General features: G+C 37.7%; 31 protein-coding genes and 2 pseudogenes across 43 annotated transcripts; 17 read left to right on the top strand and 16 right to left on the bottom strand.

Moving 5' to 3' along the window:
• The first annotated feature begins 9,595 nt into the window (after positions 1 to 9,595).
• LOC103953832 (potassium transporter 2) lies at positions 9,596 to 15,253 on the top strand. Of its 4 annotated transcripts, none has more exons than XM_018649057.2 (10): positions 9,596 to 9,809; positions 11,396 to 11,498; positions 11,700 to 11,934; positions 12,020 to 12,265; positions 12,351 to 12,404; positions 12,557 to 12,817; positions 13,102 to 13,154; positions 13,249 to 13,366; positions 13,610 to 13,864; positions 14,013 to 15,253. In XM_018649057.2, exons 2-10 carry the CDS (start codon positions 11,460 to 11,462, stop codon positions 15,116 to 15,118), a joined length of 2,367 nt encoding a protein of 788 aa, XP_018504573.1. In that variant the 5' UTR covers positions 9,596 to 9,809; positions 11,396 to 11,459; the 3' UTR covers positions 15,119 to 15,253. The 4 variants fall into 4 exon arrangements, with proteins under 4 accessions (XP_018504573.1, XP_018504574.1, XP_018504575.1 ...); XM_018649058.2 differs by lacking the exon at positions 9,596 to 9,809 and adding an exon at positions 10,198 to 10,398; XM_018649059.2 differs by lacking the exon at positions 9,596 to 9,809 and adding an exon at positions 10,701 to 10,725.
• A 1,243-nt stretch (positions 15,254 to 16,496) lies between these two features.
• LOC103953747 lies at positions 16,497 to 19,055 on the top strand. Its single transcript, XM_009365526.3, has 3 exons — positions 16,497 to 16,805; positions 18,141 to 18,204; positions 18,886 to 19,055. Exons 1-3 carry the CDS (start codon positions 16,497 to 16,499, stop codon positions 19,053 to 19,055), a joined length of 543 nt encoding a protein of 180 aa, XP_009363801.1.
• An 870-nt stretch (positions 19,056 to 19,925) lies between these two features.
• On the top strand, positions 19,926 to 21,480 carry LOC103953825 (annotated as a pseudogene).
• A 1,177-nt stretch (positions 21,481 to 22,657) lies between these two features.
• LOC103953746 (mini-chromosome maintenance complex-binding protein-like) lies at positions 22,658 to 26,632 on the top strand. Its single transcript, XM_009365525.3, has 14 exons — positions 22,658 to 22,887; positions 23,059 to 23,172; positions 23,278 to 23,385; positions 23,584 to 23,706; positions 24,079 to 24,123; positions 24,221 to 24,325; positions 24,422 to 24,580; positions 24,737 to 24,811; positions 24,969 to 25,082; positions 25,239 to 25,441; positions 25,513 to 25,648; positions 25,830 to 26,054; positions 26,211 to 26,278; positions 26,363 to 26,632. The coding sequence occupies exons 1-14, from the start codon at positions 22,720 to 22,722 to the stop codon at positions 26,475 to 26,477; spliced, it is 1,758 nt and encodes a 585-aa protein (XP_009363800.1). The 5' UTR covers positions 22,658 to 22,719; the 3' UTR covers positions 26,478 to 26,632.
• Positions 26,633 to 27,963: 1,331 nt separating this feature from the next.
• On the bottom strand, positions 27,964 to 29,478 carry EXP1 (expansin). Its single transcript, NM_001302302.1, is given in 3 exon segments — positions 27,964 to 28,396; positions 28,769 to 29,081; positions 29,331 to 29,478. Coding segments are annotated over 3 exon segments (765 nt in total). The 3' UTR covers positions 27,964 to 28,092.
• Positions 29,479 to 35,262: 5,784 nt separating this feature from the next.
• On the bottom strand, positions 35,263 to 38,525 carry LOC103953801 (transcription factor RF2b). Its single transcript, XM_009365601.3, has 4 exons — positions 37,846 to 38,525; positions 36,864 to 36,996; positions 36,545 to 36,629; positions 35,263 to 36,060 (listed from the first exon to the last, which is right to left on the bottom strand). The coding sequence occupies exons 1-4, from the start codon at positions 38,337 to 38,339 to the stop codon at positions 35,684 to 35,686; spliced, it is 1,089 nt and encodes a 362-aa protein (XP_009363876.1). The 5' UTR covers positions 38,340 to 38,525; the 3' UTR covers positions 35,263 to 35,683.
• Positions 38,526 to 41,578: 3,053 nt separating this feature from the next.
• On the top strand, positions 41,579 to 43,010 carry LOC103953802 (RING-H2 finger protein ATL74-like). The gene is made up of 2 exons (XM_048565566.1): positions 41,579 to 41,894; positions 42,166 to 43,010. Exon 2 carries the CDS (start codon positions 42,190 to 42,192, stop codon positions 42,838 to 42,840), a length of 651 nt encoding a protein of 216 aa, XP_048421523.1. The 5' UTR covers positions 41,579 to 41,894; positions 42,166 to 42,189; the 3' UTR covers positions 42,841 to 43,010.
• A 2,934-nt stretch (positions 43,011 to 45,944) lies between these two features.
• LOC103953741 (chalcone isomerase-like protein 2) lies at positions 45,945 to 47,707 on the bottom strand. 2 transcript variants are annotated; one of them, XM_009365522.2, is made up of 5 exons: positions 47,498 to 47,707; positions 47,276 to 47,359; positions 47,020 to 47,175; positions 46,493 to 46,719; positions 45,945 to 46,229 (listed from the first exon to the last, which is right to left on the bottom strand). In XM_009365522.2, coding segments are annotated over exons 1-5 (630 nt in total). In that variant the 5' UTR covers positions 47,499 to 47,707; the 3' UTR covers positions 45,945 to 46,067. The 2 variants fall into 2 exon arrangements, with proteins under 2 accessions (XP_009363797.1, XP_018504557.1); XM_018649041.2 differs by having other exon boundaries at positions 47,504 to 47,665.
• A 2,279-nt stretch (positions 47,708 to 49,986) lies between these two features.
• LOC103953824 (taxadiene 5-alpha hydroxylase-like) lies at positions 49,987 to 54,198 on the top strand. Its single transcript, XM_009365623.2, has 3 exons — positions 49,987 to 50,478; positions 50,831 to 51,293; positions 53,996 to 54,198. Exons 1-3 carry the CDS (start codon positions 49,987 to 49,989, stop codon positions 54,196 to 54,198), a joined length of 1,158 nt encoding a protein of 385 aa, XP_009363898.2.
• A 1,900-nt stretch (positions 54,199 to 56,098) lies between these two features.
• LOC103953835 lies at positions 56,099 to 57,064 on the top strand. Its single transcript, XM_009365630.2, has one exon. It carries the CDS (start codon positions 56,152 to 56,154, stop codon positions 56,875 to 56,877), a length of 726 nt encoding a protein of 241 aa, XP_009363905.1. The 5' UTR covers positions 56,099 to 56,151; the 3' UTR covers positions 56,878 to 57,064.
• A 1,868-nt stretch (positions 57,065 to 58,932) lies between these two features.
• Positions 58,933 to 62,354, top strand: LOC103953740. Its single transcript, XM_048565736.1, has 7 exons — positions 58,933 to 59,334; positions 59,442 to 59,547; positions 59,983 to 61,038; positions 61,155 to 61,217; positions 61,299 to 61,519; positions 61,607 to 61,725; positions 61,857 to 62,354. The coding sequence occupies exons 1-7, from the start codon at positions 59,266 to 59,268 to the stop codon at positions 61,963 to 61,965; spliced, it is 1,743 nt and encodes a 580-aa protein (XP_048421693.1). The 5' UTR covers positions 58,933 to 59,265; the 3' UTR covers positions 61,966 to 62,354.
• A 377-nt stretch (positions 62,355 to 62,731) lies between these two features.
• Positions 62,732 to 65,978, bottom strand: LOC103953805 (U-box domain-containing protein 62). Its single transcript, XM_009365606.3, has 8 exons — positions 65,139 to 65,978; positions 64,702 to 65,035; positions 64,528 to 64,609; positions 63,849 to 63,906; positions 63,609 to 63,697; positions 63,407 to 63,502; positions 63,252 to 63,322; positions 62,732 to 63,105 (listed from the first exon to the last, which is right to left on the bottom strand). The coding sequence occupies exons 1-8, from the start codon at positions 65,596 to 65,598 to the stop codon at positions 62,982 to 62,984; spliced, it is 1,314 nt and encodes a 437-aa protein (XP_009363881.2). The 5' UTR covers positions 65,599 to 65,978; the 3' UTR covers positions 62,732 to 62,981.
• A 4,922-nt stretch (positions 65,979 to 70,900) lies between these two features.
• LOC103953738 (probable LRR receptor-like serine/threonine-protein kinase IRK) lies at positions 70,901 to 75,092 on the bottom strand. Its single transcript, XM_009365519.3, has 2 exons — positions 73,065 to 75,092; positions 70,901 to 72,741 (listed from the first exon to the last, which is right to left on the bottom strand). The coding sequence occupies exons 1-2, from the start codon at positions 74,537 to 74,539 to the stop codon at positions 71,295 to 71,297; spliced, it is 2,922 nt and encodes a 973-aa protein (XP_009363794.1). The 5' UTR covers positions 74,540 to 75,092; the 3' UTR covers positions 70,901 to 71,294.
• A 16,181-nt stretch (positions 75,093 to 91,273) lies between these two features.
• Positions 91,274 to 95,584, top strand: LOC103953737 (methionine--tRNA ligase, cytoplasmic). The gene is made up of 12 exons (XM_009365517.3): positions 91,274 to 91,432; positions 91,519 to 91,620; positions 91,715 to 91,885; positions 92,100 to 92,165; positions 92,362 to 92,427; positions 92,601 to 92,735; positions 93,428 to 93,609; positions 93,776 to 93,866; positions 94,012 to 94,080; positions 94,395 to 94,486; positions 94,570 to 94,633; positions 95,244 to 95,584. The coding sequence occupies exons 1-12, from the start codon at positions 91,352 to 91,354 to the stop codon at positions 95,346 to 95,348; spliced, it is 1,224 nt and encodes a 407-aa protein (XP_009363792.1). The 5' UTR covers positions 91,274 to 91,351; the 3' UTR covers positions 95,349 to 95,584.
• A 1,978-nt stretch (positions 95,585 to 97,562) lies between these two features.
• LOC103953736 (two-component response regulator ARR17) lies at positions 97,563 to 99,216 on the top strand. Of its 5 annotated transcripts, none has more exons than XM_048565166.1 (5): positions 97,563 to 98,142; positions 98,437 to 98,513; positions 98,584 to 98,625; positions 98,784 to 98,854; positions 98,939 to 99,216. In XM_048565166.1, the coding sequence occupies exons 1-5, from the start codon at positions 98,010 to 98,012 to the stop codon at positions 99,033 to 99,035; spliced, it is 420 nt and encodes a 139-aa protein (XP_048421123.1). In that variant the 5' UTR covers positions 97,563 to 98,009; the 3' UTR covers positions 99,036 to 99,216. The 5 variants fall into 5 exon arrangements, with proteins under 5 accessions (XP_048421123.1, XP_048421122.1, XP_048421125.1 ...); XM_048565165.1 differs by having other exon boundaries at positions 97,567 to 98,142; positions 98,584 to 98,694; XM_048565167.1 differs by having other exon boundaries at positions 97,568 to 98,142; positions 98,611 to 98,625.
• A 4,028-nt stretch (positions 99,217 to 103,244) lies between these two features.
• LOC103953735 (glycerol-3-phosphate dehydrogenase [NAD(+)] 2, chloroplastic) lies at positions 103,245 to 106,122 on the top strand. The gene is made up of 9 exons (XM_009365515.3): positions 103,245 to 103,751; positions 103,982 to 104,118; positions 104,217 to 104,322; positions 104,635 to 104,836; positions 104,913 to 105,000; positions 105,186 to 105,333; positions 105,455 to 105,604; positions 105,690 to 105,839; positions 105,934 to 106,122. Exons 1-9 carry the CDS (start codon positions 103,419 to 103,421, stop codon positions 105,946 to 105,948), a joined length of 1,329 nt encoding a protein of 442 aa, XP_009363790.2. The 5' UTR covers positions 103,245 to 103,418; the 3' UTR covers positions 105,949 to 106,122.
• An 813-nt stretch (positions 106,123 to 106,935) lies between these two features.
• On the bottom strand, positions 106,936 to 110,975 carry LOC103953733 (transmembrane protein 87B). Its single transcript, XM_009365514.3, has 5 exons — positions 110,578 to 110,975; positions 108,875 to 109,808; positions 108,228 to 108,323; positions 107,785 to 107,921; positions 106,936 to 107,371 (listed from the first exon to the last, which is right to left on the bottom strand). Exons 1-5 carry the CDS (start codon positions 110,817 to 110,819, stop codon positions 107,182 to 107,184), a joined length of 1,599 nt encoding a protein of 532 aa, XP_009363789.1. The 5' UTR covers positions 110,820 to 110,975; the 3' UTR covers positions 106,936 to 107,181.
• Positions 110,976 to 123,978: 13,003 nt separating this feature from the next.
• On the top strand, positions 123,979 to 126,466 carry LOC103953821 (WRKY transcription factor 55). Its single transcript, XM_009365620.3, has 3 exons — positions 123,979 to 124,506; positions 125,007 to 125,138; positions 125,757 to 126,466. Exons 1-3 carry the CDS (start codon positions 124,076 to 124,078, stop codon positions 126,220 to 126,222), a joined length of 1,029 nt encoding a protein of 342 aa, XP_009363895.1. The 5' UTR covers positions 123,979 to 124,075; the 3' UTR covers positions 126,223 to 126,466.
• A 607-nt stretch (positions 126,467 to 127,073) lies between these two features.
• On the bottom strand, positions 127,074 to 129,885 carry LOC103953732 (WRKY DNA-binding transcription factor 70). Its single transcript, XM_048564919.1, has 3 exons — positions 129,117 to 129,885; positions 128,599 to 128,700; positions 127,074 to 127,670 (listed from the first exon to the last, which is right to left on the bottom strand). Exons 1-3 carry the CDS (start codon positions 129,452 to 129,454, stop codon positions 127,175 to 127,177), a joined length of 936 nt encoding a protein of 311 aa, XP_048420876.1. The 5' UTR covers positions 129,455 to 129,885; the 3' UTR covers positions 127,074 to 127,174.
• Positions 129,886 to 132,866: 2,981 nt separating this feature from the next.
• Positions 132,867 to 135,535, top strand: LOC103953731 (rhodanese-like domain-containing protein 7). The gene is given in 5 exon segments (XM_009365512.3): positions 132,867 to 133,315; positions 133,851 to 134,099; positions 134,200 to 134,298; positions 134,657 to 134,950; positions 135,065 to 135,535. Coding segments are annotated over 5 exon segments (1,401 nt in total). The 5' UTR covers positions 132,867 to 132,922; the 3' UTR covers positions 135,431 to 135,535.
• Positions 135,536 to 136,010: 475 nt separating this feature from the next.
• On the top strand, positions 136,011 to 140,915 carry LOC103953729 (transcription elongation factor TFIIS). Its single transcript, XM_009365511.3, has 3 exons — positions 136,011 to 136,295; positions 137,332 to 139,092; positions 139,682 to 140,915. The coding sequence occupies exons 2-3, from the start codon at positions 138,937 to 138,939 to the stop codon at positions 140,663 to 140,665; spliced, it is 1,140 nt and encodes a 379-aa protein (XP_009363786.1). The 5' UTR covers positions 136,011 to 136,295; positions 137,332 to 138,936; the 3' UTR covers positions 140,666 to 140,915.
• An 845-nt stretch (positions 140,916 to 141,760) lies between these two features.
• Positions 141,761 to 142,349, bottom strand: LOC125468907. The gene has a single exon (XM_048565630.1). The coding sequence runs from the start codon at positions 142,303 to 142,305 to the stop codon at positions 141,856 to 141,858; it is 450 nt and encodes a 149-aa protein (XP_048421587.1). The 5' UTR covers positions 142,306 to 142,349; the 3' UTR covers positions 141,761 to 141,855.
• Positions 142,350 to 143,919: 1,570 nt separating this feature from the next.
• Positions 143,920 to 151,206, bottom strand: LOC103953820 (annotated as a pseudogene).
• Positions 151,207 to 152,539: 1,333 nt separating this feature from the next.
• LOC103953728 (uncharacterized aarF domain-containing protein kinase At5g05200, chloroplastic) lies at positions 152,540 to 156,832 on the top strand. Its single transcript, XM_009365510.3, has 10 exons — positions 152,540 to 152,911; positions 153,444 to 153,586; positions 153,941 to 154,054; positions 154,210 to 154,398; positions 154,484 to 154,639; positions 154,993 to 155,258; positions 155,362 to 155,459; positions 155,768 to 155,946; positions 156,249 to 156,365; positions 156,487 to 156,832. Exons 1-10 carry the CDS (start codon positions 152,689 to 152,691, stop codon positions 156,664 to 156,666), a joined length of 1,665 nt encoding a protein of 554 aa, XP_009363785.2. The 5' UTR covers positions 152,540 to 152,688; the 3' UTR covers positions 156,667 to 156,832.
• A 693-nt stretch (positions 156,833 to 157,525) lies between these two features.
• LOC103953727 (serine/threonine-protein kinase fray2) lies at positions 157,526 to 162,798 on the bottom strand. The gene is made up of 3 exons (XM_018649034.2): positions 162,336 to 162,798; positions 161,973 to 162,178; positions 157,526 to 161,371 (listed from the first exon to the last, which is right to left on the bottom strand). Exons 2-3 carry the CDS (start codon positions 162,091 to 162,093, stop codon positions 157,860 to 157,862), a joined length of 3,633 nt encoding a protein of 1,210 aa, XP_018504550.1. The 5' UTR covers positions 162,094 to 162,178; positions 162,336 to 162,798; the 3' UTR covers positions 157,526 to 157,859.
• A 5,718-nt stretch (positions 162,799 to 168,516) lies between these two features.
• Positions 168,517 to 171,489, bottom strand: LOC103953726 (protein NETWORKED 4A). Of its 2 annotated transcripts, none has more exons than XM_048564936.1 (3): positions 171,330 to 171,489; positions 170,376 to 170,478; positions 168,517 to 170,259 (listed from the first exon to the last, which is right to left on the bottom strand). In XM_048564936.1, the coding sequence occupies exons 2-3, from the start codon at positions 170,476 to 170,478 to the stop codon at positions 168,761 to 168,763; spliced, it is 1,602 nt and encodes a 533-aa protein (XP_048420893.1). In that variant the 5' UTR covers positions 171,330 to 171,489; the 3' UTR covers positions 168,517 to 168,760. The 2 variants fall into 2 exon arrangements, with proteins under 2 accessions (XP_048420893.1, XP_048420894.1); XM_048564937.1 differs by having other exon boundaries at positions 170,376 to 170,481; positions 171,330 to 171,481.
• Positions 171,490 to 177,234: 5,745 nt separating this feature from the next.
• On the top strand, positions 177,235 to 180,296 carry LOC103953725 (methylesterase 17-like). Its single transcript, XM_009365506.3, has 4 exons — positions 177,235 to 177,641; positions 177,757 to 177,897; positions 178,573 to 178,707; positions 179,648 to 180,296. The coding sequence occupies exons 1-4, from the start codon at positions 177,357 to 177,359 to the stop codon at positions 179,927 to 179,929; spliced, it is 843 nt and encodes a 280-aa protein (XP_009363781.1). The 5' UTR covers positions 177,235 to 177,356; the 3' UTR covers positions 179,930 to 180,296.
• Positions 180,297 to 181,844: 1,548 nt separating this feature from the next.
• On the bottom strand, positions 181,845 to 183,515 carry LOC103953724 (low affinity inorganic phosphate transporter 8-like). Its single transcript, XM_009365505.2, has one exon. It carries the CDS (start codon positions 183,513 to 183,515, stop codon positions 181,845 to 181,847), a length of 1,671 nt encoding a protein of 556 aa, XP_009363780.1.
• A 561-nt stretch (positions 183,516 to 184,076) lies between these two features.
• On the bottom strand, positions 184,077 to 185,172 carry LOC103953818 (thioredoxin H4-1-like). Its single transcript, XM_009365618.3, has 4 exons — positions 185,152 to 185,172; positions 184,924 to 185,052; positions 184,515 to 184,637; positions 184,077 to 184,409 (listed from the first exon to the last, which is right to left on the bottom strand). The coding sequence occupies exons 1-4, from the start codon at positions 185,170 to 185,172 to the stop codon at positions 184,254 to 184,256; spliced, it is 429 nt and encodes a 142-aa protein (XP_009363893.1). The 3' UTR covers positions 184,077 to 184,253.
• Positions 185,173 to 186,219: 1,047 nt separating this feature from the next.
• LOC103953723 (probable inactive receptor kinase At5g58300) lies at positions 186,220 to 191,856 on the bottom strand. Of its 2 annotated transcripts, none has more exons than XM_048564889.1 (3): positions 191,794 to 191,856; positions 187,027 to 188,326; positions 186,220 to 186,933 (listed from the first exon to the last, which is right to left on the bottom strand). In XM_048564889.1, exons 1-3 carry the CDS (start codon positions 191,839 to 191,841, stop codon positions 186,320 to 186,322), a joined length of 1,962 nt encoding a protein of 653 aa, XP_048420846.1. In that variant the 5' UTR covers positions 191,842 to 191,856; the 3' UTR covers positions 186,220 to 186,319. The 2 variants fall into 2 exon arrangements, with proteins under 2 accessions (XP_048420846.1, XP_048420847.1); XM_048564890.1 differs by lacking the exon at positions 191,794 to 191,856 and adding an exon at positions 188,422 to 188,653.
• Positions 191,857 to 192,810: 954 nt separating this feature from the next.
• On the bottom strand, positions 192,811 to 195,209 carry LOC103953721. The gene is made up of 3 exons (XM_009365503.3): positions 194,377 to 195,209; positions 193,766 to 194,038; positions 192,811 to 193,354 (listed from the first exon to the last, which is right to left on the bottom strand). The coding sequence occupies exons 1-3, from the start codon at positions 194,884 to 194,886 to the stop codon at positions 193,085 to 193,087; spliced, it is 1,053 nt and encodes a 350-aa protein (XP_009363778.1). The 5' UTR covers positions 194,887 to 195,209; the 3' UTR covers positions 192,811 to 193,084.
• Positions 195,210 to 195,714: 505 nt separating this feature from the next.
• On the bottom strand, positions 195,715 to 197,729 carry LOC103953720 (60S ribosomal protein L10). Of its 2 annotated transcripts, none has more exons than XM_009365501.3 (4): positions 197,583 to 197,729; positions 196,598 to 197,099; positions 196,198 to 196,279; positions 195,715 to 196,046 (listed from the first exon to the last, which is right to left on the bottom strand). In XM_009365501.3, the coding sequence occupies exons 1-4, from the start codon at positions 197,590 to 197,592 to the stop codon at positions 195,966 to 195,968; spliced, it is 675 nt and encodes a 224-aa protein (XP_009363776.1). In that variant the 5' UTR covers positions 197,593 to 197,729; the 3' UTR covers positions 195,715 to 195,965. The 2 variants fall into 2 exon arrangements, with proteins under 2 accessions (XP_009363776.1, XP_009363775.1); XM_009365500.3 differs by lacking the exon at positions 197,583 to 197,729 and adding an exon at positions 197,392 to 197,529.
• Positions 197,730 to 202,901: 5,172 nt separating this feature from the next.
• LOC103953719 (RING finger and transmembrane domain-containing protein 2) lies at positions 202,902 to 207,854 on the top strand. 2 transcript variants are annotated; one of them, XM_009365499.2, is made up of 8 exons: positions 202,904 to 203,832; positions 204,575 to 204,651; positions 204,761 to 204,929; positions 205,348 to 205,436; positions 205,533 to 205,697; positions 205,801 to 205,878; positions 206,809 to 206,912; positions 207,374 to 207,854. In XM_009365499.2, the coding sequence occupies exons 1-8, from the start codon at positions 203,226 to 203,228 to the stop codon at positions 207,477 to 207,479; spliced, it is 1,395 nt and encodes a 464-aa protein (XP_009363774.1). In that variant the 5' UTR covers positions 202,904 to 203,225; the 3' UTR covers positions 207,480 to 207,854. The 2 variants fall into 2 exon arrangements, with proteins under 2 accessions (XP_048421309.1, XP_009363774.1); XM_048565352.1 differs by lacking the exons at positions 206,809 to 206,912; positions 207,374 to 207,854 and adding an exon at positions 205,978 to 206,791 and having other exon boundaries at positions 202,902 to 203,832.
• The last annotated feature ends 495 nt before the right edge of the window (positions 207,855 to 208,349 follow it).

The following is a 208,349-nucleotide window of genomic DNA, read 5'->3' as shown; positions in this document are numbered from 1 at the left end:
GCTAACAGATGAAAGGAACAAGAAACGCAGAGAAACCAAATCTTCTTCGATCTGTATCACTTGAAGTGTTTAGTTGTTGAGGTCGTTGGTTCCTTTGCTGGGTCCAGAAGGCGGCTTTGTTCCCTTGGGAAGAAGATTCAAAAGCAGCGGTCCATACTTTGCAGCTGCTGCAGCACCAAACCTTGGAGTTTCAGCAGTAGAAGCTTGAATATTGCTGTCGTATGTGTGGCATGGCAGCACTTGCTGTTTCTGTGACTGTGGAGGGTTTTCTGGCAATAACGTAAGGTGGCCGTTCAAGAGCCTAGTGGATGCAGAAGAAGTTAGCACCGATGCGAGCACCACGAGGAAAAGGAGCAACACCATTTTTGCCATTAAGGTTTCTGTGAAAGGTTTTGGAGGATATGAACTGGTTTGGAGGGAAGTAATGGGACTGGAAAAATGAGAAGCAGCGGGTGGTGTGAGTATGTAAGCCAAATGAAACTGCTGGTTTGCTTTTGGGTGCAGTGTTGAAGAAGATGTGAGGTTTATGGGGATTTTATATGTGAAAGTTTGGCCGAAAGCGCGTGGAGAGGACGGGGAGTGGGAGAGGAGGTTCCCGCGATGACAGACCAGATGAGATGCGATCGGCAAAACGTCAGCTGGAGGGAGGTTTTGACCGCGTCAGAATTTGCCAGCTTTTGGTTCCGTCAAACAGTCCGCGTCCGAAGTAAGCGATTCTTCCCGCCCACGTTAGCCCCACAGTCATGAACTCACATCACACCAGCCTTTTCTTTTCTCTTCACAAATTGTATTTCCTGACATTTGGGCCGGAGGGTAGGTAGGGAAAACTGGTTGCCAGGCCTGCTTTGTAAATTTATTTCCATGACCCAAGAGAAAATCTCAAAAATGTCCGCGAAGAAATGGGCGAATTCTTCTGACTAGCAGACCTAATTTTATGTGTGCATTCGAGTTCAAGACGAATGACATAGAAATTGTAAAAAGAAATTGAATTGCAAGGAAAGGGTTTGACCAATCAACAAGAAGTCTATAAATAATGGGTGTTGCTTAGAAGTGGCATTTGAGTCTTGTCACTACTTGATTGGATTCATATGGAGCATAGGTGCGACCCAATTGGAGATAATATTAGAGCAGAGACTTGCTTGACTCCATGACCCTCACCTTACCTAACCCATTAATTATTTCAATACGTTTTAGTTTGGAGATAGGGATTGAAGGAATTAGACCGCGTTGATGTCACAAACAACATATTGAAATTTGAATCCAACTACTTTTTCAAAAGTGGAGACACTATGAAGGTTCAAGCTCAATTCCAATATATGTGCAAATTAGTCTCCGAGATGCTTTCATTTATTTCCTAATTGAGCATCTCTGATGGGATTTCCTATTTAGGGACTCCTACTATCATTTTTGAGTGCTTATTTAAGGAATTAAAGGAAATCTTTGTGTCTCTAAAGGAATATTGCCTCCAATGGGAGAGTCCTTATAGTAAAATCCCTAAATTTGAGGTTTTTACAATTTTATGCTATAATTTGATCAGGTGCACTTTTTTTTTGTTTATGTTAACATTACGTTCTCGTAAAATATTTTTGTGAACATTTTAACTAAAAAGAATTCAAATTCTGACACTATTTGTTTTTTCTTCACAAAAAAACGTAACTAAAATGAGGGAATTAAGTATGAGTGAACTGAGTATGGGAGATGAAGTTGTGGTAAGTTTTGGTTAGATAGTTCGGTATTTATAGGGATGATTAGAGAACAAAATGAAAGAGTAACCCAAATTGAAAATATTAATATTTCAACGGGGGCATTATGAAAAGAGAAAACAAAAGAATTTGAAAACCAACATGAGAGAGTAACCTAAATTGAAACGGTTATTTAATTGGAATTGTTGATCTTTCAATAGTAAAAATATTTGAAAAACACAAATCAATATGGACCCTCCATTTTAACGGTTGAAAAGAAAAAAAAAAAAAAAGACAAAGTCAAGTGACTGGGATCCATGCCTGCTTTTCCACTTAAATTTTCATATTGGGTCCATCATTTCAGTCCCTATATGTATATACACCCAGTATCCGGCGAGTTCCTATACTGTAGAGACTTACTTTCCGATCCATTGAAGATTCTTGTTGTCCCTATATTTATTTTATAATCATTTAATATGGTGGTTGTCCCTGTATAGGAAATCCACTGAAGATGCTCTAATAATGTGACGAGCTTTCTTGGAGAGTGACGAGCTTCAGATCACTTCATCTTTACATGAGCTTTCTACAAATATACCTCATATTGGACCTATCTAGAAGATGCTAAGTTTTGCTGCATATGGTCGCTGAAGCTTCTTCTTCTCATATCTTCCTCCAAGCAAACTTTGTAGCACATAGGCTTGCATGTTTTGCTCTCCATTTGAGAGGTGATTTTACTTGGTTAGATGAACCTCCTACTCTAATTTGTGATCTTGTTGAGGAGAATATCTCTTTCCTTGTACTAAGTAGACTTTTTCTGGATTTGAATGAAATTTATGCCGTCTTTTATAAATAAATAAAACAATTTGACGATCTCATCACAAAAATATCAAAACTATGAAAACCTCCCAATTAATTGCTCACAAAATGGATACTCAATATATCATCAGTCATATTATTAGTATTATGTCGATATTACATTTATGTGGTTTCATTATAGATGCGCGTAGGCGTATTTTCGCAACATGTTGTCAATAGTGTCTTGATATGTTCTCAATAGATGTTGTCGGTAATGTCTATCGATATGTTACTGAATTCTTTCGGGGAATTGTTATTGACACTCTAAAAATCTCATTTTGCATTCCAAACTTTCTATAATTAGTAAGAAAATTACACTTGTGAGAAGTTATAATAAAATTTTTGGTGTTAATAACAGTTACCTTCTCCAGAAAATCGACTTCTACACAGAGGAAGTGGTGTCAATTTATCTGAACCCATTTGGCAGATAATTAGCATCCATACCCGAATTGAACACATAATTTTGCCTACATGTCATTCCCACGCAGTTGTTGCGTCATATTCACGACAATCTTGGTCTTAATGTCTAGTGTACAAATGATATGTTAGGAAATTAAGGTTAGAAGTTATCACTATATTTTGGACGTTAATATGGAAAGAATGCGTAGCACATTCATTTCAAAGTAAACTATATATTATTTTATGTTAATTAATAATTGGAGATTAGGAAATTAAGTCTTCATCAATAAGTGATCAGTTTTCACGCTTAATGAGATTAATGAAACTTTTGTTGTTGCTGTTGTGTGGATAATTTTCAATATGTTCGAAATACGAGATAGAACATCATGTTATTATATGAGTGGAGATAAAAAAAAATTTCAAGAATTAATCTACTTGTACAATAACATAACATATGTGTTCGTATTCCGGACACATTAAAAATCCGTCATTGTTGCGGTCAATGGCAGAAGGCGATTGGGTTGGACTGGTAACCGAGAGTGTATGATTAGCTATTAATCAAAAGTTGAAAACTATAGTAATTTCTAAAGGAAGAAGGAGAATAACGGAGAGCAATCCAATGACTTGGAAAGTCATCCTGAGGGGACATTAAACTAACCTCAGTCCCCCCCTCCCCCCTTTAAACCCCCTCCTAATCTTATCGATTTGTTGTAAAGGATGAGCGGAATTTAGTCTAATCAATATTATTCTTTTGACAATCTTTAACTTTGTCCGCATCCACATCTTTATGTATACACGCAGACTTTGGGCGACTGTCGTTTGAGATAAAACCTTATTGGTTGCGTGCTCAGATGAAGGTGTGCAAAATTACTTTGGTGGTTTGGATTTCTGTATCTCCTCCTTTTGCAATTCTGATTGTGTTTTGTTTTGCTTTGTTGGTATATAAATTATTTCGTTGCTGGTCATCGGGCGGTGGACATAGTTGGTGGGTTTGGTTGTTTCTTTCGTTGGCTGAGTATTTTTGAAGAAATTTAAATGTATTGTTTGTGGATCTTAGATGTTATGAAATTAAGATTTTTTTTTTTTTTAATTTGGGGTTTGCATGTGGTTCAATTTCCTCGTAAATAAGGTGTTGTTGGGTTTCTACTCATGTGTCTTGGGTTCAAAACTATCCTTTTATATATCTTGGGGCCTATGTTTTTTGTTGGTGCTAACAATGAATCCATTGACCTGAGCAATGGAATGGCAAGGTACACGATGATTGTGGTGGTGACGATTTCTATCAACGGACAAAGTCTGATTGGTCCTTTATGTGTTTTGCTTGGGTTTCTTTGTCTTTCAGCCTAATTACAATTTATTTTTATGTTTATTTCCTGTAACATTTTTTTCTATCAATAAAGTTTTTGTTTGACAAAATAGTAGACTTAAATTGTGAGATTTGTTACATACCTAGAATTAGTGTTAGAATCGGTTCAGATTTTGAACCGACCTGCCCAAACCAAAATTGAATCGGAGGCAGATTGTCTGCACTCTTGTTTGAATGTCCTTCCCATCCCCTCCTATTTGTGCGGTTACGGTTAAGCCACGTCAACATTTTATATTCTTATTGCTTTTTGTCTTAATTTTTTAATATAAAATGTTGACGTGGCTTAACCGTGACTGCACAAAATAGGAGGGGATGAGAATGGCACCCAAACAGGAGGGTAGACAATTTGCCTCCAATTGAATCAACTATTGTCATATTGACTAAATTGAAACAATTATGGCTAAACTAATGACAGGACATTGATGATGCTTTAGTGGTTTGTTGTCAAACGCCCATGAAAAGAGGTCTAGGGTTCAAATACTCATGGCTCTTACTTTTTAGAGCATCTTCAGCAGTTACCTATTGCTCTCGCAATTGTGTTGAACTGCCTTGCTGTCCAAAGAAAATGGCTCCGCCGGTGAACAAAGGAGGGGCAATTGGGTGGAAGGTAGGAGCCCTTGTTGCTGTCTTGCCAACTGAAGTCGAGGCTTACGCCCGTGTGAAGTCCAGCAGAGCTAAACGGCTCAAATTTAATCCATTTACAACCGTTGGATTTTTAATCGTCTGTTGATCAGGACCGTTGAAAAAAAAAATTGGAAAATTTTGATGTTGTGCCACTTGCCGCTTTGTGAAGCCTCTAATTCAAAAAAATTGAAAATTTTAACGGCTAGGATTAATCCAACTTTAAAAAATCCAAAAAATTATGTAAAAAATTTAAAAAAAAAAAAAACTTACAAAGTTCACACTTAAAAAATCTTACAAAATTCAACATACTTGCAAATTAAATAAAAAGCTACGGCGATAATGACATGTGGAGGATAAGCAAATAATACATTAAAAAAAAAAAAAATATATATATATATATATATATTTAGGCAGACCCTTTATACACATGGATCCTCATTTTTTGAAAAAAAATAGAGATTAGGTGTGGGATCCACTCCACGTCGAATTTCAACGATCCGAAGTGTCTATTTTGTTAGTCTCGATTCATAGATCTTCATTGCAAAACTTCAATTCAATCCGAAACCATTTGCCAATTTAATTATCAAGATCAAATTTCATTGTTTCTTATATAACTAAGTATCCGTTCATTTCTTTGAACTCAATTAAATGTCTTAAATATTTCCTATTTGGCTAATATTTTGTAAGGATGATTTATGAGGTACAACTTGAAACATAGACAGTTCGGATCATTAAAATTCGATGTGGTGTGGACCCCACAACTAATCCCCATTTAAAAAAAAAAAAATGGGGATCCCTTCTCTTAAAGACTTCCTATATTTATTGCCCTTACCTTCTACTAACGGCTGGAAATGCTCTTAAGTTTTGACGTATTTTCTATAGTTTCTGTCACTTGGAATGAGTCGATGGCTCAAGGTATTGGATGTTGGTTCAATATGTTCGACCAAATTGGTTCAGTTACAAAATCGAATGAAATTGAGCGCTTACCAAATATACGACAAACTAAGTTGGTCAATATTGTCACTTAGTATTATGATCTAGTGGTATTTATCTTCACTTGTAAGTGAGAGTTTTTATGTTCGATTATCGCTAAAGGCGAATTTGAACCACATTATTGCCGGCCCATTGTGAGGCTAAGCTTACCCCTTCTTCCTTAGTGTAGATAATATTGTTTGTTCAAAAAAAAAAAAAATCGGTCAATATTTTTTATTTTATTTTTTGAAAAACCTAGATGGTATGTGAAAAAATAGGTCAATACGCTCAATTTAGTAAATTTTCAATTCAAAATTCCAGCACTACCTTAAAATACATTTCTTTTTCAACACAAACTAATTATGCAATACTTAAATCAATAGTTGTACATACAACCGATTAATATTTACGTTACCCAAATTAAGATCGACCTGAAGCAACCATGAAAATCAGTTCCCAATTTCATAATTTTCACAAGATCCCACGTTACGTATGCTTATTGGAGTCATGCACTTACTACACTGAAATAAATTTCAATTGAAGTAATAGTTCAAAGAATTAAATAACAATTTACCCATGTACTAAAACCCTAATACATATGATTATGTCAGTGCAAATTGAAATTTAATTAATTTATAAGAGTGCAATTATATCATCATGCTGAGTAATGAGCACTGTTTGGCGCACAGACAAAAATCTTAACAAAGGTTTTCCTTTCTGTATAAGCCAGCAAATTAAATAACATCTATCTTCTCTGCATGAGCTATCTCATGGTCCCTAGAAATAATTAACATACTGTGGTCAAAGGCATAACAAATTTTATCAAATCATACTTTTAAACCATTTTTCTGTTTACCAAAGAATAAAGAATTTAGAAGGAGTCGATTTACAAACGAGCTGATCTGAGCCAAGTTCGAGCATGAAAAAATCATTAATACTGAACTCAAGTATAATATTATGAGCCTTTTTCGAATAATATCACCTAACTTGAGCTTGAGCACTTTGCTACTCGATTCAGCTCGACTCGGCTTAGCTCGGCTCGTTTCGTTTGCACCTTTGCTAGTGCATGTCTCTACATCAACCTTATATGCGTTGGTCCGCAGGCCAACTTTTTTATGAAGCTTTATCTCTGTCCAGATTGGATGACATGACATTGACACCATGATGGTTCATGCACTAAATTAATAAATCAAAATCATGAGCATATGGCCTCACCACCTATTAAAGCGGTGCATGTCTCGCTTGTTCTTCTCCCTTTTCGACTCTCAATTGCCATCGATTCGTTGAAAAATGGGGATGAGGAAGTTGTTCAATCTTCTGTTCATTTTTCTTGTTCTTCTTCTGCCTATGGTTGCAACGATCAGGCACAGTAATAGCAAATATCAACCTCCGGGCGCCACGATTCTAAAAGCGTCGCGAAAGCGTTTGATTATGGAAGATTTTCCCGCAGAAGCTGATGATTACAATGGAAATGGTGGAGATAACGACTATTACAGACGGTACGGCGATGTTCCGAGCCCCGGTGTCGGTCACTGATCGATCGTGATGTGAGTTTGCTCTGATGTGCGTTTTAAATTTCTTTCAAGGGTTTTGTTTTCCTATATATATGTACCACCTTTTTTAGTACAGAGTGACATGTATATTTTCCCACTAGGAGGAGCTCCACATGAAGGATCTTGCTCTTTTATCGTGATAGGATAGTGACCTCGTGTATGAGTTCAATATGAGGACATTACTTATCCCGCTCCATAAACAGTAGAGCGAGATCCCTCTTAAGAAGGGTCTCGTGTATACATATACGAATTGCTTATTCTTTTCTAGTTAGGCTTGATTTTCTTCTTCTTCCCCTCTATATGTTTTGTAATATATCGTCTGCGAGTTCTTGGTGTCAAATTATATATACATGATGTCACAGATGTATATCCCAAATGTGTTGTATATGTAAGAAATACATTATTTTGTAATAAGAGAGTTTCTCGTGGAGCCTTGGAGTTTGTTGAAGCAACAATTTGTCTTACTTTAATTAGCTTATTCGATTACAACCAAACAAATTAAGGCTACATAGCCTTGGAGCTACAATAAAGACCTTGGAATTGTGTCCGTTGGATCTTTGACGCCATATTTTTTTGTTCGAGGTTACAGAATTTTACCTTGAAGAACACCAGAGTTTTAACGACCAAAGAAGAAAAAAAAAAAAATCTGTTATCCCACATCGACCAGTGGAGATGGGAATGTTCTGTTATCCCAACGATGATCAAATCGATTACAGTAGAATATGTAGATTCGATTTAGTGTACAAAAACACACTCACAGTATTAAAGTAAACTAAACCATTGTTAAACGGGTTGGATTGGACAGTTAATTATAATACTTGAGTGAACACTCATTATATGCTTGTTATCTATGTTTTTAATATGTTTTAATACTTTACAATATATGTCGTTCTGTTGTGGGGTAGACAACATCTAAATACTACTTATACTTAAAAAAATACATAATTGCATTGAGATACATAAATTGCAAAACAACAACCAATACTTTAATTTTTTTACTTATACTTTACATAAAGAGATAAGTTTTTCAATGACGAGTTTGACGTAGTTTTTTAGTCTTCTATACATATCATAATACTAAATAACAACACTTTTTAGAACATTGGTTATAATATGAGTGCCAATAAAGCGAATATTTCAAAAATGTAAATTATAAAATTGATATATATATATATACACACACACACACAAATTACAACAAGAATAAATTATTGATGCTACGTGTCGAGCATATTGCATTGAAGAATGAGGATCCTCTGCATGTTTTTTATCATGCAGCAATACCATACAAGGTTTTTTAATTTAACTTATCAAATAATTCGAATAGTCAAATTAAGATTTCAAATATTTTAAAAGAGTTTAGAAGATTGCTCCAATATTTTAAATCCTGTATGTAATTTTCTAGAAACAACTACGTCAAACTGGTCATTGAAAAACTTATCTATTTTCTAAAACCCATAACTTTGTAGATTAAAAAAAGTTTAAGACTCACTAAACCAGACGTTGATTACCATTTTTAATGTCTCATGTAGGATACGGCCAATACTTTAGTTTCCTTAAACAATTCTTAATTTCTTGGAACGGAATCAATCTTACCCACGTTCCACTTTGTTTAATTTTAATCATGTACATATATCATATAATATTGTCGCTTTACTGTTGAGTGAATAATATTGAGAGAAAAACATTCGAAATGGTCAGTTGGTCGACACACTTTTAAAATAGTTAATACGTTTTTTGTGAATCTACTTTTGAAATTAATCTTTAACAAGAATGAAAGTGAATCTTAAAAAAACATATTTTTAAAACTCATAATTTTTTTTTAAAAAAAATTTGTACATACTACGATCTGATAATATTTTTCTTCGTTTAGAAGTTTTTTTTTTTATTTTTTAAATCACTTTCAATCATTTAAAAAACATTTTGAAACGGATCTTTGATATGTAATGCACCCAAATCTGCCACGACTCACGGTCACAAGCTTTTCATTCCACTCAAACACACATCAAATGCATCCCCTATTGAACCGAATAAACATCCAAATCTTTAATCCATCTTTGTACCGCTTCAGTTTACTTGACAAAGCCTGCTAAACACCCAGTTGCCAGTTGCTGTCACCCCACTCAGGAAAAGTGTGAGGCTCGGCTCCAGCGCTTTCAAGTATAAAACTCATGTTTTCGCGAAAGGGTTTGTAGCTTAGTTGGTTAAGAGCGTTCAACCATGCACCGGAGGTCGTGATTTTGATTCCCGTTCTCTCGTTATGCTGTGTGAAAAGGAAGAAAAAAAAAAAAAAAAAAAAGCTCATTTTTTGTTCTGTGTCTGCAGATCTATGCTGATTTGCTGGTTTGAAAATCTTAGGTAATTTTAGTTTGTAATCTGTTTGTGTAAATGCGAGCTATATCTCATTTTCGTTTTGTTTTTTACTCCACTATTTTTCTCTGAGTCCTTGATATTCTAAATTACTGTAATTTACGAGATAGAAATTTGAACTTGAGTTAGATACATTGACTGCTAACTGCATAACTGCTAGATTTAAAGTTATTTAACTTATTTCCTTGAATTTCAAGCTCAAATTTTGATTGTATTGGTGGGTTAATTATAGTTAGAAAGGCAGTCTTCCAGAAAATAGCTGATGCAATCAAAATGTTGTTTAGCTAAAATGGAAAAAGGTCAAAGTGGGTCAGAAAACGGAAAAGTCCACAAAGGCCACTCCCAGTGGCTGATGGAAAATCTGAAATGACACAGCCTTTCAGCCCTTCATGTTGTATGTCTCTTCAAGGGTTGGGAAAAAGTTAGCTCCTTTGAGCTAGCATTAGCATGTTCAGAAGTACTTGATTTCACATGGGTTTGCCAATTGCCTGTAAATTTTGGTAGTCCTTGTTTGCAAAGATCTCTTTTTTCTCTGGCATTTGGGCAAATCTTACAAGTCTCTGGAAATTAATTTTTGGTATGCTCTTGTTTTTGTTTGTTGTTTTCTTCCGTTAGCTGCAAACCCTTTTGTTTATTTATTGAAAGAGTGACAGTTTACCTGTATTTTTGGGGAAAATTTGTAAAGACACAAGCTTTCATGGTTTACAAGCAAAAGAAAATGAAGGGTTTTAGCACTTATAAATGAAATTCTTTAAATAATCGAAGGTTGAGAGAGAGAGAGAGAGAGAGAGAGCGAGAGAGAGAGGGAAGTGATGAGATAGTGGCTATGAATCTGAGATGAATGGTCCTTGAAATCAGCTTTATTTGCGTGGGCACCAGTTGCCTGATCTTTCTTTTCTTTTGGGTACATGCAACGCTTCGTTACTGATTCACGTGACTATGCCTTTGTTTCCATTACTTTTATTTGGTCATCTGCTGATTTTCTCCAATTTCCATATGTTTTTCTTGTGACAAATGCAAAGTTTGTTCTATCAAAAAAACAAAAAAAAAAAACAAAAAAAAAAAAAAGGAAATGCAAAGTTTGATGTCACATGCACCACAGTTAAATTCAAGTTCATCTTTGCCCTATAGAATGTTGACAGCAAGGTCTCACTGTTTTTTTTCCTAACCCTACCAACCATGGAAGGTTGAGAAGGGTAAGACAACAGTGACAGCACCTGCATATAGAATGAATGAGGGTCCCTCACATTAATGTGACCTTTATCTGAAGAATTCTAGTGCAGCTGATCACCAATTCTTTTTTATTTTTTGGCTTTTGGGTTTTCATCCCTTTTGAGATTTCGTTCCTATCCTGGAAATTTGCAAAAGATTTCTCTGTCAGCTTTCAAAAATTTGGTGGGAATGTGATTGCAGGTATGAATGCCATGTGGGTTTATTGGAAAGTGTGTGAATATCTTCTTGAAAGTGTGATTGTTCATCCCATGAAATCTATAAAGCTGTGGATTTTAAATATTTGGATTTTGCAGAATCTGCACTTTGAGTTAACCAATGAAACCTGTACTGTTTCAATGCAGATCTGCAAATAACTGCTTCCAACTGAAGAAATCTAGCACTCAAAGTTGAAATTTTACCAGAGCCATGGATCTTGAGAGAATTAAGTGTTGGGACGCTTCAAAGGTTAGTGCTGTATCTTCATTGTGCTTCTGTTCATCAACCCTTTCGATGTTTCTGGCTGGTTGTGATGGTATAAGTCTATAAGCAAAACAATTTATGTTTTATAAAGTCGGTGAGTGATTTTACTTTAGCAGTTTGGTATGTTGAATGTTCCTAGAATCGACCCGAATTCTTAGAAGTTTGTATGGTGGACTGAATTTTCAGAAGGATTCTTGGAAGAATGTTATGCTCTTGGCCTACCAGAGCCTTGGAGTAGTGTATGGTGACCTGAGCATTTCCCCTCTCTATGTTTACAAGAGCGCATTTGCAGAAGACATTCAACATTCGGATACGAATGAAGAGATTTATGGTGTACTTTCTTTTGTCTTCTGGACTCTTACTTTAGTTCCGCTGGTCAAGTATGTCTTTATAGTCCTTCGAGCTGATGATAATGGAGAGGGTAAGTACTAAACAAGCAGTGTACAATGCGTATATCTTGTATAATTGTATTTAGGTTGTAACATTTGGTGCATGATTTTCTGCAGGTGGTACATTTGCACTGTATTCACTGATATGTAGGCACGCAAAAGTAAGCCTTCTCCCCAACCGCCAGCTTGCTGATGAGGCACTTTCTACTTATAAATTGGAGCACCACCCAGAGAAGGAAAAAAGTTCGAGGGTGAAAGTTGTACTCGAGAAGTGCAAGACCTTGCACACTGCCTTGCTAATTCTTGTTCTTCTTGGAACTTGTATGGTAATTGGCGATGGAGTGCTCACTCCAGCAATTTCAGGTAGAAGGCGTTTCGTTTTGAAGAATCAAAGATGTAGCAATCCCTTCTGGTTTGATGACTAATTCATGTCTATGCTTTATTTTAGTCTTTTCTGCGGTGTCTGGCCTGGAATTATCCATGTCCAAGGAGCATCACCAGTGTAAGCAGTCTCACTCGTACTCGATTTTCCATTTCCAGTCGATAGGAGCGTAGGATTAATCAATTATTGTTTTCTTAAGGTTTGTATATGGTGAAATGTCAACTTTAATTTGATTATACTGATGTACATAAATTTCACTTGCCAATTTTCAGATGCTGTGGTTCCAATTACTTGTTTCATATTGTTGTGTTTATTTGCACTTCAACACTATGGCACCCATCGAATCGGATTCCTTTTTGCACCAGTGGTGTTGGCATGGCTTCTGTGCATCAGTGCTCTTGGCTTGTATAATATAATCCACTGGAACCGGTATGTCTATCATGCTCTGTCTCCGTATTACATGTTCAAGTTCTTGAGGAAGACAAGGATAAGTGGCTGGATGTCTTTGGGTGGAATATTGCTGTGCATAACAGGTAACATCGGAAAATAATTATCATATTCCCCTATATACATCTTGTCATGTTGCTTGTCCTGCATATTGATGAGTTGTGGAAAATGTATTGCATAATGCATAAGTATGCCAGTGCGTGTCAGATCCAATATGGTAGCAGGCATTGAACATGGAATTCCAGAAAACCTGAACTGAAAATTTCACAGAACTGACATTCACATCCTGAAATAATTTGACGGTAAATGAATGCAGACGAAAAGAGAGAAACCAAGTAAATGCTAATGATATGTGTGACTATGTGTGCAGGCTCGGAGGCAATGTTTGCTGATCTTGGCCACTTCTCATATAATGCCATTCAGGTAATTCATACCGTCCTAGTAATGTCTTCTCTATGCATCGCAAATGCTGATTTGCACACTGATAACGGAAGTTGCAAACCCCTTCATTGTGCAGGTTGCTTTTACCTTTTTGGTTTATCCAGCTCTTATATTGGCATATATGGGGCAGGCTGCTTACTTATCGCAGCATCACCACAGCAGTCACCGGATCAGCTTTTATGTCTCGGTTCCAGGTACGTGTCATTATTGTTCTAAAGGCAGGAATATATCCAGCATCTGTAGAAATAGAATCAGATATGCTGCTACTTGAGAATTGGATGATTTAGTTTGCACTGTACTACGAGGAGTTCTAGGATTCATACAGCGGTGGTTTCTAGGATTCATGCCGTAATCTTTTAGGATAGCTATTATACTGTAATTGTCTACTTTATATATTTGTTATGGAAGATGTATCAGCTCTTCATTTTTTGGGACAGAAACTGTGAGATGGCCCGTGCTTGTACTAGCCATTCTTGCTTCTGTTGTGGGAAGCCAAGCAATCATCAGCGGAACATTTTCTATCATAAACCAGAGCCAATCATTAAGTTGTTTTCCGAGAGTCAAGGTCGTCCACACTTCTGACAAGGTACATGGCCAGATATACATTCCCGAGATCAATTGGATGCTCATGATCCTCTGCATTGCAGTGACCATTGGATTTAGAGACACAAAACACCTAGGAAATGCTTCTGGTAAGTTACCCTTACATATTTTGCTAGCTAGGACTATAAATTGGATCTTAAAGCCTGCTAAATTTCAAGACACGAATGCATCCAAGAGGAAGATAATTAATCACTTTTGTTGCTTGAAGTACAAAGCGGTCGTTATTTTTTATTGCAGGGCTAGCAGTGGTGACGGTTATGTTGGTTACCACATGCCTCACCTCCTTGGTGATTGTCATTTGTTGGCACAAGCCACCTATTGTAGCCCTTTGCTTCCTAATCTTCTTTGGCTCCATTGAATTGCTCTACTTCTCAGCTTCGCTCACCAAGTTCCGAGAGGGTGCCTGGCTTCCCATCCTTCTTGCGCTGTTCCTCATGACTATCATGTTTGTATGGCACTATGCAACCATCAAGAAGTATGAATATGACCTCCACAACAAGGTTTCATTAGACTGGCTTCTAGCTTTGGGTCCAAGCCTGGGAATCGCTCGGGTCCCTGGCATTGGCCTAGTGTTCACAGATCTCACCTCCGGCATTCCTGCTAACTTCTCCCGCTTTGTAACCAACCTCCCTGCTTTCCACCGCGTCTTAGTTTTCGTGTGTGTAAAATCAGTCCCTGTCCCTTATGTGCCACCTGCTGAGCGTTACTTGGTGGGTCGCGTTGGTCCTGCAGCTCATCGGTCCTACAGGTGCATTGTTCGTTATGGATACCGTGATGTCCATCAAGATGTTGACTCCTTTGAGACAGAACTAGTTGAAAGGCTGGGTGATTTCATCCGATATGACTGGTGTCGAACACAGAGAACTAGCTCCTGCACTGAGGATAATGCATCAAGGTCTACTGACACAAGCGAGTGTAGACTAGCTGTCATTGGAACAGTAGCATTTTCTGGTGCATCAGCTTATGAGATGGAGGAGACTCTACCAGCAAGTGTATCTGTTGGTTTCCCAACTGTAGAAAGCATAACAGACGTTATTGAGATGGAACTGGTTGAAAGAAGAGTGAGGTTTGCCATCGACGAGGAGTCTCAGCCCGACACCCAGCCTGAGAATACAACGCTGATACGCGAAGAGCTTGGGGATCTCTACGCAGCTCAAGAGGCTGGGACTGCATTTATACTTGGGCACTCACACGTTAAAGCGAAGCAAGGCTCGTCGTTTATGAAGAGATTCGCCATTAACTTCGGTTATAACTGCCTGAGGAGGAATTGCCGGGGGCCAGACGTGGCGCTGAAGGTCCCGCCGGCGTCTCTTCTCGAGGTTGGCATGGTTTATATTGTGTAGACCAGACGGACATGTTACCTACCGAAATAGCTTTGTCTTTGTTTCACTCATGTCATAGTCTCATTGATGAAATTGGCTACCAGAAAGTTGTAAAGGTTACTCTTTTCTTGAGTGGATATGAGGCTTGACCCGTTATGATTTTGTGCCATTTCTAATTTTTATCAACATTAAAGTGTTTTGTCCGAAGCATTTTTATTAGAAACACGTTAAGCTTATTTGCTTGTATGCCCCTTTTTTATGAAATTTTACTTTTATCCCGAACTTGTAACTGTATGACTATGGCTCTTGTGGTTTATATCTTGACCTACGTAACCTCCTCGTCAAGTTGATTGGAAAAAATTGTAAACGAATGTATATCTGACCCAAAACCGATGCCCTTGTTCCACATCATTCTACATAAGTATAGAAATTACAAACTTAATTATATTCTTAGCACAGAGGCCTATATATACAAATACAATCATGTATACTTGGCGGACAAGTAAGGATCTTTACAAATCAGGAATACAATCAAAATTAGATTACAATATTAATTCATAAACCTTAGGATAGAAGGTTTTCTTGGACAAGAATGACTCGATCACTAGCTCAGCAGGTAATACAAGATTGAAGATGGATGCGAAGAATATTTGAAACCTCTCCAGGAGGCAAGAAGTTTGGCCCAAACACACATTTTTCGAATGAAAGAGACTGATAACATGATTGCCAAGTCACTTAATACAAACTCATTTGTGAGATCTAAGAAAGCCTTTTGAGAGTCGACAAGTTTGGATTGTAGAAGAAGATACTGTTGTTTAGATAGACCCTTTGTCAAGAGATCTGCAAGTTGATCCAAGGACGGAATGAAATGAACTTTGTGACCTGTGAGTGCCAAACTTAACACGTTCACGAACAAAATGATAATCGAACTCAATATGCTTTCTATGAACATAAAAACATCGGGTTGACTGCAATGTACGTAGTACTGAATTATCACAGAAAAATTAAGTGGGCAAAACTAATGAGTTTCTTGTTTTACTTTATAAAATAAGATAATGTAGAACACGAGATGGAAGCACCAAAAGTAAAATCACACAGTGACAGTTGTCAGTTCTGGGAGGAAAATGAGACTTTCTTTAAAGCAAGGGGCACATAAACAAAACCTTGGTTTTTTATTGGCCATCAGTTTAAGATTCTATAAGATACTTCATGTTTGGATAGAATGACTGCTATGATAAATAGCCACGTAGTATTATACAAACCACCAGGACTTTTGAGTGGCATTCATGCCATGCGTTCACCACAACTAGCCATTATTTAATCCTCCAAACGGGCAAAATGTTTCAATCATTCACAAAAAACCCTCCAACCAAACGGAGAACAACCAATTAATCCAGACATGGGAGTACTAATAAGAACACTTCCTCTGAGCTCTCCGCATAGAAATTTTGCTTCTAATTTTGGAGCTGCAGAGAGATTGCCAAACAGTGGATTCATCAGCAGGAGCTCCTCCTCTCAGTTTAGAGTGCTGGCCAAAACAGAGAAGGGGGAGAAGGAGGAAGAACCAAAGAAGGAAACCAAACAGTCTTTCTTCAGCAGTGTGACAGAAGCACTTGATTTTTCTCAGACCAGGTCTGCAGAGGATGCTATGCTTATTGAAGAAGCTAGGGATGCCACTAAATCTGGAGAGAGAATGTCCAGACAACAGGTATAAATTAATCACTTTGATTCATGACCTCCCTCGATTTCCATCTCAACTTTCAATTTGGTTTTGAGCTTTTTAATTTTTTGTAACTTGCAATTTGCCCCCACCGTCACGTTTATCACATTTACTATTAGTTTCTAGGGATAATTTGATATAGATCCAATTTTGTGAGCCATTACTATAATTAGTCCATTGCATTGAAATAGGTCCAATAATTGATATTCCACGTAAGCTTATTTATAATTTGTACCATATTTATCCCTTAGACTTATAAATTGTCGTAAATATTCAAAATTTCTTAATTATATCTTTATTTGTGATTTAACTAATCCCTTAATTGTAGGATTAGTTATAGCAATAAAATCTCAACCCCCAGTCTGTTTCATCCCTCTTTTTTTTTCCTTCTTCTAAACAATTTCCTTTGTTAGATCATGGAATCAATCATCCTCTTTCTTCTATCATATTTCATGGGTGATATTTTGTATTCCTCCCTCCAAATTCTTTCATGACAATTTCAGTTTTTACATAGCTTTCACAATTTTTTTACATATTCGTTCGGCAATACAGTATCAATTGCAAGCAATAATACAGTATCATGCATTTATATTTGCTCTATTATATTTTTGTGCGTATCATAAAGGTAAACTGAAACTTAGTATTTGTTCCTTTTTTTTGTTTAGTATTTGTTCGTTTAATAGAGGTATATTATATCATATTTCTATTCTAATGTTCTGCCATGGAGGTTCAGCATTTTTCTTCCTATACAATAGGTAGTTTATTTTTATTTTGTTGGTAGATTATATCTGTTTTGTAGGTATAAAGCATTTTTCTTCCTATACAATAGGTAGTTTATTTTTGTTTTGTAGGTAGATTACATATGTTTTGTTGATATAAAGTATTTTTCTTCCTATACAATAGGTAGTTACTAAATTATATCGGTTTTGTAGGTAAACATCATTAGGTGGTTACTAGATAATATTTTAGTTAGTATTTAAATATTCAAAATTAAAAACTGAATAAATGATACAAAAATTAAAGAATTTAAATATTTTTATCTAAAAGGGCAAAATTAGTATAAAAATATGTAATTGGATAACTGGACTTAGTTAAAAAACTACCTTTGTTTTTGGACCTAGATCGAAAAGCCCCTAGTTTCTATCATTTGAACGGCAAATTGGCGCATTCAACGAAATTAAAAAGCTCATTACCAAATTGAAAAATCAGCGGACAAATTCGAATAACACATTAAGTTTAGGATGGATTTTTATTTTTTTATTTATTAATTAAACCAGAATGCTTATGTGAGATTGCTGATAGATTTTTCTTATTTTCATGCAGTATGGGGCTTTGAGAAGGAAAATTGGAGGGACATACAAGGATTTCTTCAAAGACTATGTTGAGGGTATGTAGCATTAGCAATTTCAAACATTCATATATTTTCTGCAAAGAAATTTAGAAATATACGCACAAATAAAACAGATTACAAGCTTTTGATTAGACGAGAACTAGATGGACAATAAATAGATAATAAAACTACTATAAACCTTAGTCTATATACAACTTATTGTATGTTTAGCGTGTCTAAATTCTACTTTTATTAAAAGGTTGTAGCCAGTTCATATGTGTGTTTCATCATATTTTTTGTTTTCGGTGATGTTTTTTTTGTTTTTCTCTTCATGGGTTTTGGCTTCGTCCTCGCGTTTGTATTCTTTTATTTTTGCTTTTCTTTATTTAATAAATTTTGGAGATAGGGGACTGGGTCGTTATATTAGGGAGTTAGCCAATTTTAATTGCTCTTAGCAGAAAAAAAGAAAAAAAGAAAGTACCCTACTTGTAGAGATTAGAGCGGGAAGAAAGTAGCCTACTTGTAGTTGATAACTAATCCTAGGGCCTTGGTCCTCTCTTTCCACCTTGTGCGGGTTTAGAGAGTAAGACTTCTACTATTGTAGTCCAACGACCGAACCTTAGGTAGTTCGACTTGCCTATCCATTATCATTCTTTCAATAATAAAAAAAATGTGTATTTATAAAAATTATTGAAATGATTTTCCTAATTTGGATAATTGTTCTTGACTTGGTACCAGTGGATGGGCAATATGTGGAGGATGGCTGGGTGGACAAGACTTGCAAGGTTTGCAAGAAAGACACGGGTGGCGAGGCCAGGCAAGTGGACAAGCTTGGAAGATATGTTCATGTAGCCTGTTTGGAGAAATCAAAATCCGGCAATTTTTTCACCAGACTTTTCTCCGGATGATTTGTTAAGGGATAATTAGGCTCAGCACTTTGCTCTGTACATCTCAGAGATATGCCAGAGAACGCCTAAACTGGCGATGTGGTGTCGTTTTCAGATACGAAAATATATTATTTCAGTGCTGGATACATAGACGATTTGAGGACTTCTGTTTCAATTTGTTTAACTGTGATTTATGGCCATTTATAAATGAAATTATGCAGTTATGTAACAGTTTAAGAACCAAATGGATACGTATACGATACGGATAGCACGACCAACCAAACCTATATATGTACGTTCGACAAAGAAAACCCAAATAGGTATATATTACCTACGTTTTACATTCGTTCCTTCTTGGATTTAACCGCGGCTTAGGCCATGCATAGTGGGACTGTCGGAACTCTAGGTTTCTGAGGTGCATGATTTAGGGCCTCAAAAATACATTTGAAGATTTAGGGAAGTTTTAGGCTTTTAGTAGTTTAGGTTTTCCTGGTTTGAGTTGGAAAACCTAAACTACCAAAAACCAAAAAGGAAAACTTTTACCCACTACTACAAAATGGGATATCACTGGCGGTTTAAAACTGACAAGAAACACCAGTTACTGTCAGATATTTGGTAAAAATCCGACATTAAATCGTATAATGTCGGATAGAGTAACCGACACCAATACTACCGTCACCAAAAGGGTAATGAAAAATTCGGTCTCAAGAAAAATGGAAAAGTTTTCGGTTTTTAGTAGTCCTCAATATTTTGTCAACTCGCTCTCAATATTACAGTACGAAACTTTCCCGTTTATGTTAGTAAGGTTTGATATTATATAATGCGTAGTTTAGAGTTGTCTTTGCAAAATGTTGGTAAGGTTTGATGTCATATTTTCATTCGATCTTTGCAATGGCCGGTAACTTTCTACTGCTTTGTCTCGTCTTCTTCGTGGCGCTTTCGACAGCATTCGGTTCTCCGATTGGAGTATGCTACGGAATGCTAGGCAATGACTTGCCACCACCATGGGAAGTAATTTCCGTGTACAAATCCAACAAAATCTAAAGAATGAGACTACGTATGATCCTAACCAGGAAGCGCTCCAGGCCCTTCTTAATTCTGACGTTGAAGTCCTAGTCGGAGTTGGTAATGAGGAACTTCAACAATTTGCAAGTACTGAATCCGCTGCTGAGGACTGGGCAGAAACGTACATTAGGCCTTATTCACCGCAAATCAATTTTCGATACATAGCCGTAGGCAACGAGGTCGTCCCGGAAGAGGTTGCAAAATACGTCCTCCCAGCAATGCCAAACTTGCACAATGCATCGAGCTCCGGGGGTCTTGACTCTATTTAGCAAATAAAGGTCTCGACGGCAGTTGCAACGTCGGTACTGGGTGAGTCTTACCCTCCCTCGGCTACAAAGTTTTCTCAAGACACCGTGGAGTACATGGTTCCGATTGCACAATACTTGAACAGCTTTGGGGCACCATGGCTAGCCAATGTGTAGCCTTACTTTACCTACATTGAGAAACCCTAGCGACGTTTCACTGCCTTATGCATTGTTCGCTTCAGAAAGCGTTATTGTTACAGATGATGGTCTGAGTTATGACAACCTGTTTGATGCCATGGTGGATCGTTTTATGCGTCCTTGCAGGAAGCAGGGGCACCCCAAGTTCGTGCGGTGGTGTCCGAGTGGGGCTGGCCCTCCGACGGGAATGGGAACGTGGCAACGCCAAGCATTGCGCAAAAATACAACTCTAACCTAATGAGGCACGTGCTGTCGTCACATGGCACTCCAAGGCGGGCGGAAAAGTCCATCGAGACTTACTTGTTTGCCATGTTTAACGAGAGCATGAAACCTGCAGGTGAAGCAGTGGAGCGACAATGGGGTCTGTTTTATCCGAACAAGAGACATGCTTAGAGCTCTCTCCCTCTCTCCCACTGTCTCACGTTCTCTCTTACTCTCTTTCCCTTTCCTTCAATTTTAACAACAAAGTCAAAAATTTCACGCGCTTCGTGTGTGAGCATATACTAGTCTTATTAATTTGAAGAACAAAGGATGGAGCTGGTAACGGAAAGTACAGAGCTCAAATTGCAGTTAGATTCTGTTCTGTTTAATTTATTTTTTCATAATTCGAATGTGATTAGTCTCCAAATAATGCAACATTCTTAGATTTTTTTTTTTTTAAATTTTTTTATGCGCACGTTGTTAGATTTATGTGTTTATCAGTTTTATGAACCGATGATGATGGAACTAAGAACAATATTTGCTTACTCAAATATGAGTTGGAACTCCTACTCAAAATTGTTCGTTGTCAATTTATAGAACTTCATGTTTATAATCAGAACCGTTCATATTATAAATCATCCTATAAAGATTATCTCTGCAAAAAATCAATTAAAATTAAAATCATTTAGTCATCAAACTGTTTAAAAACAAATGAACGGTATTTGTAGAAGCATTACGACCCGTCTATGTATTTACTACAATAGATTGACTAAACGACCTTAGTTTTAATTTATTTTTTTGCAGATATGATCTTTACAGTGTGATTCATAGTATGAACGGTTTTGATCATAAGTACAAAGCTATGTGATTAAAAGATTAAAAGTTTTGAGTAGGAGTTCATACTTTTAATTTATTTTTTTGCAGAGATGATATTTACAGTGTGATTCATAGTATCGGTTTTTATCATAAGTAAAAAGCTCTGTGATTACAATATTAAAAATTTTGAGTAGGAGTTCGTACTTATCTTTAAATAACCAAATATTGTTTTGGAACTAATCAAGGCTTTTGAAAATTGCTAAGCACCGCATTAAATTATTAATCATACAATGCTCTTTCTATACATCAATTAAGTTCGAAGATTTCAACAACAAAATGGCAATAAAAACCAGATTTTATCGTCACGGGATAATTAGCCAATGAAATTAAGTTTAACCTTGACGTAACCAAGTTAAGCTAAAATAATATATAGACTTTGATCTACTTCCAAATCCTCTTATCATACTTATATTAAATCTCAAATAAAAAGAAAAAAACCAAAATATGCTTAAGCTCACCCGAACTGAGGAGATAGGATCCTCGCCGGATCCTCTTTGTGAGGATCCCGGGGATCCTTTAATTATGTTTTTTTATTGTACATTGTTCGGTTATAAATTATTTTAAAATATATTATTTAAAATTGAACTCAAACAGTATCTGAAAAAAAAAAAACTGACAGTACGATATACGATAAACGAACAAGATTAAAGAATTCCGAATCCTTATCTCCAAACTAAGACAAGCAAAAGCCAAACACAAATTAGCTTTCCCGCATCCAACGATCCAAAAGTCGTCTACGACATCCGACGTTCTAAAACTCATTACACCATGCTCTTTGTCAGTTGTGAGTAATTTTTCGGTGTACCCTCACTCATAATGGTGAGGGTGCACCAAAAAAATTTGGTGCACCCTCACTTTTTGTACACCAAAAAAATTCTAATGAGTGAGGGTACACCTAAAAATTTTCCGTCAGTTGTATGAAGATGGAGCCACTAAACCTAGGACCAAAATGGCGGGAACAAGCAATTCTTAGCGGGAAAAACCCAACGACCTCACTTAAAAGCGCGGGAAGCCGTTCCCAACCGCCACATCGAGAGAGTGACTGAGAGAGAACTCAGAGAGAGAGAGAGAGAGAGAGAGAGAGAGAGAGAGAATCAGATATGGTGGGAGTAGCGTACGACTGTCTGGCGAATCCTCTCGGAGCGGTCCGGTCTACTTTCGAGAAGGCGATTGCGTCGGGATCCGATCCGGCCTCCTTCGACGGCCGGGACTGGGGAGCCGTCGATCTCTTCCGCAACTTCCTCTACGATGACGGCGGCCTCTCTCATGTCCGAACCCAAACCCTACACCCTCAATTTTTATGCTTTTTGATTTGGGCTCATTTAATTGCCCTTGACAACCCTAATTGTGTATCATTTTCCCCCTTTTAATCCCTTGATTTTAGCTTCTCTGTGAAATGTCAATTAAAATTTGAAAAATTGTTGCTTGTCAAAATTTAGGTACCAATTTTGAATTCTGCAAGCATAAGATGGGTTCAGCCCAACACACTCGTTCGATTTCGGGGAATGGTACAAGACATGTTGGGAAATGAATTCTATGTCGGTGCTTATAAGGTAGCTGTCTTTATCTTATGCCCTCTGAGCATTTTTCTGTTTGTGCAACATAGGATTGTTAATTTATTTAGTTGCCACGAAAATAATGCGTTGTTGGTATTGAAGGATGGCTCTGTTTGGAGGACCAACAAGTTCACGGATGTTCCTCAATTCCCGGTGGATTCCACGCCGGATATGCGGTTATGGGAACGCCGAATGCTCTACTGCACCCCGGTGAGTGAGACTATAATCAAACTCTTAGCACATACTTATATGCTTAGTGTTGGTGGCTGTGTTTGAATTTTCATTTTGTTAGGGTAATGACATTCCTTGAATTTTGCTACAGTTTTCAGTTTGGATGCGTGGAATTAACATTGTGGCTCGTTCGGTGATCTGAGTTTTCTTGTGTTGTTATCTTGTATTTGTGTTTAGGTGCCGGGACAGAATTCATGGGCTGAATCTTCTGACGCGGTGATGTTTTCGAGTATGGAATCAGCAACCCAACAAAGAGAAAAGCGCCCGAGAGTGGATGTTGAAGCTACTGATAACATGGATGTAATTTCCATTCTCATAATCTGTTTAGTGAAAGTTTAATCGTGTTTTAAGTAGAAAAGGCAAACTGCATTACAATGCAAAACCGCCTTATTATTGCCATCTTTGTGCTTAACTTAGTTGTATAAATTTAGGAAGTTTTTGTTAGCAATTGAGTAGGTAGATCTTTGCAAGGGGCAGGTTTCGGATGATTGGACTGTCATAATTTACTTGATAGGTTTTTATCGTGCTTGGTTTATTTTGTGACTTCATGAGTTGACAAGTTTTGGTTCTTTACATCTGTAACATCTCATCTCTCAAGTGAAGTTTCCTTCAGCTTTGTATTGGAAAGATGGCATCTTGTTTGTGTACCTGACATAGTGCATTGAATGACAGGTCTCAGATAATGGGATTGAAGGTTCTCCTTCTACCAAAAAGCTCGTAAGTAGAACCAATTTTATTAATTAAATAAAAACTTTAGTTTCCGATTCTGATGAAACAAAAACTCATCCTTCCTAATTTTCTTCATCTTTTCCAGAAGGAAAACGGACATTCTTCTCAGCAGTCAATTACTGAGGGCACCAGCTCTAGTATGATTACAGCGCCTGATGTCAACAATGATTCGCTTCCTTGTCTTATTAAGGTACATTGGACAATTTATTATACCAATAGAAAAATTATGAACCGAGATTTGTTCTCTCTTTTAGTGAAAGCTGATGAAACTCTTGTATCCTATCAGATGTATGATTGTTTAGAATCTGACTTAAAGCTAAACGAGGTTTTTGAGTTTGTTGGAGTCTTCACTTTCGATTCAGAGTTTAAAGAGGACAAAGATGAATCAGATGATTTCACGAATGGTTTTAGTGAAGATGTGTTGGTTCACTTGCCCCCAAATAAGGTACTAGTTCTGTCTTCCATATGAAATTGTAGGTCTTCATATATAAGAAAAGACTAATTTTTGCATGTGTTGTTCTGTACCGCTTGTTAGTACTCGGTGTAGGACTGTTAAGTACATTCAATTTTATACTTTTTTCACAATTTTCTCTTGCTGTAGGTACCACGTCTCCACTGTTTTATTCACAGGAAACTTGCAGTTCACGACTTCCTTCCGCGTTCCCCTACAATCGAGGTGATTTTGTGCTCATTATTATCTCATATTTCCTCAAAGGACTTGTATAGTCTGTGTGTTTCTGCTATCCTGGGAACTCTAAATTTCCCCCTTTCACGTTCTTCCCTTAATTACTTTTGATATTGTGCTGACAATGCTATTACTGTCTATCTTATAGCCAAAGCCGAACTTGGTGAAAGAGATCAGGGAAGCTCTCTTGAGGCATCTTACAGCTGTTCTTGGCAATGATGGTATAGCTGCTAATTTCATGCTGTTGCATCTCTTATCCATGGTAAACGGTCCTTATCATATCTAAATATTCTGTGTTGGATACACATGATGATACTTTTACATTATTTTTGTGCATCGTGTCTTATCTCAATCTCTTAAAATCTCTCTCCTCATCTCCTTTACATATGAGGTATATGATTTGATCTGCTTTTCACAGGTGTATTCAAGAGTTGGAACTGTTGCTGTGGGGAAGCTTTCACTAAATCTTACTTGTTTAAGCAGAGAAAGTGCGCCTGTGTTTGGCACCCGGCTTGGCCTTGCTCTCAAGAATCTTTTACCTTTCACACAAGGCATATCCCTAACAGTGGATTATCTCAACACTGCTTCTCTTGCGCCAAGAAAGGATTATGAGACAAGCAGGTAACGAGATTTTCGATTCTGTACCTTAGTGTCAATTTTGTAATAGTTTTTAACTTTTCACATTGCTCCAGGCTGATAACCGGAGCCCTGCAGCTGGCTGAGGGTTCACACGTGATATTTGATGAGACCCGGCTGGAAGCTGGCATTCTTAACTCTGTCGGGGTTGAAAATGCAAGATTGCTTAAAACTTTAATAGAGTTGCAAAAGGTGATTTATCTATTCTACTATACATACTTCTGTGTTTCTTTATGTATTAATGTTTAATGCACTAAGATTGGCAACCTGTGAATTTTGGTAGATTTGTGCCTTATGAGATTATTATTACGTCAGAGTTTATAGCACCAAAATGCACACTAAGGCATGATAACTTTTAATCTGTCCTTTTCAGGTGGAATATGATTTCAAGTTCTATAAACTGGACATGCCAGCAGACATCCAAATGCTTGTTCTTTCGGAAGGCAAATCAAACATTTTGCCAGCTGATGTTGTGTTACCTTTCCACCCTTCTTCAGTGGCTTCCGCTGAAGTCACCGCAGAAGCACTAGAGGCTTGGAGATGGTACTTGGCTACTCTTAGATCATTGCCACATTCTATTGACTCAGAATTACAGAAGGTAAGAGTTGCTTTGGACAACTTGTTACCCTGAAATTGCCTACTGCAATAGAGTTGGGAACTTAGGATTACAAATTTAGTTCAGAAGTGTTGTTCTCCATGTCTGATAAATTAATCAATCTGCCTCTGGCTGATGTCGTCGTCTGAAACCGTACAGGTGATAGAAAATGACTTGGTTGCAGCAAGGCAGGAAGATAGGACACTGGGAACCCAAGATTTCAGCAGGTTAGAGACTGAAAGATTTGCGAATTGTTCTTTCTTCTTCGAGATTCGTTAAGTCATTCATTATATTCTTGATTGTGCTTACAGATTGCTGACAATGGGTCGATTGATGTCGATGAGTTTTGGTGAAACCTCCCTATCATTGGAACACTGGCAGATGGTCAAGGAACTCGAGAGGCTACGAAGAGAGAGGCTCAAGTGAATGTATTATTTACTACTAAGATTTGTTTTTGTTAATTTCAAGGGTTGATTAACTTGGGTAAATTGTAGTCCATGGCTGTTACCAGCCACCGGTGCAGATGTTTTTGTAAGAAAATATTGTGCCGTTAATGTTAAAATGCTGCCAATTTACATCAATTTTCAGACTTTTCAAACTCTGGAGTGGGAACACTTTCTGTTTGGTTTACTGAATCGTGAATACCTCTTTAGGTTTTCTGATCGAATGATGGAAACACAAACTTTTATTCAAACCTAATGTGTTTAAAATTGGATCAACGAAAAGGTTGCACCTATTTGATCGGAATGTCACGAGTTTGAGTCATAGAAATAGTTTTTTTGTAAAGCAACAGTAAAACTGCATACAACAGACGTTCTTCCTGACCCTCGCAAATTGAAGAGCATTGATGCCTTGGGGCTGCCCTTACAAAATTGGATGTCAAAACAGCCAAACACAAGTGTTAATGTCGTTCACCCAACACTAATCAAGTTCCGGCCACAAATGAATTATATTAGTCTATTGCAAAACGTCTTGAGAGCCATTCTACCATACAACAATATAGGTAATGTCAAATTATCAAAGAGACGAGTCAAATGCCCATTTCAACATCGATGTTGTCTCCAATTTAGTAATTATCATATGCACTATCCGTCAAGTGTGAGATTTTATCACAAAAAAACCTCGGTATTAATTAAAGTGAATATTTAAACTATTATTTCTCCTTTCTTGTGACCAATGTGGGATTCAACAGGTACATTGCAGTAGAGAGATGTCACGGGCGAGGCATCTTATTTCTCATGTCGGTCACTTAGATTTCAAGCACGTTGAATGCCTCTTCATTTATTCCAAGGCCAAAGCTCTTGTATTTGAATATTGTAAAAGCATTAATTTACCTGGAAAACAGTAGCTGGTCACATGAGAAACTCATCTTCTCAGAGAAAGGTTCCCTACTAATACTTTAGTCGACCAAAAATATATACTTTGAAAAAATATCATTAATACTCGAAAGTAGTCATTTTATAAGAGTCGAGATTTTCCTTAGATTTTTGTATTCAAAGGCGAAGAATCTTGAGATTCGGGTTGTTGAATAGAGGGAGATCTGAAATTTGATTTGTGTGAGATAGGTCAATAAAATAAGCTAATGAGAGCAGTATGATTTAAAATAAGTGGTCTGAATCTTCTGGCCCGTTAGTTCCGAACACAGAAATTTAAAAATTATCTCTATTCATTTTACAAGTCACATGAAGAATCCACCAAACCAAAGTATATATAATGAAGGTGAAAGTACAAATTTGCTCCATCTGGGTTCTGTACCTACTCGGGGTATGAGTAATAAAATCTGCATACCACATCCAACGGTACAAAATGCATCATCATCAAATCAAACGGACACAATCTCCTCACTGTATATATATATATATATATATATATTATATTATATTATATTATAGATAGGCCTAGCGGGTGCCAATTAGCCACCTCAGCAATCAGTTGCCTCCTAAAAAAAAAAAAAAACCTCCACTCTCCTCTTCCCATCCGCATACAAGGTTGTACCCTTCACCGTTCACCAGACTTTGACCGTTTTACTGCCGGAGGAGTCTTAGAATTGACTGCCCTCATATGTCTGGCCAAACTGCCAGTTCCCCGGCGCAACATTGTTGGCGGTGAGAGTTCTGCCGTCGCTGGTAGTGACTTGGAAGGAGAGGCTCTGGCCGTTGAGGTAAGAGTTGCTCTGCCAGTTCTGGCCCCAGTTCCTCGACATGGCTTGCCACCCTGTGTTGGAGCCCTTGATCGACACTGAGTGCACATCTCCTGCTCCTCCCACGTTTGTGATCAAAACCAAGTTGAAGTATGAGTGGCCGTTGATTGTGAATCTTACTCCTCCCTTCTTCACACATGAAACCCTACAAATTACCGAACAAAAGCATGTTAATTTCACTGTCTCACAAATTATACAAACTTTCAACGACAAAAATAAATAAATTTTGGGATGTGACCGTCACGTGAGACTTTTTTTCATGTCACACTTCATATAATCAAGTGAAAAATGACACTGTGTAACGGGTGTATATCGCATTTTTTCTTGTCTCACTCGTTACGTGACTTGGTCAGTGGATGAGTGAGATAGAAAGAATAAGATCTACACCTCTATAAGTCAGTTACACAGTGTGGTGATTGGCTTCATATACTTTCATAGTAACATTTCTGTTGTAAGTAAGTTTCCAAGTCACATGTTAAAATTACTGAGGCAGTTTAAGTAAATGTTTGTTTTTTACCTTCTGAAGGAGACGGGGACAATTCCAGCTCGGTACTGAGCGATTTTCTCGAAAGCAGGCTCAGCCAAATCGAAGTGCTGGAGAGGAGGGTTGCACCAGCCACCATTGTCGTTGGACTGAGCAAAATTAGGAGGGCAGAAGTTGGTGGCGGTGACGATGATGCTGCCGGGGAGGCACCATTTGGGGTCACTATCACATTTCATCTCATAACAAGACCCGCAGCTCAAGCCATCGTTGAAGAGAGCTGTGCTCAGTGCTGCAGTGTTGGTTCCGTACCCTTGACTATACAAGTTTCCATATCCGCAAGCACCTCCTGCAATATCCAAATACACAACCCGATCAATATTCATGGTTAAAAATATTTACTATCTCCATCTTGGGTTTTCGGTTTTTTGTCTACAAGTGATATTCTACTTTGAACTAATCTAAACTGCAATAAGACAAATTTAAAGTTGGATCAATGTGCATCTGCTCTGGCCAGTGTGACTGCATCCACGAGTTTGGGTTTTACACATTCGAACTCAAGTTACCCTAAAGTGAAAAAGAAGTGAGTTAGACTTACCCATTGTGCCAGAGGCATCACCACCACCATAAAATGTGGCATGGCCACCTTCCCATCCACCTCCATAGTCACCAAAAGTACCTTGAAGACATATATTGAGGACAAAGAACAGAAGAGCAATGGTGGAGTGAGAAAGAGTAAAAGCCATTCTTTATGTGTTTAGAGAGAGAGAGAGAGAGAGAGAGAGAGAGAGAGGAGGAGGAGGGGGAGGAGGAGGAGGAGGAGGAAGTACTAAGTGCAAAGTGAGAGGTGAGTGGTTGCATTGTGATAAATTGGGGGTTTGCTTATATAGGAGAGTTAAGGCAGTGTGAACAGAAAGAGACAAGTTTAGGCTTTGGCACCATGTTGATTACCTTTTAGAGAGAGAGAGAGAGAGAGAGAGAGAGAGAGAGAGAGAGGTAACCACATATAAACAGAGATTCATATTTTCAGGTCATATCACAAGAATCCATGTGCACATGGAAATGTTCCGGTTAGACTCACCAACTGCTATTCCCCATGACCCTACCTCCACATGCATTTCTCAACCGTTTTCGTTATTTTAGAAATACTTTTTCTACTAGTCTACGATTACTTGTGGAAACTCGTAATTTGTTGATTTTCTTCTGAATTTGCCTTGAGTTACGGAAATTAAGTCCTTCCATGTGAAAACTGGTAATTTGTTGATTTTTTTCTGAATTTGCCTTGAGTTACGGAAATTAAGTCCTTCAATTTGGGATGTTTAGGTTCGATCACAAGTCCAATTTGGTGGCTATGATTTGGGGAGAATCTTAGTTTTCCTAAGTTAAGTTCTTGTGTTTATCTCCAATCGAGCCTTGTTGCTTAGGCCTGTAACTAAATAGGAGTCTTAAAGTGATTTATTGTGTGAATGTTAAGTCTGAGTGAATAAGAGATTTATTATCACCTCTTGTTGAGGTCAAATTAAACACATCATAATCTCTCATGCTCGTAGAACAAACTCACCGTCAATAAGTGGTTAACAAACAGCTTAAACACATCAAATATACAACCAGTTGTAAAACAGATTTTCTTGTTGGACATATGAATATCAGTATGCAGTCTTTGAAAAGTTCAACGTGTTTTGCCCTTGATCCATTAACTGCTAAAAATGCTCAAGAAATGAAGTCAACTCATTGCTACCTTTTTCCTTTGATTTGCTTAATAACATTCTGAAAAATCCGAAAAGGTAAAATAAAAGAATCATTTGGAGAATGCAATGAACCAATGCAGAGGATCCACTGGAAAATCCGACATAAAAATCATTACCACCTTTGCGAGAAGCTCGAACTACATCAGTTCCCACGTGTGTTGATGATTTGAAGTGATTGGGAATCTTAAATCGTTTGAAAGTATTTTTAAAACGGCTGAAAGTGTTTTTAGTAAAAATGTGTTTGAACACAATTCTTAAAAGTAGATTATGAAAAGCACTTTAAATGTTTTTTTGCAAGAAGCACATATCTGGTGATTCTTCTAAAAATCATTTAAAGTGCTTTTGGAATCCAAATTTAAAGTGATTTTTCTAACATGATATCTTGTTTTTCTTTTGGTTTTTTTTCTCCTCCTTGGTCGCTCCAGACCCATTTGCACCACATGGTATTCCGTTGCCCTCATATAGTTGCATATAAATTATCTAATTGAGGGCTTCTCTCATCTTCACTTGTTTGGCATGCCACTCCTATAAAGATTCTTTCTTTTCTGCAATCAGATTTCTTGGGCATCTCAGCATTCAAGTTTGTTTCTCCTTCTTGATGTGTGATTTCCTTTTTTACCTAATCTTTTTGGATTTCTTTTTCGTTTGCAACTTGTCTTGAAAGTTCTTACTTTTTAGGTTTTATTTTAGAGAGGTTTGGCTTTTGGAACTTAAAATCTCACCAAAAGTGGTTTTAGTTATTTTAAAAGCACTTTCAAATGAGGCCTAAGTATTAATATGCTTGATTTGTTAGACATTAGTCAAGTTAATTAAACAATTAAATCTACTAATCTAGTTTCTTTCATTAAAACTTTAAATCATTATTCATCGAATCATTCGGAAAAACCAAGGAGTATATAGATTTCTTGAACAATTTGTCGGTTGAGATTATGAAATAGAAAAGCATTGTTAAGAAAAGTGAAAATATTATAAAATTAAGAAGAAAAAAATGGCAGCTGTGTATGGGTGGAGTAATTGTCAACCCAAATAACGCACCCCAATTTGATTTAGGGTTCATCACATATAAAATCATCAACCACACACGTTGTTGCCTTCAATGCGACGAAATTAAGAAAATAAAATAAGATTAGCATGTTACTTGTTGACAATATAATCTAATCATCTCAAGATTAGAGTGCCTGGATGATAATCATTTTAAAGTAAATGCCTTTTGGTATGTCATGGTGAAAATGGTGGGAGAAGTTCAGTATGGCCGGCATACATTATTCTATTACCAGACATAATTGAGAGAAACTCATCCAAAACTAGAGCTAAAAACGCCTTATTTCGTTTGTTCTCCTTCTTCACTTCCTTCTTCTTGCATACAAGGGCGACATGTCATATTTAGAACCGCTATGCAGCGTGCTTTGTTTACTATTCTTTGGTACTTTGTTTCAGATTCTAATAATAATCAGGTGCAACAATTTATGAAGAATGTTGTGTTATTTCGTAAGTGTAGGTGATTTCAACGTTACTGCATGTGCATGTAAATGAAAAGGCTCTTAATAAATCTTTTTTTTTCCGAACAAAATGTTTTTCTCACTCATTTTATTATTTTTTGTTGACGGTGGAAGCAAATATTCTTGTTTTTATAATCGAGAATCTAATTATAAAAAAAAATAATGATAATTTTTTTAATTAAAAATTTGAATTATATTTGGATGATGAGCCCTACCATGTTACGAGCACATGCAATTCCCGGGCTTGGCGGTCCATTAAATTCATACATCATTTTCAGATGATTTCGGTGATCCTTTTCGGTTTTCTAAGATAATGATAAATAAATAAAACATAGATGAAACTATTAGAGAATTTAAAAGTAAAAAAATTTGACTACGGCTTTTGGAAGATAAAAGAGAGAATAATTTTGAGCTTTACAAAAAAATAAAATAACGGGACATGCGGATTCAAATTTGAACGTTGGGGATCTCAATGTTAAAGATCCAAGTTTTTTTTAGATAAAAACATAGCATGAACATTTGATAAGCTTGTCTTCAACCAAATCATGTCGCGCATATGTTAATAAATGTCGATATTTGCCGAAACAATTTGATAAGTGTTATCGACAGTATTTGTCGAGTATTGTGAATACAACCTGATGAGTACTACCGAAAATGCTAGCATGCATTACACCTAACACTTAATGGACACTAAAAATATATAGTGCAAAATATTCAAAGCGTTTCCAAAAACCTTCGCATACTTATGTTCCAAACTTCGAATAGTTTTGGGGCCAACTTGGTACCAATAGTGCATCTGCCACATGAGATAACATCTACTAATGCTCGATAAGAATTTTCCCCTCAACAAAATCATCAAACTTGTCTCTTGTGTAAAGGAATATTATGGGGATAGATTTGTCGCATCAAAATCTCTAGGATTTGTTATGTCACGTACATTTTTTTCACATATACATTTCCTATTTTTTGTGCATTAAAGTATTGTGTCTACCTTTTTTTTTTTTTTTTTTTAAAGTATTCTTTTTGGCAAATGAGATTTTATTAGATTAGATATTTGATTAGTGATCGGCAAATGCTTAACTCCTTTCTGCCATTATGTCTGCCTTTTTTAAACTCAACTTAAGTTTCTCTTCTCATAATAAAAGTAGTTTAAAATAAAATATTATTGTACCGCTAAACTTATCATGTTCCGACTCTAAAATATATTTGGAACCTATATGTTGCCGTCGGGACATCATAACATGAAGAAAAGTAAACTTGATCAAGTGGAAACCACTCCCACAAATACATGAGGAATAGAATTACAACACAACAAAATTCGTCACACAAGAGAAATTACGTCTGGTACACACAAGATAAGCACAAAATATAGTATATACATGAATAAACCCTAAAAGCTCGAATACTCAGCCCAATACCGTGACACACGAAAATCTAATAGTTAAAAGATATTTGATCACCACCTAAATCAAACCTCTACACCATGCAAGTCAATAATATATACATTGTATAATTCATGAGCATTGTTTTTTCCTTTTGGAATACTTGAAAAATAAGTGAATAAATGGCAATAGTCCAAAGAGAGTGATGCTACACCGAATTCGGTGCAAAGTCAAAGTTTATGGCCTCAATGTTAAATATATTTACAAGTTTTTGGTTTTTGGTTTTTGGGTTTTGGTGTAGCCATGGACTTTGAGGAAGAGAGTTTCTGTAGCTGTGCACTTTGAAAAGGGAGAATATTTTGCAAGCTTTCATTTATTGTATGTGTTTGCCATGCCACTATAACATTTGAGCAATCTATTAAATAGTATTGAGGTAGGTGTTTCTTTCTTCCTCTTTATTAACAATCAAAATGAAAAGAGATCATTTGTATATTATATTCTGCAACTTCAAAAATGTCATTCTGCACATTAAATATTGTCCACGATGTTCTGCATAACCAACGACTCATAAATATTATCTTACATTTTGTTTTTGTAAAAATATGGAGGAAAGTTCTATTATAAAACCAATTGGTAGTACAAGGACTAACCCAACTTACTTATAAATTCATGCAATGTCTCTCTTCCCATCAATGTAGAATTCATTCGCAATACGCCTCCTCACGTGTAGCGAATTTTCAAGCCTAATACATGGACAACACAAACGTGGAGCACATGTAGTCATTGGGTTTCACACATAGGATAACCTGCTCTGATACCATGAAGAAAGTTGAGGTTCCACTATGAAACCAATTGACAACAAGGAAATAGCCCAACTTATTTATAATTTTATGCAAATTCATATTCAAATAGTCAAATTGCTAAATAATGACTCTTTTGCAGTGTCGATAACCCCGTCTTTTAATAATTCATATACCTTTTATCCTTGTTTTCTCTTTTGGACAAAGGTAGAAGGCGCTTGAATTGAGATCTCACACAAAGGCCTGTGGATATTATCCAAATGTTGAGTGTGGAGGACCCACGAAAAGTGCACTTGGGGATGTCTAATAATTTAGTCCCAACTATCCCAATTGCATAAAACTAAGCATCCCAAAAGAAAACAAAGGACCCATTTGCTTATTGGCAATAAGGATTTGAGTGGTCAATTTTTTAGGGTAGTTACTAACATGGTCTGTCATGGCAGCCACAACTAGTCCCACATGTGTTGCCAACTTCCAATATAGTGCTAAGATTGTTCAAACTAAAAGTCTCCTCCACACTAGGCATGTGCATTTATGTGGATAACTTGTAGTGTAGGCCATTGCAAACCTGGTGACATGTTACCTGTGTCTGGTATTATAAGCTCTGTTTCTTTTTGTTATATAGATTAATGAACTGACAGAATGACAATGACGGGCAACTAGGTCTTGGTCTAGTGATGCTTCTTTTTCCAATACCGAAAAAGGTTCAAAGTTCAAATTTCTCGTCACCGTTTGCATAGCTGCACCATAGGGAAAAGATTGGAAGTCCTTATCCTCTTCGGGTTGCGCTGTTTTTTATAACTAATCGTAGGCTAATAAGGCCTATAAATCATTTGTTAGAGCCGGAGAGTGGGAGGTCAGGGAGAAAATCTTGCGTCCGACAGCAAATACGACGCCACACAAAGGGGTGGGACCATTGATCACATAGACCGGCGTAGGATCTTTACACCCGAAAAAGGGGTCGGAATGGATCCTTCCAATTGACATTGATAATTACTTGGACTACACTTCACAATTTCGACGTGGGAGTTAAAAATCCAAAATTAAAAATTAAAAATTGTTCCGAATCAAGGTAATGTTTCATACCGTTGCGATATATCGGAAGTTAAAAATCAGATTGCATTTATCACCAGGAAAGGAAGAAGAACAAGAAGCATCAATTGTATGTTACATCAAAGCAAGTTAATTTAATTTGAGTGACAAGGGATGGACATAACAACATGGATTCCACAGCACGTCAAATTATCTACGGTTACAAACGAATACACAACACATGGGGAGAAGGGGGTTCCCCGGCACGAAGAGCTGCATCTCTTAAAATCACATGAGCAACCCAAACAAATGACTTTAGAACTCGATAAGCATTCATGAATAACTCACGACCTAAAGCAGCTACCAAAAATTTTGGGAGCAATCAATTCAAAGAATCAAAGTCCGATAAAACAAGTTTAAACCATACCTTTGGCTGAGGTCAGTCTATGAACAATCCATCAAATAAGGTGGACCTGGGGTAGGTTAGGTTTTAAAATCTCCTGTTGCTTTCGCCGGAAGATATTGAGGGCCCTTCAGGCCTCACTAGATGAGAACCTCTGTTATTGATGTCAAGCCCCTGAAATCGGCCAATAGGATCCTGCTGCGACATGTCTGAGCAGGCATGTGACTGGGATGATGCAAGCATATGCTGATGGGGAGCTGACATATTAGGCTGGAATTGATGGAACTGTGGCATGTGAATGTTCTGGGAATCCCGTGACCCAGGCTGTGACTGATTGGGATAGAACAGGGACTGGGAATATGGAAAATGGTGCATACCCAGATTGTATGAATCAGTGTGCGTTAATTGTTCTCCAGTTGCAACCTTAAGCCTCTCAAGTTCTTTCTTCAGTGCATCATTGAGAGCTGTATTATGAGAAAAGTAGCACAAGAGTATCGGTGGTAAGCAATTGCGGTAGTACAATTGGGAAACTTAGTTTAAGAACATGGGTAAGACAACCACACACTTGAAAGTACAGTTACCAGACTCAACCAAAGGGAGATAACCAAGAACTTAAAAAGCAAATCAGTGAATTGATTGGACTCATGTTTCTGAGAAACCACATCATTAAGCGTACAGCAGACGCAAAGGCAGCGGTTACTCTTGAATTTTCAATACCTTAGAGACTCAAAGAGGAGGGTGTTATACTAGATTTTCTAAATGTGGGATAGCAATCGACTTAGTGCGTTTTAACTCGTATTTACCACAGAAATAGTGTTGAACCAGCCTGGGATGATCCATTGTCCACATGCATAAGAAGTAAAATGAGAAAAAAAAAAAAAAGACTGAAACTGAGATCTACAATGAAAATTTGAAAGCAATTGCTAAAAATGGGTTGATGACACATACCATCACGTAATTGAGCTTGTTGTTCCATAGCTTGCACTCGAAGCTTAAGCTCTGTGTTCTCAGAAGATAAGCCTGATGTATCTCTCTAGAAAATAACACAAGAAAACAAATAAAAACCTCTCAGAGAGCAGTCAGTAAGATCAAGCAATACGCAGGTACTGAGTAAAATGTCAAACATCTCTTAACTACAAGTCCTGTAAAACGTCAAAATAATCTCTTTGAGCTGGCATGAAGCTAGAGCGTGCCACTCAACTGTATTTGTATGAACTACATTACTATAATCAGATACGGCAAGCCATATCAGCATTTCAGTAAGAACCTGGAACAGAGTCAGCTGTGCTGATAGAGTAGTAGCTTCCGTTTGTAGCGTCTGAACTTTTCTTTCAAGTTCTGATATGTACCGGGCCTTCCTCTCTTTTGACCGAGCAGCAGACTGCCGATTTGCCAAAATCCTGGAACAATATGTACATGGTGAACTTTCTTTGAAAACACCACCACGAACTTCACTCAAATAATTAAATTTATAATTATCCAATATATTACAGATACGTGCGTCCATCTCGCCGAGTACTTGAACAAGATACATGCTATATGGCATATGCTAAGTTGTATAATGAAGACCCAAGTGTGAAGTATATCAACCCGGATACACACAACATTTTAAGATTTACATGCTCAAAGCCTTGTCAACTATTAGGATAACACTAATCAATTGTTTGAGATTTCTCTTTTTCCAAAAGTATTTGAGATAGACCTTGGCCCTTTGTCTCCTCGTACTTCGAATCTAGGTTTTCTTGAGGAGTCAGAAGACATGAAAACTACAATGTTCCTACTAAACATCCTAAAATGTTTGAAAAGCATCCTGGACATTTGTTGTAAACTTGGGAATAATGAAAGCAATTATCTTTAGGAACCATTTTTTCGATCATTTCGGTATTACTATTAAACAACCAGCTCATAAATGGTTGTCGAACTTCTCGGTTGAGAAAGATGATAAATTCACAATGCTTCCTCGGCATTTTTGATAAAGAATGCTTCTTTAGCATTTACAATTAGGGAAATGATTTCCGCAAATCGCAGATTACGCAGTTTCAGCATCTGTATTAGTTATTCCTTTCTTATTAGCTTAATCATGATGAAGAAAATACAAAACCCTCCAAAGATTTGTTCTTTATTTCGAATCATTATTTCTAAGCTGATCATATCCAACTAAAAACGTGAACAATTTTGAGATACACAAAAATTAGGAACAAACAACGTAAGAGAAACGAAATGTCGATAGAAACAGGTTCAAGAAATACCTTTTAGCTCGCTTGGGATCGACGGTCCAGAGCTCAGCGAGCTTATCGGGAGCCATGGCCTTCTTCGCCTCTATGCTATCCAAAGACGCGTCGACAGAGTTGCTATGGCGGTGCTTCGGCCTCGCGCTCATCTCTCCACCAAACCCGCCGCCTCCCTCCGCCTGCTTGGAACCGCCGGCATTCTCAAGTTTCACGTCCGAGGGTCCGTCATCGAGTTTGGATCCGAGCTTCTCCATGTCCATGTAGGTGCCGAAGATGTCGTCCTCGGAGCCGCCCAGTTCCTCAAAGCTGCCGGACGGGCCGTCGAACGGGTCCTGGAGCAGATCCAGGTCGTCGGGGATCCGGAAATGAACCTCGGATTGGGTTCGACGGTGGTAGGAGCCCCGGAACGGGGCGCTCGGAGTCGTGTCTGGAAACGGCGGCGCCATGCGTGGGTGGTGAGAGTCCTGAGAGCTCGAGCTCGGATCCGGTTTCGGTTTGGCCGGATCTTGCATTTTGTCGAGTCCGCCGATCAGAGCTCTCTTTCTCTCTCTCTCTTCTCTCTCTCTCTCCTCGCGACCGTACTAGATGCGTTGACAGTGAGTGTTCTTCACTCGAGATCAAGTTGGACATTTCGGAGCGAAACTGAGAAACGAATGAAACGGCGTCGTAGTCCTGTGGATAAGACTGAAGATCAAGATAGTACATTTATGATTGTAGCCCAATGGACTCTTAAATATCACCAAACCCAACGGCTCGTGTTATGTCGGACTGGATTAAACAAACTTAAATATGCTTTATTTTTTTTTAGGTGTCCGCATATTTCTCGTAAACTAAGTCTGAAAAGATAACATACGGAATTCATGTCTAAATCGCATTGATTTAAAAAAAAAGAAAAGAAAAAATTGAATGCTTTATTAACGAGCATAAGATAGTAGATAGCGTAAAACTATAAATATCAACATGAATATAGAAAATTAGGGCATCATCTTTAAGAAAAGTCATACGGTCTGATTATCGACAAGGTTCGATTGTTTGAAATTTGGTGTGAGATGCTTGAGAAAAAGCACGAGACAAGCGATAGTGATACTACTACTACTTGTACTACACAGTGAGGCCTTTATGAGTTGCCTCCTCCTACATAACCAATATGTAAATGTTTCTTCCTTTTTTTTTTTTTTGGGAAAAAGAGAAAATTCATTACAAAGAGGAACCAGTATAAAAGTTAAAAAAGGAAGTACAAAAATAAAGGGCCAAAGCAAATGGTAAGCAACAACCAAATACAATTAGGGAGGCTCAGACAAGCTTAAGGCCAGTAAAAGAAACAAAGCAACAAAAGAAAACCATAATTTCCAACACTTAATAGCAGCCCGCCGCACCCGCTTTGCACACCATGCTTGCACCAAATCCCAAACCACACACAAACCATATCTTGAAACACCAAACCAAATCTAACCCTCAAGATCCAAACCGCCGACTACAACACCTGCAAAGAGAACCAAAGAATGATTTGGGTTCTTTTTATTAGTCCATTTCATATGCAAAGTCATTCCTCCTATCAATGTGAGATTCAATCTCAACAACAAACAACATTTGGGTTTTTTTATCAATCACTTTCATATGTTTCTCTATTTCTCTCGTCATACACGACACTAGAATTGAAAATAGATACAGACGAGTGTTGATGTGCGAGGAGAAAAACTTTGAAAAAGCTTATTTAAGACAATTCTTACATTGCATGAAATTAAAATACAAAAAGTCGTATTTACGTGAAAAATATTATCCGAATAACGTGGTCAGGCATTCTTCTTCTCATGCATTAGAAGTTAGCTAGTTTGTTTGGTTAAAGCTCCTCCACATGTTCACCTAATCAATGAAGATGTGAAGAATTGGGTTGGGGGTGGGGGGCTGGGAAAGTCTGTGTGGTCGTTTAACATGCGCATGGAATGATGGAAGGTGATGGAAGTCGTCTGGGTTTAATCAATCCGGGCATATACATACAGGTGTATAGCCCTAGAATTTTGAGGGCCCATTTGGACACATGGACTAGACATGTGTGGACCCATCCCCTTCCTCAGTCCTCCCAAGTCTTTTGTACGACAGTATGAATCATGAGCCACATGATTTTCACGTGCCTCTCACATGCACTTCTCCTGGTCACAAAAATCTTGGCAAAATAACCATGTCATTGTCAAAATATGGAAAGAAGAATGGGAATCCAACCCTTCATTTTTTATGAGAAGATTTCCCTAAATTTGGACTTGACTGAAGAGACTAGAGAATGATTAATGTTTAATTTTTTATGATTTACCAATTGAAAAATATTGAGGAGCGTATCTTAAAAGTAAAATTGTCTATGAATTCTCTGTTATATCATGTTTTTTACACAATATTTTATAATATTGACATGATAATTAACGTTAAATTATGAGGTAACAGAGAGTTCCACTTTGAGAGAGTTTCCTTAGCATTTGTCTAACCAATTACTGTGATGACATTTACTAGATGGCTAAAGAAGCCAATTACTTGGTCAAATTTGATGACAATGAGAAGTGATCATATGTCAATGGTTATAATTTGAGTTCCAAATATTTTTCAATGCAAATAAGAGTTAACGACATTCGGTTTTCACTTACTGAAGAAGAGGATGAGTTTAAATTTTGTATGGACGACAATTGTTAATAGAGAATACGTAATTTAGTCTACAATGAATCATTTGAGAATTGCCAAAAATTTATCTGTTTCTAATCCACGAACAATGTGAGAGATAATATTGTACCAACTTAACATTAATTAATTAGAAGTGGGGGTTAACTTCTTTGAGTATTATTACACAACAAATTGATTATTAATCGTCCGACAATATGCAACTTGCAAGCAAATGTCGACATTAGCACTAACATTATCTCAACAATTGCTTGTTAACATCGGCTAAGAGTAGAAACAATGATTGGACTTTTCAATAAAAGGCAGAGGAGTGAAGGAGTGGGAGAAGGACTTGGTGCTTGGAATAAGAGCTTTTCTTTCTTTTTAAACCCACAATTAAATTAAGATTCGGTGGGATCGAACATTTTGGATTTTCTCCGGACCTTAGTATCTGTATTCTAAGAATCAGAAATTTTGGGCATGTGGTTTGTGTCATAGAAGAATCATAATCCTTGATTTATGTGAGGAGAACCAACAGAATGAGTTAATAAAGATCATCAGATTCAATTTAAATGATTCGAACCGTTTGACCCTTGGACTCTGAAGTAATCAAATATTTTAACTTTATATTTTGAATACTTTTGCTAAATAAAGCACCACCCTTTCCCCCTCCTTATTCAACACTTTAATCCTCTGCACTGCATGTCATTTCTCTAACCACAATAATGCACACACTGGAATTTGAAAGGACAACCATCTGAATCTCATTTGGCATCCTCCTATCTGTAATCCCCTCAGCCACATACAATCCAAATACTACAAAAACGTCTCTATAACTCCTACAAAACTGTAGAAAACACCAAACTCTCTCTCTCCCTCTCATACAATCCAAATACTACAAAAACGTCTCTATAACTCATACAAATATGCAGAAAACACCACACACACACACACACTCTCTCTCTCTCTCTCTCTAGAAATGAAAAGGGAAAGGAGAACAAGCTTCAACCTTTGAGCCTCTGAGTTTTCTTAATCTTCATCCATGTCCTTTTAGAGTTTTGGGGTGGTTCTTCTGAGGAAAAAAGGGTTATCGGGTTGTTAGTAAAAGAGATAATTTACCTTAAAGTTTCAGCCTTTTTAATATTCACCACCTCTTCCCTCATCAGTCTCACAGACACCATCTATATATGCTTTATTGAAAGTCCTTTTATCTAATTGGAATCCTTACAGAAATTACTAGTAACCCAAAAGGCCTCTCTCTCTCTCTCAGCTAGGTAGAGTGGAGCAGAAAATAAGAGAAAGCTTTGCCCTGTACATGGGGAAGATGAATTCCCTCCTCTCAGTCTCCTTTGTCGTTCGATTTGGCGCCAAAAATCCATGGAGACGTCAAACTCCAAGCTTATTTGCCTAGTTTCACCAAAAAGGTACCATCTTTTGTCTTATCTTCAAGTAGAGGAAATTGGGTTCTCTTAGTTTCGGTGAACTGATACAAGCGATATTAGGGGAGGAGAGAAAATTGAACTCATAATTTTGTGTTGCCTGAGTTTAATGCTCTCAATCAATTAAATTGTATGTTTTAATTGACATAAGTGATATTGAAGAGGAGAAAATCGAGCTTGAAACTTCAATAGTACGAAGTAAATTTTATTAACCAACTGAGCTACAAGTCGCTGTGTTAATTTTGGTGAATTGAAGCAACCCTTAAAAGTTCATCAATCAATGGCATCTCTTCATCACCACCGTCCACGCCGCCTACTTCTAGACCCAATATCAACTACATCACCATCACCAGCCAATGGAGGCAGGACACGTGATAATCACCCCAATGAATCCAATGGGAACGGGACACGTGGTACGTACGCCAATGAAGCCAATTTTGACAGCAACATGGTTATCATCCTGGCAGCCTTGCTGTGCGCTCTGATATTTGCATTGGGACTAAACTCAATAGTCCGGTGTGCGCTGAGATGCAGCAGAAGGTTCTCTTCTGAGACACCAGACGAGACGGCGGCGCGGTTGGCGGTCACCGGGCTTAAAAAAAGCATATTGCGTCAGATTCCCATCGTGATATATGGGACTGGACCAAATATAGCTGCCACGGATTGTCCAATTTGCCTTGGAGAATTTATGGACGGGCAGAAAGTCAGGCTGCTGCCGAAATGCAAGCATGGATTTCATGCCAGGTGCATTGACACATGGTTTTTGTCACATTCGTCGTGCCCGACTTGCCGCCATTCGTTGCTTGAGCCGCCGGCTGCGGGCAGTTCGGATTCGGCCGAAAATGTTGGTGACGGTGGTGCTAGACATGCTGGAAATGTATCCTCAGGTGGACAAGGTGATGTGATAATCTCTGTTGATGAGGCTGGCTAGCTTGTAGAATGCTATATTTTTGTATTTTATTCGTGGACTACATTTTAGCTGTATGAGATGCTAGGCAATGTACTTTCATGTAACGTGATATACTTGTTGTAGTATTATAAGTTAATCATATTGTAATATGATTAAGTTAATATGAATAGCAGTGTATGATTGGTTAATCAGATACCGTAATAATTGTATCCTAGTAAGGTTTTCTATTGTACAGGGGAGTGTCATATTATAACTAATAATTGACGTGGCAATCTACAGTCTTATGTCAAATTTTATGTTTCTCCAACCATATTATCAAATATTATTTTTTTTTATTAACAAAGAGTTTTAAATGGTTGTATTTATTAAAAATAATTGTTGAAACAAAATTTTTATTTGATGAAATTTTAGTGAAATAAGGGATTCACCGTTAAACTAACACAAAATAAATTTAGCGTTGATGTCAAATTTAATTCCTAATTACAAAGACTCCAAATCCAATTAGCAAATAACATTTCGGTTGGAAAGATTTTTGAAACATGCATAGTGGCATCTTTACCTAAGATTTGACAACACCTTCACAAATGCTCTAAGGATGTAAATTCTATTCTTGGGCAAGTCCCATGAAAAGGTTTCCATTTCAAATCACAACCCAAATTTTATTTTTAGAACTGGTCTGGTGTTACTTATTCTATATTTCAATGTGATAACTCTAGTGTTAGTCCTTCTCATGATGTTAAAAGACATCTCAAGTGTAAATCTCCCTCCTGAGCTTAGGAGGTTGAGCCTCCTAAGCAAAACACACGGGCCGTTGGATTTTGATCCAACGGTTATAAACAAGAGGCATTTTAAAAGTTATAATAATTGTAGTCGTTAGATCAAAATCTAACAGCCCATATGCTTTGCTCAGGAGGCTGAGCCTCCTGAGCTCAGGAGAAGATCCAAATCCGCTCATAAAAACGAGCTCAGGAAAAGATCCAAATCCGCTAATGAAAACGTATGCATGTTTCCTTAGCTGCATTTCCCTGTTTGATTTGATGGGCAATTGTATATGGAACACAAGGAAAAGGCATCATCATTTTTGTGCTCACAGAATGGAATCACAAACTCTCTTTTTCCCCTCCTTTCTTCACCTTTTATTGGCCCACAAGTCAGCAGTTCGATTCCTGCACTACCTCATTTCAAACCCTTGTTTTCAAGCAATGGGGAGTTGAGGGCATTTTCTTAAGCATCATTTTATCACTGGACCATCATCCCCTCTTCTTTCGAACCCGATTGATATCAAATATACCTATCTCCAAAGATTACTTTACCCTTCCCCTCGCGCGATACGCCTCATGTTGGGCCTATTGTGGAGGACGTCAAAGCGTTAATGACTAGGGTCACTGGAGCTTTTCCTACTCATATGTGTCGTCAACCCTATGAGATTGCTCACTGCTTAGTTTGTACTACCCTCTTCAGCAGTTCACTTTGTTCATGGTTTGAGGAACCACCAGACCTCATTACTGATCTTCTTCTTGAAGAGTGTATTGGTTTGTTTGGCTGATGTTTTCAGCCTTTTGTTGCATTGCTTTCATATATTGACTTGTTCTTTTAAGGAATGAAATTCTCTACCCTTTCAATTGATGAAAAAAAAAAAAAAGATTAATTTACTGCCAAGTCAATATTTGGTATTGAAACTCGAGGAACACTATTATGAAATACTGATTACTTATCGGATGTTTATATAACAAAGTTAAGCAGGTGAATCAAAGTCACTTTAGACCAATTATATTTTCTGGTCCGATCGTATTAGGAATTGGCAGGAGGTGCCTTATCTTTTGCATGTAGTTGCATGACTACGAGGTGTTCCATTAAGTTTCAGGAGGATCCTCGTTGGATCCTATTTGTGAGGATCCTTTAATCACATCCGTTCATTTTACATAATGCGGTTAAAAATTATTGTAATTTTTTTTATTTAAAATTGAATATAAACAGTACTTGACAAAAACTAACCGCACAAGGTACGATGAACCGATATAATTGAAGGATCCGGCGAGGATCCTCACTCCATTAAGTTTAGTTTCTATCTTCCTAGCTTTAGTGCCGCATGAACCAACCAATTAGAGACAACCTAGTTTTGCCGGCTCCTTACTACTATGGGACAATACTTGTGTATTCATTGGGATGTGCTCAATTTACTTACTATCCGATAATGAATTAAATCTTGTCATTAGTATTACGCGATGTAGTGATATTTTTCTATATTCGTAGGCCGATTTTTATTCAAGTCTTGAAGCTCATATGGATATGGTTGATAATGAATTAAATCTTGTCATTAGTACTGTGATATAGTGATATTGTTCTACATTCGTAGGTGGAAGACTGGAAAGTATCAAGTTTTCCTTTGAACGCCGAGTTTAATACCTAATTATCATTGACTCTTGGCTTTCGCCAATCATCCTTCACAATCATTGTATTAAAAAAACAATAAAATTAATTCTTGGGCTCACGCGTCGGACTTGGTCCAAGGTCCAACTCGGCCCGTATAAGGCAGGTGGGACTGAGACTTTGAAATTGAAGTCGGCTCGGCCCAAAATAGTCCAACTCAAGCCCGACCCGAACATGGATTTAGGCCCAGAAGCCCGGCCCATTTCCTAATCAACAATGTTATGTTCATATAAGTTATCATATTAGTCGACCTCTATAAGCAAGATGATCAACAATGTGCTACCAATAAGTTTTCTTGATATTAATCATCAGATTTTAAGAGGTTTGAGGGCAATCAAAGGATGGAGTAGTCATTTTCAATGGTGAAGATCTTGTTCTCCTTTACGAGAGAGACTTACCTATATTAGGTACGTCACTGTGACAGTATTTCAAACTAATAACTCATTTTCATGTATGATTTTTATGAATTGAGATCTCCTCTAGATCTCACACTCCGAAGCCCACGAATCAAGCAATCCGAAGCATTCAAAAGAGAGAGAGATTGTGTGTTAGGTGAGCCAGTTAGATGACTAACGAGAACTGCAAAACTTAAATTGAACGGTCCAGATTGCTTGGTTCGAAGGCTCCAGAGTATGAGATCCGGAGAGGATCTCAATCCGTTTTCCATAAGCAAAAGACATTTGAACAGCCAGAACTCTACATATAATTGATTTTATTACATAAAACAGCACAAGAAACAGCAGGTTTTTCCACTTCACAAACTTCAAAAAGTGCCTTGCAATTGCAAATCCCCAGAACTACAGATTCAGTTAGTCTACTCACTTGGTCAACTCACCCGAGAGAGCGTTGGCCAAGGAGGAGATGGTCGAAGGAGACACCCCTCTCGTCCCTCCCAAATACCATTTCTTGATATTCTCCACCACATTTGCGTTCTCCACTTTGATCTTCGACTCTTCCTTCCCTTCAGTGCTAAACACAATCTGCATCCACACAAAAGTACCAAGTACAAATTAAACAACAGCTAGAAACGATTTTTAACCACCGCAATTTATATCAAAGTTTTAATAAAACACTTCCGGTACTACTCATTTTTAACAAAAAAATGACATTTTTACCTTTCCTGGTATTATTCACTTACACATTTATTAGTCATTTTTCTTTGAAACTATAGTTTTTTAGGACTTTTCGTTAGTTTTCCTATATCGTACATTTGTCAAGATTCCGATGTAAGATGATTATGTACCTCAGCAGTGTTAGAAGTTGCAGGAAAATGGAATGTGACGACGGAGTCCTTCTTGAAGTACTTTGATTGGAAGAACTCGACAACTTTCTCCAAGGCTTCCTCCTCCTCTTCCTCATATTTGTCATCAGCTGCCAATCTGTCCCTCACTGCACTCTCAAGCTGCACTCCATATTGTGACCCTTTGATCTCCTTGATCACCACAACCCTAATGAATTTCTCGACAGGAGCTACATGCAACGCACAGTTTGATCAAGGGACGAATTGGGTTGACTTAAAACTCGACAGATATTTTAAACTACTCTAATTTAGAACGGCACGGCATACTACCCTGACCGACTAGCACAACAAATATTTTAAACTACTCTAATTTAGAGTGGCACGGCACAATACCCTGACCGACTAGCACGACAGATATTTTAAACTACTCTAATTTAGAGCCGCATGGCACACTACCCTGACCAACGACACGCGTTTATCAAATTGGTATTAGCCAAATTAAATATGAAAGCTAAAGATTGAAACTTTACCAGAAACAAGAGCATCAAAGAAGTCATCATCTTCTGCGAGTTCACTTGCCTTCTTGGCCTTCCATTGTTGAAGATGTGACACAATTTCAGCATCCAGGTAAACCCCAATTGCTGTGAACTTAATTTGAAGAAAGTGAATCTCTATGTCGGTAATTCCTGCAAAAATCCCAATTTACCCATCAGTAATTTTTTGATTTACTTAACTTAATAAACCCAGATATGTAATTAATTAGCATGTATAAGATGAAGGCTTTACCTTGACCCAGCAGAGATAAAGGCTTGGTGGTTGTGATCTGAGGAGGAAAAGGGACCTCATCCACCATTACAACTTCAGTGCCCACTGCAAAACGCAAAGATTAAAAATTTAGTCATGAAAGATCCAAAAAAAATATATAAAAAATAAATTAAAAATAAATGGGATAATAAGCATTAGAGGGGGTATGATTAGCAATTTAGCAGAGAGGCAGGGAGCTCTTACTCTTACTGGCTTTGTGATTTGGGGGTATGATTAGCAGGAAGCTGGGGAGATGGAGGTAGGAGGTGGAGATGTTTGTCTGAAAAAACAATGAGATTGCATGTAACTGATGTTTGAAGGCTGTATATATCTTGGGGTGTGAGATTTTCAGCTGACAATTGCCTTCAAGTCTTGGCCAAGTGGTAGGTGGTACTTTTGTGGAGGTTGTTAAAGCTTGTGATCACATCTCACCTTCTCCAACTTAACTTTGCAATTGAGAAAATGATGGTGTCATCCGTGTTTTTATTTTACTTCTCACACACATCTTTTAATTTTCGATTGTCGAATTGAATAAATTGAAGAAAAAAAATAATGGACAAAAATTAACAAATATGTGTAGAAAATGAAAAACAGTGTGTAGATAACACTACCCTTGTAAAAATTTCCATGTCGACCCCGAATTTGATTAGAAATTTAGATAATTTAAGATCTTTTGTATGGTAGTGGAATATGAACATGTGACATAACCAATTCACTCGTATTAAAACACGTAAATTCCTTATTTATGTTATACGTCAAAGCAAATCTAACAGTTATACTTTATGATTCTATTTAGTCTTATATGACAAACTTTCCATGATTCGGATTACTTATGCCAATAAATGAGCATGCAATGAGCTGGTAAGGAGCTTGCAGCTAAAGTAGTTAAAAACATTCATCTTTGTACCCTATGTTCCGAGTTCGTATCCCCCTCTACTTTTATACTTATAAAAGAAGACATAAGATGAGTTCAACCTATTCAAAATGTACTTGATGAGAAATGGATCGTGAGAATTATCCTCCCAAATTCCATAGCATGCTTGGAAACATTAACACAAAGAGTGTGTCACTTGGTTTGCAAGGTACCAAGATAGCCACTTTTCATAGTCCATATTCTTTTCCAAAAGTTGCTAACAAGTCCTCAATATTTACTACCTTTTCAATTAAGAATTTAGTTGGAGGGCCTCCAGCTACCCACGTGTGCAACAGTTCAAGTTTTACGTCCACCGTTCCTTCTACTTACCCGTCCTTATGAATCAATATACCCGTCCACCTTACTGTGAGCAGAAGGGGCAAATAGGATATAAAATATATTTGGTTTCGTCTGGAAGTATTTTAAAATAATTAAAAGTTTTTTTAATGAAAATATTTTTGCAACCGATTTTTAGTAAAAACGCAAGTGAATTCTGAAACAACATTTGAAGTGCTTCCTGAAAAAAGCACATAACTTCTCTAAAAATGTTTTCTGTCATTTTAAAAGTACTTTCAAACGTACCCTTTATTTTGTTTTTTGGACACGGATTAGAATTTGATTTTTTTTTTCCATGCACCTACGACCTACCAACTGCAACAATATTGTTGGGTGCGATTTTATGGTAGCCCACGCTTCAAGATAAATGTTTCCGCATTGGGCCCATCCTTAGGGCTAGTTTGGTATCCCAAACTAACCCTTCGATAGGCCTCCACATTGTTACAGAAGCCCAATAGCATTGCCAAATGGCGGGCTGATTCGGCTGATCCCTAACAATACCAACGAAGCAACTTATTTGGAGTGAAAAATTCAGATACATATGTTATAAGAATTGAAATTACCCGATTATAAAATGACTATCTGAGTAAGGACTAGTTTGAGGTTACTTAAATTTTATTAAAAGTAACTTCTTAAAAAAGTTGGGCTCTTAATTGTATTTGGTAAATTAAAAAAAAATGTTCTTTTTTTTCTTTTTTCAAATTCATGAGTCCAAAACAACAGAAAGCATAAGCAGTTCTACACATGCTTCTAATAAAAACGATTTTTTTTAAGAGGCAGGTGAGCAACACTAGTTAATACAACTTTCACATTGATAATCCTACCCTCATCTTTTTTTGCTAAAAGCACTTTTACCAAACACTTACCTTTTTTTTTTACAGTTGTTTATTCTCACAGCAAAACATGAACAATTTTGAAAAAAAAACACAGAAACCCCAATCTAGTCCTAACTCTATTAAAACAATAATAATATTGTTTAACATGATTTCAGATGTACATGATCAAACGTTGTTTTCACCAATGATCATCGGTGATGTGAACAAAGTAGTGCCATATGATCATGACATATGGTAATTAAGGTGTCATTTTTTTTTTTTTCTGAAAATCATCATCGATGGCAGACAAGAGAAATGGACAATATTATTGGATCATTTGCATTGGTATCTCTGGCCAGAGCATGAGATTTCCAACTTTATTCCTTGCCAAATTTACGTACAATACAAGAAGAAGACTCTTTAGTTTCTATCTTTTATGCTTGGACGACCTTCTCATAAATTAACATGCACATTTTGTGCTTGTTAAAAATTCAACCTTAACGCGACTTACTTGGAGCGTAGCGTTAAGCACTCTTAACTGCTTGAACTGCAAAGGTTTACGGAACTAATTAGCCCTATATATTCCATCATGTCCCTAACCATCTTCTTCAATTCAGTAAACATTAATAATGGAACTCTCTTTACTACAGTTTATCACAGTTTCAGCATTAACCCTAATAGCCATTTTTGCTGGATATTTCAAGTTTAAAACTTCATCTTCTTCCCTGGGCAAGAAGCTTCCACCAGGGTCATTTGGTCTTCCTCTCATTGGTGAGTCCATAAGCTTCATTAGGGCACAAAACCAGGACAAAACTGGTGAGTGGATCCAAACCCGAATCCGCAAGTATGGACCCGTGTTCAAAACCTCACTCATGGGCTCCAAAACGGTGGTTTTTACTGGCCAAGCCGGAAACCGGTTTGTGTTCAGCGGAGGTGACAATGGTATTGCAGGCAACCAAGTCGCAACTGCAGCCAAGGTTTTGGGAAAGCACAGCATCTTTGAGCTTTCCGGGTCTAGGCACAAACTTGTCAGGAATGCACTGATGAGCTTCTTAAAACCAGAAAGCCTTCAGAGATTTGTGGGTGAAATCGATTCTCTAGTCCAAAAACAGTTGTTTCAGGTAACATATGTGTTAGCTAGCTTGATACACTATTTTGTTTAAAATTAACATGAAGGAATATTCAAACTCGAAACCTCTTTCAAAATAGATGCAACCAAATGCTAGTTAACGTGATATGCATTGTTGCTTCTAATTGCAACGTCATGGACTAACGCAGTTTGCTTAGTTTTCTTTTAAAAGAATTATTATTGTTAAGGGGAGGGAATAGAGTTCAAAATTATTATACAATATTAGGAAATGAAGAGTTTCGAACCCAAGATGCATGATGGAAATCCAACACCCTATTTATTAGATATTGGACAACATATATATGCAACGCAATTTACTTAATAACTTTTGACTTATTATACAGGAGCTCGATGGCAAGGATTTGGTACAAATGGTGGGTTTGATGAAGAAAATAACATTCAAGGTGACCTGCAGTTTGTTTTTTGGACTACCAGAAGGGCCAGAGAAAGATGCATTGCTTGAAGATTTTACCATTGCCACCAAGGGTTTATGGGCAGTTCCATTGAACGTGCCGGGGACCATAATTTACAGAGCCATGCAAGCACGTGCCAGGATATCACAGGTCCTCACAAAACTCATGCAAAATCGACAAAAGGAAGAGAAAAACAAGCCCTCCCAAAAGAACGACATCATCTCAGTGTTCCTCCGTTTGAGAGATGAAGATGGTGAGCCTCTCCAAGAGGAGGAGATTCTTGACAATTTCATCACTCTGATAATTGGTAGTCATGACACCACCACAATTCTCCTCAGCCTTTTTATAAGACACCTTTCCACAGACCCCAAGACTCGTCGTGAGGTGCTTCAAGGTAATGAAACTTTGATATCTAATTAATTATTTCAAACATCGTGAAATCTTAACTACTTGAATTATTAAACTACAAATTAGTTGCAGTACAAAATTACATGTTAAACTGAGGATTATGATTGCGTCCTCTCACTTACGATTAACGAACATTTACCATATGAATACAATAATTGGTACAATTCATTCTTTTTATTATTATTTTCTAGATGTCATATCTGCCAAAAATCATTTAATTTGGAGATCGTTTGATCATCCATATGTGTTAAACCAATCAACGGTTTTGGTAACAAGTAGCATCTTTATGATGAACCATTCATTTGTTTTATGTATATGAATGACTAAAAGATCTCAAAATTAAATAATTTTTTGCATATATGATCTTTAAATGATGTTTCGATTATAACGTTCGGACGGTAAAATTTTGTAATGGTAAGTCAGGGGACAAGTCAGTTCCCCCGCTGGGAGGGACACTAACATAAGCATTATCATTAAACGGAAAGCTTTTTAAAAATTAAAAAAAAAAAAAAAAAAAAAGAACTAAATATTCTTAACTACTTGATCTATGGAGCCACGAATAAGTTGCTACATAACATTAAAAAAATGCAGAATGCTCTTAATTTATTAAACTATTAACATTATAAATCAGTTGCTATAAATCAATTGAGGTCTAATATTACATATGAGGTTGAATATCCTTAGAGTGCGTTTGTTGTATCGGACTATCTCGGTTTGGACTAGCTTCAGGGACTAAGCTAGATTGGCTTAGAATAGACTAAACTGGACTGATTTAGTAAAACGTTTGGTGCTGTGTAGGACTAAAAAACATGACTCATATATTATATTATTAAATTTACATTTACAATATTTTATCATTAATTTAATCTATATATACTAATATTTTATTATTAAATTATCCTTTTCCTTTCTAGAACCATCTTCCGTCTTTTTATTTTGGTCAAGCTCTTAATCATCTTCTCTCTCATTTTTTTTGTCTGCCCGCTGCATCCCTCCCCTCTCCCCTTTCTCTGCCACTGTCTCTTTCCCTATTCCCTTTTTTGTCACATTTCACCTCCAATCACTTGCTATTTCCCCCCCTCTGTTTCCCCAAGTTGCGTTGCTCTTCAAGTTCCTGATTCCCCCAAAAAACCCCAACTCCTCCCTCTAAAGCTTAGGATCGCCAATTCGAATGGCGGCCATGGCGAGTTTCCCGTTCAGCTCCCTCTCTCTTTCCCCTTTGATTTTCCGTCCAAATCCCTCTCTCTCTTCCCTCTGCCTCTTTTCCTGTCCAACTCCATGGGTGATAATCTAATTTTGGATAGTCTCGGATTCGAAAATTTTAGGTCGTTGGTGATGCGGTCACTGAAGATGGCTGCTTGAGAAGGATTTGGGAAAGACAAGAGGGGCAATGACGACAAGTAGTCCTAGCTAATACCGTGCTTTCAGACGGGATTAGCTAACGACAGTTAACGAGGTTTGGAGTCGAAACGAGTCCGGGCTAGCGTCATTTAAGTTATGAAAATATGATTTTAGTCTCTGAAATTTAATTTTCTCCACATAAAACCCACCATAAGTTTTTTACTCAAATAAAACTCATTGACTAGATTCCACATCAAAAAATTCATTAATTATATTTGACTTTACACATTTAAAAATTTTTGATGCCCAAAACACCCTTATTTGAATATTTGATGCACACAATTAGTTCTATACAGATTGTAAGGGAGAATTAATGATTTTACGAAAATAGAAAATAATACATTGATTGCCTAATATATAATAACAAAAAAAACATGCCTAATATATGTAATAATACATTATTAGTTAAGTCAACAAATTATATTTTACATATAAGTGTAGGACACATATATATATATAACAAAATAAAAAATTAAAAAAAAACATGCCTGGTATATGTAAAAATTCATGCAAAATAATTTACCTACAAAAAATGTTATTTGATTTAGTGCACCTATTATTCGAATTTTAAAATGTTAGATTGCTTAAAAAAAAAAGCAAAATAATTTCCCCACTATATGTAAAATACATGCAAAATAATTTACCTACATAACATAGCAAACCCAATGCATGCAAAATACATGCAAAATAATGTACCTCCATAAATACATGCAAAATAATTTACCTGCATAACATAGCAAACCCAATGTATGTAAAATAATTTACCTATATATATATATATTTGAAAGTATAGTAGTACTATATATATATAGGTAAACTATATATATATATATATATATTGAGCTTATGGTAGTACTATATACATTTGAACGTATATATGTGTGTGTTAGGGGTAATAAAATGCAATAAATTATTTGTTCATTGTAATTAAGGTGAGTAATAATATTTGTTGATTTATTTTGAATATTGTGGTACAAGTTGTAAATATTTTGTATTAATAGGTCAATTACTTTCCTACATGACAATCACTTTTAAATTTGGGTTTTATTTGAATGTTTATAATTAGGTGGGTTTTTATATAGGAAATAAGAGTTGTAAGGGTCTATATCTAAAGAACTGCGCCAAACGTTGGACTACACTAAATACTAGTCCAATCCAGTCTAGTGAGAGCTAGGGATGTCAAACAAACACACCCTTAACTACTTGAAAAAACTGGGTTACGGTATAAATATTTGGCATGATGAGATATGTTTAGTAATTTGATGTGCACGTTACATACCATGACAGAGCAAGAGGAAGTGGTGAAGGCTGTGGAAGCAAGGGATGATGGAAAGCTTAGATGGAGTGAAATCCAAATGATGAAGCACACATGGAGAGTGGCCCAAGAGCTCATGAGATTGACCCCTCCAGCTTTTGGCAACTTCAAATGTGCTTCAAGAGACACAACCTTTGATGGCTTTGATATCCCCAAGGGATATAAGGTACTATAGAGCTAAGAACTTCGTTGATATCATGTGTGATACATTGTCTCGTATTCGTTTTGAACTCAGAACTTCGCCGAACAAAAGTTTATCGCACGTTATGATCACAGGTTTTTTGGGTGGCATCTGCAACACACATGGACGATAAGATATTTGAAGATCCAAACAAGTTTGATCCATCACGATTCGAGAGTTCATCAAAATCATCATATCCGCCGTACACGTACATTCCATTTGGAGCAGGTCCACGGATATGCCCCGGGATAGAATTTGCAAGAATTGAAGTGTTGCTCATCATTCATCATCTAACTACGAATTATTCTTGGACACCAATGATCAAGGACGAACCCATAAGACGTGAACCACTGCCCTACCCAGCCATGGGACTTCCAATTAAGCTTCATAAAAAATAACCATACGGAGTTCCGAGCCAAGAGACGTAACCTTAAGAGTCAAGTGATTAAGAGAATTCACTCTTAACTTATCACACACTCCTATCTATTTATGAACATCAGGTTGAATAAGTCAGAAGTAAACTCTAAACATAATTAAATAAAAGTGTGTTGAAGGATAAAAAGAATGTATTTATCATTTCCCTTTTTTATATATAAAAGGCACCATGCATGTGTTAATGCCATAATTTAGAGCTTTGATTTGTTCAAAGTCTTTGTCAATAGTCCATCATATGGGTCTTATTTGAGGGGATTGACCAAGTTCCTTGAAGCACCCACCTACATGCTGACATGCGGCCTTCCTTCAAGTCAACTTTCAACTACTATATCAATATCAGAGTACTGTTTTTAATTTTTTCATGCTTTTCTTGTGTTGTAATTATTTAACGTATGGGGACTTTATATGTCATGTCCAAAATCAAGATATTAAAGAGGTAGACACACAACGTGATGCAATCACTAACATATACGTTGTTACTTTCGTAATTTAAGAACTTCCAACCTAGGTTATATATCGTCACGATTAAATTATAATTCAGCGAGATACCCAACTAAGAGATTGAATTTTCTTTATCAAACATGTTGAACCATAAGCTACTTTTCAAATGAATTTTTTAGTATCCTTGTTAAATTGTCACGGTGTTACATTTTTCAATGATAGAAAACGTATACGAAAAAAGAGTTGGGTTCCACTTTAAAATCAACATGCGACAAATACAGCGTAACACTACGAAGCCTAACATATGCTATGACGGAGACACCCAATGATCCCAATTTAATGGGACACGACCTTAAATCAGCCATAGAAATATGTTGGGGTCGTACGGTCTGAGGCCAATGGAAAAAGCACAGGCCCCGTAATTCCAGGTGGATTTATTCTGTCTACGTGGATATATAAATCCCAAGAGCTATGCCAACGTGTCAATTCTCTCTGGATTCATTGGCCGAGTTTTCCACGGAGAGGATGTCCGGACTGTGCCAGCGTCCGAACTCCATGCACTTTCAAGTTTTCAACGCGCCACGTCCTCCCAGTCGCCAGGTGGGACCCTTCCACCCCCCCTTTTATTACAAAAAGGTCCAGCACCCTTGATCTGACAAGAAGTCATCACAGCCAACGGCCCAGATCAAAAGAATGCGGTCCACGCCAAGAATTCAAACCCCGCGTCCACGTGCACCGCGCGGGGACGGAGCATCCGAGCACGCGCCCGCTCGTGCCGAACGAAATACCATTCGGAAATTCCGAATCGTCCCCCTTTTAACCGACTCTCCCGACTCTTTTGAGTCCAATCCGGACTCGGAAACGTGAAAATTATTTTCCAAGCGTCAGTTTTGGATTTGGATTCCAACTTCGCCGCTCTTGGCCGCGTATATAAGAGAAACAGCTCGAGCTTCCACCATAGCAACAACCTGACTCGGATTCAAAGACGTCGGCGGCAAGAAAACGTTTTGGAAAACGTTTTCAGAAACACTGGTTTTTGATCGGACGACGCAGTTTCTTCTGTGATTGCGAATGGCATCGGTTGGAATCCAATTCGGAGGAAATAACAGCGCCGTTCTTGATCACCGCCGTCAGAACGGTCTTTGCGTTTGCAGCCCTTCTTCCAATCGGAGCGTGTCGATGATCCGCGGATCCCGGGGGAAAAGAGGAAATTCGGTAGTGGCCATGGCGCGGGTGGGATTGGAGACGGTGGGGCGGGAGCGGAGGGGCGGCGGTGGAAAAGGGAGCGAGGCTGCGGCGACGGCGTATGAGAAGTTGGACGCGTGGATGAGGGAGTCGGTGGTGGAGATAGTCCAGAATCTCCGGGAGGCGCCGCTGTTGGTCAATGTGTACGGGAGGAGTAGTACGGACGGTAGGCCGAGGCTGGAGACGGAGAAGCGGGTGGAGGAGGAGAATTGGGACGGGCTCAGACGTAAATGGGAGGCGGGAGTGGCGCCGTTTCCCGACGGCGTTATCTTCGTCGAAGAACTGGACGACAATGATAACGGTGGCGGTGAGGGTAACGGTAAAGATGACGGAGGGGATGCGATCACGAAGGCGTGGGGGTTAGTGGTGCAGGGGAAGGGGAAGGAGAGTGGGCCCGCCTGTTACTTGTTGAAGACGAGTAAAGTGAATAACGGGTCGGGCTTCGGGCTCGGTATGGGCTTGGGCTGCACCCATTTCTGTTTGGTTCCGGTGAGCAGTTTCAGGGAGAAGGCCCAATCGCAGCTGAAGAATTGTTGGTTGTTGCAGGCCTAGGCCCAATAATGCTAATTCACATCCTCTCCAACTCATTTGTAAATTTATACCAAATTGATTGATCTCCTCCCAGAAGAAAGCAAGAAAAAAGGGATAATAATTCATTTAAGTTGAATCATTTAGTTCATGATTTATAATTGTACAACTTATCAAGAAGAGGGAAACAATTTACTAGAATCTCGTTTTATTTTTTTGTTTGTTTATAAGTTTAATTATATTTGAACTTACGGGTTTATTCAATTAAGATTTAGGTTTTTCGTATTACTTTTTCTGAAGTGGCACTTTGATCTTTTTTTAAGTTTTGTTCTTCACCGAAGATGCTAAATTAAACTATTCAAAGTTGACAACAACTATAATTGTTGCCAATTCACGTTATGTTATGTAAAAATTGACACATCGGATATTTTGACATTTGCATTGGAGATACTCTAAGCATTATTTGTGCTACAAGCATGGAATTATCTTACATTTTTGCAAGTAGTTTAAGGTCGACTAGACATGACCAATAGGATCCTCTCCGGATCCTTTTGGTGAGAATGTCAAGTATTGTTTGTCTTTAATTTTGTCAAGTACAATTTGTCTTTTAATTTTAGGGCAGTGGCATTCTAAAAATTTCATTTGTACAAAGTATGGAGTATAGAATGAAATTTTTGGAATGCCAATAACAAATTCCTAATTTTAAATAAAAATATTTAAAATAATTTCATGATCCTCACAAAGAGAATCGGGATTCTGAACATGACTTGTGTTGTTTGTGACTTTACTTGCTGCAATTGGTGATGGGTTGTACAAATATTTGATAACTATGGAATGCTTTTGAGATATTGTGGATCATATCGCTAGCCCTTTCCCTTATCCGAACATTAATGTATTATTTTTTTTACGAAAAAAAAAATATTATATTGTCTTTTCTTTGTGTGTTTATACAGATCTCTTGATTTTCCCGTAATCAACAATGTATTTGTGCCATTATTTGTTGAACAACACATGTTTCTGTATAATTTTAGGTTTTAATTCTTGAGCTTGGGTGGTCAATTTGAATTTTTCGCAATCAATCAACTTTAGTATTTTGTACTTTATAAATTTGGATTTTTGTATTTATTGGTAATCCGGATAGAGAAGTTTCATCATGAAATGATGAATTATTGATCATTTTGTCTTGTATAAGGAATGATGAATTATTCTAAATTACTTTAATTTATTGGGAGAAAATTCGAATTTGAGTTCAATTTGACAGATATATTGACTTTACCAACTGATCTAACTTACAAATATATTTGTTTTGAGAATTATTTAATACACTCTAATTAAGGTTGCTAAATACACAATTTGAGGTCAAATTATAAAGTTGTGATGCAAATAGTCCTAATTATTACAATCCACATAACCCCAACACTAAGTGAGAGGCCCTTGAGATTGAGATCGATTATTGAAGATATTCGATGGATGGCTTCCTCATTCCACTGTGTTAAGTAGAAGCATATCTACCAGGAGGCTAATTTCGTTGCGGATTCCATTGTTAATGTCAACCTATCCATTTCTAACATGCATGATGCACCTTTGGTCGTAGTAGATGTTTGTCTCCTTGAATGAAGTTTTATTCATTAAAGAAAAACCAAACATTACCCCAACACAAGATTACATGATTAATTATTATGACCAGCTATCCATGCAACCAAACAATCTCCAATTCGAAAGGCGTGGGAAAAACATGATGATTCCCCCTTTTGGGCCCAAACCAAACAGAGATCCCTCCGCTTCCAAAACCTTTGTTTGAATTTGAAGACGCCCCACGTTGTTTGTGGAAATTGATAATTTATGGATCTCTTTCTCTAAATCCACTAAATTAGAAAATATGTGCCGTTAAAATTTGATCCAATAGCTACAAATAGGGGTTCACTTTAAGTTATAGTAACTTTAGCCGTTGAAATCCCTATTTGTAGCTGTTAGATCAAATTTTAATGTACGGATTCCCTGATTTGGTAGATTGTTGTTTTTCGTTGTTTAATCTTAAAAGCTTCGTCCCTAAACACAATTTAAAACAAACAACATTTGTATAGCCGCAGTCAGCAGCGAGAGAGGGCGCGCTCTTCTTTGCAAAAATTCAAATTTGATAATTATCGAAATCGAATTAATAATAAAAATACCCACCAGAGATCTGTCCTCCTACGCGCCCCCAATCAAAAACCCTAACCCCACCAACCCCTCTTCCCTCCCAATCCGAATTTCTTGATTTCTCATCAGAAGAACGAAGACTGGTCGTTTTGGGATAAACCCTTTTTGTTTAGGGTTGGAAAGTTTTCAAATTTCGCGCCCATGTGATAAATTTTCCAGTTCTTGCAAAGGGGTCGGTCTGAAAGTTTCGTTTTTGAATTGGGTTCGAAGGTTATGGAGAATCCACGCGATTCGGGAAGAGTTTCGGACGGGTCGGCCCCGATTCCCAGATTCGATTCAAAGGTTTTATTTTTATTTATTTTTTAATCCTGCGCTCAGTTTAAATTTTTAGAATTGATGTTCTCCGTTTGATTCATTTTATTGGGTTTTTAATATCTGGGTCGTTTTAGATTGCTGGGGAGAAGCGAATCAGTACTGAGATGGGACAAGAACGTGAGCTGGGTACTCGCAAACGGGCGAAAATGCGAGATCTTATGACGGTGTCCCGGTCCGAAGGTTAGTTATTTTAAATTTTTTAAATTTCTTGTTGCTGTATGGATTTTCTTGGTGTTGAATGTTGTCTCCCTTTTCACGTATGTTTTTTTTTTTTTTTTTTTTGGCAAAATTTGGCGCTTAAAATGTTATTTCGTGAATCTATTAAGTTTTTATGTTTCGTGTGCTTTGATTGTGCTGTACAAATTGTTCAATTACAAGTAGTTGTGCAAATTGCACTCAGTTTACAGGTAAGAGTTTAATGCATTTGAAACCCAATGAAAGGTATTATTTATCTGAGATGTCCAAGGATTTAAGTTGTAAGTAGCTTCATTGGATTTGCATTTGGATTGTATTTGAAAATCATTTGTGAATTTCTTACTTCATGAGGTTGTTTTGGCTTGCGATTTGGAGTGGTTTTGGGGGTTCAGTGCTTAACTCTTACCCTTTATGCCACAGGAATTCATACCGATAATTCAACATCGTTGGAAAACATGGAATCAATTGATCAATTTCGATCTGGTGATGAAAAGATGTCTCAAGTTACCGAAGTTCCTATAACTTTGGGTGTTGATGCATCCCAAGCAGGAAAGTCTTGGAGTAAAACATTGTCAGTACCAGTCAATCCTGCATCTACACTTGATCTCAATACTGATGCGTGCATTGCCAAAAGTAGGGTTCTGGACAACAGTCAGCAATGCACCGAGAGTTTTGAGAAGTCCACCTTGCTTAGGGATTGGAGTAAATGTGAAAAGGCGAAAGGTATTGGATTGGATCTCAACGCAGAAGATGTTACGATTTCAGAAAAGCAAGATCCATTTTATCCTTATAAAAGCACCAATTCCTTGAAGGCAAGAGCTGCCTCTGAATGTGGGAGTTGCACTGGCCCATTGGAAGAGAAAGATCCAATGAAAGTGTGGAAGGAGATGAAGCAAAATGGTTTCCTATCATCCACTCATGGAGGCATACCGGTGCCAAAACCGCGTCCGAAGAAGACTACAAAAGATGAGGTCAAGAAGAAGATGGAACGCGCAAAGAGGGAACAAGTGGACAGGTTTGCGAAAATTGCTGCTCCAAGTGGACTGCTCAATGACCTGAACCCTGGGATTATCAACCATGTCAGGAACAGAAAACAGGTTCGTTCAATAATAGAGTCGCTTGTAAAATTAGAAAGACTGGAGAATGACCGCCTGGGAAACAAGCAAACAAACAATCCAAAAAGTGGAACTAGTGAAATTTGCAACAGGAAGGACATTGAAAATATGAATGATTCCGGGATACATTTCTCTCACGAATATCAGCTTCCAGATACTGCCTATGATGGCAGGCAGCATACAAGAGGGGATGTTGAACGAACCACAATAGAGAGGCTTAGTGGTAAAAGTCTTGCGTCACACTCCATTCCTGAAAGAGAGGAAGATTCTCTATCATTGAAGTTGGCATCATCAATGCAGGCGCCCGAGGATGACAGCCCATTGTCTAACGAGGAAACATCATCCTATCTCTCTATTAAAGGTCAGTTTTTAACTCTTTATCTCGAATGTTTAGTACTATAAGTGGTCTAAGTAGTTGGTAATCAATAATTAAGTGTTGTGAGAGCTGATATTATTTATTTCCTCTTTCTTTTGCAGCTGCTACCATTGCTTCTCAGTGGTTGGGACTTATTCTTCTTGACGTCAAAGGACGTCTTGCAGGTAATGCTCTATCTGTAATATCAATAGTAGATCTTGTTGATGTGGCCTGTTTTTATAAGTAATTTATTTTGTAAACTGCAGCATTGCGACGCAGTAGGAAGAGAGTACGAGACGTTATAACTACAGATTTGCCATCATTGCTGGCAAAAGAATTTTCATCTGATGAGGAGAACGATCCTCAGATCGCGAAAAATTCTGCCTGTGGATTTTCCAGATGTGCTATTGCAGACATGCATCGAGCAAGATGGATTCCACTGTTTGAGCAAATGGATAAAGCACTTTCTGAAGAAGAGGAACAGCTTGTGAGTGTTAAAAAGAAACCTTGATTCATTTCATTGTTTGTTTATCTCTTTCATTTCCTTATAGAACGTACTGGTTTTAAATTTCAGGAAGGTTGGTCGAACCAAGTAAAAGAAATGCAGCTTCACTGTGACCAGGGCCTGCAACTTGTCCAATGGAACGCTGCTTCCGGCATTCAACATATCGGAACATCTGAAAATAATTCCAGGTAAACGTTTGCTTTCACAAATCTAAGTTGAGTTCTTCGAAAAATTGCTTAGAAGTTAGATTGTAACTCATGATTCTAAACTAAAGCAAATTTGGTATTTCTCATCATTTATCTTTTTGTTTGTCATGCAGACCACTGATATTGGATAACTCAGAGAGGGCACTAGCTGTTAGGGCTGCTGCAGCTTCAATTTACTCGACTTGCAACTTCCTGTTGTCGACAAATGTACCATGTTTCTGACCTTTGCTGTACTGCAGTTTTTCCTCCCTTCAATCTTTGTCTAATTAAGTTGATTAGGTTCGCCCGGCTATGTTCATCGAATATTTGGGTCTGTAACATTAGAATGGAGGTCGTATGTCATCTGCCGGCTGTTATCTAGAGTTGCAGAATACTGACAAGTCTCGAGATTTTTCGTTTCGTTTTCAGATTACGACTAGTTGTCTAATATCAGGTTATTTTGAATTCACTCCTTGTTGGCTGAATTCCGCATCATTCTGTAACATCTTACAGTTTGTTGCCAATGATATGAATTGTACTCATTCCACATTTGACAACAGCTTTGTTTAACAACACTTGTAAATCATAGGGGGTGCCCTTGCAGGCGTTGATTAGCCCAATTGGCCAAAACAGTATGCACGCCCGTTGCACCAAAGCTTGAATTCCCGTCCCCGTATTTTAGTACTTTCAAATTTCATTTACAAATAAGATACGATCAATTATAGAATTTCTCTTGTTCAGATGCCCTTGTGCTTTAATTTCATGTCTCAAGCAATTTATTTCGCCAAGTTGGTCAGAAAAATCGTTAACTAGGTTATTATGGAACTAAAGCCAAAAATAAGAAAAAGCCGAGTTTCGAGCAAAAGATAGCCTAGTCAACGATTTTTCTAACCAATTTGACAGAACGAGGTAACATCGGACACGAAACGAAATGCTAATTTTATCTTCCAAATCCTCGGACGGGCTGTACCTACGTCGAGTTTAGAATGCAAAACATAAACATCGGATGTCGCCGGGATCCCACAGACCAAAAATGATTTATATGAACCTTCAAAGTTTTACACAGGATTCAAATACAACGTTGCTCAACATAAAGAAAAATGGATACATATATTTACAATCTAAATTCACAATTCTAGAGCTTCCCTCGGAGCAGTTGTGACAAGGCTTCTATAATTTACAACGCCGGAAACAGAGGCAAAAATTTAAACAACAAAGTTGTGTTATAACGTGGTATATTGCCAACGAAGTATTTCGGCCTAGAGCCAGTTAGGTGCCATCTTGCTCGACATTGGCTTGGATGTTGGGTCGTCAGATACCTTGGCAAGGGAGCGATACTGCAATTTTACGCTCTCTGCATTATCCAATGTCTTTACCACATACCTGTTGAGGCAATTTGTATAAATCAAAACAAATCTAAGCCAGAATCTCACTTGACAAAGGTATGTAAGGCAAGCAAATATATACCATTTAGGTGGAACGTTTCTTGATATAGGTTCAAATGGAATAAAACTAGAAATATGACTAACCATCCGTTTAAGCATTGCGTTGTCACAACAGCCTCGCGTCCGACAAAGCGTTGTGGTGTCCTCTTATTCCCCTGTGACAATATCACTCCAATTATTCGATAGAACAAACAATGGAATAAGAACCAGAGCCAAGATTGGGACTTTAGTCTGCTAACCTTTATAATAACTCTGTCAGTCACAGCAAACGGAAATTGAACACCTCTAGCCCTTGGAGAATCCATGAAAACTAAATCACCACAGCCACCCTTTTCCTACATGAGCAAATAAAGGACTTAGTTTCGAGGTCTTGATAATATTTTCCTCAGTATTTGAAAAACCTAATGATGCAACCGTTTCTGAATCATGAAAAAGACGAACCTGGTCAAACCTTTCTCTTCTTCTTTTGGTTGAGCGATAAAACTGCAACTCTTCTTCCCGTTGGAATGCCTGCACAGCAGCTCGAAGAGCTGCACATGTAAGACAAAACTGTCATACTAGAATGTTTTCTGAAACAAATAAATGTTGTACGTTTGTCATCTGACACCAATTCTTTCATCCCTTTTATATATTTTGAAATAGTAAGTGATTATAAATCATTAATGACAAACTTTTACTTACAAAGATTCGGAGCAATTGAGTCTTCTGAAATCGACAGAGAACAACTGTAGCAAGCTTTCTGGAAATTATGGAAGAAAATAAAACTTCAACTTGACAATCAAAACGAAACAAGAATCTGCAAGTGATAGGGCATAACTTCTTATTGGTTCACAGAATCCCACATGCATGTACCAGATATACTTTGCAGGCAAAAGGTTCAAAATAGTGATCTCTCTTCACTGAGTGACAGCCACGGGAAACAGTTAATGACATGCATATATAATAACTTGTTTGCACCCGGAAGAAATGGAAGCAATCAAAGCAATGACAATACAGTGCATTATCAACAAAATAATAATTCGACTGTGGACCATTACTATCTTTGTTTCGAAGTTTTAATCTGAGATTGTAACTATGCATGTTGATAGATTTGGTGTAGAACCATATGCACATACACAGCCAAATGACAGCAGAGAACACATGTTAGCATGGTCTAGCTTTAGAGATTGTGACAGAAGTTCACGTTCCTATGAGATTATAAAATGCACAAAGCTTGCAAGATTACACTATACTAGCAAGAAAGCAATGATGTTTTAGATATATACATCTTTTGTTGTAGCATCGCCCAAATTTCTTGAAGATAAACAGAAACGATTACATCTGTAAGAGAAAAATCTGTGTTTCGCTCGGACGCACTCACCATTCTAATAACATGCTGAATTCCACCACCTCCAAAAGAATGTCCGCAAGGCAATATCACCGCGTCATCCATCAGAGATCCCCTAAAATTCAACACACCTCAAAGGACTCAGTCACCAATTCCAAAAATCGATAAATCAATTGCAAAACCAGCATATGAAAAAACAAAACTCACGTCACGGGATCAGAGAGAATGGCCCTCAAAGAGTCTCCCGACTCGCTCGAGTACATAACATCCTTTCTTCCACTAAACCCACAACCATTTTCCACAACCAAATCCTTCGGAGCAGAACCAGACCCCTCAGAGCCCTGCAAATACTGAGAGTAATACATGTCACCGTCCGGCTCGGCAACCGTGACGGCATTGTGATAATTCCCAAGCCTTCCTTGCTGAGCATTACTGTGATTATCACTGGGACTAGCCCTTGTGTTGATGTTCACTATTTGCTGCCCAGTACTATGTTCTTTCACCAACACTTGTCTACTTGATCCTACTATCAGTGTCCCACCTTAAAATATACAAAAAAAAAAACAACGTTCGACAAAGGTTTCCAAAATTAGAAGCGAATTTATGAAACGATCAAAACTTTCCACAAAGATCTCTTCTCTTACCAAAAGAAGAATGGTGTTGTTGCTGGTGATGCTTAACTTTCCCATTTCCCATTTTGTCCTCCCCATTACTCCCATTATTACCAGCAATGCCCTTGTTTCTGCTCTCCACTCCGACAAGCCCGCCTTCTCCTTCATCATCGTCTTCGTCATCATCGTCGTCCTCATCCGATCCTTCGGCACTCGGCGTCGTATCAGCTCCGTTCGAGTTCCAGTTTCGCGGCTCGGGCTGGTCCCGCCGGTCCGGGTTCTCGCTATACATACTTCGCCGGAAGTCCGAGCTCTGTGGCGCGAAGAACCGGTCGTCGATGAAGCCGGTGAGCTCTCTGGTCTTTGGACCCGCGTCCACGACCCGGCGCTGCTGCGGAGCTCCGCAATTGAAGCGCAAGTTCTCGTCTTGGAACACGAGCGGAGAGTTGAGCCCGTTCTGGGTCCGAACCAGACCCAATTCTTCGGAGGACATGATTGGAAGCCGCAAAAACCCTAATTTAGGGAATTGGGCATGATTTGGCGATCGAAAATTAGGGGAAATTAAGAAGCTTTTAGAGGGTTTGGGGAATTAGGGTTTTAGGGAGTGTGATTTGGGTGAGAAAAAGACACTCTTGAGAGTGCTCACATGGAATTTTGGGGAAAGTGAAAAAGTCTAAGGTTTTGAGATTTTCGGGACCTCGGTTGGAAATTAAGAAAGATAAAGGACTTAAAGGCTTAAACTTTTAATTGCAATTGGGCCATGTAAAATTGGGAAATTACAGAATCATCTGAATATTTTTCAGAGATTAGAATTCTCCTCCCCGGAGAGAGTTGAACATTCGGAGCAGCTGGCCATGTGTCGAATGATTGTGGAAGATGGACAAGACAAGGAGGCCGACATACATACAAACCACACAAGTATATAAAATCCACATTGACGTTGTCGTTGTCGTTGAAATGAATGAGCTAGGAAATTCTCACGTGGCGATATATTCCATACTCTTCATCGGTTCATTCCTCTCATCACGTGAATTTAGCCAATGAACTTTTCAACGATTTTCATTTTTCATTTCTCATTTCTTTTGCTTTCTCGTCAACGAATGTGGTAATATTGCTAGACAAAGGTGAAAAGAAATGCAATTGCTTTTTGGTGTTAATTTGTGGTTTACTGTAGTTCTGTTTGCTGCAATTCAGCCTCAGTTTCCATGGTTAAGATGCAATGGTCATTGACTCTACAATCTCTTTGCTTTTCGACGTCGGACAATTCTTCGCATTCTCGCATTGGTTTCTCTTCATTTACGTTGGTTTCAATTTTCCGCTAAGCCTTTAGTTCGGGATCAATCCAGACATGCTGTGAAAAATGAGTGCAACGCTTGTTCATTTAGAAGTTACTAGATCAAACCTGATTAACCAAATTTCTCCAATCGACGAAAATCAAAGAGTAGCTGACGGCAATCTTGTGAATGAAAGTTTTCTTCAACTGCATTTCCAATGTTTAATCTCAACAACGTTTCTTGTTCACCTCGGTAAAGCACGTTGAGCAGAGTTTCGAGAATTTAAGCTTCTGAGCTCGAACTAACCACATTTGAAGCATTTGGTCTGACACACTTCTTAGCTTCTCTTGTTTAATTTACTTGGGATATCCTGCACTGGTTTTTCATTTAGTCACCTACTTGAGGACTGAAGCTCTTATTTCTGCAGAAGAATTGCGTCTACTTTGTTTGGGTACGCCGGTTTTTCTTCGGTACGTGTTTGCACTATATGCAAACATGTTGCGATAAAAAGTGATAATGTTAGACCATCTCTAACCGAATGGTCCAGAGGACCGAAAATAACCCAAAAACCATCTCCAACCAAGTGCTAGGTCAAATAGCTTATGGGTTCCACGGGACAAAAAAAGGTCAAAGGGCCAATCGGCTGGCCATCTTTAGCCAGCCTGCTGGCTAGCCCAACTTTTTTTTTATTTTTTTGTGGTTCTTTTCCATTTGCCCAACCCACTTTAGGCTTTAGTGTTTTAAGTTTTTTTTTGTCCCGGCCCACTTTTCTTTTTTCAATCCAAGCCCACTTTTTTTTTGTTTTTTTTTTTTAATTTCTAATTTTTTTTCTTAGACCATTTTTCACATATTTTTCACAATTTCATATTATCTTACCTTATTTTATTTCGATTCTTCACATTTCATACTATACCCCTTTGATCATCGATTGGAGATGGTTTGTTGTCACAAGGCAATGTTTGGCCTATGACCCTCTGACCCCTAGGTTGGAGATAGTAAGAAATATGATCATGTACTATTCATTAAAATATTAATTTATCGGTGGATCAGATGACTTAAAACGAGACATATAGTCCTGCTTCGGTTGGAGATGATCTTAATGTTTAAAGTGGTGGTGTCAATGCTTCGAGTGGAAATATTGTGTTGGTGTGTAATGCACAGTTCCGAAAAGGCAATGTACGACTGCAAGCGAGTAATGTACAGCATCGACGATGTGAAAAATTGAATCATAGCATCAAACTGTTAGTGGGCATGTGTTGGTAGGTGATAGGCAGCGCCCCCACCTGCAAGGCAAGGCAAGGCAACCCAACAGCAACATGCTCCCTCCAGTTCCGACTGCTGTGAGACCAAAAGCAAGTTTTATGAAGGCATCATGTTGTTACCCCTCAGCAAAGCAAAAGCATGAAGAAAGCCAAATAGCGAAAAAGCAGATTTCTTTACTCTTTTCTGTCAGATCTCAATAATACTGCTTTTGGTTGTTCCAATAATTTTAGACTCATTTGAAAGTATTTTTAAAATGACTGAAAGCATTTTTTATAAAACTATTTTTTGAACCAATTTTTAATAAAAATATGAATCATAAAAATGCATAAGTTAAAAGCACTTGTAGGAGTTGTGTGCTTCTTGTATGAAGCACTTCAAATACTTTTGAAACTCAAAAACTTTTTCTCTAAAATACTTCAATAATTTAAAAAATACTTTTAAATGAGCCATTTATTATTATTCACTTTATGTTTTCTCCAAAGAATAGAAGCAGCTTTTTTATACAGCTTTTCGTTTCAGTGATTTCCCCCCAATTTGTAATTTGATTAGTCCTCCTAAACAATGATTAGGAGTTAATTGTGAAAGCAGAGTCTTTACCTTAACTGACTGCCCATACCACCAATGCATATTTTTGTTTATTTCTAATTACGAGTTAATTGTGAAACCAAAGTCTTGACCTTGACCGACTGCCCATACCAATGCATGTTTTTGTTTATTTCTAAGCTCGGAGCTTCCATCCATCTTGGCTCATGCTTTGGTCCTATCAAAGGTAGTGGGGTTCTCGACTTTTAAGGAGGTTACATGGAAATAAACTTTGTGAGAATGATCAAGGGGGAGATGTTTAGTTATCTCCGATTTTATACTTGATATGTACAACCGGTCACAACGAAAATTGTCTTTTGAATAAGCATGTAGGAATGTAAGAATCTCTCTAGTTTTATCCTGATAATGAAACTATCAAAAAGATAGACATAAGAGGATATACAACCAATTACAACGCAAATTCCTTCTCAAACAAGCATTTAAAAGCTAGTGGCCTTGCTACGGCAATCCATTCTTTCGAGGATAAAAAAGAAAGAAAGAGGGGGATTTGTTTGTTTCTTTCACCCGCATGAATCCTCCACGTCCAAAGAGAATCATGAATTTATAAAGGAACCCAAATCCTCTCCGGATCTAATAATCCGAGCCGTTGAAATTTGATTAAACGGCTACAATTATTATAACCTTAGGCTCAGGATCTGGGTTCTTTATGAAGGAGCCATGTGCAAGGTGATAATGCAAATACCAATGTATTAATAATTTAGCATTGTGCTATTGAGAAATGATAAATAGATTCTCTCAAAGTGCAATTCTTCATGGATTATCTGTTACCTTATAATTTAACGTTAATTTATGTGCTAATATTATAAAATATTGTGTAAAAAATATGAGGTGATAGAGAGTCCACAGAGAATTCCACTTTTAAGAGTCTTCTTAGCATTTCTTGGTGCGATTTATACACTTCTTTTACTTTCTATACACGCTTGAGAAATGCTAAGGCGACTTTTTTAAAGTGGAATTCTCTGTCACATCACAATTTATCGTTAATTCTCGTGTCAACATTGTGTCAAAAACATAAGATGGCGAAAAGTTCATAAAGAGTCCCACTTTTGAAACTTTCATAGCATTTCTCTACGCTTTGTTAATTTTTGTTTGATACTCTCCAAATCATTCGATTCGACAATAAAAATTTAAAAGTGAATGTGAAAATACAAAAAATTGTGTTGGAATAACACCAACCTAATTAATGTTCTCTTGGGCCCCAAACCACATATTTATTTTCCTCATGGCTGAAAGCGCCAGCTAGGGACAACTCATTGTCATTGCTCAAAATCAACGCACATGACTATGCAAATTTATTATATTATTTCACTACCCTTTACAGATACGGCCGTGTTCTTTTCCCTGCGTTGCAGCTTGCAGTTGTTCGGAGTGCCACATTTTTTAAAAAACGTGAGATTTACACATGTTTTTTTACTGCTCATACATGTTATATTAATTTTTATCATTTGAGTTTTTTCAATTTGTTTTATCTAACGGTCAATGATTAAAATAAGTGTTGAGAAAGTTTAAAGATGTGTGGAGAGCACTGCTTATTGTTATTGTGACTTATTGTTGGCTAGAGAGGTATCAAGCAGAAGAGAGAAACATGGGTCAAACAGTCTGACAATTAACTATTTCGACCATTTAATATCGAAAAGCATATCAATTACATTATCAAACATCAATACATTTGTCATAAAAAAATCTTCACAACAAACTACTTACAACAAACTCTTATTTTATTGAATGATTCGATCAGTCTACTAATCAAGTGGTCAAGCTCAAATTTTACCCAAGAGGAGGGGAAATCTATGCAAGTTACCATCAATATTCTATGGGGAAAATTGAGGAGTAAGATTCTCTCGCCGTTTAATTTCTCTCATCTTCTCTCCTTCTCTTATTTTATTTTTTATTTTTTTGTTTTTTTCTCTCTATAAAAAATTCAATACAAAATGTTAACGTGATTTAGTCGCAATCGTTTAAATAAGAGAAAAAAAAAGGGAATGAAATAAGTGATGATTTGTCACAGTGATGGAAATGAAAGGTGTTGAATATGAAAATTGAACATATAGAAATGGGTGGTAGAATATAAAAAGACAGCTTCTATTCCGACAGGTAGCTCCCTAATCTATATATATATATATATATATATATATATAATATTACGTATAATTGTATATGCCCTACCACTTTGGTTTCTTCTTCTTATATATACACACACACACACACATACATATAATATTACGTATAATTGTATATGCCCTACCACTTTGGTTTCTTCTTCCTTTTGCATTATTCTACTCAGCTCTTTAGATGTATTTGCCTTAAAGTAGGCACTAAGATTCTGTGGTTTCCTCAGCCCTCTCAGCTCACTTTTGACTTCCACTAATTGTATTTTACTTTCCATCGTTGGGACACGTGGGGCAAGAATAACCACCAACCCTTTCCCATACACGCCTTTAAAGGTCAATTTTGCCCTTAACGGGTGTCACTGTAACAGCATTTCAAAACAATCGTACTATGTTATCCGTTTGAATTTTCTCACGTAGTTATACGTGATTTAATTGAAGCTTAAAATACTGTTACACTGACATTCACGTCAATTCAGTTGGAGCTACATTTTTTTTTAGAAGAGTTGGAGCTACATTAAGGAGATAGCAATCAAACATACTTAAATGTAGGATCAGTGAAATGTTGCAAAACTTTCCAAACATTTAGAAGTTGACAAATGGAATCAGCTCTTGGGAAGAAACATGATCAAAGACATAAATTAGAAGAGTTCAGAAGATTAGTCGTGACAATTTCTGAACGGGACTCTAAATCGGAACCCGGCAAAGGAGAATCTGGTGACCTAGCTACTTGTAGCATGGTGGAGAAACTACAGAAATATAACACAAGAAATCCACAATAGAAGGATAGCAAATACAACAATGCAGAAAAAGAAAAACCTTCCAACAATTGAAACTTTCTTCTCCCTCGACGAACGAACAAACTGGATTCTTCTTTGCCGGATAACTTGTTGCGAATCCCTTCACTGAATATCTGTTAAGATTAGTTTAATTCATGATCATCACAACTCCTCTTGGCCTTCTGAAGGACATCGGATCAGATCCAAAATGTTGACAACCTCCCCCATGTCTGGTCTGTTCGACGGCACTTGTGATGTGCATATCAAGCCTAGTTTCATCACAGGTATAGCCTCTTCTGCTGGGAAAATTCCTTGGAGCCGAGCATCAACGCATTCTTCTACCCTGCCTTCTTCCAGTGCTCCTCTCACCATGTCACAGAGCACCACAACATCATCTTCCATGTACTCGACTGGTCTTTTCCCGGTGACAATCTCTAGAACCAAAACCCCAAACCCGTACACATCACATTTCTCAGTTATCTTTACTGTTTTGCAAGCAAACTCAGGTGCCATGTAGCCGAGTGCACTCTGGATCTTGCTGCTCAAAACATATCGGTCAAGCATTGGCAACAACCTCGCTAGACCAAAGTCTCCCACTTTCGGTTCGCCTGAGCAGCCAATCAGGACATTACTGGACTTTATATTGTAGTGAATTATGTTCATCTGATGCAAGTGAGCCAAACCTTTTGCAGTTCCAAGAATTATATTGAACCGATCATTCCACGACAGGAAGTTTCCACCTGCTCCATCATGAAGATGCTTATATAAACTACCACCGGCAACATAATCGTATATGATGAGCTGTAATGATGGAGTCCAGTAATAGCCTTCGATCTCCACAAGATTATCGTGCCTCACTTTCCCCAATTTATTCACTTCCCTTTCGAATTCTTCTTGAGACTTGACAAGACTAGAAACAGTGAGCTTCTTGATTGCAACTGGCCGTCCATCTTGAAGAAGTGTCCGGTAGACTGCTCCAAACCCGCCACGACCAAGCTCACAGTCCTTGTTGAGCAGAGCATGTGCACCAGTGCTGAAATCAGGCTCACCTGAAAACATGACAAGCTTGCCAGAGTTGCCATCTGTTGTTGGGGAACGGCTGAAGTCATCCCCACCTGAAAATGCGAGGGCTGGCGCCGATTGAGTTGTGGGAGATCGGACACGGAGATTAAGCACAGTAATGGCAATTACACCAATGACAATGACAGCAGCTGCAGCAATGGCAATAAGCGAAGAAATACTGAGTAAGATTCTTCTATGACCAAGATTTGATGAGATTTCTCCTGTGGTGGAGTCAGAAGAGGAATTGGGATTGAGGACAATGGGTTTGGGAAGGACTCCCGGGCAAGACTTATTAACTGCAGAGCCACAGAGAGATGGATTTCCAGAGACAGAGGAAGGGGAGATGGTATTGAAAAAGGCACCCGTAGGTAGTTCACCCTGGAGGTTGTTGTGGGAAATGTTGAAGGAAAGTAGGTTGGGAAGATTGGCTAACTGCTTCGGCAGGCCTCCCGTGAGGTTATTGAAAGACAAGTCCACAATTTGTAAGTTGGTAAGTTTGGACATTGATGCAGGTAATGGACCAGTCAGTCTGTTCTGTGATACAGTTCTGTAGATTTCAACCAAAACAACATATCAAAAACCTAGAAAAAATTGTCAAACAAAGAAAAATCAAGTAGAATTTTGTTTTTCGCAGAACAAAATTAGTGAAAAGGAGTCCCATATTACTATACTTCATGATTCTACAACCACATACAGCTCACCAAAACAACGAATCCATTTCGACAATGAGCCAAACACAATTCGTGCGTAAAATCACTCATATCTAGATTTACGTAAGCGCAATGGATTTCTAATTACAAGTTACTACCCTTAAGATTAAGAAAAATTAGGGTACCAAAAATGAAATGTAAGGGAGCTAAGAGAACTTACAAAGTGGTCAGAGAAGAACAATGCTCAATTGAAGTTGGAATTTTTCCCGTGAGGAAGTTCTTATCCAATCTCAATTCCTTCAAAGAAAAAGCCCCTCCAATTTCCTGAGGGATGCTTCCATTGAGCCGATTCTCGCTCAAGTCGAGATTGTTCAGGACCTTCAACTCTCCAATAGCCACAGGAAGAGGACCAGCAAGAGAGTTACCAGAAAGGTTCAAAGTATGCAAGCTGCTTAAGGCCCCAATGTCGGACGCAATTTCACCCGAAAAATGATTCAGGGATAAATCCAAGACTTGGAGATTCTGAAGTGCATTTCCAGCTGATAAAGATTGATTGATGTTCTTGCTTATGCTTAGTTTTTTATCTGAAAGTGAAACTTCATCTGCACCCGCCTCGAATATCCACACCGGAAGTTCACCCGCCATCGAATTCTTACTAAAATCTAGAGCCAGAAGGTTCGTGCAATAAGCCATAGACTTTGGCAAGCTCCCAGTGAACCCATTTGCAGAAAAATTCAATACCTTCAAAGCCTCAAGATTGCCTATTGAGCTTGGAACTTCACCCGTAAACCGGTTGCTAGAAAGGTCCAAAGTCTCCAGGCTTTTCATCTCGCCAATCCACTCCGGAACCTCACCAGAAAATGTGTTCTGGTGCAGATTCAGATAGCTGCACAGGCCAAGTTTCTGCATTGTCTGAGGGAGGTTACCCGAGAACGAATTCTCACTCAGATCAATGGACCTCAAGAGCGAACAGCTTCCAATTCCATCCGGAAGTTGCCCGGTAAACCGATTCCTGGCCAAATTAACTCCTCGCAAATTATTCAATTCAATCCCCTTTGGAATTTCACCCTTCAACAAGTTATCAGACAAATCCAGGGATCTAAGCCCACTCAAGGACCAAACCCCAGCTGGAACCGAACCCGAAAACTGGTTCAACGAAAAGTTAACAGCTGCTAGACTCGCACAAGAGCCCAAACTCTCCGGAATTTTCCCGGAAAACTTGTTTTTCGCCAGAGAAATCACTCTCAGCGACCCACATTGCCGAAATAACTCTTCAGGAACGCCACCGGAGAAGCTGTTCTCGCTCAAATCAAGGACTCGGAGGTTGTCGATGTGAGTAAAGTTAGGGGTTAAGCTTCCGGTGAGATTGTTCTTCGAAAGAGAGAGCTTCCGAAGAGCTTGCAATTGCAGAAGGCCTCGGCCGATGTGACCCGAAAGCGAGAAGTCGTCGAGGCTGAGCTCAATGACCCGGTTGGATCTCGGGTGGCATTTCACCCCGACCCAATTGCAAGGACTGCTGTCGACTTCGCTCCAGGACGCTAACTTCCCCTTCGGATCTTGGATATCGGCCTTAAGAACTATCAGACCCAACACGTCATCGTTTAGAGACGGGTTCAGAGATCTCGCGAGAACCGGAGCCAAAACGACGACGGCGAAGAGGAGGAGCAGCGGTTTCATGTTTGAAAACGGTCGCATTGTTCGGTGCTCAAGGGCCCCACTACTAGGCCATAAAAACCAGAGAGCTCAAAGAAGGCAACTTTTAACAAAGGCCAGATTTGGAGGTGCGGAAACAACAAAATGGGGGGAGGTAGAGAACCGAATGATCCAGGAAACGGCGCCGTCGCAAACGAGAAGCCCGAGAAACCAAAAGGGACGCGTTATATAGCAGAGATTTACAAAAACCCTAGAAATTAATCGCTCCCCAGTGAGAAACAGTCGAGCTACAGAGCTCCATCAGTCAACGAAAAGTCAAAGAAGAAGCTCCGAGCTGGTTCGATCTGAGAACCACCAAATGCCGAGGCCGGAGTTTTCAAATTTCAGCCAGGAATACTGCTATGGCCGGGAAATCCGACAGGATTTGCAGCGGGAAGAAGCTCCGGCGACGGAGGAGGTGAACTAGGGTTTTGAGAAAGCCGAAGGTTTTGAGTATCGCGGAATTTTCTCGAAAGCTGCCCCCCCTCTCCTCTCTCTCTCTCTCTCTTCTGTGTGTGTCTGTGATTGTTTGTAGTCTTTTTAAGTCTGATGAGCTTCTGAAACGAGAAAATTAAATTAAAGTTTCTTATTAACGGTGGAGGAGCACGTGGTATATTATTCGTATTTCAATTACAATAAAATATAAATTTTTAATATGATCGATATATCAGGTATTATTACACAAATTATGTAATATATGTGTTAAAAAGTTAATAAGTTAAGAAATAAAATTTCTCATCATTTACATAAATGTATCATTATGTTTCCGTCATAGGAAAAATTTTTTTGTAGGGGCCTATTAATTACGTGTTGGACACGTGTTGGGATCCGAAGGGTGCAGGGTGTCCGACGTGGGACACGCCCAGTGGTCGTTACCGGTGACGCTTTTTGACTTGGATGGCACAAGTGACGGTAACCGGGGACCGAACGTTTTGGAATGTGACTGAAGGAATTTCGAACTTCCCTGAGTTGACGAAATTACGTTTTTAACATGCAGCTTCTAAATTTTTTTCAAAAGAATGATTTTCGCAGATCATTTTTCTCTTTCTTGAATTTCTTTTGCTCTATATTTTCGATTAAAAGACAAAATAAATAAAGCATGCGTTAGGAAAAAAAAATATGTGTACTCAAATTTTTGACTTACTGCATAATTTGGGTTAGTTGTGAAAGATCTAAGCTTTCATACTTCCACTACCGTCAAACTCACCGCCTTTAGCCCCAAAGAAGATTCTTAGCATGAGGGAGCTGGATACAACTGAATCTCTGTAAATTTGATTACGATTTTAGTATCTTGAACTCAATTTGATTTAAGCAGTAATGCAAATATAACCTAAATCAAATGTTTTAGTGTATTAGACTCGCAGTTGTTTATTAGGTTCCCTTTGGACTTTGTACTAGTTTTTCATGTAATGAAAGTTCTATTGACCCAAAAAAAAAAAGTTAAGGAAATAAAATCTGCCTGTACATCAGCATTTATGTTTTTTTTTTAGTTTGGCAAAACCACACAATAGACAACCTAATTTGGTATCAAATTCGCCACCTATGAGATTTGAACCTAAGACCTCTCATTTCAAAATGAAGAGAAAAACCATCAGATTATAATACTAAATGACACATCGGCATTTATGTTTATTTGGCATTTTATCTAACTAGTAGGAAATTGATGGCAGGGGGGTATAATTGTAATTTTGCAAAGTTGCCTTGTTACCGTAAACGGAAGGCATGGGTGAGCTGAGTGAACGAGTGAGTTCAGAGTTGGGTGTGGATGGTGGATAAACAGAAAAAGTGGAGGCAAAAAGCAACAAAGGCAATTAAATAAGTGGTGGGGAAAGGTGGGTGGTGTAATAAATAAAGAAAATGTGACAGAAGTGGTGTGGTGCAGATCGCTGGGTTGTGACAAGGATTCAACTTTCTTTGCCTTTTATTTTTCCTGTTGGATAGAGATGTTTCGTCGGAAATTTAAGGTGAATTCGTTTTATATAAGTTGTTCGCTTGTTTTAGAGAATGAATTTACCATTTACCAACACTTGGTATGCTGCCATATATCGTATCAGGAGGTGTAAAGAGGTTTTTCTCGTTTTTTAGAAGAGATGTTGTAACTAGGAAAATATTAGGGAAATCATGTTTTTTTTTATTACATTTTGTAGACTTCATAATGTGACGGTTGATTATTTGATACCCACTTTAACAATTTAAACAAACAATTCAATCATTAATGCCACATCATATGGACGTCTCTAGCATCACCCTTATAACAAATATTTCACTATAACGGTGATAAAATATATTGTTGAGTAAGAACGTTAAATACATGGTATTGTATAGACGATTTGAATTACTCCACAATATCGTATCCAGTGTATGTAAATTCTTCATGCTTTATTCCTTACCCTAGCTCTGTCGTTGTACTTTGAGCCACTTAAATGATAAAAGGCTTTTTAGCCAAAATGGTCAATAATATTTACAAAACTGACTTTGGTCCATGGGATTTAAACTTGACAAATTGGTCCCAAAGTTTGTCCAACGCCAATCATTTGGGTCATCCCGTGAAAAATCTCTGTTAAATAAGGAGAAAATGACAAAAGTTTCCTCAACTTTTGTTAAATCATTTTGGCCTATTGTTTATTAAATTAACGGTATTTTTGTCATTTTGGTCCTTATTTAACAAAGATTTTTCACAGAAGTATCAAAATGATTGATGGTTTAGGGTTTAGGGGCCACTTCTATTGATTTCAAATTTCGGTGACCAAAGTAAAAAGTTATATCAATCTCAAATACTATTTTAAGCTAAAATGCCAATAGTAAATAATGCACCTCTACACAATGTCCCTTGCATTTTGCAGACTTTGAATACTTTGCAGGTTGTTGAATCAAAACATGGCATTCCCTTGATTCCTAATTTCTGATGTGAAGGCTTCATAATTTTGGGAAAATCATCGCATTGGGTCCAATTGGACTTGTCTTTTTTTAATATGCTTCCATGTTAAGGCATGGGAAAATGCCAATTCCAACTACCAAGCAACATAAATAAGAAGAGAACTTCTACGTCACAGATTTTATTTATTAATTTATAGTTGAGACTTCAAATTATGTCAATTTCATCTCATCAAAACCATATTTCATACTCATTTCAATAAATAATATTTTTGTGAAAGCAAGTCATATCCACTCTTAAATGCACCTTTGATTGATGATATATTTCTAGAATTGAGATGCTTTTCGATTTCTGTGTCTAAAATCGACGGATTCAGAGATCTAGATCACTCATTTTAAATCATAGGATCTTCATTTGTTTGTTCTACTGATCCACCTCATATAAACTAAGAATCCATATATCTCTCTTTTCCCTTTGAACGACCCCAATTTTTGGGTCTGCCAGTTGCGAACTTGAAGATCCGGAGGGGATTTCAATCTGTATTTCTAAAGCGATATGATTTAACATTTCTATACATATTTATCGTATGAGACTTCGACTGCATATATATTATGTTGTTAACTACCTGAACTACAAATCTCTTGCTCACTTCTTGAGTTGTACTGATCTTTACACACGCAACATTAGAGCATCCCTAATGGGTGCTTTATTCTGTATGAGGCTACTACATTTCAAGCTTTAGTGAGAAATTTCATCCCTGATGAGCTGAAAAATGGGGTTAGATCCACCGCTTGGGCTATCAACTTTATTTCTTGGGTAGTATAAAATTGAGTTACATGTAACCCCAAAAAACAGTGGGTCTCACAAAAAAGTAGTAGCTTATATGAGCAAAATTCTATCACTCTCCCTCCACTTATGAATACAATTATATTCTACTTTATTCTTTTTTTAATTCTTTTTTCTTACATATTTTTTCTTGCAATTTGTCTAATGAATGGTTGTTTTAAATTTTTACAAGAATTAAAATTTCAAATTGATTTAATGTTCATGGGCATTGGTGGGTGAAGTTTTCAAATAATTTTTTTCAAAATTGTTTGATACTAATTTATCAATTGATGCTAGGTTAATTGTTGTGTTGTACGCGAAAATCAAATTATTTCAGAGGGCGAAGTCAGGGATTGTATCTTTCAACAGATGAGATTGAGTTTTCATAAGTGATGGAATGTAACTTTGTCACAATTTGAATTTTTTAGGTTGAAAGGTTCATAAATTTTTTTAAGATAGCACATCCAAAAATCAATTTAAGAAAAAATAACAAAAAAAAAAAAATTATTGCATAATTAAATTACTACATAAATAAATATATATAGCCCCATATACAGCCCGAAAGAAATAGACCTAATGACACACCCCGACCCAGAAAGTCCACTTGGACCCTGAATCGAGCTGTGCTGGCCGACACCTGGAAGGTGACGAAGCCATAAAATGTGATAGTGCATAAAAAGTGAATAAATTTGAATCTAAAAGTGTCTAAATACCAGAGTGCGCTACGAGTGGGAGCGAACCCATTTCACACGCGATGTCAGAGCATAAGTGAGGTACAGTAGTATGGGTAAGAATCATACCCTCAAAAATATCCATCAATACAAAGATTCGTCACAGATTCTTGTCGATACAAACTCAGCAGTTAAAACCTGGAGGGCACCAAACAGAAGGTGTGAGTAAGCAATAAAACCAAGCTTCCCAAAGTTACTACCTCTCAAAAAGTAATGCCCCTAAATGTAAAACCCGTATCGTTTTCCATAAGACAGTACAACATATATACATATATCCAAACCATACTCGGAAATGACCAAAACCACGGTTTGCCATCAACTCCACCATACATCAATAAGTAGGCCAAATGAACTAAATCAATACAAAATGATATATCAATCAGAGTCAGCTAAAATGACATGTACAACTTATCTGTATCTCATCAATCATGGCTAGTATATAAGTCGGAGTCACCTATAGTGACCTATACGACTTATCCACATCTCGTCAATCATGGCTAGCATATAAGTCGGAGTCACCTATAGTGACCTGTACGACTTATCCATATCTCGTCAATCATGGCTAGCATATAAGTCGGAGTCACCTATAGTGACCTATACGACTTATCCATATCTCATCAATCATGGCTAGCATATAAGTCGGAGTCACCTATAGTGACCTATACGACTTATCCATATCTCATCAATCATGGCTAGCATATAAGTCGGAGTCACCTATAGTGACCTATACGACTTATCCATATCTCATCAATCATGGCTAGCATATTAGTCGGAGTCACCTATAGTGACCTATACGACTTATCCATATCTCATCAATCATGGCTAGCATATAAGTCGGAGTCACCTATAGTGACCTATACGACTTATCCATATCTCATCAATCATGGCTAGCATATAAGTCGGAGTCACCTATAGTGACCTATACGACTTATCCATATCTCATCAATCATGGCTAGCATATAAGTCGGAGTCACCTATAGTGACCTATACGACTTATCCATATCTCATCATAACATGTGCAACACATGGCAACCAGTACGACAGTATCGAAGTTGCCTAACTCATCACTGTAGTCATGCTATAACTCAATCGATTCAATTAATACCATAAACTCACCTGAACTTACCTGGGTGTCCTGAGTTCACCTTTGCACTTGAAAGCATTCTCAATAATTATAAGCAAGTAATATACACATGGATATATCATGATGCAATCTACTACTCAACCATGTCGTAGCATTTTCAATTATAAACAATATGGTGTGAAGTGTACCATCAATAACGCCATACTCCCAAACTACTTATTTTCAGGAATAATTATCCATAACAATCCAATTAACTCTAATTTAACTAACTAATTCACAAAACTAAAACTTGTCTTTACCAATTTCCTTCGCATTACTCAATTTCCCAAGCAAGGCTTTTGTCTCAAATATTTTATGGCTGCATCTAACGTCTCGTTAGACTGCCTACGTACCCTAAACAGGGATCAAGCCATTCGTAGTTCACATTGTACTTCAAGCATTCACAATAATTATATATGAAAGTAATATGCCTAATCAATTTAAAGGTGTCGATAGAACTCTCAATAATATGCACAATAAAAAGGAAAAGATCCACTCACCTGAAGTCCACGCTATACTACTCTAGCACGCGCATCGAGGCGTCCTGAATGATCGGTCCCTGTGGCCAATTATCAAATCACATCTCAGAACTCTTATCTGAAGAATATGCAATTCACATAAAACACAACCTCAACGACATTCTAAAATAGGTTGAGACCTATTGACCACAAGTCAACCGTCGATCAAGGATCGACGGTAGGGTTTACAACCCTGTATAACCTGACCCGGAAGATCCGCATATCAGATTTCCAATCTGCAACTTCCAATGATCCACAATATGTTTCTAGAATAACATCTTAAAATTTCATTACGATCCAACGGTCAGATCTTCGCCAATTGCCTAAAACAAGTGGCCGTGAACATTTATTTTACTAACTTACAAATCCAATTCAGGAAGATCCGTAAGTCGGATTCCCGATCCGTAAATTCCTATGATCTTTAAATATTACGTATTATAATGTATCCAATTTTGGTGACGATCCAACGGTCGGATCATCGATTCACATTTTTATCAAGTAGCGTATTATAACGAATTTAGGTTCCAACGATCAACCTACGTCATTCGAATGACAAAACTGAATTCAAAACATTCGACATAGCCTAAAAATAGCATTGGCGGCTCACCGGCCACGCGCCGCCGCACGCGCCGCCGCGGGTGGCGGTCGGCCGCCCCGACTCGCCGGAAAATCCAACAAATTCCAAAAATTATCAAACTTCACAGAAATGAAGATCTCAGTGAGTGGAGCAACTTTCATACCTGCCACGAAGTCCAAAAGTGGACGGAAGATGGTCAATTTTGCCCACGAAGCCGGCGGGTGCCTAAAACTTCCCGACGTCGATTCGTCGTCTACGGTGGTCCAACGGGGTCAAGGTTGGTTGGGTTTTGCTCCTGGGATGATGGGCTACAAAGCCCAAGTGGTGGCATCGGCCATCGCTTTGCCGATTTGCCGGAAAATGGAGAAGGGTGGCCGGAGTACCATTGATTTTCGTCAACTTTCGTGGCCTCAAACCTCCACATCCCGTGGTCAATCAAGGTGGTTCTTGGGTGGGTTTTGTAGAGGGGAATGAGAGCTTCAAAATGGTGGTGGTGGCATCGAAAAACTCCACCGGAGTTGGCCGGAATCGGCCTTGGAATATGGCCTCGCGGTGGTGCGGGTATGGGTGCACGGGAAGCCTTTTTCCCTCTTTTTTTTTTTTTTTTTTTTTTTTTTTTTTTTTTTTTTTTTTCTTCTTTCTTTCTGATTGGGCTTCCATTTAATTTAAATAAACACTCACCTTGAATAACCAATTTCGAACGTCCGTAACTATACCGTTATAATCCGGACTCGCAAACGACTTTCGCCTATACATTCGTACCAATGAGTACTACGAGGATATGCTAAAAGAATAAGTCCCACATCTTTCAAGTCGATGGTCAACGGAAGTCAAAGTCCTTGCCTCTAGGGCAATTTCGTAATTTCACGCTTTTAAAATAAAATAAAAACGTAAAATTTGGAACGGGTTGTCACAATCTACCCACCTTAAGAAAATTTCGTCCTCGAAATTTAAAATCATCAGTCGAAAGTAGAATACTCAAAATTAAAGAGATATACCTGTAAATACATACACAAGGAAGACATCAAGTTATAGCGACTACATAAAAGAGGATGACATTCCGTCATTATCGGAGTGTTATGACTCTTCTTTCATGCCTCCAAACCTATTTTCCTTCTCTTTTACATAAACGTGTTCAAAGCGTAACGCACTTCGAAATTTAGCATGTAGTATTTTTGGGTCAAGCCCAAGCAACCATTAACGAATTAAATAAGTAAATACAAATATTAACGTAGAATAATCTACTTGTTTACTTGCTTAACAACCCAACGAATAAGTTATTAATATTATGGTCTGTACACCACAAAACCGACAATTCACTGATGTCTTGATAAGCAAGTAACAATTCCCGAGGGTGCAATATTACCATCTTGCCCCTTAATGGGAAATACACATACCAACCTCGATCGTACTCATTCACTACCTTCTGAGGCAACATCGTCAATAACATAAATTTTCTACATCACCATCTCAATTAAATATTCGTTCGCAATAATCGGCTGTAAATCACAAGCTGCACATACAATATTTGTATTATATTTCGAAGGATACCATACTCTTAAACAGGAACGTAACCGTAGTTACCCATAATTCTAACAAAAGTATGTGTGCATTAAATATGCGCTGTGCGTAAAATCTCCATACATCAACCCCAATGATACCATAGTTAACTCGAAATTGTAACCGTGGTTACAAGTAACTAGAATGGAGATAAGGATATACTGTAGCCATGATACTGGTGGGACAAACAAGATGCAACTCGTCCACAAAGGTCTGAGTAACTCATTTCAACTAATCAATCTAGGGTTAGAAATGCGATACTTAACAACTTCTAATACTCAAAACCTTCATAACGACTTCCAAAGGCTTGGAAGTGAAACATGTAACACGATGAAATATAAATACGCCAAGATGATAATCTTGTCAGGTTTCTGTTTGCTGAATTTGTATAGAAGTCTAGAAGTAGTTTTCTCAAAAAGTCATCGTCCTCTGGATGCAATTAGAAAATTGTAGTTGCCCAAGGAAGTTTGAACTCTATATCCTCAACATCCTCACAACATTAATCAAAAGCGGGGTACATCTAGAGTGAGGATTCATTTAGAACACATCAACGGGAGCCTCGATTTTATCTCTTTCCTACTTCCACATTTGATCACGTCACAAAGATAATTTCTAGATCACATCCCCCGAAGAGGTTGACTACATCCCACTTCTATCTTAGTGGTCTTCACAAGTGCCTAGTTGTTGAAATTTCAACACCCATTTTTACGAAACAACTATTGCCAATACTTCAATTTTTAGAGCAAGAAAAATATTGTTTTCTACTTAAGTAAACCACCACCAATTGGAACATCATATAAGCGTATCATTGGTTTAGCATCACGATTAATGAATTTCACATTCTTTACATATACAACATCTCTCGAACTGAGCATATAAAAAGATACTTTCTAACTCCATTCATACAAAATGATCAAAATCATTTGAACCATTTCTTGGTAGATTAAAGGTAAATCTATATCGATACTCATACTTCCCAATCAAATAGAAAAGGACATGCTGGAAGTGTGTGAGAGTAGGTACACCATAGTGCACTCATAGATGCCAGTTTAATTCTACTATTGCTTCCGACAAAACTTAGCTTGTTCCAAAAAAAGTAAATGTAATAAAAAGTTCGAAGATCAATGAAGATTTGGACACACTTCTATATAAAAGTCCCAATCAATAATCCAATAAAATTAGAAATTGTTAATTCTAGGTCATAAGTATGATGGTTCATCTTTAGCGGTTCTACCACCGAGAAACATAAGCGTTAACCTACTAAGAAAGTCTGAATCCGAATTAACTTGTCACATCAATCGACAATCATTATGCATCATCAAAATCTCCACCGAGAAGTGTCATCTAGCCTTGAAATAAGGTGATGACTGTTGACTTTAGGTCAATGAATAAGATGGTTCGTTTCAAACGGTTCTAATCGTGAAAATAAAAGCAATACTCCGTCATGTTGCCATACCAACTTAACAATGTGGTGGTATCCGCGGTAAGATTTTTGAGATATGACGCCAAAAGTATACGTCCTCGAAATTTACAGTACTACTAACCAACTCTACGACACGAACAAAAAGGTCTTCACAGTTTCCTCGACACTCATAACAATCTAACAGTGAGCTACCATCCCGCATTTCGATTCTAATGTCTACCTATGGAAGTGATCGAGAGGTGGTTAGTCAAAGGGTTTTCGTTTACCTAGATAAGTGATAGGGTAAAAACAACAATCATGAGTTTACCGTTCTATTACAAAGCTTATTTCTAAGCTTCCACGATCCTAAGGCTCAAGCGAAGTAGTTCATTGATCCTAGGAGGATTTAATGATTGCTTTTCGGATTTCTACAACTCCCAGGATATGACAACTTACATTCGCAAGCCTATTCTCACCCATTTAATAAGTACAACTACGAAAGCAAAAATTTGGAATAGCGTTGAATGAAAAATCTCAATGCTAGAAAAAAGACCTTGCCTAAGATCTACTTTCAAAAAGACTTCATCGACAGTCGATCTTCCTCCTAAAGATCCAACATGAACCCAAGTATGCTTGAAGATATTAGTGCTAATAGGGACCGAACAATAATTATCCCTCAGATGATCTTCCGCGAAATGTTACTAAGAAATTAAGACTAACTAAGATTTCCATTCTTTAAAGAATCAATACTAACGGCGGTAGGAAAATGATAGAATTATTTGGTAATATCTCTGGCGATACATAATTATCAAAACATTTACTTAGGCCATCAACTTGCCTCACTTTTATACCTTTCCTCCACGAGGAAAATCTTCGTTTCAATTCTAAGGACAACCGCCAAAATGATTTTATAAAATGTCGTCAAGACCACAAAATTGTCCAAAACTGAAGAAAAGTTAACATATTTTCCCCAATCGACGAGGTGGCATCATTCGAATGTCAAACACAAAAACCAAGAGTGCTCACATCACGCGTGTGATGAACACAATACTGCCCAACATATGCTCTGATACCAAACTGACACACCCCGACCCAGAAAGTCCACTTGGACCCTGAATCGAGCTGTGCTGGCCGACACCTGGAAGGTGACGAAGCCATAAAATGTGATAGTGCATAAAAAGTGAATAAATTTGAATCTAAAAGTGTCTAAATACCAGAGTGCGCTACGAGTGGGAGCGAACCCATTTCACACGCGATGTCAGAGCATAAGTGAGGTACAGTAGTATGGGTAAGAATCATACCCTCAAAAATATCCATCAATACAAAGATTCGTCACAGATTCTTGTCGATACAAACTCAGCAGTTAAAACCTGGAGGGCACCAAACAGAAGGTGTGAGTAAGCAATAAAACCAAGCTTCCCAAAGTTACTACCTCTCAAAAAGTAATGCCCCTAAATGTAAAACCCGTATCGTTTTCCATAAGACAGTACAACATATATACATATATCCAAACCATACTCGGAAATGACCAAAACCACGGTTTGCCATCAACTCCACCATACATCAATAAGTAGGCCAAATGAACTAAATCAATACAAAATGATATATCAATCAGAGTCAGCTAAAATGACATGTACAACTTATCTGTATCTCATCAATCATGGCTAGTATATAAGTCGGAGTCACCTATAGTGACCTATACGACTTATCCACATCTCGTCAATCATGGCTAGCATATAAGTCGGAGTCACCTATAGTGACCTGTACGACTTATCCATATCTCGTCAATCATGGCTAGCATATAAGTCGGAGTCACCTATAGTGACCTATACGACTTATCCATATCTCATCAATCATGGCTAGCATATAAGTCGGAGTCACCTATAGTGACCTATACGACTTATCCATATCTCATCAATCATGGCTAGCATATAAGTCGGAGTCACCTATAGTGACCTATACGACTTATCCATATCTCATCAATCATGGCTAGCATATTAGTCGGAGTCACCTATAGTGACCTATACGACTTATCCATATCTCATCAATCATGGCTAGCATATAAGTCGGAGTCACCTATAGTGACCTATACGACTTATCCATATCTCATCAATCATGGCTAGCATATAAGTCGGAGTCACCTATAGTGACCTATACGACTTATCCATATCTCATCAATCATGGCTAGCATATAAGTCGGAGTCACCTATAGTGACCTATACGACTTATCCATATCTCATCATAACATGTGCAACACATGGCAACCAGTACGACAGTATCGAAGTTGCCTAACTCATCACTGTAGTCATGCTATAACTCAATCGATTCAATTAATACCATAAACTCACCTGAACTTACCTGGGTGTCCTGAGTTCACCTTTGCACTTGAAAGCATTCTCAATAATTATAAGCAAGTAATATACACATGGATATATCATGATGCAATCTACTACTCAACCATGTCGTAGCATTTTCAATTATAAACAATATGGTGTGAAGTGTACCATCAATAACGCCATACTCCCAAACTACTTATTTTCAGGAATAATTATCCATAACAATCCAATTAACTCTAATTTAACTAACTAATTCACAAAACTAAAACTTGTCTTTACCAATTTCCTTCGCATTACTCAATTTCCCAAGCAAGGCTTTTGTCTCAAATATTTTATGGCTGCATCTAACGTCTCGTTAGACTGCCTACGTACCCTAAACAGGGATCAAGCCATTCGTAGTTCACATTGTACTTCAAGCATTCACAATAATTATATATGAAAGTAATATGCCTAATCAATTTAAAGGTGTCGATAGAACTCTCAATAATATGCACAATAAAAAGGAAAAGATCCACTCACCTGAAGTCCACGCTATACTACTCTAGCACGCGCATCGAGGCGTCCTGAATGATCGGTCCCTGTGGCCAATTATCAAATCACATCTCAGAACTCTTATCTGAAGAATATGCAATTCACATAAAACACAACCTCAACGACATTCTAAAATAGGTTGAGACCTATTGACCACAAGTCAACCGTCGATCAAGGATCGACGGTAGGGTTTACAACCCTGTATAACCTGACCCGGAAGATCCGCATATCAGATTTCCAATCTGCAACTTCCAATGATCCACAATATGTTTCTAGAATAACATCTTAAAATTTCATTACGATCCAACGGTCAGATCTTCGCCAATTGCCTAAAACAAGTGGCCGTGAACATTTATTTTACTAACTTACAAATCCAATTCAGGAAGATCCGTAAGTCGGATTCCCGATCCGTAAATTCCTATGATCTTTAAATATTACGTATTATAATGTATCCAATTTTGGTGACGATCCAACGGTCGGATCATCGATTCACATTTTTATCAAGTAGCGTATTATAACGAATTTAGGTTCCAACGATCAACCTACGTCATTCGAATGACAAAACTGAATTCAAAACATTCGACATAGCCTAAAAATAGCATTGGCGGCTCACCGGCCACGCGCCGCCGCACGCGCCGCCGCGGGTGGCGGTCGGCCGCCCCGACTCGCCGGAAAATCCAACAAATTCCAAAAATTATCAAACTTCACAGAAATGAATATCTCAGTGAGTGGAGCAACTTTCATACCTGCCACGAAGTCCAAAAGTGGACGGAAGATGGTCAATTTTGCCCACGAAGCCGGCGGGTGCCTAAAACTTCCCGACGTCGATTCGTCGTCTACGGTGGTCCAACGGGGTCAAGGTTGGTTGGGTTTTGCTCCTGGGATGATGGGCTACAAAGCCCAAGTGGTGGCATCGGCCATCGCTTTGCCGATTTGCCGGAAAATGGAGAAGGGTGGCCGGAGTACCATTGATTTTCGTCAACTTTCGTGGCCTCAAACCTCCACATCCCGTGGTCAATCAAGGTGGTTCTTGGGTGGGTTTTGTAGAGGGGAATGAGAGCTTCAAAATGGTGGTGGTGGCATCGAAAAACTCCACCGGAGTTGGCCGGAATCGGCCTTGGAATATGGCCTCGCGGTGGTGCGGGTATGGGTGCACGGGAAGCCTTTTTCCCTCTTTTTTTTTTTTTTTTTTTTTTTTTTTTTTTTTTTTTTTTTTTTTTTTTTTTTTTTTTTTTTTTCTGATTGGGCTTCCATTTAATTTAAATAAACACTCACCTTGAATAACCAATTTCGAACGTCCGTAACTATACCGTTATAATCCGGACTCGCAAACGACTTTCGCCTATACGTTCGTACCAATGAGTACTACGAGGATATGCTAAAAGAATAAGTCCCACATCTTTCAAGTCGATGGTCAACGGAAGTCAAAGTCCTTGCCTCTAGGGCAATTTCGTAATTTCACGCTTTTAAAATAAAATAAAAACGTAAAATTTGGAACGGGTTGTCACACCTAATTGGAAGAGATTCTTTTATAAAGCCCAAAAAATTCCTCAGAACTCTAAAATGAGCTATTTCATCATTTTTCTAGCCCCATATAGAATCCTTCATTGGGATGCTCTTATCGACATTCAAAATTCTATTTGAAAGGGGATGGACTATGGATTGATAGGGTTGTGAAGTTTTGGGATTGGAGTAGCATTTTGTGTTGTCTTTATGCATTGACGCTTATTGCTCACCATTTTATGGTTGTGACAGTTTGGAGGTTACCATAGTACCAAAAGAATGAGTCCATTCTGCACTACAAATTTCATGCTGTCAAGCACTTTCCCCAGCAGCTGCTGCTGTCTCCACTCACTGCTACACCAAACTGTAAATTGATCTTTGTTCCTCTCCTCATCAACAAACCCTAATTTTTTTTATTAATGCAATGATTTATTTATTAGTAATTTAGTACACATAATTAAATCCCAATACTTCTGTGGGTAAATACATGTATGTAATGACAGTTAAACTGACCATTTTTCCAGTTATAAATTGCTAGAAAAAAAAATTAAGGTAAGAAATGAACATGTGGTGACTAAATGGCAAGCACTATTGCCCAAAAACCCTAACCCTAAAGTTTCACTAGGGCATTTTTTGTTTAAGTGGTTGTGAATTTCTCAAAAAGGAAAAAAGAGGGGAAGGACTATTATCACGAGATCTACTTCAAATTTTTGTGTTTAGAACTTGTAATCCGAGAAATTTGAATAACTTAATTTCAATCATACGTCCTTTATTAGCCCATTATACTAATCTACTTTATAAAAATCCAAAACTTGAATGGACGAAAATACGTTATTTCTCTTAAACGGTTCATATTTCTCAATATGTGGACACAGATCTAAAAGGGATCCAAATTCCTCTCACTGTGCCAGTTGCATATCCATTTTCGTTATCTGACTTTATTATTTGATATTTTTATTTTTATTTTTTGACCTTTTTCTCTTATCCCAAGTAAAACAGTAAAACGACATGGTCCAGGTTATGCGTCTTCTGCAATTTACATTCGAGTTTTTAACTTGCTTTTTCTGTGGTGTGCTTTTATGTTTATTGGCCAATCAGTATGTGCCCTACTCGACACAAATTTTCGACCAGAAAAATACCGGCGGCCTTGGATGGAGGAGGGAAAAACTAACAAGAACAAGACAATGCACGAATGGGATCAGTGTTTTTGAATTTTTTAGTTGACGGACTCTCCATAATTTATAGTCGAGAAATTTTTTATTGTGACCAAAACACGGGTGGTACACTACGTGTTTTGATATAAATGGTGGAAATTGTATTTTTAAATTATTAATTTTTTAACGTACATATCCTATCATTTGTATAGTGACACATAGTGTACCACCCCGTGTTCCGATCACATTGAAAAATCTCTTCCATAGTTGATTATTGTTTGAATCTTTTCTATATGAACTTGGGATGAGTACCGTCGGGTTCAGTTTGATTGGCTCTTAAAAACGAAAGTTAAGTCAAATAATATAACCGGTTTGATTTGTTCAATTCAGTAAGAGAGCGAAAGAAATACAGAGACGGAGAAACGGACCGGTCTCGACGAAAACTGACATATAGTTGTGATTAGTGTGTTTACATGCAAATGTCAATTATGTCATTATCAAAGAAAATGTTACTTGCAAAGTCATGCACGTTCATCCCAATTATGAGACTTTAGAGGATATAGGTCCTCATTTTTCAATCCAAATGTCCATATTATAATAACGTCTAAGTTCTAGATTATTCTTTTTCCGCAGTAAGTTCGAGGAAAAAGGATTCTTGTCGGATCCTTTTTCTTAAGATCCCGTGATCATGATCGTTTATCGTATCTCATACGGCCATAAATTATTTTCAATTTAAAATTAAATATAAATAGTAGCTAACAAAAAATGACCTCATGATATATGATGACCGATCACGATCATAGGATCCTCAGAATCCTAGGAGAAGGATCTAGCGAGGATCCTTTTCCAAATCCGAGAGGGGGGAAAAGTGTTGTTAAATTTATACCATTCACTATTTTGTATATGATTACGGGTCAAACCAAAACAAAATACATTTTCTTCATGAATGTGATCCATTGGACATAAATCCAAATTTTCTATTTTTTTTTTATTCTTTAGAATTTTTTTACCGTTCTCGGTGCTATCAAGATGCCGCTGCAAGACCAATAGCTAAATAGTTTTCAAATAATCATGTGCAGTAGATCAAGAGTATAAAACTATATGACATAATATAGATGAATGATGTCATTAACATTTTAGCCTTTCAGGCCTCCATTAAGATATGCATAAATAGACATACATATTTTTATAATATAAGCGGATTAATAACAGGACCAGTCATTGTGACGGTCAATTGAAAAATTCCTCTAGCTAATTAAATAAGGGCTACTTTGAAGGTGCATTTAAAAATACTGAAAATGTTTTTGGTGAAAATGTTATTGGAATCAATCCTTAGTAAAAATTTAAGTGAATCATGAAAAAGAGCTTGAAGTGTCTCCCGCAAGATTAACATAACTGGCGCTTTTACAGAAAGCACTTCAAGTGCTTTTGGAGCCCAAAACATATTCTTTAAAAATGTTTTCAGTTATTTTAAAAGCACTTCGACAACAATGCTTTACAAAGCCCAAGATTCACTTGATTCATCCTCTCATGGGCAATTTGGGCTTCATTTTTCTCCTAAGAAGCCCAAACTAAGAAGCCCAAATCATGCAAAAACCAAAAACCATACATCTCCCAATTGAACTGCCCACTCATCTCTGAACTGAGAAACTGTGGAGCTCTGGTTTCTGAAGGAAAGAGATGGCAGCCAAGGGAAGTACCAGCGTAAGCAGAAAGCAATTGATTCTATCAGCTCTCTGCAAACACTTCTCTCTCGATCCTGTAAGAAACTTCATCTCTCTCAAATTTTTCATATTTTATCTTTCCTTCCACTTCGATTGCTCATATTTTGAGCTCGGTATCTGCAGAAATCGTTGCCGGAAAACATCGCTGGCGATGAAATCACGAGCTTGTACTCAACGGTACTGAAATCAGCCAAAAACGGTGCCGCAGCGCAAGTGAACGATGGGGTAAGGTTCTACAGTTTTATTGCCTCAAAACTTAGTTGAATTGGATTCCTGGTAACTTTTATGTAACTAAAAGTTTGTGTTCTGGGGGTTGTAGGTGGTGATTTGGGTGGGATATGCAGAGGGTTTTCCTACAGATTCCCAGGCATGCTCTGCAGCTCTCGAAGGGTTGAACGAAACCTTGGCTGACGTTTCAGTGCTTTTGGGCAATGGGTTCACACCTTCTGAAGCTGATGCTGTTGTGTTTTCTGCAGTGCATTCTTCTGTGGTATGGATTCTTCTACATGCACGATTTCGATCGTGTTTCACATTTCTCAATACTTTGCAATTTGTAATTCTCTTGATATTTTCGCTTTAGAACTGCAATATTTTCATGTTAGTTTTTCTTGGATTGTTTTTGAATTCGGACATGAACATTTTGATGCAATGTGGTAGAAATGGCGCTTGAAATTGTGGTCATTTGTTGAGTGGTTTGTCTGCAGATTGGTCTTTCAAATACAGATAGGCAAAAGTTGCCGCATTTGTTGAGATGGGTGGATTACATCCAGGTACGCCTCCATGTTCTGAGTAGTGCTGCTATCTTTAATTCAGAGGTTTAATAAAGGTTCAATCTTGGAATGAAGTACCATGTGGTTACAAACTTGTGTCATTGGATGTAGAAACGTGAGCTACTTGTTATTATTGTTTCCACGTGTAGCTTTCAGAAATGTCATAGTTACTAATGCTCACAACTTTCTTCTCCAGAACAAGGTGGATTTCGGAGACGTACTTGAGAAGATAGTGGTAGAGAAGGATATATTTGATTTTCGAGTAAGTAAAATCTACTATTTTATTTGGAATCTCAATTTCAGTTATGCATCTCTGAACCTGCTATTGCAATAGAAGGGAAATATTAAATGTTGAAACGATAGTAAAAAATGTTTTCTTGTGAATCACAAAGTGGACTTATGTTACACTGTATCCCTTGATCATTATGTATGCAGGAGTTGGATGATTTGCTGGGAGCAAAAAGTGCGGGTAAGATGGAAATTGGTTCAAATGCAAAGAAGACTGTCCAAAGCACAAAAACCGCAGACAAACCAGGGGCAGACCTGAACACAAAGAAAAGTGATGCTGGGGTACATCCTATTAAATTTACACCTGTTCCTTCAGTACAAATTAAATAATCTTACTGAGATACAAGTTAGTTATAAATTTTACGGCTGTACCTACATGCATATATTCGTATAATGCTGAATTCATTTGATAAGATAATTTGAATAGTTATCTAACTTATATAACAAGACTTCCCTTTTTTTAGGATATCTTTATGCTTTGGATTTCCGACAATGCTGAATTCATGTAATTTCTTCCTAGAAAAAAGCATATAATTGTAGAATGATTGACAGTACCAAACAGTGTAGTAGAGTAGGCTCATGCACTGACTTCCAAGTTTAAATCACCATAAGCTGTTCCTCATCTGAATGCCAAGTAGCTAGTTATATAATTATGGCTATCCACTGCCTCAGTTCTTTAACCTATTTTACGAACAGTTCCCATACTGCTTTGTTAGATATCTGCACAAAACTACTTGAGCTGTATTATATAGACATCTCTCTACTGTTTCTTTTGCTCTATTTCCAATATAACCAGGAATAACCATATTGCGCTTAATCAACTAGTTGACCAACACTATATCTGGTCAACCTCCTTAGTGAATCGATGGTTGGATTTGTGCTGTAAACTACTATAGTCCGAACAAAGCTTCTACTTTTAGATTTCCTTCCTATACTGTTCTTTTCTGATGACTTTTTTTCATTGGAATTGTTAGGTAAAGGCTGCAGGGGAAGAGAAAGTTACGTTGGATAAGAAAGCAGATAAAAAAGCTACTAATGAGAAGACAAAATCACCAGAAACAGAGGCAGTTGAGAAAGACAAAGAAGTTAGTGTCAGTTTATTGAATATACAGGTTGGCCTCGTGCGCAAAGCTTGGAAGCATCCGTCTGCTGATAGGTGTGCGGGCAACATTTTTCTCTTTCTTTTCCTCTATGTGCCCATTGATTCATTAGAAAACCGATTGAACTGCTGGCTGTCTTGACTTGAAGTTTGAACTCTGAATGCTATTGTATATTTGGAGGATGTGAAATCATTCATAACCTTGTTTTCATACTTGATACAGTTTACTGGTCGAGGAGATAGATGTCGGAGAAGCTAAATTACGGCAAGTGGTCAGCGGCTTGGCAAAATATATCAGTCCAGAGGAGTTAACAGTATGATTACTCCTTGATATTTGGAACTAGATAGTTTTTTCACATAATCTTTTGCATGTCTATTTTGTTATTTTCATAGTTGTTACACAGATGAACATTCACACTTAAACTCTGATGTATCTGTTTGGTGCATGCAACTACGCAGAACCGTCATGTTGTGCTGGTTACGAATGTGAAACCTGGGAAATTACGGGATGTGATGTCACAAGGACTGGTATGTGTTTCTTGTCATTTAACTCATTATTCTCGCTGATGAGTTAGTTAGGTCTTGTTGACTCCTTCACTGCTTAGCTAGTAATCAAATTTTTGTTTTTGTTTTCATCTCTTGTGCTCAAAATATTTAATTTTCCATCCATTCCTTAGGAAACATTAATAATCCCACTGTTCTCTAGTATAAGCTTCCAAATTTGTTCTATATGATCAAAGCTTATGGAGAGTCCTTTTTTAGCGAAAGCTAAGTTTTTCTAAAATTAACTTCTGGTAAACAAACATACAAGGTATGAGTTTTATTTGTGTGCATGTGGGCAGGTGCTATGTGCTTCTAGTGAAGATCACACCCTAGTAGAGCCCTTGCTACCTCCACAAGGAGCCAAACTGGGGGAACGTGTATCATTTTCTGGGTGAGTTACCTGAAACTACTTGGAGCTTAAACCAGACATTTTCATTAGTAAACTTATCTTGACATCCGCTTCTTCCTATCCAGGGTTGATGGAAAGCCAGAAGATGTGCTGAACCCAAAAAAGAAACAGCTGGACAAGATCACACCGGTATGTTCTGTTTTTTTCTCAGTTTGTGGATCTTCTTAGTGCATTCGGGGAAAACCATACATGTGCTGCCTAATTTATTCACTGTTCATAACTTAAATGCAAACTTGTACTTCACAAGTTACTGCTTGGCTAACCATTAAAAAGTTCACATGAAAATTGTGAGGCACTGGCCCTACTGGGGGGAGTAGGATTCTCACTCCTCTTTTTTTCCCTCCCCTTCTCTTCCCTACTATTTGAATGGTCACAGTTAAGCTACATCAACATCTTATATTAATTTTTTATAGAAAGAGAAAGACAAAATAGAGAATGTGACAGGACGAGATGGAAGGGGATGGGCCCTACTGGGGGTGGTTGGGGTTGTCCCAATCCTTACAGGAACCAATTGGTTGATAGGCCTCTATCGATTGTGAATATGTGCTTGTGTTTCTTTATGTATTGGCAATTATGATATAGTTTTACGGAGGCATTGACAGTTATTACAGTTGTGGCGATTTGACCAGAACAGTCACTATCTCATCAATTATGCATTAACTGTCTATACGGCATTGCATTTATGATGCTCCAAGTTGAAGTTAGGCACATAAATCTTGTGTGTGTTTCATCGTTGCAGAATCTTTTCACTGACGATAAGGGTGTGGCTACCTTCAGGGGTATCCCGTTTATGACCTCGGCCGGGCCTTGTACATCATCCATCCCCAAGGGAACTATCAAATGATCGTATCTTGCCCTTACAACCAATGTAACTCTCACTTTTCAAGGAAGGATCTCGCTCACCATGTAGTTCAACTTATTTGATGTCAAGATATATTATGGAATTACAGTTTCGTATTTCGTTTTTGGTAAAGAAAATTGTTTAGGGTCGCTTATACTATTATGTCAAATGGTTTGACGTGATCAATTTGAATTCGAAGATTAGCATGAGGATCCTCCTTTTTTTGGGGATCCCAAGAATCCTCATATTTTAGCCGATCATCGTATATCGTGTTGTCAATTTTCGTTAGTTACTATTTATGTTTAGTTTTAAATAATAAAATTTAAATGATTTTTAACCTTACGATGTAAGATAAATAGTTAAAATATGAGATCTTTAGGATTCCTACAATTTGGATCCAAATGGGATCCAAATCTCGAAGATTAACTACCAATGTGCCATTTTAAAATTAGTTGGCGAGATAACAAGAAAAACTTAAATGCATTTGTTTTCAGTTTGCTAGCAAATAAGCGTATGTGTGGGGGACCGTTTTATGAAACAGAAGTAGAAAAAAGTGTAGGCAAGTTTTACCCTCATTAGGACAAGAGGAATGAGATTCTATCTGAATCTCGCAGTTTGAAGTTGATAAACTAAGCAATTTAGACCGCTTATTTCAAATCTTACAATTTTCATTAGTCCATTATACTTACCTAATGAAAATTAAGAATCGGGATCTCTTTCCCTCCTCTCTTGAACGGCCTGAAATTCTGAATTATGCAGTCCATGAGCTTAGGACCACAATATCCGGAGAGGATTTGAATTAAGATACAAGGGTACTAATGACACTGAGGTAGTTAATAGTCACGCTTTTCCATAAAGCCAGCCAGCATAACAAAGTTGACCAAACAGTAATGGATAAGTCAACCTCAGTACCCCAGCAAGTTGTCCGAGATAGATACAGATATACCAGTCTTGTCTGTAATCTTGTTCTTAAAATTGTACTGTATGCTTTCTTCACCAAGAAAAAAAATGCTACCGTATGCTTTGTAAATTGTAATTTTCAGGTTCAAACTCTTTACCCTCGTCCACCAAATAATTTTGAAAACAAGTCTCCGTTGATGGTTAAAAAAATTATGATGAATTCATTTTACGTAATAGTTACGTTGTTCATTGATTTTACAGTTCAAACAAGAACACTTAACTAATGATTCAGATAATTGTTGTATGAGTTGGAAATGACCAAAACATGATTGTAACGTACTGAAGTCTCACTATTTGGTCCGTGCAAATTATCTGTTGTTGTTCGTATTTAGTAGAAAAAAACAAAGAAAGTGACTCAGAGAAGAAGACATGACAAAGATTCTGTGGATTTATGTTTGTTCTTTGTATTGTTTAGCATTACGTATGTACTATGTATGTATTGGATTTGGATGTATGGATTCTGCGCCAAGAGATACTAATTAGATCTTTTCCCACTGTCAGAAAACAGATGGGATTCGGATCTCTTAGACGTGTGGTGATGGTGTTGTGGTAACTCCACTCCTCCCCACTTTGACCATATTTTTTCAACCACCACTTTTGGTGTGTTTCAATCCAATCCATGATATTCTAATTGTGAAAGTAGATTTAAATTTGGACGCAAAGACCGATGACGTCGGATTATTCACTTAAGTTTGTTCAATTCTTATTGAGCATAGTTAATAACTTAACATTAACACATATTTGATCGAACAATTTTCTATTACTCAATTCAAACTAATAAGTTCTTTTTAAAGCCACATGAAAACCACTAATCGAAGTTTTCATAGAGCATTAGTTGATGTTTTTCCCTAAATAGAATTTTGCGATTAAAATAGATAATATAAAAATCACGATTTAGAAATACAAAAGATGAAACTCATTTTTTATAAATATATAATTGAGTACTACAGAAAATGAGTGGATGACATTGAAAATAAAAGATGTACTAATTATAAAATATAACAGTTAAAACATTGAAAGTTACGTAATATTTAAGCTATATCCATAAATTTTTAATTTTAAAATTATGAATTTATGTCACAAGGTTGAAAAAAAAAGTAATAATGAGGTAATGGTTATTATTGTATCAGCAGCCGCTACAAAATGAATCAACTGACGTAATTCAGCAGCAGTATCCATGCAGATTTCTGAATTCTGATACCTACAAATTTTCTCTGCACACGGAGAGAGAAGATAATAAATATCCCAAGTCACAGGTATATCGTGATCTTCGTTGGGTTTCTACCTTTGATTTGATTCAGTTCTCTCTCTTGGATTTACTAGCAGCATATCTGCATGTGCATTTACTCGGCAGCATATCTCTATTGTCTATATATAAATACAAAAATCCGGCCTTCCAGAATCCACATTACATGTTGTTCATTCATTTTCCATGAGTTTGTTTTGTTTTATGTTTTACTGTATGAATTGCATCCCCATATGCTAAATTGTTACTGTCGGACTCAGACAAGTCGTTTATCTTGTGAAATTAAATCGTGTCTTTTACTGCAACTGCGTTTATTACAAGTCTCTTTCTCTCTCTCTTTCTTTCTTTTTCTTTCCTTTTCTTTCTGCACTTGCGTCTTTGCGTTCATTTGGCTATTATTATTCGAAGTTGGTGGGTGAGAGAGGGAGAGGGTTATTATTTCTAGGGTTTTAAGAAATATGGAGGCTGCTTCTTCTTCCTCCTCAAAGGGTTTCATGGCAAATGTGGAGCAACCCCATGTTTTAGCCGTCGATGACAGTCTCGTCGACCGAAAACTGATTGAAAAGCTGCTCACAAATTTGTCTTGCAAAGGTAACAATCTGTCTGCTCGAATCCTCCACAACCCTCTTCTTTTTTTCTTTTTCTTATTTGCCACTATATTCTCATGCTAATTTACTTGAAAATAAATGGTAGTGATTTTTACACTCATTTTTGCTGAAACGCCATATTTAGCGCTTAATATAAAGATTAAGAAGACTTTATCATGGTGAATTAAATTAATAGAAAGCTGTTTAATGGAAATAAAGTATGTGGAAAACAGTCTATTTTTGCTTGGTAAAATAATACAGTAAAAAAAATGATAATTATTACTCCTATTTGGAGCAGTGACAACTGCAGAAAATGGGGCAAGTGCATTGGAGTTTTTGGGCTTGGGAGATCAACACAATAGCTTGGAGAGTAATGTGAGTAACTAATTAGTAATTACCACTGATCCATCGTATTAATTCAACATTTAAGCTTTATACTGAGAAGGGAGAAGGGTCTTGTTCTTACCTGCAGGTCTCAAACTCAAAGGTAAATCTGGTAATTACTGACTATTGTATGCCAGGAATGACAGGCTATGAACTGCTCAAGAAAATCAAGGTTGTGCAGATTTTTTGATAATTTTTTAGCATTTAATATGGTTAAATATATAATCGTGCTTTTTAATTTTTTTACCCTTCTGCAAGCAGGAATCATCAATCATGAAGGAAGTTCCAGTGGTGATTATGTCGTCTGAAAACATACCGAATCGGATTAACAAGTAAATATGAACTGATTATTATGTGTTAATTTCCTTTGTTTTTTTTATTTTTTATTTATGGTTTTAATTTTTGATTAAAAACAGGTGCTTGGAGGAAGGAGCTCAAATGTTCATGCTAAAGCCACTCAAACAGTCAGACATGAAGAAATTGAGATATCATTTGATGAACTGCAGCAGCTAGAAAAACAATTACCTTTTCCTTTTTTCTGGAGGAAATTGGAAATAGCCTAAGAACTAGTTTACTAAGTTTTTGTGCAACGTAGCATGGTATGCACCGGAGATTTAGACTGTTAGATATTTTTTAGTTTTCCTCGTCATGACATAGGAATTTCCTTCAATGCTAATATTTAATTTTTGGGTTTTGTTTTGCTCATAACTTCTTAGATTAAATCGTAGCAGTGGATCTTTAACTTTAACTTAATTGAAACAATGGTTTGTTAACTAAAAATTCATTATCATTGATCTTTTAATTCATCAAAACATGAATCTATGATCTTTTTTGTCAACTTCTTTAGGATTTCTGTCAAACTGAGTCATGTGACGTGCTATGCAGATGAGGCTAAATCAATGGGCAAATATGGAAAATCAAATAAGAAAAATTTATCAATTATTTTTCAACTTTAATTGAATTGGAGAATTGGTCTTTCAATTTTAACTCAATTGAAGTAATGATCTTTTAATTTTAATCTGATTGTAGTAAGGGTTATTTCAACAATTCTTTTTGATAAAATTTTGATGAAATTGACAAAGATGATCATAATTACACATTTTAATGAATTGAGGGATTAATAATACTGAATTTTTAATCAAAAGATCATTATTATAATTTACTGTAACTTGTTATTTCCGCCGTTAAATTATTGTACGAGGCACAAATACTTCCAATTAATATTCGTCTTGTTTGGGAATTAAGAATCAAATTGACTTGAAGAAAAAAAGAAGGGATATTATTCTTTTGCTTCTCCTTTGATGCTTTTCGTATTGTTTGAACTTTTGAAAAGAATTTATGCACATTATATATCACCTTCACACACCTTGTCTTCGTTTCAACCATTAATTTGAACAAATCAAAGGAGATTCAACGGTTAAAATTAAGATGAGTGTGCAGAAGTAGTAATCACTCACCAATTCATGCAAGTTCCTTTTTTATTTGATAGGAATGTCATGCAAGTTCCTAAAATGACTATATACACAAATTGTATATAATGAATAAAAAGAAAAGAAAAATGGACGGTTAGATTAATCTAAGTTCAATGAACTATATCATTCTTGGATAATTTGCGTCTTCAATTTGAAGAGAAAAAGCTAAAGAACCATTAGATGTACAATCAAAATCAATCATATTCAAATCAAAACTCCTAACTGCAGCATCTAAATTGATGGAATTTGGATTTTTGTATACTTTTGACATATGCCAAATCCCAAACTTTCTATTTATCTAAATGCGTTCTTCTCCCCAAGGACCCCAAACCTTCATCTTCTGCAGGATAACAGGGAAAACATCGCGATTCACTTCCTCATCGGAGACAAGGCCTCGAAAGTAAACCTCAGATACGCGCAATCACCCGTGCATGCTTTTGTCCAACCCTTGATCTTTCCTTGACATGTATATTTATTTACACAAGGATCCGGGACGTACTAAATAAATAAAGATGCAGCAAAACCTCAAACATTTCCACCAGTCACACAATTGAGGTCATGAAAACTCATGGAAATGTCTGTGGTGGTGATGGTGGTGGTGGCGGTGGCGGCACTCATCCAATCCAAAGCACTGCATGACAGGAAAACATGTCACGAACACGCATCTCCCTATCCCTCTAAATATCGAGGACAATGCAATACAACGGCACGTCCTCTTTGGATTTCGTGGGCTCTTCTTTCTGCCATTGTTAGAGTGATCATGTCCATCACAACGAGCACCACGACGTTGACGCTTTCCCATCACCAACTAGCAGTCACCTGTAAAAAAAGATCCACAATTCATGCATGTATATCCAAAAACTGACGATCCAATTGCTTAAAAACAGAAAACCAAATCAAAGTTCATAGCTTTTTTCAATTTTTGTTTTCGCATACCTTGAGAAACTCTTGGTGTCGGTGATGGGGAGCTTCAATTCTCTCTTGGTTTGACAAGAGAGAAGAGAGAGAGAGAGAGAGAGGGAGAGAGGGAGATAGAGAGAGAGAGGGAGGAAAAAGATTTAATCACAACATGTTTAGCAATGCAATTAGATTTAGAAGGTCTTGAAATGGAAGCTGCTCAAAATTAAAGGATGGATTTAATTAATTAATGAATATTTTTAATTATGGATGGGATGGATGTGATTAATTAGAAGCCAAAAGAATATGCTGGTTTGATTTTTGTACAAGAAGGTGCCAACTTCTTCTTGCGCGTTGCTTGCGTGGTTGGCATTCCTCAATCTTTTGCTATTAATTTTAGCAAATTGGTGATGTAATTTTCTTTTCATTTATTTTCCATTAAAATTGGAATACCATTACAGCAAGCACTTTCTGGGGGAAGAAATCAATTGGAGAAGGGTAAATGCTTTGTCGAGTCAAACATCCTTATTGGACTAAAGTGTTTAGAAGTCTAAATTAAGAAACTACATCTGTATTATGGCAACAGATTGTTATGGTTTTCACACATTAGGTGTCATTAGGTGCAAAAGGAAACTCAGGAAAGATAAAGTTAGAAATTAATTATTATTTTTTTTTAATTTTTATTATTGTTAAGGGGAGGCAGAAGAGTTCAAAACTTTTACAATATTTAGGGGAGGGAGAGTTTCTAACCCGGGACGCATAGGTAGAAACCCAACAACTTGTCCACCCTATCCATTATGCAGAGAGATTTTTAAGGTCTTACCACCAGTGCCATTAGGTGCAAAAGGAAACTCAGGAAAGGTTAAGCTAGAGATTAAACATTTTTTTTTATTTTTTATTTTATTATTAAGAGGAATGAGAAAGATTTGAAACTAGTACAATAATTTAAGAGATACGGAAGTTTCGAATCGAGGACGCACGCATGGGTGCAAAACCCGACAACCTGTCCACTATGGAGAGAAAATGTTTAGATCTTAGCACATTAGGTGTCATTAGGTGCAAAAGGAAACTCAGGAAAGATTAAGTTAGAGATTAAACATTTTTTTTTTAATTTTTACCATTATTGAGGGGAGGGAGAAGAATTCGAAACCATACAATAATTTAAGGGAGGGGGAGTTTCGAATCTGGAACGCATGCGTGGAAACCATACTCTATCCACTAGGATATTGGACCACGCACAAGTTAGAGACTAAACATGATAAAGGAAGTTCTGTATGAGAAAGAAATTCACTTTGAGGTTTATAATTAAGGTTAATTGTAATATTGGTCCCTAAATTAATAACTGAGATTCGTTTAAGTTGTTAATGCTCAAAATTTGCAAGTTAAGAAATTAAGATAATAAGCCCTTAAAAGGTTCTAAGGATGGAATGAAATGATTTGGACTCAGAGATATAAGTGGTTCACTCCTGAAACTAGGCTACTTCCACTGTGTTACTTGGATTTTTATTGATATCAAGACTAAAATAGCGCTCGGCAAATACGAACATACTCTCTCCCTTTTAGTTGTTTGACCTTGGTTTAGGAGGCCTTCACTCCTTTATTTAGGCATTCAATGAACCCCCTCAGTCTCAAGCCACCCCACTTGACATTTAATGCGCACCTATGTAGCCTAGGGTGCTGACAACATTTCTCTCACACAATTTTGACATTCAGTGGTGAAGTGACTGGCGCTCAGTTTGGATACCATGTCCTGTCAGAATATTATGAACAGAGCACCTGCTCGGCCTTGGTTATCCAATCTCGCCGACCTGAGCATCATTCTGACTGCCTTTATGTCTTATCCTAAGCTTCTCTGCCACTGAAAGGTGGTCATCGAGTGGCATGATTGGCATCTAAACATATATGTCACTGGGAATTCGTGTCTTAAAGTTGTTAGTCTGCCCATGCGCTTGCAGTGGTCGTATTCCTTCTTGTGTTCCCCGGTCGGCTAGGTTTAGGGACAGTCGATCGTTGCGCTCGAGCTTGTCCTCTTTTAAGCACCTTAGGCTTTGGGCTTTGCGATCTCTTATTAGGCTTCATGGGATTCCTTTCTTGGCGAGCCCCACTGTTTGGGCCTAAAAATGCCTAGCATTAACATAAGTCCCTCAATTTAGTGGTAATTATGCACTCCTCAGATTTAATACTTAATGCATATTTTGTCAATCGTGTCTCTTTTCTCGCATATTTTAGGAGAAAATTGATTTTTCACGTTCACTCCAAAAATTGTTACTAATAACACACCACACCCCTTCCCAACCACCACAAACCCTACTCCTCCGCTCCCACCCTCAATTGGCGTCGACTTCCCCTCCGCACCTACCTTTCTCCTCAGTTCACCTCATATCTCCGCCACAACTCAAAACGACCTAAAACCCCATTTTGCCCTTTGAAAAGACGGAACATTCCAAAAATACAGTTTATCCGCGAATAATAATATAATAAAAAGAAAAAAAGGACTGCGGATATATTTCACTCTCTCCGCGTAACAATGGCGGCGCTGTTAGAGCCACCACCGCCGTTTCTGAACCAGCTCCTTCCTCCCAACTCAACCTCCACACGTCCCCTTCCGTACAATCTCAGACTCGGAAGACCAACAAACCCTCCTAACCACCCCACACTCCTCGCCGCCACAACTCCTTGTTGCTCTGCTGCCACTTCCAAACAACCCATACCCCAATTACCCGACCCGGTTCCGGAGACTGCTTTGGTGCGGACCAGGGACCGCCGCCGGGTGGTCCGGTTGGCCTGGGAGAAGCTGGTCCGGTGGTCCAGGACCTGGCGCTCCAAGACCAAGACCGATGTTCTTGAACGCACTAACAAGGTGTGCCCGCCCTTTTCCCCCAATTTTTGCATTTTGCTTCCCAGAATTGCAAAAGCTTCTATTTTTCACTTTATATTGAAAGTGCTTCTGGGTTAGAAGCACTTCTTTCAGGAAGCCTTTCAAATGCTTTTTTAGGAAGCACCTGAATTTCTATTAGGAATTTCGCCAAAGTGCTTTCTAGAGAAGCATTTCATAAACGCACACTTAGTATTGTAACTTTGAATTTTTAGGTGGTGGTGCTTGGAGGTGGGTCTTTCGCTACGGCAATGGCCTCCCATGTTGCAAATAGAAAATCCCAGATGGAAGTTAGCATACTGGTTCGTGATGCTCAAGTTTGCCAATCGATTAACAGCAACCAGTGTAATCGGTAAGACATTTACATCCGCCATTAACTTTTATGCATATGTCTTATGGAGCTGTAATTTCTTCTGAAATGTAATTGGTTTTTGCTTCTTTTTCACATAGCAAGTACTTTCCAGAACACAAGCTACCAGAAAATATAATTGCAACAACTGATGCCAAAGCTGCTTTGCTGGGTGCCGATTATTGCTTTCATGCAGTCCCTGTGCAGGTTTTTCAGCCACCATTCTTATTCTGGTATTGTATTAACTAACTTAGAGCATGTCTAGAGGTTAAAAGCACTTTTTGGTAACCAGAAGCGCTTCTAATTATGTTTGGCAGAAAAACCTAAAATTGCTTATAGGTCGTACAAGTTCACTTCAAAGTGTGTAGTCCCAAATGGTCCTTTCAAGCTTTTCTCAATGGATATCTGTTTTCGTATGAATCCTAGTCCACAATAGGTTAGACTAAGTTCTTTGCTATCAGAAAATGGAAGATTGGTATGAGGCAGGTACCTGAATCATTGTCTGACATGATATCACAGTTCAGCTCGTCGTTTCTTGAAGGGATTGCAGAACATGTTTATCCAGGCTTGCCGTTCATATCAGTCAGCAAGGGTTTAGAGCTCAATACGCTGAGGACCATGTCTCAGGTCATTCCTCAAGCATTGAAGAATCCCCGGCAACCTTTCATCGCACTATCAGGGCCTTCTTTTGCGCTGGAGCTGATGAATAAATTACCAACAGGTATGTGGAAAAAAGAGACAATATTGTTGAATCAACGTTCTGCTAAATCATGTTTTGCTCCTTTTTGCTTTTGTAGCAATGGTTGTAGCGTCAAAGGACAAAAAATTGGCAAATGCAGCTCAGCAGCTTCTGGCTTGTGACTATCTGAGAATCAGCACTTCAAGGTTGTGAATTTATAGCTATATCAAGGACAATTAAGTTCTGTCTGTATATAATTTGGTCTTGAAATGCCCTTGTTAGCTTGGATATCTACAAGTTTCAAATTTCACCGAGCATGAATTGTCATCGTATTCAAATATTCATAGATTTAAGTGGACGGACCCAGCTCATAACCTCTGATAAATTCCAGCGATGTCGTAGGGGTAGAAGTTGCAGGTGCTCTCAAGAATGTGCTCGCAATAGCTGCAGGGATTGTGGACGGGATGAATCTTGGTAATAATTGCAAGACAGCTCTTGTTGCACAAGGATGCTCTGAGATACGGTGGCTGGCAACGAAGGTAAACTTACTTTGATAATAGGTGTTTTTTGTGTAATCCCAGGTGGTTGTACAAATGAAACATTTGTTTGCTTTTGGCTGCTGTTGTCTCACTACTTTTCCCTCCAATTTATCTCCTGAAGATGGGCGCGAAGCCGGCAACAATCACCGGTCTATCAGGAATTGGGGACATCATGCTTACATGTTTTGTGAACCTTTCCAGAAACAGAACAGTTGGGGTTCGTCTTGGATCGGGGGAGCAACTTGACGATATACTAAGTTCTATGAATCAGGTGCTTAAGCTTGATAATGTTTGGAACAACTCAGAAGTTTGAAATGATCGCTTATTGATATGGTAATACTATGTTGGTTTACTAGGTGGCAGAGGGTGTGTCAACAGCAGGAGCAGTGATTGCACTAGCGCAGAAGTACAAGGTGAAGATGCCGGTTTTGACAGCAGTAGCTCGGATTATTGACAACGAATTGACCCCGAAGAAAGCTGTTCTTGAGCTAATGAGCCTCCCTCAGGTCCTTCTATACTCCTTCCCCCCATTGCATAAGTAACAAGAAAATAAGTTATGGTTTTTGGTGGTTGATGAGGGTTTTAAATCTCCAATTGTAGGTTGAAGAAGTCTGAACCTGTTCGGAATTTCTGCAGAGGTTTTACATTCAACAGAATTCATCTCATCATATACTCAGATTCATATCTCCTCCGAAATTCTGACGGGAGATCGATTTTGTGAACCATTGATTATACCTGATCCAGAATTTTTTGTGAAATTAAGGAATTTAAAAGAAGGGTATTAATCTCCTCGATCATCTTCTTTCGTATCGATTTCCAGATTGGTAAAATGTTACAAGTTAAATTCAGAATTGATTTGTTGCATCTCATAACTTTTAGCTTCCGTTGACGTTGGCTGGTTATTGCCCGCCGATCCAATCGCTTGAGTCGGAAAGGTCGGGTTGGTCGTCTGTTTGAGGCGGTTCGATCTGGTTAGGCGGTTCGACCCACTTCGCCCATCTGACCCAGTTCGTTCAGTTCGATTCAGTTTGCCCATCAAACCCGGTTCGTTTGGTCTGATCGGGTTTGTGCGGTCCGACCTGATTCGTCCGATTAGACCCGGTTCACCTGGTCCAACCCGGTTCAGCGAAGCAGCAGAAACAGTTTGACCTGGTCCAACCGGTCCAATGACGCAACAAAAAAGGTTCGACCAGGTCCAGCCGGTCCAACTTGATCTAACTGGTCTGAGCCGAAATGCAGAAACTCACCGGTTTCTTCAGATTGTCGCCGAAATCCCTTGCGACTCTCAGTAGCTCGCCATTTGGTACGAAAAAGCTCGTCGAAAAATGGCCGAGAAGTCGTGGACTTTCCAAGCTTTGATCCCGACGATCGGGAAGGATGTTCGAGGCGAGGCTGGGTGTTCTCGACTAGCTGGCGGTGGGTTTGGGCCATGGTGGGCGGGAAAGTTGTGCACAATGAGAGCGTGAGGGAGGAATGAGGAGAGAAAGAAAACGCGAGGAGAGGGGGGGAGAGTGTGTGTGACTCTCACGTCGATTCTAGCCAGCATTTCAGGTTAAAAACATCTCTTTCATAGCACGACGTACCTCTCATCACATGATAAGAAATAGAAAGAGGAAGAGATATATTGCAGATCACCGAAAATTCTGCCCATTTTACATGAGAGCCTAATTTCCGTCTAATTTTCAGGTTTAATTTACTTTCTCTTATACAAACCTCACACCACCTCCCCCTCTTCAAACCTTAAAGCTTTCAACGAGACATTGACAGTATGGTGAAGACATATATTCCTGCAAATGGATGTTGATATCCAGAGAGACTCAAATGGAATATAGGAAGAAAAGCCGGTCCTTATTCTCTCTTGTCCTCCTCTACATCTTCCCCAAGCCCAAACACATGATGTTCTGCTGCACTCGACGCCTTCCTTTCCTTTCTTTCTAGCTTGGTTGCCAAGTCTCCGCCCGCCACCTTGACTCCACTTCCCATGAGCGAGATACCCTCGTCATCAAAGTCATCCAGAGTCTCCTCCGAGTATGCATATCTGCAGAAGCTCGTAGTAAGTAAGATTTAGTATCCTCACCAGGTGTATTAGAAATTTCTAACAAAGCTGAAGCTAGCGCATTCTATACAAAGGAAAAAATTCAGCACTTAATCGTTTTGGATATGTTTGTACAGTTGAAACTTGGAACATTAAGTCACGAACTCTAATGAAAATGAATTGATACGATATCTAGTAGATTTTCTATTCTGGTCTGTTCCTATGCTCGCTCATCTCCGGAATGGCTCATAAACGTCACTCAGATAGCATTTTAATGCATGATTAGGAGAATTTATTAAGACATTCAATCGAATAATGTTAGCTGGTTTACAAATGCCATGAGAGCAAAAGCCAGCTGAAGAAAACACAGAAACTTGCAGCATGCATTCAAAAGGAGGCAAGGATTTAGAGCGTACCCGGTTGGGTTATGAGATGGAGCCCAAAGAACACATATCACCACCAACAGCAAATAAGCAAGCAAAGTCCAGAAAGCTGGGATGACCCAGGCTCTTCGCCACAGCTCACTCAACGGGTCAGTGGCATTGAAATACAACTGAAAGACAAAGGTTAGTAGTTTAATTCTTAATCATACGAATCTTACCATTGTACACAGAAGTAGAGGAATAGAAAGGAGTATGCGAGACATACATACGAAAAATTCAGACAGGTGGCAAATAGAGCAATTTTGTGGCTAGTTAAAAAAGCTATAAAATTGTCTAGCCAAATGCAGTCACTAATAAATCAAATACTTGTGACCTTTTCTTACAAAAAGATTGAAGCGAAATCACTATTAAATTGACAGCCCAGTAGAAGAAGAAAGAAATAACGGACCAAGGGAAAGAAACAAAACAAAACCAACCTCATAGCCAATCCAAGCAACAGAGAGCAGCACTGATACTGCAAGAGAATTCGTAAACTTTCGGTACAGCTCAAGTTTGGCCATGCTTCTTCGAATCTGTGCGCACAGTAGACAAAGGGCCATATTCACTTAGTTTCCTCAAGCTACATACAGAGTGTTCCATTCAAGCGCATGCTAATAAATCATTCCATGTATGTAACAGAAGCATAACGAACAATACATATTCCAGTCAAAATTCTCATATACATAGATGGTACCGTGTTCCTAAGCACTAAAATATTTTTTCAGCGGCAGTCATACAGTAAAACACAGAATGGATTCAATTGTGCACCTTGAATTGAAAAACTGTTGGTTTGATTTCTATGATGCTCAAATATCCAAGATAGGAAATATCAATGCCAGTTAGTTAACGAATGTGCAGACGAAAGTAAGCCAACAACTATATTCATGTACCTGATAAGGTTTCTTAATTTTATTAATTATTCAATATTTACCAAAATGTAGCACATACTGTGTTTGATGTGCATATATCACCTGCATAACTCTTCAACCTTAATGATAAGCGGAATAACTTATTTCCTTCCCTTAGCAATTGTTAACTAAGTAAGCGATGTCAATGTTTCGATGGACATGAAAAATAAGGTTACCTGAAGCTTCTCCAAAGTTTTAGATAACGAGGAAAAGATCCAAAGAATAAAACAGGCATCCAAAAGAGCAACAGGCAGCACCAGAAAAAGCCTTGCTTTTCCAGAAAAGTCGTTGATATTCCCCAAATGCTCAACAAGCTCAAGTGCTTCTGATGCTACAAAATATATCACACCAAGGAGAAGTACTTTCGAGGTTATACCACCGAGAGTTGGCCGCACAACACCATAGCCCATTGAAACCACCAGAAGAAGAAGCCGGCAGACAGTTTTTTTAACGGCGCTGAAGGTTACTGCCCATATGGTAATTCCCATTGGTCTGCTTCCAGTGGAATTGAAATTTGCATATTCAAAATACCAAAGGGCCATTTCACACATTCCCAGTCCAATTACAGCACTGATGTGGTAGTGCAACTGTATTATGTCTTTCCAATACTGTAAAAAGCGGAGAAACCAGAAAAGACCGAGGACTAGGTAAGCTAAAGACATTAGGCCAAAAAATGTCATCAATGGGGACATCTTTCCAGGTAAATAACCATCAGGGTTCCTCCAAACAGTTCTTCCACTGATTAATGTGCCAACAAGTTCTGGATCACAGAACATAAAATAGAGATAGTACATTCCAGTGCTATTGATTTCAATAGTTTGTATATCCATATTAGCCTCTTCATTTTTCCCCTCGAAGAAGGTCTGAATCCTTTTTGGCCCATCAGGATTGTCTGGGTTTTGTTGGATGATAACCTCTCCCACCTTGCAGGAACCGTCCTTGGATAGCTCTGGGGTGCAGCATATTGCATTGGAGTTCAAATAAGAACCCCCAATCTTCTCCCTGTCCCTAACCTCAAGAACAATAGCCTCGACTAAGCCAGTCCTCTGCTGCATCTCATTCTTCTTTTCAGCAGATTCCTTGGTTCTTCGAAAGATGATTGATTCGAACCTGCATTAACATATGGCAAGGACAGACAAACCCCTCTGAAATGTTTTCTTTATACACAAAAACCTACAAATACTTCTGATCGAAAATGGTTAACTAAAGAATTTCCCATAGAACAGCCATATGTGACATTCTCTCATTATATTCATTCTAAGTTGTTTTCAAGTTTTAATTTTTCGTATAATCTCCTTCATTTCTCTCTCCTCCCTCCCACCACATCCTTCCCTCCTTCTCCATCCCTCATTCTCCTATATACTTTCCCTTTATCTCTAGCACAAAAAAATGATAAACAAAAGCTAAAAACGAAATGGTTGTCAAACGGGACCTAGATTAGCAATATAAGTGGCATCCTCTCTACTATATTCATTATTTTTTCCCCAGATTTCAACTCTATGGCATCAAGAACTGGCATTTCAATAGTTAACCCTCATTTAAACAAATCAATCACTGGTTAATAAATTGCACATTTAATCCATAAACCGCAGCTTTCAACAGACACCAACACAAAGCCAATTCAATTCTCACTAAAAAATTCAACTTTTCCCAATCAGTTTACCAACCAGCAAAGGCGGATTAGTTGGCTATGACAATTTGTCCACACCCTTGCACCCAATTTTTAACCCACCTCCCCGTAAATTAGATTAGTTTAGAATATCGTCTTCTCAAACAAAACAAGAAACCAATCGCAATCAGGAAAAAACAAAGAACCCATCAATTATTTCCCCCCAAAAAACAGATCAAGAACAAAAAGGCGGAAACTTTATCAATTTACCTGATGAATGACTTGCCATTGAGGGGCTTATCCTCAGAGCTGGACTTGTCATTGCCAGAGTCGAGCTTGGAAGCGTAAAGGCCTTCACTTCCGCCATGGAAGAAGAAGGAATTGGAACGACGGATGAAGGACTCGTCTTGGTAGTCATGGATCGAAGCTCGGGCTAAAATAATCACGTGCATCAGCATCAAGATTATAAAATATCCATTTGAATTTGGATAAAGCAGATCTCTGTGACCCATTTTGTCTTCGTCTCTGTGTGTCACTTTCTGTGACAACGTTGTTTATCAATCACAAGGAATGATGTAGAATCATAGGATTTTAGGATTTTTCAGCACTGTTTGGGATTTGGCTTAACCGGGTTAACAGGCACTATTGACATTCCAGTTTACCCTCCAAACTCTAATTTTAGAAACAAAATTGAAAGGAGCTTTTATATGATGTGGTGGAAATTATTTTTTTTTTTTAAAATATTTTTTTTAGGGTAAAGTGCAAAAAACTACCTTAACTATTGGTGTCACAAAACTTTCATATCTCATCTTTTAAAATTGACAATATCATACCTCATCCTACGAATATGTGCCAATGTTATACCTTCCGTTAGTCTGCCGTTAATTTGCCAGTTAAATGTTGACGTGGACAGAGATGGGACTCACTCACTAATCTAACTGGATTAAAATATATATATATATATATAATAATTAAATATTCAAAAAATTAAAAATTTAAAAACTAAAAAAATAAAAAATGGCCCAAGGGATCTGGCCTTCCCTTTCCTCCACCCGCACAACCCTTTGTCTTTTTCTCTTCAACAACCTTCAAACCCTTCCTCGTCCCCTAACCTTCCTCCACCACCCTCTCTCTATCCTCTCTCTCTAGGCAACTTGCAATGTGCAACCCCCAACCTTCCTTGCTACCGAAGCTCGAGCAGCTTCACACCTCATTGCAAATCGATTGGAAGGCGAAATCCCAACCCAAATTGGCAACCTCACTAGGTTGAAATGGCTGGTTCTTTACGACAACCAGCTCAGCGTGCTCGACAATAACCAGATCTCCCGTTCGATGTCGGCGGAGTTTGGAAACTTGTCGAATCTTTCTCTTCTCTTCTTGTGGCAGAACAAGCTCAAAGGAGACGTTCCGCCATCGATTTCCAACTGTGTGAATCTCGAGGCCATTGATTTGCCACAGAACGGCTTGACGGGGTCGATTCCTGGAGGGCTCTTCAATCTCCAGAATCTCACGAAGATGCTGTTACTATCTAACAATTTCTTCGCTGAAATTCCGCCGGAGATCAGAAACTGCTCGTCGCTGATTCTGTTTCAGACCAGTGGCAACAAACTCGTGGGAGGGATTCCGCCCCAGAAAGAGAAGAGAGAGAGAGAGAGGGTGGTGGAGGAAGGTTGGGGGGACGGGGAAGGGTTTGGTGGCTGTCGAAGAGAAGAAGAAAAAGGGTTGGTGCGGGTAAAGGAAAGGGAAGGCCGGATCCTTAGGCTATTTTTTAATTTTTTAATATTTAACTATTAAAAATAAATTTTATTATTTTTTAATCCAGTTGGATTAGTGAGTGAGTCCCGTCTCTGGCCACGTCAGCATTTAATTGACAAATTAACAGCAGGCTAACAGAAGGTATAATATTGGCACAAATTCGTAAGATGAGGTATGACATTGTCAATTTTAAAAGATGAGGTATGAAAGTGTCGTGAAACCAATAGTTGGGAAGTTTTTTGTACTTTACCCTTTTTTTATCATTGATTTGCATAAGTTTCTCTTGCATTAGTAGAGGTTGAGTGTTTGCTCCAACTATCTTTTGTATAAAAAATAAACAGAATGTTAATTACAATTTTATTTAAAAAAATATTTTAATAATATGCCCTTTTGATATGGAGAGTAGTCCAACTCTCCCTCAAGAGTCGAACCAACTTTGTATAAGCTTTTGCATGGTTTGGTTCCTCATCGATGACCGTCCTCACATTCTCACAATGACAAGGCTGAGAAGCAAGGTGATATGGCCGGTGACCTATTTTCCTCGAACATCATTGTTATCGAGCAGGAGTTTGATTAGGCCTTGCGGGAAGAAGAATGGAGGGAAGATTGATGTGTTCAAGAGAGTGCTTAGAAGGCATAGTTTCCCCATTAGGCTAGCACTTCTTATGCTTTATTAAGTTATAAGAGGCAATGCAGGCTATTGATATAAAAGCCGCTCGGATTCAAGAATGGCTTCCAGATGAAGAACAATGCATGATTAGTATATTTTTTGTGGATTACAAGTAGTTTTACATTTCCTTTCTCTAATTGGCATCAATGATGAGATGATTTTAGCATAATATTGTAACGTAACGAAAAATTAATATTAACTACATTTCTTGTTTATTAAGCCAGTGATTTTCTGGTGTTGTGGACATTGCATGTTTTGCAGCAAGGGGAATCACAAAGGAAAGTTCAAGCAAAATATCGGAAACAAATGAAAACATTTCCTATGCCACCTAACTAAATTGGAAGCGTTAACGATCATATTGCTTTGAATGATATGTTTATTCTTCTCAGGAAGAGGTATAATAAACAATCTTAATCCTAATTAAATAGGGAAGAATAATTATAGGAGATTACAAAGAGATTTCTCCAGATTACACGGGATCCATCCTAAACTTGGAAATCCTAAATTATAGAAAACTATATAAGTCAACACTTACTCTCAAGTTGGTGCATATATGTTACACATGCCCAACTTGTCTAGAAACTTAGAGAACTTTTCACTAGAAATTGCTTTGGTGACAATGTCAACTATTTGATCTTCCGTTCTGATTGGAGGCACTTCAATTATTTTACCTTCTAGCTTTTCTTTAATAAAGAACCTGTCAACCTCTACATGTTTAGTTCTATCATGTTGCACCGGATTATGAGCAATATCGCAAGCAGCCTTATTATCACAAAACAACTTCATCGGTTGACTATGTTTGACACCCAAATCTTGTTGTAGTAGTTTAAGCCATAAAATCTCACAAATACCAAGGACCATACTTCTGTATTCCGCTTCTGCACTTGACCTTGCTACTACTCCCTGCTTCTTGCTTCTATAAGTAACCAGATTTCCACCAATAAAGGTGAAGTAACCTAATGTTGAACGCCTATCATCACTCGAATCGCCCCAATCAGCATTCGTATAACCTTCAATACTAAAATGACCACTCTTCTTAAATAAAATCACTTTCCCCAGACTTCCTTTCAAATAACTCAATATTCTTATAACTACATTCATGTACGACACTCAGGAATGAGTAAGGTTTGGTCTAGTATGTGTCAAATACATTAATCTTCCCACTAACCATTGATACCTTCCTTTATCTACCGGTACTTGGTTTAGATCAATGCTCAGCTTCATTCCTTCTGCCAATGGAGTAGCCACAGGTTTGTGTGCTGACATGCTAGATTCTTTTAACAGGTTAAGAATATACTTTCTCTGTGACAGTAAGATTCCTGACTTGCTCCTTGATACCTCAATCCCGAGAAAATATTTTAGAGACCCAAGATCTTTCATCTCGAATTATGTACTTAAATATATTTATAAGGCTGCATGCTCATCTGGATCATTACTGGTATCTACCATATTATCCACATATACAATGAGCGCTATAAGATTTTCATTCCGACGTTTCAAGAACAACGTGTGATCATAGTTACTTTGCTTATATCCAAATGCTCTCATAAACTTGGTAAATCTACCAAACCATGCTCTTGGGGATTGCTTTAACCCATACAATGATTTTCGAAGCCTGCACACCTTTTGTCTATGCATATTTGGAACGTTACTCCCTAGTGAAAGTTTCATGTAATTCTCTTCTATCAAATCCCCATGCAAGAAGACATTCTTCACATCGAACTGCTGTAATGGTCAATTAAGATTTGCAGCAAATGACAACAAAACACAGACTGTATTGATCTTAGCCACAGGGGCAAATGTATCTATATAGTCAATTCCATATTTTGAATGTATCCTTTTGCTACTAGTCTTGCCTTGAAGCGATCCACCATCCCATCAGCTTTGTACTTCACCGTATAAAACCATTTGCATCCCACAGTTTTCTTGCCAGCTGGCAAGTCTTTGATCTCCTAGGTAGCATTCTTCAAAGACTTCAACTCTTCATTCATTGCTGCTTGCCAACATGGATCAACTAAAGCCTCTTGCACACTGTTAAGAATAGATACAGTATATAATTGATGCACAAATGACTTATTTGATTATGACAGATGACTGGTAGACATATAATTACTTATTGGGTATAACACATTAAACTTAGGGTTGAGCTTACTCACCGGATACCTAGTTTTCTATTTAGGGTTGGCTTCATAAGTAAGTTTAGGAATACCTCGATTGATGCGATCGGGGAGACGACGTAGTGGTGGTGCATGAGGGATCGAAGACGATTGATTAGGGTTATTGGGAATCAAGATCAACTATGAGGTAGCTGGCGACACATGAATGTCTGGTGGTGAGGAAACTAGTAATGAGTTATCTGGCGATGTCGGTTTTCAACATTGTTTCCATGTGTATGATCACCACTTGTCTCCACGACATTACCACTTAGTTCTAATTCATTCACATCATTATTTTCATATGAATGATCACCACTTATTTCCAAGACATTACCACTTAAATCCAAATCATTCACACTATCTATATCTGGAATGGTATAATCAAGAGTTTGAACTTCTGTCTAATTCTCCCCTTGAAGTGCAGACTTGGGATTGGCAAAATACATATTATTCTCATGAAACACAGCATCCATAGTGACGAACAGTTTTTTCGTCGGAGGGTGATAACAACGATACCTCTTTTGATTTAAGGCATACCCAACAAACACACACTGTAAGGCCCCCGAGGTTCAAGCTTACTTCTTTGCCGTTTGTGAAGATGAACGAAGGCCACACAACCAAACACGTGAGGTGAAAGATTAGGAACTGTAGAAGCATCAACAGATGAAGAGAGAGTCTGGAGTGGTGTCTGAAAGTTAATTGATCGGCATGGAATATGATTCATGAGATACGCAGCTGAGGTGAGAGTTTCTCCCCAAAAGGATAAATAGAGACGTGCCTCAAGCAAAGAAGCACAAACAATCTCTAGAAGCTGACGATTCTTACATTCTGCAACATCATTTAATTGTGGAGTATATGGACGTGTAATTTGATGAACAATACCATGAAGATCAAGAAAGACACGAAGTTCAGAGTTTATATATTCACCCCCATTGTCACTCCTAAGAACCTGTATTTGTGACTTATATTATACTTGTACCATTTTGTAAAACTGCTAGAACAAAGAAGTATCCTCACTTTTGGACTTCATCAAATGAACCCAAGTCATACATGTGCAGTCATCAATAAAAGTAACAAATCAATGAGCACCACCAAGTGTAGCAATTTTAGATGGTCCCCAAACATCAGAATGAATTATCATAAACGAGATTGAACTTTTATTCAAACTAGGTGGAAACGAAGTACGATGACTTTTAGCCATTTCACAAACACCACATTTAAAGTTAGAAATATCATGCTTAACAAATAAGCTAGGAAACAACCTCTGCAGATAGCCGAACGAAGCATGTCCAAGTTGACGATGCCACAACCAAATCTCTAAAGCTTTATTCATATCCCAATGATTTCCTTCCATTGCAAGAGCTTGAGTCAACATTCGAGAACTATTCAATGTCAGATCCAAGTAGTAGAGCTTCCCTTTCCTAACACCATAACCAATCATCTTGTGAGTCCGAATGTCCTTAAAAACACAAAAAGAAGGTAAAAAAATCACAAGATAATGTAGGGTAACAATTATTTGAGCAACAAATAATAAATTATAGTCAAGAGAAGGAACAACGAGTACATAATCAAGATTCAGGGTATCAGAAAGTGAGACATCATCTTCTTCGATAATGGGGGCAACATTACCATTGGCAACACTCGCGACAGTTTTAGGGGAATGTTTTAGGATTTGTACCTGTCTAGAATCATAAGTCATATGCTCAATAGTACCAGAATCAATTATCTATGTATTATTCATAACAGATGTAGAAACCTTTAAAGCCTTACCATCATTACATGTATCATTAAGAAAGACCGACACTTTCTTAGCTATATGTTCAGAATCTACCTTCACTTCGACAATGGAGGTACAACAAGAAAAATCTGAAGAACAATTGGACCGATCACTATTGATCCTACTCTCCTGCCTCATTCGATCAGATCGATTTGGAGTGGTACAACTTTAATTAGTACGTCAATTGGTGATGGATAAAGCCCAAATTTTGCCCAAGCAGCTTCAAATAGCACGGGCCAAAAGCAAAAAAAAAAAAAAAAAAAATCCTTTTTTTTTTCTCTCATTTTTCTTTTATTATGTGTCTTCTATTCTTGGGTTTTCTTAGAACGCACAAAACAAGTGCGAACGTAGCAGCGACAAAAGTGTGTCGGCAGGTACAGTTGTTACAGGTTGGTCAAGAAGGAATCTGTGCGGGTCATGATGGATACACAAATCTGGGCTAGGATTTCAAACTAGCATGATGCAATCGATGTGATGCGTTGTAGAATTCTAGGGTTTGTCAGGTAGCAGTAGAAGGTACAGTTTTATACGAGTTCTGGGTTCGTGTGCACATGATGCAAAATCAAATCTTGGTGAGCGGATGATGGGATCGTTAGTGAATTCGGGGCAGCAACGACGGCGTTGCTTGCTGCATGGAGGGGGCACTGCACAATTGGTTGCGTGGTTGGTGATTCTTAGTGGATTCTAAGTCAGCAACGACAACGTCACTTGTTGGTCCTATGAAATCCCGTCCCTGAATTTCACTATTTAAAGTAGTTTCGACACGTTTTTATTTACGGCGTATAGTTTTTTTGATAAGTAAAAGGACTAAAACACCTTAGTGGATTAAACGAAATTCTATGAGGTTGTATTTGATCCCTATGTATTTTTCCACTTGTCTTTATATAATTGGATAGTACTAGTCGATACGAATGCATGGGCGTAAGTGGAATTGAATTCGGAACTAAAATGAAGCTTCTACGGAATTTTAAACGCAAGGATATTGTGGTAATTTCACAAGTGAAGATTTTTACACCATTGGACCACTCGCGGGCTGCCACGTGGCAGATTTTCCCCCCATTTTCTGGAGGATTCCATTTTGGTTTATGACCCTTATTCCATGCTTATTTTCTTTCTGTCATTTAAACACACACACATCACACATTTCCCCTTTTAGCCGACATCACCTCACCCTCTATCTCCCTCATCATCTTCTTTTCTGCCGTGACCATCCCCTCACCCCAGCTCTCATTCCTCTTTCTCTGTGCAGCCAAAACAAACACATAAAACCACCTTCTCATCAGCTCTCATTTCTCTCTCCCCGTGCAACCATTAACCACCACCACAACCACTTTATCACTTCGGAGAGCACACCCTCAAGCAACCATTACTCTAGGTCCTAAAATAAGCAAGGAAAACTCTTTTTCTCCTTCACATAGCACGACAAAGTTATTGTGCATCCATTTCTAACGATGTATTGCCGTCTTTGGTGAAGGTGAGCTTCGAAACTCCTTCTATCTTCCTCCCCCGTAGGCTAGATCACTTTATTGACGATTAAAAATGACTTTGGTGAAGGTTTTAACATGAAAATCAACTCGGGGAGCATCTTCCAGAAATCTGGAAATTCAAAACCGTGACTATTTGGCTATATTCTAGACACTTTTCCGACCAACCCCGTATTTTGTCGAGCCATCCAAGGACGGTAAGAGTTTGTGGTGCCTCGATAATCATGCTAGGGTGCGGTAGTGCAGATTCTAGATGAGTGGCTTTAATATATGTGATATTGGTGATTACCCTGTTTTCGTAATTGTTATCCTGTGTGGATATGAATTGGTTTATAAATATGTTTTCTATTGAATTGTTATTTTTAATACTTAGCCATCGATTTATGTTTATGAAATGAGATTTAACGTGTATATTTGAAATATGGTTTGATTTGTATGATTGGCATATTGTGATGAAAAGTGAGGGCTAGTAGTGGACCGTTAATTTGATTAATTGCTTTGTTGATTCTTCATATTAAGTTTGAATTGAGATAGCTTCAGAGATGTAGGCTTCGATCAAATTGCGTCGTTCTAGCCCTACTTTTCATTGTGTTGTATGAGTTTCTGATTGTGAGCTTTTGTGATTTGTTTTAGACGAGCTGTTGGATGTTTGGGTGACTCATTCAGAGGTTTCAGTGACTTGACTTTGATTTCATAAAATATAATTTTATATTTGACGTTTATAAACAAAATCGATGGTTGGTTTTTATTAGTATCACATACGTAGAATTATTGTCACTTACACGAGCTTCGCAATTTATCCGGATTGTTGTCTGCTCGGTGCACCATTCCCATGGTGTAGGGGCGATTGTGCAGGTTTTAGTAGATACGAGGAGCTTTAGGGTAGCAGACTGAGTTTAGAGAGCTTGGAGTGTTAGGTTACCCCTATACTTTCCTTAAACATATGTGCTTATTGTGATTTTTAGTTCATTATTTTAGTTTGTATTTCCTGGCATCCCCCTACAGCCTATTGTTGCACGTTGATCCTAGACGTATGTAGGGATTAGGGAGTGACATGTCTGACGGTGCGGAACACAACTAGCTATGCAGTTGGTGGTTCCGGATTCTGTGCACAACATGGTTTTTTTTTTTTTTAACTTACGCTATGGTGCCAAGAAGAGAATGCTTTGAATGATAAGTTTATTCTTCTCAGGAAGAGGTATAATATACAATCTTAATCCTAATCAAATAGGGGAAAAATAATTACAGGATATTACAAAGAGATTTCTCCTAGATTACACGGGATCCATGTTAAACTAGGAAATCCTAAATTATAGAAAACTATACAAGTCAATAGTACCTGTCTCAACCTGCAAGCAAGGCTTAGACATCATGTCGAGGTATCACCTCCGTTGTGGCCACTATTTCACAGTATGATGGTTCATGGTTGATGGTCATCGAGTTACGCAGCTATCGTTTGCCAGAAGATCAAACGATCCGAGTCATTGATTCTTGAAAAATCACAAGCAAGGTGGGGACCTCCATGTAGGATCACGCCTACTAGCTGCAATCATCTATATATTCAACACAAAATGTACAATGTTAAAAATGTGAAACATTTGCATTCGTGGGTCGGTGACCAAGGCAGTGTTCATGCATCATCCCCATGCAACAAAGGTTTCTTGAAAACTAGTTAATTTTAAAGAGAATCGATTTCCATGATTGAATGTACCTCAATGAAGTCCCGATTTTCGGCATCAAGCAGATTCCAGTGCAAAAGTTCAAATAAAATTATAATCCCTAAGAAATTCAATTTGTTATTTTGGTAAGCAGTAAGCTGAAGTTTTTTGGTCTCCTTCTCTCGATATAAAATAAATTAGTTTGTCAGTGTTTTCTAAATTACTAAGCTTGAAGTGTTTTTCTAAATATAATTTTATCGATGTCTTAAAAATAAATAATTTTTTTATATAAAGTGAGGGCACATTTTTTGGTGTCGCCTCAAACCTCAAAAATCTCTGAACCAACCCTGCTTCTTACACTGTGCATGAGGCAAGAGCTCAAATGATCCCAATAATAGCTATGTTTTTCTTTCCTAATCTTAATTTTAATGTTCAATCTTTATGTAAATATTCGGTGTTAACTTTTCATGAAATGACTTCAGATATATATCACATCTTTCAAATTGAACAAAGAGAAATATATATTGGGAGATAATTTTATACTCTCCCTCTATCTTTCACGCGACTCCTTTCAGTTTATCCTTTACTGTCCAATGCGTCTTTATCTTCCTTTACTGTCTAATGCGTCTTTTATCTTCCTTTACTGTCTAATGCGTCTTTTATCTTCTGGAAGAAAAATGAGCAAGGACAAAATGGAAAAGCATGGAAGTTTTCAACGGATTTGGATCTATTCCGATTCAAATTGTGAAAATTTTAGGGATTCTCACATTTTAGTCATTCATCGTGCATCGTATAATCAGAAATCATTTAATCTTTTTTAATTTAAAATTAAACACAAATAGTAATGACGAAAGTTGACCACAAAATGTACGATGAACGGTTAAGATGTGAAGATTCTTAGGATCCCCACAAATGGATCCGGAAAGAATCCTCTTCCGTTTTTAACAACCTTAGGGGTGTTTTTTTCTTTTTAAAGTAACTTTTATTGCATTAAGGAAAAACAAGGGTTATGATTGGACCAGCATATATCATGGGGTCGACACAAAGGATGGCAAGCAACAGAAAAATTTGAGAAAACTCAAGTACAAAATAAACCCAACTCAACCAAAACAAACAAACATAACAGCAACCCTATTCTCTATATATATTCCAAATGATGAGCGTCGCCGTCAGGCTAAACACCGTCATCCACCACTAAAGTAGTTGCAATGAAGAAAATAACCAAGTGGTCAATTCGACCATGACATCGTCAAACAAAAACTATAACCCGGGACCGGGAGTTGCACCCCAACTCCATTTCGTCACCCGAGTCCAACAACCTGAGTGTTTAATTAAATATAATATATTTTTAGGTGTAATAGAAGCAGCGTGTGTACACTTGGCCTTTGTCCAATACTATTTCATGGAAATGAGGGTGCCATAGGACCCATGGATTCTTGACTCACTGTGGCTGGTTACTGTAGATCTTCAGTGGAGAACCATCTTCCCTTCAACACAAACTAGACGTAGAGCCGGGGCAAGGGTTTCAAACACAAATTTACCATACCAAAACTAAATGGTTGAATGACATCTCCCTTCAACACACCTAGAATATGCAAGGAGTTAATTTCCTCAATAGCTTACTATTAAGCTATGGTGAATGTCTTGAAATTGCTCACTATGGTGAATTCATTGCATTATATTCGGAATAAAGATGTCCATATGTTCGACTCTTTATTCAAATAAATAAAAATATATATTAGACGTACAAGTATTTTATTCACCAGTGTATGTGGATCTTTTCACGTTGTAGATAAATAGACAACTCATTAAGATGAGTTAATTATTTCAAACATATGCTTTAACAGATATGAGTTAGATCAGTTGACTATGACAATATGTACACTCCTTATACTGGAGTTTGAATCTCACTCTCTATAAAATACAAAATGTACTCTTCAGAGGGGGCATTGAGGTGTGCAAAAGGTACAGCGATGCAGGATCTCGAATTTCTGAGGGGCCCCAAAATTTTGATCCTCCTATATGTCACATATGAGTATAATTTTTTTAATAAAATGGTTTTTGACTGAAAAAGAAAATCACCATTATATGATTTTATCTATATTACAATTGATTAAGTGGAACTTATACTTAATATATTAAGTTTTTTCTTTTCTTTAGCAATAAAAACTAACTTGTGTATTACTTTCTTCCACAAACACAAGCGTATTTCTGTATTTCTCTTTCAATCGCACTCCATTTTTTCATGGTTAAACCCTAAATCATCATTTCATGCAATTAGAGATTATTCAATTAGTAAGAGTGAGATGTTGATTTCTATTAAGTTTGAATATTGATGGTTAAATTCTGTATGAATATATTGTCCAAATTTCTTTCTATAGAAGGAGAACCTTTTTATTAAATTCACACAGGGCCTTCAAAATGTTAGAGACGATCCTGGTACTCTTATCATATATTTTCGGGACGTTTTGATATAGGCGCCTCGTTTTTAAATGTCATAGACTAAACATCTATTCCTTTTGCAAATTTGATTAAACATTTTGTAACATTCCACATTGCCCAGGGAGTAGATCATGTAAGTCTTATATGTATATTCTCATCTCTACCTAGCACGAGGCCTTTTGGGAGTGGCTTCGAGTTCCATCAGAACTCTGAAGTTAAGCGAGTTCGGGCGAGAGCATTCCCAAGATGGGTGACCCACTGGGAAGTTCTCGTGTTAGTTCCCAGAAACAAAACTATGAGGGCGTGGTCGGGGCCCAAAACAGACAATATCGTGTTACGGTGGTGTCAAGCCCGGGATGTGGTGGGGGCCTGGGCCGGGATGTGACACATTTTCCCTACAATTTTGGTACTTTAATTTTATTTCATTAGAAGTCTATTCACATTATCATTCCCTTTTTTCCTCCTATTTTTATGCATCTCTTATTATGATGATTTAAGATTATTTTTTATCTTTTATTAAAATATTCATTTTAGTAAATTAAATAGAATGTAACAAAACTCGTTATTAGGTACGTTTGGTTATATCGGTACGTTTGATTATAATGGTACATTTGAATTTTTGGTACGTTTGTTTTCAAAACATAAGTTTTATTACTTTTTGTCCTAATAATGAGGAATTACTTTAATTATTATTTTTTTTTATAGAAAGAGTCGTTAACAATGTAAAAGTTTAAATTACTTTAATTAATTAATTTTTTTTTTATAGAAAGAGTCATTAATCAACGAACAATAGCCTTTTTATTAATTCAAAATTATATGATTTATCATTATTATTTAGCATTATCTACAATAATAAGGATTTATCTCTGATCAACTAAAAATGGTTCCAGAGACTTATCTACCAAAAAATAAGACTATCTAGCGTATTGTGTATGAATCAAACATATTTTTAAGCATTCCAAACAGATGAATATTCATTTTAATATAGTTTGTAATCAGGTACGTTTTAATTCGGGGTTGGTACGTTTTCATTTAATGTTGGTATGTTTCCATTTGGCGTGGGTGTACATTTAGATTTGAAAAGTTTAAATATTTAGACTTAAATATAGTTGAAATTATTTAAAATATATAGCAGATATTTAAATGTAAATTAATTTCAATTATTTTGAAGTATTTTAAGTCTGATTATCTTAATCAAATGTTTCAAAAGCTTAATCAAAAACTCAAAAAGCATAAATGTTTAATCTACAAAAGTCTAAAATGAGGCATCTAATTCTAATTTTCTCTATATTTTCATACCACATCTTTACCACCTTTTTAATAGAGAGAGAACTCACACGTGTTGGTGAATCCTATCTATATTGAAAAAGTGATACAAATATAGTATGAAAAATATAATAAATGTAGTAGTTTAGGTATGTCTTGTCTTGTAAAAATGAAAATGCTCCTAAGGTAATACCTTCAAACCTCTGAAAATTCTAAAAAAAGGGTCCAACAAAATATTGGTCACAATGAAGCAAGTCTTCTTCTAGACTAAGGAAAAGAGAAGGTTTGAAATTGAAATCCGAATTAAGTAGACCAGCACCTGTTCCAATCTGACCAAGACTTGGTCATATTTGCATACTTTCCAAATTTTGTACCGTGTAAAAGAAACAAAAATACCTTTGAACAATCTCTCAATCTTTTTCATGGAGCACCAACTCAGAAGAAGCCTCACAAAAGCAGCTTATATTCACAACACATTTAAATTTCCCCAATCACCACCATAACATGTTCAAATCCAAACCAATCCAAAAGAAAAGCAAAAGCAGCTAGAACCAGAAGCCATGGATGAAATCATTTCTTTAATCCTCCATGGGTGCGAGTTGGCTAGAGAGCTTGGAGAAACCCTACCCAACTTGGCCACCCAACCTAACTCACTCTTCAATTCATTGGAAGAAATCACAAAGATTTTTGGTTCAGCAAAAGAAGGGGTTTTACGTAGTCAAGATTCAAGTAGTAGTTCATATCTTCACAACACTTTAACACTTGAGCACCAGCAGATTGGAACAAGTGTTGAACAATGGCTGAGGCCTAATCCGCAGGCAATGGATATAATCCAAACCCAACTAGCAGCTGATCGAAACGAAGCGAAGATCAGTGGTGGCATTGATATCCGGGGTTCGGAGGCGGCAGTTAGGGGTTCTCAGGCAGTGGATGTTGTGCCAGCATCTGACGTGAACATTGCTTCATCAAGCTCACAAAGACCGCGACAAAGGTTCGTTTATCTCCAAAATTTGAGAGATTATATTATGTGATTACTTAACATGACCTTAATTTGTGCATGTATAAGTAAAAACATTATGTTAAATTATTGGCACACAAACAAGACAACTCCGTAAAAGATATTGCTTTGTGTGTGTAACTGTGTATGACAATTGAACAACACAGTGTAGTCTGTATTGTAACGTTATTGTCAATATTGTATTAATAACATGTTCATCTATTGGCGATGATAATATATCGACACATTATTGACAAGAACACTGCCTGTCCTAGAGTATGAAAACAAATACGGTAACTTTGCTAAGAAGAGATAAGGAAAATGTATCGAAAGCAGAAGAGCATTACCAGGTTGCTTCTTTGAAAATGACCTCAATAAAGCATATAAACATTACATGGCTTTTACTTTGTGAATCAAGTACTTTCCAAACTGTTTCGGCAGCATGCACTTGTTTTCTAATCATACCATTATATTCATTTTGATTACTTAAATAGGAAAGATCAAGGGTTAATTAGCAAAATGACAGTGCCAGCACCTAGGATTGGAAACACTGAAATCCCACCTGAGGATGGCTTCACTTGGAGAAAATATGGTCAAAAGGAGATCATAAACAGCAGATTCCCAAGGTAATTAATTTGACCATAATCATAGATTAAGGTTATTTATATCTTATTTGACATGTTCAATTCAAGGATATGTCACTTTCTTCTACTTCTCCATCTTAGTAGTTTACCAGGTATGCTATATATGATAGATATTGGAGCCCTTTAACTTGTTCGGGTTGGTATAATTAGTGTCATTTTCTTCATGGAATGAAATATTAATTCATACGTGGACCAGACTTGACTTGGTCAGCAATCAATCAGTCTTCACCAGAATTTGGCAAACAATATTCAGTTCTTATGACCAATTGCTTCTTAGTAAATGGGAAAACCCATGCCCAGAGTGGAGTGACTTGAGAATGTTCAATTAGTACTATATATTCGCTAAATTCAAATGTTTAGCCACAGTTAACTACTAAATTACTTAATTAATGCAGTTGACGGGTGATTAAGTTTTCTCCCCTTGTATTTTAATGAATCACTTCAATCGCCAAACTATAGAAGAAATAAAAATTCATTATCCGTCAACTATTAATGTCGGTTGCACGTATAACAGTTTGATACATTGTATTTTTCTTTCTCTTCAAAACGCTACTTTTAAATGTTGTTTTACTGATTAATTATATCATGTTTCTTTTTCAGGAGCTACTATAGATGCACCCATCAAAAGTTGTACAATTGCCTGGCCAAGAAGCTTGTCCAGAGGCTGGACGATGATCCCTCGACATTTGAAGTAACGTACAGAGGTGAACACACATGCCACATGTCAGCCACTGCACCTTCAATTCTACCACCCGCAGCAGATCATCATATCACACAAGATCAGATGGCAGCAACCACTGAGTCTCCAACATCTCGATGGCTTTCCATGGACTTTAACCCTATTAGAGGGGGCAGCAGCAGCGGTGGTATGATCGGTGGCAGTTGTGGCGGCGGTGGTGATGACGTCGGTACATCCACCGGCACACGCTACACCGGTAAAGAAGTTGACTTTCCTGTGATGGATTTGGCTGCTGCCATGTTTAATTCAGGCGGCAGCAGCGGCAGTATGGATTTTATTTTCAATTCTGCTGAACGTAGATGGGAGTCAGATGACAAGAAAAATTGAGATCACTAAGCAGGAAATGCTTGTACTTCGGCTGGCAGGTCAATTTTCTTTATAATGTTGTTTAGCCAATGAAAAGATCATGGGAGCTAATTAACCAAATTACTCTCAGTCAGTCATCCTAATCTTCTGGGGAGGTTAATTAAAGTAGTTTCACACAGGTGTTTGTAAACTTTTTTTTTTCTGGTTAATAGATGTTTGTAAACCTTATTTATTATTTATTTTGAAAAATGGTATTTTGTAGTGATCTAATCTCCCAGAATGATAATCCAAATTCGAAAGCAAGAGAACGAGCACACTGATCTCGCATGGCAGTATAATTTTTGTTAACTTTTAAAGTGTATACCATATTCATTTATGTTATGTACATGCCCACTTCTTCCATGACAAGTGTGGGATAACCCTAAGTAAGATTTTGAGATAACGATAGGCTTACACATTAGTTAATGTGGTTTCAGTTTTTCTAACTAACTGATCATAAGCATCATTATTAGGATACTCTCTTTTACGACGTCAATAATTTAAACTCAATTAGGTGTGAGATGAAGCAGACATATTGTTCTAGTTGACTAACTGAATCCACTTATGTACAATTTTTATAAACTTTTAAGTAAAATTAACTTAATTCTTTTTTACTTTACAACTAATGTGCTCGTTAGAGAATCTTTGTCTACTACCACAAATTAGGGTTTTCTTTTTCTCGTACTAATGTGACCGTTAAAGAATTTTTATCTACCACCACAAATTAGGATTTTCTTTTTCTCGTAATAATATTACTAGACCAAAAACTAATTAGTCGGTTAATATTTGTTTAGTTATGTAGCATTGCACTGAACTCGATTGATGTGTAGGGATACGAAACCACAATCAACGTGAAACTTCTTCCAACTCAAACTGATCATTTACATCATTATTCAGAAACGCTAGCTACTAGGGGGCTACAAATTAAACAGCATCAAAACCTATCATTACAAGGAGTTATAGGAAACTCAGCTTCATCAAAATTAATATCACACTCAAAATTAATCGACTTCACCAAATCCATGTCGTCCCACTGCATGTTTGAAACCACATTCTCATTGGAAGACACGCAGATTCCGGCAGGCTCGGATAAACCAAAGTGATCCTTCAAACCAAGCCACACATTGTTGTCCGTTACATCACTTGGTGTCCCCACTTTGGAATCTTCTTGTTTGACGATGGGAATGGACGACGAGGATGAGCCAAAGAAATTAGGGTTTTGGCGATGTGGGGACCCAGATTCTGAGCTAACAGTCTGAGATCGCCTAGGATCAGGGCCGATGATCGTTGGAGAAGCCTTGATCATGGTTCTGCACGTGTGCTCGCCAATGTAGGTGGTTTGGTAAGTGCGTGGGTTGTCTCGGATTTGTTGGACCTGTTTGGTTGCCATGCAACCTTGATCATACTTTCTTGTGCATCTGAAGTAAGCCCTGTAAATGCGATTATATAACTGTTAAGAGTCCGTTTGGTAACGTTTTTTAAACACTTTATTGTAAAACGTTGTCGTAAAAGGAACGACAAAATAAATTTATATTTTTTAAATTTGAGAATGCGTGGACACAAACTTATTGGATGCATAATTTAAATTCAATCCAGTTTGTTTGTTGAATGCCCCTCAATTATTGGGGCCTGGTGCTTTAACTTCATACGTTTGTACTGTGCATCTTTTCAATAGTGAAATGTGAACCCTACTTTTGTTGTAACCACACAATGTGAACACCAACTTTTGTAGTTAGGATTTCCGTACATCTTTTCTTTGTTTCTTTCTAGTTCTTCCATTTATGAGCTGGATTTAGAACGCTAGTTTATAAGTGTTTTTAAAAGTACTTTTAATCATTTTAAAAGTACTTTGAAACAAGTTAGAACTCATATTGGATGCAAGCTTCCAAGCTAGGTGAAAATAAGAAATAAAGAAATAAACAGCTAGCGCTTTACTATAATAATGAAAAATAATTATGCATATGCATCATGGTGCGGTGTTGATTTCTACTAATTCTCAAAACCACACCCCCACCCTCCCCCGGGTGAACATCTAACTATTTAATAAATAATAAAGATAAGAGTTTAATAATCTGTGTGACGAGAAAATAATAAGTATTTCTTAAAAATTATCCATATTTTACCTTTCATTTTTTACTTTTATTTTTTCCTTTAACATACATGGAATTTAACGAGTTATGCAATGCAATAGAATTTTACACACTAAATATACCCCTATATTGACACACTGTTTTTCTCTGTGCACATCCATATTTGATTCTACTATTAAAATTGAAAAAAAATAAATGAGAACATTTTTTTTGAATAAATCATTTTCCCCAAAAAATTGTTCATAAATTCTTAAAAATAAACACAAACCTTGGATATGAAGCTTTGAGGATTATCTTTTGGCCATATTTTCTCCAAGCCTGACCATCTTCAATTTTGGTAGAGATTACTTTCCATGATTGAGATGTCTTTCTGCAAACAAGGAGATGAAATAAACTTATTAGTCTTGGATTTAATTTTTTATTTAATTTAAAAAAATAAGTACTAAATAACTTACACTCATTATTTTTCGAAAACGTTAAATTCTTTTCTAATTGAGTATAAAAAATCCTAATTAACTCAATTAAGAACATTGAGATACGATATAAGGTGATATTTTAAACCATCATGAGCTATAGAAGCATATTTAAACTTGCTTTCACCGAATAAATACACTATTTCAGCCAACCAACTTAACTCATGTCTGCATATATGTTAAACAAATATATGAAATTGACAGTACACCCCTGATTTGTGTATGATACTAGCTAGGAAATTAAACAAATAAAAGAAAATGGCTAACAATTATTCACATATCAATCTATGATTAAGATGTTTCAATTCATTACCTCCTCTTGTAGCAACCTCTCCGGTCCTTGAAAGCCTGAGTCTTTGGACTCTCACCGGAACCTTCAGAGCTCCGGTCACCGCAATGCGAGTGCTCCACATGGGAAGGTTCAGGCTTGACCTGATAAACCTCACCGGAAGCAGCAGACTGGTGATCCTCATGGCCGTCAGAAGCAGTCAGAACAGAGAGACTCTCTGTGAATGTTTTCATGATCTTCATCAAAAGCTCCTCCGCCGATCCACTATCTCCGAACGGCTTGTGGAGCAGACTCTGAAGCTCCACCGCTGTCTTCCGGCCTTCAAGTAGCTCCTCGATCAGTCTCTTGTGGTTGGTTCCCATTCGTTCCAGGATGCTCTGCTTTTGCTCTGTTTCTAGCTTTAACTCCTCTGTTCTCTCTCTCACTGTTTTTGAGTAAAAATAAGAAATGGGTTTTGTTTGGATGGAACCACTATTGGGATTGCTTTTGAAATTACTTTTGAAATGATTAAAAGCATTTCTTACCGTATTTGACGGTTTTTAGTAAAGAAAAAGCTTTCATTAGCTTCTAGATAAAGCGTTTCTTAACAGAAGTGCTTCTTACAGAAACAAGTTCAAACAAACTATTGGAGAGTCCGAAGTGATTCATGAAAGATGAGAAAAATGCCTTGTGGGCTGCTCCTCTTTGTGTGCTCTGTTGTGTGTGGAAAAAGGAAAATTTTGAATTGGGGTTTGCATGGATGAGGTGAGAGAAGGGGATGCGGTTTTATGATATGTGAATGGGAAGGTGGGAAGCAATTCATAGGAAGTTGCAAGGAAGGAGGTGAAATCCCTCTTCACATAATTCCATGATTAAAGTGAGAAATTTCCAAACAAATCAAATGCTTTGCTTACTCAGCTGATGTGATGTCATGGTGGTGATGTAAACGCTTACATCATTGGTAATTTTTCATGTTATTTTCCTATCCAACTGGCAGGCTGTGCAAAGTAAGAGTGTTGTTTGGTGCAATAAAGTTTGTGTAATTATTCAATGCATATCGATTTCCTAGATTCTTGCTGGATACACTATGATAAAAAATCTTTGTAGTTTATGTTTTCACTAAGAGAATTGCTACCGACACTCGTCCTGAAAAGCAATTTTCCATAAACTCGCTGACCATCTAGAGTTGAAAAATGCTAAACGAACTTATTCAAATGTGAGATTGTTCATTAATTTTACGTCGCTTTACAATTTAACGTTAATATGTGACAGAAAATCTATAGAAAAATCTCAATTTTAAAAAACAATCTCTTTACGTTTCTCAATTAATCAAGGCGTAAACTCTAGATGGCCAACGAGTCCAAGGAGAGTTGCTTTCAAAGATTAATCAACCTTCATAACCTATGACTAATCATAAAGATTGGAATTGATGTGGCCCCACTGTCACAACAACTTTCTATGAAATTTAATTCATTCTCACAGCATGAAACTCACCACAAACAGAGCTTTCTAATATCTTTAACCTTAACCGGGGATATTTTTGATTGGGCAATGCGTTTGGACATTTCTGAAGTTAATATCAAAAATGAGGTGGGAGATTAAAATGTTACAAAATATACATAGTTGCAATGAAACCCTAGGCTGTTAACTTGGTGGCCAAACAAAAATGTTACTTTGACTATATTTTTTATATCACATTTAAATCGCATCTCTAATAGAAATGAGACCTGCATGTGTTGGCGAGTCTTACTTTACTTTATTAGAGAGATGAAACAAATGTGATAAACGTATACTTACTGCTGGGCCAAAATTTCCCAAATACAAAGAGAGTTATTCGCCGATTTTCTTAATCTGTAAAGAGCTGCCAATCATACCCTCCCTCTGGTTGAACTTTAATTTTATCCAATATCCTTATGAACATTTATAATTTGCCAATTCCTCCATAAACTTTAATTTCTCCCCTAAACACTAAAATTCAAACAAAAAGTGTACGGAGTAAACTAGTGGAAGAGAATAAAAAAAAAAAACAATATGTTGTCCACATTAAGAATAAAATTATCTTTTTACAATTTTAAAATTAAGAAAATTAGTTAATTATAAAAGTTCGGAAGGTAATCAATTAAAACTAAAATTTAACAGAGAAATTGATCAATTACAAAAATTTGGAGAGATAATTAACTAAAATTACAGTTAAAACAAATCGACAACTCCTTGCGTAGTGGAAAAGAAAATCGACAGACATCCTGTACAAATACTGCGACGTGGGCCGTATTAGGACCATCACTTTTCAAACCCTTTCCCCTTTGAAAACTATATATTTTATATATTACATAATATTATAATGTAACTCCGCCAGCCTTTCGTCCACAGGTGGAGAGGCCTAATTGGCTTATCATTGATCATCGTACGACACTCTTAAAAAAACAACTATTTTATTCAAAACTAAAGATTCCTTGGAATAGTTTTTGAAGTGGTTAAGGACGGAAACAGCAGCCGGTTCTACTTACATCCAATCACAGATGAACACGTGTTCAAATTTTAATTATTTTAATTAAAATTTGAACACGTGTTCATCCGTGATTGGGTTTAAGCAGGACCAACTGCTAAATTTACAATAGCCAAGTCCAGTTCGTTAAAGACGCATTTTATGAATTTTATTTTGAAATTAATTTATAGTAAAAATATAAGCAAATTATGAAAAAGCATTCAAATTGTTTACTATTACAAGAAATATTTAGTGTTTTTAAAACTCAGAAATGTTTTCTCTAAACAAACCCTAAGTAATATCACACTTAAATAATGCTAAGTAAACTAATTAAGTAACTCAATATTACAGTTTAATGATATTCTTCTTCATTTGTATGCGAGAGATTTGATTTTCGTTAAAGATGAATTTGAACCACATTATTGTTAGTCCATTGTGAGACTTAACCCTCCCCTTAGGGAAGAGGGTCTTCTCCTGATCAATTTTGTTGGGATCTTAGTACATTGTGCAGTCAGTTTTCCTAAGGTACTATTTATGTTTAATTTTAAATAAAAAAATCAAATGATTTCTGACATCACAATGCATGATGAACGACTAATCCAAAATCCTCCCAATTGAAATCCGGATAGAATCCAAATCCTTCTGAATTGGTAATATTGTTTATTTAAAAGAAAAAATAAAAGTAAGATAGTGACAACGCATAAGTAATAATTTAAATAATAATCTCATTACTTAAGACCATCTCCAATGGTTGGGCTAAAAGTCAAATTTTTTTAGCCCGAAAAATTTAGTTTTTAGCCCAAAAATAACTTTTCTACTCCAACCATTCTACCCTAAAATTTTAACCCGGAATTATTAAAGAATGAACTTAGGCCTTTTTTTTTTGTTACATTAATTTTTTTTAAAAAATAAATATGTAGGCTATCATAAGTTAATTTTATGAACATTTTAATCTAAAAAAATTTAAATTCCGATAAATATTGGGTAGAGTCCACCCCAATTTCTAGGCTAAATTTCCGGGGGAATTTGGCATTGGTTTAGCATTTAGCATTTAGCTCAAAATTTTCCCTTGGGTTGGAGTGGGTTTGGAGGGAAATTTTGAGGGGTAATTTAGCTTTTAACTCACCGTTGAAGTTGATCTAAGTAATACTTTTATATTATAATTTATAAAATATTATAAAATATTATTTTAAGATTAGCCATTCAAATATCCAATTCGTCACTTTTTACAATACAGACAATATACGGCGCCTTGATTGGATAAGGCCACGCATCTAACCCAACATACAGCCGCCACGTGGTCCCGCCGTTAATTGTAAATTCACACGTCGAGAGCAATACAGAAACCTAACGAACGCAGCGCCGTATGCGAACCTTGCCTCCCGCGGTCGACTCCATGCTAAGCTGGAGGTCACCCCCATCACTGTCGCTGAGGATGCTATGGTTACCTCCACTGCACTCCGTAAACCCTAACCCTAGATTGCCTCCCGCCTCTTCAGTTTCGCCGCCCTCCAATCGACATCCTCAGTCGTTTTTCAACCCCAGTAGGATTCCGGTCTCCGATTCTCGCGGCGTCCCTCAAAGCATGGCGCTTTCCAGGTGCTTCTCCGGGCCCACCAGTCCGGTCTCGATTCCGAGCTCGCCCGAGTCGGATAACTCGGATTCGTAGATTCTCGTCGTTGTCTCCTTCTACAAATTCGCTGATTTTGCCGACCATGCTTCTCTGCGGCAACCATTGAAGCAGCTCTGCGAAGAACTGGTACCCGCATTTCACCTGCATTTCTATATTTTCTTAAGTTTTAGTTTGTTAATGGTTAATTTCCATGAAATTTTAAATTTCAAATCTTCAGGCATTGTTGGACTACTGGGGATTAAAGCTTTGTTGGGTTAATTAACTTAATTTGGGTGAGATTAGAAGATGTCGAAATCAATTTTGGTTCGCTAATGGCTAATTAGATATAATAATTTGATAAAGTCTGGCATTTTTTTGTCAATTTATTCCAAGAAAAGACTTAGAGTACTTGGATCTAACAGAGTACATGGCACAAAATGGAGTGCAATGGCGTTGTAGGATTTATATAGCCGACCTCACTTAGTGGGAAAAGGCTTTGTTGTTGTTGTTGTATTGTTTAAATTCTTAATTTGTGCTTAGCAATTCTCAAAAGACTTCATTTTTACAGGATTATAATTAATCCGTGACATTGCATCTTCTTGTGGTTTTATTCGATTCTGTTTTACTCTTCCGGAGCTTATGTACTGTCTATTTTGTAGCTCACTAAGCTGATCGTGACCAGTGTGTTTCAGGCGGTATCATACTTGCCCGGGAAGGGATAAATGGGAGCATTTGTGGGACAAGAGAATCGGTGGAGAAAGTTCTTGAGTTCATCCAAAACGATAACTGCCTTGAGGGACTAAGAAGATTGGAGTCACCTGTGAGTCCTGAGGAGGAAGCTATTCATCATGGGCACACTAGCAGCTCTCCTCTGGCAGCAGGGGAAGACGCGCCCTTCAGATGGGATCATGTGAGGGTCAAGTTGAAGGAGGTACGGGTTAAAATAAGTCTTGATTGTGAACTTGTGGGTACATTTTTTTTTTTCTCATTTATGAGGTGGTTCTTATTTTCTCCTTGCACATGTTTATCAGATTGTTAGTCTTGGAATGCCTGATGTATCGCCAATTGAAAAGGTCGGAAAGTATGTGAGTCCACAGGATTGGAATGCATTGATTAGTGATCCAGATACAGTGAGTATTTTCTTCCTTGTATTGGTGTCTTTATAGTATGTCACTGAGCTGTAATCAATTCGCAGAATGTATTCTGTGCTTTTGCTTTTGAGTTCAGTTTTTATTTTTGAGCAGTCTATACCAAACTAAGCAGTATATTGTCCAACGTTACCAAGTACATTAAAAAACTTGACCTTCATGACTCGCTCTTAATTCTGACAAAATCATGTTTGTTAGCAGCTTGATATGGACCATAAAGAATTTACAGTATTTTTATGAAGTTTTGATGGATGCTGGCATTTAATCTTTGTGAAAATATTACCATCAATGCCAAGTTCACCTACACACTATCTTAGTCCCGACACATGTATATATCCAGGTGGTTATTGATGTGCGCAATAATTATGAAACTAGAATAGGGAAGTTCAAGGGAGCAGTTGATCCGTGCACTAAAGCATTCCGAGAGTTCCCATCTTGGGTAGACGATCTGTTTCAACCCTCAGAATCAGAGAATGGTCATTCGGAGGTGAAACTCAACAGTCCAAATGAAAGCATCAACAGTCAGCTCGAGATATCAAAACCAAAAACACCTCCGAAAGTTGCCATGTACTGTACTGGGGGAATTAGATGTGAGAAAGCTTCAAGTTTTCTACTCAGCAAAGGCTTCGAAGAGGTGAATGTCTTTCAAGCTCTATTTTATGCCACATATTATCTGTAGGAAAGGATTAGTTTGTGAAGGATAAAATGAACTTGGCTGATAGTTTGTTTTGGAGCATGTGTTTCTCAGGTTTATCATCTAGAAGGCGGAATTCTGAAGTATCTTGAGGAAGTTCCACGGACGGAGAGCCTGTGGGAGGGAGAGTGCTTTGTCTTTGACAAGAGAGTCTCGGTTGAGCATGGGTTAGCACAGGGAACTCACAAATTATGCTACGGGTGTAAGCAACCGGTCACTGATGCAGATATGGAGTCTCCTCAGTGGGAATACGGAGTTACTTGTCCGTACTGTTTCTCGTCAAAATCTGATGAAGAGAAGGATAGGGCAAGAGCTCGACAAAGGCAATTTGAGACATGGGGGATCATCGGTGGTCCGGACAAGGGACGCAAACCGGATAGTACCAAGCAGAGCTCTACTCATCTCTCAAATTCAGTTTGAATAGGTTTAGAGAAGGAAAGAGAGAATGTTTGAAGGGAACTTTAACGAAAAGCTCATGGTACTGTCATTTTAATGAAAAATCACATTCTTACATTAAAAAGTCAATCCTGGTATTATTCACTTTATCATTTATTTTATCTTTATCGTTAAAACTCAAAGTTTTTAAGTTTTTTTTTTATTTGAATCATAGGATCAAGTGAAAAGTTATATATTGTGATTGGAACATTACTTATCACGTATTTTTATATAAGTGGTGAAATTTTTTATTGAAATTATTAACTTTTTAATACAAATATATCATATTATTTATATAATGATTCGTGGTGTATTATCATATGATCACACAAAAAAAATCTCTCTATTACTAGAGACTTGTACATTAATGGACTCCAAGCAGTTTTGGCCCATTAAGCGTTGGGCATTTAAGTTTAGGCTTGTTATTCCATACTTCTGTCCTTTTAAATTGTTTTTATTAATTTTTCTAATTTTAAAAGTGTTTTTCATTAATCTGAAAAAAACACTGATCGTCTATTAATTGGATGACTTTAGGGTCCCGCGGTAATCAACGGCGGAAGATTGTTAAGCAACGAGTTACAGTCAGTAGAAGATTCCATCTTTATTATATTAGCGTACATTTTGCCACTGATTCGACACGTTGTGCGGACTGAGAAACAAAGATTTCCTTCATTTAATTCGGGTGATATTTTAGGGTTAGGGCTGAGAATACAGAAAATCGGAGGCAATGGCAGGTGAATTGAGCATGTTCAAGTATGTGAAGCCAAGACTTCGTCCCCATACTACCGATGTCCAAGCCGCCGCCGCGTGGGGCGTCGCCGCCTTTACCGGTGCCCTTTGGCTCGTCCAGGTCTGTAAACTTTCATCCCTGTCGCTTCGTTTTTGAGAGAGGATCATCGCCGGATCATTTTTATGAGGATTTTGGATTCTTCAATCATATCTGTTCATCGTTCATCATTGGCCAGTTTTGTTTAATACTGTTTAAATTCAATTTTAAATAAAACAAATTACAATGATTTTTCACCGATATAAACGTATGTGATTTAAGGATTCTAGAATCTTCACAAAGATAATACAGCGAGGATCCTTCCTTGGTTTTCCACGCGCTCTGTTCGATCGCGCCCTTAATCTTCTTGTGGAAATAAATCATTTCTCGTGTGCTAATGTGATCAAAGATTATCAAAAGTCCATGATTTTTTAAACAATTGTAGCGTTGAGAATGCGGATGATGAATCCATTTGCATGGAAACGGAGGATTGGACTGCAGATTTTACTGTATTTCTGCGAATTTGAATTATTTTTGCTAGAATTTCTGGTTCATTACTTTTAATTATTGATAATTATTAATTACAGCTGATTCCCATGGCTTCAAATCCTGATGAATGTGTTTTCTGATTGAGTAATCTGCTTGTTGCTGAAACTTAAATCGGTTTATCATTTCAAAATCGTGCTATACTGTTTTCCGCTGAGAAGGTACCGAGTAGCACAATTGGAGATTTGTTTTAATATGCTATGTGTGAGAGAATTACAATCATTACCAGATGATCATAATCCTGTAAAAGTAAAGAACTAAAATCGTTAGCCACGGAGCACCATTCGTTGGACTCCTGCCGGAGGATGTATTTGAGAGTTATGTTTGGATGAAATCCATCTACAATTTGGTGCACAAGTTGCAATTTATCATGTTTTCATTATTAATTTTCCCAAATTTCGACCTGTCGGAAGTTCCATGAACTTCTCCAACTTAGCCGGAAGGTGATGAGTTTTTGTAAGCTCTGGTTTTGTTTTGCACTTTCCCAGGGCCTATGTTTGCATCATTGTTATTTTCCCTTTATAAGTTATTAATCTAACAATTACGTCTAATATTTTGTAATTTTGTTTTGCAGCCGTTTGATTGGATTAGGAAGACCTTTATTGAGAAGCCAGAGCCTGAAGCTAAGTGAGGAAGGGAATTGAACATTCTGGTAAAACTTTTCGGTTTATGTTATGTGGATTGAGCTTTGTTTTGATGAAACTACCAAGTGGAGGAGTTTATGCAAATAATCATGTACTTTCGTACCCTTGATCATCGTTAATTACACGCAAAGGCCTTTCTTTGCATTATCTTACCAATTCCAGGGTCTTTGTTTGTGCATTCTTGCAGTTTCCTTTCTTCTTAACTGTGTTTTGTTTGGCATGTGAATGTGATCTCTGACCTTCTAGAAACAAATAACCATGTAAAATTCCACACATTATGTAAATGAAACAAGCCGTTTCTTGTCCATTCCACTTGCAGATAAATTACTGTCTGACAAGTTTGCAAAACTTATTTATTCTTTTCTGATTTTAACGGAGTTACTTTTGCATACATGTTAGACAATGATTTGCATTTTTAAAGAAAATAGCACATTTATGTGTTAGATAGTGATTTGAAGCTGAAGAGAAATGACTCCTTAATAGCTTTCTGTCGAAATTTGGGAGTTCGTAAATGTCCTTTGCAGATTAAAGCTTATGAGTCGTGCTCTCCTAAGGTCCTCATTTTGAGGACCTGTAAGGACCAAATGCATATTAGTGAAAAATTATATTAGTTTGGATCCAGTGGTTTAAAATATTTAACACTTAATAAAGTAAAACAAAAAAAATGAGTTTTCTAATGGTAGATAAATTTTTTATTTGTTTTGCTTTATTAAGTTGTCAAATATTTGAAGCTTTTTGAATTTAAACTATTATAATCTTGTGGTTACTATGCATTTGGTTCTCAGGTTTTCAAAATGAGAACTTTAGGAGAGCAAGCAGGACTGTAAACTTTAAGAAGTGATTTTCGCACTTTTTTTTTTTCTGCATTTCCCCTCCTTTCTCTAATCTTTGGATTGAACAAAGAAAAATCAGGGACAGAAATAAAGAGAGAAGTACAAGGGGAATGTTGAAGCGACTCTCATGCAATATTTTTGTATTTGGGTCATGGATTGGAGACCAAAGCCCATCATCCCTTATAAGATGCCCCATTTGCCTTCAATTCCAAAATGGGTACCCGACCCAGCTGGGATAGGCTAATTTTTTTATTTAATTTTAAATAAAATAAAAGGAAAAAGTGCATCTATGTATTCCATCCTATTCTAATTTTAGGTTTCGGTAGTGGGTAGGTAGACTCGAGAAGGCCAAACTCCAAAACAAACGTAAGAAATAGGACGCAAACAGAAAAACCGAACCCTAAAACACACGCGGCACAACATCGGCCGTCCGATCTCCAGATCACAGTATGATATAGTCTAAACGTTTGTTCGCCTCTCCGAAACAGACCAGGACATTTTGCCGGAAGCAAAATAGAGGGGAGGACTTTCGACAGTCCCAATCTCTCTCTCTCTCTCTCTCTTTCTCTCCCCTCTCTCTCTAGGTTTCTTACTCCCCCCGTCGATTTGGTTTCTAGGTTGTCTGGGTTTCTTTCCCTTCGATTCACTGATCAAAGGGTGGATTTGTTAGTTAATTTAGAAGAAAAATTGGAATTGGGGGAGATGGAGAAGGAGCTTCTGGAGTTGTTCGACGCCGTGAAGAAAACGGCGGACGACGCCACATCTTGCGACGGAGGAGCCGAGGAAAGCCAATGCCTTGAGGCCTTCGAGCAGCTCAGGAATTTTCCCGTCACTCATCAAATCCTCGTCTCAACCCAAGTACGTTCCTTTTTCTTTTTGTTCCCAATGTAATTTGAATTATTTTTTTTTTGTCAAAATATTGTTTTGATTTTATTCTCCGCTGTTAATTCAATTACTCATATCTAGATTACATGAATCAAATTTTTTTATCTAGAAGTTTAATTATCCTTTTATTTTCTCTTGTTTTTAGAAGAAATTTGTAGACTAAAACAATTTGAACGTATTATTCATAGACCAGAATTTATCTTCCATAAGAAATAAAGCTGCAATTTCTGTGTCCTAATTTGAAATGTCACATTGGTCTGTGGATTCAACTTTTTCCGTAAATTTTGGTATGCGGTTTTAGCTCTTAGAGACGTAGATATTAGCAGGTTTTAAGATTAAATTGAAGTGCAGTATCTAGATGATGTCCTGTCCAGGCACTTATCTGTTTAGGACCTGAAAGTATGTGTGTAACTGTGTATATGCATGCACATGGCCAAGAGGGGTTGTTTGTTTAGTTGTAGATTGTTCTGCGTTGTCGAAATCTTTTTTCTATGGGGGATGGGTGAAAAGACGTGAAATTGGGTTTGAGGTTTGTTCTGACCTTTGATATGTAATTTTCCAGGTTGGGAAGCGTCTTCGACATCTCACAAAACATCCTAGAAAGAAAATCCAGTCTGTTGCTTCTGGCCTGTTGGAGAAATGGAAAGAGATTGTTATGACTGAGGTAGAAAAAACTGCGAAAAATGTGAACTTGGAGAGAATAGACTCTCTAAAACGTGATTCTCCACGTGCCGGCAGCCCCAGGCCTGAGAAGGTTCAGAAGACATCTGCTGTGAAGGTTGAGAAGGTTTCCAAGGCTGAACCTGTTGAGGTTAAGAAGGTTGATCGTGATGTCAAACCAAGATCTGAGAATGCTTATGGTTCCGGAACTGTCAAAACAGAAGGGAAGGTTCCAAATCTTAATCCTGTCAAGACTGAGAAATCTGCTTCAGCAGAGACTGTTAAGGTTGAAAAGGTAGCCAAAGAAGTGAAGAAACCAGCACTCAACTCCTCTGGTCCTCCAAAGTTAACCTCTATGATTAAGTGTAATGATACAGCTCGGGACAAAGTAAGGGTGCTGCTGCAGGAGGCCTTGTCAAAGGTTGCTGCGGAGGGTGATGAAAGGTTTGCCGATGAGGTGAATGCAGCTGATCCTATTCGAGTTGCTGTCACTGTGGAATCTGTGCTCTTTGAGAATTGGGGTGGTTCCACTGGCTCTCAGAAGGCTAAGTATCGATCTTTGATTTTCAACCTGAAGGACCAAAAGAACCTCGATTTCCGGAGAAAAGTTTTGCTTGGACATATCAAGGCGGAGAGGCTCGTGAACCTGTCAACAGCGGAAATGGCAAGTGATCAGAGGCAAGAGGAGACCAAGAAGCTTGAAGAAAAAGCATTGTTTGAGTGCGAGCGTGGAGGTGCACCAAAAGCCACAACCGATCAATTCAAATGTGGTCGGTGTGGGCAGCGCAAGACCACCTACTACCAAATGCAGACCCGGAGTGCGGATGAACCTATGACAACGTATGTAACATGTGTAAACTGCAATAACCGTTGGAAGTTCTGTTAGGGATTCTTGTAGGAGCCATGGCCATTTTATTGCCATTTTGGCGTCGTAAGTTAAGAGTCATAAGACGTGCAATTTGTAGCGTGGTTGTGCGATTAGGGCAGTTGGACGAACGGGAACTAGTCGGACGATTCCCATTCGAGTATTGTAGCATGTAGAACTCTTTCTTCAATCATGTTTTCATCTTCTAGGGTCGGTAGGCTTAATTTATTTGGGGATGCTTTTATTGAATTGACTCTCTTCTTTTCTTTCATTTGTTTAGGGATTGTGGTGTCGTTTCAGGTTGTGGGGTGTGTTATTTTTGTTGCGAGTTACCAAAGGAGGTTGGTTACAATTTTGCTGTTGAAAAAGTAGTGATCTTCAAGCTCTCGTTTTCTCTTTCAGTAATTTTCTTTTGTTTCCGTCTCTTGATTCTCGCTGGTTTATTCAATTCAAATATTAGAAAAATTGAAGACAAGAGGGAGTGCATAAATAATTTTTCTTCCAATCATAAGCTTTTGTTGTTGGTTTGCTTTTGGCTGTGGAAGCAAGTGCTTTTAACAATACTGCAACTAGCAAGTGTGTTTCTCCAGCAGAATTTGGAAGCGCATAAATTGGGACAATTTGAACCATAAGTGCTTTTATAATCAGGAAAGCACTAGAAAACGGTTGGGCGCTTTCTAGTCACACTCAATTTTTATCTCAAGACATCCATAATTCTGCCGAGCATTAATGATAAATTCGGTGGATAATACCGAATGTGAAAGTATTTGAAAGTGATGATTCGGTGGGTTCTTGCCGAATAATTTATAATGCAGTAAACATCGTTTATTTTGCAAGTGCTTTTAGCCTTCTAACCCTCCCTTGCTTTTACTTACAACTTTTTTTTAGTAGATCAGTATTTTCAGACTAAATGGAAGAAACTTCGACTAAGCCACACAATGAACAACCTAATTCATTAATTCAATATTGAATTCGCCATCCACGAGATTTTCAAGTAAAAGGAATACCAATAGACCGCAGTAATGACTGACTGATTTTACATATAACTTAATACTTCTTGAAATTAAAACATACTATAAGGATCTAATGGCGTTTTGGATTCATTGCACACCAAAATTATCAAAACAATCGTTATATATTCGAATAAACACTGGACGAACGATTCGATTATTACAACCATCAGCATTCATAAATAAATAAGAAAAAAAAAATCACGATTGGGAACGTTTCTTGAGAGCCTGAAAAACCCTAGAGCTCTTGTAAAATATTTGAGCCCTTCTGTTGTAGTCGTCCGGTTCTTTGCCTTCGTCTTCCCCCATGATCGCCTCACGCTCCAAACACTCCAGAAGCTCCACCATTCCTCTATCTCCGCACTTCTCGCTCCACCTCCCTTCCCTCATCCACTCCGCTCCTTCTTCCGCCCGCAACTCCGCCTCCAACTCGCTTTCCACCTCGGCTGAGCATCCCTCGTCTCCGCACCTCACCGCCACCGCCGGTTTCTTGCGGTCCAAGCTTTCCTGCCTTAAGATCGCCCCATGGTTCTGCCAGTTCCTAGGTCTGAACCCTAAATTGTTGGGAGTTGCAGGGGTTTTGGCTGTGCGTGTGGGGAGGATGGAAGGGCAAAAGTTGTGCGTTTTTGTGTGGCACAGAGAGAGCTCCATTTTTGAACCCTAGTTTTTTAGCCAATGTGGTTGGTTGTGTTGGGGTAGATTTATATAATAAATAGTATAGATAAAGGGTTTGTGGGGGGGGGGGGGGGGGGGGGGGGGGGGTGGTTTTTTTGTTTTGGGGGGGGGAGGGGGGGGGGTGGGTGTGTGACAGGGTGGCGGTGTTCTTGTTGCTCCGCGTGTCCATTTTGGACGCGTGACATGGTGGGGAGGCACGTGTTTGTTAGAGGTTTCGAGCATCGAGGTGATGCATGCAGAGCGTGTGGGGTGGTTTTATTTATTATGGACGAGAAATTTTTAGTTGTGACGGAAACAAAATAGTATACCATGTGTTTTAATAGAAGTGATGAGAAATTTAATTTTTAAGTTATTAATTTTTTACTATACATATATCATCATTTATATAGTGATATGTGATGTACTATCCCGTTTACTGATCATACTGAAAAATCTCTGGTAATGGACACAAAAAGGCACACATTTCAAAGTGTCATGGCCCACGTCAGCCCTCCGAACCCTTGCTGATCTATTCTTTGTGCCTGATTCAAGGCAACGACTTGACCAAAAAAAAAAAAATAACAATAATAATTCAAAGGAACGACAGTTAAATGTTAATCTTATCTGATAACAAAAATAGAAGAAACATCTTACCAATTGTTCAAGTGAAGGGATACCTCTGGCATAATTGAATTAACAGTTTCCACGATGATAAAGTAGTAGGAAGATAATTTTTGCAATATAAAAAAATTAAGATTTAAAGCCATATAATGAAGTCTGTTAGCAATTAAACATTTTGAAACTCTCTGTTCTTCCCTTAAGTTGGAATATCTATCCTCCCCTTAGGACATTTTTACTCAATAAAATCCGAGGAAGAATCAAAGAATTTAGAATAGGAGAAGCGTAAATAAACGAAATCTAATCAACTAACCCCCTAATTGATACGATCCTTTATTTTAAGTATTTGTTTACGGAATTCAAAAATATATTAAACAAGTTTCCGATTTTATATGTATTAACAGCACAAAGTTCAGAAGTAAGAAACCAATGGTTTTAAGTCTCTCCTACCTTAGGAAAGGGACTCGTCAACGAAGAACCCTAATCAGATAAAATGTCACGCTCTTTCCTCCTGCTTGGAAACTTCACATTTGAAGAGAATCCTGCTTTGTTTACCTTTTGTTTGTTTGATTTGATTGGAAATCTTGCTCAGCTTGTGATTGATTCTGTGAATAGGCAGGAACCAAATTACTACATACCATAACTATTCTATGTGTCAGAAACATAGTCTGATACAATATATGCTTAATATGTTTAGTTGGAAATTAGAGATTATTCAGTGTGCTGGAAACATGACCAATGCATCATGTATTATACTATAATGATACATAGTGTACCAAACCACGATCCCGTATACTGAAAAATTTCCCCATACATATGGACGGGTCAAGCACGCTTGACGTCATCGTTTTTGTATTTTCTGAAATCTTTCATTTTCCTTGCCACAGTTTCCACAAAGAATATGACATGCGGATAAGCCTACCCCATACTACGCTTTCAGTATTGACAAATCAATTTAATTTTTTGGATGTGAAAGTTTCGACTACGTGGAAATGGACCAACAATAATTTAGTTCTAAGCTTATCGTATATGAATCGAGCTAAGACTCAAAAAATATCAATAAATTTTAGTGCAACTAGTACCGGCCGCAAATCAATTTTTAGACCAAAAGAATACTACAGAGAGGGATTTTAGAATTTAGTGACTGGTATCTGTGTAATTAGCATTGGACATCCAAAAAATTAGCAATAAATAAAGAAGGATTCAATATATACAAGAAAAATGATAGTGTGAAAATAAAATTATAATTAAACAAAAAACATGATTGCAAAAGCCTAACAAAATCTCTTTTTTTTTTTTTCATTTTTCCTGTGTTGCAATGTGTTTCTACGAAATTGCTACTGTACTTTCAGCTGCTATGTTATGGTAATGAAGAAGATGCATGCTGCTCCTTACGTCTCTTCTCAGCTGCTATGGCAGCAGCCACATAAAGTGGCAAATGCCGTAGGCTTTCCATTGGGTTCTCGTCGGGAATTTCAGTTGGCCTTTCGTTAGTTTCTGGTGCCAGGGGTGGCACCGTTGCGAATAAGGACTCAATGTCTTTTTATGTGAAGAAAGGCTGGTCTTGGTTCTTCTTGTTCCCGATGAATGCAGTGCTGTTCCGGCTTTTGTTGAGTTTATATATACTCTCTTCAACCGTGTCTTTAACCTAACTCCACAAAATGACTTAGCGTGATTAAATATCGAAAATGCACAGATAATTGTGTTCTCACAAGCACTTTCTAGTAACATGGTAGTGAATCCTAAAACAAGTTGTTCTATAAAACACAAAAGTATCGGAAAGGGAGATGAACATACTATGAAACGATGAGCTATGGTCTTGCTTTTCTGTCTGATTCGATGGACCCGGCTGATTGCTTGTGCTTCTGCTGGATTGAGAAGCGGCTCAACAAGGATAACATGCTTCGCTTCTAGAAGATTGAGGCCGTTGGCTCCATGTTGAATTAAGAGCAGTAACACTTGGAAAGATTTTTGCTCGGGTTTCTGTCCACTTAGCTTGTGATTTCCTTTTGCGATTATCTTTTCTCCTTTGAATTCGCTAATGGCAACTTGCGATTTCCTGTACTTACACAGCAAGCGTATTAGGGAGAAGCAATTCCAAGTTCAGTAAATTTTATCTGCTGTAAATTTGGTAATGGCTACTTACCTTCCTCCTTTCATCCCAATATGTGTAATGTCATTAGCAGGGAAGGATTCTTCTTGTCACTGCTTCAATCTGCACGAGTACCCCGCCCCAAATGAACATTAATCTAAACTTGCTGACACAAACTATACTAATAAAGTGGCAAGGGTCAGCGGGAAATGACGAAGAGGTATGCTAGAGTTCTTATTTGTTTGGTCAGGGAACCGCACTTACAAAATCGAGGATAGATACAACACATACCTTTGTTCCATATGAACCTTGGACCATGACAGATGCTTCAGACATTTCACGACTTTCGGTTGTATGAAGCACAGAAGAAGCACAAGTTTCACTCTGTCCATCATCAGCATGAGCAATGTTTCCAACATCACTATGTTGTCGACATGTTGGGCCTTTTACCCACTTATCATGAACCTTGTTAAGTTGTTATGCCGTTCAGTAATTGCAAACAGGAACAGTTGTGAACTCGAATTAAACGATAGTTAATTAAGAGAATAAAGGAATTATCAGGGAAGAGACGCACCAAGAAAATAATAATAATAATAAAAGGAGGACAGAAGGCAATTAGCAGGCTGGAGACACAGATAGAAGATTGCCACTAATGACTCACGTAAGGTTTCCCAATAGCTACAGTTAGCCTACTGAATCACATTTTTGTTCAACCAAGGAAGGCTCTCGGAGATTTTAGCAGAAGACTGGCGTAAAGATTTTCGGACATACAGACTTGTATAAACTCCTATTTATTAAGGCGATGGTTATATCATGGAGATGGTATGGTGAATACTTACATTTACAGCATGTAAGATGCCCACACGGAAAAACCGTCTTCCGAATGATTAATGGATCTTGACAAACAGGGCATGTTTCTTATCGCCTGTAGGCATGCATCCATTTTTCTGTTCTGTGGATGTTGGAATGGTGACTGCCCCTTCAGCTACCGACGAAGGGTTTGGACTTTCCAACGGCACCTTTTGTTTAGCTTGTACCAGACCCTGGGAACAATAAAAAAGAGTTAGTATCGACTACCGACAGCAGCAACAACAAAGACATTCTATATTTTATAGTTTAACAAGTAGAAAGGTCAGTGCGCAAAGCATACCACCAAAGGGCACACAATTCTGCACCCAAAAGAAAATCTAAATATGAATGGTTAAAAATGGACTTTTGCTTCTACCTTTAAATAACGAAGTTTCCCCTTTGTAACAGACAACGAATTCAAGGACGTGAACTTGTCACTAGTATATAGGACGCTAGCTGAAGGTAATTCTTCTTCACTTAAAGCATCAAGAGCTTTATCATCCTCATCTTCTGCCATGCGCAGTCTTGAGGTTGCCATGTTAATTTCATCATAAGCTTGTACAATTTAAGCTTGGTAAGAAAGAAAAAGGATCATACCTTGCGAAAGCCTAACGGGAATACTATTAGCGGACAATTAGCATCCCAAAGAAAACAGAAGTTTAGCACGAGTAGCCTCCGTTCTGTGATCCATCAACAACAGGAGTTGTTAGTCTCAGAGTTAAATAGTTGCTACTGAAAGAATAGTACAATACAGGACATACCTCTAGAATGTGGAGGTGCTTTGTGGAATCTGATATACCATCCCTCCCTAATTGGGCCTTGCAATGATTTCTTATAACTCCAAGAACAACCTCTAATTCAGATGGAGATTTTGAAACCTATCATCCAAATATGATAAACAGGACAAGTTATAGAAGCTCTATACTTTAGTTTCGGTGCCATTTAAAGTATAAACGAAGGACGGCTGCATTTTATCACCCTTTAAGGATGAACAAAACTAAAAGTGAGATAAAGTGACTGACCACAACTTTTCCAGCATCTCTCTTCTTCGACTCTTTATTAGAATTGGAGATGTTGAATCTTTATGTGGCTGCGACAAATTCTGATAAAAACGATTAAGTTCAGAGTTCTTCTTCTGCAAAGCCACAGCCTCTTCAGCACATGTAGCTGTCCCTCCGCCTACTTTTTCTCTGCGAAAGGGCCTTGCTTCATATTCCTAGTAAGGAAATCAGAAATTGTAAAAACCATGCTAGATTAAGTCATACTGCAAATCAACAAGGATTAAAAAAAAAAAAAAGAATAAGAGTAACAAACCCGGAACAATTCATCTAGTTCAAATAGAACACATAGAGGACCATCGTCATAAGCCTTGCAATTTCGACAATTTCTCACGCGGTGAATATCCCCTTCCTTCGGCTTCTCCATCGTCTGATCAATTTCTAAAAGTCGATCAAGCAACACCTTCCTAGATGCTGCTAATTGGTCTAAACCAGTCTGCATATGATCTTCCTTTGGCCACTTATGCTACGGAAACTATATATCAAAGGGACACAGAATTAATCAGAATCCACAAAATATTAGACAGCTAGACTCAGTTTACTTGAAAGTATTGGAAGCCACAAGCAACATTCTGGAGATACTGTTGAAGAGATAAACAGTGCAAAAGGTCAAATATATGACCCTGCAGTAGATGTGATGTAGCGAACCCAAATGTTAACTTATCGAGACGCAATTCTCAATGACCTCCCATTGTTTAGAGTTGTTACAAGGGCCTCTTCAATCTTTCTGATCAAATCCCTAGAGAGGTCTGTGTTCTTTTCAGCATGAAGAAGGGCTTCCAACCACCAAACTGTACTTCGATCTTTTCTATTGCTGATTGCATTGCAAACCTTCAAAACAGTTTACCTAAATGTTAAAACATATTAAGGAATAAAGCGTTGATCGAAAAAGAACAATATATGGAAAAAATATTCATAAAATTATTAGCCTGCTCAAAACCATGAAAAAGAAAGACAGAGAACTAAAATGAACTACCATCGGTTATTTAGCATAGAATGTCCTAGATAGTAAGATACAAAGTGTGATCTTCTAGACAATACGAAATAGAGGATCATAAAGTGCTACACGGAAGCAGGTACGAAATAGACCTGTTTGTAAGACTTGTTAAACTCTTGTTAAGCCATGGATAGCTTTGAACGAAATGCAGACAAGTACTTCTGCTTAATATTGTCACAGGCTATTCTCAAAGATGCATCACTGAAAGAACTACATGATGCATGGGGCCCATTATCGCATTCTTGGTGAACAGCAGAAGCGTTATCTGATAATTCAGATGTACCTTCAGGCGAGTTACCGGCATCATTCGCAATTTCGTCATTCCCACAAAGTTTTTGCCTCTTCGCTACATGTTGATCACAAGTTTCAATGCCCTGTATCTTGGAGGCCATTTTACTAGAGCTCCCAGGAAACTGTTCTTTTGAAGGGCAGCAGTTTGTTGCCAATGTGAGTATTTCACCAAGATTATGATAAATGTGGATATTCAACAAAGGGTCCAGGCGGAAATCCTCAGAGTGCTCTTCAGCTAAATCCAGCGCTTCCTTGTACAGGGATATAGCTGGAGTGAAATGTTGTTCATGTATAGCTATCCCGGCAAACCCTCCGAAGTGCTTCCTCTCCTGCTACCTTTGTTTTACCTACAAGAATCTACAGAACAAGATCCCATAAAACAAAAGGAATTAATAAAAAAAAGTGCAGGTAATGATGTACAGAAACGTACCATCAGTATTTCCGCCATAGTCATGGGGGACTATTGCAGAGAACGAAGCCCAAAGCTTCATACTTGAGGGTGGCAGCAGGCTTGGCGAAGCTTTAACAGTGTGTTCAGAAGCTTTCCTGCCTCTGCGTGTGTGATGAGTGGATCTGATGAATCATTAGATTCTAAGCATCCAGGAACAGCATGAAAAATATCAGACCTAAGAATTGCATCTTCACATGTAACTTTAGTGTTACTTGTAGACTTAAATGAAGTTGCAAAATAATCATTAACAACCTCTGACTTTTCTTTTCCGAATATCGCCTTTCAAACTGTCAATCACTTCTTGGGCATAACTCACACAAGTTTCGTGTTGCCTTTGGCAAAAGTGTTCTTCTACTGGAGATAAAGTGAGGCAGGAGAGGCATTCCTCCTGAGGAGGAAGCTCCAACTCATCTTCAACATGCACTTTCAAAGATCGCCACATAATTTTCTTGAAATCTTTATGTGCAAATTCCATAGCTGCCACATCTCTCCTCTGAAAAGGCAAATGAAAAAAAATTAAGGAAGTGGTCTGATATACCGTATACTTACATTGAACTCAATGACTGACTAAAACTAATAGGAGAAAGCAAGAACGATATCTTTGGAAAAATCATGAGAAAACACTTACAACCCCAAATGAGTAATAGAAGGATGCGCTCGTGATAAATGGGCGCATTTTTCTTGAGTCAAAGTGTCAAATTGGCTAAAAAGTATACATTAAGCCTTAGATTTTATCTTAATCGTTTCAATTATCTGGCATCTTAGAAATTTTGACAACGGCAGGCATCCACTAGTTTTAGAAAATAATTGAATTGAAACAACGAAGGATGCACCGAACTTCATACCTCATATGGATCTCGTATAATTCAATCCACCACCTAGAACCATCAAATGGGCAGGCATTGAGAAATCGTAGAAGTCCATATATAAGTCATCAAGTTTGCGTTGCACAGGAGTCCCTGTAATGCACCAACGGTGCTTTGCTTACAACCGCATAGCCATTTCTGTGGTCGCAGAAGCATTATTCTCCACCATTTGAGCCTCATCCAAACAAACTCTCCATCAGAATATCCTGGTCAGAACAGTTTGGAACAACAGGGTACCTAAAACAAAATGGCAGGTCATCATCTTGAAAAATACATGTCCAAGAGAAAGTTGCTTCTAAATCAACACAATGATGTTCTAAGGTAAAGCACTGAAGTATGTAAACCCTAATAAGAAAGGAGAAAAAAACCAAGAAAATAAGGCAAATGCTAAACAACTTGAACACTGATCTTTTACAAGAACATGATGGCATTTAAGTACATTTGCTTCAAGAGTTCATGACGAGGGAGCAGCAGTTAATAAAATAAGTGGCTGAAAACTGGGAAATTATTTTTGTACCAAATACGTATCATTCCAAACAAATGATCCTAATGCAAGGGAAAAGATCAATGTTATGCAACATTCTTGCAAGCAATCAGGCAAAGATCTTATACAATGCTTTGAAGAATCCGTACAAACTAGTGTAGCCAATTTTTGAGCAAAGGAAAAAAGAAGAGGCAAGAACATCACAAGTTTTGAAGGAACCTTTTATGGAATCTCATCAAGCGCCGGTCACCTTCATGCCTATCAGAGTCATGTGACAGGTCCTCTTTAAGCACATCATATGTTGTTAACACAATGTCAGCGCTAACAAGTTGACTGATATCAATTTCCGACGCATTTGAAAAAGAAGTCTCCCTCACACCTTCATAGATACATGTTTTTAAAGAACCTGCACGAATATGACTGGGATAATAAGAAAAGTCAGTAGGTACAACATCCGTCATCTGGTGATAAATAATTCATACGCATCTCAAGACCATGTTAAGCAATAAACATGGTCAAAATTGAATCGATTTATCACAAATGAGTCATCTAAGGAGATTGAAGGATAGCATAAGAAATATTTAACAGTTAACAACCCTATCCTTTTGGGATAAATGACAAATCAACTTATGGACTTTAATGCACTCTCTAACAGTGCTGAGATTTGCAAATGCAAGATAGTTAAGACATAAAATATACCGTAAAATTTCAGCATGCCATTGGAGCAAAATAGGAGCCGGACAAATTGTAAGAGTGGCACCAGTAGCCACAGGAGAGGTGGTAGCCTATATTTCCCATCTCTTTCAACTACAGTGGTTGTATTTTTCCTTTTTATGTGCTTCTGAGAGGCCTCACTGGATTTGATGGATTTTCCATCTGCTGAATAACCGACACAGTCTGCATGTTGCCATGCATCGCATATGTCACACAGTACCCATAATCCTGTGTATGACATATTTTCACTCACTGAAATCGCCAGATTGGTGTGTATTCTCGTCCCATTGTAAAATGATCTATCACTATCTCAACAGAAAATGCAGCTTGTGTAGCTTAAACGTTTAATAATGCGATGGCTTTTTTATGTTTCGGTTACTTCATATCGAACTTAGAAATTTTCCTCGAACAAACTCAGTGCTTGCTCCGACCTGCCAAAATTGTTTGATCTTTCAAAAGTAGTAATCCAACATGCCATCGTAGTTTCCATGCCAAGCACATAATTTTATCTGAGGGATAGAAAAAGGTTGCTCATGGTCATGGAAGTGTGATGTAAAATTGTAGCCTTTGTGGCACTTCCTGTTTAATGTCTTTAGGTGATCTTAAGATTCCCAATGTTGTTTCTTGGTGATCTTTTGTTCCTTATATTTTCTTTTGCCGCCCAATGCAGGCCAGAACTCTTCAAATCCGAAGTTACAGATGGATGCGTAGGACGTTCGCAGGGAGACACCTCCCAACAAGAAGACAATGAGCTCGACTCAAGCGACGATGATGGATTTCCTCCACTAGAGGCCAATACAAACAGGAATAAACCAGCTGACTGGAAATCGGATTCCGACTCAGATTCCGGTTCAACATAAGTCAGAATAAGACTTTTGAGTTCAGAAACCGACTCTTTGGGTAGTTTTGCAGTGGATGTAGATGAATCACCAGTGAGGATAACAGTCAAATTTTAATCCAGAATTTTTGTTGGGTTGACTATCTATGTAATCTTGTATTCCAATGCAAATACACAGTAAATGGCAAAAAAAACATTTATCCAAGTTACTTTTACTGCTGTACTTTCTCTTTTACCGTTGGATTGCGATCAAACAGTAGTTTACTACAATTTTCTTAGTTTAAGAGAACGGGAATCATCGTTATACAGAGGCTTCATTTTTAATCACTGTGTCTCAGAGTCAAATTACACTTACAAAATAAAAAATTAAGATTTAAAGAAACATGGCACAAAATAATAGAAAAGCCAGGAGGATCTGGCCTGATCTTCTTTGTACTAGTTTGGTACTGATGTGCTTTTATAAAAAATGGGTATAAAAAAAAGTTGAGCTAAAAAAGGTGTTTGGTAAACACTTAAAAACAACTTATTTTCACAGTAAATGAGCTTATTCAAAATTGAAGCAGTTTTTTTTCAAAATACAGAAATACCAAACCAACCATTTGTGTGGATTCTGGGAATCCTCTAATTACATCCGTTCATACATCGTGCAGTCAGAGTAAATTTTTTTATTCAAAATTGAATATAAACAGTACCTGATAAAAACTAACCGCACAATATACAATAAACGAATGTAATTAAAAAATCTTTGGAATGCTCACAAAAGATAATCCGATGAGAATCCTGTCTCATCTCTTATATAAAAGCGCTTTTAATTGAAGCAGTTCCGGACTGTGAGAAATCTAACGGCGGGAAAGTGGACAAGTCTCAGAACCGCGCCAACAGTGAACAGCCTAGCCACGTGGCGTCCTCTCTTTCACTTACGACTTGTGCAACGTTACACAAAAGTACAAAAAGATTTTTTTTCTCAGCAATTACAGAGCGAGAGTAATTAGCAGGCGCTCACAAGCTGACAGAGAACGACGTCGTGAAAGTTTCCAAATTCCGCTTTGACACTTGCAAATTCCGAGCCCCGATTTAATTTCCAGAAATTTTGGTAATTTCTTTGTTTTTATAGGTGAAGAGATGGCTGTTTCGATGGTCTCAGCCGTGAGAGGCGGTCGTTTGCCGGCACTTCACCGTCATCACGGCCGTCAGATGATTCTGAGCTCCTCCTCCTCGTCGATTATTGGTAGTTGGGGTTCGTTAAAATCATCGAAGCAGCTTAATTGCAGCTCAAACTCAAAGGGCTTCACTCTCTTTGCCCGTTACTCTCAAGCTCAGGATCTTTACTCCTCCCGCCTTCAAGGTTCTTAATTTCTCTCTCCCTTTGGCTTTTGAATTTTGGGTTTGAATCTTGGTTTCTGGGTTTATCTCAAGCTTAAATCTTTATTTGATTTGTGGGTTTTTTTGATAATTTATTTGTTACCCATGCGAACAAAATAGTAGATTATACTTCTGCTAATGGTTATGTTCTGCTCACATTGATATTTTTAATCATGAAGATGTGAACTTCTTGGTGTTTTGCTTAATGGGTACCTCGAAAAATGTTCATTTTTTCACTTCTTTTAGTGAGTGGTTGGCTGTTGCTTTTTTCATGGATGTACAGAAGTGAAACTTAGGTGTAAAAACTGCTGAAGCAGAAGTACAACTCTTCTGTTTGGCAGACAGTTATCCATTAGTTGCATCACCTCTCAGAGTGAGAAGGAAACTTTGATTTGCGCCTTTGTTTAGACCCGGGCATGGGCATCTGTGTTCTTTAGGCTTGAATTCTTTTCTTTCTTGATCACTCTATTCGTTTGAGGTTTTAAGATGAAGCTGGAATTTCATGTCTTTACCAGATAGGTTTCAAGACTTGCCTAAACTGGTGGAGGACATTCTCCAAACATCAGTAAGCACAGGCCCACGCGGCGCTCTTAGGATGGTCCAGGGTATTCAGGCGTTTATTGGGGTTGGGGGGGAGTGGCTTGCCGACGTATCAAAGGTAACAGGAACTTCAATTTTTATGGTTTTACTTTCTTTATGCAATAGACTTTGTTTCCTACTGCTCAAGTCTTTCCTTTTAGTTATATTTTTTTCGGGTTTTCTCATTTTTTATTCTGTACACGAGCATTTGATTGTTGCATTGCTTGCTTGGCCATCACCTTGTGCAATTGCCAATTGAAAGGGTTCAATGACAACATGTGTTTGTTATAACCAATTCCAATAACTTGGATTAAGATTTCACTCAATTGAGTGTTCTGTTAACACCTAGGCATCCGTTAACACTGCCCCTTTTATCTGAATAAGCAAACTCTTCAGGAGTATACTTGTAAATGACCCTACCTTTTGTCTGTAGTCAGCAAACTCATCTGCCGGATTACCAACGCAACTGCAGCTTGGATTGGTGTCCCCCCTTTATTTGAGGAGATTGTTTGAGCGCATGGGGGCAACCTACGTTAAGTTGGGTCAGGTATATCTTGTTTTTATTCTTAGTTTTTTGATTGCTACTCCATAAGTTTGTTCATTATATCCAGTGTAAACTAGCAAATGATTATTATTTTACTTTACTATCTTTATTCATTCAATGTACACAATCACTAATGCTATGCTATTTACAAATGATAGTTCATTGCATCTGCACCAACATTGTTCCCACCAGAATATGTTGAAGAATTTCAGAACTGCTTTGACAGAACTCCTGCAGTACCCTTTGCGGAGATTCAAGCAATCTTGCGACAGGAATTGGGGAGACCAATTGACAGTGTTTATGAATATGTTGACCCAACCCCGCTTGCTTCAGCCTCAATAGCACAAGTTCTTTTCTCTTCCTATCAAATTTCTTATGTTCCTCAATCATTCTGTAAGCTTAGTAATAAGATTTGTGATATATTATGTTTAGGTTCATGCTGCAAGGCTAAGAGGCTCCCAAGAAGATGTAGTTATAAAGATCTTGAAACCCGGAATAGAAGATATGTTGGTTGCAGATCTAAATTTTATCTACATTGTTGTCCGCATTTTGGAATTCTTGAGTCCTGATATAAGCCGCGCTTCATTGGTATGTGGACAAAAATTTCTGCAGTTGTAACAATTGACTTTGACTCTTATTGTGGATGACAAGCATAAGCATACTAATTATTTTCGTACTCTTTAAATCATTTACACTGCCAATTTCTTTAGTTACAAGTTTTATTCTGTGAAAGCACAAACATTTAAGCTGATTGTGTAATTATTAGTATCCTTTGGACTCTATGAGTAGTGAAATAATTTGGGACAATGTCAGCATCTTTGATGCTTGTTCTTCTATCCTGCCTTGCTCAAAAGAATAAATGTCCATCTAGTATGCATTCATGTGTTGCGAAATGATGGTGGATAGAAGTTTCCCTTGTAATCTGTTCATCGTTTCAGTAGGTTGGTATCGTGCAAGATATACGGGAGTCCGTGCTTGAAGAAGTTGATTTCTATAAGGAGGCTGCAAACATTGAGTCCTTTAGGAGATATTTAGAAGCCATGGGACTCACAAGGCAGGCTACGGCTCCAAAAGTGTATCACCAATGCAGCAGCAAACGAGTTTTAACAATGGAGAGGCTGTACGGAGTTCCTCTTACTGACTTAAACAGTATAAGTTCCTTTGTCTCTAATCCGGAGACCAGTCTCATAACTGCCCTTAATGTGTGGTAGGACTTGAATATTTTATCCACCATTCAGTGCTTGTAGTTTTTGTGTTCATTTATTTGTCAAAATTTTTACCTTGTCGCTTGTTATGAAATGTCTCTGTAGGTTTGGTAGTTTGCTTGCCTGTGAAAGCTTCCACGCAGATGTGCATGCAGGGAACCTGTGGTTGTTGCGCGATGGCCGCATTGGGTTTCTTGATTTTGGTATTCATACATCTTCATGCACTAATTGTACTCATTGCTTACTTATAGTTCTAATTGTCTGTCGTATTTTTTTTTTTCAATGTTTCATTTGCTTATACAATATCTGCACATATGACTAAAGGTTTATACCTTATATAATATATACTATGCAGAAAAAGACTTGCCTAATGTTTGTTCTTTAACAACTGTGCATAGTCCCAAGATGCAGTACCTACCATTTGCTTGAAAGTTTTAGAAGTTCTCTGTATTTGTCCAATCTTTCAAATGTTATTGAAGTATTTTTGCTTGCGTTTGACTTAAATTTACAGGAATTGTTGGCCGTATATCCCCAAAAACATGGGGTGCCATGGAAATCTTTTTGGCATCAATTGCAGCTGAAGAATATGAATCAATGGCATCTGCGCTGATTGAAATGGGTGCTACAGACACAAATGTTGATACTAAGGCCTTTGCAAGAGACTTGGAAAAGATGTTCTCATCAATAAAGGCAAGCATTTAATTCAGGAGTTTGCTGATTGTGTTTTGCTTTCCAAAAAGGTTAATTTTTCGGTCTGTACTTGTTCTGAGACCATTTCAGAGCTAAGGGAAATTCATGTTTAGCAGAATGGTGCAGCCAAAAGATACCCCTTTTCCTTGCCCTTAAATATTGTGCTGTTTAAAAGAATTCAAACTGAAAGAGGTGTGTTGAATCGGAAGTGGCAATAGCCGGATTTAGAATGTAGAACGGAAGTGGCTAAATCAGCTTATTGATAACAATCACATTTGCTTCTTACAACTCCTCATGTGCAGGATTTGGATACTGAAGTAGTCATAGCAACTGCCAGGGAGCCATCAACGAATGCAACTGCAGTCTCTGCTAATCTAGTTGTTGATGAGAGACAAATGAATGCACTTTTTCTCGATGTGGTACGCTGTTGACTCCCTTTAGGTTTACATGCCTGCATGATTTAGCGCTGCTTCTGTAGCTTATGCCATCTTTTGGCAAATTGTTCTGAAGCCACGAACTGCTCGCATGTTCTTATTTCAGATTCGGGTTAGTGAATCATATGGATTGAAATTTCCACGAGAGTTTGCACTTCTCCTGAAGCAGCTTTTGTATTTTGATCGGTACACCCGTTTGTTGGCCCCGAACTTGAATATGCTCCAAGACCAAAGGATTTCCATCGCTTCTAATCGAAGAACCAACTACAGGAACAATTTCAGATGAACCTAGGAAGTGCAGATGCAGCTTCTTGTAGGTTGTGTAAATGTAAATAAAAAGTTCTCCAGCATTCGGAGGTACATTCAATAGGAACGATATCGAGAACAAGAAGAATATTGTACTCCACTATACGAAAGCAAAGCGTGTATCGTTTTTTGTTTGGAATTGATCATATCAGATTCTTCTCCTTTTTTTTTTTTTTTTTTTTTTGTTGAGAAGAAACTATAACAATTTATGAAAAAAAGAAAAGTGAAATACATAGAAGTGGATAAGAAATCCACCAAGAACAGAACAAGAAAATCTCTCAAGAGGATCTGATTACAAGCAGGAAAACCTCAACCAAATCACTTTACGACTGCTAACAAATCCTACAGTATGTGAGAAAGAGAGTAATTCTTAAAATCATTCGAAACTGAAGCCCAGAGGGCTGCCCAATATCTTACTCTTCCCCATAGATCTGCTACCCCCACACCAGTATAATCCTCAAAAATTCTTTTGTTACGCTCCAACCAAATGTTCCAAAAAACTGCCGACACCAGACAGCCCCACAAAGCTTTAGCTTTCCTCCCAATTCCTAGAGCCTAAAAATTGGTACTTAGAAGCTCGAAACAACCCTTTGGAACGACCCAACTAACTCTAACCTCCTGAAACAATTTCCACCACAGTTGAATCGTGTAAGAACAATGAAGAAAAATGTGGTTGACACTCTCCTCCTTCGCTTTACACAAACTGCACCAATGGGGAGAGAAGCAAATAAAAGGGCTTCTCCTTTAAATTTGATCACAAGTGTTGAGAGATTCTTCTCCTATTTTATGTATGGTTTTATGTATAGTTGCACAGGATATGCTGCATATAAACAAATAAATGAAATAGAAATCTCTGGTAAACTCGTATATACACACAACGATCGAAAACTTGATTTCTACATCTGACATATACTCACTCGTGGGATATACTATATCAGAAAGAACGAAAGAAGAGTCCTTTCGCGAAAAACTTTCAAGTCCTAACATGTAGATATGGCAAAAATACGGCAATGTCTGTGTTCGAATCACTTCCCGGAAACCTTTGCTTCCGTCAGGGTTCTGTTCACTTTCTCCGACTTTGCAATGCTTCAGGGTCCGGTATGTGAGACGAATAAGTTCTTCCATTTGAGAAGAATCCTCGGAGCTTCGTGTTATCATACTCTGAGAAATCTGTTACTTCCTTGACCCTCTAATCACCTGGCTTGGCGAAGCATAGCCCATGAGTTTATGAAGTGGTGAACTCGACTTTGCTGGCAGCTCCTCGATTTCTGAGGATAACGACGGTCTTGCTGGCACAAATGTTTCAATTGGATTCTTATCTTTGTTCCGAGACTGTCTCAAAACAAGCTCCTTCCTCTCTTTCATTTGATCCAATGAAGTATATGACATATTCCGGTTTTTTGAATCGCCTCGGGGAGAGTTGGAGGGTGCGAGAGCTCCTGGATCACCGTCAGTAGAGTAACCGTTGTAGTAAGAGGGTCCGTAACCATAATCATCCGAACATGAAACGGTATCTGCATGTTGAGCCAAGTTACCGCCATTAGCGGCAGCATTATAGTCGCCAACCTCACTCGGAGGAGGGGCTATAGCATTCTGTTCATAGGGGACAATATGCGATCTCTTTCGGAGCGAAAATCTGAGCACCTCCAAGCAAGCCCCACATCGAAGTCTATGGTATCTCCTTTTGAAAAGGAGAAAATCTGCAGGTATCTGCAGTAGTTTTGAGCAGTTGTAACAAGTTATGATAGGGGCTCCACCTGCTATGGGTCGGAAATGTCGCTTAGCCAAATGTTGTTTCTGTCTGTAAAGCTTATTCACATCATGCCTTTGGTGCCTCAGATCATCAGACATTGTTTCACGGCCCCAAAGAGGAAAATCAGATTCCACATACTGTTCGGGGGTTGAAGGATGAGACTCGTCATAGGATGTCCAGCAACTGTGACCAGGGTGAACCCTACATAACCCATTGTTGCAGCAACGAACGGGTTGAGGCAAAGGTGCTGAGCACTGCCAGTCTTGGGGTTCATAGTGCAAATATGAAGAATCAGCTTGGTGCCTGCTGGTTGTTGCCTCACTTGAGAAAGGTATACGCATGTTTTTACAGTGGTGTTCGGGGGGATAGTGGCTGCCTGCCATGTGTCTTCTCAGATACCTCTGATAGTTTGGATCATGATAGAGTTCCTCCTCGGATGCCTCATAATCACGGTACTGGGCCATGCTCTTCTCCTTCCAAGTGGCTCCTCTCGCATCCCTTCCACTCGCCTTTCCATTCAAATTGTTAACTTGGTCCTGCAGTTCATAAACCATTCTCAATAGTGTCCTCTTGTCCTCCACAGACATTTCAGATGATTGGTAGCCTGAATTGTGCTGGTACTCGTTATGCAGTTGATTTGTAAGGCCTCTATTTTTGTATCCGCCTTGGGAAACTCTTCGACGGAATGCCATCCTAGACATATATTCATCACTCTGCAATCTATTCCAATCTTGGCTTGGATGGCCTTGTCTTCTAGGTGGCAGTAATGCATCTTGATCCCACTTTCTGTATTTCATCGCATGATCATTCTTCACAGGCAAATTTGACCAGGGATCCCTTGCTTGACGTTGCAATCCTGGATCTCTAGTCATCATGCTATTCGCCATGAATTTATCCCTTCGGATTCTTTCTTCAGAATGAACAATGTTTGAACGTGTATTTCGGTTGAAGAACTGATCATCCATGCCATCATAAGAAGAAACACTGGCATCATAAGCATGATGACTTCTATTTGCTGGGGACCTCGACAGATCTCTAGGTGCACCGCTAAGCTCAAGGCTGGGGAAGAACTCCGTATTTCCAAATGCATCAGGAGACCCTACATGATCAAAGCCTTTGGAAAAAGCACTATTCTGAGGTTCCTTCAGTTGCCCATTAGGAGAAGATGTCAGGGAATCCGCCGCAATGCTTTCCCTTACCGCCATATGAGCAGTAACATCAAAGCCATTAGGAACACTATTCCGAGGTTCCACCTGTTGTTCATTGTGAGAAGATTCAAAGGAATCTGATGAAATGATTTCCCGTGCGGCCATATGAGCAGCAACAATTGAACTATTTCCCCTCACTTCTCCCTGATTTACAGTATTTGAGCTCTGGAAATCAGAATCAATCTCCTTGTTGATGCCTACGTCCACATTTGTTTCTCCTAAAGGTGAGCTCTCATCATTCGTTGATACTTCTGCACCTTTTCGTGTTTTTGGTAATGTCTCCTTAACTGCGTCACGTGCAAACTCAGTCGATGAACAAAATTCATTGGAAACTTCAAGTTTCTCACTATCAAAATCACGAGAATCATTTTGATCACTCTGATTATTTTGGTCTTCATTTGGTAAGTTTATATCTCCAGCTTGTTCATGATCACAATCTTCAGAAGACTCATTGGGACCCTTCATACTGGTTTGATCTGAAGTGCACTCTCCTGAGTCTGGAAGAGTAGCGCCATGATTTGAGCTGCCAAATTCCTTGTCATCAGAAGACTTGATTTCACTCTTCTTATTGTCTTGTTCTGAGAAGCATTTTCCCGAGTCAGGAAAAGTTGCCTCAGGACTTGAGCTGCTAAGCTGCTTGCCTTCTGAAGGTTCACTTAGATCCCTCTCATTGTTTTGGTCCAGTAAACATTCTCCCGAGTCAGGAAAAGTAGATTTTGGACTTGAGCTGCTAAATTTGTTGCCTTCTGAAGACTTAATCTGCTCCTTCTCATTGTTTAGGTCCGAGAAACATTCTCCTTGAACAGTAGCCTTAGGACTTAAGCTGCTGGATTCATTACCTTCTGAAGATTTACTAATGACAGGATTATCTGTCTCATTGTTGTGATCTGAAGCGCATTCTCCTGACTTTGAAAGACTTGCATTATGACCTGAGGTGCTAGATCCTTCGTCTTCGGAAGACTTATCTTCACTCTTCTCCTTGTTTTGGTCCGAAAAGTATTCTCCTGGGTTTGAAAGACTTGCATTTTGAGTTGAGATGCTAGATTCTTTGACTTCAGAAGACTTATCTTCACTCTTCTCGTTGTTTTGGTCCGAAGAGTATCTTCCTGGCTCAAGAAAAGTAAGCTCACGAGTACTTGGGCTGCTAGATTCGTTGTCTTCTGAAGATTTACCCCGATCCCCCTCGTCGTTTTGTTCTGGAAGAGCTGCATTATTACTCGAGCTGCTAGATTTCTTTTCTTCGGAAGGCTTGTCTTCATTCTTCTCATTGTTTTGGTTCGAAAAGAAATTTCCTGATTCAGGATAAGTAGCCTTAGGAGTACTTGAGGTGCTAGACTCGTTGCCTTCTGACGACTTCTTCTGATCCCTCTCATTCTCTTGGTCTCCAGGAGCTGCATTATGGCTCGAGCTGCTAGATTTCTCTTCTTCGGAAGGCTTGTCTTCATCCTTCTCATTGTTTTGGTTCGAAAAGCAATTTCCTGATTCAGGATAAGTAGCCTTAGGAGTACTTGAGGTGCTAGACTCGCTGCCTTCAGACGACTTCTTCTGATCCCTCGCATTCTCTTGGTCTGAAGAGCATTCTCCGGATTCAGAAAGAGTTGCATTACGAGCTGAACTTCTGGACTTTTTATCTTCAGAAGCGTGATCCAAACGAATCCTCTGAGCTGCCTCAGTGTCATTTAAGCTAGCGCTCTTGCTTCTCAATCCATTTACTCGAGCTTTTGCTGCATTCAGAAGGATGATTTAGGAAACTAATTCGAACAATGAAGTAAAAAACTGAGTAACAATATGTCGAAGTAGTTATCTATAAAACTGCAGGTGAAAAAAAAGAGAGCTCAATTACTCCGAAGGTTGAATCAACAGACAGAAATGAGATTGGTCCAACATGCGATTTCCCATATTAAACAAACTAAGAAATCGAAGAACACAATCTCGCCAATGTGGGGTTAGGCCGGTTGGCCAGGTCCCATGCACCCGAGTTCAAATCCCTCGTCAATAAATTGTAGTAGTTTAGAATAGAATATCGCCTTGTCAACCAAAATATCGCGGAAAATCCCAATAGCTGATTCCTTCCTTCTCTACACATGTATCATAGTTTTTTTTTTTTTTTTTTTTTCTTTTCTTTTTGAGTACATCAGGAAAGGGGAGTTGGGCTAAGCCAGACAATGAGCAACCTAATTTAGTATTGAATTCGCTATTCACGAGATTCGAACTTAAGACCTCTAAGACCTCTGGGTTTCAAGTGAAGAGGAATACCAGACCATAGTTATAAGTACAACCAAGTAGTTAGCAAATTAAATCTGTGAGATGGTTTGAGTTTAATACCTTGGAGAGTGACACCACATCCGCCGCACTTGTAGACCGGAATATCCGGCAACTCGGCAAGAAGCTGCCGGCATTTCGGACATCGTACAAGTCGAACATTTGCTGTCAGTTCAGGAGACATCTTTGCCCAACACAAACGAAAGGGCTTCCAGTTCCAGCAAAAAAGTCTCAAACTTCGAAGGAAGCTATAGAATTTCAAACACCATCTGCAACACAAAGAGAAGGGTGTCCAGTTCCAACAAATTCTCCAAAAAACTAAAAGCGTTTTTCTAAGATCCATGAAACAACAACAAGAATAACAAAAAAAAACATAAAAACAGGAACATTCCAAGCTAGAATTTGAGGAAATTAAGGAAGCAGTACCTGAAGAAGCAAAACCTCAGACTTCGGAGAGATCCAAAAGAGAGAGACAGACAGAAAAAAGGCAGTGAATTTGTTTGTCTGTTTGGTTTTCATGAAATGGGTGAAGAAGGCAAGGCAAATGGAAGTGTTTGGCAAAAACGTTGAAAACAAAAGCAAATAAAAAAATCTTATCTTTGGTGTGTACTGTTTGGCAAAGCTCGTCAAAGTCTTGGGAGTGCGTGAAGGGGTAAGTCTGTGATTTTCCAAGCAGAGGAATCGATGAGGATTTGGAATTGGTCTTCTGCTTTTTTCGTGGTGAAGAAGCTTCTTCCTGGTCAGATCACCGCTGACCGTGAGAAACCCGGTCAAGCTCAAAGACTGACTACAGAGAAGAGAGAGAAGATAGAGAGATGAGTGATACCTCCGCCCGCCGTATTAAAGCGTCCGTCTTGACGTGTCATCTTGTTATTAACTCCGAGATTGAGAGAAGATAGAGAGATGAGTGATACCTCTGCCCGCCGTATTTAAAGCGTCCGTCTTGACATGTCATCTTGTTACTAACTCCGAGATTAACTTACTTGATACGGAAGTATCAAGGTTGCGAGAAATTCTCGTGCTCAGTCGGAGAACTATGTCATCCGAATACCCACACACAAACTAGTGAGCCCCCTGTAATTATAGCAAAGATTATCTCTTGGTACTAAAACATAGTTCGAGATGCGTAACCTCGCCAATAAATATTTGTTACTTGCAACCATTTAATACGGTTGTTACGTGGTGTCTTTGATTACATGAGGGTTCTCCCATATAATAACGTCCCTTGCTATCCCACTTTCACCAACAAAGCACAAGGCAATCTGTTGGGAGTAACGATGCACCTACCATCTATTGTATCATTATTTGTATCATCTCTTTAATAGAACTAGAGTCCGCCAACACATGTAGGTCTCGTCTCTATTGTAAAGATAGTACAAGTAAGTGGTAAGAATATCATTTTTAATCTTTTGGTTGTGAGTGTTTTAAAATGACGATATATCAAACTAATCATATATATATTTTTTTTCAAGAAATGTAAAACAAATATTTATGTTATTAATTCAAAAAGTTAGGGTAGCGTTGTAGTGTAGGTAGGCCCTTGTCCACCAACTCCCCTTCCCCCCAATAATTCAAAGCAATCAATGCAAAGCAAAACACTTATCCCGTTATCCGTATTTACCATTTGGCACAAGAGAATCGAAATACTAAGAAAAAACTTTCCAAAGTCAAACTGTCTCTCCATCATTTTATATTTTTAGATAATTTTCATATTAATATAATAAAATATTATGTATAAAACATAAGGTGTGAAGAGCTCATGAAAAATCTAAAGATTTTCGTTAGCATTTCTCAGCCAACCACTCTTCCCTCACTAGCACGACCGTTATATAGGTCGGGTTATTTGGAAAAGGATCATTGTTGGATCATTTTTTTAGAAATTTTAAGGATTCAGCAATCGTATCCGTTCATCGTATATCGTGCGATCAATTTTCGTTAAATACTATTTATATTTAAATTTTAAATAATATTTTACTGTACAATATATGATGAATTAACACGATTATAAAATCCCTGTCGCCGGATCCTTTTTCCAAAAGTCGAAGGTTTCCAAGTCAAAGTCAACTGCCTCAGCCACACAAGCAACTGCTATTTCTGGGTTTCTAGCTGAGAAATCCCAGGGGAGTTTTCACGTCAAAAATCCCCATTGGCTATGAGGAATCCCATAAAAATAGAAAAAGGGCTGCAAAGTCAAACCTCTGGAATTGTATGGCCTGTCTCTCACGCGTGGCATTCATCCTGCACTGTATAGAGTAGGTATATTTTCATGTGTGGGTCCAAATTAGGGGTTTAACACATGAACCAAGTCAAATCAAATTATTAGGCTAACCACAATTTTCAATTATGAGAAGAAAAAAAAAAATGCTAAAAAGACTCTTTCAAAACAAAATTATTTATGAAATCTTTATCATCTTATAGTTTAACGTCAATTTGCATGTCAACACTGTAAATATTATGCATAAAAATAAGGTGATAGAGGTAGTTCACTTTTGAGAGACTCTCTTTAGCATTATGTTTTCTGTCCAAAATGTTTTATAATGGTGCCACGCAAATTGACGTTAAACTGTGAGGTGATAGATAGTCAACTTATGAGAGAGTCCCCTTAGCATTCCTCTTACATCTACAATAGTACGCAGAAATAGGTTGAAGATAATATTTTGGAAGTAAATTGTAGCAATAATCCTTCAACTTTAATCAAATTGGATGGTCCCTCAACTCATTAAAACGTATAGTTATGGTTCTTTTCGTCAACTTCGTCAGAATTTTGTCAAAATGAGTTATGTTGGAAGGACCATTGCTACAATTGGGTTAAAGTAAATGGACTACTTCTCCAATTGGGTTAAAGTTGTGAGACCATTTCTCCAATTAGATTAAAGTTGAGGGACCATTGGTAATTGATTTTTAGTTGAGGGACTATAGCTGCACGTTTTGATGAGTTGAGGGACCATTTTTCTAATTGAGTTAAAGTTGAGGGACCATTACTATAATTTACTCATATTTTGGTATGGCACTGTCGTAGTCATGGAGTGTTTCAAACGCACATATATTAAGAACGGCAAATATGTCAATTAGTAACAAAAGCACTAAACAAAATTTTGGAATAAAAGAACTAGTGTTGTACTAATTTATTAATTAGTCAGTGTTTGAAGACAATTGAAAATATCATAAATAAATTAACACCGTAACACGTTACAATATGAGTGAACAGATTATATTGCGTAAACGTCTCAGTATAAAACCAAAGATTTCTTGGAAGCGAGGGTACCTCTTGGAAAAAGACGTGGCCGCTCGGGCTTGGTAGCATGGCTTCGCATTCACAAGTGAAATAGGGTTTCACATTTGTCCGTATGATTACTTGACTTCAACGTGTTAACGACATGAATGTTTCCGAGCAGGAACTTGGTTGAAATGTCTTTGTGAATCTTTCCGACCATCGAAAATAATGGATAATCGTAACTTACTACTAATTGTGCTTCTTAAAAAAAAAAAAAAAAAACACTTTCTATTTCCAAATAACTCCTTTTTTTGTCAAACATCGGTATCTTCCTCGTTGTCTTTTTTGCTTTCTCTTTATTCCTGTTTTGTTCTTGTTTGTGTTCCCAAGTATTTTCTTTTGCTTTGCATTTGCATGTCTTGTTGTCTTTGTTGGTAACTCACAAAACCTGGGAAATTAAAGTCAATTGTGCATTTGGACGCAATGTGAGGTGAAGTTAATTTTATATGAGCTCACCAAATTGAGAAATGCTAGCATGAAGAGAATCTTCAGTTGGGCGGCTGATCACGTCATTTGTAATGTGAATTACTAATATTAACTAAGAAATTTTTATCACACAAAATAAAAGAGTTGAAAAAGTTGAGATTTTATCAGAAAATTAATTAACAATAGAAGAAGTAATCTTATAGGACATAAAAGATGAATTTTAGGGAATATCTAAAAGATGTGAAGTGGGTCGTTTAAATACGATGTGGAGTGAACTCTACAAATGACCCATCAAATAAACTTATATGAGGAATCCTTCAACAGAAGAGGACTGATTCTTTCAATTTGTATTACATTGTGAAATTTATAAGATAAGAACAAGTGTGTGGTGAAAGAACAGTCCCACATCATGAAAGGAGAAATCTAGTAAGGGCTTATAAGGAATTGAGCGATTTTCCATATTGCCAATTAGTTTTATAGTGAAACCACAATTTTTTTTTCACGGATATGTGTGTGTGTGTGTGGGGTGGGAGGTGAGAGAAAGAAAGAAATGTGGAGTCAAGTGAAACTCAAATGCAGGGAGTCCTGCTTGTTTGCGAGAGATTTTACCAAGAACGTGGTCAGGTTACCCCATTGAAGATTCACATGCTAGCATTGTCATTCGCACTATAAATGTAGCACGATAACGTGTAAAGCTCACAAAATAGAGTAATGTTAGCATAGTCGTCTACAATGTCACTATAGCAAATTAGTGCACTTATAATCGTAACGAATCAACAGTCTACAGTCACTCGTGAGTACTACTCAATTCAACAAAGGGATGCATAATATAAAGTAATTTGTTCTTTCGTTTTAAATTAAAGATGCATAATATAAAGTAATTTGTTCTTTCGTTTTAAATTAAAGTTGCATGTTTGGGTTGCATAAAAATGAAGGCCTGGTCAAGGTCAAGGTTATGGAATATGGATTGGTGGCACTTGTGTCAGTTGTGTGGGTGTCAAAGAATCCTTCAACTGCCGGCCACTGAGCTTTTAACTTTTATACGTACTTTATTTATTAAACAATTGTGTAAGCATCGCAATGGGCATTGACCAAGTCCAACCTAATAACAACTCACAGCAATAATTTCTACTTGGAAAAATAAGTTGATATTGACGTACTAAAAATGTTATCGAGCAGTTTTTGTTTACAAGAATATAAAGAAAATAAAGTTTTTTTTTTATTAACTAAAATGGTTATTATGATTAACATAATTTTTTATTTTGGTTCTTAACAATGAAAATTTATAAAAGTAATTCTTGAGTTTGTTCATCGCAAACAATTTTGATCATTTCGTGAAAATCATGTCGATATTCTCGTTAAGTTCAAACAAAAAATATCATTAAAAAGATAGTTATATGGTCGTTTACGGAATAATTCAATAAGAATATTGACAAAATTTTCACGGAATGACTAAATTATTTACAATGAACAAACTCATGATCAATTTTATCAATTTTAAATGATAGAGATCTAAATTAAGAGTTATGTCATTCTCGAAAACCATTTTGATTAAAAACTCAAAAAATAATATACACAATTGAGCACAAAGTAGACTTTTAAAAGTGCTTATAACTTCTTCCGGAAAACTGTGAAAGTGAAAGATATCATAGATTTTTAGATTATAGCACCTGCAATGAATGGAAAATGTTCCTTGCCGGATCTTTTTTTCTAGGAATCCTAGGAATCCCATAATAGTAATTTTTCATCGTACATCGTGCGATCAGTTTTTGTTAGATACTATTTATATTTAATTTTAAATTTTAAAATGATTTATGATCACACAATATATTATAAACGGTCACGGTCACATGATCCCTAGAATTCCCAAGAAAATGAATGAGGGTTACTTTACCTTACTGAATTAGGATTTAGTCAAAAACCCCAACTTCACTGGCGAGGAATAGGTAGGTTGACCATTTTGCCCCCTAAGCAAGTGAGAACAATGATAGCGCGTTTACTAATCCATAATCAAATTGAAGGAAATTGATTGAGGAGAAATTGGATTGATGTGGAATCAAAATCAGATTCATGTTGAAGTTATTTATTAAAACTGTATGGAATCGGAGTGGAAATGATGCATATTTTATATTACTGTTTACCAATTCACATGAATCGGAATAAAAAACAGTGTGATTACTCAAATACCCTTGTACAAAACAGATATAAATTTTATTTAACTAATTAATAATACAATTCTTTTGTGTATAAAAAACTAATACAATTATTTATCCTAAAAAAATCCTTTAATTACCATATAAGAAGCCTTTAATAATACAATTATTTTGCATATATGACACTAATACAATTATTTATCCTAAAAAAATCTTTATTTACCGTATAAAAATCCCCCACCGTATGCCAATTGTATGAACGCCTTCAATTAAAAACAACGAAATTAACACAGCCCTCCCCCTCCTCTCCTTGCCCTCTAAATCCCCATCTCCTTCCCTTCTGATTCTTCCTCTTCTCTTCTGATTATTCTTTCTTCTGATTCTTCTTCTTCCAAATAACTAATTAATTCCAAATATTTATTTATTTATTTATTATATTGGTCCTCTGCCTCTGTCTCTCTTTTGTCTACTTCTTCATTGGGTTTTGATTTGAATGGGTGCTGTGCTACCGGAGACGGGAAGGAGATCAGGGTATATTGGGTAGAAAATTTTGATTCCGGGTTGAGGCTTTCTCCCGGAATCCAAATACCACCTATTGATTGGTAATTCAATTCCATGCAAATCAAGAATCTGATTCCTATTTTTAGTGGCTCCCATGTACAATTTCATTCCCTAATATTAGTAAACAAATGAATCATTTGGAATGAATGCAATTCTCATTCTTCTCACTCCATTCCCCTTACGTAAACACGCCTGAGTTTAACACCTTAGTTAATAATAATTAGCAAAGCTTTTCCATGCCATCGTTGTTCTTTAACATTCAAAATCTAGAGCATTTAGTTTTGTAATTAACTAAACATTGACAACATCCGACCTGAATTGACCATATTACCCTAAACAAATAACGTCTTCCATACAAACACAACACATCATGCAAGACACATCAAGTGAAGTAAGCTGCAGAAACATACTAGACCATTTCATAGAAGAAACCGATTTCATGCAGCGGCAACGGCACGCCGCCTGTGCCCGGTAAATGCTTGCCGGAGCTCTTGGTATCTGCTCCTGTAGTACTCCAGCGAGAAACAAAGCTGCCGGATCACCTCTCGTTTCTCCTCAGCCCCATCCGAGATCACAACACTCTGCCTTTTCACCTCTTGCTGCAACTCCTCCACTCTTGTTTTCAGCTCATCTACTAGCCTACGAGCACTTTCGGATCCAACAATCAGACCCTCGTGTTCTGTTTGTAACCGACTAAGATGTCCCGCCATTTCCTGAATCTGATTGTCGCGGTAACTCACGTTCGCCATAAGCGTTTGAGCCCTAGCATTGAGCTCGTCTTTCTCCGCCATCAGCATGTCACATTTCAGTTTAAACCTGTCCAAGTCTTTATTTACAGCTTCCACATGTCCATTTTTATCAGCAACTTCTACCTTCAGGTGGCTTATATCATCTTGCAATGCGATCTCATAGACAGCATGCAGTCTTTCCATTTCCATCTTATCCGTTTCACATTGCCTTATTTCGTCTTCTAACCTCTTGTTTCTCAAACTCAATTCTTCGATTCTCGTGTCCAAGACAATTTGTTTCGCTGCAAAACTTGAAATGTCAGCCTGCAGGTCTGCTTTCTCTAGCGAGAATTGTTCCTGTGCATCATGCAATGCGCTCTTCAGCTGCATCACCTCAAGATCGCGGCCAAATATGTCAGCATTGTACCTCACAATCCTCTCCTGCAGCTCCGAGACATGCTTTCTCTCCAAGTGAAGTTGAGATTCAAGACCTTGCATTTGATAAGCGCCTTCGGAAATTCTATCGGCAAGTTCATGCTTCAAATTCGCAATCTCTTCGTCTGACCCCTTAAGCCTTTCTTTAGTCACTTCCAAGTCCTCCATCAATTTCCGAATCTCATTATCTCTGTCTGATGCACGATTTTCCAACTCAACTATCTGTTCTTGCAGCTCGAAGACACGCATTTTCTCCATTGTAAGATCAGACTCCTTCATCTGGAGCTTCTCTTTCAAGCTAGATAGTTCAGTTTCAAGCTCAGCAATCTTCTGCTGCCATCCCTGACTGTCAAAATCAGCGCTCGGAGGTGGAACCAAGTAATTGCTGACCGGGGAATTAGGAGAATCTGACTCGGATCCTAATGATGAAGAGGAAGACGATTCAGCGCTATTCTTTAAAGTAAGAGCTGGACTAGAACCATCTGAGCTTAGTGATATATCAAAACCAACAACTTGATCGTCGGATTTCCGCAAACCATTTCTAGCATCGGGAGTCAGCAGAGGAGAGCCTTGGTTGAAACCATATTCAGAATCTCCAAACCCCTTAGGTGCTTTGTTCAAGTATTCATAGCACCCGGCCAGTGAACGATACATCCGTTGAAATTCCTGAACTAATTCCGGCTTCTTCTGCAAAAACGTTTGGTCTTTGTTGGGCAAAGAATCACCATCTTCTTTGATCAGCTTCATCATTTGCTTAATGCTCTGGTCCATCTCTGTAAGATACAGCATTTTAAACATTTTATTAGGTCAAATCGTCACAGAAAATTACAGTAAGGAACAATTTGAACCAGCAAGAACAAACAAGACAAGCTCGAAAATAACCACTTACCTTCAAGATTTTCTACCAGCCACATTGAACTATCTGGAGAGATACTATTGTCCAACCCTGCTGAATCTGACTTCTTCAGTTCTGTTCTCTCCATATCAACCATCTACTGACATCAAATGATATAAAATAAACCACATAAGACCTCAAAATCCAATGACACACGACACGCTGATACGTAAAATCTCTAAGTATACAAACGTCATGGATACGACAATAAAAATATATAATTTAAAACATATTTTAACAAGAAAATATTCTAATTCATTCAAGTGTGAAAGTTAAATTCCTTGTTTTAATTAGAGCCAAGCTCTTTGTAGTAATCACTTTCAACTAGATCTTTGTTTCCTATTAATTTTCTCCTCTTAATTTTTCATTTAAAAGTGTAAAGTATCCTAAAAGCCGAACACTTGTATTCAACGAGTATTCGGGAGTATCTGACGAGTACCATAGCCGATGAGTATCAGATATGAGACACGAAGAAAGCATATCACTTGTAATCCGACCATTTTGTGGGGATTTGAAGGAATACATTTTCTTCGCAAGTAATACCCCAATTTTTTCACTTTCAATTTGAACACAATTTTTAATATAGTCTGTTATCCAACCCAATCTTAGACACCAAACGAGCGCTTAAAGACGAGGAATTTCGATGGCTCCAGTAATCCACCTATCAATTGTGATGCCCATAAATTAAAAAAAAAAAAAAAAGTAATTAAAGTGAAAGTCACAAAATCAAAGCAAATCAAGTACACCAATGAATCAGATCAGAAATAAGATTTTTCTTTCCCTATAAATTTCCACTAACTCTTATCAATATTCAAATCATCAATTTAAGCATACCAAACCAGATGCATGAAAATTCAATAAATTAAACCAAAAAGCGATTCTTAAAAAAGCATAATCTGTATGCAATCGATTATGTCAGCATGGAAGAGTGAGCTCACTGTCACTGACCTTTTGCTGCGACACAGGTGAAGAGACTCAAGAGAGAGAGAGAGAGAGAGAGCAAGCTCCAGATCCAAGCCCTGGAAAAATCAGAAGGATAAGCGAAGCGATTAATCGGTGCTTTTGTCTTTTAAGCCAAAAGCGGCTTTTTTCAAAATTCAAAATGAATTCATTCGGTTGAGGACAGCGAGAAAAATGCTGAGAAAGAGTGGGAAGGGCTCAAAATCCCGCGTTTTCTGTCCCTGATTTTTATGGTCCGAAAATGCCCTCCTACACATCAAATCATTTTCATGTTGTAAATTCTGGTAATGGGTATTGTCGTAACTTAACGAACTACTCCAATAATTAAGCCCTCAGAGGTGGGGCCGCTACGCATGGTGGGCAAGCGGCTTGCCGTCCCTGCCAGCGGAACAACCAAAGATTTATGGCGGGAAAACATTCCAACTTAAGAAAGTAATTTAATGAAAAAATCTGGTTTTATTTTAATGCTAAAAAGACATTTAAAAAGAACTCCCTATAAACTATCTGCTTATTAGCGTAAAAATTAATGTTAAATTATAGAATGATAGAAATCTTATAAAGAATATCACTTTAAGGAACTCGCCTTAGTATTTCTCTTTATTTTATTTCTATTTACATTGACACGAAGCTCGAAAGTGTGAAAAATTATACTAATATATCATCAAGCGACTTTAATTTTATCAACAAAATAATTAGAGTTGAATTTGACAATTTGTATTACATCGAAATTGTTTAAATATTTTTGGTATTTTTATCTAATTTAAAAGTGCAAATCTATAGATTTATCTTCTTTTTTTTTTTCCCATTATTTTCACAATAATCATTGGTCAAGGTGGGAATCCACACAAACTAAACAAAATTATTTGTTTTGGAACTTTATCATAGTCTTATTCAAAACATATGACCCCATATTTTATCTAATTTCATAATTTTAGTCTTTTTCTTGTTAGACTTGTCTATCTCTATCATTTTGTTTTGATTGACTTTTAAATAGATAATTTGTTATCTTTCAAATTTTATCTTTTACCAACCTTTTTTTCAATTTGCACTCAATGTTTATATTTGAAGCTCAATTCTTAATTTGCATACGTGGCCGTGGTCACATTTGCTAAAATAGATGTACTTTCTTTTACACACCGGAGTTTGAATTTCGCTACTCTCATTTCAGAATATTTTAAACTGCATTTATAATTCTATATGTGGCATTTAAATAAACTAATTTTTAACTCATAAAAAAATGTTAAGATTTGGGCTCTAGTTCTTGACCCAAAAACAGAAAAAAAGAAGTGGGCTCAAATCATGCTTTCCTTTCTTCAAGGGCCTCACCGGCCTACCTCCTTGTCATTCTTTGCTTTTTTTTTTCTTTTTTTTTTTAATTTTATTAAGCAATTCAAATTTCCCGCAACGCAAATGAGACAGGTGAAAATGCAGTCACTGGTCAGGCACTCATGGTGGAGACAACCGAACGTGGACTTAGTGACTTACCACTTCGGTATCTTATTTTGGAAGAAACTTTTGTGGGGCAAATATTATATATATGAAAGGGCTACCCCAACTCCAAGCGACAAAACTCTTCATTTTGCAAGAGTCGGAGGCAACATCTATCGTACGCAGCTTTACTTTTATTTTGTAAAAAAACTGTTTCTACGGCCATGTTCAGTCACAAAGGAGCAATCTTTTCCATTGCATCAAGGCTCGTCCTAAAAATTATATGTTATTTAACACGTGTATATATATTCTCATCCATCCACAGCCACCAGTACCGCTCCGACAACTGCATTTGGACGTACTGGGGACTATGAAATGCAGCACTGTTTTCTTTTTAATGGAGAACTATGCGTGCGCAAAAGAACGACAGGCTTTTTGCATGTGCATGCAGGATGCAGCTGCTTCAAACAAACCTTTTCCTAAAAATTAACCTACATATTCTTGGTTAATTAAATTACAAATTCAGTGGTTAGGCTGGAGGTCTCTGCAATTTTTCGTATAATTTATAAACATTTACACAGGTCGTCTCTTGTCCGAATGTTAATGTCAGGTTTTTCGAATGCTGACAATCTAGTCAAGTTGATCAGCAGTGTAGTTGTACCATCCCCTGTGGAGGGATGGGATAAAAGTGGAATTCTAAGTTATGGAAATTTGTTATATTGTTAGAGATTTTAGGGTTTTTTTTTTTTTTTTTTTTTTTTCAATTGTAAACATGTTATGTAGCGTTTTCATAGTGGCGGTTTTGGGCATGTGCAATAGGTGCCCTTGCACAGGGTGCCCAATCTTAAAGGCCCCTAAAAGATGAAATCATCAGCATATATACCAACTTGGTTTGTGGCAAAAAAACAAAAAAAGAAACTTCATCCTTAGGAAATTTTCTAGGTTATGCATGTGAATAAGAGAAATATTGCTTTCACATGCATAAGAGAAACCACTATTATGTTTTTAGTTTAGTTCTGCTGGCTTTGCTCAAATTTGTTTTTATTTATTTTCATGATTTTGGTTGATTTGAACTATAACTCAAGTAATAATTCTCCATTTAGATCCTTTATTTATACAACTATAGACATATAAATTAGCTTTGTAACAGGAATTTTTATACAAGAATCAATTTACTATCTTCCGCACAGTGACCCTAAAATCACATAGCCCCTAGTTTTCATCATGTATATGTTTCTTTTCTATTCCTTGATTAACAAATATACATTGTTCTTTTTTTAATGCCTTTAGAGATATTGGAATTTGATGAGTCAATTTACTTCTCCAGTGTGGGGGTACATGACTTTGATTAAGATCACTAACTTTTGGAGCTGTTGTCACATACTATCTATAGCAAAAGAACCAAATTAAATTAGCAAAAGAACCAAATTAAATTATTATCCCACCTGTTGCAAATTGCAATCCTTGACTTGTAGTGGATTAGTCATGGAGGCATCCTATTGCCTATTGGTATTTCCTTCGTCGTCCTCTTCCATTTAGCTTCTGCTAATAATTACCATTGGTAATGGCAATATAGAAATCATTGGTTTCAAACAAATGGTACGGTGGAAGATCCAAGTCTCACGTACATAATCTTATAACATAAATAAAATTATGTTGACTTTGGAACTTTATATAGTGAAACTCCAAGTTAAAAGATGATTTCCGCACTCTCGTTTTTTCTTCATGCACTTATTATTTAGTTATTGTTCATTGATTCTTCTTTAATTTGTTTAATCCAACAATAAGAACAAAAGAAAAGAGTGTGATTTCTGCAGTCTCGTTTTTTCTTCATGCACTTATTATTTAGTTATTGTTCATTGATTCTCCTTTAATTTGTTCAATCCAACAATTAGAACAAAAGAAAAGAGTGTGCTTAGGAAGAAGAAAAATGAGTGCAGAAATCATTTTCCATTCAGATTCCCTTTTACAATGGAAAGACAAATCTCTTTGCTTCAACAAATAATCACCTCCTGGATTTTGCAAAAGGCCAATGCAAACGGTGCAAAAGCTTTTGCTTTAGGAAATGGAGAAGCAAAAATTTTTTGTCTCTATATATAATACAGAAACCGCGTTTCCGGTACTTCAATTAAAATCAAAGATCAAATGGCAGTAATTTAGTCGTTTTCATTGTCACGTTCTTCAAACGTGGAAGTGGTCTTCTCAACCAAACCAACTAGTGAGTGGAAATAAGAAAAATGCCAATGGAGTTTAGCTTCTAGTCCTTGCCAGTTTCTCGTTTCGAAGGGACAATTAGTAGACATATCAAATCAAAGAGAAAAACTACCAAACACAACTTCATTTTCTGTGATGATGATCAATTTCTCCCAAGTACATCTGCATTGCAGTCCCATATTCAACTTAAACCACCACCAATCCTGATATTCAAAGTCTCTATCATTAAGAAGAAGAATTGTTAAATTTTGTGAATCAAATATAATTTTCGCATATTAGAGATTAGACTGTCTATGGATTAAATGACTCATTTAAAAAAATTGAGTCAAGTAGTGTCCACTTGCACCAGTACCTTTCGATCAAAATGCATCCATGCATGGAGCTAGTCACATATATATAGACCGTTCCGGTACCTTTCGATCTAAATGCAACCATGCATGGAGTTAGTCACATATGGTCATGAACGGTGAAGTTGACTACCAATATTAATGCAACCGGAAAAGGAGCCGAAGGACATAAACCCGTGACAAATGAGTATAGAGTAAATTGTCAAAAGTCTTTGTGTATAATAAGTAAATACGACAGCCACACTTACCTAACGTTTCTCTCCCTTTCTTCCATGACATTTTTTTTTCACGTTCCTAACAGCTGTATTATTGAGCTTTATTTTCTGCGAACTAGGGTAAACGTGGAAGTCGTTTTCACAGTCTCAACTTTTTCAGAAAAAGATGAAACCTGGAGAGACACTAATGTAATTGCTCAATCATGATTTACCTTTTAGGTTTTTTTTTTTTTTTTTTTTGGTAAAATACCTTTTAGCTTTTTTATAGCTAATCTTTTCAGTCCCCAAAGATTCCTAACTTCCGGGAGGCTCAAACAGTCAACTGGGTCATTCACTTTTCACTGTGATTGTTTACCTTGGGAAATGTTTTATTACATCAATAATGTTGGTAAAGATTTGGCATAAATTTGAATGAAAATTCTGATGATGTAAGAAAAGATAAATAAAAGAAGTATACATTGATTGCGCTTATATTATCCTCATGACATTGGTGAAAAATAGCTTTTTTGAAGTGTATTCAAGTCAAATTTGGAGAATTGGGATCCTTTTTTGATTTATTTGTTTCAAGTCCACGGACTACTCTTTAAAATTATACGACTCTTATTTTTCTATTCCACTTACCTACTTCACACAAATTAACTGTCCATATCTCTCTTTATTCTTTTGAATGACTTCAATTTTGAGTCAATTGATTCCGAATTTGAAGATCTAAAGAAAATCTCGATTCAAATTCGGAAAGGAGGAAAAACAATAATAATAACAACCGGCCCATTAATTAGAGTCAGATAATCATTGACAAATAAAAAAGTCCCAGGATATCCTTCGCCTGCAATGTATGGATCATATAACAAGGAATTTGTGTTTCTGTCTTTCAGATGAGCAGATAATAAATTTAAAATAACCGACAAATGATATTTTTATTAGGTCCAGTTTTATTTTATTTTTATAAACCGTAAAGGAGCTACAAAAGTTCTTCCTGCGTATGCAATTACAACGTCTCCGTTTCCAAAGACATCTTTTTGTTAGGACTGCCTAATTGTTTATTTCCAACATGCCTAGCATATGAATGCAGCATACGAACAGCTGTGTGGAAGTGACTCTACATGGTGCCAAGTGGCATGCGACTTTGATGTCCAAAAGATTCATTGGTGATGCTCATTGCTTGGCTGTGTTGTCTATTTAACTGCATAAAAGAGTTGGTATTTACTGTTCATGCACATATAGGAAGTCAATATGTTGTTCTTGCTGGAATCCATACCATAGCATGAAAAATATCAAGTTTTATGTAACGGTATTGAAGTTCAAGTGGTTTAGACCATTTCTTTATGCATTTGAGACCTTGTTTTTAATTCTTTCGTCGCCTGAATAGCTTGTATATGAAAAATATCTTTAGACATAAAGACGTCAAAGTGACTTTGTGAAAAATATTTTTGCTTTGTAAGAATTGATGGGGAGATAAAATCTACTCCTTTAAGGATAAAGACTTTATCAAATGGAGACGTTAAAGTGACAGTACTATCTTTCATTTGACGTTGTATAATTGGTTTGAGCACTCTCTCATTTTAACGTATCTTATTTCATATAAGTCATTATTCTTGGTAAGAATTGATTCCCGTCCTACATCATCAAGCTATATATCCTTTTACCTAAATTAATATTTGAATATGTGCATGATTAGAATAAAAGCAAAAACCATGACCGATGCAGCAAATTAACTATTTCAACGCATATATATAGAGAGGTCAAGAGGGGCTCTGGGAGAAAAGAAAACAAAAGGACTTTGGAGCAGGGGCTTTTGGGAAGCAGAAAGAATGGTAGAGGAGAAGCCTGAGGAAGAAACCATGGTAGAGAAGAAGATGGAATTATCAGAAGTACCCTTGAAGACTACTCATTTTGTGCTGGTTCATGGCATAAGTCATGGAGCATGGTGCTGGTACAAAATCCGGTGTCTCATGGAGAATTCTGGCTACAAGGTATCGTGTGTCGATCTCAAGAGTGCCGGCATCGATCAATCTGATGCGAACTCAGTCCTTTCTTTTGATGATTACAACAAGCCACTCCTGGACTTGCTGTCTGCTCTCCCTGAGAATGAACAGGTATTTTATTTTGCTTCACTAATCATGGCTAATAAATTTTTTTTTTCATTGTTTGATTATTGGAAACATGATTAGGGGATTGCTTTGTCTGCCTAATTAATATGTTTCCATGCAGGTAATTCTGGTGGGACACAGTGCTGGAGGGCTGAATGTAACTCAGGCCACTCTCAAGTTCCCAAAGAAAATTCTCTTAGCAGTATATGTTGCAGCAACAATGCTCAAACATGGGTTCTCCACTGATCAAGATTTCAAAGATGTAATTCATTTTTTCAAATTGCTACTTAATACCTTTTTTAATAATTAACTATAGGCTATATTTTTATGATGATTCAATTTGAATTTAACATGGGAATTAAACTGTGAGTAGGCAGTCATGCATGACAGGTTGAATTTATCTATAGTTTTGAATCTTTGATTGGAAATTAGTAAGGTTTAAGATCCCAATGTTGGTAATGGCTGCCAACTGCCATGACAAACAAAATGGTTGTTAAGCCTTATCTACTAAGAAATAATTAAACAATTAATTATAATATTAGTCTGATTAAAGCAGATTTGGTGAGGAGACAAACCCATAGTTGATGAGTGTGGAAAGTGATTAAATTTGGATTACAAAGTCATTCGTAGCTTTTCAATTGTTTATTCTATCACACTGCATAGCAAATTAGCAATCATATATTCAAATTAGGGCATCATTTTTCCAATCAAGCCCAAATGATTAAGATGAGACCAATTAGTATCAGTTTTTTATTTTTTTATTTTTTTATTTTTTATTTTTTATTTTATTTTATTTTTTTATACAAGCGAGAATGGATGAAGAAGAATCGAATTCTAAACCTCGATTTTGCAACGTCGAATACTCTTAGTTAACTGAGTTACATGTCTTTGCAATTATTATTTTTTTTTTCCTGATAGTAATGTTTGTGTGTAACAGGGGGTGCCAGATTTATCAGAGTTTGGTGATGTATATGAGTTAGGGTTTGGATTGGGAGCTGATAAACCTCCAACAAGTGCCATTGTCAAGAAAGAATTCCAACGCAAAATCTCATACCAATTGAGTCCTCAAGAGGTATCATCATATAAACCAATAATTCTATCACAGTTGTATTGATGCACTTGGTCGATCGATCATAGACTTTTTGTGCCTACGGATAATAGGTTGCCCAGGCTTTCCTTTCTTCTTCCTTTTTTGGTGGTGGGCTCTTGGCATTTTGTGTCAGTCCTCTGCTTTGCTTTTGAGCAAATTGGATGGCCATGAACATGTACAGCACCACATTCAGTTCTTCACATGATCAATTCGAATATGGAAGTAGAATTCTCTCCGCTCCAAATCATCTCCCATCTCCTCTTATCCTCTCTCACTTTAACCTGTCTTTCTCTCTGTAATAACGTCAATATAAGATGTTAACGTAACTTAATCGTGACCGTTCAAATAAAAGAAGAGGGAAATGGAGATAAATTTGAATGAGAAAGAATCATACTTCTCGAATACGAGCATCACATTATGCCTTTTTTTATAGACACGGCATAGTGAGAAAATCTTATTTTTTATTCAATATTTTTTAACTTTGATATGACTTAAGTTACTAACATGGTAAATTCTTGGAGTGCAAAATCATCATGTAAAACTTAGACTTTATTTCTAGTATGGTTAATTACTTTAGTTTTAGGTTTTAAGTATCAAATTTAGGTTCGGTAAGGACCGTTAGATCCGCTAAATTAAGCTCGTTCTGTCATTTTTAAAGATAGGATGCCATGCACAAAATCGCTTTTCACATGATTGATGTACTTTCATTCAATTTTTAGTTAATCTTGCTATAATTAATATATACATGTTAAGATTTTGATACGTCAATTATCTACGCACTCTTGCTGGTTTCTTACTATATTGATTAATGTTAGTCTCACAATGATCGTTGTTATAGGACGTTCCTACGTATATACATAGACGACTGACATTAACAAATTAGAAGTCATACACATGCTAATTTCATGCCTATTTTCCTTAGGATTCGACGCTAGCTGCCATGCTTTTGAGGCCAGGGCCGCTCTTGGCAATCACGTCAGCCCATTTCGAGGAGGACGGCGTCATCGACCAAGTGCCACGAGTTTACGTTAAAACGCTGCATGACCATGTCGTGAAACCAGAGCAACAAGGTTCGATGGTAAAGAGGTGGCCGCCATCGGAGCTCTATGTTTTGCATAGTGATCACAGCCCTATGTTCTCCACCCCATTTCTGCTATTTGGCTTCCTTGTAAAAGCAGCGGCTTCTTTTGGTGGACTGAAATAGTAGCTAGGACTAGGATCCTAGGATTTTTCATTACTTCCTTGGAAAAAATTCAAATAATATAGGGGAATAAGAACATATGGAGCACTTGGAGCTAACGGAAGATTGGGAGCAAAATTGAGCGCATTAGCGTTCTAGGATTCATACAGTCGACCACACTTAATGGTGTGGGATAAGGCTTGATTATTGTTGTTGTTGATGTTGTGTAGGGGAATAAGAACAATCAAATGTTCATCAGTTGGATATGTGAGACGCTAAAACAACCACAATGACGTTACATGTTATACAGCTGACCACACTTAATGAGATAAGATTTGGTGGTTGTTGTTGTTGTTGTGATGGAGAATAAGAACAAACAAATGTTCATCAATTGGATATGTGTGAACTGTATAGTGTGGTAAAATGATTGATTGCGCATAGTAAACATGAATATTTTTTTTTTGGGTACAAATAGTATATGAATTATTTGGTTACATCCTTGGAATATGAGGCAATTTTCAATAGAGCTTCCTTTGTTGTTGTTGATAATTTAAATTTAGCATGAGTATATATCTGGGGTGGTGCTGTTCAAACATCCCGTTTCACCTTACATATATTTCTGTTAATTTTTTTCTTAAATTTTATTTAATTCATTTGATCCGACGACCGAAATTAAAAAGAATGTGTGAATAGCACCATCCTTTATCTTCTAATATCATTGAGCGCTCTCTCTTACGGATGTCATGTAACAAAAAATGCACACATTCAACCATCACGGGGTGATCTAGTGGTTGGGGACAAATTTCAGGCCTTGTGGTCGAATTCCTAGCCCGTATTCCATACAGCATGTCCTGGGTTCAATCCCTGTCGCTGGTGAATTTCACGATGGTGACCAGGAGGAGGCTGATATACCTCTGTGAGTCTTCCCGACCCCCGAACAAGAGGACTGTGCCACCAGTTAGTCCCCTTTTTTAAAGAAAAAAAAATGTTTACATTCAATTTAGGGTATCCTATGATGCAGTTTAACGACAGAAATTGTATATAGTCGTGGCATCCTTGAAGATTTGTTTCTTCTAAAATTCATCCACGTTCGAAACACATCTAAAATGTGAAAAAGAAAACCAAATCCTTAGATAAAACTACAACAAAAATGGAAACCTTGGCCAATTTTTCACACGAATAAGTATTGATAAGAGAGTTTAAAATTTAAACCGCTCTGATAATTTTAAATACATTGTTGCGAATATATTGAGAACTTCTTATTTAAATTGAAAATATAAGTCCAACAACTCAAAAAAATAATGTCTTAATTTTTTGAAATTAAGGACTGCTTTGGAAAAAGCTTGTGTATAAATGAAGGTCAAATCCAATAAATAATCTCCGTGGTCAAGAAATATTCGAAAAGTAGCCCCTAATGTTTAAAAGGGTGAGGAGACCATAGCAGAGGAGGTTACAAATTTAAGCCCAATTTCACATTTTATTTATTCTTTTAATATTACTTTTCATTTCATCTGTGCACTCCATGGAGCTGATGGTCTTATGCAGAAGGACTTCTATGGAACATTGATGCTATTATCGCGATATTTCAAGCGAATTATATGATAAAGTTAAAATGCATAACAGTGAGTAATTGGTTTGAGATAACGTCACTGTAATATTTAGTTTTTAAGAAAATAAGAAAGACATGAAAACTATTAACCCTATTTTTTTTTAACAAACGATAAACCCCATTGAAAATGAGACTTTATTAAAATACACAAATCAGAAAAGGCACCAAAGGTCTCTAAACAGAGATATTTTTTAATGTGCCGGCAAGACGGTCTGATACACCAGGGTGATAATACAATTGGTTGAAAACTTTAAAAAACAAAATTTCCAACTAATTGTAATATGACACTTAGTGTATTGGACCGTGTTCCGGCACACTAAAAAATTTCCTCTAAACCATTCCCGTTTCAGCTTCCGGAACTTTATCCTTGATGACAATGGCAGCACTAGTTTCAGCTGCATTCTCATTTGCACTAACGGCTATCACACCGTTGCCTCCGAAATCACTGTCCTCCCCGGAAATCTCCTCAAGCGACCTCCCCTTGGTCTCTGGCACCAAGAAACTGAAGAAGAATCCGATCAAATTAATCACTGCAAGCGCCTTGATCGCCTTTTGCACCCCTTCAACCTCACGAGTATAACTCTGCAGCACAAATGCAGCAAGTATAGCACCCGCTTTGCCCGCCGCCGCTGACACCCCGTGGCATGTGGACCGGAACCTAGCCGGGAAAAGCTCGGCCGGCACGATGAAAGTCGTGCTGTTGGGCCCAAAGTTTGCGAAAAACAATGTCAGCCCATATAACAAAGTGAACAATTTAGTGTGACCCTTGCAGAACTCATAGGTGGAGTGTTTATCCTCACACTCCACTCCCCTGAGATTTCCGTAATGAAACCCTAGAACTCCCATGAAAATCGACATCAGTAAAAACCCGCCTAGCTGGATCGGTTTTCTTCCAAGCTTGTCAATGGTAAACACAGTAAACCAGTAACCGGGAACCGAGGCAAAAAGTGCTACGAGCAGCATTGCACCGGATAGCCTGTAGACTTCTTCAATTGCATTCATTGCGGAAGGTCTAGGTAAAAGTCCACTTGAAGGGTAAATATCTTTCTGAGTGAGCTGGAGGCTGTAAAATGCAATGTCCAGCAGGAACCAGGTGGTGGCGGTGCCGAGAAGATGGGTGCCGTGCCGCCTAAGAAACTCCCTAGAAAACAACTTATATGCGGAATTTGGATCAACTAGGGTTTTGGAACCAGATTCTCCGACCGGTATGTCCCTTTCGAGGACTTTGGCCATGTCAGCATTGGCCTTGTCCTGATCTCCTGCAACCAAGGCAGTGTACCTTGCAGTCTCAGGCATTTTTAGTCTCCAATAGAAGGTCAGAGCCGCGGGGACTGCGCCGAACATGAGCACGATTCGCCACACAAAATCGCCTTCCGGCTGAGTGGAGAGGACAGGATTAGTCCAAAAATCATTAGCTGGGTAGGCTAGCAAGAATAGTTTGGACACGAACATGGCTACGGCTCCTGCGACCAAAATGCCAATTCCTTGCATTGCAAACACAGCTGCAATGAACCCGCCTCGGGTTTTTTGGTTGGCGTATTCGGACATGATCACTGCTGAGAGGGGATAGTCCCCTCCAATTCCGAATCCGAGCCAAAATCGGAAGAAACAGAGAGTTGTGACTACACCTTGAGCACTGTGGCCAAACGAAAGGCCGGAGGCCAGAGCACATCCCACCATTGTGACTAATGTGATTCCGTAAACTTTTTTTCTACCAAGTTTGTCTCCAAGCCAGCCAAAGAAGAGTTGCCCTGCTAGGGTTCCGAACAGAGCAACCCCTGTTATGGCATTGTTGATGTGGTTAGGCAGAACGCCAGGCTTGTTGGTCGAAGGGTCGTAGTAGTAAAGGCGGCCTATGAGTTTTGTGACCGCAGTGATGCAGAAGAGGTCATAAGCATCGGTGAAAAACCCCATGCCGGCAATGACAATCGCTTTGTAATGGTAAAGTTGAGTCTTGGCATTGTCGAGAGTCGAAAAGATGGTTTCTTTTCCATCCGCCATGGCAGAAAGTTGGGTTTTTTTGGCGACTGAGTGAGGGAGCCAGGGAAGGGTTTGCTAAAGAAATGACTGATGATTTAAGAAGATCAAAGGGGCGGAGATTACCTCTGTTGTATTTTGGATTCTGGAAGATTTTCGAGAAATTCGCATTGTGATCAACGATTAATTTGTTTGAAAAGCCGTTAGTACCTAGAGGACACTAATCTCTGGGACAAGTTTTCTATGTAACTCTCTGTCTCTTTCTGTTCTTTCTTGTCTGGTACACAATTGCCAAGGCTGAACCAATACATAGTTTGAGAAAAGCTTGACATACAAGAAACGTATTCAGATGTATGTAACTTCTTCTTTTCTTAGAGATTTCCTCTCAAATAATGCTGAATTTTGTCTGATTGCGATTGTCTTATCATTTTTTTCATTCGATTCCAAATTGAATGTAATATCAACTTTTATGAGTTTCTGTGCGTCGGAGTATGCGTGTCAAGATTTGTCTATTTAGGGTTACTAAAATAGCATTCAGTTGCCTTCAGCTCCAACAACCTTGTCCTGCAAGCAACAAAACGACATTGATCTATGTTGTACCCCTGACAGAGAAGATCTAAAAATTTTCTGATATGAATATATAACTATGTAATGAATCAAGATAACGAATTTGTAGGACATCGTTTTACATGTTGAGGCCGGATTGATTTTCGTGAGAATATCCCGAAGAAAAGCTAAACGAAAAAATTCATCACCATAGAGTCAACTAGGAGACTTGGTTGCTAACTGAGCCACGACTGCTGCTGTCTTCTTCTGGAGCTCCGGCTTGTTTCCTCCGATGAGTTTGTCCACTTGTCTTCCATCTTTAAGAAAAACGAAGGTCGGAGTGGCCTTTATATCCCATGAAGTGCTCAACTCCTGCAACCCCGGAAAAACGAGAAGGAAAATTTCATTGGCAGCTGCATTTCTATACATTTGTTCTACGCAAAATATGCGATAAAATAAGAAATCATTCACACTTACAGCGAGAACGTCAACATCCACGGTTAGAAATACGATAGAAGGATATTTATCTGCAAGCTCACAGTAGGCTGGTGCAATTACAAGACAAGGCCTACACCAAGATGCACTGAAATTTGCAACAACCTGTTGGACAGTTCAAGAGAGAGGATCTCGTGAGAGAGAAAATTTGGCTTTAGGGTTACACATTATCTGTTGCAAGTCCGATTTTTGCAACATCGGCTCACGAAGGTTAGCAAAAATTTTATTTTTGTGACAATACTAGTTTGAAATTTCTCCCTTTCGCTCAAGAACTAATTAGAGATTTGTTCATAAACGACGCTAATTTCAGTAATTTGAAGTTTTTTTATCACGGCGTAGAAAAGGTATATTATGTGAATTCATGACAAAATTAAGAACAAGAAAAACTTACGATCTTTCCATCCTTGATTGCTTCTGACAACTTTTCCTCCCAACTGTCCATGGTCTTTATAAGGTGCACATTTCCACCGGCAAGATGATGACCCTCTTGATGAACCTCATCGACATTATATCCGGTACACTGCAAGAAATCGAAGCATTTCCTCAGATGGAATGCGGAAAAAGGCCAATTATCTCGGATGGTTTTAAATGATCCTTGTGTGCATATAAAGAAACTTACCACAGAGCAGCAGCTTCCCATTGGGTGTGCACAGATGAACTGGGAATATATTTACCAGAAACATCTACAAAAGTAAAAGTAAAAACCTTGTCAGAAATTCAAAATATGCAATTGTGACTGGCCATCGTGTTGATTTGATCCAGAGACATTAGCTAAATTTGCATAGACACGAAGAAAAAATCCTCCGAAAAAGAACCATGTTCGTAATTCCTCGATTAATTGCCTCATTTTCTTGTATTCATTTCCTGATAATGGTGTTGTTCTAAATAACAACATTACGTAAACAAAGAGAAGGGTTTTAGATTAATGAGATGAATTACCTCAGACAAGCTTTAATCTCCATGGTGATTAAAGCCTAATCTGCGACCGAGGATGATGAAAAAAATAAAAAAACCCAGGAATCAAGATTAAGATGATGGAAGGAAGGGATTATGAAAGAAAAAATAAATTGGCGGACGTCGATTCAAGAAAAAATGGGAAAATTATACAAAACGGCAGCAAAGCTGTTTTGTGATATAAGTAGGTGTAATTAACACATTAATAATCAGATATTTGGACAATTTATTTGGATCAAACATAACAACAATATGACAACGTGGTTAGTTGTAAAAAACCGAACTGAAATATCATGAGAAGAAAAAAATTGATTGTCTGTGATTGATCAATGGTGTAACAAACCTGGTACGTCCAATTGTTTGCAAAATATAAGTTGTTACGTTTGTTGTTAGCAACTACGTTAGTTGTCATGTTATTTGGAGGTAATTTCAAGTCTAATCGTTTGACTCTACGTACCTAACTATGACTATACCATTTTTAGGGGGTCGAGTTAGAACCCTCCACTCGAGATTCTGTGTTCGGTTTCTCTCTTCAATATTATCACTTTTATGATTAAGAAAACCTGTTCCTTATGTCTTTGTTTCTATTGGATTCTATCTCATCATATCACATTCTGTTCTGCAATATTTGAGAATCACCGTCAATACCTCGGACCGATTAGAGACATACGGAGTTATAACCGATATACCATCTTGTTCAATGCAAGTTCTAAATTAATGTTGGAGATTGTGATGCTGAAAACACGATAACATTGAACATTATTTCCAAATTTCCAATTGCATTCCAAAAACAAGATGACACTGCTTAAATAGAAAAAAGAACTAAAGTTTTTTCATGGGGTTTGCACATCAAATTCAGACTCAGAGGACGGCCTAGTTTTCGTGTCGGATTGCCGGAGTTCCTCTATCATTCTAACTACTTCATCCATGTTGGGGCGTGTTTCGGGCAATTTTGTTACGCATGCCAGAGCAATCTGCAGCACCTGCACCATCTCTTCTTCAATGTGGTGGTGTTTTAGAAGTTCCAAATCAAAAACCTCAGCTGTCCACTCCTCGCGCACAACAGACTTAACCCAACGCGGGAGATCAACTACGCAATCATGCCCCAGATATTCAAGCGTGGCTTTGCCTGTCAGCATTTCTAGGAGGAGCACACCAAAGCTGTAAACATCTGATTTGTGAGTGGTTTTCCGCATGTCAACTGCCTCTGGAGCGCGATATCCAATGGCTCGGGACATGGCTGGAGGGAAGCTCATTAGAGGACTCAACCCTACGTCCGAGATGCAAGCCTCGAGTTCTTGGGTGAGGAGAATGTTTGTGGACTTTATGTTGCCATGGCTGCATTTAGCACCCACGGAATGAATATGAGCAAGTCCCTTGGCAATTCCGAGCGAAATTTTTACTCTTGAATCCCAGTCTAGTGGAGATCTCCCAACATCGCTGCTTCCTATAAATCCATTGAAAAAAAGGGAAAATCATAGGAACGTTACAAATTAAAGTAACTATAAATAGACATTAGGATTTAGATTAGGTATCTTACCATGCAAGCGTGCAAACAAGCTTCCTGCTGGCATGTAGTTGTACACCAAAAGCTTCTCTTCCGTGGAGAAATAATAAGCGCGAGGAGGCAGGACATTCGGGTGCTTCCCTACCCTCTCCACCACCTCCATATGCTGCTCAAACTCCCTCTTCCCCACCACAACTTCCCTCAACCGCTTCACCACAACCGTTGTTTCCTCATCCAATACAGCTCTGTAAGTCGTCCCGAAACTTCCTTTACCAAGAACTTCAGCTGACGCCCTCAGCAAATCCTCGAGATCAAAATTGTAATGGCACCCTTCAAAGAAGAATAGTTTGTTCTTCTCTGCCTCTTGCACTCCACTCCCGAAATCTTTAGGCATCTCACCCTTTCCATCTCCTGAGGCCTTCCCCTTCAGCATCCCGCCACCTACTTTGTTAGTCCTTTTCAAACAGCATATGACAACCACCAGGACTAGGAGAACCAACACTGCAGAGCCCCCAGTTGCCACCGCAACAATGATGCCCGGGCTAAGTTTTTTTATGGGTGTAGCATGGTGATTTTTAGGGATGTTTGGCGAGGGTAGCAAGAAAGCAGGGGATGCAGAAGGGTCCATGGAGGTGTTTTTAGAACAGTCGTTGAGAGGTGCCCCACATAACTGAGGATTCCCAACAAATGAAGAGTTGGAATATTTATCGAGGGAATATGGAACTGAGCCATTCAAGTTGTTGAAGCTCAAATTCAAAAGCTTAAGCGCGGGGAGGTTCAGATTCGGGATGGCTCCAGAGATGAGATTGTTTTGGAGGCGCAACGTAGTGAGGCGTGTAAGATTCTGGATTTTTGGTGGAATGTTACCGGAAAAGGAGTTGAAGGAGAAGTCTAATACAATGAGGTTGGCGGGCAGAGAGGCAGGAAGCATCCCTGAGAAGTTATTGTGATGGAGGTAAAGATACTCCAAGGAAGGAATGGATGGGATATCAGAAGGAAGACTTCCATAGAGGAAATTTGAGTGGAGGCTGAGTACTCGAAGAGCACGAAGCTTTCCTATACTGTTGGAAGGGATGGAACCGAAAAGTCCAATTCCCGGAAGATGGATAGCAGTCACTCCAGTTTTGTTTAAATTGCAAGTGATTCCAACCCAAGAGGTGCAAACTGGTATGGAAGCATTCCAGTTGAGTTTTCGGGTGTGGACAACTGTGCCAGCAAAGTTGAGGAGGGCTTGTCCATCTGAGTTCAGGTCAGACAAAACCGAGGAAGGGAAAGGCGTAACAAGGGAAAGGAAGATAAGCGCGCGAACGAAGACCTGAAGCTTCATGGTTATCTGCTCAGAATGCAAATGGTACAATTAGAAAACCCCGAAAACAAAGTTAGCGAAACATGCAGATAGGATGCAGATAGCAGCAAAAATTCGACTACATTTCGGGTTTAGGAAGGCAAAGAGTGGCGAAGAACCACTGAATGACTTGGGGAAATTCAAGAGGATCGATCATAACTGTGTTTGAAAAGTGCTGTGCTTGACAAAACGCCTCCCTTTATGCCTTAGCGATTTCAAACTTTGGATCAAACACAACCCAAACAAAAAGGTGACAAAAGACAACCCACTCAGCATGCAAAGTTCACATAACTTGTGACAGATTCCATTAGGGACAAATAAACACTCTAGTTAGCCTGTCTTGATCACCCTAATTGAAGAGAATAAATTCATCAAATTTGTTTATCTTATTGCTTTAGAAAATGATACCAAATAGGGATTCTCCGCGTGTGTACTGATTTTACTCACTAGGAAAATACAAGATTAAAACCAAAAAATGGGTTTGTGAAGAATAATCTTTGTCATTAGATGGATTAATCATGGGTTTAAATGAATTAAAATTTCTTCAAAAATATTAGGGAAAAGGGAAAATGCATCCCTACCAACTTTTGTAATTGGGAAAAAGCAAAGTACACTATCTTTAGCCAAAAGAAAAAAGAAATAATGAGAGGCCAAACAAAAAAAAGAGAGACTAGTAACCAAAATAAAAGCTCACTTTTTTCCCTAAAAGAAAATTATGTACTTAAAAGTTAAAAAACAAGTGGGAAAAGCAATCAAATACATAAAGCAAAGTGGGGACAAAGAATCCAAGAAGAAGATAATCTTCCTAAAGAAAAAGAAAAAAGTTCAATATTATGTACAAGAGCAAGGTATTTTTGTGTGTTACAGGTTTTCTTTGGTATTATACAAAAATTTTACGTGATTTATGGCTCATTTGGAAGTTCTTTTAAAATTATTGAAATTTGCTTTTGGTGAAATTGATTTTGAGTTTCAAAAGCACTTTAGGTGCTTTTTGAAAGAAACACTAGATGTGTTTCTTGTAAGAAACACTTAAGTGCTTTTTTCTATGATCCAATTGATTTTTTACCAAGGATTGTTTCAAAAAAAATTTCACCAAAAACGCTTTCAGTCATTTTAATAGCACTTCTAAACAAGCCTTGAATTGCCTTTTGTTGCAGGTTTCATGCTTGAATAATCAAAAGTAAGCACATTGGAACATGAATATATAATATGAATTTCCATATAAGTAACGAGTCATTTTTTTTCTTAATTGTCGATCACAGGCTAATACGGATACGCAATTGTAGAAGCATGAAAAGAAAGTTCGTATCAAACAAATTTGACTTCCGATGAATATTCATGCATTTTAACCCAAAGTGTTACTACAGATCTGTCAAAACAAAAGTATACTCATGAAAGAAAAATGCCAGAAATATACAAATACACTGATGTGCCATAGAACTGTGAAAAAGAAGAAGTCATCTCTAAAATTTAATCCCATGAGGGTCAGAAAAAACCTACCTGAAAATCTGAGCAATTTGTCACAGATTTCTGTGCTACTTGGAAGTTAAGGTGTGTGAAAATTAGCAAAGTTAAAGAGGTTAAAGAGGGTGAGAGACTAAAACCAAAGGACAATGAATTTATAATTTGAAAACAAGACAATGAATTTATAATTTGAATACAACGGGAATAATTTTTTTTTTAAATTTCCCTATAATGTATAATGAAAATAATAATAAATATACAATAATTGATAGAGAAACGGAATTTTTTTTTAATGAATTGGTGATTGGATTGTAGGAGTTATGAAGTAAAAATGTCAGGTATGGACTAAAAAGAAAATAATTATAAAAAATAAAAAAAACAATGTTTGGTTACTCAAGGATGACGAAAGTTTGTCAAAAATTTTCCTCTCCGATTTTTACAGACATTCGTGCTTATAATTGGAACCGTTCATATTATAAATCACTTTGTAAATATCATATATGCAAAAAAAAAAAATTGATATTAAAACTAATATCGTTTAGTCAATCAACTGTAGCGGTAAATAGATAAACTGTTCGTAATGCTTTTACCATTTTCATCTATTTATTATTATAGAGTTCGATGACTAAACGATCTTAGTTTTAACCAATTTTTTGCAGAAAGTGATATTTATAAAATGATTCATAATACAAATAGTTTTCATCGTGAATATGAAATTCTATGAATTAGAAACAAAGCATTTTGAGTAGGAATACTTAAATAAAGGGTTCAATTTATTCTTCAACATTTACGTTGGCAATTACATATATAAATTGCAATCAGAACATTTCTCAACCAGAAAAGCTAAATGCTGATTTAATATATAATAAATATAAATATAGTGCATTGGGGAGCAGCATCCATGACCATGAAAGCATGCTTCACTCTAAGGACTGAGGAGAGTGTAGAGTGGATAGGGACCGGAGAGCAACTGCTTTCATTTCATTGTCCTGCCTCTTGACTTGTCACTTTATTTAGCATTGGTTAGGAGTTGGGACAAATGATTGTTGCACAATTTTTGGCACAAAACTCGCGTATTGCGCAAGGAGAGAACTTTCGACATGATTGTTTGATTATGACAGTTCTTACATTGAATAAATAAATGGGAGGGTCAGTTGCGATTAAAATACAAAACTCAGGCCTTTATCTATCCCAAAAAAAAAAAAAAAAAAAAAAAAAAAAAACCAAGCTCTTATCCTATAGAAGGCTTGTCCACAAACAAAACCTTCAAAAACTTTTTCAGGTCACACACCTTCAGTTACCATTTCAAAAAGCTTTTCTATTAGAAACACGCCAAAATTTACATTAAAAATTGAAGTTTTTACGAAGAGCATCCGGTAAATACTTATTTAAACAGTATAAGAAGCGTCATTAATTTTATGAAAATGCTTTCAACTATTTCAAAAATACTTATAAACAAGCCTTACAGATAGAAAGAGAACAAATTTTCTTAAAACCTAGCCCTTGTAATTACTAAAGGGAAATTTGTTAAGTTGATCTGGCTTGCAATGATGAATTATCACGCATGATAATTATAATTATCCCCTGTTTTGACTTCAAACCCAGCACCAGCAGATTCAAAACACTAATTATGTCAAATACATAAACAACGAAAATTCTTCAACTCTCACATGGTAGTAGGGTCCTTGATAAAGTATCAAAGGTTAATTTCTGAAACTTTTCTGATGGAAAACATGGCCCCTTAACAGAAACCATACCATGGTAAGTTGTCTCTTCGTATAGTAGGTAATTCCCACCAACTTCACTAGGAGTTCTACGAGTAGAACTGAGATATCAAACACGTCATTCATAATCAAGTATCGAACTCGTCATTCAAGTAAGCTAAAAGCCTAAACCTCATATGTCCAACTTACGAGTGAAGAGAAACATAGCATACTGAAGACGAGGAAAGGGATGTGAAACTGAAATCGATCTCAGTGTACAAGACTAACCTTAATATACGAGTAGTTGGCTGTTGTCCTTCCCGTAGGATGTTCCATGTCCTTCTCTGCGACGTATAGTATGGTGGTGTTAGGCTGTCGTTTCAACAAATGATATGCTCCATCCAAATTACAGGAGCCTTTTCACCGCTCCCGTGCGATGGACAGGCTCACGTCGCGGGACAGTTATTTTACTTGCAGTTGCAGGCTTGCTTTGGAGGGAGTATTCAGTAGGGTTGCCGCACTACGGCAATAGATACCAAGGATACGGACAACGGGCAGAATAAGGAGGGGAGGGATATTTTTTGTGTTCCGGCGGATGGAGCTTCTTGTCCGGAAGCCTGAAGTTTTTCTCCGACTTTAGAATAATTTTTTGTAAATACAAGCGATGTTCTTATTCTAAACTTTAGAACCTTAGTTTTACGGTCATGTGGTCTAAAAGTCCAAGATGAAAATTTTCTCCAACTTTAGAATAATCTTAGGTGTCAAAGTGTGGATTTCATGTAAAAAAACAAGATAAAAGGAACGCGGGGAAGAACCGATGAGGACATAAAATCCTGAATGAAAAAATGTGATGAAAATTCTCAACTCGAAATGTTAGAAGATGCCTTTTTTTTTTTTTTTTTTTAATACAAGCGATATTTCTACCTTTAATCGTATATTAGTCTTTGCAGCTTCTTGTATTAAGGTTTAACACTATAGGAGCTTTGATGACAGCAGCAGATTTAAGATTGGACTTTATAAGATCATGGGCCGGTTCAAAAACCTTTTTGATTTTATGAAAAAAATTAAAAGTGCTTCATGGCCTCTCCCAACAGCTTTAGGAAATTCTTTGCAGGCAGAAAATACCAACAGAGAGAGCAACTTACATAAAACGTAACTCCTTCACAAATGGAAGTAACGATAACTTCAAAGGAATAATCTAATCAATTATATTTGATGACTGAGCAAAAGCTCGAATCGAAAATGCTGGAGAATTACACAACGGAGATGATCACAAAGTTTTGAAACATTACAAATCAGAGAAACAAATAATCAAAGCCATGCTTTTTGCTTCAGCTGTTAGTCTGTCATTTTTATTTCCCTCGTTGGGGCCATCATAACTCTGAAATTTCCAAAGTTGGCTGTTTGCGGTACAAACGTAAACTAAACCAGTAAAACTCAACTCTGCAAAACAATGCAAGGGTAACCTACACCAACAATCTGAGCTGATGGCCGAAGACTTGCGCGTTATTTACAAACTCCTGTATCAAAACAAAACAGAAGAGAATGGAAGGGACTTGAACAAAAACTAGAGAAACAATCACTGTGACCCGCTCTTTTCAAGCTTTTCAATTTCTTCGCGATGCTTTTTTTCTGCCTCCTCAAGTGCTTTTTCAGCATCCTCCTCTTCTTCAATCTGATCAAGATTATCGAACTCCTCGGTTGCAGCCATTGCTCTCACAACCGGATCCCTAAGTTCAGCTATTAGTCCGCCACCGACTTTGTACTCTTCTTCATCGCCAATCAGGAACAAGCGCTGGTCAGGTCCTGATGCCATGGGAATGTCAACTGCCAGTAGCTTCATGTCATACTGCATAAGAAGACAACACCCTTGAATGAGGAAAACTTGGCCATCCAAGTACCCTTCCAAGTCATAAGATCCTAAATATACGGGTTTTCAACACCCCACATACTAACTAATGTATAGCATAATTTGATTAGTCATGTCCCAGACCTTGCACTCAATCTGCTCCGTTTGAAAGGCACTCAGTGTTGTTTAACGAGGAAACATTTTACCTAAAGCATCACAATAGTAGGTACAGAAAATAACATATTTGCAATGTACATTTTCCACACTATCAACCATGGCATGCAATTAGTTTAGTTTCAACTTCCATTTGGTACACACAAGGAGATCAAGGAAGATATTGAAATAAAAACACGTGCTTATGAAAAGAAAAATTTAGAAGCATCCAGCATAGCATATAGCACGAACACAAACCTGGCCTTTTTTCTTCTTTACTTCAACATTAACCAGGCCCTTCCTCTCAGAACCTCGCACAGGGAAAATGAGGAAGCACCGCTTGCTCCTAAAAGTTGGCTTGAACTTCTTCAGAGTAACTCCACCTCCGGACATTACGTAAGCTCTTAGCTCTGATCCAGAGAGAGGAGCACCCATAACCTCGAGAATCCCAGCAGATGTATTAAGCTTCCTCATTGCGATTCGATAAACTTTATCAGGATTGATTGTGAACCTCGAGCGGATGTAAAGGCCCTAAAAGTACCAATAGAACACATAACTCTCAGGTAGTAGTCTATAACCAAAAGCAAGATTGTCCACTAACATGAAATTCAGATACACTGCATAATTAGATATCAAGATTTTAGTTCCTACTATCCTATAAGTAAAGACTTCAACTTTCGATCATACATAGATTCCCGAAAACAGTATAAAATGAACCCACCAGAAGGCAATCTGAATTCGATCATTATACATCCCCCAATAGAGCTTATAAACTTATAATTCTAAATCATTAGATTGACTAGCAGTTTGTGCATTCTCAGCTACTTCTATGTCATTGCAAGATCAGCTAAAGATTCAGAGGAACTTACAGCGAAGGCGACAATGGCGGTAGAAAGGGCGAGGAAGCCATACTTGGCCATGCCTTCAGAGAGTCCAATGAAGGTGCTAGCAATCCCAAACATCATCCTCCATAGCAAAGCACACACCAGCAGTCCCCCAATTCCCAACAGCACCAGATTGTTCCTCTTCCAGAACGCCTCAATCTGCAACCCAATGGCCTCCTGGTACCGCGAGAAAGCCGATGACGCCGCGGAGAGCGGCTTATCAAACACCTTCTTAGCATCGATTTTGCTGAAATTCGACGGCTTGAAAGAGAAAAACCTCATGCCCAGGCCCACACCCGGCCCGGAGTATCTGCCAACCCCACCTCCGGGGACTGTTTTCGGGTGAGAGGGAAATTGGGGAGGAGGCCCATTGCTGGAGTGGTAGCTCCTCCTGGCGGAGGACAACGGAGGCGGAGACGGAGATGAGGGTTTTGAGATTTGGCTGCGGTGAAATCTTAGCAGGCCTTGGAAGATCCGAGACGAGGGTTTTGACATTTGAATTTTGTGGGTTTGTGTGATTTGGGGTTCGATTAGGGATTTGAAATCAGCTTAAACAAACACACAGACTTCACTCGGCTTTCGATTTGCGAAATTTAACGGCTTTTTTCACCTGCCCGCATTTTCCACCATTAAAAATTGGTAATTTTCTATGCTCTCTTCAGTGAAGACATTTTTGGGAAGTCGCCATGGATTCTGGTAGATAACCGTTGTTTCAATGGGAATGAAAAACCCTGCAAAAGTGCAGATGGACTAGAGCTCAGTTGGGAGTTCGGTCAAACTCTTGGCCAATAGTGTGAGAAGCTGAAGCAGTGATGAAGGTTTTTTATAAATCTCACCTGTTTATTTTTACGTTTTACTGAATACATCGTGATAATGTAAAATTTCTGCTTATTTTGAACTTAAATAATTGGTTTATTGTCGGCAACAAGGGTTGACTCAGTTGGTAAGGTTCTTGCTTTGTGTGTCGGCCCATTAAAATTCGAATCTCATTGCTAGCAGTTCTCATTAATATGTACCGATAACATTTGACAATTAATTGTCATGAGGGAATCCTTGAATATCTCTCCCCAAACTTTTGCTTACCAAAAACATTAGGTCTATTGTCGATTTCTATAAAACCTACATGCTCGTCGGTTATGAATCAAAGAAGTCCGAAATAAAATGCATATGCAACTTCACCACTTATCAATTATATTCTAATCAATTTCAATTTAGTTTTTGAAGTATTAGATTAAAGATCATATTGTGAACTCGCATAATTTAATTTTTTATTTCATATGTACTCCTTCCAAGCAAGTAAACATCGCATTCGAATCCGATACGAAAACCAATTGCTTGGTTCTCTGACCAAACTATATACGGTAATGATCTCAAGATATAGCAATTACAACTGTTTAGGCTATTGTACACAAGAGGAGAAGAGTCTTGGATCCCAAGTTATGATAAGTCTAACACGCCTTCACACATCGCAGATACCACTCACCATATTCGTTTTATTCGAACTAGACGAACCCCAGAAAGATAGACTCGTCATGAGTTCTAAATAAATGCTACTATATAAGCAGTATCATATTTCAAGCAGTCGACGAGGCGGGTCCAGAAAGGAAAGCTCTTTCCGATGGACGATTAGCCAGAGGACCATGGCAGCCGAGAAGCTGCACAATCAAATATTAGAACTCATTAGTTACGCGGGATGCTGAGAAGACGACAGTATCTGTACATATTTCAACTTTTGGTAACTTGTGTAACAAATAACAGAATGTATGAGATAATGAAAATGTATCAACACACTAGCACAAGTATTACCTTAGCATTAACACCATCTGGCTGGATTCTGCCTTCGTTCTTGTACTTCACGTAATCAGCACGACTGAACTTGGTGAAACCCCTGAGAGAAAGGATAACAAGAAACATCGGCGATGAAAAATGAAGGATTATATCGTAAACAATGTCCCTAACAACTAATTGCAACTCTCCGTTCCAATAAATCATTACTTTGAGGTTCCACCTTTTCAAAATAGTGAAAGAAGACGACACAAATTTATGCCAACTTAAACTATTGTCGTTGAACAAATGAAAAAACACTCTCTCGCTTCATTGCAGGCGCATAATTTAATCAATAGATTTCCAAGCTAAAATGTATAAAAACCCGCCTATACTGCATCAATGCTTGAATTTGAAATGCAGAAAATAACAAAAAGCATACCACTTTCTGCTGACAATAATCTTTTGGCGGCCCGGAAACTTGAACTTTGCACGGCGGAGGGCCTCCTGTGCATGTTGACCGTTGCTATCCCTGCAGCGAACAGACAAGAGGACCTGCCCGATAGCAACTCGAGCACATGTTCCCAGTGGCTTGCCAAACGCACCTCTCATTCCGGTCTGGAGCCTATCAGCCCCAGCGCATGAAAGCATCTTGTTGATGCGCAGCACATGGAACGGATGCACCCTCACTCTCAAATGGAAAGTATCCTTCCCAGCAGATTTCGTCATGTACTTGTTGCAGGCGATGCGAGCTGCCTCAAGCGCCTCGCTCGAGACATTCTCCTTCTCCCAACTCACAAGATGGACGCAGAAGGGGAACTCATCAACACCCCTCTTCTTCATTCCAACATCATAAATTCTGATCTTGGGATCAGGGACACCGCGACAGAACCGCGATTTCGGGTATGGCTTGTTCTTAATCTGCCTATAGCACCTTGCAGGCCCTAAAACATCACAAACCAGAACCAAATTATTACAAAAACATGATTATAGCAAAAAAAACTGTATTCAAATATCCAATCTAAACACGATCTTCTAACGCAACCAAGCAATTCCACATGCTACACAGAAATTAATCATACCAAACCGAAAATACAGCATCTTAATAACAAATAATCTCAGTATTAACAAAATTAATCACGTACAAAATAATCCATTTCGGTATCAAAAACCGACATCCACGTAAAGTTCGTTTAATTCACCAGATTAAGAACACAAAATTCAGATAAATATTACCAAAATCGTTTCGATTGCAAACACATAAGGTTTGATCGACAACAAAATCCATCCAGCACTAACAAAATGGTAGAGTCGATTGGATCTTTATATATAAAATTCGATAGGTACATGTATAATACATCGATGTGCGAAGAATGAAGAAATAATTATAGAAAAAAATAAAATAAAATCAAGAGAGAAGAACTCACTCCTTCCCATGGCGATCTCTTAGATTCTCTCCTGTTTACGCTACCGGGAAGAACACGCGTCACAAACCCTGTCGCGGGCTTTTTATACTTGGTACCCCGCGGAATCCCTACTCCGGCCTATACGGTTTCATCACAAAGGCCCAATTAAAGAGGCCCAGAGCATTTTAGTCCTGGTCGACCCAAACGATACCCGGAGTTGGGTTTTACAAGGAAAGCCACAAAATGAATCGACAATACTTCGCTATCAAATTCGTTATTTATGACCTATGAGTGAAAAATTTTATCACATACAAATGCAAATGAATACCGATTGTATATAAATAATTACTAGACAATGTGACATTTAGATTCAAAGAAGTTCCCACATTAATCGCAGGGATGCTCGATCATCTCATTTGAAAGCTACTTTTCACGAAAGCATAAGACACGTCGTATTACGAGTCTGTTCAATGAGTTCTGACAAAAATTTACTAGTTAAAGTTGAACCGCACAATGCAAAGATAAAGCATAAGCTATGATGCGACAGAAGCAACGGGAAACAGGTCTCCCCACGGTTCCTTCAACCATTGAGGAAGAGATGAAGACAGACCCTTTCATCCGTGCCGATCTACCACAACTTCCTTAGGCAGAAAAATGTACTTGTTTTACAGGAAAAGGTCGGTTGCAAAACTGCCGTTGAAGCTCTACGGGATATAAGGCAACGAAAGGGCAATTGGAAGGGTTCGTTCGTGTCATCTTGCTTTCGATTTTTCTTTGCAACAGAAATGGGGATGGAGATTGCATAGCTTATATATGTAACGTAAGGACATTGTGCTTGTTTGAAAGTGTTTTTAAAATGACTGAAAGCGTTTTTAGTGAAAATATTTATTGAACCAATCTTTAGTAAAAATGCAAGTTAATTCTTTAAAAAAAAAAAATTATTGCTTAAAGTGCTTTCTAGAAGAAGCACATAACTGTTACCTATTGCAGAAAATACTTAGAGTACTTTTAAAATCCAAAACATTTTTTCTAAAAACGCTTTTAATCATTTTAAAAGCACTTATAAACGAACCCAATATCTTTGTGATTGTTACTTGATGGATGGGCCAGCGTGTGAAACATATGTCAATGTTCTTTGGCGAGGACGCTTGACAACTAAAAGTGGTTCGTTTGAATATCGGCCAACCTACCACATGAGAGGGCTTACAAATTCATTTGTTAATAAATTATAGGTTGGCCCTCTTGCAAAGTGAAGTTGCCTTTTCTTCTCCAACAAGTAAACTCATAATTCGAATCAAATTATGAAATTTCTTTTGTCGAAAATGACCCCTTTAAAGAAAATTAAATAAAAGCATACGGCACCTACGTAAAGCAATTCAGAAAAGGAGAAATAATAAATGGAGTCGTTGGTGGACTGCATCGTTCAAACTCGAAATTTGGATTGAGTTCGTTTTACTCTAAAATTAAGAACATACCAATTATAATAAAATTGCACGGTTTAGTTCTGAAAAATGACCGAAGAAATCGAACCAAATCAAAAAAATTTTGGACAAGTTGATTTGGGGGTTTTTTTTCTTAGGCCATCTTAGGCCACAATAATGAGCTCAATGACTCTTTCTTTCATCTGATGATACTGGATCATTGTACTGTTTTATGATCCAACGATTTAGGTTCACTTTTTTTTTTTTTAAAGTTTTATATTTATAAATTTGTTGAATCCAACGGTTGAGATTTAATATGATCAAATTTAAAGATAAAAAAAAAAAGATCTCGCTGCCCAAATTTAAATCTAATGGCTAACATAATTAAAAAAAAATATTTCATAGTGTTCCATGAGTTTCATGGTGTCGGTTTAGTGATTTTTCAATATTTATCGGAATCTATTATTTTTAGGTTAAAATGTTCATAAAATTAAATTAGGATAGTCTACATAATTTTTTTTTTAAGGTTACTTTAAACAAATTAGCCTAAATTCATTCTTTTACAATCTTGTTCTAAAATTTAACTCATAATGGTTGGAGCAAAAAATCTATTTATTGGTTAAAATAAATTTTCTAGGTTAAAAATTTTAAGCTTTAACCCAAGAGTTGGAGATGATTTTTAGAATAAAAAATAACAATAAAAATGGTAAAAAAATATTTATTAATTACTAAAAATAGATTGAAGTTGTTGTCAAATTTAAATCAACAACCTTTGATGATAATCCACGTCATGCCACATAGAAGTTGGCATTTTGGTTGGATAACACTAAAGTTGTGTTTTTTTTTATTGTTATTGATGATGTGGACTTTTTGACTCCTCATTTAGAGATGCTGTCAAGCTTAGGGGTGGTGATCAAATTAGGATTTTGAACTATTTTAAAAGACCCTAAAATTATAGATTAGTCAATGAGGATTTTAATTGACATTTTTAAAATCCATTCAAATTCATGTGTAGTCAATTAAGATTTTAATTGGCTTTTTAAAGTCCATGCAAAACCATGTGTATAAAAAAAAACTTGTGGGATTTTATTAAGTTATGGATTTTGGTGGATTCTAGTGGATTTGATGAAGATTATCTCTATCAAACAAGCATCCCACTTCAAGCATTCAAGAACTTCAAATTCATCTTTTTTTCTTGGATTCTTGAACTCCAAACATTCAAGAAAAAGTGCATGAATAAGTAGTTGGCTTTTTTAGCCAAAATGGTTCATGAGAAATTAACGTAATTCTTCATTTTGGTTCCTGTGATTTGAAATAAAAAAAAGTGGACCCTGGCTGTGGGAAGTACACAAGCCGTGGAAGAGATAAATCATTGAACTAAGAGATGGGTGAAATGGGATGCAGCATGACATTATCCTTTAGATTATTTTGAACAGTTAAGATTAAAATTCTTGTATGGATAATTCAAAACAAAATTTATCTGGATAAATGAGAGAATGTCTTTGAAAATCCATCAAATTCTAGAAACAAAGTCCATACAAATCCTTGAAAATCCATATACAAATCCTTAAAATTCTTCAAACCCTATGAAATCTATTCATTTAAAGTCTTTTAAAACCTCAAAAATCCTAAGTTGACTATACCCTTTATTTAGCAAACCATCCTAAAATTTAACAAGCAAGCAAACTTCAAAATTCACATTTCTGATATTGGTTCAAAATGCACTTTTTGATATTGGTTCGGTTTGGTTCCATACTTACTCCACATCTTATCAAAATCAAATCAAACCAAACCAACCAATCTGATGAACCGATCAATCATTTTTAAACTAATTGGTTCGGTAAGTTCGACCATACTAGTACCACTCTAAAGTTGTACCAAAGTCAACACGTTACTGCTAACAGCCAATAAAAATGGCCAATGCAAAGACGATAAATAAATAAATAGATAAAATAAAAGCAAGAGGGAAAAAAAAAAGAAAGGGGAAAGAGGAAGCCCACGACGCGTAGAAATTGACATTTCAGTTGAAAAACATTGAAGCTGTCTTTTTTTACTATTATTGCTGATGTGGACATTTTTACTTCTCCTTTGGAGATGCTGTTAAGCTTAGAGGTGATAGTCAAATTAGCATCTTGAATTATTTTAAAAGACCCTAAAATTATAGAGTAGTCAATGAGGATTTTAATGACATTTTAAAATCTATTCAAATTCATGTGTAGTCCATTAGGATTTTAATTGACATTTTAAAGTCCATGCAAATTTCATGTGTATTAAAAAACTTAAATATTTTGTAGGATTTCATTAAGTTATGGATTTTGGTGGATTCTAATGAATTTGATGAAGATTCTTTCTATCAAACAAGCATCCCACTAACTTCAGGCATTCAAGAACTTCATATTCATCTTTTTCTTGGATTCTCGAACTCCCGACATTCAAGAAAAAGTGCATAAAAAAGTAAATGTTTTTTTTAGCTAAAATGGTCCCTCAGATTAGCATAACTTTTTACTTTGGTCTTTGTGATTAGAAATCAATAGAAGTAGTCCATGGCTGTGGGAAGTACACAAGTTGTGGAAGACATAAGTCATTGAACGAAGAAATGGGATGCAGCACAATATGAGCCGTTAGATTATTTTGAACGGCTACTCGGTTAGGATTAAAATTCTTGTATAGATAATTCAACAAAATTAATTAGGTAAATTAGAGAATGTCTATGAAAATCCATCAAAATCTATAAACAAAGCCCATGCAAATATTTAAAAATCCGTATACAAATCCTATCAAATCCTATGAAATCTATTCATTAAAAAGTGAGAGATCTTAAGTTCGAATCTCGTAAATGGCAAATTCGATACCAAATTAAGGGGGCGTTTGTTTGCCCTCACTAAGTTGGACTGGACTGGACTGGACTAGCTATTAGTCTAATACTGTGTTTGTTCTATGCTGGGACTAACATTAATGAGACTAAAGGGGACTGGCATGGACAAAACCCTTCACTAAGAGGTCTTAGTGAGACCCCCCAATAACTATGGGACTAGCTAAGACTATCCTCTCTTTCTCGTCCTCGTCATGCTCAACGACCATTCTCGACAGACTCCTCGTCATCCACGGTCACCTAGATCAATCATTAACTTTCCGACTCTCTTTCAGATCCATTTCACAACCAACTTTCATACAAAATATACCAAATTGAAGCTGGGAGTGACAAGATTACGATTTTACCTGAATCGAGGCCAAAATGTGGTTGAATGTGGCTGGAAAATGGCCTGGAAGTCTCGGCCTGTTTGGGCTTCTTCAAATCCATGACAGATTCGAGCATTCAAAGCTAAGATCTCGGTCCAAGGATGGTGATGAATTTTTTGGCGGTGCTAACTTCATCCAATTTAACGAGGGTTGGCCGGAAAACACATCGGGAAACCTGCAACTCGTAGGGAAAATTGGAGCCGTGAGGTCCCATTCGAACAACGCATAGCTAGAGAGGGAGGGAGGACAGAGAAATAGAGACTGGAATCAATAAGGAGTTTGACCAGGAATGAGAAAGAGACATGAATTGAGAGGTCTAAGAGGACAAAAAGAGGGAGAGGGTGGGACGATGAGAGAAGAGGAAAAGAGTGGGACGAAAATGGTAGGAAAAAATGAAGAAAAAGATAAGATCATAATAAAATATTAATAATTTATATATTAAATAATATAATATTATAATTTGTTATTATCCAGCTTCTTAGTCCAATACTGCAACAAACGCTTCACTAAGTTAGTTCAGTTTAGTCTAGTCTAAGCCAATCCAGCTTAGTCATTGAAGCTAATCCAGTCCAAGATAGACCAGCGCAACAAACGCTCCAAAGGTGTAACTGAGTCAACACGTTCCAGCTGACAGGCAATGACAATGGCCAATGCAAAGACGATGAATAAATAAATAAATAAAATCAAGAGAAAAGAAAGAAAAAGAAAGGGGGCCAGAGGAAGCCGACGACGCGTAGCTTATCGTTCATCTTACTCGAACAAGAAAACGGAAGCTTTGATCCCCAATTTGTGGTTCAAGCTTGGAATTTTCGGTTCCAGCTACCTCAGTAAATAGGGCGGCTCCGTTTTCTTCAGTGTGGTCTGTCGTTTTTTGACTTTTTCTTTTTCAACGGTCCGCCGTCTCTGAATCCGTCGTTGTTTCGTCGGCACAAAACCCTACAAAAGGTCGGTTCTTTCTGAAACCCCAAAGAAAAAAAAAAAAAAATTAGGGTTTTTGGTTTTCATGGAGGCATCTTCCGGAAATGGTAGTCCCGCCACTGGGGGAGCCACTGGGGTTGGCAGCAATACGTCGTCGTTCGGGTCTATGCAGTTCCCCGCCCTCCGGTTCTTCCAGTCGCCGCTCTCATTCGTGTTGGATTACTCCGGAATACTCTCTCCCAGCTCTTCCCGCCGCGATTCCGACGCTCCGGTGGTCAACGCTGTAGTCGTTGCCGATTCTCAGCCCCACTCCCCTACGGCCTGCACCTCCGGGTCGAGCAACACCGGGGAGGTTTCGATTCGGATTATCGGCGCCGGCGAGCAAGAGGACCGCGGGAACGGGGGTGCGACGGTGCCGGTTCAAGGGGAGGAGAATGATGGGTCGCCGGGTAGGGTTCAATCGTTGGATGATCTGGCGGGTACAGTCAATGGGGTTGGGTCGGACGAGAGAGTCCCCTTGGTGGCTTCGTCGTCTCCCACACACGCTGGGGATACTGGGAATGGCGCGGAGGATAGTTCTAGGGATTCTGCTTACCAGAGATATGATATTCAGCAGATAGCTAGGTGGATTGAGCAGATTCTTCCGTTTTCGTTGCTCTTACTCGTTGTGTTCATTCGTCAGCATTTGCAAGGTACTAACTTTCACCACTTGCTTACTTCAAATTCTAAGTGCAGATTGTGGGTTATTATAATTGTTCTTAATTTGCAACCAGCTATAATTTTGCTTGGATTTTGGCTTTAGTTTTAAGTTTGAATTAACCTAATGGGTACCCGAAAATTCAGCCTTTGCTTTGTAAGTGTGGAGCTATTGCGGGGCACTAGTCTTTTTGGTTCTGTTTATGTTACTTTAGAGGGCCTGTGCTTTACTTCTCTAGTACTTCTTTGTTTTTCAATTTGGATGGAGCTAGGATTTTCTTGGCCCATTTGGAGTTGAGTCTCATCCATGTTCTTTGCTAATGTTAACGGTTGATGTTAAAGATGCAGAAGCTGTTTCTAATAGTCGGTGGCACAAAATAGAAATGCTAGCTTTAGAAAATTCAGTGCCTTGTTCTTATCATCAACTATCATAGAGATACCAATGTGAGCGGCTGTAACATCGCACATGAACACTTCAAACTTGAGAACGAGTTTTCTTTCACCAGGCACATACTTATTACTTTTCAGTCCTAACAATACTTCAGTCTGAATATTAAGCTTTTCTGGTGCTTAAAAAAATATCCTTTCTCATAAATAGAATGATTAAACCTTCTATGGCAATGTATATGTGGATGACTGGCGATCACTTTTTCACCTAATTGGTTTTGACGTACTTATCTTGCAAATTTTTTTCACTGCAGTGCTGTATTCATTTGTTTTTGGGTTGAGAACTTGCAGGTTTCTTTGTCACTATATGGGTATCAGCTGTCATGTATAGGTCAAATGATGTTGTTAAGAAGCAGACTTCTCTAAAGGTGATTTAATACGGTCGTTAATTCCTTGAGATTATTTTGTTCATTCTTCCACTCTAAAATCTGCTCAAATGCCAAATCAAATATCTCAAACAATTATTGGTTTTTGCAGGGAGATAGGAAAATCTCTGTTCTTGTAAGTATTGCTGGTGCTTTTATGCTTCATGTAGTTGTTGTTTACTGGTGGTATCGAAGTGATGATCTTCTATACCCATTGGCAATGCTTCCTCCAAAAACCATACCACCTTTCTGGCATGCCATATTCATCATTTTGGTAAATGGTAAGGAGACAGTCTTTTTTGCTATTATTATTGTTTTATGAATACAATTGTTTTACTAATACATTAGATATAGAGAAGACTGCTGATCTGTTGCAACCATCGGAAAAGGATGCGGTGGATGTTGGGGATAGAATGACAATAGGTTTTAAGTTTTGCGTTTGAATCCTCAATTTATTTTTCAAGTCTGTCCGACTGGTTCAGGCTCTGTTAAGCATATTGTCTCTCTATTTGTCAACTTAGCGCCTATCTGTTAATGTAGGGTTGAGCAGTCTCTTTTTCTGGTGCTATATACAATTCATGCTTCTGTCCTCTGTCCTTTTAATGTTGCCTGTTTATTTGCTATGCCACTGCAATTATAGTGGATACTTATCTTCCTTTGAAATTGTGGGAGAGTTTCGCTAATTTCTGTTGCTTTCAGATACCATGGTGAGACAGGCAGCGATGGCTTTCAAGTGTTTGTTGCTTATATACTACAAGAATGGCAGAGGCCATAACTATCGTCGGCAGGTATATGATCCGAGCACTATAAATTTCCATAAGCATATCATCTCCATATCTCATAATTTGGAAGATCTCTCTGAACGCTGTTATCTCATTTTGAAGGGTCAAATGTTAACTGTCATTGAGTATACACTGCTGCTGTACCGTGCCTTGTTACCAGCACCCGTTTGGTACAGATTCTTCCTGAACAAAGACAATGGGAGCCTCTTCTCCTCACTCACAACGGGATTATATTTAACTTTCAAGCTAACATCTGTTGTTGAGAAGGTAAGTCAAATATATAGTAAGCTGTTTTACTGGAAGATAATGGTATAAGTTGTGACGCTTGAATTGAATCCATTAGTTTTATTTTTATTTTATTGCTTTTTAGGTCCAATCCTTTTTGGCTTCCATAAGGGCATTGTCACGGAAGGATATCCATTATGGGTCTCATGCAACATTGGAACAGGTATGACATCGAACTGAATTATTTGATTTATTTGGATTCTGGAAGCTCGATCAACAGGGTTGAGATCAAGTTTTTTTTTTTTTTTTTTTTTTCTTGTAGAGATCAGTTTTTTCTCTCTCTGTTATTGCCTCGAGTTATTATCCTCTATTACCCAAGTAAAAACTGGCTCTACCCTTCCTTAATTTATCCTTGTTTAATGTTAATCTTTAACCTACTACTCTCGGGTTTTCTTGTCCTGTCACCAAATTAAAAGATAGTTAGCTACATTAATATTTCGAAAATATAAATTATAACCTCATCCTGGTGTTCCTTATCCTTAAGTTTTGTTGATGAACTTGTTTTCTGGAACAACTTTGAGGCTTCTTCCTTGCTCAAATCAGAAATTTGATGTCTCTTTTCATGTTAAGAGTTCATCTAACAAACAATGATGATATTCTATGCATGCGCATATAAGCATATCTATTAAATGGTCAATTTGAGCTTAACATTTGTCATTTTGAAAGGTGGATGTTTTATTCTTGATTTTTGTGGGTAATGAAGTATTTAGCAATTTTGTGTTTGCACAGTTAATACGAGTATGTTGTTTTGGATGAGGGGTGCAAAATGTAATTGTCCTCATCCCCTAGGAGACACCTAATGGTTTTCTTCCAAGTTGCCTTGGTTTCAAGTCTGGTAGTGCTTTTTTTTCATAGGCCGCAAGGATGCGGAGAAATACCTCAGATTGCTTAGAGGATTCCTTTCTGTTAAAACCATAAAATCGATTTAGATCCTTCTGGGTGCAGCTTTAAAGCTTTGTTATCAATATATGTCCACGTCTACCTCCCTTGCTTCTGTGCGCACCAAAGCATGTTTAATTTTACATAGTGAATACTGTTATTGTGTTTCTGCTGAAGTACCTATGCATTCTAGCTCACGCGTATATTTAATCAGGTAAATGCAGCAGGAGACCTTTGTGCCATTTGCCAGGAGAAGATGCATGCTCCAATTCTATTGCGCTGTAAACATATTTTCTGCGAGGATTGTGTCTCTGAATGGTTAGTGTATTTGCCTTATATTTCTCATTGAGTTTTAGAATCGTCACGATATTATAGTTAAGACATTGGAATATGAGTTTCTTATGGTTTGCCTGGTAATGCTCGTTGCATGATGTTCATGAGGATTAATGATGAGCCTCATAAGTTCTAAAATACGAAGGATTCGATCTAAAATGCCATAATGTAAGTCTCTTTAAGAGCGTCGTGGCCTTTGGACGAAATTCTGCCTCCGGCAATTTTGCTTTGTGCCAAGTTTGGGACCCATCTATTTGCTAGTTGGATCAACTGCATGGCACATTTTTTGGACGTTGTTGCTGCGTAATTGAACAAGAATTCTACTAGGTCCCTACCGGCTGCAGCTTTATTTTTTTATTTTTCAACCATTTTACAATGTAGTAGTGCTTTGTTTATGTTCGTCACTTTACTCTTTCGACTAACTGACAAGTACTTAACCCTTTCAGGTTTGAGAGAGAAAGAACTTGCCCTCTATGCAGGGCACTAGTAAAACCTGCGGATTTGCGAACATATGGAGACGGATCAACGAGTTTAATTTTCCAGTTGTTCTGAACTCCGAGTGTTCTCCTTCTGGAGCGTTAGCTATATGAGCAGCGTTCTTGAGTGTCTCGGTTTTGTTTTGTTATATAGGCAAAAATGAATGTATGTCCAACAGCATTGTATCGTCATCAGGTTGCCTCCAGGTAACCAGATGGAAGGTATGAGACGAGATACATGACGTCAATATGCTGCAAGCATGAGGTCATCCATGATCCCTGTGGATGATGAAAAACAGTAGATGACATGATTATTAAGCTGCCATGCCATTTCTCAGCTACAAAATGGTGGCCTCTGGTTACTTTGGGGTCCTCTTTTCATATGTTTTCTCCTTTGTATAGATACATCTTTTCACCCTCTTCGCTAATATTTACAAGATCTTTTCGCGCATCTCTGTTTGACCGCAGACACAAATCCTCACCGATACTGTATTTTGGTCACACTCGACTCCGATAACTGGTTTTGCCATCCTTAAAAGAGAAATCGATTAGGGCTTTTATGCAAAAGATGAAGTGATGAACAGGTGAGGAATTTGCCCTATTTTGGACGAGATTCACATCTAACAAAAGATCAAGTACAAATTAGTTAGAAACTAATAAAAAAAATGCTTGATAAAAATGAAAAACGAAAAAATTGTTGGATTTGAAATACACTACATAACCTTTAGCTGACATAAATAAGAAGTAATTTGCTAATCCTTTGGTATGTTTACACACTTTTTTTATTATTTTTAACGAACGATATTATTACATTAAGGAGTGAGCTAAGTTTTATAACGGATTTGCTATAATAATATGGTTCAACTATGCCCTTACCAAGAATTGAATCTAAAACCTCTCACTTACAAGTGAAAAGGAATACCACCAGACCGTAGTACTAAATGGC

Source organism: the organism of the source record quoted next, unplaced genomic scaffold (genome assembly GCF_019419815.1).
Source record: "Pyrus x bretschneideri cultivar Hongxiangsu unplaced genomic scaffold, Pyrus_bretschneideri_v1 Contig4, whole genome shotgun sequence".
NCBI lineage: Eukaryota > Viridiplantae > Streptophyta > Magnoliopsida > Rosales > Rosaceae > Pyrus > Pyrus x bretschneideri.
This window is presented reverse-complemented; position numbering and strand designations above follow the sequence as displayed.

Coding starts and splice junctions, on each gene's coding strand:
- LOC103953832 (XM_018649057.2), top strand. CDS start 11,460: ATGGATCTTGAGAGAATTAAGTGTTGGGACGCTTCAAAG. Junction 11,935..12,019: donor AGCTGATGATAATGGAGAGG/GTAAGTACTAAA, acceptor GATTTTCTGCAG/GTGGTACATTTGCACTGTAT. Junction 13,865..14,012: donor ACACCTAGGAAATGCTTCTG/GTAAGTTACCCT, acceptor TTTTTATTGCAG/GGCTAGCAGTGGTGACGGTT.
- LOC103953747 (XM_009365526.3), top strand. CDS start 16,497: ATGGGAGTACTAATAAGAACACTTCCTCTGAGCTCTCCGCATAGAAAT. Junction 16,806..18,140: donor AGAGAATGTCCAGACAACAG/GTATAAATTAAT, acceptor ATTTTCATGCAG/TATGGGGCTTTGAGAAGGAA. Junction 18,205..18,885: donor CTTCAAAGACTATGTTGAGG/GTATGTAGCATT, acceptor ACTTGGTACCAG/TGGATGGGCAATATGTGGAG.
- LOC103953746 (XM_009365525.3), top strand. CDS start 22,720: ATGGTGGGAGTAGCGTACGACTGTCTGGCGAATCCTCTCGGAGCGGTC. Junction 23,707..24,078: donor AAGCTACTGATAACATGGAT/GTAATTTCCATT, acceptor ATTGAATGACAG/GTCTCAGATAATGGGATTGA. Junction 25,442..25,512: donor AAGGATTATGAGACAAGCAG/GTAACGAGATTT, acceptor ACATTGCTCCAG/GCTGATAACCGGAGCCCTGC.
- LOC103953801 (XM_009365601.3), bottom strand. CDS start 38,339: ATGCAAGATCCGGCCAAACCGAAACCGGATCCGAGCTCGAGCTCTCAG. Junction 36,997..37,845: donor GATCCCAAGCGAGCTAAAAG/GTATTTCTTGAA, acceptor ATATTGTTCCAG/GATTTTGGCAAATCGGCAGT. Junction 36,630..36,863: donor CACAGCTGACTCTGTTCCAG/GTTCTTACTGAA, acceptor GTTATTTTCTAG/AGAGATACATCAGGCTTATC.
- LOC103953802 (XM_048565566.1), top strand. CDS start 42,190: ATGGCATCTCTTCATCACCACCGTCCACGCCGCCTACTTCTAGACCCA.
- LOC103953741 (XM_009365522.2), bottom strand. Junction 47,176..47,275: donor TTTATCTCTGCTGGGTCAAG/GTAAAGCCTTCA, acceptor GGATTTTTGCAG/GAATTACCGACATAGAGATT. Junction 46,720..47,019: donor CTTTGATGCTCTTGTTTCTG/GTAAAGTTTCAA, acceptor CGTTGCATGTAG/CTCCTGTCGAGAAATTCATT.
- LOC103953824 (XM_009365623.2), top strand. CDS start 49,987: ATGGAACTCTCTTTACTACAGTTTATCACAGTTTCAGCATTAACCCTA. Junction 50,479..50,830: donor TCCAAAAACAGTTGTTTCAG/GTAACATATGTG, acceptor CTTATTATACAG/GAGCTCGATGGCAAGGATTT. Junction 51,294..53,995: donor TCGTCGTGAGGTGCTTCAAG/GTAATGAAACTT, acceptor ATACCATGACAG/AGCAAGAGGAAGTGGTGAAG.
- LOC103953835 (XM_009365630.2), top strand. CDS start 56,152: ATGGCATCGGTTGGAATCCAATTCGGAGGAAATAACAGCGCCGTTCTT.
- LOC103953740 (XM_048565736.1), top strand. CDS start 59,266: ATGGAGAATCCACGCGATTCGGGAAGAGTTTCGGACGGGTCGGCCCCG. Junction 59,335..59,441: donor TTCCCAGATTCGATTCAAAG/GTTTTATTTTTA, acceptor GGGTCGTTTTAG/ATTGCTGGGGAGAAGCGAAT. Junction 61,520..61,606: donor CTGAAGAAGAGGAACAGCTT/GTGAGTGTTAAA, acceptor TTTAAATTTCAG/GAAGGTTGGTCGAACCAAGT.
- LOC103953805 (XM_009365606.3), bottom strand. CDS start 65,598: ATGTCCTCCGAAGAATTGGGTCTGGTTCGGACCCAGAACGGGCTCAAC. Junction 63,698..63,848: donor CTCAATTGCTCCGAATCTTT/GTAAGTAAAAGT, acceptor TTACATGTGCAG/CTCTTCGAGCTGCTGTGCAG. Junction 63,106..63,251: donor ACGCAATGCTTAAACGGATG/GTTAGTCATATT, acceptor TTGCCTCAACAG/GTATGTGGTAAAGACATTGG.
- LOC103953738 (XM_009365519.3), bottom strand. CDS start 74,539: ATGCGACCGTTTTCAAACATGAAACCGCTGCTCCTCCTCTTCGCCGTC. Junction 72,742..73,064: donor TGTTCTTCTCTGACCACTTT/GTAAGTTCTCTT, acceptor TGAAATCTACAG/AACTGTATCACAGAACAGAC.
- LOC103953737 (XM_009365517.3), top strand. CDS start 91,352: ATGGCAGCCAAGGGAAGTACCAGCGTAAGCAGAAAGCAATTGATTCTA. Junction 91,433..91,518: donor AACACTTCTCTCTCGATCCT/GTAAGAAACTTC, acceptor CGGTATCTGCAG/AAATCGTTGCCGGAAAACAT. Junction 93,610..93,775: donor AAGCATCCGTCTGCTGATAG/GTGTGCGGGCAA, acceptor TACTTGATACAG/TTTACTGGTCGAGGAGATAG.
- LOC103953736 (XM_048565165.1), top strand. CDS start 98,010: ATGGAGGCTGCTTCTTCTTCCTCCTCAAAGGGTTTCATGGCAAATGTG. Junction 98,143..98,436: donor CACAAATTTGTCTTGCAAAG/GTAACAATCTGT, acceptor TATTTGGAGCAG/TGACAACTGCAGAAAATGGG. Junction 98,514..98,583: donor ACAATAGCTTGGAGAGTAAT/GTGAGTAACTAA, acceptor TATACTGAGAAG/GGAGAAGGGTCTTGTTCTTA.
- LOC103953735 (XM_009365515.3), top strand. CDS start 103,419: ATGGCGGCGCTGTTAGAGCCACCACCGCCGTTTCTGAACCAGCTCCTT. Junction 104,323..104,634: donor TTCATGCAGTCCCTGTGCAG/GTTTTTCAGCCA, acceptor ATGATATCACAG/TTCAGCTCGTCGTTTCTTGA. Junction 104,837..104,912: donor GATGAATAAATTACCAACAG/GTATGTGGAAAA, acceptor TTGCTTTTGTAG/CAATGGTTGTAGCGTCAAAG.
- LOC103953733 (XM_009365514.3), bottom strand. CDS start 110,819: ATGGGTCACAGAGATCTGCTTTATCCAAATTCAAATGGATATTTTATA. Junction 109,809..110,577: donor AATGGCAAGTCATTCATCAG/GTAAATTGATAA, acceptor ATGTTAATGCAG/GTTCGAATCAATCATCTTTC. Junction 108,324..108,874: donor AAACTTTGGAGAAGCTTCAG/GTAACCTTATTT, acceptor CTGTGCGCACAG/ATTCGAAGAAGCATGGCCAA.
- LOC103953821 (XM_009365620.3), top strand. CDS start 124,076: ATGGATGAAATCATTTCTTTAATCCTCCATGGGTGCGAGTTGGCTAGA. Junction 124,507..125,006: donor TCACAAAGACCGCGACAAAG/GTTCGTTTATCT, acceptor TTACTTAAATAG/GAAAGATCAAGGGTTAATTA. Junction 125,139..125,756: donor ATAAACAGCAGATTCCCAAG/GTAATTAATTTG, acceptor TTTCTTTTTCAG/GAGCTACTATAGATGCACCC.
- LOC103953732 (XM_048564919.1), bottom strand. CDS start 129,454: ATGGGAACCAACCACAAGAGACTGATCGAGGAGCTACTTGAAGGCCGG. Junction 128,701..129,116: donor AGAGGTTGCTACAAGAGGAG/GTAATGAATTGA, acceptor CCTTGTTTGCAG/AAAGACATCTCAATCATGGA. Junction 127,671..128,598: donor CTCAAAGCTTCATATCCAAG/GTTTGTGTTTAT, acceptor TCGCATTTACAG/GGCTTACTTCAGATGCACAA.
- LOC103953729 (XM_009365511.3), top strand. CDS start 138,937: ATGGAGAAGGAGCTTCTGGAGTTGTTCGACGCCGTGAAGAAAACGGCG. Junction 139,093..139,681: donor AAATCCTCGTCTCAACCCAA/GTACGTTCCTTT, acceptor GTAATTTTCCAG/GTTGGGAAGCGTCTTCGACA.
- LOC125468907 (XM_048565630.1), bottom strand. CDS start 142,305: ATGGAGCTCTCTCTGTGCCACACAAAAACGCACAACTTTTGCCCTTCC.
- LOC103953728 (XM_009365510.3), top strand. CDS start 152,689: ATGGCTGTTTCGATGGTCTCAGCCGTGAGAGGCGGTCGTTTGCCGGCA. Junction 154,055..154,209: donor CCTACGTTAAGTTGGGTCAG/GTATATCTTGTT, acceptor TACAAATGATAG/TTCATTGCATCTGCACCAAC. Junction 154,640..154,992: donor ATATAAGCCGCGCTTCATTG/GTATGTGGACAA, acceptor TCGTTTCAGTAG/GTTGGTATCGTGCAAGATAT.
- LOC103953727 (XM_018649034.2), bottom strand. CDS start 162,093: ATGTCTCCTGAACTGACAGCAAATGTTCGACTTGTACGATGTCCGAAA. Junction 161,372..161,972: donor ATGTGGTGTCACTCTCCAAG/GTATTAAACTCA, acceptor TTCTGAATGCAG/CAAAAGCTCGAGTAAATGGA.
- LOC103953726 (XM_048564936.1), bottom strand. CDS start 170,478: ATGGTTGATATGGAGAGAACAGAACTGAAGAAGTCAGATTCAGCAGGG. Junction 170,260..170,375: donor GCTGGTAGAAAATCTTGAAG/GTAAGTGGTTAT, acceptor TGTATCTTACAG/AGATGGACCAGAGCATTAAG.
- LOC103953725 (XM_009365506.3), top strand. CDS start 177,357: ATGGTAGAGGAGAAGCCTGAGGAAGAAACCATGGTAGAGAAGAAGATG. Junction 177,642..177,756: donor CTCTCCCTGAGAATGAACAG/GTATTTTATTTT, acceptor GTTTCCATGCAG/GTAATTCTGGTGGGACACAG. Junction 177,898..178,572: donor CTGATCAAGATTTCAAAGAT/GTAATTCATTTT, acceptor TGTGTGTAACAG/GGGGTGCCAGATTTATCAGA.
- LOC103953724 (XM_009365505.2), bottom strand. CDS start 183,515: ATGGCGGATGGAAAAGAAACCATCTTTTCGACTCTCGACAATGCCAAG.
- LOC103953818 (XM_009365618.3), bottom strand. CDS start 185,172: ATGGGAAGCTGCTGCTCTGTG. Junction 185,053..185,151: donor TGGGAAGCTGCTGCTCTGTG/GTAAGTTTCTTT, acceptor GATTTCTTGCAG/TGTACCGGATATAATGTCGA. Junction 184,638..184,923: donor CAATCAAGGATGGAAAGATC/GTAAGTTTTTCT, acceptor ACTGTCCAACAG/GTTGTTGCAAATTTCAGTGC.
- LOC103953723 (XM_048564889.1), bottom strand. CDS start 191,841: ATGGAACATCCTACGGGAAGGACAACAGCCAACTACTCGTATATTAAG. Junction 188,327..191,793: donor CCAACTACTCGTATATTAAG/GTTAGTCTTGTA, acceptor CATTCTGAGCAG/ATAACCATGAAGCTTCAGGT. Junction 186,934..187,026: donor CTTGTTTGCACGCTTGCATG/GTAAGATACCTA, acceptor ATGGATTTATAG/GAAGCAGCGATGTTGGGAGA.
- LOC103953721 (XM_009365503.3), bottom strand. CDS start 194,886: ATGTCAAAACCCTCGTCTCGGATCTTCCAAGGCCTGCTAAGATTTCAC. Junction 194,039..194,376: donor CCGCCATTGTCGCCTTCGCT/GTAAGTTCCTCT, acceptor TGGTACTTTTAG/GGCCTTTACATCCGCTCGAG. Junction 193,355..193,765: donor TAAAGAAGAAAAAAGGCCAG/GTTTGTGTTCGT, acceptor CTTCTTATGCAG/TATGACATGAAGCTACTGGC.
- LOC103953720 (XM_009365500.3), bottom strand. CDS start 197,443: ATGGATTTTGTTGTCGATCAAACCTTATGTGTTTGCAATCGAAACGAT. Junction 197,100..197,391: donor TTGCAATCGAAACGATTTTG/GTAATATTTATC, acceptor GTGATGTTTTAG/GGCCTGCAAGGTGCTATAGG. Junction 196,047..196,197: donor CAGATGGTGTTAATGCTAAG/GTAATACTTGTG, acceptor TTGATTGTGCAG/CTTCTCGGCTGCCATGGTCC.
- LOC103953719 (XM_009365499.2), top strand. CDS start 203,226: ATGGAGGCATCTTCCGGAAATGGTAGTCCCGCCACTGGGGGAGCCACT. Junction 204,930..205,347: donor ATTCATCATTTTGGTAAATG/GTAAGGAGACAG, acceptor TGTTGCTTTCAG/ATACCATGGTGAGACAGGCA. Junction 205,437..205,532: donor GCCATAACTATCGTCGGCAG/GTATATGATCCG, acceptor CTCATTTTGAAG/GGTCAAATGTTAACTGTCAT.